The sequence below is a fragment of the Pipra filicauda genome, unplaced genomic scaffold, assembly GCF_003945595.2.
Source record: "Pipra filicauda isolate LSUMZ 115617 unplaced genomic scaffold, ASM394559v2 scaffold8_size5757611_pilon, whole genome shotgun sequence".
In the NCBI taxonomy this organism is placed as follows: Eukaryota; Metazoa; Chordata; class Aves; order Passeriformes; family Pipridae; genus Pipra; species Pipra filicauda.
In genome coordinates, this window is record NW_024105087.1 from 3113612 (window position 1) to 3357404 (window position 243793).

General features: G+C 39.1%; 2 protein-coding genes across 5 annotated transcripts; one reads left to right on the forward strand and one right to left on the reverse strand.

Moving 5' to 3' along the window:
- Window positions 1–81398: 81398 nt before the first annotated feature.
- Window positions 81399–207098, forward strand: TTC29 (tetratricopeptide repeat domain 29). 4 transcript variants are annotated; one of them, XM_039391076.1, is made up of 12 exons: window positions 81399–81811; window positions 84580–84676; window positions 88430–88513; window positions 102599–102822; window positions 112856–113041; window positions 130647–130859; window positions 135535–135617; window positions 150487–150578; window positions 156111–156234; window positions 158826–159057; window positions 206301–206374; window positions 206748–207098. In XM_039391076.1, exons 1-11 carry the CDS (start codon window positions 81802–81804, stop codon window positions 206336–206338), a joined length of 1383 nt encoding a protein of 460 aa, XP_039247010.1. In that variant the 5' UTR covers window positions 81399–81801; the 3' UTR covers window positions 206339–206374; window positions 206748–207098. The 4 variants fall into 4 exon arrangements, with proteins under 4 accessions (XP_039247010.1, XP_039247009.1, XP_039247011.1 ...); XM_039391075.1 differs by having other exon boundaries at window positions 81412–81811; window positions 135532–135617; XM_039391077.1 differs by having other exon boundaries at window positions 81807–81895; window positions 135532–135617.
- Window positions 207099–226788: 19690 nt separating this feature from the next.
- Window positions 226789–228642, reverse strand: POU4F2 (POU class 4 homeobox 2). The gene is made up of 2 exons (XM_027721086.2): window positions 228265–228642; window positions 226789–227818 (listed from the first exon to the last, which is right to left on the reverse strand). The coding sequence occupies exons 1-2, from the start codon at window positions 228559–228561 to the stop codon at window positions 226877–226879; spliced, it is 1239 nt and encodes a 412-aa protein (XP_027576887.1). The 5' UTR covers window positions 228562–228642; the 3' UTR covers window positions 226789–226876.
- Between the last annotated feature and the right edge of the window lie 15151 nt (window positions 228643–243793).

The window sequence follows — 243793 nt, forward strand, 5'->3', positions numbered from 1 at the left end:
TCCTAAACTTTGTTCTGCTACAAAACCAAAAAGAAGCAGAAGCCTCACTGACTTTGTGGATGGTAAATAAACACAGGGTCACACACTCGCAAAAGTTTGGGTTTGGCTAAAGAAACTTCCTGCGTCACGTTTCCCAAGGACTTTATGTCATATACTAATGGAAGCATTACACTGAATGAATCTTCAGAACATTTCTGTCCTGTAAGTGCTGTTTCCCATTTTTCAAGGGTGGTTCAAGGTACTGAAACATCATTTCCTTTTAGAAGTTTTGGGATGACTTGCATGGGTGTAGTAAAACATCTGAGCTGCAAAATAGAGCATATTTGATTTGATCTCCTAGTCTAAGCTGTGGAAGTTTTGGAGGACTAAAGCACAAAATGACCGTGTCATGCCTGTGTGTTTGCTCAGCACTCCCACTTGTAAGGCTCTGGTTTCAACTGATTATTGCGTGCCAGGTTTTAACCATTTGGCCTTGGCACTTCCATGGCATGTTTTCCCAGTAAGTGTCACTATTAGGCTGAATGAAGCTTTCCAGAAACAGCAAAAATGATTCAGCTTTCTAAGATAGAAAGGTGTAAAAATATATTTTGCCCATGTGTCCAGAAAACACCTCATAGTCTCTTCGTTACGTAGTTATTGATATTTATTTATTTATTTATTTTGAATCTGACACATGAATTGCTGTGGTGTCGAGATTTCCTTATTTTTTCTGATCTGGGAAACAAAGTAACTTTTACTTGTGTGCTGACTGGAGCCTTGTTAGAGTCTGTCATATTAAATTGGCATCTATGGACAAAACAGAGGTTACTTTGAAATGCCTGAGGGATGGGATGCCATCCAGAGAGACCTGGAAAAGCTCAAGAAAAGGACCCATGGCAACCTTATGAGGTTCAACAAGGCCAAGTGCTGCGCCTGGGTTGGGACAAGCCCCAGTATCAACACAGGCTGGGGTATGAAGGGATTGAGAGCAGCCCTGCAGAGAAGGACTTAGGGGTGCTGGTGAGTGAGAGGCTGGACATGACCCAGCAATGTGCACTTGCAGCCCAGAAAGCCAATTGTATCCTGGGCTGCATCCAAAGCAGCCTGGCCAGCAGGGTGAGGGAGATGATTCTGCTCCTCTAGTCGACTCTGGTGAGACTCCACATGGAATGCTGCAGCCAGCTCTGGGGTCCCCAGCACAGGAAAGAATGGATGCAGAGTAGGCCACGAAGATGATCAGTAGGCTGAAGCACCTCTCCTATGAAGACAGGCTGAGAGAGTTGGGGTTGTTCAGCCTGGAGGAGAGAAGGCTCTGGGGAGACCTTAGAGCACCTTCCAGTACCTAGAGGGGCTACAAGAGGTCTGGGAATGGACTGTTTAGTAGGATCTGTTGGGACAGTACAAGGGGCAATGGTTTTTATGCTGAAGGAGGGTCGACTTAGACTAGATTTGTCTAGAGGAAATGTTTTACAAGGGTGGTGAAACACCGGAACGGGCTGCCTGGAAACATTCAAGGTCAGGTGTGACGGGGCTCTGAGCAACCTGATCTAGTTGAAGATGTCCCTGCCCATTGCAGGAGGCTCGGACTAGGGACCTCTAAAGGTCCCTTCCAACCCACCAGACCACCGTGTGACTGTGTGAAACCTGACGTCTCTGTGCCTGTCCCCGTCTCACCTGAGGCACAGGGGAGCGCTCCTTTACCTGCGGCACCGCTCGGCGGTACCCGGGCGCGCTGATGGGACGCTCGGCGACACGGCCGCCCTTCCCTGGGAAGGTCTCCCTGTCTCCTCGCTTCCCACGGCGTTTCCCGCGGCGGGCGCGTGACGGCGCCCCGGGCCCGCCGCTAGATGTCAGCGTTGCTCTTCGCCGAATTTTCGGCGCCCGCACACCGACTTTCCAGGTGTTCCGTCCCATCGCAGAACCTTTCAGGTTGGGAAAACACCTTTGAGATCATCGAGTCCCCCCGTTAACCCAGCGCTGCCGAGCCCACCGCTAAACCATGTCCCCGAGTGCCACATGTGCGTGCCTTTTAAATATCTCCGGGGATGGTGACTCCCTGAGCAGCCTGTTCCAGTGCTTGACAACTTCCATGAAGATATTTTTCCTGATATCCAATCTAAACCTCCCGCGGTGCAACTTGAGGCCATTTCCTCTGGTCCTGTCGCTTTTGACCTGAGAGAAGAGACTGACCCCCATCTTGCTACAACCTCCTCTCAGGTAGTTGTAGAGAGTGATGAGGTCTCTCCTGAATGTCCTCTTCTCCAGGCTAAACACCTTCAACTGTTCCTCACAAGACTTGTGGTCCAGTCCCTTCACCATCTGTGTGGCCCTTCTCTGGACTCATTCCAGCAGTTCAATGTCTTTCCTGCAGTGAAGGGCCCAAAACTGAACACAGGATTCGAGGTGTGGCCTCACCAGTGCCGAGTACAAGGAGACGATCACTGCCCTGGTCCTGCTGGCCAAAAAGCACACCCAGGTGTGTCTGACACAAGTACCCATGCGTGGGGTAGGTTTTGCAGAAGTGCTCTTGGGGTTGGTTTTATCTGGAACTGAAATGGTTTGGAAGGAGTTCTCCTGCCTATGGATAAAACTTTTAAAATCCACATCCTGCATGGAGTACACTATGCCTGAAGACCACAAATGGAAATAATGGACTTACTCGAGTCTGTTCTTACTGGAACGAATTATGATTGTCTCAATGCCAGAAAATTAGTCAATATCATTTAATTAAGTTTATCTTTGACAGAACTTCATGTTGCCATTTGTTCTAAAGTAACGTGTCAGGTTACAGTTCCCAAGCTGGTACAAAATCATAGAATCGTAGAATTGTTTGGATTGGAAGGGATCTTTAAAGGTCAACTAGTCCAAACCCTCTGCCACAAGCAGGAAAAATGGCTTACATTTTAATTCAAATTTGGAGGGTTTGTCTCTTCCCTATGAATTCTGAAAACAACGTAGCTGAGTTTATAACATATTACATTCAAAAATTTGGATTAACAAAGCATTCTTAAGGCTGAAAAAATCAAGCACAGATGTTGAATGTAACATTGTCTCTGCATCCTGTGTTTTTTCTACAGAAGTAGTAATACTATGTGTGCAAATGCACTGCTTATTTTTGCCCTGTGTATTCTTTCATCTTCAGCTGGGATGGCCTTTACTTCATCATCATTCAAAGCTTCGTTTTATCTTCACTGAAAACAACAAGGTATAATATTCATATCCTGTGATGATGGCTGAATTAGTAATTTCTTTGTGGACACTGTTGTAGTAGTTTACAATATCCATATAAAATCATGCCGTGTTACTGGGCAACCTGGACAGTGTTGTGAGACAGAGTTTAAAATTGCCAAACTGCCATTAATTTTGGTGGTCACAGTGAGATGTCTCAGAAAAGCTTTTCAAAGCACTCTGTTTTTATACTATAGTAGGTATTCAGAAAGCCACTATAACACATTAAACTTTGGCTGGAACTGTGAGTACTCAGAACACTTGGCCAGATGTTTCACATGGGATGTGTAAGAAGTTAAAACTTAGTGATGACCAGGTTCGTTAAGGTTTCTGTTGAGTCCTGCCTTGTGTTACGTACAAGAAGCAGATATGGCATCTCATTTTTTAGGCAGCATGCAACTGTCTTGATGCTAAGAGTATACTTTTTTTTCCCTGTAGTGATCTCCTTAGTTTGCCACCCATCTTCTGCATTATTGAAAAAACCCCAAACAAAGAACAACAACAAAAACCACAGAAAAATAAATGCATCAAAATTATAAGGACAAGAGCAGTTGTGATCACTGTGGAGCAACGTGCGTGACAAGGAGCATGCACAGAAGAGAGCACATTAAAAAGGGACAGGCATTTGTAATTTTGATACTGCTTATCTTAATAGTTTCTTTACTCTCAGGCATAATACTCTTTTTAATAATTTGTGTAATTCCCTAGCTTTTTAGAAAAACCAAATGAAAACATTAAACTAGATTTTGGGGAATCATAACCACCCCACCCCACCCCCCCCATAGGGGTCACCAGCAAGATGATAATCTTTGGATGCTTCTGAAAACCATCTGCTGCTTGAGCCAACAGTGTCATTGACAGCAGTAGCAGGAAGTTATTTTTTAAACTGTCTGTCAGTAGAAAGGAAGAAAGGGTGTGCATCCTATGGGTTCCCTAATGTCTTGCTGGGAGTCGAGAAATTTTCCCATACCATCCAAGTACTTGGGAAGGAAGTCTTGGCTGATTGACTGGATCTTCAAAGACTGAACCTTCTCCCTGCCATTGTGTTTTGTCCCACTGTTCTTCTTCCCTGAGTCCTTCATCTCATTTCTCTTTGTCACTAGTAGCTACCTTAGTGCTGTCTCCAGTTTTCTGGCTCACTCTTGATTCCACTTTTCCTTGGTTTTCTGTCTTTGAGCCCAGTCCTCCCCAGTGTTAGATGAGATCAGCTGATATCCCTTCCAAACCTACAAGTTTCCCGTTACTTCCTGATGTCAGACTCTTATCCCAGAGTCTGGGATGACCACACTGTCATTTCTTCCAGCGCCAGTAGTAGTTTCTCTCATCCTATTCTGCACAACAGGGTCCATTCTAAGTCTTGGAGCCCTTGACCACAGGGCGTTTTCCTGAATGTGGCCTCACTGCAAGCCAAGTTATTATCCTGCCTGTATTTAAGTTAAGTAGGTCTTATCTTCCTGATAAACTTTACCTCCTTTCTTCAGTATTAGGTGTCCAGATGATCAGATCATCTTGTTTGAACTCTTACATGCTGCAAGCCCTTATTTTTCACTCCCATAATGCGTATCGGATCCGATAAATTGAATTTTGACACCAAGATGATCATAGTTCCTTAAATGAGAATTGGAAAGCCTGAGGAAAAACACGCACACACACTTGGACGAGAAACAATGTGAGTTGCTGCCTTTGTCAATACAATGGTGTTTTTCTGAGAGCTGACATGGTGGCACTGTGTAATACAGTTATAAACCGATTAAGCAGATGGAGTTATACTATGTGATGCTTCTGTCATGTTTCTTGTTGCAGGGGGTTTTTTCACTATTTTCTTCTGTTTTCTTTCAGTCCAAAAAGATGTAGGATGTGAAAATTCTACTGCTACTTTGAGTAGTTGTGCTGTTGTCTTTTTTATACAAGCAAAAATGAGGAGTAAACTTAACTCTCATTAAGCTGAATTTTATTTGATCCTCTCCTAAGTAGAATTGAGTGCCATTTAAATACTCCATTATAAGCCTACAGAAAGCAAATAATGTCACTGAGGATATTAGCTGAAAATGCATGAAAGTTAAGGATTGTGTTGAGTAACTTAAGTTATTTATTGTTTGTCAACTTTTATTGACAATGAGAATATGGGTATTTTACTTGGAAAAGCCTTATAATATTTAGACATTGATGACTGGTGAAAGTTAATCTAAGGAGGTCTGATTTATATGGTTTTATGCCTCATGCCCAGACAACATAACCGATTTCCAAAATTTATGTTCTCTTAAAGCTGTATAATGTTTAATTTGGAAACAGTTTCTCTAGTACTGAATGCATTAGTACACAACATTATCAGTTCAGGAGCTGGGGTGTTCAAGTGGTTTTGCCTTTGAAATACCCTAATGTTTATGAACTCTTTCAAAAACTTTCATTTTAAAAAACCCTCTTCTGAAACAAAGAAGAAACACACAGAAGTTTGCTGGCTTTTAAAAAAAAAAAAAAAAAAGTTACTTCAAAATTCTAATTAGGGCCAGCAGTTCAGATGTATAGAGGAAGGTGATGACTGTGTTTGGGTTAATATTATTATTTCTCTTCTTTTGAGAAAGCACCTGGAGACCCCATTTGTGATGAGCTCCCCACTGGGTATTGTATATACACATAACAGCCCCTGGTATGCAGAAGGTCAGACGAGAAGGTGTTCTAGTCCCGTCTGGCCTTACTCGATGAATAATAGAAGACATTTGCTGCCCAATGTTTACAATGAAGATAGACCTGGCAGATGGTGAGGAAACATGCAGGTACTCTGAATTCATACTTTATAGCCAGCTAATGGAGACTGATGACTCGCCCAGGGTCACAGAGAAAGTTGAGTTAGTACCAAGAGTTAGATTGAGCACCAAACAAGTGGCTTGGACAGAAGCCTGGCCTTTCTTTTGCAGTGCCTAGTACTTAGGGACTTAGTGCAGAGGCTGGATGCCATTGCCAGCTCCTCTTTAGTTCCTTTTGAGAAAGTAAAACTGCTATGAAGCAACCTTTGCTGTCTCTACCTGGAAAGGATGTATCAAGGCTCACCATTGGAGTGACTGTAAATGTGCTGGAGCAGGACTTAGCAATTAACTTCTTCTCAACATGCTTAACGAGGGCAGGAAATAGCCTCATGCTAAGCAACTGTTTTCTATTTTCACTGTAAAGATGATGGATACATAAGTGCATTTAGCAAACCAAATAAGCTGACTTTAGCAGTGATGGTTTCAGGTGTAAATTCTCACCAGGGACTTAGAGTTCACTGAGGTGCCTGCCCTTTGGACTGCCTGTGTCCAAATTTTAAATCTTTGCAGCATCTCTAAGGATTCTCACTATTCATAAAGTTGGGTTTTTTCTGCCCATCCCAGCCCCTTTGCTCTGCCTTCTGTTGTCCTTAGAGCAGACTCTGCAAAATACATGAAAGAGGGAAGAAAATGCTGCTTCAGATGCTCAGTGGTTGTGATATTTGCCCAGAAAATTTGGGGTTTGGTCTGACTACATGGGTTTAGACCTATGTCCCAGAAGAATGCTCTAGTTGCTAATCTCTAACTCTCTGGGTTGGGGCTGTCCTCACTTCCCTTTATTTGTCACAAAACATAGTGAGTGTTCTGCTTATTATGCTGGGCTTTTTTTTGACTCTCATTGCAAAGAATCTAGGTTTCTCCACATACTAGGATGAGGGACACAGCAGCACTTCACAAGGAAGATCACAACCCAGTACTTGCAGTCTCAATGGCTTGCTTGGTATCACTAAACTCCTGTTGATGGAGTAAGCTGCCCAAATTCGAAATGGTCTAACTGAAAACTAGTGGCCTCATGTTTGATGATTTTTCTGAAGTTTCTTTCCTGAGAAGTGTAGAGAAACCAGTGAGTGCCCTTAAAGAGTTTCAAAGCATGAGAGAGAGAGAGCACAGAGGGGAGGGCTGATTTCCTACTGGCTTGTGCAGAGAATTTCCCATGCCTCGGGTTCCAAAGTGTTAACTGGAAACAATACATCTCACATGGGGGAAGGCAGAAAAGAGGAATATTTGTTATTCTCCCACACATATGCAAATCTAAAATAACTGTCTGGAGAAATGAGCTCAGTTATAATAGCTGTACTAACCCAAAATGGTTTTAGGTATTTCAGGTTCTGTTTCTGTTGCAGAGGAAGGAGAGCTACTGCTTCCTCTCATCTTATATCCTGATCTTATGTGATGCAAAGCAAAGATGTAGTGAGAAGTGAAAATGATGGTGAAATTTTCCAGTATTCCCTCATTTGCTTTTCCTGGATCTAATTGAATTTGTTACTACCTGAGTTGTACGCAGACTCTACAGCTGTTTTTTCTCTTGTGTACTTATGATCTTTTTAATGTTCATTTCTCAAGTTCCTGGGAATACTTATAAAGGGACAAAGTTGAGATGCATTTAGTGGGGGGTTATTTAAGGCTAAAATTTGGTGTCAAAACTTTGCACATCCCAGACCATAGAAGTGACCAGGGTAAAAACTTCTTTCACAGTTTCTCTCACATTTAAACCACAGAAAAGTTTCTTTATACCACAGTAGCAATGAAGCCACAGTCAAGAACTCAAATGAACAAGTGCTCTAATTTGCAGTTTTGAGTAATCTGGGTTTGGAGGGGGGTTTTTTAGGGGTTTTGGGTTGGGTTTGGTTTTTTTTCTGGTTTGTTCTCAGCCGAAATGCTGAAGCAAAATCAAACCTTTTTGTTTGAAAAAGATGTGAAGAGTTGTTTTGCACAAACAAAAATGGTTTTATTTTGTCAGTCTGTGCACTGAACAGGCACTGGTCTTAGTGGATAACATATTTTGGGATTTCTTATTTGTAAAGGAAATACTAATATTGCAAAAAACACTAAAATCCATGTGGAAATCCCCTGTCATTTTTTCATGTAGTCAAAGATGAATAAGCATTGCACTGAGCTACTTGTCATTTGATTCCAGGTGTGTTTTCCTGTTTGCTTCACTGGAAGCATCGAGTTTGCTTTATTTTGCTATCATGGAAGTTTGCATCTATAAGAGATTGTGTGCTACATGAGGGATGTAGATAAAAATGAATAATTTGAAGAATACAAAGATATAGCTGCAGTATGTACAGGTTTCTGTGCATATTACATATTTGATACCTTAACTCCTGCTTAAGACACAGACGAGTCAACCACTGTGAAGCTGGAAATAGTTTGGAGCAGCGATTTAAAGTTCACATACCGTTGTTCTTCACTCCCGTGGGATGCCTTTGGGAAAATACTGTACATAATTGAACTGACTGGTGCAGTTTCAGTTGGATCTAGTTAGTCTATGCACAGTTTATCCATGGACCTGGATGTCAAAGAAATGTGGGTGGAAGATTAGCGTTCAATTAATACCCCAAAAAAGTCTTCGTCTAAATAATGTTTAACATTTTTTTTAATCACATAGTTTTGTGTTTCGAAAGCTTTGATGCAATTCATCACCAGATAATTTGAGGGGTGTTAATATTTTTCAAAACTGTGTGATGTTGAGATGTTCAAGATTGTCTGGTTCTTAAAACGTTAAAAAAAAAAAAAGTACAGCAACGTTATTGAGGATGTGTTCCATTTCCAGGAGAGGGCAAAAAAAAAGGGGAAATCTATTATTTAAGAAAGAAATACAGCCAGTGTGATAAAAGTGCCTTCCCACGTCTTCTGGCCAGGTGCTACGTGCATATAAATGTTTCACGTTAAGCTTTAAGATCAAGGAAGAGTCTGTGGGGAACCTTGTTTCCTGGAGATCTGCTTGCTAGAGTAGTTCCCAAGTACTGACTTCCCATTTTTTATTTGGTTATTAGGGATGAAAGGCTACATCGTTTTCTGGAATAGCGTTCCTTGCATGCCATTATCTTTGTCCACAGCTATGAAACATGCATTTCCATAGGTTCTTGTGGATACTCAGCCACTATCACAGCTGCTTTATGGAAGTTTGATTCAAAGGATCACCTTTACATTGCACTGTGGACTGAACAGAAGATATGTGGTTTCATTAGCTGAGAAACTCTCTTTTTTACATACAGCTGAGTATAATGGGTCTCCAGCCTATCTGATGCAGGGCACTCTCTGTTACCACTGAAAAGGAAACTTTGAAAGTCTAATTTGCTGGCATGATTCACTCTGGGCAATGTGTGTGTGTACATGCAGCCTTACATGTGTAAATCGCTAGTATGAAGTTTTTCACGCTATCAAGTGTATACAGAACAAGTAGAAAAAAAATGCAATTGAAATCCATTTGTACTTGGTTTGCATCAGCAAATCGTCCCCAGGATTAGAAATTCCAGCACTTACTTATTCATCACAGCTACCCTGCATAAATATGCCTGCCTCAAAATCCAGGCTTTTTTAAAAAAAGGTTGGCATGATTAACAGGTGTTTGAAATATAACAAGCTTAGCAAATAAATGTTTTGGCTTGGAAAAAAATCCTGGCTTAACTACTGTATTTTATTATGTAGCTAATTTTTGTATTTCTGGTAAATGCTATCAACAGGAATGTTTCTGAAGTTCAAAATAAGACATTTGCATTAACTCTTCCAAAAAATCACCTTAAAAAAAGTGTAGTAAACAATTTAAGTGAAAAAATTATTGTAAAATATTATTACCAATATAAATGACAGACGTTTTTAAATGTTTTTTAATATTTGCACCAAGAACACATTAAGGAGAAAAAGGAACATTCATTGCAAATAAACATACCTGGTGAAGCTCAAATAATAATTCCAAATATCTTCTGGTTTTACATGCAGACATTTTTATGTGGGGACTTCATGAGGTTCATCAAGGCCTGCACGGGGGTCGGGGCAATGCTAAGTACAAATACAGGACGGGTGGAGAACCAACTGAGGCCAACCCTAGAGAGAAGGACTTGGGGGTGTTGGTTGATTAGAGGCTGGACATGACCCAGCAATGTGCAGTCACAGCCCAGAAAACCACTTGTATCCTGGGCTGTGTCCAAAGCAGCGTGGACAGCAGGTCAAGGAAGGTGATTCTACACCTCTGCTCTGCTCTGATGGGATCCCACCTGGAGTACTGCATCCAGCTCGGGGCCCCCAAGATGAGAAGGACATGGACACATTGGAGTGAATCCAGAGGAAGGCAACAAAGCTGATCAGAGGGCTAGAACACCTCTCCTGTGAAGACAGGCTGTTTATATCAGACAAAACTTCCTATTTAGAATTTGGTCTTGCTTTACCTTTAACATAATACAACATGTGCAAAGAAAGCACTATCATCAACTTTTAAAGCAAAATAAGTGGATTTTTTAAAAGTTGCTGTTTAAAAATGTAATGTCTGGGAAAGTTTCACTTTGATTCCTAATCTAAGACTTAGCCAGCTAAAATGCACTGACTATAACCCACTTCACCCAACCTGTTGTGTTTCTTCATCCACTATTATTTATGCCGCTTCCATGGAAAAGCAAACGAGCTCCATTAAGAAGCTGACTTTAGGTGGAAACAAGAGGAAGAACTTCCAAGTAATAGAAGATAAAGATGTGATTTCAATTAGTTTAGAGGACAAAGGCAGATAAAAGCACAGTAGGCAGGAACCTAATATCCTTGGCAGAGGATGGAGACAGAACCTCTGCAGGGCCCATGGCCAGCATCCCTTTGTCACAATAGGTACTTAAGTTTGAATACTGTTTTTAGAACATTTCAGTCACTGAGAGTTCAAAGAATCAACACATTTTCTCACAGATTTCTTAGACTTGGAAGAGAATATAGTCCATCTGACGCAAATAGAAACAAACGCTGTTGCACTTATGCTTCTCATTTGGCCATACATTTCATTACTTCCCTGCCTCCAAGGATGTGTTTGAATACTACATTGAGGAACACTTCTGAACACCTTTATTGAGAAGAATTATGCATCCTTGGAGTTGTGTTATTAAAGGAGCTTGAATTGAAGTCTCCAGTACCCTCTGTTTTAATATATCTCCTTGTCTTTGTGTAGCATGTCAGAGTGTTAGAAAAGCTAGCAAGAATAAACCTTTTCCTAACTTTCCTGTAAAGCATGGGGGTACAGTGTCTGAAAGTTTTAACCTAAAATATCTCTTTTGGGAGTCCTAAGATACCCTTTGCTCTCTGCCTCAGACATGTTATTTTGATCCAGTAAGCATTTTGTTTACTTAAACTCTCTGTCATGTATTTCATGACCTGACATGAACTGAATATCTGGTGAGCAATTCTGATCTAGGCTTCCATATTATGTGAAGCCTATGTCCTTCTTTCACACCTTTATATTTTTCCTGTCTGCATGCATTCTCTTTCTAATTTCCTAGGTTTCTTCTGGTATGTTTGGGTTTTGGGGAAAGTTTTTGAGGGTTCTTTTTGGTTGTTTTTATTTTTTTTCCCTCCAGAAACCTTTCTTATTAACTGTATTTAACATTTTCCATGTTTTCCCAGACTTGTCTTAATCTTAACAGAGTCATCAAAGGGAAAGGGAATATTTTTATTTCTTGTATTTCCTTTTTCTTACCAAACTCTTCCCCTCTTTTTCTTGTTTCTAATCCTTTACTTTTGATTCCATCTTCTTTTCTCTCTGTCTCATAGTCTGTCATCTAAACTTTATTTCCCTTCTCTACTTCTCCTCTTTCTTAATTTATCTTTAGTTGCTCCTATAGTGGTGGTGATTTTTTTTTATTCCTCCAAAATATTGAATAGTTCTATTTTTTTACTAATTCAAGCCTGAAAAATAGTTGATTTGGTTTGGGTTTTTTTTTTTTTTTTTTTTTTAATTTTTTAGGCCCAGAAATCCTTCTCAGTTTTCAAGATTATAGAGGTCCAAGGTGGAGTCTTGTACTTCTGAGGATGGATATACAGTTGCTGGCACTTGCCCACTCTGAGGAATAAGGATGTGCACTCAAAAAATAAAAAAATAGAAAAAAAATCCAAAGTGAAGAATCCTAGAGGACCCCCCTTGAGATCTGAAAGCCACCCATCCCTCACGTGAAAGACGCTCCTCTACACTGTTTCTGACAGGTTGCAGTTACTGTAAGGTAAGCCTGGCTTATTGGTAGTGGGTTTTTTGTTACAGTTTGTTTGCTGTTGATTTGACAATGGTTTGGTCTGTTTGTAACTATGAATTTCAAAGCTGTGTACTGGAAGGGAAAGGGAAGTTTTATAAAAGTGGTTGTTCCTGCTTAGAAAGTGTTCTCTGACATACCCAGAGCTTGGCTCCAGCTCGATGTGTCTTCGTGCCTTCCCTGCAAATCGAAGTGCTTGGTCATTAACACAGTGAGTCACAGTAATGTGTTATGATCTGATCTGGCATTTATAAGGAAATAGAGTGTCTAGCCTTGGATACCTCTCCTCCAGGTCATTTGTCCTAGTGATAAAGAGAGTGCTTGCTCCCCAGAGGAAGCAAAGCCGCCCATCATGTCAGCTCACACCCTGGAAAAGGCTCCTGATTTCAGTGCCTCTGTTTGTGATGTGCTCTCTAAACGGGGTCAGTGTTATAACTGGGAGGGGGGAGCAGTTTCAGCTGTGAGTGAGTGCTCAGAGAAATGGTATAACTGACTCTGTCAGAGATGAATAACAAATGTAGACAAGCTGGCTTGTTTTAGATTCACTTTTTTTAAAAAAATACATATATAATGATTTGTTTTCTGGATCATTGATTTATATGCCAGACAGATGAAAAGCAAAATTTCTATGATGCCTTTATCATTATTCTGACAAGGACTGCTTTTAAGTTAAAGACTGATGAAGAATGCCAACTTTTGACATTACTAGAACAGCCCTATCAGCTTTAATTTTCTTTTGTTTTCTTCTTGTCAAAGAAAGGCCATTAGAGATAAATTATGATCTCAAACTGGTTAATCTAGTGACGTGCATTTTTTTTTTCCCATAAATTGCCCTAGCCAGTTTTATAAGGCATTATATAACCTCTTGGAGAAACAAGGCACAGAAAGTAGAAACTGCGAATATCAAATGTCATCAGTCTTTAGACCAGAGGTTCTGAAACCACTGGAAGACCACGGGTGAGTTGTCCACAGCTGAGCCATTGTGTCATATTGCACAGTTAAATGTTTGAACCCATTTGTTCTGTTTGGCTGTACTTCTGTGTGCACAGTGTTCCTGGCATGTCAGAGACCGCTAGAGTGTGCTCAATTATAGCTCTGATCGGCAGCACACGTAGGGGACTGCAGAGGGGGTGTTCAGGGTTGCTGAAAGTTTATTTTTTCCACTAAATTAGGGAGCTAGTGCTCTTGTCGTTATAGATCAAAGTTAATTGACCTCATGCCATTAGCATCAGTGGAGTTACAGCACAGAGTTTAAACAGAAAGCTATGGAGTTTAATTTTGACCAGGCTGTGTGTGTACGCTGAAGTTTCACACTGCAGGTGAGGAGTAGCAGTGCAGACTATGAAGATTTAATGCAAAAGTTTGCTTCTTTGGATCACACTTGGGCTCTAATCTTTTCTGTTTCAAACCTGCCTTTTCTCACTTTTCCTTCTCTTTTCTCTGTTTTCTTTCCAGCAATTTACTAGTTTGATGAGTGCTCAGCCACGAGGTTTTCTCTAAACATAATTGACAGCTAATAATAATTTGCACCTCTTTAGCCTGGCCGTAGTGTTTTCAAAGCCTTTATAAACATTAGCTGAATCAAGCATCATCCAATCAAGAAGGCCAGTATTATTCATGTATTTTGACAGGTAAACCAAACTAGAAAACAAAATCAGATAGTTTCCTTGCAACCACAAGTCTGTGCAAAAGCCAAGACAAGAACACGGATCTTCTTACATCTATTGCCATGCTCAACCATAAAATGTTTGGATTTTTTCAAATGTGTATATGATTAGCATTATGATTAAAAGGTTACAATTACCATTCTTTTGGGAATAGATAATATGACTTCTTTATATTTATACCAGAAGCTTTCAAGTGTAATATAACATCCTGAGTATGTTATGATAGGACTGACACAAACAGAGTTAACTAAAAAAATCCTCCCTGCAGCTCAGCTGGGTGTTAGCACAGATATACAAGGCAATATGTGAAGTGAAAGAAACAAAGATTGGAGAAGATGTGAGAGGGTGAGAAAATGCTGGTAGAATCAGTAGAAAATATAGAGAATGGCAGAAAAAAAGAAGGAATTAAAATGGGAAGAAAGAGAAACCGGGCTGGAATTATTTACACCCAGGACTAAATTGTATATAATAGATACTATGCACAGGATATAATAATTAGATTTTATTTAGTAAAATAAGAATATAGAACCTAGATTCACACAATTTTGAAATGGAAATAAAGATCATGTTTCCTATCACAGTATGTAAAAACTCTATTTTTAATGCAGAATTGTAAGGGAATAGAAATATTCTGCATGCTTCACTATCATGATGTGATGTTATCTATCAGTGTGTGTCATAGCATATCATATAATATATCTATGTGTTATCAGTGAATAGAAAATATTTTGAGAGAAAATTAATTTAGCATCAAATAGTAACATACCCATAGAAGGAGAGAGCCCCAAATAACAATACCATGCAGAGAGTTATTGTAAATATAATCACCCTATTTTTTTTCTTGTAGTTTATATGTTTGCACTATCCTCTTTCAGGGTTTTGGTATCACAGAATAACCGTGAGTGTTTAGTCACTTTCTGCTCCAGTGATTCCATCTGCTGGAGATTCAATTGATTTTTCAGATCTCAGCATAAGAAGGCCCAGACTGTGCCCTATTGCCTACGAGTGTTTGGTGGCACCAGCAGTAAGGGATGTCAAGACAAATGCTTTTAGGACAAGAGCAGTGAAGATGGAAATGCCACAGAGAGCTTTACGGTTTCATGGAACTGCAGACATTTCCTTATTCTGAGCAGTTCAAAATGTGGATTTGGAAAGCAAGAGGCTTTGTCCTGTAGGATCTTGCCTTCTTATTGATGTTTAAAACAAACAAACAAAAAAAAGAAGCGTGTTACTGCTCCTTAATTTGAAGCAGCATTCAGCTCCTTTTAGAGTTGAATTTAATGCTCAACTCTTTAAGCATGAAATTAATTCATATTGTTTTCCTAATCCTATTAAAAGATACTCCTGGGAAGTATATCTCTCCCGGGAAGAGCAGAAGGTTAGGGGATGTGGGAGCAAGGAGGTTGATGCTATATTGGCTGAGATTTTGGCTACTTAGTGTGTTGTACCACTCGGCAGTGTATTTGTATTAACTCCATTTAATTGCTGTCAGGGCACTTAAAACTTCTGAACAGACTGAGAAGAATAATAGGTTCTCCCTGAGTCCTTGCCAGGCTCCTCTGCACCTCTCTGATCGTACAGTTTCCTAAATGAAGTGATAATAGATGGAGGCCAATGAGACTGTAGTGGCAAAATAGGTACATAAAGAAGTGTAGTCATGGAGGCCCATTGCAAGGACTGGGGGGTGGATTACTTGGGTTTCCCCTAATGGCAGGTGTAATCCCTCTCTGCACATGTGATAAAATATAATGTTTGTAAGCACTGCTTGATTTTATATGTCATTCCCATAAAATCAAACCACATTTGGTTCATTTGAAGCTCGTGAGAACCTGACTTGGCCTCTGGAGAAGGTAGATTCAGGCCCTTTGACCAGAATCCTGAAAAATCAGGGTGTGATGCTCTTACAAAGGTATAACAGTGTTTGGCCTCTTTGTTGCATGTGGGAATTATGTTTCTATGCTCAAAGAAGGAAATTCAGTTAATTTACAGGAAAGACTTTCCTAGGCTGACAGCAGACAAGACTGTTAAAACAGGCTCTAAACTAGGAAGCCAAGAAAGAAAGCTGCTAAAATTTCTTAACTACTTAAACCTGCTACAGAGAGTGAAAAGGGATGAGGCATAGTTGCATGAAGATGAAATTAAGAAAAAAAGGGGTGTTTAACAATGACAAATTAGAGGATACATCAAGTACACTGGCTGCATCGCTGGAACTGGCTTTTCCTCCTACTGCTGGAAGCCTGAACAATAGGATGAAGGAATTAAAATTCCTAGTACTGAATACAACCCAAATCTTGTAGTAGCGATAGAGATAGGGCAGGCAGGTAGCCATTATGTACTCTGGATCAAAGAACTGAAGAGTATAAACTGATTAGGGAAGTGAGAAATAAATACATGGGCCATGAGATATAATTGTCTGTTAGTGAAATAAAAAATGGGACCACCAGGAAGAGGGATGTTGAGAAATATGCAAGCTTTGGAACTGGATAATAATAATATGCATTTTGATGTCAGACAGGGTGGTGGGGGTTAAGGGCAGCAAGTAGTAGTGGAATTTATGTGATCATGGAAGTCTTTAACTTACCCAGACTAAACACAAAAGATGTCCATCAAAAAACTGGACTTTCGAATACTGTAACTTTTTTTCCCAAATTTATTTTCTGATGAAGTCAGGTCTTGGGTATTCTTGGAAGTAAATGAAGGTAGATTTTAATTTTTTTTCCCCAAACAATCAGTGAACTAGCAAAAAATAATGATGTGTTATGCATTCACTGAACAGCAAGACCTAATGGGTCTGGACATAAAAACTACACTTAGAGTAGATTCAATTTTGTCCAAATCTCAGTCTGAGAAACGTAAAAGATAAATCTGTGCTTCTGGGGCCTTACAAAGGCAAACTGAGAAACTGAGGCTATTTAGTGAGTACTGGGAAGATTACATATTTGAACGTGGAGGAGGCATATAATAACTTTGAATCAAAAAAGTTTTAGCAGCAAGCAAGATGATACTAATGGGAAGGAGTATAGATCTCCCTGGAATGAGAGTCGTCTTAAACTGTGTGTTAAAAGTAAGAAGAGAACCCATAAGGAATGCAAAAGGGGATTGATTAGGAGGAAAGATTATGCCCTGGAGGTTAAAAGAAACAGAACTGAAACAAGAATGGCCAAAAGCTAGGTTAAACCAGACTTTTCTATTCATTTTAGTTCCCTGCAGAGCTCTTCAGCTTTGCAAACAAAAATTAAACAAGGAGGAAAAATTCTCATCCTATGTCTTTTCAAGGTGCATGCTCACACTGTTATTAGAGGGATGTGATGATGGCTTTAAATAACACCTCATACACCTGAGAGCACATTTCTTGTTCTTGGGAAATGCTGAAAGAGGAGCTATTGTCCCAATACTTCCTCATGCTTTCTCCCTTTGTTGAAATCTGCACCACAATGTATTTTGTAAGAACTTCTTTAGGGGGCTTGTTTTATTTGATGGCAGAATATCAATAAACAAAGCTTAACATAAACCCTCTGGCTTGCCCTTCAGAGAGTTAGGCTACAGGGGACTTGTATGTGGCATGTGCCATGGCAGAGGGGAAAAGTGTCTCAAAAAAACAAGGCAAGAGGAGAACTGTGTCTCTAGGACTCCTAGCTCTTTTACTGTCCCGTTTGGAAAGTGTGCAATAAATTCAGCAGGAAGTTACAGGACAAAAAAAAGTGATCTCAGAATCAATGAACATGAGGTTTCTTCTGTAGAATTCATTTCAAACTCAGCATTGTTTAGAAGATCAGTGGTCACATGACATTTTGACTTTAATCACTGTGATTCTTAGTTCTCCATCTATAAAAAGGGAATAATAATAATTTTTCTGCTGGTGGAGGCTTTGTATGTGAAAATTCATGCATTCTTGCTGTAAAGCACGATGAAACTGATGACACAAAAATGGATAATTTTATTTTCAGTGCAGGAATGTGGGGTGTGTGAGAATATGGTTTGGAATGATCCATTCACTGAACAGTATTTAATATGGAAATGTTTGTTGAATAAGGCAGTGATTCTGTAGGGGAAAAAAAAAGAGAGGTGATAATGATGTTTAAGATTGTACTATAGTGGTGTTTCTTGAAGAAACAGAAGTTTGTACAAAGAAACTTAAGACCAGTGTTTCCTATATTTCTAAAATAGTTTGTCAGTTCTTGAGTGATGTCTTGGCAGTCTTTATATACTTCAGACTTAGTTTATAGAGTTGTATTAGATATACATATACCAGAAAAAAATTATAACTCTTAGGATAGGAATAACCTTGTGTTACAGCCTCTTACCCAGGGAGACACAGCTCCACCAGTGGGATCTCTACCAGTGAAATGATCACAGTAACCAACCAAACCATTCCTAGGCTGAGACTGACACTGTGTGTAAAGGAAGAAAATTATGCATGGAACATCACAGGTCATGAATGTCCTAGAAATGAATGCTACTGGCATCGGGAGGTTGCTGACAGTTTAGGACTTGGATTTATCTCCTGCCACAAAGTCCCGCAGGACCACCCAGCAAGGGTTCCTCACAGAGATGAGAGACTGCTGCGTGTGGAAAGTCGTGCCCACCCCTACGCTTGCTTTTTGGCACACAGACACGTTTGTGAGGGGATATAGGAAGGAGACTGACAGGTAGACTTGACTGTTGAGCATATATAGCATTTCACTGCTAAAATTCCTAATTGCTGTTTCAAGGACAGAAGTTTGAGACTGAAATACTGTTTTACGTGGGTGCCAGATGACACACTTTGGGGGCTGGGAGCTCTTCACATCCGTAGGGGCTTTCTGAGTGGGAATTTGTGGGTATGGGCAGAATTAATTGTTGTTGCAGTTACTCTAACACATGAATAAAAGCTTTGCCACTGAAACTATTAACTTAAAATTTTGATCTTTATTTTACATTACAGTGCTCAAATGAGCGTATTGTAAATTCTAGTTGAGTGAAAACAGTGTAGTTAATAGGCTGCAAGCTTTGATAAACCATGAGCAAAAAGAGAAGTTGCCACTACTTATATTACGTATTATTTCTATAACATTATTCAACAGTATATTCATGTTTCTCTTTTACACTCTGCTGAGTGTACACCTCAAGTTTACAGCATGATTGTAAATTCTTTTAAGGAAGATGCAGCACTTCAGCAGTTCCCTGGATTCTGTGATATAAGCAGTTTCTTCAGAACTGGTTCTTGTGTCTGTAATGTGCTTTTGCTGCACGTCTGAAAGGAATAGTGGATTAAAGTGAACTAGAACTATGAAACATGCTAAACATGCTTTGTAAACAGCATTATTTCAGCAATGCTGCTCATAATGTTAAAGCCCAGAGTTAGGGGTTTGTTTTTCTTTGTATTGTTTGGGTATTTGGGGGTTTTCTTTTACACAAATGATGAGCTTTTGAAATGATCATGCAAATATCGTAGCTATTCCAGTATGGCTGCCCTTCCTTAGTTCCTGTTTCTCTGAGATTCATATAAAATTTCACTGCTTTTCCCCCTTTATTTTCTACCTTTAAATACTGTAAATCAAACACTCAACACATTCAAAACATATCAGTCCTTTGAATCCTCCTGGAAGACTCCCTACTGTGCTCTCTGAATTTTTAAGCTTTTCAGCATCTCATATGACAAGTGTGTTTTCTTCCAATGGACACGTGCGATGCACAGTCTGTCGGATTTTCCCCAGCGCTGTCGCTCAGAACAAACTTCAGCTCTGCTTATATCAACTTGTTTTTGAACGCTGGAACTGTTCAGGTCTTTCTCAATGAATCTTGTAACCTTAATTCTTGCACTGGAAGAATAAATACAAGTTACCGTAGCCCCTTGGTTAATCTTTCCTCACATTCAGCTTTGCTTGCAGGCTGGAGTCACCAAGGCAGTGTGATTTTTTGTTTCAGCCTTGCTCTACGTGCTTCTTCCAGTGATCCACCACGTCAAACGTTTCCTTCTGAGGGGGAAGAGCTGGAATTTCCCAGGTGTCTCACAAAACGTTTAATGAAGTGTGTAGCACAACCATTTCATTACAACATATTGTGTACTTTTGCCTTTAATAACTGCATTCCTCATCTAAGAAGTCTCTATAGCTTTCAAAACTGAATTACAGTGGTATTATTTTTCTCAGAATATATTTTGCCATGACAAGAATAGCACTTTCCTAAACTATTGTATTTATTAGCAACCTGTTACCCTCTGACACCACTGTCATTTTCATCAGCCTTGATAAAGTGAGTATCATTTAAAATCTCTCTAAAAATTATTAAACCAGTTTACTGGTTTCTTATTTCCTTTCTTTTTTTTTTTTCCCCACTGTGCATGAAGTGAGAAAAATAAGAGTCTGTAAAAAATTAGAATTTTTATTATGATTTGATGGCAGTCAAAAAATCAGACTAGCCTGAGGGTGAAATAATTTCCTGTGGTGATAAGAGGAATCGCACTGTCCTGATGAAGAACAGGCTGACTTAGAAAGGTGCTCTCCATCTCCAAGTCAAAGTATGGAGTTCAGTCCCCCTATTCCTATGTGGCTACTGCTTCAGCTTCAGGAAGAGCTGATGCTTTTGCTTCTTTGCTCCTTCCTTGCTTTTCCACATGCCTATTGCATATTCCTATTGTCTACTGCATTTTCTCTGTCCACCGAAAATGTGAAGTTATGTATCGAGGTTATATACAGATGGGGAAGAAGATCTGCTGCTTACTTTGGTCGTGTGGCAGGTGAATTTTGCCCTGTTAGAGGGATATCATAGAATCATAGAATGGTTTGGGTAGGAAGAAACCTTAAATATCATCCAGTTCCAACCCCCCCGATGTGTGCAGGTCACCTTCCACTAGACCATGTTGCTCTGGGCGCCATCCAACCTGGCTTTGAACACTTCCAGGGATGGAGCATCCACAGCTTCTCTGGGCAACCTGCACCAGTGCCTCACTACCTTCACAGTAAAGAATTTCTTCTAATACCTAATCAAAACCTGCTCTCCTTCAGTTTTAAGCCATTTCTTCTTGTCCTGTCACTGCATGGCCTTGTAAAGAGTCTCTGTCCATCTTTCTTGCAGGCTTCTAATGATGGCATCAGGGAATTTATCCCTTAAAAAAAGAAAACAAAACATAAACCCCATAATTTATACATTGACTTCCTGTACCTTACAGTACTTCTGCTTTAAGTAATCATTCTTAACTTAATAAACAAGTTTTTAACAACAGCATACTTACCGGGGGACAGAGCTGTGAATTAGTCACCACTGGCACCTCTTAGTCTGTGGAATTAAAGGCAAAGAGATTGAACTGCCTTTTGATCCGAAAGTCATCCTTCTGAAATATGCTCTTGCATCTTGGAGAAATCATGTGTGACCTAGTTGCAGTGGACAGGGATAGGATGCATACTACACCCAAAGAGATCCTTTCAACATGGATGTTCAGTCCCCTGTAATAAGTGTCATTATGAAAAGCTTCTGTCCATTGAAAATGGACCCCTGTTGTGTAATTCAAAGGAGTTAGAAGAGTTGTGATTGAAATAATTTCATTTCTCACATATTTGCATAAAACCATTAGAATAAACTATTTCGTTTTTTAAACTCTGGCTTTATTCCCCATATTGGAATTCTGTCCTCGGAGCATGACAGAGTTTGGTTTCATGTTCAGTCCTTGACAGATATTTGAAACAGACACTTCTATTGTAAGCACAGCAGCAGCTGCAGCTACAGCTCAGCTTCCCTTGTTTATAGTGGGAATGCCATCCTATTCATTACATCCACACTCTGCCCTTTTTGGACAACCTTTAGCTTCCCATGAACTTCAGCAAACTCTTAGTCTGTGTACAGCAGCCCCCAGTCATATGCCAGTGTCCACATTTTAATAACTGCTTGTTTATTCACAAAGCACAGTGTACAAACTGCATCCATTTCTTCTGGTGCTGGCTCAGTACTTCTCAATTTAATGGGTACAGACTCAGGCCCTTTATTTTCCAGCAACCAGGGCATTTAAATGAACTATGTCTTGGACAGCAGATTGGATACCTGCTCACATGGATACCTGCACATCTTGCTTGATGTGCAGTGTCTCAGATAGGTCCAAGAGGCATTAAATCTAATGTGCATGTGTGATTAACCTGTGCATGTGCAGTGAATCTTACTGGTCCAGGGGAAAAAAAAAAAGTGATATGTAATTATTTGGTTAGCAACCAGCAATTCTACATTGAAAACCACCTATAGCAAAAGCAGCCTGCAATTTTAGCCTGACAGCAAACTTTGTCCATGGCTGTTGTACATCAATATTTCCATACTTGCTGCTGATGTCTCTCTCATTTAATTCCTGCAATTGAAGTAAAGAACCTCAGTAAATTTCCTGTCATTAGGAATCAAAGAATTATGTCAAGCAAAGAAAGAAAGAAAGAAAAGCTGGCTTCCTTGTGCAAGCCAGAGACAAGGGGGATGTGAAATCTCTGAAACATTCTGGATCTACCAAAAAAATGTAAACTTGCTGAGTAGATTGTTCACATCAGCTAGAGATGAGTGTCTCTAGAGATTAATAGGCAGAAACAGTGGCTTCTTCTCATGCAGAGATGGAGGTAACAGGGCTGAAAGAGACTTCCCTAAACTCTAAATAAACTCTAAATAAAGATGACAGTGTAGATAAGATCTGTATATATTAAGTTTTTCTGACTGTTTGTTTGAATGCTTCATAAAAACCAAAACCAAACCAAAAAATGGTTTTTAGTTATCGACTGGAACAAGTCCAGCAAACAAGAAAACTGCAGAAATGCATCTGAAGGCAGTGGGCTTCAGCAAGGGGGTGATGGAGGGGAAATCTGATCCAAAAGGAAGGCTTACTATGAGTACCAAAATGGATCCAAGCATATCTTCTCTATAATCATGACAGAACTACTCAAGGCTGCTTTTTTTTTCTTTTTTTTTTCTTTCCAAAATGGAATTGTGTCTTTATTTTCTCTTTCCCTATATTAAATTACCTTTCCCTACATTAAATATTTCTTTTGCACTGCTTTTGATCTGGGCAGCAGTTTGGTAGTTTTCAGTCTGTGTTTGGCATCCCAACTGCTTTGCCAAGAGTGGTTGACACTCCTCTGCAAATCATGAGGTAACTAATACTGAATCTTCTTTCCTCATTTGTGAGCTGAGTCCAGAGAAGTTTTAGTGAAAGATGAATTTGTTGAGAATGTAAAGCCCATGCTTCGATGTATTTCAAGTAAGATAAAGGCAAATTTACGTTTTAATGTAAATGTAACCTTGCCTCCACCCCTTCCCCCAAACCCTGAAACCAGCAAAGAATAGCAAAACAGAGGGGCTGATCTTAAGAGTTACATCAGTCAAATGGTTCTCCAAAGCAAGGGAACAGCTCAAATAAAATTTTAGCACCTCTGCCTTTCAGAACTCAGTTGGATGTAATGTCTACATCAAGGAACTGACAGAATGAAGCTAACTGGTGTGAAAAAAATCCACTCCTTCTGAAGAAGCTTCTAAATACCAGTTGTCTAAATCTATTGATAAGCAGGGATGCATTATTAATGAAGCCTGCAGCCTGCCTAGTGCTGCTCAGATGGTTCAAGCATTTAGTAGGAAATATTTCTGTGAAGTGCTGCACGGAATAATGACAGTGTCTGTCTTAAATTGAACAAATGACTGTAGCAAGCTCTGGGGAGGCTCAGAGCAAGCAGATGCTTTCCAAGTGAAAGGCAGTGGGGTACCACCTGCTGTAGGCAGGCAGGCAGGAACAGTCCACTAAATATTGACTTGTTAATAATTCAAGACAACAGGAACCCCCAGCTCCTCATGCATGGCACTGCCGCTTCATCATGTGGCTTTTCATCACCCTAATGAGCTACTTGAAGAATCAGATCCTGAAATGTCTTGCAGATATTCCCCAAAGAGTAGGACTCAAGCTGCCATAATTCTGAATAAGAAGTTGTTGGCTGTACACGAAATCAAGAGAATTTTCAAAATGGCAGGATCAGTGCTTTAGCTAAATATTGCTGCTTGCTACACATTGCTGTGTAGTGACTCTGCCTGTGACTTGTACAGCTCCTGGGGCAGAATGTCTGTCTTTTGTGACATTTCTCTGGCTAAAAATAATTGCCATTCAAGTTTATTGATAGTTTTATTTGCAGCAAGGAAAATGCACAAGAGATTACTTGCAACTGGAATTCTCAGTTAATACTCTCTGAAAAGGATTTTGGTTTCATATTAGTATGTGCTTGGGACCTTCCACAATTCCTGCCTTTCAGCGTGGATGTTAAATCAGCATTTTCAAATGAGTGTTCTTCAGTTGAAATATTTGAAATTGAATAACCTTTGACAATGAATAACCCCTCAAAAGTTAGCAAAGCTTCTAGGCAGATTTTATGGACTTCTTGGTTTGCTATCAACAGAAGTTTACCCAGCTTGAGTACTGCAGTTTTATGGTGAAATGTGGGAATTCCTGTATTTGTAGTGTATATGCTGGTGATTGTTGCTGTTGCATCTCTTTCAAGATGCAACCTTAACAGAAGCTTCCCATTCATTCCCTGTGGTTTTGAACCAATATATTTTTCTCCCCCAAATATCGAATTTTTCATTTATTTTTGAATGATAAAATAAGATTCTATTATGAGGTCTTTCTTGTTTGCATGATTTTCCCAGCTGTCAGACTTATCACCCAGCTACCTGACTTCTTTGCTAACTTCACTGGGTAATTTGTTGCACCTAATCAAGCTGGCTGGGCTTCACTGTATGAACAGTCTTAATAATTCCAAATGGATTATAGTAGAGTGTTCATAAGACAAGTAGTTATCTATGCTAAGGAAATTAAAATTACAGCAAATTGGCTAGTGTTGCTCTGGAGTGCTTCCTCTATGTCTCAGTAAGGGAAAGTGTCTTGTGACTTCGCAGCACTGAGCACAGAGTTTTCTTTAAAAGAGCCAAGAGTGTGTGTGGCTTTCTCTGCTGCACTGCTGAGCTTCTGCTTATGGCCTTCCAAGTTTTTGGTCATCTATATGCATTCATAAAGTTCAAATTTACCAGGAGTTAGAAAATTACTTGGGCTCCCTTACTGAGCTAACTGAAGTTGCCCCCACATGTCCACAAGCATTATGCCTTTCTTTTTTTCCCTGTCATTTGTGGTTTTAGAACATTTTAGCAATCTGAACTATTCATTCAGTGGTGGCTGGTGCTTACTGGACCATCGGGAGGTGATGTGCTTGAAATGGGGATCTGATTCAAATCTTTTGGAGGTAACCACAAGTGCTTATATTTTGTCATTTGAAAGCTATTTTATATTTGAGAAAGCCAAAGAATTATAAGCCTAAATCAGGACTTAGACTACAACTAGAATGCAACTAGGTAACAGCAGGTCACAGACCTGTGTAAGAAAGGGAGCTGAGTCTAGTTGGTAGCTGTCTCATTTTCTTAGTGGGAACAGCTCTTGCCTTTCTGTCCTTGCTCCTCAAAATTGAGCCAACAGATAGGAATAAGAGCCCATCAGTAGGCTGCAGTGTACCTATTTTTTATCTCCAGCTCTTTCTCCTCTCCTGACAAGAAGAGAGGTTGTATTTGTCATAATGGCAAGGATGAACAATCATGTAGGTTCCATGGAAAAATTGCACGTTTAGTCACATTCAGCTGTGTTGTACAAAAAGAGACATAAAATAGCTTATAATTAATAAAAGTGTGGAAGATGGAGACTAAGATTTCCTGTCTGAGGTGGTCAGATAGTGATAGAAAGGTGCCCCCCAAAGGAGACTGTCTGAACTAAAAATAGCTAGTGATTACAGCTTTGGAGCAGCCTTGCTGAGATGGGTGACCATATGTTGGCCCAAGTTGTACGATTGAGTTGTCTCACTGAATGTTTTTACTTTATCATAACAAATGCAGTATGGATAAAACATAGGTGAGGAGCTGTATGGCCAACCACCACTTGTGGTAAACCACCTGGCATCTGCCCATAGCTGCCTGAATACATCCTGCCTTTGCAGACAGGGAAGCAAGCAAAACCGCTAAGAAATTTTAAAGACAGGGACTGTAAATTTCATCCCCAATTTTATTTTCAGATGGCTGTTACTTTCGAAGTATATGACTACAAAGTGGCAACTACATGTTTTTCTTGCCTACAATGGTATTACTAAACACTGATCACTTTTCTGCTTTCTAAATTAAGTGGTGGAATAAACAGCAATCTGGTTTTCTCAAAATATTGCTATGTGTTGTCAGATCCTGAGATGTCAACAGCATATGTGACACTGCTGAGGAGCTATAAGCATGCAGTTTGCATGTTTCAATATGCTTCATGAGTAGAAGCAATAAATTGCCAAAATCCTCACCAACACTGCCAAGTAGACAGGATTTAAGGAGGAGAACATAATAGGGTGATTCAAGAGCGCCTTTGATCACGGGAAGCTTAAGCTTTTGAAATATCTTGCAACTGGCTAGCTTAGAATGAAATTTTTAAAGGCTGCAAGGATCTTAAAACCTTCAAAGGTGTGCTTTCTGTCAAAAATCAGTGTGATTGCTCTGCTATGTGAGGCTTTGCTAGCAGGAGAAATACTTGCCTAGTACATCAACATTAGCATCTCTGACTGCCAGAAGTACTGTGGGTAAATGAGTTTAAATGCCTGTTGAGCTCTGTAGCCATTGGCCAAGTGGATCTATCAGGGCCCCATCAGTGCAGCTACCAGGCAAGGATATTGAGGTAGGTGCTGCGAGGGTCTGGGGGGTGAGCACAGCTGGAAGGCAAGACTCCATCCACCGCTGAACAGCTGTTTGGCGTCAGAAATTGCATAGGCAGGGGCATAATTAAGTCTGAATGAGGGATTTCTTAACATTTTTCACTGTGTTTTTAACCAAGCAGAAAATAAGGCCCTCATTTTCCAATAGCTTTAATATGATCAGAAGTAACACTCAAAAAAATCTCCATCAAAACATCAGAGGAATCCCAACACACTCTTTGCGAAAGGGAAACTTGCTGAAAAGGGAACAGACTAAAGTATGCCTTTTTACTAATTCAGAATTTTTCTGTGATTAAAATTGTAGCTAGTTTTCCTCTATAAAACCAATTTTGCTTCATCTGCAGTTACTCATGTGAGTCCTTCTTTCACAAATGATGAAAAAATTGGTGGGAATTCTGCATTGTGGTAGTGCAACAGATTACATCTCCTCCAGCGACACTTAGTGCCCTGTTGCAGACTACAGCTGTTACTCCATTTTAGAAGTCTCTATTCTGCCCTTCCTGACATCCCTGATGATTTTATTACTTTTTCCCCCCTCTAAAGAGAGAATAGTGCTACAGGTTAGGAATGTATAGGCATATATTCAGTGCCAGATCTCCAGCTGATCTCATTTTTCCTTAACTGTATATCTAGCCTCTCCAAATCCAAAACCAAAAATATCCTCAGAGCTTACATCATTAGATGTGCAAACACCCGTGCTGATTTTGCAAGTAGGCTGACTACTAGGTTGAGGGATTTTTAATTGGAAAAGCAATGAGTTGTTCTACTAGGACAGCTGGAAGAACAGTCCACCCTGTTGGTAAAAGAGCCATGTCCTACAGCTGACTTGTTCTATGGCCTTGGACATGTCCGTTCCTCTCTTCCTCTCAGCCTTCCAGGCATAGGGCCTCACTTAAATTATTTTCATGGAATTAATTATGTAGGCTTAAATGCACACTAAGATGAGAATCTGATTTGCTGACTGTGAAGAAATGAATCCCATGAAGTGTGTTACACCAGGCTGCTGTAAGAACTCATTAGGAGGATGCTTTGCAGGGATGTTCTGGAGGAGTCACCTACTCTTGTATCGTGATCGGGACTTTTTATACCTATAGGCAAAAGTGCATTATTGTACATCAGAATCTACACCAGTCATTCGTGCTCCATATCTATCAAAATACTTTTCTTTTTCTATATACTATATTATTTTAGCTTCCATGTGGGAATAATTTTTTCATGTCCATCTTTTAACCAGGAAATAAATAATATTGTGTAGAAATACAACAGTGTAACAGAATGATACAGCATCCTTTGGAATGTGAGATAGTGGTGTCACATAGCACACAGGTGGTCTCTGTCCCCAGGAACCTTGTTTTAACAAATGTCTCTTCCACACAAACTCCTCAGATCTGGAAGGGTGAAACAGCTGAACAACCACTAAAATATTATGCCCACATTTTAGCTTGGAGAGAACTCCAAACTTCTGACCTGGATCTTCCCCCCATACCGTGCCCCTTTTCTCTTTTGTTTTTTTTTTCTTTGTTAATAATAAAGGGGCAAATACTGAAATCTTGTCCCAGTTATTTGAACTAGCCAGGTACAGGCCATGCAGAGAATAAAATGTCAGACCCTATTTCTGTCATCATTGAATATGAGTAACTGTATATGACTTTAATAGGGTCTACCTGTATCGTGGGCCAGGACAATAACACCCAGGATTCCTGACCAATGCAGATAAAACTATGTAGGTGGAGAAGATACAGTCTTAATTAAGTTAGGATATTTATGGTAAAATTTACTTTTTTCTTTTTTCTTTTTTTTTTTCTTTTTCATATTTGTTAGCACTATGTGCTACTGGATCTCTTTTTTTATCCAAAACGAGCAAGGAAAGTTCTGTGGACCAAAATTCTTGGTGAGAACCTTCACAGGACTGAGAGTCTTACCTTGGGCAGCTTTGCAAGAGTGTAACATGAGGAAAACATACAAGACACTGCTGTACCTATAGAAAAAATAGGCCTTCAGACTCTTTATATGCTGGCTAACAGACATATATGGATATGAACTATAAAGAAAGCAGAAAGCCATTCCCACACAGGTATCTGCCAAGGGAGGAAGGGTGGAGAGCATGATGCAGTGTAAGCATCATACAGAATACATCAGCTTTAACTATAGATAAATAAGTTTTTCGTGAGTGGTGTTCGAGCTGTAATGGTCTAAAAACAGAAATGAGGCAAGGCTTTAGGAAAAAGAAGTATCTTCTACTAGGTCTCCAGTACAGAGAAGCTTTCAGGTGCATGAACCTCTTCCTCACACTTGGTTTCCTTCTGTAATAAGGTAGAACCATTACCCACCCCAGCAAGGGCTGGAGCCCTGAGAGCTTCTGGCTGGTGGGGAAGATCCTCTTTTAATGAGGCCAACTTGGACATAACAAAGGGAAAGAAAAAACACATGGGCAGGGGTGGGAGACTTCCATGCAAAAGGAAACTGAAGCTCTGTATTTGGAAAGATGATATAAGCCAGGATGAATGCTTTATTAAAAATATTTTTACTTTAAAAAAATCTAAGGAGGTGTCTCCTTACAATGACTTTGTAGTTTAGTGGTGTTGGTTAGATATTCTATCACCTCAAAATCATGTTGTTTTGGGTTGAGAAATGCTATTTCCTGTTCTAGAAAATTACTTTTATCAAATCACTGCCTTACCATCACCTTCCCCTCTGCTTTTTAAACAGTGTATGGGTGGCAAACTACATTTAGATAGCAGTGAGACAAAAAGGGAGGGAGAAGAGAAAAAACAGGAGTGTAGGACGAGGGGAAGGGGAAAGAGGGATAAAGATGAGGAGGAGCGAACAGAAAGGGGGCGAGAGGAGCAAGAGAGAATAACAGATGGGAAGGAAAGCGAGGGGAGCGGTGAGCGGGAGGGGAGGGGAGCGGGGAGGGAGGGGAGGGGAGGGGAGTGGCGGGAGGGGCGTGGTCGGGGAGGGGAGCGTGAGTAGGGGCTAGTGTAGGGAGGGGCGTTGATTTGGCGGGTAGGGGATGGGAGTTTCGGGGAATGGGGAGGGGCGGTGGAGGTTATGTTGATTGTCGGGTCTTTTTCTTTGATGTCGAGGGCTTGGGGTTTGGGTTATAGAGGAGCTTCTCTTTCTATTCTTTCTCCTTCTCTTCTCTTCTCTCTCTTTATCTTCTCGTCTCTTCTCTTCTCGTCTCTTCTCTTCTCTTCTCTTCTCTTCTCTTCTCTTCTCTTCTCTTCTCTTCTCTTCTCTTCTCTTCTCTTCTCTTCTCTTCTCTTCTCTTCTCTTCTCTTCTCTTCTCTTCTCTTCTCTTCTCTTCTCTTCTCTTTTCTACTTTTGCTCAGAATTGTCACTTTATTGCAACTTTCAGAAGTAACTGGGTGCTTTTCTCAATAAACTGACCTTTCTAAATGATGTATTTTAATACTGTTCTTCCTTTCATTAGTAATATTCCATGTGTGATGTTAGCTTTAATAATATGTTGAGAAAGAAAGTTTTAAAAGCAAAGGCAATTGGTCAGCAAGAAGACAGCCATGGTATTTAACCTGGTTACATGTTCCATTATAAAATATTCTCACCAGGAAAAGGGATTTTACTCATTTTTTTCCTCATCTTCCTTTTAAAGAACTAGTGCATTTTTAAATATGTCTTAAATAAGTTTGTGATTTTTGGCATCTTAAGGTGCCAGAGCAGAGAAATGAACTGTAAATGAGAAACATCAAAAGTAACTTAGAATTTTTTAATATTCAAGCGATGAATCACAGTCCAAATTAACAAGTAAAGGATTCCACCTATAATGAAATCTTTTTTTCTAACATAACACTTCATTATAAAGGGAGTTTTTCTATAATAGTAGCAAGTGTAATTACATTTTTATATATAATTAGGACATTATTATCATTTCACCATATCAAAGTTCATTATAAGACATCTCCAATGCATTTTTCATAGAGCAAAAATAAAAAGAGAACAGGGGTCCTTCAATTAGACTGGTATAAGGACATCCACAGAGACTGAGGGAAGCTGATCAAACAGCTTAGCCCAAAAGGGACCAGGTAGAAACTCATTGCTTCTCTGGCACAGGGAAGTTGCACTTTTACATATCCTACTTGTTATTAATTATGCTCTTCACCCTCCTCGTATACCACTGCATTGTTTGGGAGACAAAAATGCTTTTAAAGTTGTGAACCACCAGAACTGAATATGGAAGATATGAAATATCTGTATTCTATTTATCTGAGTCATGAGATCTCCTCTACCTTCTTCTGCATGTGGCTGTTATGCCCAGGAAGACACACCTCTGTCACCAGAAGGACATGCAGATGGAATCCACGTAAAGTGATCCATTTTTTTTAGATTGGTTTCAAAGTGTTTAGGTTTTGTTTATTTTCTATTTTGAAAAACAATTTGACACTTTCCTCTTTCAAAAATCCCTTTTTTCCTGAGTAAAGTGAGGAATAAGGAAGTGAGAATTTCTACAAGAACAGTCAAATGTCATGTTGATTATTAGTTTGTACATTCCTCAAACATTGATAAAACTATGCATAATTTGATTATGCCCCACTTAATTTCCTTCTCCAGTAGGATTTTTTTTGCTGGTCCACCCACACACGTAAATCCCTGCACACTTTTCCAACCACCATAAGAGGTGTGTTCTCTTTCTCCTTTAAAATGTGTGTAAAAGCTGCCTGGTAGAGCCATGGGATGGACAGTGTTTAATTTGAATCAGCATTAGGCTGAGTATAGTACATCCCATTTATCTGTTGGTCTAGAAGCAGCAGATAGGCAGGTTAAATCACAAACCCAGTAGGAAATTGATTATTTCTAATACCATTTAAAAAAAACCTGCAGTCATTTGCAAAGTTGAGAATAAATCATAGTGGAATCCTGAAAATGTGGCTTTGGACGTTGCACCTGTGTGTGTGTTCTGGGATTTGGAAGGGGAACCACCTCATGATGTTGGACTCTGGTAAATAGTGTTTGTCAATGTATACATGGTCCTTCTCCAAGAATGAACTAATACACACATAGTGCTCACAAGTATGTGGCAACAGCTGGATGAAACAGACTGTGGAATGCAAAAATACTTTAAATCATTACAGGTAAAATTGTCTGTTCATCTGAGAGGTGCCTAACACGGGTGCTCTGCCTGCTTTGCAGGCTGAAAGCACCTTAATGGGTGATCAGGTTTGGGCACTGGGCAGTGCCTCCTTTGAGGCAGTTCAGAATAGCACAAGAGGTGCTTGGTACAGAAGGAATGCACACCAAAAAGAGGGGAGCTGCTTTCTCATGCTCAGTTCCAGGCTGCTGCTATGCTAGGAAAAATTCAAACCCATATTGAAAGTATTCTAAGGAAGGATGCCATTCCAAAAAAAAATACCAAATCAAAAGTCTCTCCTTTATTTTAACTCTATAACCCTGGCTGATAAAAGCAGATTTAGAACAGATTGTGGCTACACAATGACCTCTGCTGACAAAGCACCACCTGCTTTAGTCAAAGCTTGGTCCTCACCACACTGCTCCCAGCCACCCCTTGCTGGCAGATGGCTATAATGCAGACTGGCTCAGGGATGAGAGGGAAAATGTGTAGAAGGCCAACCTGATGAGGAATCACAAACATTTTGCTATGACTCTGTTCTAGAGATGGTTCATATTCAATATATTTCTAACAACAATAAGTTTTTGTCAGGTTGCTTTCTGCACCTGAGCTGAAGAGAATGCTTGGCTATACAAGAATTGTGGTGATCTCCAAGTCTTACTGGCTTTACAATATTCCATGATGGCCAGAAGGTAGATGATTGATTGTCTACTCAGGTGGGAATTTGCAGAGAGCTGACTCTAGTGATTGGCATTTTATTTTGCTCATCTCAAATGACACCTCTGGTTGTTAAGCAATACATTTCAGACCTGCATTTTGGAGAACACTCCCGATTAATTTCTGATCTCGGGCTGCTGTAACACTTCACTATGCTCTGTATCTGGCAAAGGTTGAAGGTGAAACCCCATCACACACTGCCCACAGCCCTTTGCTCACCTGCAGGAAAGCTGACAGGTAGAACAAGCTCAAGGCTTTTTTAGAGCAATAGTATAAACAGATATAACATCCCTAAATTAAACCAGATGGATGTTCCTATGTTCTTAGGTTTCATTTTTTCACTTTTTGACTTTCTCCTTTCTTTTCCCTAATAGCAACTTCAGTTAATTATTTACATTTAGCTTGGGATTATCTCCTGGTTCCTTGTTTTCCTTTTCTCACTTCCACTGGAATTAAAACTTTTCTATGCAACCATCTATAGGCAGTTATATTATCCTCTATATTATATAGAGGATATAATATATAGCTATATTATGATATATATTACATATTCTATTAAGCTATATTATAATATAGAATATATATAAGATATGATGTATAGCTATATTATCCTATATATTATTTTCTGGTGATATTTGCCAGATATCACCAGAAAAAAAAAAGTCATAAAAATGTGTGAAACCATGAGAGGAGGAAGAAACTTCCACATCATTATATTCCTTAATTTCTGAGAGAGTCGAGCAACAGCTGATGTTTAAGATACACCTATGAAGTTTTTGCAACAGAATGATATAAGCCTGTCTGAAACCTGGGCAGCTGAAACCAGATGATGACATTACTGTAATTCTCATCCTCCCTGCAGAGCCCATTGCCCCTGGGTTCATCAAAGCACTGGCCATGGCTGTGGGACTGAGCTTGGAGTGATCCATGCCTGATAAACTCAGAGAATGAGCAAAGAAGGCTCTTGTTAGTTTGAAAGACTGTAGATGTCCCCACAACCATTCACCACTTCAGAGTCTGACTTTCAAAGTATTTATGCAGCAGCTGTTTGCCCTTTGGCCTTTTCTATAAATTACTTTTTTATACTCACATCGATACGTGGTGACAGCACTGTGAATTTCTGGTGCAGGAGTGCTGAGCTGGAGGAAATCAAATCTCAAAGACCTCACTAAGATGCTGAGAGTCCAGTTTCTTGCACTGAAACTTTTAACACTTTTACTTCTACCTGATATCATTTAGTTTTCTGTGGCACTGAGCACTGACACAACTCTTCATAGCTGCAGTTGTGACAGGCCAATATCTTTTAGACAAAGAAGGAGCAGGAGGAGAACAGAAAGAGAAAATATAGACTCAGGCATCCAAAATGCAAGGGACCTAAAATGAAGAACAGTAAAAATTATTAGTCAAAATTTCTGTCTTGGTGTTGCCTCTCTGTAAAGGATCTTAACAGCTACATCTCTCAAAAACTCATTTTAGGGATTTTAGTATTTACTAAAGTCCTGAGGAAATAGTGTCTGTTCTCTTTAATTAAGTTCTTGGGAAGAAAGCGAGTTTAGTGTTAGCATGAATCTGTCTGCCTTTGCCTTCTCTAGAAATATTCCTGTCCCCAGTAAATGGTCCATATTGCACTTAAAATACGGCAGGTAGGGCAACATAAAATTTTGTCTGTGGGAGCTTTGCTCTTTTTATTACTGTATTCTTGCAGCAAAATAGATGTTTGTCCATAGAGGAAAAGAAATACATTAGTAGGGGTGTGTTTTGTTTCCTACTTCAATTTAACCTTTGTTTTCAAATATGGGTTTCAGGCCCATGAAATAATATTGCCATTTCACTCAAGCCAGTGATTGCAACAGAAAACGTCTCCTTGGCACTGCTTCTACCTCCCTTCCTGCTGGATAATTCCACTGCTTTGGTACCTGGGCTCTGGTACTGTGGCCTTCACACACCCTGACTTATGATGTGGGAAGGGCCCTGATTCCAGCTCTAAAATGTGGCTTTTCTCTGCCCTGACCCTCTGGCCCTCAGCACGCACACGCTCAGGATGAATGTGAACTTTCGGAGCAATAACCAGAGATTCTCCCCCAAAAAGAGTGGCCATGCTCTTTAGGAGTAACAGGAATAGTTGTTTGTGTCTCTTCTCTTGAGGGCTAGTTCTATTCTCCTCTTACTGGGGTGAGGTGTGCTTGCCATTTAAAACAGTAAGAAGATAAATAAACGAGTTTTTCTCTCACACAAATATTAACACAGTTCTCTGCAAACTTCGGCATATATCAGAGATTTTATTTAACTTAGAGCATGCTCTGGAACTTTATGACCAGGAGTGTTAGAATAATTTTATTTCAACAGAAGTGTGATTCTGCTGAGCTTGCAGAATTCATGAACCTTGATTGGGAGGTACAGGCCCGTAGTTCTTCCTGTAGCCACAACTGATGGTGTATCCATCCTCAGGAGCTGCTGTTCTCTGAGCAGAAACACACCTGCTCAGGGAGGGTAGGATCAATGTGGGAAAGGAGCAGCACAGAGGACCCATCATTGCTTTGTCCACTAGTTAAACCTTATCTCTGACATCAGCTTCAGTCAGTTAAATTTCCATTGTATTCTTTCTTTTACTAGTCTTGATCTTTAGGCAGTCTCAACACAGCAGCTTCTATTTTTTGGAGGAGAGAAAGTACCTTTTTAAATCATTAGGGCCAAATATATCCCCTACTGTTGGCATTCTCCTTTCTTAGGAACAGGTTTCAGCATGAACTGTTTTGATGTTGACAATAATGTACTTCTAGTGATGTACTATCCAGTACAGCCAATCTGCCAGTGCCCATCCAATGAGGCATTTCTCAGAAAATTCCCAAGCATGCTGCAAATGCACTGGCAATTGTAATACTGTTTGAATCCTCACCCTAGTTTTGACCAACTGAATCACTGTTCAAGCGCAGGGTATGCATTGCCTCAGTTATTATAGTAGGACAAACAATTCATAAAATAAACACAGAAGAAGAAATAAAATCAGTCAAATCAAAATATGCACCCCAGAACAAAGCTATTAAAAGATTACTGAGAGGTACTTCAAGGACTGTGATGTCTGTCAGATATGTAGTATTAGAACTAGATGAAATGATTCAACTGATGCATCAAGTGTTTTCAGTATAAGTTAGTGGGAAAACTCAGTGAGGAGACACAGCCCTTGAGCTGGGTAAGCAGCATGACAGCTGGTGGAAAAAATGACAAAAACCATTTGCATAGAGTAATTAATTTCTACAGGATGGTACTGAGATAAGCTCAATCAAAGTTGCCTGCAACTGAGGAAAAAATATCTGAATCGACTGGCAAAAGCACAGACTGCCTCACAAACACTCAATTTTGTATTAAACAAGCAATTGTTTACCCTAATCTCCACACTACAGAGTATAAATGGAAGGCTGAGAGACAATATAGATTACATTTTCTGAAAAGAATATTAATGCTGCCAGCCAAAATGCTAAGAAGACTCCTTGAGATAAATATGCTGTTGATCAGCATGCTCAGATCTAGTAATTTGAAGTTAGCAGAAACTCAAAGTAGATCGTGTCTGCAACATCTTTTTGCTTCTAAAAGCAAGCTAGGGAATTATAAGTAAAATAAGGGAAAAACAAGAGAAGCAATGAATGCCAAGTGTTATACAAGGGTCACTTGCTCTCTGTTATGAGTATACCTTAAATCTGGAAAGGCTAAAGCAATGTGACATCCAGCCATATCTGATATATGCCTTCTTCCTAGTGAGGAAGGGCAGACTAAGAGATTATTAATATGTGTAAGTTTTCTGAATTAAATTGCCTCCAAGCATTTAAGGTGTCAGTTAAACAGAGGTGCAAGGTGGACGTAACCTGCTTCACCTCGGTGTATCCTGTACGTCACCCTGGAGCAAGTGACCAGAGGTTTCATGTACAAATGCTGGATTCAGAAAGTAGGGACAAACAGATAACATGGTGCCAATGAGAAAGTGTCTGAGCCATCTGCTCCAAGAAGTCCATCAGGTAGCTTTCACATCAAACCTGCTGTTATGAACAGAATGCAAATCATGAAAGTAATGAATTGGCTTTTTAAATACAAAATTTGGCCAGTTCAATCTTGCAATTTGACAATTGCAAATTAAATTGAAAATGAGTGAGACTAGCCATAACTTTCCTGAAAACCGGCAGGAGTGGCTTCAAAATACTTTCCATGCATGCAGCTGAAATATAAACATTTGTGTTACTTGTATGCCACTAATATGCCCTAATTTAGATTAATCCTACAAGGAAAAGATTATGGTATAGATCCAACCTTGAAAACAGCAGAATTACAATATTGCAACAGAATATGTCTTAAATTTTCAACCTACAAAAATAGAAAAAATGTTTAAAGTCTCCAAATCTACCAACCAGACTAGTTATGAGACAGTTTTAAGGGAGTCTGGAAACAGACAAAGATGAAAACAACAAGAAACAACTAAATGTTGATCTGTCAGTGTGGCCAAACATCAGGAGCAAAGGACCTTGTGCATAGTGAGTTCAAAGAATAAGAACTATCCCAGTAACTCCCTCTAATACTCAGGCCACTGAAAACCGGAGCTGTGAAGAAGGAGAACACATCTCAGATAGAAGTGTGAGTGCTCTGAGAGTTACCACATGCTGGCCAAACATCACTCAGGTTAGCAGTGACCTGAGAAGGGAGAGTTGCCATTACCAAAGCAAAAGCTGCCAAATCTGTATTTTTTTCTGGTGTGAAACGCGTAAGATAAATATAAGAGCAGAAGAATACAAAACCAGGCACAAAGTCCACGAGGTGTTGTATCTAAAAGGGAGGTCTGGACAGATTATTCCACAGCCTCTTTGCAGCCTTGCTTTCAGTAAGAAATGTTTGGTTCTCAGCTGTAAAACTGCTATTGTGTATTTTATTATAACTACAGGTTTCTAATTATCATCATCCATGGAGCTAAACTGACATTTCCTAATTACTTTTTTTTCCCAGTTATCTGAGCAAGTGTGGCAGTGCTGTTTAGATTAGGTTTGTTCTGTTTCACCAGGATATTTTAGAACAATGTGATTATGCATGGTTGCACCTCGCTAGCTACTACTATCATGACAAGTACAGAAGTTAAATTATGAAGCAAACGTAAGCTTTGAAGAAATTTTTATTTAATCTGTATTCCCCTGTTTCATCTGCTCATCCATCCAGCACAATCTGCATCATTATTAACCACACCATATTTCTAAAAAAGGAGTGTGAAAAGTAAGACATCTGTGTTATAGCATTAATATATTCAAAGGTTTTTACTTTCATCTTCCAGGCATTAACACTGTGTAAGTGCAATGTAGGCGCAACTTACAGCATCGATGAGATACCACAAGAAAAACGTACTAAGTGTCAAAAAAGAAGGAAAAGAAGATACAAGTAGACCAAGTATTATGCAAAAAGAGGACTTTTATTCATAAATAGAGCACTTTTGCCTATTGCTCCTATATACATTTATTTCTAATTGCTACCACAATTTTTAAGGCACTGAGGCAAGCCTCCAGCAGTGTGCTGAAGGTGTGTTTGTGCTGTTATGCCCTCTGGCTTTGCTGCCAGCCTATTCCCTTAGATCAGAGCCAGAAGGCAGACTGTTTTCGAATACCGATCACCTCACCCGGACCTAATCCTTTGAGTTCTCTTTGGCATCTATTCCTTCTGCCAGTTTCCTCTTCTGTTCCTCTCTTTTCTTCTGAAGTTGACAACAAAGACATCCTCAGGGCCCTCCTTGATGTAAGACCACTCTTGATGTTGTTACAGTGTGGTTTTTTTTTTTTTGTACCCTAAAGTTGTGCTACTTTTATATTCAGCTAGCACAATATTTGCACACCAGAAGATAAAGAAAATGAGAATATGTTACACAGAATGATAGTTTCTTTTTTATTTGTACACCTTGGTCCTTTCAGTGGAAACCTTTATTCTTTTTCTGTCATTCATCTACATACCTGATCAAGAACCTAAAGGTATCTTTTTACAGGCTGTGCTGCTTATATACCTTAAATTGGCCTGACCTGCCACTTTTAATTTTAAAAAGATGGCTGTATGGGATGTGGATGAATATGGAATTTCTATGAAGCACAAAACTTTTGAACGGTTCCTGTCCTCTGTGATAGTGAGTTTTAAAAGGGAAATCTCCAAAGAGCTAATTAGTAGACAAGTAGAGCTCAGGCTGAACAAAGCTGAAAAGATAGCAGATAACTAAAAGGACCTGGCCATAGCTGACAAAAATCAAAGCACTGACAGAGAGCTGGCAGTAACCTTGGGCTGCTAACTGACAGGGACAATAAAAAAAGCCTCTGAGTGTGGCAGAGAGTGACAGCCACAACCACAGGCTCTCTGAAGGGCCTGAAACCTCCACCAAAACGAAGATATAATCTTCTGCCTGGCAGCACCATACACTTTTCCCTCCCTTTCCAAACTGGAGAAATTGGAGCTTGTCTAAATAATTCTGCTGCATGAATGTGAACTGAGAATGGAAACGTCCAAGACTGGCGTGCAAAGTTTAGTGGCAAACCTGTGGTCTGAGGGGACACATCTGCAAAAATGTAAGTTTGATTGGGGGACAGTGGAGGTTTCCTTTGCTTACCCTGACACTTTTGCTGGAGCAGCCACATGGTTGTTTGTCTCTCTGTAAATCTTCATGAGGTAAACATTCAGCACAAACTATGAAAGACATTTATGCTCCTTGAAATATAATATAAAATGGAAAACACAATTAGCTTCTCTGCAGTTGGCAGGGCAAGGGAGATGCTCATTACTGCATTGTATTCATAGAGGAAAATGTGCTTGATCTGATTCTGGAAGTCACTTACATGTCACTTAATAAACTGTGGCAATACTTCGTATTTGTATGCCCTCACTGATTGTAAACATTTGCACACTGTGATCAACAACCTGTGAAACACTGTTCAGCAAATAATCATTCACGAACTAACACACTGAGGAAATGCACACATGTAGCAGGTAACAGATTGGACCAGCAACCATGCAAATGAGTTATGCTAAAAAGCCATGGAAGTTATTTCAAGAGACAGTAGAGTTGGTAACTGCAGGGAAACTAAGGCTGTAGAGTGCTGAGAGCTTTTATGAAATAGTATCATCATTCCTGAAATCACCATGAGAAGAGACTGAGTGTTGCTTTTGGGCGTATTAATGTTAAGACAGAGGTTCTAAAACTAATCTTGGTGTTCTTCTTGCAACCAATTTTACTTCTTTCATATAGTGAAACAGTGACCGACCATTTTCAGAGGTGGCCAGTTTCTTTTATCCTAAAAGCTATACTGAGCTTACTAAATATCAGCAGTCCCCTTGAGTTCTGGAAAACTAACACAATTACTTGGGAAATCTCTCTTGTTTTGTGGAAGGGATGGAGATGATTTTAAGGTTAAAGAAGAGCTGAAATTTCCTTTACGCACTCCAGAAAATCACAACAGCACTTAATAGTTTTTGTCCTAAACCCATCACTATGACCCAGTATCTGGATGTGTGTTTAACTTGGTCTTTCAGCTAAAAGGTCAGTTATGAAATGTCATGCATGTATTTGAAGCATTAAATATGGCTTAGAAGTAACATCTGCTCCAGATATGCAAGAAAAAGTCAGTATTGTTATTTCAATTTGTTTAAAAGCTTAAAAATGTCTAAGTCATTTTTTAAAAATTAAGACTGCTCTTTGATAGTTTCCATCTATCTGCAAGCCAGAGCAAATCCAAAATCTTATAGAAATTGGCTAAAACCTCATAAAAGAGATAACCTTTTACTTCATTTTTACCTGTAACTTAGCAATCTCGGGATTGGGAAATTCTTTTATTTAGAAATTGTAGTTCTAAACCAGAACACAGACAGGTGGCTTAAGAGATCCTCTGTGTGGTGGGACAATCACATGCCACAGGACATCCTGCAGACAGCCCGTAGTTTACATATGCAGTCAAAGCTATGCTCTATATAAGAATCTTGATTAAAAAGACTGTCATGGCATCCTCTGATTGTTAATATTCTTTAAATTTCATTCATCCTATTTGTCACCTATTTTCATTTTCTGTTTCATAAGACCAAAACAGGCTTTGGCTATGCTTCATTTCTCCTTCTTCTAAACCATGCTCTTCTTAGTCTTTGGCCTGACCTGTCCCCCTAAGATTTCTTTTTCCCTTCTTTCATGCTACGTGTTCTTACAGTCTCTTTTTAAGCCTTTGAGTTCTTCTTCATGGCTCCCACTTTCTTCTCTGCAGGTGTCCCTCATTCCTTGCCTACATACATTTCACTTTCACCCCCTGCACAGGATACATTTCCCTTCCCTTTCTCTCAGAAAGGAACTCTGCTCTTCCAAGTGTGTATTCTTTATTCAATTTATGACACAACTCTGGAAACACATATGAACCAGAACATAAAAGGGCCAGCAACAATATGGCCACCTCCTTTCTTGAACTGAAGTGTTTTTCTCTGTTTTACTGCAGCCACCCTTCCTTCTCTCCTTCTCCTGTTCTTACGCTGATACAGCTGAAGAGAAGAGCTTTTAAAATCCACTTTTGTTAATCTTTGTGCTTTAAATTCCTCACTGACTAAAGGGCTGGTACAGGTTAACATAGACATATATATACTAAAGCCCTTGTAAATTGGTTTTGGAAGGTAGCCCTGTACTGCATTATACTCAATGCATTCAAAATGAATACAGTTATAAGGGTGACATTCATTTCTAGTAGCAACTGAAACAAAATTGGACCAGTTTAACTGAGATTGACATTAATATATCACTGAGCAGTTAGTTATATCACATGAATTAGATATTATAAATTCAAGAATCATTTGTTATGCTTTTAGTACAAATTTTCCTGACATAAGTGAGATAGAGACAAATAGCCAGTCACAAAGATGTCATTTGGTCTCTTGGGGCTATATTGATGATTCCTGCTGAGAAACTCTAGCAGTAGTTTACCACGAAATAAAAAGTGGAACAGGCATCCATGTTTTGGTAGGGTCCCTCACTTTTTAATATTGATTTTTATGAGGAGTGTATGTTTGTGTGTGTTTTGGCAGAAGAAACACCATTGAGAAACTGAGTTTTCTCCATTTAACTAACATTAAAAGAAATGTCATAACGTAATGATGAGTTCTACTTCATTGCTTCTTCCAGCAGAAGAACAGCTTTAAGCAATGAGATTTTATTTTGGGTGTTACTTAGATAAGTCTCTACTTTCTTTTTACCAGAACTACTTTGCACAGCCCTTCTGGTTGTCAGTGTACTTACTCACAGCTCTAGTAATTACCTTCAAACTGTGGACACCTAAAAAAAAAGTTAATGGTTATTATTTGCATATCCTATTTTTATTTTTGTAGGTTGCTTCTGTGTTGTTACATTATGTTGAATTGTTCAAAATCTTTCCTCCCTGAGGTTTGTGGGAATCCAGTAGCAAACTTAGAAATGCTGCCTCCTTATTCTGCTTCAAGACAAAAATTCAGAAATGACAGAATTTTCTCTTGGGTAAATATTCTGTCTTCTAATTCACCCAAACACTGACACTGATCTGTACTCAGGCTGTGTAAGCTTTCTCAAGTAGTTTTTTGTGACTTGTGGGCAGCACTTGTGGTCAGTGAGCATTTCTGATCCTTAGAGCCAGCAGATGGGATCTGTTTGTCTACAGCACTGTGGCAGCTGCAGGAGTCGTTCTTGAAATGTTAAGGCTTCCTTTCTTTAAATAAAAGTATCCACTGCCCAAAAGACGACTGATGAACATTATGCCCATTTAGAAATGTCCACATGGGGATGTCTGTTAAAGAGCAGCTCTTTTTATTTATTGTATCCTTGCTAACATGATTTGAGTCTTCCTGTTAGGCTGCCTTTTACCCAGGTCTGTAGAGTGGAATGTGTCCTCTCTGAGCCCCTCTGTGCACACAGAACCCGTTGGCACTGATGAATAACTAGATGCTGCTGTGAGCCTGTGAGGACTGGGGCCTCATGGGCCTCATCTGACTCTTCTGAAACTAGTTCTACATTCCAGTGATGTAAATGAAGGCTCCCCTCGTACAGTAGTGAGAAGCAAGAGCAGCTATATGCTTGAAGTGCCTTTTCTTTTAATATGCACATTCCTTGAACGCTGCCTGAAATGACCAACAGCAGAATGTAAAAATGAAAGCTGAAGCTTCCCCAAATCATCTGTTACAGCAGGACTGAATATTTACTGAAGAAACATAGTCACAAAATTAAATTAATATGAATGCTGCCAACACAGGCTCGCAGAGAAAATGTGGAGAAATCTAAAAATCTCTTTTCTCCTAGTCGTACTACACTGCACATCCTTCTGTAGTTTTCTTTTTTTTACACATAATAAAGCTATCACACACTGCATGCATACTGTGGTCCACTTTAGAGATTTTTTTGGAGCCAGGGGTATCTTTAAGCAGCAGCTACAAAGAATTATTTTGTGTATATCTGGTTTGTGAGAACTGTGTCTGGAAAGTGAATACAAAATTTTCTCTTATTAATATAATTTTGAAGCAGTTTCTGTTGCATTAATTGAATAGGATCTTTTTCAGTCTTTTCATTAAAAGAATTTGTTTTCTTCTTCATAAAAAATTTTATTTAAAAAAAATCTTTTATTTAAATGAAAATCAATAAAACCTATGTCAAAGCTATTGCTGCTAAGTGCATTGTAGAGAGACAACAGACACTCTAATGGTTGCTGGAGTGTTCGGTTTCTGTTATGAGGAAATGGCTTCTGGTAAAATATACTTGCTGGAAATATGCGTGCAAACTGTGGTTTTGCCTATTTCTGATGGACAAATAATAATATCTGGAACCATGGATGTTTTCTTCCTACATTTATTTGGCAAAGAACAACAGAAATTTTCCTTTCAGAGATTCATCTCCCCCCTGTAATGCATTCAAGCTGAGCTAAATCTGGTGTCTCTCCATGTCAAACAGGATGTGTGTGCTTGCTGTGGTGGGATTGCTCACAGGGAATCTTGCAGTTGCTTCCAGATTGTTTCCAAAATATATGAGTTTTATGGTTTGAGTTACTGATTAAAGGTCACTTCTCTATTTGTATTCTACTTTGACACTTCAGATGAGATGAAATTCTTGAATTATAAAGCTATTTAGGCAGCTATGAATTGTGCTGAGCAGTGAGAGCTCAGAGTTCAGCTCCCTGCTGACTAAAAAAGCCCCAGATTGTTCCCCTAGAAGCTTCAAGGGCTGATTTTTTGAAGAGACTTTGTTGAGACCATAAACTGCATTTTTGGAGCAGTCTTTTAATTGACAGTGGCTCCATTACTTTAATATATTTTAATACACTACATAATTTTAGTTTCATAAACATTTTTTATATATCAAAAGGAAGATGTGCTATTGTATTCAATAAAGTTAAAGAGAATGTTAACACCATTTAGAAGAACAAAATAGCATATGGCAATATGTATGAAATAAAATTGGGATTACACAATAACCTCTTTGCACTAAAAGTGTTACTGATTCACATGAAAAAGTGTTAATTGCATTTAAATGTAAACTACAATTAAGTATCAACATACCCTATTCTTGTCTGTTCACTGACTGCAGTAAAATTATTCCTGGAATGACTCTGGCCTGGTGACACTGGTGACACCTGTGCCTGATGATTTTAAATGACACTTTTGATCTTAGGTCACCAGAGCCTCATAGGGCAGTGGGCTGAATGACTGTGGGACCGTCAGAGCTCTCACTTTGCTGGGCTTGTATCTCTTTGCCTTCCCCAAGGGTTCATCAGATGAAAATTGATGGGAGGGTGACACATAGCCTCGGCAAAAAAACCCCTTCAAATCATAGAATTTAAATTCATTCTGTGTGTTTTCATTAAAAGGTTTCACTCCATTTCTTAAATATTGGGCCATCACAAGTTTCTAGCATACATTTCATTGTGGGGCGTGGGCAGTGCAGCCAAATAGCTGTCAGAAAGATATTTGCTAGAATTTCAGTTGTTAATATAATTATTCAGCAAGGCTGCAGATTAACTGAAGTTCCAGTTGTCTTCCCTTGCTTTCCCCAAATTACATGTGTGAAGAAAACACAGGAGAATTCTCCCACAATATTTCAGGGAGATGCTTGCTTTGCTCCGGTGCAAGGGAGACAAAAATATGCTCTGAAGAGTCTAATTCTACACTTGTTTGGTATTATGGCTTCTGGCTGCAGAATCCAGGAGTGTTAACTTGACTCTTGCTCCTGTGTAACGCTAAAACATGATGTGTTGATTCTGCATAGAAATTTGCAGTAAAATCTATTAAATGTCAAATAAATCAGATAGAAAATGCAAATGGTTAAGTACCAAAGCTGTACAGTAGTACATGTGGCTTTTAAATTTTACTTATTGCCTGTCGTTCTAACTGTAAGGTAAGGACAGTTAACTGAAATTACCTGTTGCTAACTGCTCCATTTTAGTGGGAAAGAAAAGAAACTTGCTGCAACTTCTTAATAATTTCCTGGGTCTGCAAAGGCAAGAAAACAACATATTCAGATTGAGCAGAAGCAATAGGAAATACAGGAGTTGCAGTTCACTGTTTTACTATGTTTTTATTGACATTTATTATAAAGGTGACGTTTATATACTCTGATCCTTATGATCCTCAAAGTTAAGCTTTCAGTAGGTAGAGGCCTAAATGACACATATTAGGGTAGTTGGTTGTTGTTGTTTTTTTTTTTCATTTGCAAAGTGGCTGTTCTGTTTCAATTAGGCTAACTCAAAGTAATTTGAATTCAATCTGGAAAGGCACCCCAGCTAGGTAGAACACTTCTCAATCTTTAGGAGTTTATGAATTATGATAGCCTTTGGCTAATCATTTTGCAAGATTTATAGCCATTGCATATTCAGTTGCTGACTATCAACCTTGCCAGGAGACAGAAAAACCAACAAGATGGAAGAATCTGCTGCTGTCAGTAGCTTTTCTCCACTATCCTCAGAACAGGGTTCATGATCAGAACAGTCAGAAAAACACAGAAGAGCCCAGGAACCAAAAATACTTTGAGTGAAAGCTTTGGTCTACTCCAAGCGACACTGTCTAACCATTCAAACATCTCCTATGATGAAAAAATTACACAACATAAAAATTCAGATCACCCAAAGGTGATAGGTTTGTTCTCATCAGAGGTGTTACAGTGCTCATCTACCTGTCAATAGAGACACGAGAGAATTCAGCCCAAAAGTCTTGGCAAAATATTGACTTAAACATTCTGCCTTCCACAAAGACAATACTAGTGATATTCTATTGATCTGCCAAATACCTTTGACAAATAACCTGGTGTTTATTTTCCACAAAGTTTTGTATATTTACCATAGGCAATGTATCAGCAGTTTAATGGTCAGTATTAAAACCTAGATTATAATTTGAAGACTTGGGTCAAAAACATGTTTTCTACAAAGTCGTAAAATTTACCTGGGAGGGGAACCACACCAATGAACTAATAAAATACATTTACAAACATGTGGATATGATTGTATGATGTGATGATTATGGCAACACTGTAATTGCCTAAAATAATGACTTTGCAGTCAGGTTGTGTTTTACTTATAGGCTTAACTTTTTTTTTTTTAATTACTACCTGTTTATTATTTTAGTTAGTCACAATCTCCACTATTGATTCACTAACAGCACTAGACAAGAAAAGCCTCTGTTTATCCACAAATAATCCAACAAAAATTGTTTCACAGCCATCAGACACTACTTCTTCAGCTCCATCCTTCCAATAGATCTAGAAACCCTTAGTGATAGTTGCAAACAGGCTATATAAAGCAGAGACACAGTGGCACCTGCCACTTTTAAAGCTGTTGAGTTGAAAATCAGTCTTCCATCAGTCCCTAAGTATTCCAGAAATTGTCTGTCCCCTCAAAAATCATCCCCAATACAGACACCCTCAAATATATGCAATTTAAGGGAGACTTCTAAAGACATAAACCAAGAATTGTCATATTAAAGTAAGACAAATTGTTCTTTTCCTCCTCATATAATGATGGAGGCATTATTAATTCCATAGCCAATTTTATAGCTTTTCAGGTAGCAATTTTGTGTCATATGTTGTTAAAGCCTTCTATCAAGATCAGGAAATTCAGCCTTTCTCATAGTCCTATCATAACTCATCACTATGAGGACTAAATTGTCTTCTTTTACTTCAGCTCTCTATCAATAAATGGGGATAGCAGTGCATTTCACAACAAACAAATTGGTGGAAATTTACTGGTAAGCCTGATACTCACAGGCTAAAAGCATGTGCTTTAAAAAACATCTCCCTTCTTTGCTAGCGTTGATCACCCTGAGAAAGGGTAACAAATGGTTTCTTTTTATTTCTTAACTTTATGAGAAAGTCTTAGAGAAATGTAAGCTGAGGGGCAGGGGAATTTCTAAACTGCAAGTAAGACTCATGAAAACAATAGTTATTAAAGAGTGAATGGTAAATATAATTGCATAAAGGAAATGAGGTAGGCTGCTTTCCTAAAATTAATCCATGCTTTTTAATTTCAACTACACATTGGTCTGAGCAGTTTATGCTAAGCTATCTGATTTCAGATTTGGTTACCTATAAGAGAAGGTTTCAATTACTAGAAGATTGTTGGAATTAAACATGCAACAGATAAGCATTTTTTAAGGATAGAAAATTACACCCTTTCCCTGATACTGCTGCAAGCAACTCCTTCTGGGGAAAAAAAGTGATGTGTGCTCTTTGCAATTCTTTTCTGAGAAATCATTTATTTTTAAGCAATACGGAAAATAAATGTTTCCTCCTAAATACCCTGGGATTTGGGGATAATTGATTAAATTAAAAATAGTAACACCTATTTCTCTAAAGTCTTCTTATGTATTTACAAATAAAGTGAAGGTTATTATCCAAGTGCTACACAAAAGGAAACTAAGATACTAAATGTTATGTGACAAGGCCTCACTGACTTGAGTGGGTCACGGTCAAGCTATATAATAATAAATAACATATGTATCGTATCAAAATCTATCTGGAACCTCAGATCACAGAAATTTGCTATGGGAAAAGATATGAGGTTATCTGTTACCTCTTGCCTGGTTATGTCTCTTTACTACAAAAGAGTTTTTTTCCTTTTGCTAACAGGTCCAAAGGCTTTGTGCTTTCTTCCTCCATGCCTTCACTTCTCATCCTCCATCTCAGGTCTACTTCCATCTTGAACCTCCTGCCTGTGCCTTTACACACTTCTCCCTGTGCTAGGTTCACAGTTCTGAGGCTTCAGAGGACTCTTCCCTCTTTCCCTACCCAAAATACTGAAAGGCATAGCGTGGTGGTACAAAGGAGGCATTGTTGGGAAAGGGAACGGGAGGCATAGAGCTTAATCCAGCTTCCAACACTGTCTCTCCATTCTCCCATGCTGCAGCACCAACCCACAGCTCTGCCCATGCACGGAGTTTGGAGAGGCAGTCACAGTGCTGATTTTCTGTTCCTCACTCTTAAACATTCCCATATAACAAAATTAAGGAAGATTTACACACAACCAGTTCTACTCTCTTATTCTCTTCCCATGCACCCTAGTAAGACAAGAGAATGTATGTGCAAGTGTTGTTTTGCTAAAAATATGAATGTTCCATGTCTTTTTCAAGTCCCTTCTCTGTAAATATTCCATTCATGTCCAGTGATGTACATGTCTCAGATCTGATTAAATGAATTTTGGAACTGTAAAGCAGAAAGAGATATACTCGTGTAGGACTAAAAACCCCGCTGAAGTCAGGGGCTGTTCCACACACAGTTCCACAGAGCCTGCATGCTGAACAGAACAGCCAACCCAAAAACAACAGGGGCAGCCCAATGTATTTAGAGCACTTGGACACATGCAGGGTTTGCCTGTACTGAGCTGCTGATTTATAAACAATACTTTCAGCTGGAAAGTTTATGCATACACCTTTCCACAAAATGCCCTTACAAATTTAGCTGATGTACTGGATGCACCTCGTATTAACTTTGCTAACTTCACTGACCTTCACAGTTCCTCATAATGAAGCAAAAACATTTCATATCTCTTTTTTAATTAACTGCAGCTATTACTCCAAATAATTAACTTCTATTCACTTATTTCCATCAATTAACCAACAGAAAGCAGAAAATAAGAGCTATAAAATAAGGCTGAAACAAGATACATTATTTAAACAATGAAGCTTGGGGCTAGAGCTTGAATTTTGGTCAAGTTTTGAACTGAGGTTTCAGTCTACAGCATTACAGAAAAGGCTAACTGCAAGTTTAGAACCAGCATTAAAACTTGGTATAGTGTTGTTCACATGACTTCCTAGGGAAAGATGTAACAATCCATTCTCATTTATGGAGATGTATTTTATGGAATTTATCAAAATGTGAAGAATTGACAAGAACTGAAATACTGTTTTTCCTCTTTTCTATTTATATATTTGCTTTGTAAATTCAGACAGGGAGATTACATTCAGAATTTTAAAAGAAACAATTTTTCCAACGCCTTGTCCAAATTTATCAATTTAAGCATCAGTGTTAAGACACTTAATTCTTCTAAGGAAGAAAGCAAGCAAGTCTTTCTCAGCCTTTTTTTTATTCTGGAGGGAAGACCCTTCCAGGGTTTATTTTTACTGTCCATTGAGAAGGGTTTATTTTGAGTGATTGCAGGTGATATTTCGCTTATACACCTTTATTTAGTTATTTTATTTAAATTAATGACCCCAACTCAGATATGAATATCACAGAAGTGACATTGATTTTGTAGGATATAGCAGCCTCACTGTACTTGGAACTAAGAAAACCCACACATGTCTCTTGTCCTACAAGCTCTGGTGCAATTTGCAGGTTTTCATCCCTCTGTTCACTTGCACGCCTTGCTGGGGCAGCAGGTCAGGTTCTGTGACTGTTTCTCAGGTGCCTAGTTTCTTAAATGGCTGAGATAAAAATATTCATGCTGAGTTGCTGACCTGTGAACTGATGCCCACCAAGAATAAGAGGCCTATATATTCTGTATTTCCTGCTATTGGCGGCTCTTCGTAGTAAAATTCTTGTTCTTTAATCATGGTATCTGTTGATTGGGGAACATATTGCCTGAAAGTTTTACATTGTCCTCGCACACCTGCCATGGTCTGTTCACAAAAAAAGGTAAAGGAACTTTAAAGGAAACAGTAGCACGCACAAACATATATGTGTGTGTGTTTTGCTTGTCTTTTGCCTTGACAGCTTGTCTGATTTTCAGCCTCTTGAGATAGGAATGATTTCCTTTCTTACCTAAAGCATGCATATAACAAATAATTTTTTACAATCATTCTTATCCTGCAGGCAATTTGTTAAAATGCTTTACTGGATTTTTTAGACATTGAATGAGATCATATGCTTACTATTTCTTCATTGGCTGAGAATAATTTGTAGCCAAGTTTCTGGTGCAAATACTAATATTTAGGAGTCTGCTATGTCTGTCAAAGTTCCTACCAAAACACCTGCGGCACTGAATTTCTCAGCTGAAGAGGGTGGGAGAAACAATTGAAACAGATTTTATTACTTGCAAGCATAAATGTCTTTTCAAAGTTACTTACACTTATTTCTTTAATCAACTGGAAGAAAATTAATCAAATGGAAGAAAATTAACATGTCCTCTGACATGTTCCTCTGAAAGATTAGATTCATGATGGAACACAGCATTCCAAGGAGCCTATACCTATGGGAACACACCAAATTTCATTTCATTACATCTGGAGACTTATTTGAATATAACCCAACGCACAGTTTTCAGCAATCCTAGACCAGCCAAAATAGAGCTGAGTAATTGCTGATCGGAAGTGACCAGATAAAGAACACTTATATTTAGCAAGTTTGTGTGGTTATCACCCGAAAAACGTGCTGAGGACAGAGAACTTAGGGAATTCAGCAGCACAATGGATAAAATTGGAAATTCCTCTAAGATTTTCATTGTTTTCCAAAGTAACTAGGCTACTCTTTGAGCAGAGATGTAGTTATTCATTTGCAGTCCACAAACTCACATAAAATGATCCCCTTTTCACTCTCCATTTGGATGACAGTATAGTGCAGAAGAAACAAGAATGTTTGCCTGATGGGCTATATGTTTTTATCCATGCATATCCAGAAATAATGGAACAAGTCCCTCAAACTTTCAAAAAATAATTTTCATCCAACAGAGACCTAAACTATGAAAAATTTCACCCGGCAGCCAGAAGTTTTCAGAAAGTTATGAGCTGCTGAAAATGGGGATAGCATGGAAAACGTCACACAACCTGAACAGTAGTAGTCATTTTCTCTCCTGCTGTAATATGGAACCATATAATTTATTCATGTCCCAAAATACATTAGGTAAAAGGAAAGAATTCTTAGCGGTGGTAGACTTAACTCAAACCCTCTAAAAGTCAATAGAGTTTCTCGTGTGTACGATTAAAGGGGAGGCTCTGCCTCAATTAATTGTTTTCCAGTTGCACTAAATGAGCAAGATTCTTCCATTTTGGTTGAAAATACAAAGTGCTTGTCAAAATGCCATTTCCTACTGAATTTCAGTTTCCTGCCCTGGGAAAACAATCCCTAATAGCTTCCCCCTGCCTCCATTGACTAGCTCTCTTCATATTTTCCCTGCTTTTTGAAAAAATTATAGCAATTCCTAAGCATAACGTTGCTTACTTGCAAAGTATATTGTTTAAATTTAATTCTTCAGACAGGAAAACCATTCAGAAACTAAAACAGACTGGTTTTTAGCTATTGGGCTATAGTGCCTCCTCCTGCTGTTTTTCTGATCATCTCCACTTTTCATACCAAGACGAGTTTCTTTTGTTGTTCATTTCACAGAATTCCATGGCTTAAGTTTTTGTTGGTTTATTTTTTTACACAGAAATTGAATATTTTTCCCCTATATAAAAATCTGTATATATAGAATCAGAATCAGGGCAGGGCATGTATTTAATTACACAGTATTTCTTATCCTTGGAACATTAATGGGCAAAGACAAAGTTTACTTTCACCAAAAAAAAGTTAAGTCCCCAATGTATTTAAATCCTTTTGAGTTAATAGGCAGCATTCACTGCAGAGTTTGTTTTTATACTACCTTTTTTTTCTTGAAACCATCAGAAATTTCTGTTTTACAGTAAAGATTGCAGTCTGTTCTAAGCGGGCCAGGACTTCCAAAGCATTATTTAAATGCCTCAGCTGAATACCAGCATTCTTTCATCCCATTTCACACACTGAAGTACTAAAAGGGTAAATAACTTGCAATATCATTTTTGACTGACTGGGCTTTGGAAAAGGCACAACCTACACAAACAACTGAGCAGTTGTTAGGTGCTTAACTGGATCTCTAAATGATCCCATATACTAGTCTGCTAATGCTGATAATGATTATAAACACCTCCGTTCATCACATTAATGAGTTATAGCCAATAGAAAAGGACAAAATCTATAACTTTTCCACAAACTTAGTTAAATGTCAAGGTTTTTAAAGGCCTAGTTAGCAAGTATATTAGATGAGATATGTCAGTTTCCCAATTTACGACTCTGACTTGTCTCTTGTGATTCCTTATAGCCTCTAGCCATTCTCCTCTTACCTGAGGCATTCTCTGGCAAAAACCTGATGCTTCCAGTCATTCTGCATTCTTGTGTTCCTTCAAAAATAATTGGACAGGCACCTCTCCATAAACAATCATCATTAGTCACATAAGGTACACAGATAAGAATACCATACAAATAAGTTTCAATAGAATGTCTTGAGCCAAATAATAATAATAATTTGGCCAGCATGCTAAAAATGTGATTGACAGGGAGTTAATGCACTTAACACTTTCCCAGCAGGCTGTTAAAATTAGTTCCTTGATGCTCAAAAAGTCCTGCTCCCAGAAAAGTGACACCGACATTGACCAGTGAGTTTGTTGCTGTTCAGTAACCTGCTCCATTTCCAGACTATATGATTAAAGTCATTATGGGAACTGTCAGTGGGAGGGAAAAAAATGAAAACTGTCATAAGAAACAACTGTTGGAAATTCTGGCATTTTTTTATAATGCTAAACTATTTTAAAATATTGTCTGTAATTTTATTATCACGATATCCAGCCATATAATAAGAATCCGTATAATAAAATAAATCCTTTGAGGTTATGCCTTAAATGGTATGCATGACCATCTTTATTACATATATAGTAGGAAGAAAATTTATTATAAATTTCCTCTTACATGAAAGGAGCGAATTAGCTTACAAAAAAAGAATCCCTATTTTAAAATATTAGTATCGTATTTAAATCCTTTAAATTAAATAAATAAAATTAGGGAAGGGGGGGGGGACCAAGAATTCACAATTGAAGGAATTTTCTTTAAAAAAACATCAACTGCCCACAACGTAATCCTGCAGAGCCAATTAGTTGCCTCATGAGAATGCACTACATTAGAAAGATAAAAATGTCCTAATTTCAACTTGAAACTTTTGTAAATTTATCTTAATATTTGATGCAATTATATAGTAATAATTTTACAGGCTATTTTACACTCTTAAATATCCACTAAGTTCTGCTTTAACTGACCCAGCAAATGCGCTGTAAATTGTTGTTAGTTAGACAGAGATTGCAAGACATGTCATGCGTTGCTCGGACATAAATTATAATATTTGTCTTGTTTTGGAATTTGATTATTTTAACAAATTCACAAATACTTCAGTCTTAAAGTGTTTAAAAATTAGAGGGATTTTCATATCAACATAAAGATCTGACCCTTTCCTTACTTATGTTTAAAATATTTTTATAGATCCAACAGGGTGCATAAGAAGATAGTGTCTTTAATACAATAATACCAACACTATAATTTTCTTATATTTATTTTTCTTTTCTCACCTGCTACGCCTAGGTTTTGACTTTAAGAATATTGCTTTTGATATTTTCAGCATTAAAAACCACTTTATGCTTTGGTTCCATTTTACTCCCAGTCAGAAAGATCAGAAAAAGCTCAAGTCACACAGTGAGAAACTTTATCCACTGAATGAGACATTATCCATTCCACCAGACTACAAATCAAAGAGTATCTCTTAGGCTGCTTAAAAATTCATTTTAAAATCTGATCCTGATTGTACTTTTATGGTAATTTCATACCATCAATCATCCTTTTACCTTTAGTCTCTAGGTCCACTGCTTTCCCCATAGATCTCATTCTCTCTACCTCATTATAATTCTTTAGGTGAGAAAACAGGGTAAGAAACCTTAACAGAAAATGAGAGAAAGATGTAAATTTCTCGAGAAAAGTCAGGTTCACTAAGAAGCACAGCTAATGATATGTTCTGATCTATGTTTTTTTTGTTTCTAAATTAAAAGATGGAGGGGGATAGAATAGAGTGGAAAACATATTTGCCATGAAAATAATGTGTTTGTAATTTGCATTCTAACTCCACAATATCATTTATACAACTAAGCTGTCAAAATATCATCTTAGATAGAGTTCCTTAAAAAAAAAAAAAAAAAAAAAGGTTTTTGGAGCTCCACAGAACTTTTCCTAATTAAGTGCTGAACTTCCTAAAATTCTGTACTTTCCATTACAACTAAGGCTGACCCCTCTTTGCTTATACTATAGACTAGCAGTAATCAGGGAATGGAACTAACTGTGGAGTGCTAGAAACATCCTGATCAAACACCCTTTCTAACACCTAAACTTAACCTACACCAGCACATGGAATGAACATCTAACCTTGTTTATGTCTTCAGCAGTACTGAAGCCTTCACCAGGAAACAGCTGATCACAGGAGGGACTGCTGTATATTGTTCTGTCTACCTGTTCTCTGGGGCAGCTACAATTCTTGGAAACAATCCAAATCTGGTCTATTTGTGGTGGTTTCTACAAGAGTCATACTTTCCCAGAGACCAGTATTATAGTTTCATTCTTTTCATTCGAAACCTGGCCAGAATGGAAAGCTTTTTTTTACAACATTGGGAGATATGACAAATAATGAACCCACTACTCGAGACATCTAGTCCGGAAGAAAAACTATTGTTAATCACAAGGGAAAATGATTTTTCCAGTACTGTGGGCTCGTCCATGTTACAGTTCCTAATGTCTTTAACAAAATGTTGCCATAAACCTCTGAATGCTGGTAATAGCAATAATCCCTCCAAAATGGTTTGTTACCAGCAGTTAGTGACCAGTTTCTTAGTTAATGGCCTGAGGGGAAAGGCTTTAAAAAAGCTGTATGCACTGTTTCCTCTCAGGCAATTTAACTGGCTGCATTAAACTGTATTTTCATTGAGCTTCCTAACATTTGTACTCTGATAAAATTCTAGTCAGGGAAGGCAATGAGGTGGTGGTGGAGTATGTCATCACCGTACTTTGTAACAGAAACATTTAAAAAAAAAAAAGCTCTGGAGTGTCTTCCTACCCTGAATTATGTTAGGATTTGGTACTGATAGTAATAATAAATGTTGAAGTCTTTAAATATCATGTAAAATTAAAGTAATTAGCAACTTTATCTGAAGAAAGATGAAAGAGTCTTCAGCTTTATGGTATGATACAATGCCCTTGAAACAATCAGGGAATACAAGAAAAAACATTATGTGCTTTCATGCAAAATCAAAATGCTAATCTGAGATGCTCATTTATTTTCATAAACCAAGTAAAAATAGTACCTTATTTGGAGGAGTATCACATGCTAGCATGATACTTGATAATATTAAAATGTTAATAAAACATGAGTATAGGAGGGCTTATAAAGCAATTAATATACAGTTTTCATTTGTATTTTCCTGAGCTAATACATTGTTTCAAAAAGTGTTTTCAACTATGTCATTGATGTACTGGCTTATGCAAGTGGGATTTTTTTTTAAATATACATGCTTTATCCATACTTTATAAAAAACATTTTCAGTAGATGAAAATATTGTACAGCACAGTGCTCTATTAAAAGGTAAAACAAGAATATTCCTTCACTATTTTAGGTGTGTAACAAGCTGCAAGCCAGCCAAACCCATAAACAACACTATGCTGATTCCTCTGCCTGTCTCCACAGCTCACTGGGCTTAAATGCCACCTCTTCATTTTCTGCTCGCATGGGTAAAAAGACTCATTAATCAGGAACTTTTTCCCAAGTATGGCAATAAAGTCAAAGGAATGATTGGCATTACACAGAATGCTCTGCAACGTACACACAGGAATATAGGCTCTCATTAGGCACAGCATATTAAAAAAAAACCCTAAACAAAATGCTGTACATCTTGGCTTGCGCTGTGTAGGATACAGGAACGATAGGGGAAAGAACCACGCGCGGTGTGGAGGGAAGTGGGGGTGACTGGGGGAAATTTGAGGCTTCTGGAGTCCCAGCACGAATAGATGGAATCATTTCTGAGGGACTCTGGCAACCTGCCTTACAGTTTTGGTGAAAGGCTGTAGATGGCACAATTCCAAGTGAATTTGCTTTTGTGTTGGAGACTGATGTGAGGGTTTGCCAGGACAGAATTATTCCATTCATCCACAGCCTGTGTGAGGCACTTGAGCAGTTGGTACCACTACCCAGCTGCATTGTATGTGGTAAGACTTAGTAAAACTGCTTTTTTTCAGGAACCTTGCTTTTATTAAAGTGCTATTGGAGCATTTTTTGCTGTCAGGTCTCTCTACCACCCACCATAGGGAGAATCCTATTCCCAGCAATTTTGGATGTACCGTAACTTCTATATGCAGCAGACTGTAATTTTACAGAACTATAAGTGTTTTAAAACAGCATTCTCGTGCTGAGGTGGACTTCTAACTGTGTCATCTAACTATAAAGTCAACTGAATTATGATGAGTAGAATGAACTTCACTACAGAAAAAAATTTAGAAATAAATAGATGTGGTGCTTGTTGGAAACACACTGTTCATGCAGTTAAATCAGTCCTAGAATGTCTTAAGTAAATAAGTAGTGCTAATAAGCAGAATTAAAAACACTGTAATGGAACAATTAGGTAGCAACACTAGAATTTCAACACAGGTAAGTGGAAATGTGAAAGGGACAAAGAAAACTAGCAAGAAGTGGAGAGGAGAGCTTATGCTTTGAGATGCAAATGTTTTCATGGGAAGTAAAGGCTGAATACCCTTGGGAAAGGTCCTAATCAAGAAAGGTACTTATTTTAAAGAGTGGACTTTATATGTTGTAATTTACAATTACAACAAGCAGAAATATTTTTCTTCAATATCAAAATAGCAACTGCACTTTTTTTTTTCCCCTCTGTGTGTTTTATATATAAGAGGAGCTTGAAAACCTTACGTTTTTTGTGGGTTTCTCTGCCTTCTTAATCCTCAAAATATCAGGTGTTAATTTCGGTTTTGCTGGAGGACATTTTTGTGGATATACCTCCTGTACCTTAATTGAACTGATAAGAGAGAAGGGACTGAACATTTAATAATACATTCTTCCTTCAAAAAATTAATGAAACAAGAGTATGAAACATTAATGGAATTACTTCATATTAAACTATCCAGAGAAAGTGCTAAACATAAAGGGCCTCGTCACTCAGGTGACCGTACAGGTTAAGCGCTGTGTTTGGATAGAAGGAGACTGGGGGAAATCTGGGCTCCCCTGGACATTGTTTCATCTCTCACCCCTACAAGGGGCTGAGCTGTTACATCCACTTGTCTGAGGCCAGGCAAGGTTTCAAAACATCAAACTGAAGTTCCTTTGAGCTGAGGGACTTCTCGGTTCAAAAGCTGAGCAGAGGAAGGAAAAGGGAGTGGACTAAAAGCAAGGGAAAGAGATGAGATAGAGGAAAGACATTTTCTTGGCACCAGAGCTGGTTCAGTGGTGTCCGATTTGAATATTTTGAAAGCAGAATGACTTGTGTTCAATTTGTATCATCTCAGTTAAAAATAGAACAGCTTGTGTTCATTTTGAATACAAAGACACCCCAAAAGCTGAGGCATTTCTCCTTTGGCTGTAGAAATTTTAAAATCACTGTAAAATCCTGATTCTGCTATGACTTTGGATGCAGCAGTATTTGTTTCACACTGCGCTGACAATTTCTGTCACGTTCACCACAAAAATCATCTAATGGAGGAAAAGTTTCTAGGTCTCATAGTCTCCATAGCAAGAGTTGGACTGGCAATAGCAGCTCGATTTCTAGATAATTTTCTTCCACTGATGATGAAGTAACAGCTCATGAATAAGGTTGGAATTTGAAGAAACTGTAGGTGGTGGCTTTTGTGTTTAACAGTACCGTGGCAATTTACACAGATATACAAACCGTCAGGTACAAAAATAAACATTTTAAAGTTACTTTTTAAGAGCATTTTGTCACAAGGATGACTGTATTCCCTACCAGTTATTTTGCAGAAAGTTGTTAGCTCAGCAGACTGGCAGACGAGTGCCCCGCTGGTGCCAAAGCAGTGATTCCTTACTTACTTGGTTTGTTCCTGTCATTCTCCGAAGAACTCTCAACTTGTTTCTCTTCCCAATGTTTTATTTAAATCTCAGCGAGATGATGGAGCATGGGAAAAGGCCTCCTGTTTCATAGCTGAGCCTCCTTTCAAATCTGCAGGCTCAAACAGAATTGCATAGTATCATGTGACCCTTTGCACTGACTGTTCTGTCAAAGCTTTGGCCTCATCCTGCCCAAGTGGTCAGTAACGAAGAGATCTCTACCATGATTTCTGCAATATTAGCAATGGTGTGAAAATACAGCTCTTCCATTAAAAAAAAAAGGAAAGAAACAGAGAAACACACAACAACTTGGTTTTGTTTAAAACCTTTTTCTGCTTTACTCCTCATGCTAATACATTTGTGACAAATATTATTTTCCCAGATGACATTTGTACAGTAGGTCTATAGGAAATGTCAGCCAGAGGAAAAAAAACTCCTGCATTAATCTGCATTCTGAAAGCCTTCTCATTATTTCTCATCCAAACTAGGAGCTTACTAAATAACAAAATAGAATGCAAATAATAAAATAATGCAATTAAGTTCATATGAAGCTAGAGTTGTCCAGAAATAGCAGAGAAAAACTGCACATCATATTTATGTGTGTATGTACATTCATTATGAAAGATGGGGTACTGATTTTATGTATACTTTATATTCTCATCATTCAAATCATGTGGTGGAAAAAAAAAGAAAGGAGAAATTAAGGTGATGCTGTGCTGTGGAACATCATACAGTGATGAGTACAATGGAGTCTGTCAGGGGTCATCTTCATGGATCCTTTCAAAACAAATTTCTTTATGGGAACTGCAGTGGGGCCAAAAAGGAAAGTTCAAAAATATCCCCAAATGTATGAGATTTTTAAAATGAATGAGGGTGATTTTTTTATCTTTTTATCAGATTAGATTACATCTAATATTTGTAAGAAATTAATTCCCAAATTTTTGATCTGAACAAGGAGATAATGAGCTATCTTTCCTTGACCACTTTCTTCATACTAGTAATGATTACTGGCCTCTATTATTCCTCCTTTCTCAACTCTTTCTAGTCTATGTGAGTCTTACTCTCATAGAAACTATTCTCTACCCTCAATTACCTAGATGATTATGCACAGATCCAAGGACAGACCTCCAGGGGGAATGTCATGGAGAACAGGGGAACTATATACACAGTATTAGTCCCCTAAAAAATGATGAGTGTCCAGTATGTCCATCCAGTCCATCCCTGCCTTAGGAATATAAAACTGTGCAGTTTCATCAATGTGCTGGTCCAGAAACTGGAGCACAGTATGACACATTACAGAGACTCTGAGCAATTTTCTTTAGCGAGACAAATTACTGTAATTTTTCTTCATCTATTATTTTAACGAGGAAGGTTCAGAATGTTCCTGATACCAAAATCAAAAAAAGGGTCTAGGGCAAGAAGAAACATTCTTTTAACTACCTTAAAAACAATTCAATTTTAAGCTTAGAGCAGAGAACAGAAGATATCCAGTTCAAGAGTTTACACTCATCCCCTCAGGGAACAAGGAGATGTGTGACCTGGATGACCACTTAGAGGAAAGGGTCCTTATAGTTCAGAAACCAGAAAGAAAGTAATTGCACAGCAGCTATTGACAGAACATAATAAGTAACTTTGTGTAAATCATTTAAAATAAGTTAGAATACACCTGCATGTGGCCAAGTGGCATTTATCTGAAGAGTGGGGGCCCTTTCTTAAGTCAAGTTGTACAGTTCAGACAGTCATAAAACACCAAGAAAGGAGTCCTTTCTTATAGCTAAGAATTTAAAAATAATTATTTTTAAGTTAATAAAATGAAACAAATTAAAAATTCAGATAACTTTACATTTAATCCTTAGTCTATTTAACAAGTGGACATAAATGAAACTCTGTACAATTACAGGAATTAGCAACAGACAGCATATCTAAGGAAGAAGAAATAAGCTCTTTCTCTAACATGCTACAGATGATGAGAAATAGCCTTAATTTTAAATAGTCTGAAGGGTGTTAGATGCTACAGTAGGGAACAATCAAGTAATAAGACACAATTTTCTCTGCCTTCCAAAGGTTCCTCTTTATCTTCCATATTCTCCTCCAATTTGCTTGTCAGATCTGACTGCAACATTCTATTTTCAACCAATGCTTTATATCCTGTTGCTCTTCACCATCCTGAGAATATTTTTATTCTAGCCTACTATTAAGGACTTTAGAGAGAGCATTTGGGAAGTTGTATTAAATTGTCATTTGTTTCTTCTTAATTTGTGATATTGTTGACATGCTGAAAGCACGTTGGAAATTACTTACAGGTATTTATAAAATGAATTTATTTTTTTTTTAACATACAAATAGGCATTACTAGCAATGAAAACCCCCTCCCTTACATACCAAGTCATGAGCAAGATGCCCAGAAGATTTTAGACATTCCTGAAAAGTACTTCAGAAGTCTGTGGTCTACGAAGAGTAGGCAATTCTGACATAAAGAGTGATCTCTGCTGAGGAGAGCAACACAGGCGCTGCTCGTAATCGTGAGGGCAACTTTGCTCCGAAAACCAAGTAAAGCAGAAGACACTGCAAGTTACTCACACGGAGTTCGCCAAGGTCCAAGTGTGCGTGTGACGCACCCCCCCAGCGCTTCCTCTGCTCCAGAGCAATGGCAGCAATGGCAGTAATGGCCAGCCAGTCCTACGTGTCTGCAAATCCACAGAAGAGAATGCTCTGAAGAGTCTTGACAAGCAGTGCCCTGGGAGTTCCTTTGCTTTCAGGAGGCTGACTGCATTCTTTGTGCTTTCGGCAGCATCGCTGAAAAAAAAAAAAAAAAAAAGGCATTCTTGGATCTCAGTTTTGTTTTCTATTGTTGAAAATTGCTTCTGAAACCAAAAGGATATAGGTTTGCATCTGTTAGATGGGAACTACGCTGTTGAAAAGATCAAAAACTTATTTTGGCTGGTAAACTGAGCAAACACAGTATGGAAGTTAAAGAGAAAACATCTATAGAAACTATTCTTTTAGATGCTAGATTTTCCAGAGAGGGCACGTCTTAGTGTAAAAGACATTTAACATACTTTTCCATTAAGTTTTTTTTTAATAATTTTTAAATTCTCTGCGTATATTTTGGGGTAAATTCAAAATTTAACTCAAATTTGAAGAATATGACTACCTTGTTCTGTGGTATATCTACCCCCTCCCTTTTTTTCTTTTTATCTGTTTCTCTGGTTGACAAAAAGTCAACAACTTTCAGTGTAGTATTTTTCTAGTGTCACAAACGTGACCTTGATCACCCCTTCTTCTGTTAAGTCTTCAGAACATTCTTGTCACAGAGAGCCATACTTTTCCAGAATAATACTAAACAGCTTGAGAATTTATTCAGTCTTCAGTTCTAACTATATCTTTTTCTGCTCCCTCTGATCAATCTGTCTTGAGTGCTGCTTTACCCTGGTGTATTGTTTTCTTTCCTGCCCATATTTCTGAACAAATCTATTTAGATAGTCTGTTTCATCAATTTTAACATCAAACTCTATCATTACCTGTTTTGCCTTAAAAAAAAATAAACTTCCTGGAATCCCATAACATTCTAACTTCAGAGCAGCTGTCTACCTAGTGAAATAAAGATGTAACTTCATTATCATGTGTCAGCATCCTTGGTTAGCTAAACCCACCTAGCACTGGAAACAATAGCCCAACAAAGAAGTGTGCAGCACGAGTTTTGTGAGGCAGGATCCACGGGATCCTTTTCCTAGGATTCTTGGAAACATCGTAGTTGGTGGTGGAAGGTCAGCACAGCCCTTGATCTGACCACATAAAATTAAAGAACTACTCTTTCATGAGGGCCTTATTCAGCGTTCTAGACTGAAAACTTCTTTCTTCCTAATTGTTTTTAATTCATGCACTGCCTCTGCCACTGCAGATCCCAACAACTGCCCTAAAAAAAAAAGCAGGAGCTGTGAGTATGGTCAGATACTTTGTCAATAATTATTTTTAATCCCAAAATACCACATTGCAGTACCACAACTTTTTACTAAAACATTTTCTTCACTGTTTAAATAACATCACTTATTTATCCTCATTAAAAGGATAAATACACCTGCCAAAACAGGGAGAAACAGATGTCCTCTCTTTCTGATAACATTTCTCTCACCTGTAAAAAGGCATATGACATCTCAGTGCAGAATTATCAGTCTTCCCTATTTGGATGTTTCCTTCTCACACTTCTGCTTACTCTTGGTTTACACTCTGAAACAGTTACATGAAATCTCTACACCTTTTCAAAGCCAGATATAGTTCTATGGTTGGGTACAAAGCTTTTTCTTTTTTCTTTTTTTTTTAGTTTACTATTTGCTGCTCCATTTTAAAGTGCTGTTCAAATGTGGTACAGTGATGAGCTGCTAGAATTATTATGTGCATATAAAAACACATATATATTTATGTATGCTAATCCATTTAGAACACCCCTTATTTAGGAAATGTATTATTAATTATGATCTCAATAACTGCAAAACAACGAAAAATCAATGCACTATAAACCATTCTGACAGTAAAACTATTGTATTTTCTAAAAATACTCTTAAACAGGCATAAACTCTGAAACATCTGTTTTTCTAACTCTTTATTTAGAGAATAATTGTAAAATTTCATTAATTTCAACTTTAATTTAATTTTTTTTCTATTTTCATGGCATGATAAATTAAGTGAAAGGAGGTCATAGTCCATGTTGTCAGCTGGTAAAAAATGGCATAGTTGACTGAGAAGCCCTTTAGGCTAGCTGAGAATCTAGCCCCACATTTCTAAACATTACTCATTTCCTATTCAAAACATATTTTTAATTTAACGAGTATAAGCCAATGAAATTTGGAATATATACACAGAAAGATGTGAAGCACACTGCCTGTAATGAAGGTCAGATTATACCTAATATTAGTCTTTGCTAAAATAAGGGATGTTCCTTCTAGACAAAAGGAACACAAAAGATTTCCTATCTGAACTTTAGAATGGAGCCTAATACAGTGCTACATGGGAGTTATTTTTTGCAGTGGAATTGATACAAGAAATCATGTCGGGAATTCACTGAGGATGAGATGGTGACATACTGTGTTGAAGGTTGAAAGAGTCAAGCTAAGAAGAGGCTGTATATAGGATTCACAAAGTAGTGGTGAGGGGGCAGATCACATGTAATACGTTCACAAAAATGTCTTGGCAATTAGGAATTAATGAGTCGAAGCTGAGATGAAGTTTTAAACACAGAAGGATCCAAATATGCACAGAAGAAAATCACCCTGAAGGCCGGTCTGATTTCAGTGACATTAAATTTAAAATTACAGAGCACAAAATAATCTATTTAGAGTCTAAATGTGGAGAATGTTTCTGCAAGCCCAAGTTAAACTGCTGAGTGAGTTCAATTTTCAGAATTACTGGTATGTAAATATCTAAAGCCCAGAGAAAAAAGTTGTAGTACGTGGGATTGACACATTTTAGTGACAAATTTGGAGTCATGAAGTCCAGGGCATGTGGTGCAGGAGCACAAGTTCCTTCCACACGTAACAGGGTTCTGACTAGAATCTCATCCAAGATCTTGGACTAAAAGGGATTTATCAGTGTCACATTATTTACACTTTTCTAAGTCACCCTCATCTTAGATATTCTCATCTATGGCAGGAAGAAACAGGCTGTGTCTGCATTTGTTCACTGGTCTGATTTCCTCTTGTGCTCTGGCAGTTAATACCATACCAAGACATGAGATTTGTAGGCCTTGCTTTGACTTATTTTTCTTTTTCCCTGGCAAAACAGGTCTGAATAACTCAGCTGAGCAGCCACCGATTTTCAGCTACAAATCTGGCTACTGGGTTTGTGTGTTTGCTGGAATGTTCTTTATCAACATCATAATTTTAAATTTTTAAATTTAATTCCCCTACCAGCCATAACTGACCATATTCTATAGCAAAGAACCTATACAGTGGTATAAAGTTTCTTGCCACACCAAAATCTTATTGGGATTCTTAAACAGAAATTCTCTCTTCTCCTCTAAATCTACCTGCTCTGCTGGAATTTCCTTCTCAGATAAAGTTTCTTCTTCCAGCATCTCCTTTATCTCAGCTCTTGCAATGCTGTAGAGAAAAGGTGAGCTCCAAGCAACACTACTTTGTGTCGTTCTCTTGACCTAGTACTGGATATCTCTGGATATCTCTGTTAGATGAAACAGTGCTAGTTTCTCTTCTTGCTGAAGTGGCTTAGGAAGAGCCCCCTTCTCCATTTCAGAGTCTGCTGCTTTCCTCCCTTTTTTATTTAGAAAAGAATGAAGCATAAACATCAGCACCTTCTTTTAATGTGGCACCAACTCCCCAGTACTCAAATATATAAATCAAAGCCACCATTATTAATGGTTTTTGCAACTGAGACTATAAGCTATAAGGATACTTCGTGTTCCAATCCCTTAAGAGAAATGCCAGATAAAACTGTTATTCTGTTTAAATGGTACCTGACTGAATGTCTTGTTAACATGCAGAACAGAAAAGCAATAGGAAGGTGCTCCTTTCATCAGGATATTCCCACCTGGCAACTCAAACCTATCCTACTGGAACTAGCTGAGAATGGGAAGTCTGTTTACACATTACATCTGCCCTGGATATCTCATCTTTTCTTCAAAACTGCCAAGTGCTGTGCTTGGCAACACCAAGATCAGTCCACTGGATATCCAGCTGTATTTACCTGCATTTTCATTCTTTTTTTTTTTCAGACAATATCCAGCCTGACACTGTTTTTCATCTCATTTTTCTCCAGAAGTTTATTCAACAGGTTTTTAATAACTTACCTTTTTCCACTAAAAAATGCCTTCTTTTCTTCACATTCTAACTACTATCTTTAAATCTTTCATCCTCCCTCACACTTCCTGATCTTTCTTCGCAAACCATTTGTATGTCTTTGAACTACCTCTGTCCTGTGTGAAGTTTTTTCTTATTTTCCTTCTCTTTCACTCCTTATCTCAATGTCAATCTTTATTTCAATCCTTATCTTTTTCTGAAAAGTCATTCTCATTTTCCACGTACTTCCTTTTCAAAAGGATTTCGAAGTCTTAAAGTGATATCCCTTTCATTTTTCTGGAGATTATTCTGCACTGTTCAGTTCTTCTTACTGTCTGGCTGTGTTACACCCAGCTTGCACTGAGCTGCCCTGCTAGATACCTGCAGCAGCTGTGGGTTGTTTGGGGCAAACCTACACGTACGTGTTGATGTGACGCCCAAGTAGCAATAACGCTCTTGCACACACACATAAAACATTTTCAGCCTTGCTAAAGGAGTCTAACAGGCATAAAGCAGCCAGGAGCCAGGGCTCTCATTCTGCAGTGCCACCAGTTAGCTCAGGGAGAGGCAGAGCTCTGTCTCACACGGCTGTTTGTGTGTGCTTACGTGCTGAGGCTCAGCTGGGAATGAAAAACAACTAGGACATGCTAAGGGCTTTTGTTTTCTCCATCTTTTGGCTTACCTAATGGCAAGCTTCAGGTCAGCTCGAAACACTGATGAACGTCTACAAATTTGCACTAAAAGTACAGTCTGTTACAGTCAATCTTTTGAGTGTTGTAAGTCCCTTCTTGCTTAAAAAGTTCCTGTACTATGTTTAACTATAGTGCTGCAAAGAGGCTTAGCATGAACTGACAGCAGTAGATGTAAAGGCAAATTATGAAGCAATGGCTTCATACCTTACACACACTGGTCTAAGGATATCTTACAAAAAGCAACCTGGACATCTCCCCACTAATAACTAGCAGGAACTCGCCTGTATAATTAGAGAGCAATATAGCCCCTTTAAATTTAACTACTTAACATTTAATTTATTAACCATCAGTATATATTTTGTTTTTTAAGGTTAGATTAAATGAGTCAGTTTTACAGTTTGTGGGTATTTTATAATACAATAAAATTCTGGTCAAAATAAGCACAGAACAAGGTGAAGACACTGTATCATAGTAGAAGGAGCCCTCTACCTCAATGAATAATTCATTTGTGAACCATGGAGGTGACAAAAATCTGAGAACAATAAATAAATGTAATCTGCAGCACAAAGCTTGGGAGTGCTGAGTGGGGGTTAATCACTTGAGCTCAAAGATAGTGGTAACAGTTTGGTTCAAGCTGCCCTGCTGAAAATGCCAGGACTGTTATCTCCTATGTTAATATAATAAAAGCTACAATCAGATCCCTTCAACCTCAGGTGCAAAGAAAATACTACAGCAGAAAAGCAGCTGTCAATTGTTTCTAAACCAACTGAAGAAAATAAGTAGAACATGTTCCTAATCCAAGCTGATGACAAGAATGTAGAAAATTAAGAGACCTTTACTCCAAAAAGATCTTCAGTGGCTGGAGGCAGCGAATGTAGGAAATTTACTGTGGGCTATAATAATTGCTGTCTGCCCTGGGAAATGGCATCAAGGCCAGAGCAGTCATGGCTCCACGCAAGCACATCCTCTAATTATTGAAAAACCTGTGTAGAGTCTCAATGTTAATCAGTCTCTCAGAGACTTCAGCTTTATGTGGTTAGTGCAGATTTATGGCATTTTTCTTTTCTTGTTATTAAAACTGATCTTTCACAAGGAAGAAACTATCTCCAGACAACTGTTAAAATGCAAAGTTTCAGTCATAAAAGAGAACTGCAGAATTATTCTGAGACTATTCCACAGAGAACCCAAACAAGAAGGATAAGAAACAAAACATCAAAGGCACATGGAAAAATGGAAAAAGATGAGACTTTAAAATATTAACTAAAGATGCAACAGTTGGCCTATAGATTCAAGAGGTTATAGTGTAATTAATTAAATGCTTGTTACAATTAGGGAAATAAACAGTACATATACTAATGCAACATGAATAATACATAACTATAAAAAAAGTAAAACAAATTGAGAGGTTTGCATAGTCACATTAACAGAGTGATTTGCATTATTGTATTAATGATGTCCTTAGAAAACAAACACACAGCTTCAAAAATCTATTGCAAGGCCACAGTTTGCTTCCTTTTACTAGTGCTGCAGTAATGGTGTAATGTACGATTTCTGATTATTCTACTGCAATGATTTTGTAATATATTTTGATCCAGAATGCTGAAGCAATTTTGAAATATTATACACAGCGGTGTTGGACAACTAATATGTTTAATCAATAATATGTCAGATTTTCTACCAGCTGGGTCTGCAAATTTCTGGCAAAGTGGAAAAAGTTGTGTGTCTCAAGATCTTTTCTCTTACTCTTACATATTACATCAAGCCCTACTTTCCAGAAGTACCTGCCACTTCATAAATAGTAGAACCCTGGGAGAGTTCACAGGAACGAAGCCATAAAAATTGCGAACTTCTGTGCCACTGACAGGATTTGAGAAGGGCTTGGGGGGAGGGGGGCGATAGATGTGTTACTCACATATCATTTAGTTGTCATCATTTTGAGAAATACAAAGTAACAGATCTGATTTGTCCACAGGTTTTAATTTACTGCTAATGACTCTCTGCTCTTCAGTGGCCTAAATTGGCATCACAATAATCTTTCTGGAAAGACATGCACAAATACTGCATAAAAACTGACCATAGATTGTACTTAAAACCCAAAAGTGGCACATTTACTCTGTATAGAAAAAGGCTGTGCAAGATACCAATTATCTGTATGGGAACAGGAAGTTCAAAAGATGTAACTGGAATAAGCAGTGGGAACAGAGCACAAGACTGGAATCAAAAAAGGTTATGCAAACTGACACCTGACATCAGCTCTTTATTCCACTTATTATGCTAATACTTTAGAAGAAAAACAAGGACTAAAATACCACGGCTATACGTGCAGGAAAGATGCAGAATTATCTGAAGTACAAAAAATTACTGTAAGCAAAAGCAAGCAATGTGTTCAAGTACCCTCTTATCAGTGTAGAAAGCTCTTAGATATAAAGGCATCTGAGACACTATTTTTTACTAACTTACAGTCCATAACTTTAAGTGTGATGGTGTGATAACTTAAATCATGTCATGTGCACTTGAAAGTGAATCACAGGTGCAGTTTTTACTACCCGATTTACTCTGAAGGTACAATCAGTTACAACAATCAAGAAATATTAAAGTAGTTAAGTGTTTTATCTTCTGTAAAGATTATAACCAAGTCCAACTCAACATCAGAATATGTATTTCTCATTTTGAATTTGAACTTGAACAAACACCAGCTAATCCTAGGAGCTAAAACATGCAGTGGGACCAGTATTTTATTCCCAGAATGGCATTTGAAAAATGAGTCCCCTTGTGAAGTGTCTTGGCTGTTACCAGTGCAACTAAGAATGCAATAATCATTGCAATAGCAAGTAAAAATAGCAGAAGCATGGAAAACTGTGCATGCAAGTGTGTTTGTGAGCCAGGCTTGCTGATTTTGGCTGCGATAGAGCTAATTTTCTCCACAGTGGCTGGTACGGGGCTGTACTTTGGATTTGTGCTGAACGTGGGGTTGATGATACAGAGATGTTTTATATTGCCATGCTGGCAAGGAAGTTGGGGTTGCACAGGAAGATGGGAGGAGACACAGCCCAGACAGGCAACCCCAACTGACCCAAGGGATATTCCATACCATATGGCATCATGGACCATATATAAAATGGGGAGAATAAGGAGGAAGGGGGAAACATTTGGAGTAATGGCATTTGTCTTCCCAAGTAACCTTTCTGCGTGATGGGGCCCTGCTCTCCTGGAGATGGCCGAGCACCTGCCCGGCCTTGGGAAGTGGTGAATGAATTGCTTGTGTTGTTTGCCATTGTGTACAGCTTTTACTTTCCTTATCAAACAGTCTTTATCTCAGCCCATGAGTTTTCTGGCTTTTACCCTTCTAATTCTCTCCCTGATCCCACTGACGGGGCTGTGAGTGAGCGGCTGCGTGGGGCTTGGCTGCTGGCTGGGGTTAAACCATGACACAGGCAAAAGTAATTAGATTGATGATTCCTAATTATGGATTATAACTCAGATGTCTGTCAAAGAATAAAACCACTCCCTAATACTCGATGTTTTCTATATAGCAGTTTAGATCTACATATTCTTACTTGGGTATTTTTCTGTTTCTCAGCATTAGCTACCACTTTCTGCCTTATTACTGAGATCCCCATCCCGAAACATTTGAAGGCTTTCTCACCCTTTTATAGTAACATCATGCTGAAATGCAACTGTATGCAGATTATATAAAAACATACATGGAAGTCTAGATTTTCACACTTGTTTCTCTATCTGCATAATTCTGTCTTTGCACTTTAATATTTACATGTTTACCTTACAGCACATTAATTTTAAAACATGAAAAAACTGAATTTTACTGGGTGAAATACGATGTGAGGTGTCACCTTCATAAGATACAGCATTCTACAGTAATTACTGCAAACTGCAGTATTGCTATTGTTACTTATACTTTCAAATCATTACTAGAGAAATCCTGTAGTAATATTTTTAAAAGGAGGAGAAATGCTTGATTTGTACAGGTAAATATAATTTGCAATCCCAAAACTGTTTTAACCCAAATGACACATACAATTATCAGCTAGATTTATCCTCTGCTTCAACTGTGAAAGAATAAAAAAGTATAACACCTCTATTTATTCTATGATACATTATTATCAATTAGTGAAAATACAGCTGACAGCTTCAAAGATATAAACAGAAAGTAAATTTTTCTAAAGACTTGCTTCACTGCTTTTCTAACTTGCCAGTTATTGGCCTTATAATAACAAGATATTATTTCACCTTTTAAAACTAATTCAAAATTTTTGGATAAGGAACTATGTAACTGAACAGAATCTTTTAAGACCCATAGGCATGTTTGGTTAGAGCGTCTTCACTTACAAATGAAACAGATACTCTGCAAAGATTTTAAAACTTTAATCAAAATTGTTCCATTAAGCCATCAGTGACTGTATTTGAGCACAAGTGTGATTTTCATTTTATTTCATTATAAAATGAATTTTGCTTAATTTTATTTTATAAGCCATCCACAATTTTCTGTTGATATCCTGTCTTTGCCACTATCTTTACCACACGTTGTAAGCGGTGTCATGATGTGTTTTCATGTACATAAATGAGTGATCAGACATGAATGTTTCTTGACTAAATCTTTCCTGGGAAAAACTAAATACATGCCTCTTATTTAACTTCCTTATGGATATGACTGTGCCATAAGCAGCATGACCTGCATTTCTGGGCACGCCTGCCAGTGTTTTTGCATGTTGTGCTGCCCTGGTTGCCTACTCTCTGTCTGTATGGATAGAGAATTTTCTCCTCTTCAAGAGAAGATATAAAACTACTGAGAAAAATATACTGAGATAAAGACAGCAGAAATGACTGCTCCCATAGGAAGAAGGCCCATTTTGCCGTGACTTCAAGAAAGAACCAAGAATTAGCTGTAAATGAGAGAAAGAAACACCAATACTTGAAGGAAAACGCGAGGCACAAGGAAGGATAATCACCAGCTCTTTAGAAACAAGCCAGGTAACTGCCTCATACATTTTTGCCCAGCTCTGTACATTGTTAAAATCGAGGCAGGATCTCTGCAATGCCTGTATTTCATACATTTCAGTCATCAGATTCTCTGCTATGGTACTTTAAGAACTTATGCCAATTAATTTGCAACTGAGAAAAGAAGTACTGAATTCGTGAAGGCTCCTGGGGAGCTTGTCTTTGTAAAGAGTCCTTCCTGGTTGGATAGCAGGGACCCAGCTCTCAGGGGAGTGTGCAAGACAGGGAAAGTGCATGTTAGGACTGTATACAGAGACTGGAAGGCACTGCCTAAACTCTGCTCATGTTGAAAAGGGTAAGGATTCACTGTGAGGCCTTAGTGAGAATTCAGATGCAAAGTTCACATGGTGGACAAGAAGGTGGCTGTTAAAAATTACAAAATTAGATTACAATGTAGGTGATTATAAGCCTACATTATGCAAGATTGTTAACGCTGAACTTCTAAAGTTGCCATGGCAGAAAAGGCTGGTTCTGCAAAGCAGATAGGAGGAATTTTGTTGATTTCCAAACTGTTATCCAACGCCACTCTCCCAAGCCATTTTTCTCTTCCTCCTTGGTTTAGCAATGCATTCATTCTGCTGCCAGTTCCAAACATGCATCTGAACCCTTTCCCTTCTCAGACTGATCAGCCTCTTTCCATTGTGTCCTCAGCGATGAGACGCTCTGTTTTTTGGGTTGTTGTCCTAGTTTACCAGCTATTACTGGCCTTCAGTGAACAGAGACACAGGTACATCCTGGATGAATCCTCTATACTGGGTTTTGGAGACCAAAAATTCCTCTCAACAAATCTAAGACCAAAGACAGATGGGTGCTGACATTACAGTCTATCATCCAGGAGGATATAATATGCAATTTCATTATGGATATTAGCTTGCAATTTTTCTTGCAGTAAACCTCAATTATTATCTTAAACAGTGCCATAATCTATCTCCCAGCTGAGCCAAGTTGCTAAACTAAATTTCAGTTCAGCTTGTTTCTAGACAGAGATACTATGTACTTAACTCAAAGTGTTTAAACAACATTGTTCAAACAAATTGTCATTAATCACCCTGAAAGAACTCATATCTGGCAACATTTAAGACAAAGCTAGACTGATGTTGCTATAACACAAAGGCAGTGAATTATTATGAAGGTTTTGAATTCATGGTCAAGTCTCAAGAAAAGCAGCCCTTAGCATCATCCTCTCTTCTTTCTGGAGTTGAGAGATTGAAAATTCAGAGCACCTGTAAATCTGCGGAAAATGATGGTCAGGAAAGGTAGACAATATGCCTGAATTCTCTGCACCTGAGGATACTGGTGTAAAAATGCTATTTGTATATCTACTACAATTACAATAGTGTGAAGTTTGTCCACAGAAGAATGCCAAGAACATCTGTTTTGAATAAACAGTGTGGTCTCACAAAGCCTAAATCATAAGAAACTGTCTGACACAAACTTCTGTTTCACATTTAGAAAAGAATGTGACTCAACAATTTTGGCCATGTGGCCACCACAAGGCAAAGACATTTACGTCAAAGCCTACTGCAACTGCACGTAAATCCGAGTTCAGCTCTTAGCATAGCAATACATCTTTTTAAGGATTTGTGGCCCTAAACTGTGATTTGCAGAGAGTGAGACTTGATAAGCAAGCAGAAAAAGGGTAAGGCTAGAGTGGACCAATATTAACTTGAGTTAATTAACTTAGACATCCCTGCAGACTGAGGGACAATAAATGTCACTTCCATCTGTGAACAGTTGGATATGAGGCAGATCCATAAAGAATGAGTGAAGCTGTTCTTCCAGGGACACAGGGAGAGTGGCTTTTGCTGGGAAACTCCTGCTTCCCTGTTCTGGACATCTTGCAGTGAGATTGCATGGTAGTGTAGAAAGTCAGGCAAAAGTTTCTGATTCCAGGAATGCATCATTCCAACAGCAGTACTTCACTGAATTCTCTGGCTTTATCAGTTCAGTTATTATTTTTGTATTATCTGGTAATTTAGATACAGTTATTGTAGATTCTTCAGCCTGTGTTAGATATTCTCTGTACTCCCCAGAGTTTTGTATCCTGTTTTATACTTCTTCTCTTGTTTTTATCAGTTGTCACCTATTGTGCCTCAGTATTTTACTCTCGGGTGCTTCAATTATATATGAATGTGATGTGCTTCACAGCAGTGAGTTTCCATTTGCCATCTAAATATCTTTGTACATGAATGTAGTAACCTACATTTAACTTCACAGGCAGTTGTGCAAATCTACTGTATTTCAGCTTTTGGGTTTTGGTGTGCTTTTTTCGTCTGCTTGCTTTTATTTGATAATTGATTTCTAGGTCTTTTCTCCTCTGCTTTCCTAACCAAAAATAAAATGGGAAAAGGAAAAAAAAGGTTAGGAAATAAGTCACACAGTCTATCTCTAAACTTGAAGGGAAAGAGGCTAGCTTGGGATATTAGAGAGCCCCTCTCACCTAAGAGGTTTAATCATATTGGGTCCCTTTGTGGTGGTACTTAAATTTGGCAATTTTTTTAAAAATAATTCTATTATAAGAAAGAGCAACTTGTCTGGTTTTAATGTCTTAGTAGTAGCAGTAGTTATTTGCAAAGTGTTGGTAATACCTCACCAGACTGATTTTCAGAAGTGCTTTCATCTCACAATCAAGCAGTAACTGTTTTCCCAGTACTCTAAAAAATAAGACACTTTGAAAACAGAGAGGCAAGATCCCTGCTCTGTGAGTATTGTCTACACAGACAAAAGCCAGGTAAAGAAGGTGGCATGCATATGAACTGGCATTAACATTTATATGAATCTCCTCTGACTTATTTTCAGAAAATATTTGCAATATCTGAGACAAAAATTTGTTTGATACTTTTGTAATTTTTTTACATAAATATAAATACACTGAAGGAAAGTCTTCCTAGGCTTCCCTATGCTCCTTATACAGTACCACAGGATAGTGAAAGAGAATTTAGTATCATGTTCTTATAACTTTGAGGTTGAGCTCTAAGTTTTTAAATCATATGAAATGTGAATCAGTGCACTGCATTATCAAAACCATTTTTCTGTTTACCAGGTTTTTATTTTTCTCACCTATTTGTCAGATTTCTGTGCCTCAGTCTACACTATTCAGAAAATGTATGGATAGAAAACATATGCTGAAGAGAAATAACCTACCCACAAAGCTTATGCCTGTCCACAAGTGTTTTAAGGGTGTTCTCACTTTTTAAAGTTACTTCACAGAGGAGATAATGATCTGTTCAAACTCATGGAAGGTAGGGGGGCTTTTATAGCAAATTGGATTTAAGACTCATGTAACATTTTCTTAAGCAGCCATCTTGCTGCTTGCATCTAAACACACATTTAATATAATGCCAGTTTCAGAAAAACATATAAAACAATAAGTATGTATTCTTGTAGGAAAAAAATAAATCTCGGTAACAGAACAGAAAATAGCTGCCTTGGACAAAAACAATTCAGAACAGAAGCCTTCAATATATAGCAATATAACACTGTATTTGTTTGGATTTTTGCTTTTCTGAATCCCATGAGCTCTTAACATACCTTTTAGACTATTTTGAAATCTTTTTAAAATCAAATAATTTGGTAGGACTTTTTAAATCAATTGTCAATCCATGATTTGAGTGGCAGTCTCACTAATCAGGAAAAGAGCATGAACAAGTGGTAAGTAAATATAAATCAAAACACATCAAGAATAAAATGTCTGAAAAAAACCCAGCAATGCACTAGGGAATTTTTTTACTTCAAATCTGTGCAAACACAGATTGAGCTTAAGATGTGTGGTTATTGGCTAAACAATTTTTAATGAAATATAAAGACCTATGTGCTCTTAAATGGATAATTTATGTGCAATGTTATTGTCTCTCAAGGTTTAATTAAATGTTTGCCTTGTGGCTAATCAGCTACAATTAATAAATGAAGCCTATATTCATGTCACTTATAGGGAATGTTAAAATGGCCTCCATTAGAATTTCAGTATCACTTTTGTGACTGGTTGATAACAACAACCTATTGTATCAGAAACTTCCATAAAATAATTTGGTAAGGGCACTATGACAAAATTACAGTAGAATAATGCACAGGTTTATCACAATGCATAATTTTAAGTTCACTTTGGAGGTAAGTACCTAGAAGTACTTAATATAGAAGTGTATGCTTACAAAGTGCTTTTCATCCCTAAAATCTCCAAAATTCAATTTAAGCATCTACTATACCAAAAACAAGAGCAACATTTCTTAGCCTTGTGGATAGAAAAGAGTTTACACAGTGGAGCACAAACATCCATTAATCACCCGACACACTGAAGCCAAAGGATTGAACCATCTCTGGCATGACACAGCTAAATGTTGTCATAGGACTATGCAACAACAACAACACATTATTTTCCTAGGCATGACCTTTCCATGCCTTTTTCACTCCTGCTACTTTAAGCTATGAACCTCAATAGGTAAGCATTTAAAATGTAGCTGAGCTTCTCCCAGCTGGGTACTCTCCCTGAATACGTTATATAAATCATGGGCTACAGAGAACAGGCCAAAGGCGATGCTGACTCTCACTGACAGTGTTCCAGAAGTCATCTAGAAAGAGAATTTAAGATCTCCTGACCTCAAAAGACATCTATTCTATGCAGCTAACATATTGTTATTTATCATTTACACTGCAGTAGTGCACACAGGCTCCATCATCAAAATGTGACCTGTAAATAATATGTAGTTGCTTGTCTGCATCAGTTTTAGATGAAAGGCAATCAATGGGTGGGACCAGAACTAGAAAACAATAATGACAATAGCAAGTCAGAATAAACGATATTCAGAAACCAAGTGCAAAACTTTGGAGTTTCAACTTACTGGGGAAAAAAATTATTAATCAGCCAGCTTAATGCGAGCACCTCTTGCTGGTAGTCTTTCTTATCATCTCAAATTATTTTTTTCACTAATTTAAGCATAATCTCTCATACAAGAAAGAGAACTGTACAGGATAATTTTATTGTCGTCACTCAAGTCATTCATTTTGATTGCACCTCCTTTGATTTAGTTACATTCTCATTCAGCCACAGGTCATGCCATGTACAGCATCATGAAAGTCACTCAGAGGAATCTGAAAGGCTGTAAATACTGCTGTCTTCTATTAGGATAAGGAAAGGCATAACTAATTGCTGTACAGTAAGGATATTGGTGGCATATTTTGTCTCAGGAAATGAAAACTTATTTAAGAATAACTTATTTCTCTTGGGGTTGTAAAGACATCTTTATCTGTAAGTCACTGTACTTTCACACAGGCTTACATTTATTACAGAATGAAGACTATACAAATGAATGTATTAGATGACCCAACATACACCAGAATAAACAGACAATGACACACTGCATACAGAAAACACAGCAAAGTTTTCTAAATGTGATTACAGTGGCTTTTTCTAACAGTTACTAATATCAGTTCTACACATAAAACCTTTTTTTAAATGCTCTATAGGATAAACAGTCATAACCTAATTCTGATTACAATTTCCCATTCAGTCATGAAGGAGACCTTCAAACTCACTTGCCTGAGGCACTGAGAAGCTCCAGGTCTTTGACGCTCATGAAAGAAAGATAACAATCACTCTTCAGGGGAGAGAGATTTTATTATACATACCCTGTGGGTTTTTTTTATCCTTTATCAAACTGCACCTTTGTGGGACTTTAATTTCTTAATGGGTTGTTTATCCTTTCCCCCATAATTCATGATGATAAGCTAGATGTCACAGAGATATTGTTGTGGTGATGAAAAAGTTGTACTGATGGGCTGAGTCAGTGATGTAGTTTGATTAACTTTTTATATAAATCTTTCTAGACAGCTTTCAAAAGAAGGCAAAACAAGTAAGTTGACAATGTTACAAATGTTTCAGTAGGTGAAAATCTATCTGATGCAGACCTATAAATCTGTGAGTACTAATGCCTGAAATAAGTAAACATTACCACAGAACCAGGAGATATTGATGGGATAAATTTCGGTTTATCATAGAGGGAAGTGGGAAAGGGAGTGGGGGTAAAATGCATGCTGGGGCAGTTTTTTTGTAATGCACATAGAATATAGGGCCTACAGTGGCATAATATAACAGACTTAAGAGCATGAGTGTTGGAAAGCAGCTCTACTTGCAACTCCATCATTCATGAGTAAGTTTATTATGTGCTCTCAAGCAAATGCCAATAAAACCTTTGTACAATGCCACATTTGCATATGCTGTACACGTTTCTCAGGCTAAGGAAATACTGATTTAGACACTTCTGAGATGTGTTAGGTTACCCTGAATCCAGTTATGCCATCAGTGGAACTTGACAATGATCTAGTATATCGATGCATAATATGTATATCATGAATAGCAAGACTAGGGATCCTTATAGTAATTTTCATACTGTAAGTTTGTTTGATCTTCATCAGCACTGCTGTCTCTGTCTTGTCACTCAAACAGAAAGCTGAAAAAAGAGATACATGATGTAGAGACACTGCTGAAGTTGGTTAAAGAGGTTGCAAGTGCTGCATTAGAAAAACAGTTGAAATCTTTAGTCAGTATGATACTGGTTATTCAGATCAAAATATGCATTTTCCATAAAGAAAAAAATCAGAGGCAAGTCCTCCAACTTAGTCGTGTATTCCAACTGCCTCTGAAAGTAAAAGAGATTACTCTTGTGGGAAGAGTAACTTCTCTATTCAGCTGTAAAAAAAGAGCAGTACCAGATCTTGCCTGGCACAGCCTTCCTTGGCTAATTATTACTTGCACCAGGACCCCTATTTGTGAGAGCTCTGTTCTTACTCCGCTTCCTTCTTCGAGTCCTAGTTTCGTGCTGGTAGCTGACCAGCAAGTTTTGCAGCATCACCAGTACCTACCAACAAAGCAGCTGATCCACACATGGCAAGAAGTGGGCTCCATGCTGATCCACAAAATCCACAGGCTCATCTCAGAAGTACAAGGCGTATTACGTGCAGAGTGAATATGAGTAAGGTACATAAATATGGTTTTGAAGAATCTACTCTGCAAGAAAAACATTATAATGTCCCTGGGGAAGTGTCTTGTGTGTGAGAGAGAGAAAACCACTTCTGGTGGTACCTGGCCAATGATAATTCCTTAGAACAGCGAGTACATTTCACTACCATAGGAACATTAGAACGTTAGAAATGCTGTTTGCCTGTCACATGTATGAGGAAAAGATGCATAGGAAAAAATGTATCATTTTATGGAAAAATAATCTGTTTTAAGAGATGACAGATTTCCTGTTATTTGGCTTTAAAGAAACATCACACAAAACATTGAAAATTGACTTTAGAAGTATTGACTGCAAACCTTACAGGATCTGTCTTCATAAAGTCTCTGTTTTTCTTAGTTTTTGTGTATTTCCCTTGGCATGAAAAACAACCATTGTGCCACAGTCAACTTTTGTTAAAGTTCATGCCAAATCAGTACCTACCTTAGTATGGCATCCAGGGTCTCAGAGAGTTGCAGAATCTTCTCACTCAGTTCCTTTTGACACTGGGTGTGGTGGAGGAGGGAACTTGACTAAAGAAATCCTGGCAAGTTCAGGGATTATTTCTGTTCCACCAGCCTGTCTTATCTTCACACCTGCTGCACACAGCTTTTGTATTTTTTTGTGCAGTTTGTACCTCTTTGTACACTGATGGCTGCCTGGTAGCATGCTCAGTGTTGCCACCCTTCAGTTCCTTGGGTTTGTATTTTTAACATTTTGACCTTATCTGCTTTTTTTTTTCCCTTTCATATTTTTCTCCATGAGCACTTTAGTCTTCATCAAGCCTCTCTCTCTTTCCTCCCCTTTAAAGTGGAGGAGTGGGGACAGTTTAGTTTTAGGTTTTTTTCTGCAGCGGATATGTTAACAAGTTATAGGAAAATCAAAACTACCAAGGACCAAAGATGGACAGCTGGGCAGGAGTCAAAACACTTTCGTTTTTTTAAGAGCAATGTTCAAGTATTCAGTATTGAAGAATATCCAGATATGTTCTGGTAAGTTTTGGGCATTTATTTAGCAATTTATTTAGCAATTTTTTTCTCATGTAACCAAATGTGCACAAACACATTTCCTAAGGGTACCAGCTACTCAAAATGATCAATACATTGCACTTTTTGCCTCCTTAAGCTACATTTTTGAATATCCCAACATCTGAGAGTCAATTTTACTCAAACAAATTAATTCTTCACACAGTTTTTGCAAAATGTATCTGCTATAAAATATTACCCTTCCTTGGACATTATCACTGCTTACAGAATTGGAAGAGAAGCTCCTCTAATTATAGGAATAAAAAAGTGCTAGCAATTGAATTTTTTTTTCCATGCACAGAAAGCCTTTCCCTTCAGGACTTGCTGGCCAAACATTTCTAGGCCAATTATACTGATGTTACAACACAGCATTGTAATAGGAGTTGGTTTCATCCTTAACCACAGAAAGGCTACTGCCTCTTCATATTACTATATAGATGTAGAATGCCTTTGATTCTTTGCTAAAGAGTGTTCTCTCTAAGTTACATATTGTTTGGCATGCAGATCCTTTGAACACATCTCCATAAAAAAAAATCTTACTTTGCTTCCAAGTCAAATGAATTATATATGTTTAACACAGAAAATGTAGCCATGGTGTAAATGTCTGCTTGTGAAGTATTTCAGATATCATTCCAGAATATTACCAGTAATTTTAAATCTACTGGTTTATCTTTTCAGTTATTACAAGTTTTCTTTGTAAGTTTATGTACAGGATACAAATAACTGTGTTGTTGCAGCGTTTCTTCCAAAAAGCCAAATGATAATAAGTCGAATGCTTTACTGAAATCTGATTAAATTACATCAACAAGCGAAACCTGCAGCCTCATTAAGAAAACAAAGTCTGTTTGCCAGGCTCTACTTTTCTGCCAGGATATAGAGCTTTTTTAGCAGAAGCCCATGCTAGTTAGAATTACCTGTCTTCTTTTAAATTATTTGTTAACTGAGTTTTATATTGGCTATTCTGCATTTTGCCTGTGACCAATGTCACATTGGTAAACGTTGGTAAACTACTATTATCCCATTTAATTTTTTAAGGTATTAGAATAATACTAGCTTTATCCTCCTTAAAAAAGTCTTAGTGTTCAAAAAACTTCTGAATATGAATACTGATGATGCATCCAACTTCATGACATATTCATTCCAAACTCTCTAATGCCAGTTTTCTTTCAGTAACTGAAGTTGAACCGTCCTCCTACATTATCATTTGAACAGAAAACAACTCTTCAATACCATACAACATAATTACAGCAGCTACCATCTTCCCAAATGCACAGAAGGAATATATATATTTAACATTCAAAGTTTGTCACTAATTATGGTTAAAGCTGTCAACTCCATTCCTTAATAGGGTCTTCTTACTATTCAGATCCATTTTCTGTGTTCTATTTGCAAAAAGCTTCCATTTTTCTCATTTTAATTCTGTTGACCATATGTATATTTCCCTCATAACCTTTTACTTCCCACAGTAATTTTCTACAATTCCTAGCTTTCAGTGTACATGTATGATACCACATTCTTTCTTTTTTCACAGATGTTTGCCTTGTAAACTACCCCGGATTTTCAGCAAATGTATTCCTTAATTGTGGAATTATGGCTATGAGAGTATCTGCACTGACATCCTTAAACCGTTTCCAATTCTCATTCTCCCATTTCAGATTAAATTCTTTCTCCCAGTAGAAGTATCTTATAATAGTATTCACCTTTATAAAATTAGCCCTTTCAAAGGATTAAGTATATATATTATTGGTTTGGACTTGATTCTGTTTGCACATTAAAAATGTGATCAAATCATTATCAGTTACACCTAAGCTATGGCTAATTTTTAGTTCTGTGATCAATTCCTTTTCATCTGACAAGATTAGGTCTAATCTAGCATTCCTCAGTGTTAGATGCAACACCTTTTGAGTTAGGAAAATGACATTTTAAATATTTTGAAATTCCAAGTACATTTTAACACTGGCAGCATGAGACCTTCAGCATATGTCACTCAGATTGAAATTCACTCGGTACAGCAGTGCTTTCCCTGTATGTTGTAGGTGGGTAAGGCATAGGTCATGCTGTTCTCTAGTGTGATTTGATATCAGCTAAGTACCCTGTCAGCTTCTGACTTATCCGTTAGAACATTGACCCATAAACATTCAAGATCTTTTGCTTCCAATTGCCATCAACTCAGAAAAGGTAATGCCACTTTTGAAGTGCTTTCTGTCCACTTGATCCTTCCAAAATAGATTATAACAATTGATTTTGACATTTTTGTTTTCCAAACAGTTTTAGCAATAAAAACTAGGTCAAATCTGTGTTAAAAAGTGATTCTGCTGTTGGTGTCAAGTTTTCAACATGAAAAGAGAAGTTACTGAAAAATCTCTGCTCTTTGTGTTCTCTTGTAGTTTTGATTTGCACTTAGCAAAAGCTCGTTGGTTCCTTCTCAATATTTCCACCTCTGACCAGCCCCTTGACTCCAAGGAGACCAGTCACTTAGAAGAACAGCTCCTTTTGGACATTTAATTAAGCAGCAGGCTCTCATCAACAGAAAGTGACAATGTTTTCCACAAACCAAACATCTTCAGGTTATGTCACTTACTCAGATATTCAGTCTAGTATTTCTTCTACTTGCTTTCCCCCTACTCAGAAGTCCTGAAGGATGTTGGAGAGGATCACAGGTCCTGAAAGGACAGAGGGCAACAAAGATGATTAAAGAACTGGAGCATCTTTTTTACAAGGAGAGGCTGAAGGAGTTGGGCCTGTTCAGCCTTGAGAAGAGGCAACAGAGGGGACCATCAATGCATATATGTATCTGAAGAGAGGCTGCCAAGAGGACGGATCCAGGGTCTTCTCCGTGGTGCCAAACAATAGGACGAGAGGCAACGGGCAGAAACTGATGCACGGGAAGTTCCACCTGAATATGAGGAAGAACTTTTTTACTGGGTGGGTGACCAAGAACTGGAACAGATTGCCCAGAGACATTGTGGAGTCTCCCTCACTGGAGATACTCGTGAACCATCTGGACACAATCCTGTGCCATGTGCTCTGGGAGGACCCTGCTGGAGCAGGGAGCTTGGACCAGATTGACCCACTGTGATCCCTTCCAGCCCGACCCATTCTGTGAAAGAAGAAAGCCTGTTCTCTGCAGGTGTCCATGTGTCATCTATGACACTGCCCACACTTCCTTAGGTATCGGTACAATATCGGCCTGGCTCTCTGCTTGCCAGCTGCAGAAACTCGCTCAGCCTTGAGGGATGCTCCCGTTTGAGACAACTCATTCCAACTGAGCTCCCAGAAAGCACACCAAGCTCTCGAGCCGTGCCCATTTCTCCCAGCTCCCATATTTTCCTTGGGATAAAGCGTACTTCGGGGCTCCCGGTCCCGCCGCCCCTGCCCTGAGGGGATCGCCGGGCCGGTTCCTCCCTCAGGCCTCCCGGGGGGCCCGGCCCCCAGCGCCGCCCTTCCCCGTCGCCATGGCGAGGCCGCGGCGTCCCGGGCCGCCCTGAGGCGCCGCGGGGAGCTCGTCCTGCCGCCGCGCCATGAGCCCAGGTCCGTTCCCCGGGGCACGCCAGCTAATGTGGTTTATAATTTATTTGTAAAGAGGCCGAGGCAGTGCCGGAGCCAAGGGTGAGGGTGTGTGTCGTACGGGGCCGGTTCGCAGGTGAAGGGAGAAGCCGGAGCGTCCCCGGGCGGTGGTTGGGAACAGGGAGCAGCGGAGGGCGGCTGCATTCCCGGAGCCACACGGACGGGGCACGTTGGGGCCGTGGCCTCGTCCAGCTTACTAGGAACAAATAACATCCATCGCGCTGGCTATAGATTTCAAGAAAAAAAATTTTAATCAATTTACTTCATTACTTTCAGTAATAAAGGACGCTCTGACGTCCTTTTATCTTGGAAGGTGCCCGTAAAGACGGCTGCGTGTAGCCACTCCTCGGCTGCTTCCAGCCCTGGGAAACCTTCAGCCTCCAGTCAGGTCTGAGCACGCCTCGGAAAAAATGTGTGGGAAGGGCTGAGAGGTGTCCAACAGGTTTACTGAAAGGTGCCAGGAAAGGCACAGTTCCAGTCAGCTGGCGTTTTTCCTTCAGCTTCAGTACACCTTGGAGCGATTCCAGCCCGCGGGGAGATTCCCTCCATCATGTGGTTAAACAGAGCACTTCTTCAGGAACAAACTGCAGTGCCTTGTCTTCCGTGAATTCCGTGGGTGTTTGATTAAGTAAATGAGATGTGGCTTGGGCTTTAAAATAAAGGAGTAAGATGTAAAAGGGTTAGCAGTCAGCGACGAAAATCTATATGACTGTAATAGAAGGGTGTGTTGTTGATGCCTTCTGCCTTGTGTCTCTGTGGTTGTAATTTACCTGTAAGAGTCACAGTTACCTTGGACATTAGGGAAATGCACCCTCCATATCACTCTGAAAGCAACCTACCACCTCTGAAGTAAGAGTTAAATTGGCATTGTTATGACGCAGGGTGTTTTTTTTCTTTCTCAAGCTTTGAGTTTGAAATAGGAGTCAGGGCAGTAGTTTTCATCCTTGCAAGGCAGTAATGTAACTAAGTAAAATGTCTGCATACGTGCCTCATGTTCGTGTGAGACCTGTGTGCTAGACAGTCTGCTTTCCCAGAGACTTGATTTCCGTGGGGTGGGAACCTGGAGCGCGTGAGCCAGCAAGGAGATGTCTGCTCCAGCCAGGTGCCCTGGGGTGCAGCCTGGAGCCTGTGACGGGCCACAAAGTACAGCTCCCCATTAATAGCTTTTCATGGTTACAGTGGCTCTACCGGGGTCTCCTCTCAGCTGCTTCCCCCTGCCTTTCCTGCCCCATGGCTGCAGCCAGCCAGCCCCCCTGCCTTGCTGGGTTCATCAGCTGCCATTAAGGCATGTATGTTTTCTTTTTCTCACTTAATACCTCAAAACAAAGAGGCTTGTAGAAAGCTTTGCATCTTCTCTGGGCTTCATTATTGTTGTTCCAAAGTTTAATTACTATTTCTCACTGAATAGCATCTTCCCAAAAAGGGGTTTTCCTTTCTATATAGTTCCTGCACACAAACCTGTCATTTTCTATAAGAAGTGTAATCTTTTTTAGTGATGAATGACCCATATGTTTTTATTCTATTGATTTTTTATTTTCCATGATGCACTTCTGTAAAATATTCTGTCTCTGATTGCAGATTAGATTATTTATAAATAATATTCTTTCTGTAACAAATGTTATCATTATACTAGGTCCAAAAAGAATGACTTAAGAGAAATATCCTATCCTGTCATCTTTTCAACCTATAATTGTCTTTGTTATTCAATTCTAAGTAACACAATTAAAAAAATTACTTCATTATAACTGCAGAAAAATACTGCATCAGTGAAATGGCTTTTGATCCCAGAAAGGCTAATATAAAATATCTGCTCGTCTGATGCTGATCATTCAGTAACAAATTGATTCATATCTAATAACTATTTCCCATAACATAAGTTTTGTTTCACTAAATGTTAAATTTCACTAAATAGTTAAATTTTTTCCCCCCTTTTTATTATATTCTGTTTTTCCATCCCTATTAAAAGTTTGTGCCTTCAGGCCTACCAGCAGGGCATGCAATACCTACATTAAACCAAATTTAAAAGTAAGGGTGCTCCTGCTGCTAACGTCCTCAGATCACAGACATGCAAAATGAAGGAACTGGCAGCTGAAACTTTAATGGTAGGAAGTGTAGACTGAATACTTGGGGAAAAAACACAGTAGCTCCATATGACAAAAAAGTCCTATTAGCATTTATGTACTTCAAGATGACAAGCTAGACGATTCTACATAACTGTGGGGCTTTTGGCTTTTGTTTTAAGTAAAATCCTGTGTTGGAGTATAGCATTGCTTACATTCTTTCTTCAAAAGATTTTTACTCTTATGATTATGTAGTATTTTGAACATTAATACAGTGCCTGTCGTTGCATTGCACACTGTATGTTCCATCATTTGTTCACCTTGTGTATTAATCTAAAATATTGTTAATACTTGGACCTAGATAGCTTGAGGAAGCACAGGGAATCCCATGCAAGTATGGTTCCTGAATCAGCTGTCCCTGTGCAAATCAAAAGCACCTCAATGAAGGAGAGAAAACCACTGAAAGTTAGATCATGACCATTCCTATGTGTTATGTCCTGCTGAAGCAACGCTGAGGAGATTTGTGTGGAACTGGAGGTGTGTTTTACATGTAGTCCACTGGAAATAAAACAGTGGACTGGGAAGCAGCACGAGAAGGATAAGAAACTGCACTGCTTGTCTGCCTTGAAGACCGTTGTTTCAACTAATGTTGGTTTTGTTTGTTTGTTTCAGTTAAAATGAATGTGTTGCCTCAAGCGATCCTACAAAGCCCAGGGGAGCATCCCAGGTTCGTAAAGCAGCCTGTTTGCCCCCCATTAGACTTTGCAAGGTATGTACCTCTTTTCTTTCAAAGCAGCATTTTCACTGTGAATAGCTTCAATCAGCTATGCCGAGGTGACAAATTCTGTTTGCTTTTCTGCAATATTTAAAACTACAAAAATCAGAGGCAAGGAAATTCTCTCTTAGGAAAGTTTCAGAATTAAAAAAAAAAAAAAAAAAAAAAAAAAAAAAAAAAAAACGTGTTCTGTTTAAGGTAGGTATTTCATCCTAATTCTTCAAAAGCCCTTTAAAAGCCACAGAAAGTTATTTTCATTTAGCACTGATACAAATGTAGGTCATTAAAAATGTACTTATTTAAATGAAAAAAACCCAAGATTCTTTTGTTTCATTCATGTACAGTTTTGCAACTCTCAAAATATAATTAATAAAGCTGGCTTGAAAAACGTTATACTGTGCTTAATAGCTGAGAGAATTAGCAGCAGTGGCATAATACAGTCCATCTTCTTCTTGCACATTCCTGTGTGTCTTCCTGTTCCATTGCACTCATTTCCCCTTTTTTGTCCCCCTCAGTGAGTACTGGTCTCTCAGTTTCTCCTCTGCTCTTTTTCCTGGAATTGCCTCCATTTCAGAAAGAATTATGGTTATTTTCTCCTTCCTCTTTTTTTTTTTCCTTTTTTTTTTCCTCTGATCCTAGCATTCCCCTTAGCCTTTGGCTAAAAGTTCTGGGACATCTCAGAGTTAAGCAGCTGCATGTCCATGTCTAAAAGCAGTAAGGATCCATAAACATCCTATCCTTGTGCCCAGTCTTTCCGAGGGGCTCAAACTGAGACATGTCCTCTCACTCATTGATAGAGTAAGGACATGTCTTACTGTTCATTTTTTTTTAAATCTTTTATGGCTGGAGCTGTGTTCTGCAGCCATCACTTTTTCCAGTAACTGCAGTGCTGGAGAACTCATTCCAGAGGGAGGCAGGAGGCTTGTTCAAGGAGATCCTTCTGCGGGAATCCTACTGAGGTTGTGCCTGTTTGCATAAAAGGAATGTCTGATTCTGTAATGGCCTAGACCATGCTGCAGGTGCCTAGTGATGAGAACAAGACAAGCTCTGTAATTTTGTTTTGTAAGAGATTTTGAGAAAGCTGGAGTCTGAGTTAACAGCATAGGCAGTGGGGATAGAAAATTGTGTGAGAATTAGTTTGGTCCTTTATGCGACTCCGTTCCGTTATTTGATTAAAAACCAGATGTATTTATCATTAAATTTAATTTTAGAAAAAACACCAGTATCTATCTTTTTCCTGTGGAGACTGATAACAGAAACAGTTATAGGAAGACATAGGCAAAAATGTTAATTCTGGGATAGGTGCCCACTGGATTAAAATATATTTGTCTTCATAAGTGAGTGATTTAAAATTAAATAGGAGCAAATTTACAGGTGAAGTGGACTTTTTAAATGCACTATTTATGAAATATAGTGAGTCATTATGGAAACACTGGAGAACTAAGGCTAAAACAGCTTGGAAAAAGCAAGTGACAACCTGTGGAAGAAAAGAAAGAATGCCTTTTAGCCAGTGCTATTGTCACCTCAATTCTCTGTGAAAAAACAATGTCCATTCCAATTCACAGTCTGAATTCTTCACATAAATTAATTGTATTGGTTTTAATTATCATTGCATATAACAAACCATTTTAAATAATGATGGAATTTTCTAGTGTGTTTTTTCCTATGTATTATCTACCTGCCTTTTCTGTGTTATTGTTACATTAACATCACTGATAATAACAGCCAGAATGAGATAAGTATTTATTATTTTCAGTAAGTTCAATTCTTTATGATGGGTGACCGTGTTTGTGGTTGCATCAATCCAAAACAGGTTATTGCAGAACTGATGTAAACAGTAATTAGGTTGCAAGTTTTTGCTTATGTTTTTTTTTCCCCTTGGCTGTAGTTGTCTTTCAGCTTGAGGGCGTAACCAATAAGAAGTCAGAAATTTACACCTTGGCTATAAGGCAGGCGACTTTTTAAATTGTATATGCTTCTGAGGGCTTTTCCCATGATTTTTTTAAGTTAAAATACCTTTGTGAAGACAATGACAAGGCACCAGGCTTTCCTTTGTTCCAGTTTGAGATGGTTTTTAACTGTGGTGCAGATAAATTTGCACCAAGGTGATAGTGATGCTTAGAAATTGCCTCTTGTAGTCGACTGTTTCAGTTTGGGGGTTTGGACTTCCACCCCACCAAATATCTGATGTGTTCTCTCCCATGCTACTGATGTGCAGAAATCTCGTTTTTGCAACCTTAAAGTACAAAGGTCACCCAGGGTTTTTATTGTGTTGATATTTCATATTTATTTGCCCAGAAATATTGGGTTTCAATTTTTCAGTTACCTCATATAAACTTATAGTATCTTGAAATATATTTTACATCCGTTTAAAATAAACAATAATTACCTTATCTTCGTGATCCAAACATTACATATCTCTCTAAATTGTGACTATTTTGGTGTTAAAATTTTGATACTGCTTACATTTTGGTATTGATTATAACTGAATTTTTATGGCAATATCCCTAAGGTGTACATTTAGCAAGATGAGCACAACTCATCTGGACTGTGTTACGTGCAGCCTGGAAGCACCAGCCTCTGCTGGTGCCACTCAGCAGTAGCAAATTCTGGAACAGATTTAAATGAACTGTTTGTGACGGAAGTTTTCACTGCTACATTGTTTTAAATACAGATATGTCAAAATATCTCTGCTTTGCTTAGCTATTTTGTTTTCATTTAAGCGAACTTCATGAAGTGTCTTTGGTATTCTCAGAGCAATAAGAAGTGTGATGCTTATATTAGCTAACATTATGAAAAGAATTTACTCTCATCACTGTAATGAAAGACAGCAGTGTAAATACAGACAAGGAAAGAGGAAAGTAATAGATTTATGTGGAACACTAATGTTGAATTTCTTTTATCTCTGAGTGATTAACCAGACAATCTTTATGCTCTTTTACAGAAGAATAAAAATAAATTCACATTGCTTTTATAAATATAATATCCTCTACAGTCAGGATTTCCGATTCTATTTAAATACACTTTATGGTCAGTAAGTGCATATTATCCCTTGAAGGCATCTCTTGTGTATCAGAGTGGAGATGCAAAGTGATGATGGCTGAAGTGAAAGGTGAAACGATGCACAGTTCAAATATTCAAATTAGATCCATGCATCCTGAAATTTGCCCTTTATTTTAATGCCCTTTGGATTACCCCCTTAGTGGACCACCTTTTGCAATATGCTGCTCAAACTGTGGGAAGTCAAGAGCAGTATTAAAAGATTGCATTGCACCAAGGAAAACATTTTGAATTGGATTTGGGAATTTTATTGTTGATTTGTTTTCTTTTTTTTTTTTAATTTTGAAAAAGTTAAATATGAAATAGATTGGACCACTCTGGTCCATACCGATAATGCAAAAATGTAATGGTTCTGGTTTTAGGAAGCAGTTTAAATATGGATAGCTTAATCAATTTTTATTGATTTAGCTAATACACAGTTTCTTCTAGTTCAGACTGAAATATCGGATAACCAGATCCTGTAAAGCTAATACCATCTCTGTTTTCTTTTAGAAATAAAGATTTGAAATAGCTACAGACCAAAAAATTAAAAAGATATTTGTATGTGTTTATAGAATGTCTGATATATTACTTTGTCAATATTTCAGTATTTAGCTCTACTTGGCAATGATAATATATTATACATGCTGCAGGAGTCTATGTTAGCACCTTACAGTGTTTCTTTTAATTTTTTTCATTTAAATTTAGGATTCATTTGATCAAAGACAAAGATGGCATAGATGATTATTTGGCGAAGAATATCAAAGGGTTGTCAAAACAAGAAGCTGCAGCGTAAGTTGGCTTTTTCGAGGCATTTTAACATCCATAAGTTTATTGTTTCCTTTGTTTCTAGTCATCATAATCATTTAAATTTAAAGTTCCCTAGGCCCTACCCTTTTTAGTTGAACTTGGCATTTAAAAAATTGAAGTTGGTATTAAATAATGATGGTTCATTTCTCCTGATGTTAAATATATCAAAGCGTTTAAATATCTCCTTGGGTTTACTAATTTGGGTATTTACCAATTATATCACATTTGTAACATTATTGTTAAGATTATGTCAGTAATTATATTTAAACTTGTGCTGCCTTTTTGTTTTGTCTTCTTCTCTTCTTTTTTTCTGAGCCTTTGTGAAATATCTCCTTTGGGGTGGAAGCTGAGTATACCGACATACACGTTCTTGTAATTTTGAACTACTATTTAGCCAAGCCCAAGTGCTGGCTTCTGTGGTGAAGCATTTAATGCCCCATTAGTTATTTAAAAAAACAGTGAATGAAAGAAATCTAGATAACTTTTGATTTCTTACAGCTGAGGTATTTACATTTAGAAGTTACGAGAGACCGTGACTGACTTATTCTTCTGCAGTCTTTTAACAGATCTGGGGTTCAGCACCATCAAAATTAATGAAAGAATTCTAACAAATCTGGATTGCTGGTTGCTTAAGTGAGCTGATTTATTTATTCCAATATTTAAATAATAAAAGGATGCATATACATGGGCTCTAGGCACCTTAACAATTAATATTGCAAGATCACCCTTGCTGCATAAAAACTTTCTATCAATCAGACAGGAATTCAACCAGCTAGTTTCTTGCAAAACATGCTTCTTTTCTACATCCTAGCCTAGGAATGTGCCTGCAAGCCTTTCCTAGGAACTTTCAAATTAAAATCTAGAAAATTACCAAATTTGAGTTGAGGTAATAACTTCAGTGGTGTCCTAAAATCATAGCATATGACACTCAGCCAGCAGACACCCTTTCCTTCTTTTGGGATACATGTCCAATTCACTTTTATTTTTACAATGGCAACATGGTAAAGCTAATAAGTGTTCTGACAGTGAGTACAAAGATTGTAATGTATCTGGTTTGATGATCTAGGACAGCAAACTCATACCCATTCTTTTATTTTTGAGCTCAGACTAGGTTCAAAGATGGTAGCCTAAAGATTAGTTCAATGATGGGGTTGGGCGGGAACTTGTCAATACATCATCCCAGTGTGTGCAAAGTTCAGTTTGTTCCTTTGTTGCTGTAGGAGAGACTGTTCTCACGGTCACAGTCTGTGGGAGAGAGCAGCCCAACAGCGTCAGGGAAGTGCGTAAGGTGAGGCAGTGGGAAGTGCTGCACTGCTGCTCTGTCAGGGCAGGTGATGGATGTGGGACAGTTACCTTTGATCACATCATCATGCTAGTGGTGCTGGGTGTCAGAACTGGTGTAAATACTCCCTGCTTAAAGGGGAGAAAACAAAGATTGCTCGGGTGACTACTCAGTTCTGTAAGGAACAGCTCCTTCCTCAGCAAATACTTTGTTGACAGAGGTCCTGGCCCCTGAATTAAAGGTGGTGTAGTTGCTCTGTGAGGAGGGAAGAAGTGTCAGACCTCAAGGAGCAAGCAGAGAACTGGGTACACTCACTTATTGTCACCCTAGTCCCACACCAGCTCTGCAGGGCTGCTCTGCTCAGTACACTGCAGCAATTGTCTCAGGCTGACTTGCCTTCCCAGGGAGCTCTCAGTCTTCAACCCCAGTGGGCTTCTACACACCGTGCAAGGGACAGGAGTGTTCTCTCTGTGGTGATTACACAGGAAGTCACTGCTGTTTTAGGAAGGCCTTGGGGCTTCAAAGTGCATTTTGCAGCTCTGATTTGATCAGGTCAGCCTTTTACTGCCATTAAAAAACCCAAATGAACAAAAAAACCAACACAAAAGGTCCTATATGATTTTTCTTTTTATATCCAAACCCTGAGTCTGGAGGTCGTGGAACAGGAAACCAGGAAGGACATCCACAATGCAGTGAGAATTTTATCATCTGTTCTGCAATGCCTACACAAAGTGGGGTGTTCCCTTACAGTTTTGTAATATGCTGTTTTTCAAAGTTATCAAAGTTATCAAAGCCTCTTAGAAGATTAAACTGAAATATCATATGTATTCTGGTTTATTTCTATGGAGATTTTTAAAGTACCTCTTTTAAAAGGTTATGTTCATGTTCTGTATATTTAATTCTTCTTGAAAGTTTAGCTTTTGATAATAGGACAGCAGTTACAAAAGTTCTCTCTCTATATATATAATTTACTAATGCTCTTCCATAAACCTGATAAAATCATTTGAGAGCAAACAAATGGTAACAAACTAACTACACAGTTATATTAGTACTATGCTAATTTAGTTAGAAGAAACTAAACACATCAACTGCAATTTAAAACCAATTTATAAAGTAAGGGAATGCCATATGTGTAAATGATCTTCCTGAAATCAGTGTAATGCTTAGTATGTATGTCTCAGCAGACAATGGATGTTTTTATTTTAAAAATTATGAGAGATGATTTATGATATGCTGTGTAGGGATTTTTTTTAATATTGTGTCCATTCCAGAAGTAGATTATTGCACTTCTTTACAAAAGGACTGGATTTTCTTCTTTTGCCACCTCTGCTTTTGTTAACTTAATATGTCAGTGATTATTTTGTCAAGACAAGTTCTTGGAGCCATACTCCTGCTTAATATTATACACCCTTTTTTTTATATGTATGTTAGGCAGAAAACAAATTTATTATCTTCTAAATTAAGGAATGTCTGGGTAGTATCACGTTTATGGAAACAAGCCACATTCTTTAAAGCTCTTCCCTAAAAATTGTACCCTTCATAATATTCTTTAAAATGAAGATAAACTAGTTTCTTCATAGTTAAAGGGAAAAAAGGTTGCAGTTATTCTTGTATTGTACAGCATTTGATCCAAACTTCATCAAAAGAGAATTCCATTAAGTGTGCTCATGATATAACCTCTTTTTTTTTCCTGTGGAAGAATGTGGAGTTGTTTTTCAGGGTTTTTTTTGTTTGTAATAATTTTTTTATCCCAGGTTGATATGACAGAAGTGGAAGAAAAAAAATAGTGCTTAAGAAAGATATTACTTTAATGATATTAAAACAGGATATTGCTTTGCTTTTTCATTGATTTTGCTTTGCTTCCTTCTCGAAGAGCTTAACTTGAAACAAGAAGCGAATGTGGTGCAAGAAGGTGGAAATGGAAAAAAAGTAAAGTTTCTTGTTAATGCAGAATGTGAGTGCTTTCTTGCCACAGAACTGGGCTTCTGTAAGCTTCTGAGGAGGTTGGCTGACTCCAGTGGCCTTTAGTGTGCTTTCCCTGATACCTTCTGTTCTTAGTCTTGACTCACCAAGTCATCAATGGCTCAAAATCGGATTGCAGTAAAAATTAAAAATATTCCTTATGACCGAACTAAGAGTCAAAAAGTTCACAGTGAACTGTGAAATAAAGCATTTTTCATCAAGAGATTGATTCCAGAGTTCAATCTTCAAATGAGTTTGGAGCCTAGAATGGGCCAGAATTTGATGTTGTTGTTGCTGCTTCCTGATCTTTTTGTCATGGTAAGAAAGATAAGTAACAGTTCTCTTTTCTTCATACAAATGAAAACTGTCCAAAGATGACCATATCATTAAAAAAGAATTAAAGACTAGAAAGAGAGACTTTGAAATCTATTTAATGAGAGGAACAGCTTTGCTTAGCAGTAACAAAAAAATATTGCCTTAGTGATGTTACTAGATGTATTCTCAATACGTTTGAATTGGATGATTGAGTTGTACTGTCCTCAAAACTCTGGTAGTCAGATGACATCTGATTTATTATACAGAGACAGTAAAGACTGACCTAGATATGCAGAAAATTTGTATTTGTGTTTTCTGTCTCGTGAGCTGTGGGTTGGTGTGTTATGGAAAGCTTGCCTTGGTAAATTTGTGTCAGTAAAGACACGCTCCGATATGACGCTTTTCAGGCAGGAGACAAGATTATCTTACACGCATTCTGTCAGATGTTTCTGAGATGTAGTGAGTTGTCCTGCTTAGAATTGTCCAGTGGCTGGTCCACTTCAAGATTAGCTGGAACAGAAAAAGGCAAGTGGGCTGTGACCCCCAGAGCAGCTGTCGGTCATCTCTGCTCTGGGAATGTCGATCATTAACCTACTTTCCAAATTGTAGAGTGCTAAATGGAACATGACATTTTTGCTCTAGCAGTGATGACTGATGAATATAATAGCAATGCCTCGCTTTCATAAACTTTTTGTCCCTCCCTGCAGAAGAGCAAAGGGATTTTCACCTAAGTTTAACTGATCCAGAGGACTAGGTTAATCACCCCATATTATAAATGGAAATAATTAAGATGAAGTAATGCAATTAGTGGAGCTCCATCTTTTAGGATTCAGACAACAGCTTTAGAATAAGGTAAATGTAACTTTTGAAGCACCTATTTTTCTCCATTGCTTATAGAGAGAGCTCAGGGTGACCAGCTCAGATGTAGAGGTGTACATTTACCACTGAATCCCACACTGGAGAACTATGGAATTTTGAAAGCTTTAAAAAGGATGGGCTAGAAGTCTTAGAGTTGCGTTCTCTAATTCTTGAGGCAGCAGTTCTGCAGGAAGCTGTCCAGTCCAGAACAGAAGTGACCTGGCAACCATTTTAAATCTTCTCTTGGTGCCATCTGATGAAAGATTATGTTTTCATTTCCCAGTCAGAGGATTAAAAGGGACAAATTATTTAGTACCCTCCCCACCGCCCAAGTTTCTGCTGCTTTGAGTGTCAGTATGTGGGGAAATCTTTGAGGGATTAAGTGTTAGATAAGTTCATGGAAATAAATTATTTAATTCCTACATCTTTACAGTCGACCTCTGCATATGTCCTCCAAGGCTAAAGAGGGAGAAAGTTCCTCAGGTATTTAGAGGCCAGAATGCTCTGTAGAGTCCACTGAAGGAGAGAATGGGGTTTGTGGGCTGATGGAGAGGAGAAGACCTAGACTGAAGGGTGTTTTATTCTGTATTTTCATCATAGCCATGATGGACTAGTAAGCCTTACTATTAGGCTGGGCTTCTTCTGATGTTGTCCTGTGTTTATAAGGTATTTAAATCATGAGAGTTTCAGTACTCAGATTTATTTGCTTCTCTATTTGTTCATATTCTAGTCTTTTGCATTGACGGACCAGTTCTTTAAGGAAGCAGAACACAAATAAGCTGATTGTGGATTGGATAAATCCATACTTTTTAGTAGCCATCACCCCTATCAAATAAATTAGTGAGGTGACTTCTTAGGTGATCTGTGAAGTCTTTTATTCAAAAAAATCGATTGGGACCTTTTTTCATTGACATCATATTGCCATGTTTTCTTTTTCCCAACCTGAAATCTTTACTGGTGCTTCCCAATTTGAACATGCTTAATTTAGGCTTGGGAATTTTGTGTTGTAAGGTGGATCTGACCATTCCTGTGTTATTAAGTCAGGCCCTCGAGGGATGGGGAAGGGGCTCTGCCAAGAATAAGAGTTAGGAAAAATATCTTGTTGGTATGGAATTAAGGCAAGGAAGGAAGAGGGGCGGCTGCTGTTGCTAAAAAGCTTGCAAAAGGCAATTTCAGGCACAGACAGATAATGTGTAGGTGCAGGTTCTGCTGTTCCTTTGTATTTCAGTTCTCAGTTGCACAGTAATTGGTTCTAGTGATGCACTGATTGGAGCTGCTTCCATTTCTTCTGTGTATAACACTATGAAGACAGAGGGAGAGAGGAGAGCTCAAGGCAGCTAAAGAAGGATGTAGCAGCAAACAGAGAAAGAAATAAACTTCCTTCCCTTTCATGTTCAGGTCTTAGCAAGATTTTGCTCTTCTTCCTACTGTCAACCTTTGGATAGGACCTGTAAGCACCTTATGACCCTCTCTGTTCATATTACTCTGGTTGAGAACTGGTGGAATGATGTGTCTACTCATTTACATTGTATGGGGATATTTCTTCACTTTTAGATACTAAAAACTATGGAAAAGAGTAAATCAGAATAAAAGAAATGTATCCTTTCATAGTAAAAGAAATTTTAAATTAAGGCACTCTATCCCAAACTCCCTGCTGGTTGTGGAAAGGGAGATGGCACAAGTCACTTAGTGAGCTAGATGATAAATTTTAAATTTCTTTCACAATATTATTTAAATATGTATTTTTTTCTGTCTGAATAATTCCTAACAATCTTGCTTGCCATGACCAGGATTCAATGTTTATTAAACAACTTTCAAAAAGAGATTTTAGCACTTAGAGGCACACATCCTTTTTGGTCAGATGAATGATCTCTGTAAATTTTGGGCCTGATAAGCATATTATTTACTGTAATTAGGCAGTGATCTAAAGAACAGAACTGTGTAGGAAGCAAATGATTCGCCTTTCCTAGAGAAACTTCTCTGTGCATTTGTGTAATGTGAAAGGTTTTTCTTGAAAAGGTTAAAAAAAGTTCTAATCAACTTCTGTACATTATGTAGAACTTCATTTTCTAAACTCTGCAAAAGAAAGTTTCATATTTAATGGGAAATCATGAATTATTCCATTTATTATCTACTTCCTCCTTTCAAAGACATGATCTGGATAAAAGGCGGGGTGAATAATTTCAAAAAATACAATACATTTTTAATGGGAAGGTGCAAACTACAGATTCTCATGACTATTAGCAAGTATAGAGGAAACAGAATTTTACTTGCAAAAACTCATCAAACTCTTGCAAAGATAAAATACATGACATACTTTAATAAAGAAGAACACAGCGAGCTGAAGTTTTTCTTTTTTTATGTAACTTGTTGTTTTTACTAAGTTTGGTCTTATGGTTTTCTAGTGCTTTCATTTCTCAATAGTTCAACAATATTTAGTACTGAAGATAATATACCAGCAATACACAACTGATTTCTATTTTTAAAACACTCCATAAAGGTGAAGCATCTCTAACACACAAAAAGAGTCTGAAATAAAGACTGTCTAATCTGCCTTAGTACAATCAAGACTTCCTAATAATTTTCACAGTGAAAATTATTCTGCCCTCTGCATTGTGTAAAATCCTCGCTTTTCCTTTCCTCTTAATCTCCATGTGGTCTGTTTATCCTTAGACTCCTGAGTAAGTTCAGCTGGGGACTTGGATGAGAGATATCCTAAACAAAAGCAAAAATACTGTGGGAATTGTTCATAGCAATACTGTAATAATGCATAGCCTTGTATAGGGTTTTATGATAATTCGTAACATCAGCTTGAGAAGATACAGAAAGTAAATAATTATGATTATCTGTTTTGCACACTGTGAAAGAAACTTGCAGAAAAATTTAACAACTTCTTTTATATTGTGCAAGTCAAACAGAAAGGGTTCCAAACTCACGTTTCTAGCTCTCAGCCCACTAGGTCAGCTCTGAAATAAAAGAGGAAAGTTGAAAATACTTCATTTTGATAAATAATAGTCCATAAAATATAGTTGGAATTACTTTTTCTTAAGGAACATTATTAATTTAGAAAGAAAAGCAGAAATATTAATGAAGATAATGGTTTTTTTTCCAATTATGCTTGAAATAATCACAGGTGTGTGTGCTGTTGTATGATGAACATTTTTATAAGGGTAGCACTTTCATCTTTATTTTTAGTATTTTCTTTGCATTTATGTTTAGGGACAGAATGTTCCAAAAGTTCACCGCTAAATTTATATTTCCATTTTCTGGGTTAATGAGGATTCTTAATTGTTACAGTACTTACATCCATTTGAAAATACTTTTTTCTGTGTCATCCTTTGATGTTTATAATTGATTAATTTTTCATTTTATGTAGCTTTGAACAAAAGGAAGCGAGTTCAATATATGTGTTCTTTGCGGGCTCCTACTGACAGGTTATGCATCCCCCTTTGATTGCGTGATTTAGGTTAAAGTGGGGTTTGACAACAGTCAGTGACTGTGAGGCAGTAGATGAAAAATACTACATTGCTTATGCTGAAAGTTACTGTACCTGTATATATGGTATAAAATACCTCCTTTTTATATACACTTTGTTTTCGTCCTTCTAATAGTAGTTGTGGATACATAGCTCCATGAAGCTTTGCCTATTTAAAAAATCTGAGTTCTTACAAAAGTCTGTTTCAAGGGATGTTTCTCCCTTCTCACGATGTGTACAAATTTTCATGCAATATTTTATATTTGTAATTTAAATAGGAAATTCTTTGTATAACATTTGGGGGGTTGGTGGATTTTATGCTTTATATAACTTAATAATTTGGCATTAAAAAGCATGCACCCCATCCCAATATAATTTAATTCTCAGCCTTAGCAGTAAAAAATTCTAAAGTGTAAGCTAACAGTCTATTACTACTTAATGGCATTTACTGTACTGTCATATCTTTTTTTAATGACATTACTATAGTCTACAATTTAACATATTACCATCCAGTAAATATTTCATTAAAAGAAAAGTATTTAAACGGACGGTCTTTAAACTGGGATTGAAGAGGCTGCGCCCTGATGCAGCTCAACAGCCTTGTGTCAGTAGCAGTCTGTGGTGAAAATGTGCTGAGTGCCTTGACCGTCTGAGGGCTTGACTTCCCAAAGTGCTTATGCAGATAAATTTTCCCACAGAGCTGAGACGCTCACATGACTCAGATATATTTTTCAGTGAGCTGTGGCCCTGCTTCTGGTGGATTGCAGCCCGCAGATGTGGCAGTGTAGCCCTCAGCAGTGCGAGGACATGGTTTACACCACTGTGACCTGGGGCACTGAAAGCAGCGGGCAAATCTTCAGCTTCCATATTTGCCAAGTATTTGCTCAAAGTGCTTTCTGTGTTCAACAGTTCCCTGCAGAAATTTTAACTATATTTTAGACGTGGGTCACCAACGGTGTTCCCAAACTGCTCTTGTTTTTTGGCTGTCCAGCTAAAATTAAATAATAATTCCTCTTTCAGTTCTTAGGCAGGGAAGCCTGAATTTGTGAACTCTTACAGCATGTTTGGCTTTTTTTGTGTTTTGTGTAGTATATTTGATCTTACTTAATGCATATATTTCTCAAATTTTAGTGAGGAAATTCTGGCGTCCCCCTGTTTATGGTTTATTTGTTTGCATATAGGTTAAGCAAAAAGTAGCAAAGTGTTCACATACTTTATGTAATTTTAATTTACTTGTAGATTTATAGACAGGAAATGTGGGTAAAGTAAAATAAATTTGTTTAAATGAACTTAAGCAAAAATATCTTGATGATTTTTTCATAATTTTGTGATGCTTATCTAAGGCATTTATATCAAGTCATTGACTTGCCAACTGCAGAAGAAAATCCCAAGTGGATGAAACCTATTTGAATACAGTTTTTAAATATTATAATAATTGGTAGAGTAATTATTTTACACTGAAAGTACAGTTTAATATTTTATATACTACCGTTGTTTAATACATGCCATTTTGTGCTTTACAAAATGGGATTGCTACAGTACATTTGTATTGTAATCAGCAGCTGGAATTAACCAGAAGTACTAATTAAATCCCACAAAATCTTAATATCTGAAACCTGATATTAAATATATATCTATAAATCTGCCATCTGAAAATAGTAGATTTTTGGACTTATTTTGCATGCCTGTAATTGGCTACACCAGACAGGAGGTATGGAGAATTAAGCTCATGATAAATGATTCTGTTATGCTATACTGACTATTTTGATTATTTCTAGCACCAGTACCTACCTCTTGGCCTCCTAATTTCTTTTTTTTTTTCTTTTCCCTCTTTCAATGTAAAGGGTAGAATGCAAATAGCCTTATTGTGCAGGATTTTAAGGTAAAGGGAATGTTGTATGGTGCTGTCCTGATCTCCCAGCATTGCATAAGAGTCTCATAAAAGTATAACACCTTAACATAGGAAGGTCCTTGGGACTGGAACAGTGTAATTGCATGAGCCTCACTTGAGGGCTACTATTTATTTTGCACTGGTAAAGGCAAATTAGAGTCAGGTTCCTGTGATTCCTCAGCATGACTCGAGATCACTTTATAATAGCAATGATAATAATAAAAAGAAATCCATATAAGAAAATTACATAAGTAGCTCTGTAGTTTAAGGAAAAAATTAAAATGCCCATAGCAATATCCAGGTACTCTTAAAGTAGAGTGTTAACAACAGCAGTGCCTTTTCAAGCTCCCAGGTCCGTGTTCAGTAAGTAGCTCCTTCCATCCGTGTGATATTACACGACACGAAAACCATCACCTATACCATGGTGCCACTAAAATGGCAACTTTAACTCTTGGTGGTTGTTCATTTGGTGCTAAAAATTCTTGTGACACGCAACCCGCCCGTGGCACAGAGACAGAAGCTCACCGAATTTTTCAGCACCGTATGACAGAATATTGCATCACAAAAGCTGCTGGCGTAGGACAAGCGCGTGACACCTCACCAGATCCACTTGGACCTCATTTCATTGTGTTCCCCAGCCTGTGTAAATAAACATGTAGCAACATCACAGGGTTTCAGCAGTGACAGAGCTGACTGTCCAGGCAGAAGATTCTCAGTCTTGGCTGGGTCTATGATAAGCGTTGTGGTTCTCATCTGTTGAATTTTATGGATTCAAAAAAACCAAACCAACAAAACAAACAAAAAAAAAAACCAACTCTGTTTTGAATTAAACCCAGATTAATCGGTAGCTTTGTTTCAAACATAAATACAGAGATATGCTCCCGAATTCGTTAAGAAATTAGTTTGCTTTAAAAAAATTCCATCTGAAATCTCTTTCTCCTGGCGTGCACACGCGATCACGCGAAAGGGGAAGAGGACTTCGCGTTTACAGTCACATCACGGTTCAGTTTTAAAATTAAACACGCTTAACATCGCAAAGCCGTCTGCCCGTTCTAGTCCGACTCCTTAGCTCGCTCGCAGGCGGCTGTGCGGGCAGGACCAGCGTGTCCGTGTCGCGGTGCCCTGTGCGGGGGCACGGCCGGGGGGCCCTTTGTTCTGCCGCGCTGCCGGCGCCGAGGTCCGCATGTCCTGCCTGCAGTTTCCCGCATTTCCAGTAGATGCCCCCAGAGACCATTAAACCCCTTGAACGGCTCCGCTCCAACCAGAGGAAAGGGCAGTCTTTTCCCATTTCGCTCCTGGAAGTAACATAATTGTCCAAAGGAAACCTGAAGTCGGCGCGGAAGCAATGCGGAAAAACAAACTCGCTTGTTTAATACTAAATCATAATTTATTAGGTTGTAAGGTTCAAAATGCTTAGTATAAACAATCTTATTACGGTAGTAGAAACACACCGTTAACAGTTGGATTGGATAAAATCAATCATAGATCATAGAATATCTTGAGTTGGAAGGGACCTTAGTAATCAGTTTTTGATGTTGATATCACAAATCAAGTAATCTTTGGTTATCCAAAACACGAGGTGCTGTGTTTTACCTTGGATTTCACACGCTGCATGACATCATAGGAAGCAGGATGGAAAGGATTTCGAGGATTTATAGTTTATCACAAGGTATCATGAAAAGTTTACTGCTGTCACCAACATCACACCTCTGTTCAAAAGAACTGTTTGTTGGGGGGAAAAAGGGCACTGGAATTTTCATCTGGAAGCACTTTGTAACGATTTCAGAAGTCATTGCCATGTCGAGCTCTCTTAGGTGGCACAAATACCATTCATCCCCGTGATATCATTAATCTCTTGCCCTGTTTTATTGTTTGTGTGTGATCAGTCACTTGTGTCTTATATATTACAGAAACTTAAGGAAATAACTGTAGTAATATTTTCTGTTCATAGCTGAGAGATTACTTTTATTTTTATGCTACTAAATTTGAAGGGTTAAACAGTAGATAGCTTCATTGCTTGTGTGCTAAAATCAGTTCTTTTTGCCTCAGAAAAAAAATGTGCTCTGTACAGTATGATTACTTCAGCATTATTTCAATGTCTTCATTAATTGGGATGGGATTTATTAAAAGACTATTGACACTGATTTTTAAAACTGATGTGTTTTACTATATGCTTTGTTTCCCTTTATTGGTTTGTTAATAATGCTTTCTAGTGGGGAAAATGTGCTTTGAATTCAAGTAAAATGCATCAGTCTACAGAAAATAACATGTTACATGGGCACAGTTTTTCTATTTATACGAATCTCAATGCTGTGCTCAGTGAGTATGCAGTGAGTGATAAAAATTAACTGAATGATTTTGGTTAGTCACTGTTAAGACCTTTTAGCATTGCTTTTTTGTTTACTTCCAATATATCTAATGATCTAATGCATGCACACATACAAACATATATAGATCCCACTGTATAAATAAATATGCATGTATGTGTGCCTGCTATGCAGATTGTTATTCCACTGCTCGGAGTTATATTAATGTAGGATCCAGTCTTAGGCCTTTGGAAGTTGGTACGAATTTTTACTTATATTCTTCAATCTTTTGTAAGTTAGGTAGAATTTTAAAACAGAAAAGAAAAAAGAAAGTATTCCATATGCAGAATAGAGAATACATTGCACGGTATTAGCATAACATCCTCACAGTATTTTTAAGCTATATACGGTGCATTTGCTGTATGTCAAATATAGCGTATTCTGGCAAATTAAAATTTAAACGTTTAAAGATATTTCTCATTTACTTTTCTAAGGTAAACGTTGCAAATGTTTTCTGGTGCAGAACAGTTTCATCTTTTCCCTTGACTGTTTGAGCTATGTGTGCTTTTCAGTCGCAAAAACCATCTCTTTATATATTAAACATAAATTCAGTATTATCTAGTCTATATCGTATCAGAATTATTTAATATTTTTATGTTCAGTTCTGCAACTGAAATGTAAAAAATACATTGTGAAGGATTAGTGTGCATCTGTGTAGTAAGAGATTTTATTTTGATTGTGTGAAATATGAAATAATGCAGATTATTTGTTTCTTACATCTTACATTGCTGTTTATTTCATTGCCATCTAGCTAAAAAGTTTTTCACATAACTTCCATCTTATCAGCATTGTTGAAGAACTGCAGAGGCTCTTTTCAGGCTTGAAGTATTAGTCTCAATAGGCTATTATTTAGTATGAAATCATCTGAATTTATGACATACACTATAAATCTCAGTTTTCAGAATTCCATATTTATTTTAAAGCTGCTGAGAATTTGAATTTAAATAGATTTTAGTCTAAAAAGACAGTCTTGAAAACAGTTTAGAAACTTAATGGAATATACAAAATAGAAATAACACATCTGGGTCCTTGCCATTTTACTGGGACAAAGGTTTGTTTTCCCACACTAGATACCTATGTCTGCAAACCTTTACATCTGTACCTTAGTGTTGCAGGCAGTCCCATTGGACTCATAGTTTTCTCCAGAATAGGACACAATGATTGTTTCATGCCCTGTAAAAGAAATATTTTTATTATTTCCATAAATAATACCTCAAAAGATATATTACCTCTTGAGAATATTTGATTACACGACTTTTTAATATGGACGTCTTATCAGTGTTTATGAATGAGATAAACTTTGATATAAATTCATCACAGCATCATTTGAGTGTAAAATTAGGGAGAAATTATCAAACTTTTGCATCAGTAAACCAGTCCCAGCTGAAGTTATATGCTAAACAGAAGCAAAATAACATCTAATGATTATGTTTCTGGCGTAGCATTTGTTTGACGTTTTAAACCAAGCCATCATGTCCTACAGCAAAACTATTTAACATGTACGTTGTTTTGACATGTGGAATGTGCCTCATTTTTCCCTGTGCACTGTCTTAAAGCAAACTAAGAGTTCATTGTGTTTTCATGAACTAATGTAAACATGGTTGGGTTTTTTTTCCCATCAGACAGCCTTTTTTACCAAATACCAGCTGAAGAATACCAGTGTATTTTTTTAACATGTTTTCACAAATATATATACAGGCATTTATTCATTATTGCCATATTTACTTCCCTGGGGTATGGCATTTGCAATCGTATTATAACAGATCACTTTTTGAGCGGGGGAAATACATACCCATTCCCTGCTGCTGAACTGCAGAGGTCTCTTCTTGAAAGCTGTTTTAGTTATCTGTACTTATTTGGCGAGGTGGAGAACAGAATACAGGTTTAAAGGCTTAAAATCTCTCTTTCTTATTCCCAGTAACAGGAATTCATACACGAAGAACATCTGCATAGACATGCTGCGCCGGGGTTATCACAAGTCCTTCTCCGAGCTCTTCACTCTGATACAGAAGTGGAATGCCTTGAGGGAGGCTGCAGGGCCTGGGTCAGCCATATGGCATGAGAAGTCCCTGGAGGAGCAGCCTGATAAGCTGGATCAGCTTTACCACTTCCTGACCAGGGCTGAGGCAGCCCAGCGAGCAGGTAAATGGGGGGATTGTGGGTAGCGGAGCAGCGGGAGCCGCAGCCGCGAATGCCTGGGGGAAGCTTCCAAATTGTTTCATGTATGAATTTGAAACGTTACTGCATCTTAGCACATTTCAGCCTTAGTCAACTAAGCTGTATTTATAGAACACATGATTAGGAGCCGCAGATATCAGGAGAGGTTTTGTGAAGGAAACGAAGAGGGGAAAACATGTAGTGTGCATTATGACATCATCAGAAATGTTTGATGTATTTATAGCTTTCATAACATCTCAATTATTTTCTAATAGTTTCAGTATTTGTTGGGGTTTTTCTCTACTGATTTGAGTAGCTGGTTTTGTATTAGAAAAATTTAACAGGTGAAATGCTGTTTCACACAGTAATAGTTTTATAAATCTGATTTTATTAAATACCCTGCTAACTGTGTTTGGGTTTGTGACTGACTTAAAAAGGACTGTGAACATGTCAAATAAAATACAGCACACAGATGTAACATGCCACCTGTGAATTACTAGATATTAGTGAAGACATAACTCCAAATTACTGTATTTTCTCTGTTTTCTACTATTTACTAAGCATTCATATTTATAATTTCCTTTTACTATAAATAGTAACATAACTTACTCCATCTTTCTGTGTTGGAATAGTTATAGGGATGGAGGCAGATAAAGCTCTAACTGCAATCCTGTTTCTGACTGAGTTGATTTCACTGTAGTTGGCTTGTTTCAAGTTGCATTTTGATCGTTGCAAATATGAAAATCTACAAAAAAAGCTTGTGAGTTTGGACTCTAAGTTTTTTAACTGAAATGTAGAAAAGGACATCTTTATTTAAAAAAGGAACAGCAGAAGAAACCCTTTCAGCGCTCAAAAAAATGTTCATTTAAAAATGTTTATTTTATCTGTGCCATGAAAGTCAAAAGTTGTGTTTCTTTATTTAGTTCCCAATAATTCTAGACAGGAAGACTAGCCAGCCATGACTGGAAGGAATCTTCAGATTTGTCTGGACTATGACTAAAACCTGAATAGGTACCTCCTAGTTTGCAGAGCATAAGAGAGGAGTTTTGTGTTTGGACTACCCTGACAGAAGCATTCTACCAATACTTTGATGGTCAAAAAGTAGTGGACATGACTTATCTTGATGGGCCTGCTCCGTGCAGCTGCTTGAGGAGAACATTTTGCCTTCCTTCAGTGCATGATATTTTTCACAAACTGATGTGTGACAACAGAGTTGGCAAATGCACTCCCAGAGAGTCAAGGTGCTGCTGGCTGGGCAGTTCCTGCCACTAGGAAAGGCAGGGACCTTTTCTGTCACTGAACTCAGCATTTGCTGTGTAAGTCTTTCACCTCTCACAGGGACAAGGTACCACCAGCTGTCTGACTGATTGCACCTTGCCTCTCCCAATTTCACCTGTTAAAGTTGGCTAAAACGAAAGAAAAGAAAATCATGACAAAACATACCAATAGAGTTGGCAAGTGTCTTTACTGAATTGCTAGATCAAGGTAGTTTTGATTTTTTTTCACCAGTTTCAATGCAAACCTTTGCACAAATCCCTTGTCTGTATGCAATGAGGTGTGAGTCGCCTGGCACAGGAAGGCTTGGATGCTAATTCATGTTGCAGGTCTGAGAGCTCGTAGTGCTGTGAAGATACATATGAATTGTGCAGCTCATCAAACACTAATTCAGTAGTTCCACTAATCCAGTTACTCTCTGATTCTAATCAGATTGCTTGGGGCTCTGGCTTATGATCTCCTGACAACTCCAGTTGACACCATTTAAGAAGCATTCAGCAGTTCACCTCAGCTGGAACTTGCCATGATGTAGCAGCCACTACAGCAGCTGACCTGAATTTGCTTTTCAGCTACCACAGTTCAAGCTTAAAAGGATGAAAGTAACATTTAGGGCAGCAAATTGTGAGAGATTCATAGTGTGGTTGATGTTACTAATATTAGGCAAGCTGAAAGTTTACCTGTCTGAAGTATGCTGTCCTGAGCTAACAGTTGTGCTGGAAAAGAGGTAGCAGATATAAATAATGAAAATAAAAAATTCATTACTTTTAAGTTTATTCATTAATTGAAACTTAGTGAAATGATTGGTTTTGGACCAGAACTGGTAAGTGGAAAAGAAAACTTCACTTACTCTGTCACTAAATAATTTTCTTATTTGTCATTTGATTTTTCTCACCTGATATTTTTGGATCACAGAGTGTTGCTGTCTTAATTGTGAATATACCTAGAACTGCTAGGTTTAGAGTTTTAGCGTACTTACAACAGTGCACAGAACAATCTAAGTGTTCGTTTGCTCTCTATATTTATTGCTGGAAAATGTTAATGTTTTAATGGTTTTGATAGTTTATAGTTATAGGACGGTACAATGCTGGACATAAATTATTTGCTTGAACAGAATCAGCACCATCCACAACAAAGTGGAGGCCGATATCAAAGAGCAATTACTTTCTTTACTGCTGGGTTTTTCAAAACAGTGACATTTTGTTTACCAGCATTACATTGTAGAGACCGATTACCTTTATATACACCAGTAAATGTTCCCTCTGTTTTCATTTTCAATGTAACATTTTGATTAAACTTCAAATCATACAGGAGTTGTCTTTTTTTAATTGCCAATTACCAATATTTTACTGTGTGCAAAAAAAATACCTCTCTTCTGTCCAACTCAATCTCGTTGTTGTATTTGAATATCTCCCAAGTATTTAAAAATACAGAGCTAGCATTAATCCTTGCAGCTTCTCAGGAAAAGAGCTAACAGAATTATGTGGCCCCAGGTACAGCATTATCTTAAAAAGACTGGCAGAAATATTGGCAATACTTGACTGTACTCCTATTTGATCTTTTTTATACAAATAATGTAAATGTTTCTGACCTGAAAATTGAGTCATTTTTAATTAGTCCTTGATGTTCCATCATTATCCTGGACTAACCTCTCTTTTTACTAGTTCTGGTTTCAGTACCTTACAGGAAAAAAAAGAGGTAGTTTAGCTGTTTAAATATGTATAGTTGTAGGGCTTTTTACAGAGGAATGCAGGATAAATGCCAGAATAATGTACCTGCATAGCTCAGCATTTGATGTATACAGTAATTTCTTGTCACGTTTATGAAAATGTTGAGGGCTCTTTCAAAAGGCAAGTTTTATATTTTGAGGCCATGGAATAGCCTGCCTGATTGCACTGTTCAGAGTAATTTCACTTAAAGCTATAACTGCCCTTGAAAGGTGTAACCCAGTGCTGACAAGTTGTTGCTGCTATCCCTTTGGAGAGCCACAGCTCCCAGTGTAAAGTGTACCTGGGACAACAGTTCATTATAATGATGATGTTACCGTTCCTCAGATAAAAATATTTAGAAGTGAAATTAAAACCTTTGAGCTGTTACTTGCACTGATTTACCATATAACTGTAACTGATTCTTTAAATCATTGCTTGGCTGCTGCAGACCATCTTATTGTTTTAAAATGCATTGCCAGTTTACTTTTTGTGTCTGTATGCTTATTAAGCTAGTCCATTGTTTGCTCCTTTTATTTAGTTAATTAGTTAGGTAGCACTGATTCTACGAGAGGAATGACTGACAGTATGCAGGTATTACTGTAGAGTATCATTTGCATGTCTTAGGCTGAGGCCAGCCTCTTGGTGGAGGATGTGCTCAACCTAAATGTCAGCTGGCCCAGTATTATTTCAGAAACACTTGGAAAGCATTGCTCTTGAGATTACATCTGAATTACATATTGAATGTATGTTCAGGTCCTTACCTTGGACTACCAGAGGCCTTGAAGTGCTGATGTGATCAGTACTTGGTAGAGCAAGCTGGTTCAGTTGTAGAAGTTGAAGGGAATGCAAGGCAATTTACAGTTCAAGAACAGTTAAAGGAAGAGATGTCTCAGCTGTTGACTCTGCTTTGCCAGAGCAGGAGAGCAAAACCAGGGAAAATGCCACAGTTCAGTGGCTGCAATGCGCTGAGCAGTCAGCACTGCTTGGCAGATCACTGTGCCAAAGCCAAGGGATGCAACCTGTGCTTGGGTATGAACATGCCTTCAAAAGAGCAAGATGCTGCTCGTTAGCTGATCACTGGGGCAGCTGCTGAAGAGTAGGGCTTAAGACCCTGAAGCTCTTGCCTTTCTGGGATTCCATCTGCTCCTGGTTCCTGACCCCATTCAACCTTTATGATATGCTAAATGCTCCATCTCTGTATGTGCTGCAGGCTGCTGACCCTTTTTCTAGAGAGTATCAGGCAAACAGAATTAGAAAAAAGTGCTAATTCGGCTCTTTTTTTCCTCACTTCAGTGTAGAGGAAACTTTTGACAGTATGAGTTAGCATTTGTTTTTGTTATGAAAGATGTCTTTTCATAAAGTATATGAAGAAAGCGTGAGTATTTGATGTGTTTGCACTGGATAATCTTTCTTTGTCTAAAGTACTTAAGGTTGAAAACAGTTTAGCATTTTACAATGGAAAGCTTTTCTGTAAGATTTCAGACTTATGCCTTAGGCTGCACTAGAAACATTGCAATAACCATATTACCCATGCTATTTTGAAAAAAAAAAAAAAGAAAAAATGGAGAGAGGTCATGCATTAAAAGAGAGAGTATAAACATGCCAAACCCTCTTTTAATATTTGCTTGGATGGGGCATAGTTTTGCTTGGTTTTGGGGAAATGGGGAAAGGAACACTGTTTAATTTTCTAAGCAGGTCTGTCGTTCTCCACTTAATATTTTATCACAGGAGAAAATGCAGCAGTTGCTAAAGACCAGTGGATTTTATTATTTTTGTAATTATTTTACAAAAAGTTGAAGTGATTCTGTCCAGGAAAGAAGCCAAGCCATCTCAAAATATAGCCAGTTGTGGAATTAATCATTGACTTCAATGGAAGCAGCATTTCTTGGAAAATTTCTGTAGTGTATTTTCATTGCCAATGGCTTGGAATCTCCATTTAGCTTTCCAGATTACCAGTTAATTGCCTTATGTCATTATCACTAGATTGCTTTGTTCCTACTAGTAAAATTGTATCTTGACCATTTCCTTAGCATCTTTGTACAGATTGTACATTGATTTATTATTTTCCCTTTACGTATCCAGCAGTACGTAAATTAGAGGGAGCAGTGTGCTCTGTGTACACTCTGGGAAACAGGCTCTGCCTGAAACTGGATAGTGTCATCATGCTAACAACTCACAGAAACCTTGCTTCATTTGTTCTTTTTTTCTTTTTCCTGGTAAAAAGCTTATCCATTTATTAATAAATTCTCTGGAAAAAAAAATGAATAATTAGGTTGGGCCTCTACCTGTAGATGTAGAGGCAGGATTGCCTTAGCAAGCTAATGGGACTGATTCTTTGCCATGAATGTTTATTTCCATGCAGGTGGAAATAAACTAATTGCAGCACCATGTTCTATTGCAGTTTATGCTTCTTTTTGATCCAACAGCCTCCATCCTGGATCTTTCTTTGTGTATGAATTCTTCAAAGCATCAGCTGTCTTGCTACTAAGTCACTGATCTCTCTGGCAAAAGAAAAATGAAACTTCCAGCGTTAATAGTGTCTCATTCTGACATCAAAAATTACTCCTAGTGACTTAATGGGCCTTGGGGCACTCCTTTATATGTCTTCAAGAGTGAATGGTCAGTTATAATCAAGTCATACTCACTTAAACCAACGAACTAAACTGGAGGATGAGCGTTAACAGCTGTTGACAAGCTTCCATCTGGCCTTTGTTAGGAACAGATAACTGACTGGTGGTTTTTGAGTGAAAAATATTGAGCCAGAAATGGATGTTGAAAAATTTCTTTCCAATACTTGTATTTTAAAAATGAGTGCAAGTTCTTGTTAATGGAAAATGGGGCTGCTGCCTCTTTCTTTTATTCTTCAAGGAAAACACCAATCCAGGATGTCTTTATGATATTTTCATCAGTTCTCTAAAGACCTTTGTTGTACTTCTTTTCCTTTCTTCTGTTACATCCTGTCACAAAGATCATACAGATGTGGCAGCAGTTGTACCTAAACCTCATAGTATGGCTTGCAGACCTTCTGTACGGTTTTTTGCCCTCATTTTAGCTCTCCTGGGGTTATCATACTCAAACTGCACCTCAGTGTTCCTGTGCATTGCACTACTTAGCAGTTGTCTGACTGAACACAACAAACATGCAAACATGGATTTGTTTGGATCCTCTGTTCCGTGCACACCCCTGCTTGCCGAGGGAACAGTTCCTGAGAAGAGTGCAGGAACAAACAAAGATTTTGTTCAGTGGGCTAATCAGGGCCTGTGGGTTGTGCACAATAAGGGGAGATGCCACTTGGCGGTTGAGGTGCACTTGAAGAGATCCTTATACAGAGCAAGAAATACCATATGTGTTTAATATACAGGATTTCAGTGGAAATAAAAGTACTTTGAAATGTTCTGATCAAACAAAATGAAAGTCCATTTTCTCTAATTTATATTCGGTTACAAACCCATACAAATATTAAAATGTTATAAAAGAAATACTGCATAATTGCATGACTTCTAATTTGTTTTCTGCTTAATTTTTGTGAAATGTTACTTCCTTCAATTTTGCAACTTTGTACTGAATAAATGCTCTGTTGAATAATTGCCCATAAGATGTGTTTTCAGATCTTCCAATCAATCTAGAACTGTTAACAAACAGGCTTCAGCATCTGCTCCATCAAGTTTCATTTGCTCTGTGTGGCTGCCATTTTTTGGTAGACCTTCTTCACAACTTTCTCACAATCCTGTGGCTAAAGTGTTCCGGAAGACCTGGATTTAGTTTCCAATGTTTTATGAAATTAATGTAATTTTTGAAGGATGAATGGGATCCAGTCATTGGACCTTTTTTGTACGTGCTTTCTTAATTGTTTCTTATATAAAAACAGGAATTTGTCTTGCAGGAACTGTTTTACAATTGCTTGTATGATTGAAGCTTTTCTCTCTGTTTGTTCTGTGATACAAAGTTTTCTTTCTGTTCATTCAGTATCACATGCCAGTGCTGTCATTCCCTCTCTGATAAATGGTGCAGATAATTTTTTTTTGATCAACAGATACATAAATATGACTTGTCTACATGTATTCTATTATCAGTTGTAGAGAACTTTACAAAATCAGAGAGTTCAAAGCTTTAAAGTCTAAACTACTTCTTGGAGATTTTATAGAAGACTGTATTTACCTATTCTAATGTTCTTCTCCTGAGGAGGTAAAAGTTCACTTTTACCAAGTCTGATGTGCTATCTTTGCCACTGTCAGAATAACCTCAATTAATTTCTTGATTGGTAAATCAGACTTTGAATCCAGGAGACAATATGACTTTCAGAATCTGGCTTTGGGAGTTTATTTTATGACCGACATATCTGGTCAGCCACTGCCCAAGACAATGACAGAGAACTGGTTGTCTTTGTGCACTTCTCATTGTTATTCACTGGCAGGGTAGTCATCAGAGGGTCACATTAAAGTTCATTCAATCAAAGCTGTGGCATTAGCTATAGTCTGCCTCAGGTCACTTCCATCTCCTGGGATTTGTAGGGCACTACCTGAAGTTATTTGCGTAATTTTATCTCACATTAGTGCCTTGATGCTTTGTAGCAAAGATTTCAAAGGAGCAAATCTATATCTTGTGTTTTACCCCAATGAGAATCCGATTATCTCTTCTCTTTCTGTGTTATTGCAGCCATTTGTATGTATCCTCTGGTATCTTCCGAGTTCATTTTCACTTAGCTGTGATCTGTATGTAATATGTATTGTTATCTTTATGTTAGAGGTTATAATTAGGTTTTGTATTTCTCTCTTCATGTGGTTATTTGCTTGTGTGCTTGTAATTGTCATGGGAACCTCTGTCTTTACTTATGAGATAATCTCTGAAAGAACTCCCTTGTGCTGCAATAGTTGTTTAAGTCAGGATGAGATGAATGGATCTCAGCCAAGAAGTAACTGGTTTTTTTCATTGAGAATAAAGGGATCCCAGATAATTCGTATCTGTATCTAAATTGGTTAGTTTGTGTGAATCCTAACTATGTCTTAACTTTTTTATCTGTATATGGTCCTGGTTTTGGCTAGAATAATTTTCTTCTTAGTAGATGCTAAAGTGCTGTGTGTGTCATTATCTATATTATATCTATTATAAGCATATATAAATATAGGCGTGTATATCTGTGCACATGCACACAGATAAATATGTGTATATTAAACCCAACCCAGTTTTGTTACTTCCATTTCAGTATCATTTGCAGAAATTTTTATGAGGCTATTGTACAAAAATTGTCTTAATTTCTCATATTTATATGTTTTATTTTTATATGATGTACACTCCTGGATGTTCTGAAGAAGAGGTACCCAAGAGGTACTTTTTTGGTCTTGAGGGGAGAAAAAAAGGCATGAAAACTCACTGCTGTGAAGAATGTTCTGATAAGGAATACATGAAGTCTATATATTAGCTAAATTTCTAAACTTAAGCTTATGTTTTGGCATGTTTTGGTGTAAAACCTTAGACACAAATGATGAGATGATAATCTAAATGTAATTTCTGGGTTATTTCTACTTTAGTGACTAAAGAGATTGTGAAACACTCATTTCTTGAAAGAGTTATTTAAAATACAAGAAATGGAAATGTATATAAAACAAACTGGTTCAAAAATCATAATTTTATATATTTTAATGGGAGCTATAAAAAGGAATATGATGCTACCACTTCATAGAGGGGAAAACTCTGAGAAAATAAATAGGAAAACAAAATAATAAATGAAAAAAAAAAAGGCAACAAACAAAAGTATTGTTTTTTTCTTTTCCCCCTTTCCTCTCTTCATTGAACAAAACTTACAAATGGCAGAACTCCCAGAAGCAAATCAGTTCTATTCACATGTCCAGCTTAACCAAACAGCCTCTCACCTGCCACAAGACCTGTGGTTCTTAACTCCTTTACCCAACTACACAGAAATTCTTTTAAGAATTGGCTGTTTGACTTACATTCATTTAATAGCCACAAACACACTAAGTAGCCTACCAAAACTGCAATGGAATTTTAGCTAATTATTCCATTTCACATCTGACATGAGCAGAGTTTGCAAAGAAAATTAATTTAGTTTAGTCAGTGATAAATTTTGCTGTGAAACATATAAGTTCATGCTGTACTTTATTATCTGATAGATTTTTCAGCATCACTTAAGGAATAGATATTTCAAATTCCCTTTAGGTAGAAACAGTATGATAAGATTTGCCAGGAAAAAATTTAGATCTCTACCACAAATTAATAAAGTTTTGGAATAATTCAAATCTTGTGGATTTCTTTTTCTTTTTTTTTTTTGAAGGTGATTTTCTGAGAGAAATAACTCTAATTCTGTTGAAGCTATCATTCTATAATTTTAAATTGTGAATAATATATTTGTGGATGATTTTGTAATGCTACTTAGATTTCAGACTGGCAGTGTTTTTGTAAATTTTATGGGTAATGTGTATTCATCTAGTTGTCTGAGATGATAAAGAGCAGGGTCTAAACTTCAGATCATAGAGAAGATTGGGGACTTTCAGTCTCCCCTGCTTTCCACACTTGTTCTGAGAGCAATACCTTGGTGAACTGTGGGGTTTTTTTCAGGGCAAGGTGTGCAATTTCAGTTTGTCCTTAATTTCTAAGAGTGGTAATGTACTAAATATGGGAGCATACATGAAAACTCAAAGACTTTCTTGTTAGTCTTACTTTGAACATTTAAAGTTCTAAGAATTAATGCTTTTTGTTTGCAGACTGTGGGCTTTTTAAAGCTCACTCTAACTTCTAACTAGCCAATGTCTTATCCAGGGTCTGTGTGTTGTATTAAACTGAATTTTGGGTTTGCACACAGAAATGGGAACAAAAATGTGTTTTCAATTGTGCCTAATTTGTAAGGTTATAATTTTCCTCTAATATTTCTTTGAGTGGACGTGTAGGAGAACTTGACGGTGTTTGAATGGTGGATATATAAATAGCTCTTCATTTTCATTACATGATCATTGCTATAACATGCAAGGTTTCTGAAGGCTGATGATAATCTAATATTTTGATTGTAATTTTTGTTTTTAAAGGGCTCTACGAGGAGGTGTACGATAACCAGCTGAACTTGGCCTGCTCTTTCGAAGACCCTGAGGACAAATGGTTAAGTGACTACTTTTATGAGCAATGCTTTAACACTGCTCAATTAGTAAAAATTGATGGTGGGAAGAGAAAGGCACAAGCACATGTAAACATGGGCCTCATCAATGAGGGACACGGTAAGTCACTGAGATGATAAAACTGCATTGTATCAGCCTTGAGACAGTTATATTTGGCAATTTATGTTTCATCACAGGGCACAATATTTCAATATTAATTTGTTTGGGAACCAAAATTTAAAGTAATTTTTAAAACAACAGTTGCAATTTCAATTTTTGGAGCATCAAATAAGAAGGCAAAGGAGTCTATAATTATTCACAGACCCACTTCCTCTGATATTCTGTCTGCAGTCGAAAGTACTCCATCAGATGGAATACAAACACAGGTTTAAAGGGAGCATTATTTTATCACAAGGGTTCTTTGTGTTGGACATTGTTTCTTTTTACTTGTTTTTGACAAGAGACTGGTAATGCTGCTTCAGACCACAGGTATTTGAGTAGGATGGCATCTGCAGTTACACAAACTGGGCTGATTTAAGAGGTAATTCAGTTTAATCCTGCTTCCAATTTATACTTAGATAAACGGTATATATTTTTGTGTACTTTTTTAAAACTTCCTTCTGGTTCTCTTGACTGAAAATGACACCCAGTTTGTTTGTATGTGACTGCCACGTTGGTGTTTGCTTCAGACTTACACCTTACCACAAGCTCCATTTCTCCATCTGTGCATCTGTATCCTTAAACTGGGAGTTTCTGAAATTAGAAAATATATCGATAGAAGTAACTAGAATCATAGAACAGCCCAGGCTGTTAGGGACCTCGAAAGATCATCTAATCCGACCTTTCATGGGAAAGGGAGTCTGGATGAGGTTATTTTAGCACCCTGTCCAATCTCATCTAGAAAACCTCCAGTGACGGGGACTCCACCACGTCTCTGGGGAGACTTTCAGTGAACAATGGCTCTCACTGTAAATAATATTACTTTCTTATATCAAGATGAACCTTGTTTCTGTATTTAAAAGCACACATTGCCTTCATGGCAGAGGGGTTTGTGTGTGTATAGCAGTCTGAGTATAAAAAAAGGTGGTTTTCTCTGTTTGCATAAAATCCTTTCATGTTGTGGGAAGACAAGCAATAAGTGAGCCTCAAGTAATTGAATAAAGCCTGTCTTCCAGTTCCAATTCCTAAGTGTACTGCATGCCTAACTACTGCTTAAAATATGTGATTTGTGTAGTCACTATGTTTTTGTTTCTAAGTTTGACTGTGAGTTGAAACAATTCCAGCTCAACTTGTCGCTGGTTTCTCAAATAGAGTGGCTTTTCTTAAACAAAAAAAGATTCACAGAAATTTAAATATTTTGGGGAAGCAGGCTAATTCCACTAAATGTCTGACAGAATGGGCATGTTTTGAAAGATGTCCTAATTTTCCAGCAAAAACCTGGACATAAAACATAAAGCATGCAACCTTTCTCGGTTTTGTTTTGTTTTAATTGAAAGGTTATTGTCCTGGTTTTTACCCATGTTCTCTTAAAGCTAAAACATCACACCTTTTTTAATACTTTCTCACATATTTTCTAGACTACTGGTCATTCACACTGTTTTCCTGTGAACTGTTACCATAACTTTCTTGCTTGCAACATGCAGTCCTGGATTCAGTTTTAACATTTGAACTAATTGAACTAATTTAAACTAAAATTTGAACATTAATCAATAAACTAGAAGGATTACTTTTCTTGTACATTGCATTTTTATTTGTGTCTTTGGGTATGATATCTACATTCTATGTTTCAACATGAACTGCATACTCATATTTGGTTCATGACCTTCATTAATCTCAAAATTATTTTCTGAAGAACTGTTACCTGACTGTCCTGTTCTGTGTTCTGAGATCACCAGTTAGCTGTGCCTAAATGCAATTTGTTGCTTTCTCTTTGCACTGAGTAGCATCCTTGTGTTTTGGTGGTGGTTTCTAGAAATTGTCAGGGTTGCTTTGGTTTTTGAAGTTGTCCTTCAATGTGTTTTCTCTTCTTCCTGGTTTGGTATCATTTGAACATTTAAAAAGCATTTTTCTACCCCGTAATTCAGATCCTTTAATGAAAATATTAAGTAATAAACTGCTTATAGCTTTTTCCATGCTGGCAGTGAACTACTGATAACCAATGTCTGTATAGGATTTCCTAACTAATTTGTGCTCACCTAACAGTTGCTCCCCTAATGCTTTACACAGAGGTTATGTGACAGTGAGAAAGAATTTATTAACATAAATGGAAGATTGGTTAGATGATATTCGCTCTTGATATATTGACATTGGCTGTAGTATTTTCATATTTTCTCCAAATGCTTGGTAATAATCTGATTGATTATTTATTTATTCCAGTGTTTGTTTTTTCTAGGAATTGAAGTTAAGCTAAGTCCAGTTTCCCAGTAGATGAGATAGTACTTACTTAAAGCCCACCCAGTCACAACCAAGTTATTTTCTTTTTGAGTGAAAATGCTTAATTAGTTTATCTGTCTCTTACTCAGTAGAATAAAACTATTGGATTTGCTGGTTTTGGTGCTTTTTTGCAACCTTTTTTCTTGGTCCTTCAGTTACTAAAGTAAAATTATAAGAAGGTGCAGAAAAGCAAACATTTATATCTACTCATAACTTCAGAGGCACATACTGAGTGTGACTCACTACTGTTATCCAACCACTGCCTAAAAAAATTTTAAAATTTCCTACTTTTATGATGTGTTAAGAAAAGATTATTGAATAATTAAATATGTTGAAGCCCATTACAAAAACACATAAAGTTATTAAATATACTGAGATGATCAGAGGAGAGGAAATTTTATTTTCCTGTTGTAAAATATTAGAAACTTCTAGAAGAGAGGCTTCTTATTAACTTTAGTAAAGAGAGATTAAACAAGATGCATTTTCACTGCCCAGGCTAAAACTCCACTTTATCTGTGGGGTCTGGCTGTTGCAAATATTTTCTTTCCATAGAGAGGGAGAGGTAAAAAAAATGAAGAAGCTGAGACAGTAAGCAGGATTTGCTTTGAGGCACCACTGAGAAAAAAGACAGCAGATGTATTCCATGCACTTTGTATTTTCAAGGGTGAAAAATTGATTCAAGGGTGAGTTCTGATTGCAGAAAAAGTGTAAGAGCAGATGTTGGGTTGGCATTGTATAAAACTGCATGAGTGTTAATGGTGTTATAAGTAAAAAGTTTAAACATACTATTTTTATATTAGGACAGAGACTCAGCTTTTTTTATAACTTTTCTGTTCAGTTATCTAGGATGCTGCAATCTAATTTGTGATCTGAATGAGTCACATGCCCACTTCTAGGGAGTTATATACAGGAATAGATACACATGTATAGACATCTGTGTGTGCATTAATGTGTATGTATATAGGAATATGTACATCTACCAATACAAATAGATGGATGTCTGTGTAGGTATGTGAATGATTCCTAACATTTATGAGATACTTCATCTGATTTAAATTGTCATATCTGTATCAACTGCCTTGATTAATAGCGCAGCCAGGAGAATAAGCAAATTTGCAAGAATGAAATTAGTCTCACAGACATATGTGTGTGCATCCTTTTAGATGTAAATATCTCATACCACTTCTTTTCAGTTCTCTCATCCAATAGTGTATTTTTCATTACTTGGGAAAGGAAGCTGCCTGTATGTGCTTAGAACTGATTGCTTGGGAGTATAAAGTTAAACATTTACTTGTAAAGATTGTTGTTTGCCTTGGAAGAAAATCAATAAATTTGCTGGGTAATTTTTGTGTAATCAAATTTAAAGTTCCTTGACTTTCAGCCTGGTCCCTGTCCTAGGGGCTGGATATAATCTGATGTTCATTAATCTTCAAAGCTAAATATTTGAGGTGTAGACTTCAGTCATGATATTTGGATGCAGACGATTAGTAGCTGCCAGGAAGGGAAAGAAAACAATAATAACTGAGTAGCCTGCTACGGACACAAATGGAACATTCTGCTTGGAGCAAACACGATTTTAGTGGAATTTCTTCACAGAATGAGATTTTTAACCCCTTCCCTAAAGTACTCTGTTTGTAAAATAAGGTCTCTGTTTACAAATGAGATGCTATTCAGTGTTTATTGTGGGAGTCTTCAGCTTATGATACTGTTCAACTAGCTGTGCTCACCCCATAGTTTGTCTTTCCTATGAGGGCTGATAAAAAGTTGGTTTATTACTTTAGTTACTCATTATTCTACTTGAGTTACTCATTTATTACTTTTCTCATGTAGTTCTTAAATGTGCTGGTGTCACTTTAAACACATTGAAAACACAATAACATATTATGTTTTCTCACATTAAATCCAACATTACTTGTCATCTAAGTAAGCACAGTCTTTGTGACAGATTTGCCATTAAGTAAAATCAATTTTAAAAAATATTTTTCCTTTTGTGCTTTGAATGTGTTTTCAGAAGTAATATCAGTCATTATAAATGTGTGCATTTTTCTGCATATCAGAGAGTTGTGAGAGTTAGATTAATATAGTGTACTTTCTGCTAAAGTTAATTGTGAACTTCAGGTTTATGCTGCTGTATCTTGCAGAAGAAACATTCTGAGTGTACTGATAAATATAATGGCTAATGCTAGTTTGTGTAAGTTATCACTGCAATATTTGAGTGCTTTCTGTTTTGTATTAAATGGTTAACACCTATATGCATGAAGTGATATGCACCATAGATATATGCATCCCAAAGTTTCAGACAACTTATGTCAGTAAAAAGAGCAGTCCAGGGGGAAACAAGGACTTTGTACTTGTAGTGGCTATTTGCTTCAAATAGATTATAACAAAATTAGATATATTTCTATATTTCTATGTTATTGAAAGGCATAATAAAAACGGACATCTGAAAGTGTACTTGTCCTGAAAGCAGCCCTCAAGACCACTGAAAGTACTACAGTGTTTGTATAAATGTATGTATGTACATGTATGTACACAGCTACATACACATGTATATATATGTACACACACATTCAAATATAGCCAGTACTTTAGATGCCAACATTCTGATCTCAATGTCAAGCAATTCTGCATTTGTGAGAGAAACTTAAAGGTGACTGATTAAAACATTTGATGGTGTTTTTCTAATACAGATGCATGACTGTTCTTTCCTTAATTTGCACCCTTACAAAAAGATAGTTTAATGGCACGTTGTCAGTGGGAGAGTGGAGCAGGAAGAGTGGCATCGAGGTCTCTGGAGGAAGGAACAAGAACATCACCACTGTAGTCTTATAAATATCTATCCTCTCACCCTCAAATGATGTTAGGATGTCTGTGCTCACCTCTCAGACGTTGGCAGCAAAGGTGGATGTTCACAGGCCATGGTTGCTTTTCTGCACGAGTAAATGAAGCAGTGCACCAGGATGTCTGGGAACACTGGAACATGCTGGTGCTGAAATGGCGTTAATAGTCATGCACGTGCTTTTGGCTTGTGCTAACTTGGCCTTGCTGCCCTGCAGTTGTTTATGGGTACAGTTTGGTAATAGGAGTGTTGCAGGGACTACTGCTAACAGGCAGTTTGCAAGCAGCTGCACTGTTTTGAAGGATAAGAGAGTTTACTGGGGAATCTGTTGGTTGCAGTGCCTGGAAACATTTCTGGATACATTAAAATAACTAGTTTGAGAAGGCATATAAGTATCACAGTAGAGTCCAATGAATAAAACTTTCATAATTAATTAACTAAGTGTATCAGTGCCATGCCAGAAACTGCATCTCCCCCGGTATGAGAGCTGTGAAAATTATACTGTTAGTCTCAATGCAGTGGTGACTTTGAATTAGTCATCAGACTTATATTCTGCTGGCACATAAGGATCAACAAAACTGGAGGTAATACTTCATCTGAAATTTTTAAAGACTGAGAAGATTGGAGGCAGGCAGAACTAGTGAGAGAAGGGGACCAAATGCAAAGCAAATAGCAGTGTTAGATATCTCAGTGCTGATTCCTGTAACATACAGCTAATCCATAAACCCAGTTTTGTCCATTTTTGTGTGTTTTTTAGATTGCAAGTCTTAGGAGACCCTGATAAAGAATTCTTTTAGTCCTTTCTAAACTAAGCTTAGACATTTCAAAAATCTGCCATATTCTGCAAATTAATGAAGCATTTTGAAGTGTTCGGTTTTAAGTGTTCAGTCCTAATCCCGTTCCGCCTTGATTATAAGCAGTGTTAAGTTCCCACTGGTCTTCAAATAGACCAGTGTTATGCCAGAGCTGGTCACTTTTGGTCCTTCTGCACCCACCCCAAGCTTATTAATAAATTGGGCCTGATTTATGAGAAAGTTATAGTTGTTTTATCTTTAATTGTGGATAAAATACAGTCTATTTCATATGTTGAAATTTGATATAAACTTTTCTGGTTGAAAAGCCAGGTCATAACAAGGGACTTTAATAATTTGTTATGAAAAAAAAACCACCACAGGATTCTTGCAGACTTCTACAATGTGGATCAAGACTAAGGTGTAGAATTTTAGCAATCACTTTATCATACTGTTGAAATGAATGTTTTTAATCAAGGCATTGCAGAAGCTGGTGGAAAGATTCTGATTGTGTTTAATGGGCATTTCACAGAATGATTAGATTGGAAGGGACCTCTGAAAATCATCTGGTCCAACCCCCCTGCTAAAGCAGGTGTACCTAGAACAGGTTGGCACAGGATCGCTTCAAGCTTCTGAAGCTTAAGTATTAATTAACAGATATATTTGGTGAACAGCAACTTGAAGACAGTTCAGAATATCTTTTTGGTTTGGAACATAAAAAGTCTAAACTTTTTATTTTCTTGTTGTTAGCCAAGAAATTATTTTTATTCTTACTAAGAAATTGTTGATTTTGCATTTTGAATTGTTTATGGCAAGTGTTTTTTAATTGAAAACTGTAATGTATAAATAATTGAGAGAAACTCAGCATACATTCATGAGGATCTATGCAGAGGAAATATGCACGTTTAAGCAGAATTTCCCCAATTGGTTTGCCTTCAGGCAGAAATAATTTATATTCAGATATAAAAAAGAGAATGTTAATATTGCAAAATGAAGCACTAAAAAGGTTTAAAAAGGCAAAAGTTAAAATTGCTTATGAAATTTCATATGCTTTTGTGTGTGTACATTTTACAAGTTTATTTTAATTGCATAAAAATGTAATTTCTTTTGCTACTAGGAGATTCCTAAGTATACCCAGAATAGAATTCATTGGTGGGATGGGTGTTCACCTTCTAAATTAATATAATTTTATATCTGTGCTGCAAGTCTGCCAAGCCCACCTAAGTAGAAAATCCTCATTATGCTGTATAATACAGAAATGTTCTACTTTATAATCTGATTGCAATATTGCAGACAGCTGATAAATAAAACAAACCAGAGAAACAACATTTGTAAAGAGAGATTAATTTCTTTCTTACTACCTGTGGAGTGCAGAACTGTTACTGATAAACAATATTGCTGCATTTGAACTATCCAACCTGCCTATTTTAGCAGTGTCGTGTTTCCACCATGAAGTGTATAACCAGTGTCTAGAGGTCTTCATTCACAAACCTGGGTCTGACACTGGTAGAAGGCAACCTAAAATGGATCCCATCTCTTTGTTCAGGAAGAAAAGCAACTCAAATTATCAGCTAAAAGCCACCAAGGCCGTTCTAGTTTTGTCTATTCTTATGTCTGTGTTGGAGATTCCTTTTTGTAAGCAACTTCTTTCGGTTTAAAATGATACCTACTTAAGTTTGTGATTTTTGATAAAATATGAACCTCATAATTATTTTTTATAATGGCGTTTGTCATAGTGTGGAGCAAAAAGAGGAAAGAGATTTAAAGATATAAATTCCTATGTATTTTTTTTTCGTAGGAAGCTTGAGTACCACTCAAAACATGGCAGTGGCGTAAAGGAGAGTTGCAGTTCCAGATATTTAGAGACTAAATATCCTTTCAGGCAGGAACCACAGTTTTGTTGTGCATTTATACAATAACATTTCCTGTATGTTTCTATAGCACTTGTAAGGTTCAGTTTGTGCTGGGATAAACTAAAGGGTAGATGAGAACATGCTGCTGACTGGCCAGCACCCAGTTGCTGGCTGACCAGACAGCATTCTGCCCTCTACAATGCCTACAGCAGAGTTCAGCCTGTCTTTCTGTCTGTTTGGAATTTGGCTCAATGTCTATCCTCAAACTATAACTTTCCCTGTGGTGGTGGAAACTTACTGTCCTACTGACTTCTTACCACATTTGGTTGAAGTTCACTCCAGAACTAGTTGGAGGACAGGATGATCACATAGGCTCGTTCCCTGTGGAGACCAACCTAAAAGTGTCTTTTTGTACTGTTTGTTGTTTGGAGAGAACATATATATTTACATTACAGACCACATCCAGAAGTAAGCAAATACCATTGATTAATCATCACATTCCCCCCTCCTCGCCCCACGTTGCATATCCCAGACTGCTAATTTCTAAGATTTATTCCAAAGAGCTTTCAGAAAAAGATGTGTAGGAATAGCTCAGACCTGCAAACATATTCACGTTTCCAAATCCCATACCTCTTACTACATAAACTTGTTGCTAAATTTTAGGTTCATGTAGAGACATATAATTAAAAAGAGTCTCACATCAGGGAACTTTAGAGACAGAAAGAAGCCTTTACTTAATGGGATATGGAATTCTGCATGCCCAGTTGGACCTTTTGAAACACTTTCAGTGTTTTAGTTGATAGATTTTCGTCATATCAACTGAAGCTAATTCTCCTTTGTTGTGACACTGTATCACAAAGTGGTTATATTGGTTTCTTCTTGCTTAGGAATGGAATACATAAGTTAATTGTGAAAAACTTGATTTTAGAGCATAATTTAAAAGTTTAAGCAGTAATTTGCTAGGAGATAAAGTCTTTGGATACAATGCTTTACTCTGTCGGTCAGTAGCAGTCAGAAGCAGCCATAAATCCTAACAGATTCTTGGGGAGGACAGGTTTAAAAGGTTTATGAAATAATTGAACTCATCCACCTGCAAGTGCAGAAGGTGGTTCCCCAGTAAATAACAGGGTTGTTACTGTTATTGAACTAGCAGGTACTGTCTTGAATTGTTGTTATAGAAATTAGGAATGTTTTCACCTCAAATTAGTATAGTCTTATGAAAGTCTGCCTGTTGAGTTAATAAAATATTCTTCATATAATTATTTTTATTCTAATTTTCAAAAGGTATTGGTAGGCAATGAAGATGTTTTGAATAAGAGAATTCTGTAGCATTCTTATTTTCACTTCTGAAAATAAATTCAGTGAAAATGAAGTACTTTCTTCATGCTTTTCCTTCAGTTGATTTAAATCAAGGTTTATTATTAAGCACAGGGAAGTAATAATGTTCTTTACACTACGGAAAAAGTAAGTTTTCTTAATCCTTTCACTGTCACTGCCACTTTCCTAGCCTAGTTCTTCAAATAGAGTGCCTTTCAGTTCTGATATAACACCTGGGGACAGGTCTGTATTCTTGCTTTGTAATAAGGTCTTCAAAATATTCAGAGCAGTGCTAATTCTAAACTGTCATTTGCATTTTCATTAAAATTTTCACATATGAAAAAAATCTTAAATTAGTTTCTGTTCTCAGGTATTTGGTGACTGTAAAGTTCATTTTCAACTAAGTCCAAACTATTAAAAAAGTATTGCTATTTACATTGAACTAGGAGAGGTGTTGTATCAGAAACGTTTTAGAAAAAACATTCTGTGTATGCTTGAATACAATGTGTAGCACTCAATTGAATTGTTTATGTAGACACTTCTGTAAGAATCATATTCTAAATGTTGCTCTCTTGGCTTCATGTGCATGTTCATAAGACTGTGACATTTAATGAAGAGATCTTTTTAAAGTATTGATAGCCATGAGTAAATTATACTATGTTTGATCTGTGTTAAAGATTCAAAGTCCAAGATCTTTGAATAGAACTTAGAATAAAAATGTAATTAGGTTACATCCCTAAAGTCTGATATATCTTTAAACAAGACTGCAAATGAAACTTTATTAAAACTTCAAATGAATTATTTCTTTGCTTTTTTAAATTCTTTTTCCCTTCTCTTTCATGTCTATTACTGACATTGCTGCTTGTATTTTACCTGCCTTTTCCAGGGTGTTTTAATTATTTACTGGTTAATGACTAGTACTCAGATGAAGCTGCCCGCTCACTAACAGACTTTTTTTTTTCTTGGCTTCAAAGCTTTGCAAGGTTTTGGACAACTGTATCTGGAGCAGCAGTTGTCATCATAAACTTTCCTGGAGGCAATGTTTCCTTTTAGTAATTGATAAAGGAGATTTTCTGTTTCCAGAGGTGCCTTCCCAGTGTCACTGAGAGCTGATGGGGTTGCATTTGCTCAGCCATTACCAATAATCTCTAGAAGTCACAGGTAAAACAAATATAAAGCTGTTAATAAAAATATACCTTACTCTTCAGAGGATCATTTAGGTTGGTTGGGACCTTAGCAGGTCATTAGTCAAGCCTGCTACTCAAAGATGCTTCTGAAGAAAATCATCTGCACAACAGAACAGCTCCAGTGCTGGAGCATTGCATCTGATATTAAATTTGTTATTGGAAGCTATGAAAAGTAAGGGAAATTAGGTAGAATCTGAATAAAATGTAATTACTGCACATAAAAAAAATTTAAGCTGAGGCAAGTATTTGACATGAGTTAGCAAAAAAAAATAATTTAGTGAAACTAATCTGCTCCAGTGACACTGTGTTTAAAAGATAATGATCATATTAATTATTGAGATTAAATACTAATATAACTTGTTTTCATTTAGTTCTGTTGAACTTAAAAAACTCTCAAGCCCTGAAAAACAGAACTGCAAAGTATGTGCCATTCATCATTGAGTTATCAGCTCCCTTCCCTCTCTGCATTTAGATATCCACCTACAGACATTGAAATATTTGTGAAACCTGAAATGTGAGCGTCCCACTGAGTGTGGGCCTGCTCTTATCCAGAGCCTGGAGCCTTATAATGTGAGCTTCCTGAATACATTTTGCATCTTAGGTAGCCTTTGCATATTGAAAACACTTTGATGCTTTGCAAACGTGAAAGAAGGCTTGAATGTTATCATGAAGCAAGAATTCCATTCTCTCTAAAATGGGTGTGTTGTCATTCAGCTGATGTTCAACATTGTTTGCAATCTTGTCCTCTAAATTAAAATTTATATATATCAAAAAGTGTTTATTTATATATAATCAAATCAGAAGAAGGCATCTGACAAATATGTTAACCTAAGAAGATAAAGGAATTTTAATTGTAAAGCAGAATTTTGTGTGTTCTTTCATTTGAATATGAATGTAAGACAGACAAGTAAGTGGAGTTTTCATATGGGACCTGTTCAATTGTCAGGTTTTGTTTTGTTGGGTTTTTTTTGCTGGTCCACAGTACACTATCCCCTAAGCAGCTGTCATTTCAGCTGCCTGTGGGAAAACCTTCCTTCTTTGCAGTTCAGTAGTGCTGGCAGCAGAAGGGGAAGGGATTAGAGAGCAGGCAGGCAAACAACCAGAGAAACCAGCATTACCCCCAAGTTCCGAGGTATCTGTTAGAGAGCCCTTTAAGCAACCCCTTTTTAGAACACATTTAATATTAGTGTCTGGATGGAGTGTTATAGCATACTGTGAAGTGTCCTACTCTGGGTGCTACAGTCTACACTGCCCTCTAGGTTTGTATAGGTATATTTTGAGTATTTGAGCTTTAAGGAAAGTAATTTAGGTCCTCAGAGGACAAGACTTTACATGCTCTAATGCTTATTGGATTACTGTAGTTAATTTTTTTGTTTCAAGCAACACATACTTATTTAAGTAATGTGAGCAGAAATAATGTCTCATCCTCTAAATTGCAATACTGAGAATTAGTCCAGTAGTTCTTGACCCAGACAATGGAAGATAAAATACTATCTTTTTGCACTGCAGTCTCAGCCCACCAATGCCATATCTCAGGTTGTGTAATGTTCAGCTTTCCTTTTATCTCTTTCTTTCTCTTTTGTGTCCTCAAGGCTTCTGCTTCTCAGGCATGCTCTCAGTTGGCCTTAGGCAGCTTAGACTCCAGGTGAGATCTACTGTTGTATTGTCAAACTGGGGAAATGGTTATTACAATATTCTTATGAACTCCTTGTGTCATTTTGCTAAAACTTCCTGTAGAATCTTTCTGAAAAAATATTATCAGCTCCTGTAAATTAAATTAATATAAGTTTTTATCCATTATCTTAATACTCACTTTGATTATTGTCTGATGATTGATTGTGTTCTAGAGGGATCTTGTAGAGTTATGGAACCACAAATTTTATCTTAAATCCCTTCCACAATTTTTTTTGTTGCTTTTCAGCTGGCACATACAGTCAGGTTATTGCATCTGAGAGCTGCTCCAGTGACTTCTGTGCAGTTCATTTTACCTCAGTAGTCCAAGGTGGTTCAACTATTTACTGAACGAGAGCCTTGCTTTGTGATTGCTGTGAATACACGTTTGTTGTAGACTTATAACAACCTCCGTAGATAGTGGCTCACACTGGAAACTGTGACAGATTCTTATTTCAGCATGAATAGTGCTACCGTAATTGTCATAATTGAACACAGGAACTGAGATTAATACAAGTAGTCCAAGCAGTTAGACTGAAATGTAAGCCTACATCTTTTCAAACGATAATAACCTTTTTGGTGTTTTGTTGCTGTTAGCTGCTGCTTCAACCAGATTTTATGTTCGCGTTGTACAGTGAAATAACCGACAGCAAAAGATGTTCTAGTTTTAGATTAAAACATACTATAATGTGCTCAAAGCTTTATTGTCCCTTTAGGTTGTTGTTTTAAGCTACAGTGGAATATTTTCTGAAGTCCTCAACAACTGTTTCCAATTTAGAATTAAATGTGCTTTCTGCTTACAGTAGTGCTGCTGAAGCAGTGTACCTAACAGGCCTGTCACTTTTCTTGGGCAATTGTTTCTGTAGCAGTATTTTCATTGGTAAATATATGAGCTGATAGCAAAGGAAATCATTAGGTGCTCTCAGTATTGCTGAGGCATGGAGCTAGAGCAGGTCAGTCACTGCATTTTGCAGATTGTGACATTTTAAATTACCTGTACGCTACTGGAAGCAATCTGTGGGCCTAATTAACATCTCACCTAATTAAAGTTAGGACCGTATGTAGGGAATTCTAGATAGTTTTGCACTGCCTTTATTTATTAAATATCATATTATTCAAATTAGCATCTTTAATTTCAGTATTGAAAACTTCAGATTTGTGTGCTGTTTTCTTAAGTGGGAGTAACTTTTTTTTTTTTTTCTCCTTCAAGTAATCAATGCACTGCTGAATGAGTTCATTTTAATGCACTCAATCATGCCTCTAATGTTTGTAGCTTACGGGCGCAAGCATCAGTAATGCAGGAATGTTATATGGCTTTAGTTTGGGCCATTTCATAAAATATTCATGGAATCAAAAATGTGCATCAAAATAGCGGCTGCGAGAATTACATTTATGTGCCTGCTTTTATGGCAGCTTCACATTTAAACCCATTTGTGTTAATATCTAGTCAATCTTTCTACTTAAAAAAAAAAAAAGGGCAAAATAGTAGTCTCCATATATACCCCTTTTGGTTTGATATCTATTTTGATATAACAAATGTGTACTTTTGGATTGGGTTTTAGGAAGGGGAATTATAAAGGAAGTTTTAGGGAATATAAAAACGTTTCTCTTCAGTATTTACAAAATTACATAGAATTATTTTGCTTGAATGAATAGATTTATTTTTTTACTTCAAAGCAGCTCAGTGAAAACTGTAGCACAAATCTTTGTGCATACATATATGTAGTTTCTATGAAAATACAAGGAATTTCTAAAATTTGAGACTGTTGGAGCTGAGTAATGGCTTATATTCATATAATTGTTTAAAACCATTTTTTTGCTCCCAAAATTATATTGTGACAATGTTTGCCTCCCATATTTAAGATTAACTATTGCTGATGGGGCTTCTTTTGTTATGCCCTGAGTTATATTAAACTATACAATTTTAGTAGTGGTAGTACATATGTTATAAGAGTTACCTTCCTGGTTTTTGATTCCTTTTATAAGAAAGGAAGAGATATATCAGAGATTCTCAAATTCCATTTAGTGTCCACTGAGCTAAATTCTGCATGGCACTGTGAGAAGAAACACGCAATTGCTATTAATGTTGCCAACTTTAAATAGCTTTACTGCTTGATGTAACATTTTGCAAATAGATTTTTCAAATATAGACTTCCTGGAAACACCTTCTGGATTTTCTCTTTGAATTACTAGAGATAAAAAAATGCATTTCTGCAAAGTGTTTCAAGTGATTTTTTCCTGCTCCATTGTTTTTCCTCTCATTTTGCTTTTTTTTCTCCTTTTTTTTTTTTTTCAGTTGATAATAAGTCATTTAAAACTCTGCCTTGTCACTGTTCAAGTGAGATAAAAATGCTCTTACTCTCAGAAATGTTCTGCAATTGGCTTATTATTTTCTTTTAATGTTTTTCAAGATTTTCAGGCAGCATCTACATAGGTCTGCATATGTATGCCAGCAGTTGCAGTAGTTCAGTGTTTAAGAAGTGGATTGCACAGGCCGGATCAATTCCAGCTGAACTGACTCATGACAGAGAATAAATGTGCCATCCCCCTGAAAAGATTGTTTTCCCACAACATTTGAGTTTCATATAAACATTACGGATTAAAGAAATAGGCCGATATTTCATTTGCCAATGGCAACAAGGGATTTCAGATTATTTTCATGGAAATCCAAAGTCTAAAATGTTTTACTGTCCATGAATTTGAGAAGTTTTATTAAAAAGAGTCTTCAGTAAGCAAATTTGTAACCACATAAGGGCTTTCAGGTCAGTAATTCCATCTCTTCCTTGTTTAGGGAACTAGCAAGTGTTTTGGCTTTTGGCTCAGCGTTTTGTTTTTGGTATTTCTGCAGGCAGATTGTTTTACTTTTTACTTCATAATCATGGTAATTCAGTGAAGCCAAATGTATTATAGGTCCATTTGACTATTACCGAAAAGATTATATTGCTTTTGTATTTTGAAGCTTGATGTAGATGGATTGTTTCCATAGAGGTTTCACTGAGACCTGGCAAAAAGAATGTCAGGTCACAGCTCTTACGGTTTGGTCAACTCTTGAGAACTGTGGAGTACATGGAATGTGTGAGTTCGATTTTTTGGTTTTTTTGTTTTTTTTTTCAGTCTGACAGGGACTTTCTCAGGAGATACTGCGAGTGAGAAAGCATGGGAAAGATCTACCATATCTGATAGTTCTAACAATGTAAACAATAATTCTTAAGGTTGCAAGTATTATTTACTTAAATGGTGTGTCCCATTAAGAGATTCTATTACAGAGTTTTAGGAGAAACTCAGATACTTTGTTCAGCTTCAGATTAGACATTCAGGTGATATCACTCATTTGTTTGCTGCCTCCCATTCATGCTAAAAGTTTTTTAGTAACACGTGAATCAAATTCTATTATTCTAAAGAATCCATACACATGTAGTGGATCCAGATCACTGGATCACATGTTTATTATGTTATTTAGGGCAATATCCTTTCAAAAGAACAATCAATTCATTATTGAACTTTGGGAAGAATTTCTAGTAGGGGTGTGTATGTGCTTGTGACTATACAAGTGAACAAAGTGCTAGATCTAGCTACTAATGTTAAATTTCAACTCAACTTTCCATCATTTGTCACAGAGCCAAAACCAGCTTCTTCAATCAGTATCTTAAATCTGCATTTACCAACTTGGATAACTGGAATTTCGAGTTGATGGTTCCTTAAGGAGTTAGCTGGACTGGACAGGCAGAAACTCAAATTCGATTGGAAACCTCTTAAGAATGGACAGGAGTTTTCATCTGGTTTTAGCAAGTCTAGATCTCTATTTCCTGTTACATATACTGTCAGTGAGTCCCTAAACCGCTTCCCCTGGTTGTGATAATTTCCCTTCACATTTCTGTTTGTTCAGTCTGATGTCAAGTATGTGATATTTTGGAAAGAATGTATAGATCTTCTCCTGTTTTCCCAGTGGTTTGGGCCACCTGTCCCATACCTGTCCCTTGCTAGAATAGAACTGAATAAAGCCTGCTGGGTCCCCTTTTACCTGGTACTTCACTCTTCAGCACTTGTGTCCTCTGGGACTCTTATGTGAATCACAGGTTGTACAGCCTTAAAATAATTTGTCTGTGAAACTCATTTGACTCGTTGCCTTGTTGAAAGAGAAGTTTCTTCTGCTTGTCAGTTTTAGTTGAACTCATTTTAATCACCAGAGAAGCTTAATATGAAAATAAATTTAATTCTAATAAAGATGAGTTATGTTTTATATTGCAGAGTTGAAAGCATGGTTATAAAGGGGTAACATATGCAAAAGACAAATCTAAATTGAGTTAATAAGAGAAATCTGTCATAGCTGTTCTGCTGCCTTTAGGTTAGCTAGAGGCCTGGGGAACTAGCTTCATTTTCTCTAGGAATGCTTAAAAAAGATCCTTCTCCATGCTATTCTCCCTTCCTTTCCTACAACTGGGAAACAACTTTTCTCCACCCTGGTTCTTTTTGCAATTTGAATGCAGCACTGTAAAAAAACCCCTGCAAAACAGTAATAGTTCCTTATGAAACATGTTTCAGAAGAGGTGTAAGCTACAAACACATCTAAATGAGCTTAGTTTATGGTTTGTTTCATCTTTTAATAGAAATAGCATTTGATAGTATTAATGATCTATGGAACAAGATTCCTCCATCACACACACACAAACTCATGAAGGCAGGGTCACATTCACCAGTTCTCCCTGCTGTAGAATATTCTCTGTTAAACAAGGTACTGTGACCAGAACATGGGGTTTTTTAATTATTTTCAATGTAAATGGTCTCACCTGCTTCACAGCAGTTTTTCTGTACCCATTATGTATGAAGAATATGTTCTTTCCATTCTTTATATGTCCATTGTCCAGAAAACATAGAAAGCTTCTCGACTGAATTGTATGCACAGAGATAAATCTAAATGAAGGTAGAAGGAAAACTACTTGCATGTTAAAATGAATGAACTCTATCGTCAAACTTTTCTTTGCCTTAAAGATATTGAGTAACTTATTGAAGACCTTGAAGTATATTACTTCAGGCTCAATAATTAATTTATCAATGGTTAATGCTCTTGCAGTAAATCTACTAGATAAACTCACCAGAGCTGGCCTGGTAATAATTGTTGAATAAATTACTTTGCATAATAATTCTTTTTTCATCAATTAATTTATTTGAATAAAGATTATTATTTTTTTCCCCACAGTTTTGGTACCTTTATCCTCCACATTTCAAATCTTTCAGCACAGGTTTTCATTATGGAAAAAGAAACTTAAGGAACGGTTTCAATTGTGATTATTTATTCATAGATGTAATTTTAATATACAAGAACAACAAAGGCTATATTCATGAATATAGAATAAATTTACTTTCTAGAAAATCCCAACTTTGCATCCTTGGGATCACACCCCTTTAACATTGTGAATCTACAAAGGAAAGATCATTTAAAATGTGATAAACTGTAATTTTAGCATTACAGGCCACTGTGAGATTTGGCAATTTTTTCCAGTGATCTGTGAGTTACATATTGAAGATTCTTGAAAAATCTGTGAAATGTTTGGCTGCATAAAATTATTATAATCTACTGACTTTTAAATTTTTTTGTTGATTGAACTGATTTTAATTATGAATGACATTTTTCAGGTCATGTCATGGAAGCTGCTGAGCATTATGAAGCATTTTATCAGCTAACAGAGGGATCATCATGGACGGATGAGACAGGCCATACTTACAATTTACTGGCATGTGAGCATCTCTGGAGAATTTATACATTACTAGCAGACAAAATGCTAGAAAATAAAGAACACCAAGAGGCCATCAAAACACTAATAAAAGCTTTAAAGATGGCAAAAGAAGGTAGGTGGAAAATAATGCTTTCCCATCCCTTTATTCTCTGTGAATGTCATGATGTTCCCAAGAGTAAAGTAGAAATTGTAAAGTGTTTGGGTGATTATTTCCTGTGAAATTCAAAGACAAATGCTATCAATACACTTGCAGATCTCACTAAGGCAGAAATGCCTTCCTGCTGACAGCAAAGAAACTTTTAGATTCCTCAAAGCTTTATCTCTAAACAAACCTGACAATCTTGTGGGAATAATAATGTAAAACTGTGAACCCATAATCAGAAAGTGAGGTCACTGATGGAAGCTTAGGTCACTGATTTTGATTGGCTAGTCACTGTTGATTTGGCAATTTTTGAGTGATATTATCTGCCAGAAAATGAGCTTTTCTCTCTACATAGTTATTTAGTACTTGCAAAAGACCAGTTTTCTTCTTCTGAATATCTTAATATACATAAATACTCTGAAACCTGAAGTAACAAACTAGAGAATCAGAGAATAGCGGAGGTAGGAAGAGAGACCTCTGGAAATCATCAGGCTGGCTAGAGCAGTCTGCCCAGGACTAGATCAAGTCAAAATTTTAGTATTTCCACAGCTGGAGCCTCCATAACCACTCTGGGAAACACTTTCCACTGTTCAAACACCCTCGCAATTACAAAGTGTTTTGTTGAGTTCAGATAGAATTCCATTTTGTGCCTTTTGCTTCTTTCCCTGTCACTGAGCACCACAGAGAAGAGCCTGGTTTCCTCTGCTTTACTTATGCCAAAGAGGTGCTGATAAGATCACCCCGAGCCTTCTCTCCTGTGGTCTCAACAGTTCCGGTTCCCTCAGGCACTCCTCCTAGGAGAGATGCTCCCAGTCCCTCAGTCATCTCTGCAGCCCTTTGCTGAACTCACTCCACTATGTCCCCCTCTCTCTTGTGCTGGGGGGCCCAGAATGGGACACAGCACTCCTGGGGGCAGCACACCCGTGCTAAGTAGTGGCAAAGGATCACCCCCTCCATAACCTGCTTGAAATGCTCTGCCTGATGCAGCCTGGGATCCCGTTGGTCAGTTCTGCCATGAACAGGCATTGCTGCCTCGTGGACTTGCTGTCCACTGGGAAACTGATGTCCTTCTCTGCCGAGGTCCTTTCCACCCGGTCAGCTCACAGCCTGAGCTGGTGCCTGGGGTTGTCCTGCCCCAGGTGCAGGACTGTGCATTTCCCTTTCCTGAACTTCATAAGGCTGCCAAAGTCCCTCTGAATGGCAGCACAACCACCTGCCTTCTGGATCAACCCTTCCTCCCCAGTTTTGTATTGCCTACAACATGCTGAGGATGCACTTGGTCGCCCCAATCTGGGTCATTAATGAAGATACTAGTCGGTATTGGTACCAATATTGATCCCTGAGTACTCCACTAGTGACTGGCCTTCCACTAGACTTCATGCTGCTGCTTACACCCTTTTAAAGGCCAGCAGCTCCTCTACTTTCAGTTTACCTCCCTGTCTGTTTATCTAAGTGATCCTTCATCAGAACCCATATGAAGATGTTATGGGAGATGGTGTCAGAAGCCTTGCTAAAATTGAGATTAAAATATCCACTCTTTTACCTTCGTCCATCAAGCCTTTCATCTTATCATAGAAAGCCATCAGGTTGGTGAAGCACAAATTTCCTGTTTGAAATCCGTGGTGACTACTCCTGATCGCTGTCTTGTTCTAAGTAATGGCTCTATGAAGCTTTGCCCATTTTGTGTGGATAGGTTTAGGATTGGGGGAATTAGAATAGCATTTGCATGCTACATGTATTGTGAGATGCTGATCAGCTAGAAATACTGTGCTCTGGAGCATTTTTTACATATGAGAGGAATGGAAAAAAGAAAGCAAATCTTGCCAGTTGACTTTATGAAAACACACATTTTTTTCCTGATTTTTTTGGGGGGAAGCTTAATAATGCTTCTTTCTCGAAAGATACTGTTAATGGTCCACTTCTGCAGAATTACTTTTTCTGGATGATTTTCCTATATGATTATTGGAGGACTTCTCAGAAGTAAGATAGCAGTTTTCCAATAGTAACCTTTTTCCATGCACAGCAATTCAAGAGCCTTTCATGGTATTCCTTAAGGGGCATATTTTGCATATGAATTGCACATACAATTAATATATAATATTAATTCAATATTTATAACCAGATACATTAGATACATTTTTTAATTTAATAATGTATGCCCAACATTAATCTGTTTCCGAGTCTTTGAGTAATAGTTGGGATAGATAGAATTAAAATATCAAAAAGGGCCAAAAAAATTTAAAATATTTTCCAAATTTTAAAATAAGCTTTGCCACAAATGAATATGTGACTGTACAGGTAGATAGTATAACATAGCATTCCATAGAAAAGTATAAAATGTATTCAGTGAAACAAAGAAATAAAAAGAAATACCTTTATTAGGCCTATAGATACTCTTGGATAAAATGGAACAAGCTGGAAAAAATGAACAAGCTTTTGGGCATCTAATCCTGTGTGAATTTTGCTGTTTATTATTTTTAAAAGTGCTAGCAAATTATTTCTGTTTCAGGGGATTTTATTCTATAGTCTTTGACTTCAGTAACTCTAAAGAACCAAAATTTCTCATCTTGCCTTATCTCACAAAGGATAATATTTTAAAACACCATTTGAAATCTAAATGCTTTTCTGTTGTAATTTTGGGGAAATAAACTGAACAGGACTTGGGGGGCAAGGATTCAATTCTTTCCACACTGAATGTTTAATTTGTGAACTATATGATTGTATTTGGCTGTTTTTTTCTTTTAGTTAAATCACTAAATAATCTATTTTTGGTTTATGTACATTTTAGTAGATCTGTTCTGTTAGTTGCCTGTTTAGAACTTTTCTCTTGGGAGAATGTACCCAAATACTGAGAATGCCAATACAATCAAGCAGCTGAAGAAGGATACACGTACCCAATAACTTCTCCATTTCTTTCCGCTGCGTCTGTTGATCAAGTACAAGCTTTCAGCTTTTTCTATAGCTGTTGTGTCTAATACATGCTTAAATCACAGCTGGAGTAAAACTGCTGCTGCTAATATTTACTCTAGTAGCTATAAGAACTGTTGATGAAATTTCCCATCAACAACTTCTTATTGCTAGTGAAAGCTGCTGGAAATTAAGAGATTGTCAAAATGGATCTGATGTCTTCCACAACTTACTTTGACCAGGCAGATGTTCCAGTGCCATTACTTCAACTCAAGCAATAGTTCATAAGACATGTATTAAATATCACAGTATAGTTGCTGATTTTCTCTTTAAATTTTAGAACTTCTTTCTGAGGAGTTCTCCAGTCCTCATTCCAGAGCCATACTGGGTACGAGATGCCATCTCTAATGTCCATTCTGTCCTTCTGGACCATCGTCTGTGGTTATGTATTTTGTGAAATAGAATTAGATATTACCCACTTCAGACTCTCAAACTATTCCTGAGCAAGGAAGAAAGTTTTTTACATCCCTAGCAACTTTGAACATTATTCTTCTGTAAAACTGCATTTATGTACCCTTTGGCCTTATTAAGCCTTTTAAGGGATATTGAATATTGGGGAAAAAAATGAGGTTTTTGATTTACAGGCTTTTAATAATTTTAAGTAACTTAGTAAGTGCTGCAGATAGAGCACTGCTATGGCCTCAGCAATTGCTATCAGTCAGAGAGTTCCAGAACTGGATGTAGGCTTCTATGTGTTTGGACGGAAAGAATGTCTGACAATTGTAAGCAGGTGATCTCCCTTTTCATTGCAACTATATTAATTTATGCATTTTACAAACTACCCTGATATGCAGTTATGCTTCAGGTTGATTTTTCACTGTTCAATGTGTTCAATGAAGTAGACTGATATTGAGCAAAAGAAAGATTTTTGGCTATTTTTAATGTAATTTTATCTACAGGTTTTTTAGATGGATGCTTATGTTCTGGAGGGAAATTTCTGAATATAGTGTGATATAGTAAGAACTTCTATAATTAATGTATATTTATTTCAGTGTTGAATTTATGTTTTTCTATTGAGGCTAAAATAGCTAAAAAAGACCAGCAAGCAGTTCGTTAGATCAGTATCAGTGAAACAAAACCTGGCATGGAAAAGTGGGATGTACCTCAGTTAGCAACTGCCTGTGCAGAATTTTGTATAACTACTGCTTGCAAGAAGAACCTACCTATTTTTTAGCTATTTTAGCCTACATTAGCTTGTAAAATAGCCGTGAGAAGAAGAGAGATGAAACTGGTCTGCTGATGTTTCTCTCATGGTGTTTCACTAAGGTTCACGTTAGGAAAGTGTATGGATCAGCATGTATTTTGTGTTTATATATTAGGGTGTATTACATGTCTGTAGCTACTTTTTATTTTGAGTGATTTTCTAAAGTGAAGACACATAGGACTATTATTAAACACTCAGTGGCAGAGAACATTACAGCATGTTAATTAGATTTTACTCCTTTACTGAAAGATATTTTCTCTGACTTTGCTGAACCTTCTTGTTGAACTTTGTCTCTTTTTAATTACCACTGGATATTTTTGGATAGAGATAAATGGCAGGAGTAAGGAGAAGGAAAAATTCACTACAGTATTTTAACATCTGTATAGTATATAAGAACCTGCAAGAACTGTCTGCACTCATGTCATGTAGTTCAGCTTATGTTGGTAACTGTAACTTTAATCCTTTCTTTAGCAGGTAACGTGAAGATGGAAGGAGAAGCTGCATATTGCTTAAGTTTGGCATATCATTTTTCTGGAGAACAACAGACAGCATTATCAGTAAGTTTATTTTAAAGTTGCTTTAGCTTTCTCAGTGCCTTTCTCTGCCTCCTGGGCATCTTAGGCATTTGGAGAGTGGAAAAGACTTGGAGAGACTTGGCTCACAGACCTTTTATATCGAGTTCTGTAGGCAGGGATCCATGTGGCTTAAGCACTTCTGATTCCAGTAGATTCCAGAACTGATGGAGTCCAGGTTTTCATACTTGGATCTGTAGAAATAATATAAATTGGCAATTCAGGTTATATGTGACTAGCTTTCCTTTTCCTGCATATATGCATATATAAATCAGTTTTTATTTAGTTAGGGTTTTGTAAAAACACCTTTTTTTTTGCAGATTAGTTTGATACAGTATATTTCTGAGCAACAATGAAAAATGCATCGATTCACATGTTGAGTTTGTCAGAACATCAGGAATTTAGAAGAAGTATGAATTGCTTTTGGTATGAAAAGCTGTAATGATGATGCAATATCTTTTGTTGATACTTGAGTACAAACTACTGTTCTCTTGTTTCCCTTGAGCCTTAACAATTCTAAGACAATGAGAGTTCTACATGTGGAATTCTTGTCTGGAAGGAGGGTTTCTCTAATTCCTTATAGATTCAGTGTGAGAGGAAAGATAAACAGCAACTTGATTTGTTTGTGCCAGCCATCAGAGAAGTCACAGTCCTCCATGATCCTCTTAGAAATATTCTGTGGATATTTAATTTGTTTGAATATTTTGTCCTTGGTTATTGCAATTAATCAGCTGGATAATTATTATTTCTATTTGTTCCTTTAACTGCAGAGTGACTCAGTGTTCTATTAGTGAGCATGATTTATAGAGATCATTCATTGTGGGTATTTGTTACGATGGTTTATTTTTTTTTTCAGAAATAGACCACTAGAAATCACAAATGAGTTCAGCATACATTTCAATACAATAGTTGCAACACCAATGAGAATATGATATTTTATCTCTCCCAGGAATACAGTATGATAGGCTAGACTAGAATTTTTTGTACTGCAGTTTATCTGCTATTGTTTTTTGCCTGACAGGTGTGTTGGCATTCTTGCCTGAACAACTTTTCTGTTAATTTTCTGAGAGTCGCAATACAGTGTTTGAATTATGAAGATAAGCGAATGTGCTAAATAGAGAAGCCTGCATACATGCTTGATCTCTCCATCACAGGAGAAACTAATTAATGAACAGGACTGCACAGTCTCCTTGATATACAAAGGATCAAACTACCCTTGAAAGTGTCAAAAATATTAGGTGTCCTGGTACTATTTTCTCAGGATCAATTGTGTCTACATTTTATTGCTACTCCTTTCCCTTCATTGCTCCCACATGTCTCCTGTCAAAAAGTTACAGCAATCATTTGCAAGTTCTATTTTTTTTTGTTGTATGTGGAATTTTTTTTTAAAGGAGCTTCTGAAACCTTGAGTTTTGTAATATACTGCTTGCTACTATTAATTTAAAATATATAAATAATAGGTTGTACCTCTTGTTTTTAGTCCTACAAACTCCCATGACATTTAAGGAAAGCAATGTGCAATTATGTTAAAAGGGCAAGAAGGTCTCTGTAGTACAAAGCAAATGATACATTATGTTAAGAGTGTAAAATGTTATTTTAACAGTAATGAAACTACCAATACTTTTCTGTGTCAATAATATAGTGGCATTTCCTATAGGATGGCATTTCCAATAATATTACATAAGAAACCTATCAAGTACTTTCATTCAGAAAATACACTGGGACTTAGAAAAAGGGATACAGTTTTATTTCTTGTTGTCCTATGATCAACACAGACAGCAATAAAGTGTCAGTGGTTGACAGTAGTGTAGAGCACAAGTTGTCTTCCCTCTCCAGTTGGAAATCATTGCCTAAGATTTACCCTTCTGTTCTCAGTTTAATGGTCTCTGTTTCCAAGGGGAGCTCAGATGCTTACGGAGATGAAATCATTGCATCCTGTTCCCAGAGGAGCACTGGTTATCATTACACATAACATGCAGACAATACTGCTTGGAGCCAGTTTGCCTCATGGTAATATGTAGTTCATCACCAGCTTCTGTAGCATGCTAAAGAGGTCTTGCCACACAGCTTGGGACTATTCGGGTGTAGACTCAGGGGTCTCAGCAGTTATTTCCCTGCTTTGCATCAGTTTTCATCTTCTTTATCCTTTTGTGCTGTGGTCCACCTCAGGCAGTCTCCTTCTAGGGGAATCTGAAAGGAGCAGCTGTTACAGACACCATTTCCTCCAATTGTTGCCACTTGGTTCCCTTTGCTCTTTAGCCTGCTGCTCCCTCCCCCAACATGCACACTCAGTAGAATGCATATGAACTTGTTTCTCTTTCATTCATGTCTTCTAGCAGAGCGGAGAAGCATATGTTCAAAATAGTCATTATCTGATGCAGTAATTAAAGGTTGAAATGATTAAGCTGCAGCCTATTCTATGAAAAAAAATATGCAGTCACTTTCTATCAAATGGGCTAGTTTTGTTAGAGGAGGTTTTTTATTTTCTGGGCACTTGGTGTTTAATCTAACGTGATTTGATTTGGTGTATAATCTGTATAAATTAGTTTAATTTTATTTGATATATATGATTGATTTCAGTGGAGCCACTCAGATGTAAAAATATAAGTGTGTGCAAGTTTAAAAGCCTGAGAACTAATTATGTTCAATAGCAGTGGGGTATGTTCATAATATTTTTTGTATCATCTGGTTTATAATCGAGCCTAATGGCTTTTCAACAAAATACTAATAGTTCACATTATATAGATTTTATCTTAAGCATTATAGATTTTGTCAGGGAGAGTTCTCCATCTAGGCTAATTTTAAAGTAAAAGTTACTCTTTTTTTTTCTTCACACTCATTATATAAGCTGGGTATTAAGTGAGATGCTTCTGTGTCATTAGAAATCTTGCAGAAGGTATTGTAATGCAATGCTTGATGTGGGAATGTGTTTTTTTTTTAGACTGGGCTTTCAAGAATGCTTCAAAGTGTAGGGTATCATGGATTTTTTTTTTCTTCCAATTAGAATTGCATCCCAAATCATTAGGAAAAATCCAATCCTCATTCTTCAACTAAGTGTTAGTTTTTTCTAAGTATTCCTTTATTTTTGGATATTGAATCGCATGTGTCATATATATTACATATTTAAACAATGGAGGCAGTGTTCATGAGTACCTGAGATTCATGCCAAACTAAACGTGGTAATTTATGACATAATGCTATCTGCATGAATTGTCAGAATTACGATATACAAGCCACAGGCACAAAATTATCAAGAAAATTTATGAACTTACAAAGACATCTTCACATTCAAAATGACCCTATTAAAGTAATCAGAGGTGATTTATGGCCATAAACTTAATTTCTGAAAAATTCTGTGTCAAAACAACTGGAAATTTTGTCTCAACTCGTGCAGCTAGAGAGAATATAAGTGTAGCTGGAGTGCAGGTATTCTGAACTTAGTATGTACAGTATGTTTTATCTAATTGTATCTATTATATCCAGTTATATAGATTATGCCTGTATGTATATATGTATGGATTTGGTGAATCAAGGAGGAGCTTAGCAAGAAAAAGAACTCCAAAAGGTAGATTGACTGTTATCCTCTTTTCTTCCAAATGCTGTGGAAGGTGGTTGAGAAGAATGAGCATCATTCCTGTGAGGTTTGCTTACTATTCTAGTGCTTTACTAGAAGGCTGAACTTCAAGATGTGTTTTTGTCAGTGTGTCTGTCTGGGTTTAGGTTTACTGTCTGGGTTTACTGTCACCGAGTTTAGGTTTAAGCTTTCGTTACTGTTACCACAAAAAGAAACACTCACAATACACATTAAAAGATACTATTCAATGGAAATTATTTCAAACTTCTTTCTTTTAAATTAGCCAGACTGTCCTTTATTCGTCTCGAAGTGATATTTAGCCATTAGTAAGGAAGTGTAACATTTTCAGCCTAGCAAATGGCATCATGTGCTTGAAAAAACATTTTGGCATACCAGTTTAAGAAAAGGTCTCATCCCTCCCAGAGGCTTCACTTTCATTGAAGTGATTTTTAAGTTGTTCTTAAGGCTGTATTCATGCAGGAATTTAGTGTTTTTCATATCTGAGGAATGAAAAACCAGACAAAACTGAGTCACCTTTGAAGGTAGGTGCTTCTGATTGATGTTAATACTCACAGTGGATTATGTAAAGAGAAAGGTGTGAACCAATCCTGAAACTGGTTAAATTTCATGTTTCTGAAGGGTCCCACTGCTGCTAGACATTGGTGAAGATAGTACAAACAAAATTATGTGAGAAAGTTAGTATTGGGAGTGAACTTTGTCCTGACAAAATATACTGACTCGAATACTGAAGGAATTAAGAAACTAAAAATTATTTGTATTGAGAATCATAAAGAAGACCTGAAACTTCAGGAAAGAGGTGAATATCTGATCATTCAACTAATTTTTTTGATGTTAATTTAGCACTTAATTCTTAAAGTGAAAGAAAGATCTAACGGTTTTATTTGGATACGAAAGTTAACATTCTCTTAAGTGAAGTAAGGATTTCTTCTGTTGGTTTAATTTAAATAATGTTTTTCCTATCTTAACCATTTTCTTGAAAACAACCAACCAGCCAAGCAAAAAAAAAAACCAAAAAAACCCAGGGAAAATGTTCTGAGTAGCCCTGAGATGCAGTAATGCTACTTTCCTTCGATACTTTTCTGTATACCACAGATTTGCACCTTGGTGTTATGGTGTCCACTACATTTGCCTTGAAATGTGGTATTGTTTTCCTTTTGAGTCTGTGGTTTAGATTGTATTTTACTTGTTAATGGCATCAGAATAAATTCCCTTAGTAAACTGGATTTTTGTCAAGATAAATGTGCCAGAAGAATATCTTAAATGCAGTACCATTGCAGAATTACAGTAGTCAAGTTATAAAAAAATTATGGAGCAGGAGAAACAAAAAATATTAAATATATAAACAATCTATATTACCTGATAAAAAAATAAGATTACCACATTTTCTTGTTTCCTCATAGAAACAATGAAAATAAATGCACTGGTAACTTGTTGATATTAACCTTACTCTTCAGGAGTCTCATGTTCCATAGGAATGGCTGCCAAACACCATAAATGGGTGGATTTCCATCTCATCCATGACAATTTTCAATTTACTCATGCATACATCCCAAAAGAGTAAGACAACTGCAGTGAACTGCAGGTTCGACTGCACGATCCATTAGATAGATCTATAGCACCTTTTCAGAATTTAGGATTATTTGACCACTGGTGATCTCAGGAATCTGCATACAAGTTGATGACAAAGCATTTAAAACTCCAGTTTTGGGGGCTATGCCTGGAGGACATTGTTTTGTTTGTTTTTAATTCCAAAACAGTACAAAAGTTGCTGGGGTTATGCATATTTCTAAGATTTATGCATCCTCATTTAAAATATATATATTAAACATCCTGCATTCAGAAGTCATGCTATTTAACATATCAGATGTGGTTTCCCAAACTTCAAACTCTATTTTTTGGTAAGATTTTTGACTCAGGATATCTGCTACAAAATGACAAGTTTTACTATTGCCTTACACACACACACAAGCACTTGACACGCACAGATACTTTCCATATGACTTTGCAAAGAACTGGAGGGGACTGCAGTGTAGCACCAGGAAAAGTATATTTACATAATAATAGATATTCCAAGATCAAGATTACTTGTATGATTCTGAATCATTTCCATGAAACTCTTGCTAGCTCTTATGTTTGAACTCAAAAGAAGCAAATTGTAATTGTCCCTTACTGGAGGTTTGCTCAGCTCTAATTTGTTGAAACATTGAGGACAAAGCCATAAAAATTCCTTAGGGAATAAAAGCGAATAAAAATATCTTTACATCTATTTTCACCAAGGCATGGAGCCTTTGCTCAGGTCCTACCTTTTTAATTAAGTTGCTGGGATGGAAGAACCTGCATATTCTCTGCCAGGTATGGCCAGTGCAGATGGCTCTTCCTTATGTTTTCCCAGGCAAGGTAGGAGCCAGACTGTGAACACAGCTATACGCTCTGATTTGTGGGAAAGAAGGTCACAATTAGTCCACTTACCCCAACTGAGGTCTCTAAAACTCCAATAACTGTCTTCTGTCAATTAAAAGATGTGATTTAGGCATTTTCTATGTACTCTATTGAAACTTGTTTTAGAGTAGCTAATAAAATATGCTTCATTATTTTCCTTTTTTCCCCCCTCTTTTTTCTTTTCTTTTTAAATACTTGCCAATAGAGAAGTTTCTGCTCACAGGCTAGAAATAAAAAAGACAAAGCTGTATGAACTTTAGACTATGCTGGATTTCTAGCTTAGGTGTGCTAAACCTCAGCACCTAAATGCTGTTTATAATAGAGGGAAAGACATAGTTACAGCATGTCTAAGTTTGTAGCTTATGTTATCTGAGAGACAGTGGTGTGCAAGATCTTAAGAACTGTCAGTCCATTAGTGTATATCCATTAGGGAAATTGCTCATACTATACCCAGGGCTGTAGCAAATGGCTGAAAAACTGTATGAGAAGTTTTCTAATTCCGTTAGATAATATACTCACGGAAATCAGACTCTTAATGTGTTTTGAGAAATGAAATATTTGTACCCACGCTGTACAAATTCAGGAAATTCAGTACTTAAATGCAAATGTATTCATAATCTGGGAGGTTTTGTTTTCCATTGTATAGTTAATTCTAATGAACAGGTTATAAAAAAATATTCTGTAAAGTAAGGCTTTTAAAATTGGATTGGTTTCTCAAATTGGCATAGTTCAAGCTACAGCAATTCACTTATTAAATATATGTTTAAATTTCAATTCAGTTATTCTCATTGACTTCGGGGGGACAACTCATATATTCCGGTGTAAGCAAATGCATAACAACCTTGCTTGATCAGGACCATTGATGGCTAGGTTGGAGAATAGGTCTTGATTCAGCCATTAGGTCTTAAGGAATTTAAAATTCATCCTTTGATAGATAAATAACCTGAGAAGTTAAAACACTGAAGCGTGCCAGTGTAAAACCTAGAGCTTCCTGCCTCCTTGCTGGAAGCAATTTGTTTTGCTGTTTTGCTTTCAGCTTATGTATTATTTCAGAGCTGATCAAAAGAATTGGTAGCAAAGTGTGAAATAAACTGTACTTCTAAATAAATCGATTTCACATTCCTTGGTGCTTTAAATGATTTTAGTAATATTAATATTTAAAATATTTCTGTCTGAAATCTTTTTATGACTACGCAATATAGCAGTAATGGCCACCATTTCATTCTGCTGTTTTTCATACTAGTGTATTACACAGTAAACATTGTAAAAATACTATCTTTTAGCACTGAAATGGATGCAAAAGATTTCAAGTGTCTATTTGCATGTAAATGACTCAAGTTTTATTCAGTCAATAAGAACAGTCTATTAATCCTTTTACTGCATTATGTGGGTTAAAACTTAAAGAATATAAGGTTTTCAGCTGAATGAGAACTTTTCCTTAGCTTCCATATTGCTTGGCAGAAAACTGATGGTTTTTAATTGACTTAAATTGGTTTTATGCTTTCCCAGTTTATCTCTGCAGTTTTTACCATTGTGTTATGCAAATTTTTAAAGTTTTTTTGTTTGCTTTTAGCTAGGAAAACTTTGTGTAGTTAAAAATATCTGTTCAACACTGGACTAAAGATATTAATGAGGATGAAAAAGAATATTTGTAGGTGCTTTGTCTAAGAAGTAATGGGCATTTAAGCATGCACACAGATATAGTATGATATTAATGTCTTAGCAGGCTACAGTGATCTGACAGCCAGGTACATTTGTGTAGACACAACAACCTGATAAAAGCGGTCCAGACATCTGGATCACAGTGCTGCTATACAAAAACATTTCTGAACGATTCATATTATTGCACTTACCCAAATTTCCAATCTTCTCCACCCCTTTCTCCTTGTTCCTTTCTCCGGCTCTGCCTTTGTCTCTTATGTACTTGCGGAATCTCATTTTTCCTTTACAAGTCACCTCCATCTGCTTATGTGTCAGAGTGGCCCTCGTGCCACACATCACATTGAGGAATTCTCAGGATGAAGGGCTGTATTCACATCACTACTTCTGTCTCAGCACTGTTTCATGCTTGTCACTGCTCAGCACTCAGCGCCACACTGCCTTGTTTTGTCAATAACCATTTATTTGTTGCTGGAATAGTAGCAACCATTACATCTGACCTCCCTGTTTCATCAATTATGAATAGATTATTGGATGTGAACATCTGCAAAAGCTTGCTGTTGAACTTACCTCCTGGCTGGGATTAGATAAAGTATTAAACTGTTGTTTATTGTCAGGCCAAAACTCTACTGGGAAGCCAGGGAATTCCAAGACTAGCAGACTCCCATCAGCAAGCACCAAAAATTGTTTAGTATTGCCACCGTTTCCCATAAGATCGTAGCCATTTATTATTTACACTTATTACTAGTTGTTATAACATACTTGATAAAAGCTCTTGGCAGGCACAGTGTTTCCAGCTATTGTCACATCTGTCAGGATGGAAAGGATACATAAACTGTTTTTTCCTCCTATATGGCTGTTAAAGGGTAACAGATGAAGCTTCTTCACTCCAGACTGCTAAACCATGCTTTATTTTGAAGAAATATGTCAACAGTGGCTGGTTTGGAAAACATTACATTCCCATCCTAAATAAAGATTACAACAACCTTTTCTAGGGCAATGTCTTTTGCAGTAAAGATTTCAAATTGTACAATAATAACAAACTAAAATACCTGCAATTTGATGTTTGCATAGGTTTTTGCTCTGAAGGAGCTGGATGAATTTTTTTAAAAAATTTTATTTATTTTAATAAAACTCTTTATAAGGTATAGGAAATAAAGAAATGATGACTTCATTCCTTCAAAGTTGTTGGTGTAGAGAATCAGAATTATTACAATTATTAGCGGCACAGAAGGTCAGAATTAAGGACAGTAATACAGAAACTAATACAGAATAAATAAGAAGGATGGGAACACAAGTTAATGTTTATTCAATCATCTGTACATTTCATCTCTTTTAAGTTTCCTGTGCAGCAAAATGAAGCATACAGGGTGACCTCCTGACCTTGTGGAAGCCAACAGAAGTTTGAAATTACTCTGGGGAAAGGAACTTTTTCAATTAGTTACCTGTATTTACATATCATCCACTCAGAATCAGAGTAAAACATACATACTCTGAATATTACGTGAAGAATACAATTAAGACTTGATACAGGCAAAGAGCCCTCGGTCTTACTTTGATAGACTGTTAAGAAATGGGTGAAATGTTTGTCTTCCCTCCTTTAATCCCTCAAACAGATGCAGACACAAGTAACCTGAAGCATATATTGCTGTGCATTTATAGAGCATAAAGGTAAACACTGCACTTGATAGCCAAGTATATCAGGGGAGGGAGGAGTGTGGGCTGGATAGAGCAGTTACCCACAGGGAGAGTGGGAACCAGGCAGCACCTCAGCGATAGCCATGTCCTACCAAGAGCCTCTGGAAAGTCTTGAACCACGGTGTTCCACTTTGTTGTTTGACTTGGACAGACTTCTGGGTGGATTCTTCTACTTCCCTCCCCTGTCCCTGACTCCCTTGCTCCAAGATGTGTGCTTATGCTATGCATTATCAAAATACCCACAATAAAGTCCCTGGAATAGAGTTCTGGAACAGACCAGTTTGGCTAATTCCAGAGAAAGTCCTTCTGTCTCTGTAGGAAGAATGACAATGTGCATTTCTGATTAATTTTTTTCTGTTTATTTATCAAAACCAAACAGTCCGGTGTAATTGGATGGGGCTCAGGGCAAGGAGTTAATATTCACAGAATCTGAGTTGGTGAATTTCAGTTGTGGGAAAAGAGGGAGAACTAAAAGTTCTGGCAAATCAAGGGTTGCTCCCTCTTTCCCCAGTGGGGCATCCAGTCTCTGTATCCCTTAACTGCATGTTCCAGAGAGAATGCTGTATTGCTTCCACTCTGGATGCTCACTATACCTGAGTACATTTAGCATTTAACAAGGTGTGGCCTGCCATTCAGGTGATATTGGTGCAGGATTTTCCTGGGATCGGTGAGCTCTGCTCATTTTAATCAATGCATTACATGAAACAATACAATTTTCTTATTGCTGTCCAACCTCTCCTACACTGTTCTGGCCAAAATAAGAATACATCTGGGTTTCTGTTGTGAAACTTTTCTTACTCAGCATGGCCACAGGCATGTAACCACTCACATTATGGTTATAAACACTGAAATTTTTAGTAATTTCTAAATATGCTTTTTTTTTATGGAGCGACTGGGCAGAGTTCACTGAACTGCAGAATGCCTATGCATACAGTTCTGTTGTCTTTTATTGTCACTGGGCTGCATCAAAGTGATGTTTTAGAGACCATCAGAACTATTTGGTTTTTTTCTTAAAGTATTTAAGAGGTACTGAGTGGTATGAGGCCAGTAGTCTCACTTCATTGCATTATCTGTCTTGCAACACCTATTGTTGGCTTCAGAAAAATACTGTCAGATGCTGCGAGCCAGGCTGGGCCTTGGCCTGAGTCTGCAGTGCCTGTCAGAAATCATTAGCTGGTGATCTCTTTGACTAATGTTCCTGCTGATTGTCTGATTCATGTTCAAGATCTGTAAATGAGGCAGAAGCATCTTTACTGCTCACCAGCTGTGAAATGGCTCAACACAGCTAGATTTTCAGAAATCAAAATAAAGGTATTTCCAATAAAGTTTGACAACAATATCAAGTGGAAAGCTGAGAGCAAATCTATGGGTTTGTGTTTTTTAAGGTTACAGTATTATAAATTGATATTATCTCATTGTGCTTTTGGCAGAGTAATATATTTTTCCAGAACAGTAGTAGCAGCATTAATCTTGAGTTGGATAGACATTCTGTATTCAACATAAATTCATACTTTCGATTTTAGTGTTTTGTCCATTATCCCCAGATGTATGAATGTTTAGCACAACCTCTGTCCTTTTATCTGAGTCCTCAGTGTGTATTAATGAGGTGCGTGCATATGTTTTTATGTACATATAAAAGAAGTGCAGGTGTGACAACAATAAAAAATAAAGGGTGGGATTTTGGGGTTGGGGGGGCCTTGGGGGAGGACCTGATGTGTCTGTTTTACATTAATGGAATAACCCCAGGAGAGTCACATGGCATAATGCTGAGATGACTGAGAAGTAAATCTGGACCTGAGATCTGACTAATATTTTTCTTGGCAGAGGAGGTAAATATGAAATTCACCACTAGCTAGAGAATTAGTGCAAGAGCTATACCATAAATAGGCTCTAGTTTGAGGGTTTAAGCAGAGCTCATTATTTTATTTTTACACTGTAACTAATTGTAGACACAAGAGTCTTACAAAAACCCAGGAAGAGAGTTGATTTTATGAATGGATGCTCCCACAGTAGCTCTCCTCCTCCCAGGTGCACATGCCTCCACCTTTTAGTGCTAAGCAAGAAAACCAGGGAAATTGTACAATACATTCTAATTTTTTTTTTTAAATTTCTATTTTTGAACCATAAAGGCAACTTTTTCCTTTTTTTATTTTTTCTTTTTTTTTTTCCCTACATACACCAAAGTAACAGTGGATGGCATGTGGGAGACAGTTGACTATTACACAGAAGACAAAGCTGAAGCCTTCACCCTGCCACCTTCCCACCTCCTGCATGGATGAGAAAAAGTGATCGGAAACTCATTTTTGTATTAGACTTTGGTTTTCATGTTATTTGGTTTTTGTAAACTAGTATTTCCACTGCAGACCCTCAGAAGTCAAAAGTTTGAGATAATCAGTGTGATTGGTCACACAGAGCCAAAAACTAATTCGTGACCACAATCAGTGCAGTTTTTATATAGGGGTAGAAAGAACTGTACATTATTCTAACCTTTTCAACTTCCTATACAATAGTTTTTTCCCACTAGTTGCTAGAGTTCTGTTTCAAACTCTCTTTGAAACAGAAATTTTATAATAATGTTATGTGTATGATCAGGATAAATATATTGCAATAGCTTCCTTCCTCAGAACTCTTTGTACATAGTTAATTCTAAAAAAACCCAACAAACCATAACAAAATATAAAGAAAAGAAAGACCTTATGACTCTTCAGTTACTCTAAATCTCTGAAAACTTTGTCTAACTTTTGAGAAGGAAATACAGCTAAATTTGTGCAATTCCCAAGCTCACTGTTTTTAGTGTACATTACAGGTATAGATTCTTATGTATTAACATGTTCCACCTCTTTCTTGGATGTCACCATCCTCTGTATAGATTGGCCAAAAAATATATATATAAAATACCCTTTTCTAGCTATGCTTCTATCTAAAGGTAGGAAAACTTTCATTGGGAAACTATAAATTCCATTAGATCCAAATTATATCAACTGTGTTAGATGGACTGGTTGTTTGGGTCCCATAAAAATAAACAGGGAAATTTTCTTGTCCATTTGTTGTTTTCAGGCAGTTTACAGATTCTGGCAGCTTCTCTCTCAATTCTACTTGATTTGCCAGAATGCAAGCTTTATAGTTTTTCATTTTAAATGAAAATGAAAAGTGTGCTCTAATTGCAAGAGACTTTGGGTGAAATCCTCTAATGCTTATGTGTTAACTCAGCATTTTATCCTGCTCTCTCTCTTTTTCTTTTTTCTTTGTATCCTGAATATTGAAGGTCAGGTATGCACCATAGGTGAGGAATCCCTCTTTACTTCCTACACATAAATGGATACTGGGCAGTTGTAGCATACAGGGGCACTACACAGCTCCTTTCCATCAAGCATGTGTCCCTTTCTGTGTCCCTGCATATTTTCTGAAGCTGGAGGAGTCATTTGAAATACAGACACAAAGAGTACACTTTCTAGTGTAATTTATCAAGTTTTCCTCCCTTTTATGTAAATGTTTTACGTATTATTATTTCATCATTGTTTAGAATGAAATATCTGATTTGTGTACAGTAGCAGTAACCTGGGACCAAAATGAGCACTTCTCATCAATATGAATGAGAGGTTTTATTTATTTACTTCTTTCTTGCAGCTGTTGCAGAGATGCAGTGAACCAACTTTTTACTTCAGCTACTCTGTGTATGGTTTTTCCTTGGTTTTATCTGTACTTTTTAGGCTTTGTGATATCTTTGATAGAAGCAAAATGTACAGTAGCTGAAGCCTTAGGTGCCTGAGTAACCTTTCTGTGCTAGATAGCAATGACTAGAGGACCTGTGTCCTAGTTAATATTGTAGAGGCCAGTTAAAACTAGTTATGATTTCAGTCCAGTACATAGCATTTTTGAGACCTCCTGACACTCTTATGGCAGGTTTTCTAATATGAGCACAATTATTACAACAAATGTTGTAGGTCCCCTGAGTCAAATGCAATACTAAGAACTGATTTTTTGGACACTTGTGTCCATTTTTGTTACCATCCTGGGTTATTAGAAGGATGCACTGTGGGCCCTGACAATGTTAAGTGTGCATTCAGTTTAGGGTGAGTTCTGAGCTGATGTGACAACTTCCTAACTGAGGTGCCTTTTGCACTCTTTTTGTCATGTCTGATGCATTGATAACTCAATTGGCAATGACCTTCAAGTATAGGATGCAATGCTGATGTACATGAGAACACGACTGATAAGAAAGTACTTGAAGGATGATAAATAGGACAGTGCACATTAATAAGTGCTACTTTTTGTCCACATGGGGCTTATATAGCTAAAAAATAAGAGCCACGTCCAGGGATACTCCTGCACGTAGTAAAACTCTTTCAAGAACTAGAAAATCTGAGCAGTGGGAAATAATGATGGAAATAGTGACATCTCTAGCATTAGCACACACAGGTTGTCTTCTTTTGAACCATGCACTTTGCCAATGACAAGGGATGCAATCTTAATAGAAAATGCCCTATCTTTTACCTCAGTATAAATAGGCATCTTGGGGCATGCAGGATACTGTCATATCTCCCTGAGCATCTCCCATCCCCCTTCAGAGTTGGTAAATGACATTCACTACTCCTTTCTTGGAAATGTGCAAAAAGGATTTCCATAGAGAGTCTTTGGAGATTTCCTGTTTTCTCATGTGTGTAATAGATTGGGTCAAGCAACAAAGAGGAGGGGGGAAAGAATAAGATTTAATTTTATATGCACTCTCCCGTCATCACCATTGAAAAAAAAAATGGATGAGAAAAGAAATTCTGCAATACAGGTGATGTCAGTGCTAAATTGAATTAAGATCATATGTTTTTGTGCAGCAGCTGTAAGCCTTCAGTTATGGGAAGGTTCATAATAATAGAGTACATTCCAAATTAATGTTAGCCAACTGCTTGTGTGTGAATAATTACTCAGAAAAATAACAGTGTTATCTACAGTACTTTAGGGCAACATAGATTAAATGTATAAACTCTAAGTCCGTTTTTGGGCATCTGAATTGTACTAAAATAATTTGTGGCAGATTAAAGAAAGAAAATACTAAGTTGTATTTCAGCATATCGTTCTAAAACACTGTGAATGCAAAGGATACCATTCCTAAAATATTATCAGAAACTCATAAAAGCACAGGCTCTTAAATTAGTTTAAATTATGGATAGTGAAATTTATATTGCAAAACAGGTAGTACCTCTTTGATTTTTGCAAATTGCCAAAATACGGAGATTTAAATGGAATGCAAGTTGCATTTTTCTGATTTGTAATTATTGAGTGGTTTCAAACAACTATAAGTAATGCTCAAAACCCTAGTCCCGTTATGGCTATTTAGAGAACAGTTGTAGAAGGGGAAAAGCTTTAATTTTGTGTTCCATATGGACAGAGAGATTGGGGGGGGGGGGAAGAAAAAAAGTGGAAATTCTTATCATGGTATTTACTGGGTCTTATTTTCTTGTTTCACAGATTTTGAACACCTCTTTAGCAATATTCACAGCACTTCGTGATTCTGCTGGCCTGGGCAGAGCATATGCAGCTGCAGCCAAGATCCTGGCAAGGTAGGTTAGCACATCCTTGTCTGACTGTCAGTGCAGATTCATTCAACTGTGAAAGACTTAAATTGTTAGAGGTCTGTCGCTTCCCATTACTGACTGCTTAAATTTTAAGCAGTGCCCTTCTTGCAGTAAGTGACCATTTCATCGAAAGTTATTTTAAACTGGTACACATTTTTTTAAGTGTGTGGTCCTAGCTTTTCTTTACCTGTAAACTATAACATGTCCTTTTTATTCCACATTTTGGGGGCTTTTTAAGTTATTGGGGTTTTTTTTCCCCCCACAAGTTTAGGAGAGATTTTACTGAAAATAGAAATGCAAGCCTATTTTCCAGGTTTAAAAAGACAGGAAGAGTTGAAGAATGTATCCAGCTTCAGTAGGTGTATCAGTGTAATATGTTCTGAACTGTAAGTTTCTTCTATGAAGACATTTCTTGTTTGTGCATGTGTTAACTACATTTGTTGCAAATACGATGCTTGTGTTCAGTATTTTTGTTTCAGCATCTGGCATTAAAATCTTTTTCCAGGTGAAATAGTTTGAAACTATTTCAACTTCTGAAACAAATGATTTCGACATGAAGTAGTCTAATGCCATTATCCTATGAAGTCGGAGTAGAAAGAGACTAAAATGAAGGTTTCAGCTCTTTCTTGATTCATCCTGTGTTTGGGGACTTCAGTGCATATGATGCATGATAGAGGTTGGCAAATTATGGAGAAGGACTTGTCACCAGGTGTATTTCAGTGTGCAAAGCAAATTCTCCTCTTTGAGTTGGACCCCTTGTCTCTTGGCCTTTCAGAGCATAAAGGAGCCAGCCACAGCCACAGTTGTTTTCAGCTCTCTGATACATAATTCGTGGCTACCCGTATTCTGAGCATCCTAAATAAGGATATGGGATAAGATACTAAAAGAGACACAGAACAGACTAAGAATACGAGGTCAAAACTAGTTTTCAACACCATCTTAAGCCTAACCAAGAAAGATTTGGTTGCTAGAAAACCATCTGTTACAAAGAGTGGCTTTGCAATGAGTACAGCATTGTCTGAGCTCTCAGAAGCATTCATGGGCTCCTTGTATTCAGGGAAAGCATCAGTCTGGGTAGAGGGTGGGTTGAGATAGTCAAGAGAACACTCCTAGTAAACCATGTATATTAATTTCCTCCCTGTGTGATTTAGGCATTCTGTAATGAGGGCATATACATTTATTTACTCAGAACTTACAGATTTGGTGATCCTTTTGAAGTCAGTTTGCTAAATCCTTCATCCAATAGACCATACCAATCCAAATTCTTATCTTAAAAAGGAATGACTAGTGATTTTTCTGCTGCATCAAATCTGTACTCCACACTTTCTGGCAACATTCTTTAGCTACCCAGGAATGGACAGTCTCACTGCTTTCCAGTTTGTAATTTGAAAAAGAGGGAAAACAGTAGGTAAGGAGCCATAAGAGGGAGTACTAGGAGCAGTAAGACTCTCCAGTTTAGTATTTAAGGCATTCTCCTAGAAGAGGAATGTTCTGATTGATTCAAGTGAAGGAGGAACTCAATTTCATGTATAGGATCAGGGATTTAACTGCTAATCTATTGCACAGGTGAAGACCCAAACATAAACCCTTTCTCTGAAAAATGGCAGTCATATTTTTAAAAAACACATCTGGTAGTTGTGCCATGAGAACATTTACCAAATCAAACACCTTACATATGTACTGGCTTTGAAGAGCTTTAGGTATATGATAGGCATTAACTGCTCAACCCTGTAAAATGCCATGATGATTCTCAGCAACTTTCAGTTATTTGAGAAACTTGTATGTGGAAGAGTCTGGGCAGCTTTGAATCATAGAATGATAGAAAGATAGGGTCATAAAATAGTTTGGGTTGGAAGGAATCTTCGAAGGTCATCTAGTCCAGCCCCCCTGCAATAAGTAGGGACATCTTCAACTAGAACAGGTTGCTCAAAGCCCCATCCTGCCTGGCCTTGAATGTTCCCAGGAACGGGGCACCTACCTCCTCTCTGGGCAACCTGTTGCCATGTTTTACCACTCTCATTGTAAAATATTTCTCCCTTATATCTAATATAAATCAAACCTCCTTCAAACCATTACCCCTTGTCCTATTGCAAGAGGCCCTGCTAAACAATTTGCCCCTGTCGTTATTATAAGCTCACTTTAGATACCGTAAGGTCTCCACAGAGACTTCTCCAGACTGAACAACCCCAACCCTCTCATCCTGTCCTCACAGGAGAGGTGCTCCAGTCCTCTGATCATCTTTGTGGCTTCCTCTGCACCCAACAGGTCCATATCTGTCCCGTGCTGAGAACTCCAGAGCTGGACATAGTACATATTGGATAAATGCATTGATTTATTCTGTCGCTGCGGTTGACTGAATCTCCATATTCAGCTTGTTCACTTTTTCTTTACTTGTGTTTGTACCTGATCTAGATTAGACCTGTGCAACTAATTTTAAATTTTATGGATAATGTCTTTACAAAGAAAAGATGGCCGTTTCACAAAAATAATGTGTTATAGCCATAACGTCTATGAGAATTTGCACTGATTTCCTTGTGACAGGTTGGAGAAAGTGACTGAGCCCTCCTGAATAGCTCAGAATCTGTCTGTGGCTTTGGAATATTTTGTGAAATCTTTGCTACAGATGTTTCCAGAGACCACAGGAAACTGAAAATCTCTATCATGTGCATTTAGGCATGTCATTTTCCAGGGAAAAAAATCTGACATAATAGCATCATGTTCTTGACTTATTCTACCAGTGTCCACCATGGTAATGACTTCTAGTGGACATATGATTTATACATCCAATTCCATCACATGAGCAATCCTATAAAAGGTGCATATTTTCATAAAAGTCTAATAGGGGTAAAAATCTCATAGGGCATTTTAGCATGAAACTGGAAAATGAGTTGCTGTAGATGTGTAATCTCTTCTGCTGAAGTCATCATAACTGTTCTGTGGGATCATGAATGACTATATCTTTAGGAAATTACATTTTATGCATTTAGGAAGGTGATGTCTAAGGAGATAGAAAGTATATGGCTGTATAAAATAACATGTAGATTTTCGAAGGAACTATAAAGTATTAGCCCTTTGAGTAGGAAAGACCTGTTTATCATGTTATCATATCCTGTGCAGGATAAAGTGTATCAGTAATCCTTCTAGCATACTATAAATATCTCAAGCTGCAGTGCTCTTGGAAGTACTTCCTTTAAAAAATTGTCAAACTGTACCAACCAATTGCTGGCTGGCATAAGTGGAGTTCTAAGAGTGAGAAATACCTTTCTGATATGTATCAAATTGGTTTCTGTTTTCCTGAAAGAGGTTATATGCCCTAGCAATTTTCATATTTTCTATATGTGGAGCATAGGTTTTTATGTGAAATATAAAAAATGGCCAAAAATACATCAAAACATTTCTATTAATTCATGAAATTAAGAAAACCTTTTTACATTTTCTCCTGTCACTGATTCCATTTGCTTTATTACTTTCAGCCTCTAGCCCACAAACTTGGTGGCACAATCAACAAACCCCTTAGTGGCTGTTTCATCTCTGCTCTATTTGATTTCTCCACTCTGAGTAAATGATTAAGTTTTCATGCATTGGTTCAACCAAAATCTATGTTCACTCAACCACATCCTTTATTGATTACTTCTACTGCAAACAGTAGGCCAAGTGTGATATACATAATTGGACAGTTGTCAGGGGATGTGGGTGTTAACAGTCCTGTTTTCCCAATTGGAAACTGGAATCACCTTGATACACAAATATTCTGCACTGTTTCATTCTCATTCCTTGGACCAAGGAGTCCTTTTCCTCAGAATATATGTTTTTAACTCTCAAAGGTCTGGTTGAATGGATTTAATGATTATACCATATAATATGCTCTTCAAGTTGCACCTGTGCACTGCATATAGAAAACTAGAAAAACTGGAATTAATATTTGTCTAACACTTTAACCTTGTCCTTTAACTTATATAAATCATATTCTGTATTTCTGCAGGGAAACATTTGATTTTCTCTTCTTAGGAAAAAAAAAGATTAAAAAATATGTGTTTCTAATTCTAAAATTTAGAAGCCTTTTGACATTTGGCAAATGTTTACAGTCCGGGGTTTTTTTGTATTCTCATGGTATTAAAATACTTAAATTAGGGAAATTTAATAAATCCAAGTCTGCTTATTGACAACTAGGCTTTACAATAGCATTTACTCATTTACTTGAACATTTCAAGAATGTTACTTTGCAATGTTTTAGCATCCTTTTGTAGCAGTCTCACCCATCTCAGTCACATACAGATAGTCACTGCAATATTGTAAATTTGCAGCTAAGCTTTGCTGTATTTCCTGTTTCAGGGCAGGCTCTACCCTTTATAATTACTCTGACAGCATAAAACAGGGAATTGCAGACTTCTACCAGACTTTGAAAGCACATCTTCCTAATATAGTTTATAATAAAAACTGTAATGTAAGTAAATGCCAGGCAGTCATTTGCTGCAGAAATATAACTTGAAAGTGGTTTAAAATGGTGAGAAAATAAATCACAACTCTTTATCATTTACAGAAACTTCTGTTTCTGTGTATTTCTTAATTAAGACTGGATTTTCTGTCTTGCTTGGTGCCTTGACATTTAGCATGCTACGCTCCTACATTAGTGACTCAAGTTCATGGCTAATATTGAGGTCAGCTGGAGTAACACTTCAGCCTTAAAGGGAAAAGAGCACAGTGCCTTACTCACAAGCAACCACAGATGTCCATCTTACATCTTGCAATCACACTGCCGAGGTCTTATATTGTTAATATGAGTGGCTTTATTAAAAAAAGGGAAATCTGCAAGTGTTATTGTCAAAGTACATTAGCCAATTTTCAGCTTAGATTCAGCTGTGACCTCAGGTTGCTCTAATCTCACTGGGATTTGGGGGTGGCACCTGCAATCCATACTTTATAGGTTTGCCTGTGTGACCCTGGCAACCTTTGATGCACCCAGCCAAAGTGCAGTATTACACTCAGGGAAAGGCTGTCACCCCCAGAACTGAGAGACAGCGCTGTTATGGAGCTGCTGCTGCGCCACCAGGGTTCTAGAGCATGAAATGGCAGCTCTAAATGACAGCAGCACAAAAAGTCTTACTGAAAAAACAGCCTTCTTACCTCCTTCCCTTGTTTTGTCAGGATGTGAGGTCCACCTGTGTTGAAAACGTTATCATCTTCTCAGTAGAAAAAAAATTAAAATAATGAAAAGTTCAAAATCCCTGTTAAATCATCACCTGCGCTTTCATTCTTGGATTTAAAATATGGCCCAATATTCTGAAGAAAAATGTTGTTATATTTTGTTGAAAGGATTCAGTTCTGCCCTCAGACGTTCTGTGTGGACTAATCTCATTGGGCTCAGCACAGGTAGTGCTAGAGGCCATTTGGAAATAAAATTAAGTCATGGATGAGTCATCACAAAGTCAAGTTACCTCAGAACAAAGGGACAGGTCTTCAGCATTTGGAGAAGCCATCTGAGTAAATATTTAATTTTGTCCCTGTCCTTTTCTTCAGTCAGGGGAAGTCAGCTGAAACTTTGAAGTACTTGGGAAAGTTTATAAAGGATGCTGAGAATGCTCACCTAAGCCAAAGCGTGCTGGATGCAAATGTATTACTTGGGAAAGTTCACAATGAAAGAGTAAGTACTCGTTGCATAATGATCTCAAGCAATTTGGTTTACTTCATGGTAAAAAACTGATTTTGCTTGTCAGATGACCCAGGAGGATTTGATCAAGGTACTGCTTTACAAGAGTTACCAGATGAGAAGGCACTGTTTGACTAAATAAAATATGCCTTAATTTTTTTGGAAAAGGTGGGAATTTCACACCATATTTAACACTTAGGGTATTGTTTTTAGAATAGATGAATAAAACCTCCAAATTCAGATTGTGATAAACCTCCAGTGTTGTGAAAAATCTGTATCCAAATTACCATTGAGGCTATACGTGCCCATAAAGAGTCATCAGTTAGTGCAAATGAAATTTTATTGCAATATACATTAATGTATGCTGCATTGCATACTAATAAGCCATTTTTAATCTTAGCTTGATTTCTTGTCTACATTCTCTCAGCCAAATTTATGAAATGGGTACTAGCAGCAAAGACTTTGTCAAAGGTCTGTGCTAGTAGTGGAAGACCTTTCTCTTCTGTATACCTCCATGCATCTTTGATTTGGCCCGTTTGAATCAATAGGTAGGCAGGGATGGAAAATATTAAGCTGGAGGTAACTAAGACACTCCCTTTTTCATAGTGTCTAAATTCTTTTTTGAAGTGCTTCTTTCAGACCCATGTGCCAGTCTCAGAACAGTTCTGTTGGCTGCCTGTCTGGGTAGCATTTTCCATGCTTACTGTATTCCTTACCGTGTCTAGGGATGCAGTGCTTGCACTGCAGTAGCCCTTGGGTTTTGAAATCACAAGGGTTAAAACATTACTGCAGAAGTGAAAGATTCATGCTGAGCCCTTTAACACCTATTTTAGAGCTGAAATGCTGCACAAAATTATTTAAATATGGTAAGTAACAAGAATTTGTTCTGCAGACTGGACAATGTGGAAATTAGGAAACACTTTCACTTTGAATAAAATAAAAATAGAAATACCCTTTCAAAATCGCCCTTTCTAACCTCTGTTGTCTATATTTTGGTCATAATTTCTATGTGTAATATACTGAACAGACTACTTACCCCTTTTGACTTATACTACCCCCAAATGCTTTTTTTTTTTCCAGATTCCTCTTACAGAGAACTTCCATCTTTCTCCCCTGCATTCTTGATGCATGCTAATATTTTGTTTGACCTTACCAGATATTAGAGCAGTTTTGAATTTAGGAGAAGCCACTGCAGAACTGGGCATGTTATTTCAAGGTGACTTTCCTGAGCCTTAGTAAACTAGAACCCACTAAAAGTTTTAAATAGTTCAGGCAGTATGAAATACCTCTCATTTTCTAAAGAATTCATGTCATTTGCTATCACATAACCACTCAGATAGTATTATTAGGTCCCTTTGAAATTCCTCAAAGCCTTGAAAAACCCTCCTTTCTTACCTTTTTTGACAAACTTGAAAAACTTGTCATCTGATTTTTTCTATAATAATTAAACATTAGACAAAACCAACACTAGAACATGAAGCTACTATCCACTGTCATACCATTGTGTAATACCAATGTAAAATGTACTACTTTTCAAGGCTAGATTATACTACCTAGTTTTAGTGAGAGATGTTACTTATTTCCCAGCAATTTAACCTCTTCATCTTTAGATTTCTTCAAGCTTTGTTTTGGTCAGGTGGTATGTTACATTTTAAATTAGAAGCTCGCTCTTCCAGCTCTTCTTTTCACTCCATCTCTGATGCTTACTCAAAGTAGATTCATGGAAAAGAAAAAATATGCAAGAGATGAATAAATATGCCAATAACTATTTTAGCTTTTCATCCTACTATGATTTTCCCTAGTTTTCTTTTTATTTCCCTTTGATCAAGAATTTGAGAAGGGTTTTTCTCCTATATTTCACATAAAAAATAGTTCTTGTTTTATTTTTTAGTTCTTCTTAATGTATTATCTGCTGTAGTTTATACTCCTTTTTACTGGATTCATAAATGTTGGATTTTTGTATTCTGTAGGATAAAGAGAGAAATTATTTGGGTTTTTTATTTAGCAACAGTTGACATACATTTCTCCTACTATTTCTCTTTTTTGTGATTAGGAGTAATCCCTGGGGTTTGGTATGCCCTTTTCTTCACCCAAAAATGTGTAGGTTTTAATTTCTGTTCTTTTCAGTGCTATAGGTCTATCACTTAATTGTTCTCTTTCTTTCCATTTTTAGGATTTATTTTCTAAAATTTAGTACCACCATAAATTAGGACCTTTCCTCCCGCAGATATGTTGAATGTAATGAAACAATAGTGATAATTTCTAAATGGCCTGACTGGAATCAGAATTAATACTTAAGCACTGATATACTTGTATTTGTGTGTTCAAAATACTGCACAGATAACCAAGAAACAATTCAGTTCCTGAGAAAGATATGAGCAATGCTCATCTGGATTTTAGGGGTCAAGGAACAGCAAGGGAGAGTGATTTGCTTAATGCCCTGCCATGAGTCATTCTATGGGCTGAGCTCTCCACTGCAACATCTCTCAGGTGCCAGAGGAGTAGGCTCTAATGTCAAGATAAAATACAGGTGACTACAAGTAGTTTTTAAAATTCTTTTCTTTTTTTTTCCTCTTCTTTACTAGGGGAACTATATTGAAGCTTTTGAATATTTCAGTCAAGCTTCTGAGGCAGCCAAAACTTTAAACAGTGTGCCCTTAGTGGATGAAACAAAGGCTTACTGTGGCATTGCAAAGGCTCATCAGCTGATGGTGGCATTTAACAGCCATGTAGCAGCAGAAGATCCCGTCAGCCTCAAGTACCTGCTGGCATGGAAGGAAAACAGAAGTGACATGTGCGCTGACCCTCTTACAGTCGGTAAGGCATTGGTTATGAAACACATTAGAGCCGTATTGTCCTCAACAGTTAAGTCATTTTTCTTGTAGAGCTTTATGAAATTATTTCCTGGGCTTAATCCTTGTGCTGAATGGAGGTTAGATTTACTCCTTTGTGTGCTTATTGTAAAGGCTGAATTAAATAAGTTAAAATACAGGATAGCAGGGAGAAACAGATAGTAGGAGTTGCTCTGGATTGTGACTTACTTTTTTTGGTGCTGTTTGCAAACAGTGATGTATTACTTTAGTCAAATATCATTATTTTAATCTTTACAGAAAATAATAATAATCTTCATTTGCAGTACATTTTTCAGGTGCATCCAAAAACAAGTTCCCTGTTGCTAAAAATTAGAAGTAATTTCTGCTCGACGTAGTTCTGAATCCAGAAGAATGTGCTGGACTATTTTTTGTATCTCTATACTTGACAATGGAGAGGAAGGGAAAAAATAAAAACAACTCTGTTTTTTTTAGTGTATTTCCTTGGCTCAGGTGGAGTAGGTCTCTACTTTGTGTGGAGTAGACCTTTGTCTTCATGGGTTAAATTTTCTTTGCTCTTTTTCCCTTGTACTATATATTAATACAAGAAAAACTGAATTATGCATTATCTCCAAGTATTGATAGTATTAAACTGTATCGTACTGGGGAAGGAAAAGGGATAAATGTACTCCACCTTGAAACTTTCTTCTCTGCATTCATGTGAACAGCATGAATCTGCAGTACTGTGGAAATAAATGGCATCTGGGCCAAAGTTATAATATGGAGCTTCAGGGTTATGGTGTTATTCCCTCAGGTATCATACTTGTAAAGACAAAAACCTGCTTGTCTGATGCTTTCTTCTGTATCTCCCCCTTTCAGAGAATTGGAAAATTAAGTATAACTTTAGTTGTAAATTTTATATATAAAATAAGTGGTAATTAAAGATGTTAGCAGTTTAACAGGGGCCAGGATACCAGAGGCAACACGAGAAGCTACTGAGAATTGTTGAACAAGGACATTCATTGGCATGCTGAAGAGATGAGTTAGATAACAGTGTTTTAAGTTCTAGTGATGGTAACACTTTTACAATGGCTATATATATATATTTGTGATTTTTATCTCAATAAGTGAATACCTAGCACACTCACAGATTTTGTTGACTGTCAGAGTTATTTGGGTGCATGTCTCCTGTGTAGACCTGTAGTGCAGATGCCAAGATTTCCAACAGAGATGACCAAAGAAGAATCCAATTTTATACTCGTTTCATATGAGGCTCACTAACTGTAGCTGACACAAATAGGAGGCAAGCAAAAATCAACAATGGAAACAGCAAAAAAAACAGGAACCTTGAAGAGAGAGGATGATCTTTGTTATCTCCAATATGTATTTTAGTTCTTACACCTAACGAGGTTGTCTGTTCAACTTCTATACATTTCTTTCTCCAGTCAGTTGTGAAACTCATTTATATCCTGAAATATGTGCCTCTTTAAGCTCGAGATTCATGCTCCTCTTTAACAGTACTTCAGGGATAAACAGAGTATGGTTAGAAAAGCCCTTTATGTCCTGGCAAGCGTGGTACCAGAAACAAGTTTTGCCTGCTGAGATTCTCTTCCTTCTGTATTTGTGCCTAGTTTGCCCTCTGTTACTTTCGGTATTGCAGTTTTCATTTCAGTTCCAGTTCGCTCCAGGAACCCTGTGGCTACTGCATATTTAGCAGCTCTTCCAGTTCAATATCATTCTTCTCATTAGTGCTCCAAGCTTACTCTCATGATACCCAGATTACATCCAGGAAAACATAGTGTCACACTGTCAGCACAATCTGTAACATTCTTCATGTTTTGTGTGCCAAATCTCTCGTTAGTACTGGCATTACATTTTTAATATCTTTGTCTGGCAAAACATGACCTGGCACCAATTCAAGATTAGGATTCACTGCCTTTGAGTTTCAGGTACAGCCTTTATTCTACCTTCCAGGAGACTGTCTGTGCATCCTATGATGAACTCATCACTTAGGAAATTCCTGCTGTGATAATAGAGCAGTATTTCTAGCTCTTTCAAACAGCTCAATGTCGATAATCTACTAGATTTTTCTCAGTCTTTTTCAGGATAAAACAGATAAAGACAAGAATACAATGGTAGTTCTTAATCCACAGGGGAATTTAATGAAAAGGAGAAGAAAGGTAATAAGTTTTTATTTCTAACTGTTCTGACTGAACATTTCTCCTGTGACAAAAAAATAAGAGCAGTTTCTGTATTCTTAGGCAAAAGAAATACTTAAGCTAGTGGAGGAACAATTACATTTAAATTCAAGTGCTGCCATACACCTTATGTCTTTCAACCAAGACTTATTTTCTAAATCAATCATTTCAATAACCAGGCAGAAAGAACCATTAATTACTCAATTTACCTCAACATTTATTAATAAAATAGATGTTTTGACCAGAGTTGTCATGGACAAAAGGGATGGGATTGTCAGAAAACAGTGTTTATATAAATGCAAAGGAGGATGCATTTATATCTATTGCCTTTGACTCATTTACCTGACGTCACTTACAGGAGGGTTATCTGTGCCATTGTGAGATGCCACTGCAACAACAAATATGTTTTTATTGTTCTTTTTATGTTTAGTCAAATGTATAAAAAACATTATAAGCAGAATCAGTTGGCAAAAAGGCTTGTGACTCCACATTAAAGCCTAAAAAGGAACCCACAGCTTGACTAACATTGTCAGATGAGAAAACATTTCACTGGTCTTTCAATAAATAATCTCTTGACTTGCTGCCTTCTAGAGGAGAGAAGAATAATTAAAGGTGCTGAAGGCAGGAAAATTTTGAATCTGGTTTAGCATATTGATTACATGAAATGCTGACCAGAAATTGTTTTCTGTGAGTCTGGCAACTCTTAGTCCAGATCATTGCATCTGGCAGGGCTGTGCCTCAGCAAGAGCCCTTGGATGCTGGAAACCATTTAAACACTTTTGAGAGTAGACTTAAAATATATTGTTTTCCTCATACTACAAAGTCTTCAATTGTTTTCTTGAGAAATAGTATGTGCTTTTGACCATAGTTTAGATTTACATTCTTTGACTTCGGAGAACTTGGCAAAATTGACACATTTTACCATAGGTTTTCTGTGTTTGTTTTGTTGGGGTTTTCTTTATGATGGTTTCAAATGCTGCATAAATGATTGTCCTTATCCATGTCATGAATTGTGAAGTCTTATGGTCAATGGAATTATCTTGCATCATCAACTTCAGCATGATTAGGACTATTTCTAGCATTCCACACTTGAGCAGCCTTCAATGTGATTTAAAATGCATGAACCAGCTAAACCTATATAGCTTTGGAAAATACAATCTAATGAGCTTTTGTTCTTACTCCCAAATATGTAGTCCCTCAATATTCTTTCTCTAGCTTCCTCTCATAGATGCAAGGAATGGTACATTCCCTAGTGTGATTGTGTCCTTTTTGTTGTGTAAAAAGTTAAGTTTTCATCCTACTGATTCACATTTTTCAAAGTGCTTCAAGATGGTTCGTAGTCATTTCTCTGTGAAACATTTTTGGCTAGCAGAAAATTGCTAATTTGTTTAAATATAGCAATCTTACCAGGTGCATTTTTGATTGAGTTTGTATGTAACTTTGTCATTCGTTAATAAAAGGATTATCCTTCAAGAATGGGAAGGTCAGAAGTGAGATATGAGATCAAAGATTATGTTACACAAATTCAGTTAACATTTCTCTACTGTAACTTACCACAGCTGTGTAATTTATGGGCCATTTCGGTAATAGTGTCCAACAGCAGAACAGTCTGCTTCAAAATGTGATAAACTGCTTTTTTTTTAACTCTCTCTTCTTTCTGAAGTACACTGCCAGGAAAACTTCTAACATTGCAAATCTTGTCTTTCCTCCTCTAATAAATTTTGTTGGTTACCTCAAATGCCTACTAAATAAAACTGCCATGACACTCTACCCAAAATGCTTGACTGCAAATCCAACCCTATCTTCATGTGCACTTTGTATTTGCCCAGTACCTGCTCATTGGTGCTTGCAGATTTTTTGATCTCAGAAAATTTAAGATTAAGAAAATGTATGGTTCACTGATCAGAACTAGAAAATAGCAAGCCTTTGTACCTTATAAAGATATACATCCATTACATAGTTCTTATATGATGTCAGTGGAAAGGTAGAGGCTTGTGTTAGCATGTTCCTTTCACTGCATGTTTCAAATCTAAAGCTCTGTCAGAGATTTTGGGATATCACGATACTGATGTGAGACTGCAAGTATTGTGCATGTGTGTGCACTCCCTCAAAGCCACTGGTTTGTGTCTGTTATATTGTTTGGATCATTTGTTAGTAAGTTCTATTCTGCAGTTAGCAAACACAGAAGGCAAATATCTAGGCTTGTGTGGTGACTGAAATTAGCTCACAGCCTTAATGTTTTCTTTTGGCATGTTTCTTCTTGATAGTATATTAAAGGGTTTTGTAACTAATTTGTCAAGTAAAGATCATTAAATGTATATGCTATCAGTGACAAAGTAGCTAGGCTGAGTTTGAACTGAGGCCAAACTGTGATTGTTCTTCCCAATCACTGCTGTAAAGAAGATGGGAATGATTCAGACCCTTGATTTGGAAGGCAGCCAGGATGCCCATACCTCCAAACGATCTTCTGGGCACCCCTTCCCTCTCAGAGGTCTGTTCACTGTGCAAGAGTCTGGAGATAGGATCTGCAATGGACTCTGCTTCAAGCTCTGTATGGTTATGGATTATGTCAATAGTGAGCTATAAAAGCTGAGAGTTTATTTAAGTTTTCAGAATGTATTGTTAATATGACAAAAACAATGAGAAATTGAAAGGTGTTTTCTCAGAAAATGCAACTGAACATGAGGTAAGGAAATTATCCACTTGTTCACACTGGTAAATAAGAACTATGACTTTAAATTATGTAAAGTAGGTGTGTGACCAAGTACAGACTGCAAGGCTGTTCCTGTGCCAGAGGCACAAAGGCTCACTTCTTAATAAGCGTTTTGAAAGTAGTTCAAAGGTTTCCATGTCCCCTGCAGAAATTCTCAGGATGGCTTCTGCACATTTTTGTGGGGTTTATCAAATAGAATTATTTGATCACTTCTGGAAAAATACAGTGGTTAAAAATGCTGAAATATATACATTTAGGAAATCTAATAGGAAAAAAAAAAGTTAAGAGGTGATTCTGTTATTTGTTTCCTTAAAATTTTCTAAACTTGTGCTTGCTCTTCTTATTCATATCACCTAGCACTCATCACTTGCTAAATTTTATCTTGTCTCACCTTTAGCTTTCAAAAATATCAGTCATTTTTTGTACTGCTGTACCTTTGATAGGAATGCCAGATATCTTAACTAAGTGTTGAAATAGAGCATGCTTATGTATAGATGTTCATGGCATGGAACAGGTGTGTTTCTGCAAAATCAGCTTATGTAGTTCATATATCTTTTGTTATTGATTATTAACTGGGATTCGGTTTTTTAAGTATGTGATTAAGTCTGCTTAGTGTTACACGCTGATATTGTTAGAAAGTGAGAGTGATTATTGCTTGGACTGCAGAAAGAATTAAGTGTGCAGGAAAGGACTGAAGGTGACAAGGAAGTTTTTCAGCACATTGTGATCAGTGACCGGATGCACCAGATTCTCATTGAAGAGTCCGAGAACACAGTATAAACATCTGTGTCAATTTTTCCATGAGTTCAGTAGATTGTTTTATTTACTTTTGATGGCTGAAAGTTGTCTGAAAAAACATGAAAAGGGAGTGCTCTGTACAGTGTTCTTGTGCTTTGTACAAATTCAATGTCCAGGGGTTTTTGCTGGGATTTCTTTTTAAATACCAACTTAAATAGTTGGATCAGGTGTGTGGATTGACGGTACCATACTTGGGAGGAGGGTTCACAGAACATTTTCATGTTTAACCATGGAATAATGTGTTAGAAGTATTTTCGTAGTCTTTGCAAGAGTTGGCAGTTCTTTTATGTCTAAGTGGTGGTAAAGGTTCAAAAAAATCGCTATCATCCTGACTGTGTGATTGTGAATGTTCTTGTCATCTGTAGTTACATAAAAACATCTTAACCAGAGGAGAATTTGGATCTCATCTAGTTTTTTTCCCATCTGATACTTTCTATGGAAACATCTAAATCTTGCCATGCATTTCCTTTAGACACATCCTGTGCTAAACATTGTTGGCATCCAGCTGTGTTTTCTCAGACAAGCTTTCTAGATCAGTGGAAAATGGTTCCCTAAATAAGGTGAATTGTTCTTTCTTGTGGAAAAAAAAGTTGGAAGTGATGTTCAAACTGCAGTATATTGTCAGACCCTTTAGTGTAGCTTTATGCACTGAACTAGTGTAGTCTTGTGCACTGCACTGTTGGTACTTCTACATAAGTGGAGTTCCTTACCAGTTAAAAAGTGAAAATTCTCAGGGCAGGGTCTCAGTCCTGCTCTGATTTTATTGGACTCTTGAATGGTTCAAAAGAAATTAAAGCTCTTGCCCAACCACATTAGGTCACTTCTGGAGAAATCCTTGAATTGAGGCACCTCAAGTTTTAAGTTGCACTGCCAATGAAAGCGTTGACAAAGAGAAGAATCGTAAAGCAGGAGCTGTTCTCTGGCAGTCCCCTGATGTTTGTAGAGCCAAAGTAGGAATAGCCAGTTGGCAAACTTTTGAAGTGGCTCTAGTGCCTCTCCACATGTGCCCACCACAGGCCCCCTTTCCTTTGCTGCATATGTGAGCAGAGGTGTGTCTAGTGGTTTTATGCTCAAAAAGGAAAATGGATCCTCATAATACACCAAGGGTCAGGCTTCTGTGCTTTTGTTTAATATTGAGATGGTTGTTGTCACTTAGAATTTGTAAAGAACCTTTTTGGTGTTGTCTCCAAACATGCCAACCAATGCAGACCTCAGGCCACCATGAAAACAGTTCTCTGCTGCAAACTCTTCTTTACCCAAAGCTTCCCAACAACCTTGGGAGACAGAAAATCAAAGCCAATACAAAGAAACTGTACTCAGTGCATATTTTCTGTAACAGAACCCTCAGGTCTTCTCAGGAGTCGCAGTCAGTGTATCAAACACCTTCCCTCTCCTTGGTCTTCTAAGCCAGTTTTCTTTTCTGCATCATTGAGAAGGTTTTTTTCTGAAATGTTTCCCCTCGCCTAGCTATATCCTTTTATGTTCCTCTTATGTTTAAGTAACAAATTCCTGTTTTTATTAAGACTCTGTGATCTGAAGACAGTTGAGATTTACATAATTTACATTTGGAATGAGCCAATCTGTATAAAAAAGTGAAGTGTCATACACCCACAATTTCATGTATTTATGAAACACTATTTCTTTTGCCCAAAAATCCACCTCTCTTTTTATTCTTTTGTATAATCATCAGAGATATTTTGTGATTTTTTGAACTGTTTCTGAAACATTTATTATCTTTTTGTTTCTCTTCATTCCCTGTCTGTTCTCTTGTTTTCTCATCTATTCTTTGCTTTTAAATTGCAAATTATTCTCTATCCTTCTTTGGCCCCACACCTTCATTCCAAATCCCAATTTTATACATGTTTGTGCTGATGTTTAGGGGGTATAAGTCAGTTAGCTCTGTACCCAGTAGCTAACATCTCAACTTATACCCTCTTAGGTATATCTTTGTGCATGTAGTAAAATCAAGAGGAGTTTTTTGAGAGTTTTTTCAGTTTTTTCTTACTGTTTTCATACTGTTCGTCAAGCTCTGTGTTTTTATTGTGTCGTGATCAGAGCATGCAGTGGAAAGAATCACACTTCTTATTGAGTATCTTGATAAGTTGGGTAATAGGAAATGGTGAAGTATCAAAATGTCCTTTAAATAGATCTTAATCACCTGTGTGAATGGATTGACTACGTTTAAGTATACGACTGGGTGATTAATTAGCTTGAAGATCCAAATGCATGCTTAAGTAGATGACCATGCCTCTAGGCTCATTCACTTGTTTCTACTCACTCAGTTAAGCATTCAATATTATCTGTAATACAGAATATTCCCATTTAAGGGCTCATACAAGTCTTGCCACAGTATTTTCCATAGTGTGTCATACAAGTACATCATTTTGAACATGTAGCTACTATCCTACAATACTGACATTAGTAAATATCAAACAGAGTAATTGATATGGAGAAATTGTTCTTAATCAAAGGTTTTTTTCTTATATTTCCATATTTGGTACAGTGGTTTACTGTGATTACTTTTCCTTAAAATTCTGGCATATTTTTTTAATTTTTGAGATGTAGCTGCTACAGATAGCAGTCAAACACAAGGTAGCTGCTATCAGCTCCTGTGGGGAATTAATCTTCTGCAGCAGTTTTTGCAATGGGAACTGCAAGTGCCCAGCACCTCATAAGTAAACCTTATGTTTGTTCATATGCTAATGACAGTGTCTGTGAAAGCCAATACTCAGCCTGTGTCGTTTCTATGAAGGTGTGTTTTGTGCTATCTGGTATTTGTAGATCACATGAACACAGACATCAAGCTGTCTGGTCATGTCTGCACATCTCAACTGGGCATCTGTTAGTGCTGTGCATTTAACTAATTGCTGATTTAAAATTGAAGCTGTAAAATGGAAGATGAGTATGCTATATGGCAGTCTTGCTCAGCTCATGTTGTGCACCCAAGGAATTTGAGGAATAAGGACTTCAGACCCCACCTGAGTAGCCAGTGTCAAGGAAAAACAGAATGTTCTCGTTGGTAGGAACCAGGAGAGGAGAGGCATGTGTGCTGCACAGTATTTACTGACTTCTTATCTTGGGTGCAGCACTTGCAGCCCTCTGTTTATCTGACACTTCAATCTCCTGGTGGAAAATGTCACTTCAGGGTGCTATGGAGCCCAGTCTTTGACTCCAGAGTCTTTCAATCTGCCAAACAGTATCTTGAAATATGCAATTCCCTGAGAGTGAGCTTGTCCTCACTGGTACCTTTAGCTCAGTTCTGAGAATAATATTAAAACAAATTATATTTTATTTTGTTGATATTCATACAAGTATGCACATTTATGCTGCAGTAAGAAGAGAATTGAGATAAAACATTGGTGATTTCAAGCATTAAGAAATCAATTGATATATTGAAGGATAACTGGATTTCTGTTCTTGTCTTCTCTTACAGATCTTGAAAAGGCTCCCTGTTCATACAGGGGAAAGCAATACTTCAGTTGCTGTATTAAAACTGTTAGTAATGACTGCAACAAGTTAGCTGTGATTACAAGAAAAAAGATAGCTCAGGCTAATGACATGGAATTTGATTTAGATAAATCTAATTTTGTTGTAGTTCAAAATAAAATATTTCTTTCACATACTTTGATAAGTTTTCATGGCAATTACATTAGCCATTTGGAAGGTGGGTGTGCATGTGGAGTACATGTACATATATATATACATGTACCTAAAGGGAGAAACTGCATGGCAAAGAGTGTTGTATATATGTTATAAATTGTGGGCCAAATACTGCTTTTTGTTATGCCAAAAAAATCTTATTGATTTGAGGGGGTGGCACAAGAAAGCAGAATTCGTCCCTCTGAGCTGCTTTATCAAAAATTTGAAGGCAAGCAGAGGTTCAGATAACGGGGGGAATTGCTAGGTATGATATTCATGCTGGAGAACATAACCTAGATAAGAGGGAGGTTCCAAGTGAGGGTATTCTAATTACTGGATTTTAGTGTATTATATTTTATGTTTCTAAAAAGTAGTGTTTGAGCATGTGTGCTGCTACTCACTATTCTTATTTGTAGTATATTTAAGGAACGATCATACAACTAAAATGTGGAAGGTGCAGGAGGAGTCCTAATCCATCCATAGGAAAATACGGGGTTAAAGTGGACTATATTTTAAGCAGCGTTCAGTTGACTTGCTGTGTGGGGAGAGACTGAGCAGCCCTGGCTAATGACTTGTAGGTACTGAATCCTCAGGTCTCTCAGGTGGTTTCACTCGGCCAGTTTCAGCAGAATGATGAAAAGGTTGAGATAAAATAAACTGACAGTTGCTACTCATCGCAGGCAGCAAGCGGTACCCTGGCAGATGAGACCCTGGGAGCCCTCTTTTTTAAACAAAGGCTTTCACTGCAGTGAGCAATGAACTCCACACAAAAAAGGAAAAGGAGAGAGAGATTGGCAGCTGGTGACCGACAGGAGGAGGGAAGGGAGGGAAACTGAGAAACACAGCAATTGTTGGCTAATTAGAAGCCATTCCCACCTACTTAATACCAACCCATTAAGCAGAAAACACTTTTCATCTTACTCTCGCTGCTACACATGACATTATACTCCAATCAATACCCTCCCACTGGCTGCCCCACTGCCCACAAATGAATACATTGCAGTTCAAGAATGCAGTAATTGAGTTGGGGCAGTGAAACTGCAGCTCACAGTCAAGATCTTTCTCTGAAGATACGAATGTAGTGATTGTGATGCCTGGATAAAGAAATCAAATCCCTATATTGACAGCTGTCAACAACTGGCAAATGGGTGAAGTCAGCAATGAATCCATTTTTGGTTTGTATTGAAGTGACAATAAGTGGGTTTTTTCAGAGGGTTTTTTTTTTTCCCATTTGAATAAGAGATACAGAGGGTTTGCACCCAGATGTTTAGATTTTTCAGGGCATTTTGAACTCTGATCTTCAGTTATACCTACAAAATATATATATATATATACACATCATTATGAGCATGCAACAATGCATGTCATCATATTTACAACTGCTTGATTTTATTTTTTTTATTTTTTTAGGCTACATTTCCTCAGGCTATTTTTTAATTTCATTTAAGTCTTCCTATGGTTTTTAGGGGTCACCTTAAAATATACAATTTGGTCCAGCATAGTACATTGTGCAGTAGGATCTTATATTTCAATCATTAGGATCTTACATTTAACTTCTATGTTTAGATTCTTGCAATATTTTTTTCCAAATTAAATCCCTTGTTCCCTGAGCCATCTGGAGTTGGTAATACTTATGCACAGTCTGCAGCATAAAGTAATAGTGTGCAGACTGCAGTATAATTCTTTCTTCACGCCAGTTTTATCACCACAGAATCAAAACAGCAGGACACTGTTACTCTTCTTCCTTGGATAGACTGAAGAAGATATCAGTGGAAGTCTTTTGAAAGTGCTGGAAGGAAGTTCCAGTGCGAGACACAACATCTCTCCATCCCTTTAAATTCCAGAGCGAACTGAGTATCAATTCAGGAACTAAGATTCCTTACAATGCAAGTTTGAAGACATCTTTTGGATGCAGATAAATTGCATACTGTGACATCTGATATTTGCAGGAAGAGGCAACCATCATGTGTGCTACTCATTGTCACAACAGTATTGTGGCATTTTCAGCACGGCATGTCTTCATATGCTGTTTGTTCAAGTAGTTCTGCATAATTGTGTAATGTGCTGTTACCTTGCCCAAGCTGAGCCTTGAATTCTTGAGTCAGGCTTTATGGCTGTGCGATAACTTAACCTGCTACTTGGATCTCTAAACATTTAGCAGCTTGTCTGTATGTGAGTAAGAACAGTTAGAGCTGAGTGTCGTCAATAAGGCTGACACTGTAGCCAATGTTTTGCATCTTTTGAAATTGTAAGCTAAATAACAACAAACTGCTACTTTGTTGCCTCTTTCCAGTTGTTTAGTAATATTTTAAGCCTATTGGTTTAATTATAATTAATTTAAATTCAATTAATTTATTTCCCAGTATTATAAAGCACCTTGCAGTCACCTTCTCTGAGTATAGTCGGTGGGTTTCTTTTGATGTATGTTAATGGCACTTTTAGAAAAAGATTTGTCCTCAGTACAATCTGTAAAGAGGAAAGAATTGCCTTCTGATGGAGAGATCTGGAATCTTCACCACTTGAGAAGATGCAAGAACCCCTGACACAGGAGTTAAAATGATAAAGCATGGACACAGAAGTTTTATTTACTTACCTGCATAGGACAGTCAAAGCTACGTTTAGTTTCCACATAGGTACAATCTGCTTTTTAAAATAATCTGGTTCTAGCATTTGTCTCTGTACACTGTGGGACTTTGGTTCATTTAAACACAGAAGTGTACAAGTTCAGTCTCACTTTGACTGGATGCCAGTTAGAAGGATCAGAGGCAGGCTAGGGAAAATGTGGAGAGCAGTTGGCAGTCTTTCTGTTCCTCAGTGCCAAAGCCTGTGGGGTTAATTTGAAGATACTCAAATCACCTTGGCATCATCATCTCTAGTCTTTTCCAGAACTGTGGAATTTAATGAGCCAGGACAATAAGCGTAGGATCATAGAAAAATAGTAATGGAAGGGACTTTAAGAAGTCACCTTCTGCAGCCCTACAATAGAAGCAACTGTATTAAAGTAATTTCCTAGAGAATTTTGCCTTTTCTGTTCTTAAAAAACTCTGGCAATTGATTTTCCACAGCATCCGTGAGCAATCTGTTCTAAACAGTAAAATTATGGAAAAAGATAGAAAGCTTTTCTCTTGTCTAAAGCTGTGTGTAATTCAAACTGTTTATTCTATTCAGTGCAGGCTTCAAATTCATTCCTGCAATCTTTGCAGAAAACTTGGAGAAAGGAATTATCTTATGCATACTGGTGTTTAGTAATGAATTTTATAGTGATTTCTGAAGGTTTAAGGTTATAATGATTACTTAGGCTAAGTATTATTATATATGACAGAACATAGTTCTTTCTTATGAGCATGACTGATGGAAGGAGGTAGAAAGCTGATGTAAGGATCCAGTTTCCTTTTTATTTATTTTCCAGTTATACTGTCCACTAGGGCTAGTCCATATACACTCAGCTGAGCACAGTAGATTGATATCCACTCCAGCAGGGCAGGAAGAACAAGGGCTTCACCTGCAAGAGATAGACCAATGCAGAGGGAAAGGTTGCTGCTTATTTTTAAACGGTCTCTCTAAGTGCTGTGAAGCCTTGTTATTCAAAGTCTCTTACATAATTCAGGATTCTTCTCCTTACATAAGTTTCTGAAGCAGGAAAGCAGCTAGATTTCTGAATTCATCTGATTGAGTTAATCCACTCATACTGCAGCTCTTACTAGAGATGCAACTGAACTTAGGTGAAATGCTTTAGATCCTTATTTATGATTGAGGATGTATTTTCTAGAAACCCAGACAGGAGATCTGAACAGTCTCTTTATCCATTCTAGACTGTATCTTTTGATACTTCATAAACTAGATTGATTTTTCTCCAGGTTCAGAGCTCAGTATTTAATTCATATCCTCAAAAAATAAAATTATACAGTACTGCCATGTGCCTTCGCAACTCTGGATTCTTATAGAGCTGTACTGAGTCCTGTTTTGCCAGTCTTCTGTAAAGAAAAATCAAAATATTTACAAGCAAATGGCTTATCTTTTGAGCCCTTGTCAAATGCTTTTATTTTCTTTTCATAGATTCTTTTTTTCCCTTCTATGGCAACTTAAGGGGTTTTTTTCTCATGTCAGTTCTTCTTCTGAAACTATCTCCCATAGTTCCTTCGCTCCAGTTTCTCAACTCAAATTCTTTTCTAAAGGTACTCCTGTTTCTATCCTAACTATGATTTATCAGTTGCTGCCTCTGTTAGTAAAAGCTTCCTACAGAGAAGGTTCTACCTGAATTAGAAGCTGGCAAGACTGTTGTTTGCCTAGGACTCAGTCATGGAAAAGAAAATCTGAGGCTATATTTGTCTTCTGCTGAAGTTATAACTAAGGGAAGAGAGTACAAAAAGCATCAATCTTCAACTAGATCAAATGATCAATAAAACCCACTCAGATTGCATCCAGCAAACACTCTGCTCAAGGAGACACTGCTTTATAAAAATGGCTTCATCATAGTTGAACAGAAAGTGTATCCTGTGGAAGCAGTTACGGCCAGGCAGCAAGCTGATCTTCCAGACATTCTTTCACTCCGTGTGAAATAGAAGTGTGTTTGATTTTCTTCTACCAATTTCAGTTGTCTCACTGTGCTGCAAATGCTCCAGATTGATGGAGCCTCTCTGGAGAAAAAGGATGTTTCTTTCCCCTACTTGCAGGTACACCCTCCACTGCAGAGGCACGTACTGGCTTGGTTTTTATATTGTGTTTGGGGATGTGTGTTCTTAAAGGAAAGAAGAAAACTGTGAGACTTAAAACTAAATATGTTGTCCGTTATTGATTTCCATAAACCTGAGCTTCATGTTCAAGTTCTTGTAGCCATTGAGTCTCCATAACCATGGAGTGCCTCTCTATCTATAAACATTTTCAGGTATTTGTCTCTAAGGATGCATGTGTGGGACCTGCTCATGTCTGACAGAAGAAGTCACATTTAGTTAAGGGGAAAACTTCTTTTTTTTCCTGACCTTGTAATTTCTGCGTACACAGAACTTTGTGGTCTAGATATTAAGGAGGCTGTTGCATTTTATTTAGGCTAGACTGAGGTTTCCTATGTGTCTGAGAGTGTCAGTCTCCATGGATAAAGCAAGGGCTTAAGAGCTTCTGAAGTAATCATTACTGAGAAGACTGAAGGATTGTGCTTTTACGGCTTTCTGGAAACAGATGAAAAAAGTTTTTCTCCATCAGTGTTGTTTTAATTGTGATTCTGAAGTGTCTGCAGCTGATACGTGTTTGGCTGCTGCCAGTCAGCTGAAACTTTATTTTTTATTTAATATTTTAAATTATAGTTTTTATTTTAAAAGGGATTAAAGGGATTCATACATGCACTACACAATGAATTATTTTTTTAATGAATCCTAACTCTTCAGAGATCTTTCCTGATTCCAAAGGTGTCTCCATTGATTAATTTTGGTGCAGTCCTCTACACTGTACTTTGCATGAAATACATATATATGTGCGTGTTTGGCAATTGCCTGTGTAGTAATCTTCCTGACCTTCATACCTACCCGAGACCCATGAGGTTCCTTCATGTTTGCTTTGCTTCAAACAAATTTCTCTCCTTTGACATTTTAGCCACCTTTTCATATGCTAAAAGGAAGATTACCTGACTGTTACCAGCAAATTAATGGCCAGTCTTCGCGAGCAAATACAATCACCTAAAAAACGGGCTCTTCGAACGAAGTCAGATTAAGCCACAGTGGCTCAGTCTCCGTAGCTGGGCTTGGTGTTCCTGGCTGATGGTGCTCGTCTCTGCGTGCTGTACCTCCAACGTGTTCTTCTCTGTATTGGCACAGTGTGAGACAGAAGTGAGCAACACTCCCCTGTTGCAAAGTCACTCTTTATCCTCGTTTTCCTGTCACATTAGCGGCGTTGTAAGCAGGAATACTTGAAACTACAAAGCGTGTTTCTTAAATCAGTTTTAACTGAAACTGCAGCCACTAATGGTAATTTTTTATGTATTGCATGTCACTACAAGGAAACTGAGAATGTTTCTGAACCTTCAACAGCAGTCTTTCTGTAAATGTGAGATTGTTTTAAATTTAACCATAAGGTAATTCAGAACTTCCTGGCTTCATTGTGCTCACTGGGGGGATAATTGCTGTTATCATTTAACTGCTTTTGCACACAAATTCCTGATACAAACTCATTCTTGTTTACCTCAAGTGCGGTTTTATACATGAATAATGGCAAACTTTGACCTGAAAATTTGGTCTATCTTGATAACCAGAGAAAACTTTGAAACAGTTTAAGACAGTACATATATTTATGACCAATCCATCGTATCCTTTTGAAAATCATTATTTTTATTAATCATTATTAAAAGTAAGACCTTTATTAGAAAATTACTTCTTAATGGACAGAATTCTGTGTTGGAGAGTGAAATGTAAGAGATTTAACATGTGATAGTATTGTTCTGAGTGGCATTTTGATACTTTTAGGTCAACTCTTGAAGTAATTGATATAGAAAAAAATAGCTTAATACTGTTCTTGCCCCTAATTAAATGAAATCTGTATTCTTTAACACTGGTACTTTATTTAGCAGGATGTGAAATATGAGAAAAGAGGCAATAATTGTAAGCTGAGGAACAAGGTCCACGAGCATGAACCTTTACAAGTAGCTTTGTCTTATCTAAATGAGGCTTAGAGCACAGTTAATTTCCATTCAGCAGCAGCTCTGTCATTTAATTGGAAATATTCTGTACTAAGAAATTGTGTTACAGTAAGAACCACAGATTACTGCATTCAGCTCTGGGGTCCTCAGCACAGGGAAGGTATGAACCTGTTGGAATGAGTCCGGAGGAATGTCGCAAACATGATCAGTAGGTTGGGACGCTTTTCCTGAGGAAGGGCCAAGAGATTTGGAGCTTTTCAGCCTGGAAAAGATAAGGCTCGAGGGACACCTCATTGCACTCTTTCAGCACTTGAAGGGGACCTTTAAGAAAGGTGGGGATACACAGTTTAGCAGGGCCTGTTGTGACAGGACACGTGGTAATGGTTTTAAATGGAAATAGGGCAGAATAAATAAGAAATTTTTTACCATGAGAGTGGTGAAACTCTGGAACAAGTTGTCCAGAGAGGTGGTGGATGCCCATCCCTGGAAACATCCAAGATCAGGTTGGATGGGTCTCTGAGCAACCTGATTTAGTTGATGATATCCCTGCTCATTGCTGGGGGGTTGGATGAGATGATTTTTAAAGGTTCCTTCCAACCCAAACAACTGTGTGATTCTATGATTATTGAATTTAGTATGTTCACCTCTTTTCCTTGAAAGCAGGGGAGCATGCCTTTTTTCTGCACTTTGCTTCCTCTGCGTTTCTTTGAAGTTATGATGGAGTCCAGCACAAGCAAGGTGTGACCCTTTACTGCAGGCAGGGGTAAAAAAAAATATGTTATTCTTCATTTTGTTTCCGCACCCATACCGTCCTGGATAGCAATTCCGTGCAGGATGCACTTGGGAAAGAGCATTCCTTCCTTTCTAGCGTACTACATCAAGACACCAGTGCAAAGCTGATGTTTTTAATACCCCTCTCATGACTACCTACGGTCGTTTTGTTTGCCAGAGGTGATGTAGGGCCAGAGCGAGCCCCGGGGTGGGCGGGTGCCGTGCGTGGAGCCGGGGGTTGTGTTTAGCCTCTAGAGGGTGCGCTTTGATCCTTCTTGATCACACAACAACTTGCTGTGACAAAAGCGACGAGCGGGTGGATGCAGCCACTTATGCGTGAGCAGTAACATCACACACGGGCACACACTGCTGAGGCGAGGCTCTCAGCTTATGTAATAAACCATTTCAGCTCATGTGTGCTCTGCAGAGATGGAACCTGCCTCTTTTTTTTTTTTCCACTGAATTGGGTGTTAGGTATTCAATCAGCATTCAGATTTATGCTTTAGATGCTCATGAAAGAGGATGCTTTCCTTTGCGTGCCTGTCAGCAGTGATGCTTGCATGCAGGTTTTTATATTTTCGGACTTATTTTCTGAAAATACTCGCACAGACATCCTGCCACGTAAACAAATTTGTGGAGATCTGAAGAGTTAAGAGATTTGCAATATAAGGTTTCATTTTACCCTTTGACTTCCTCATAAATCCTTTTTTTTTTTTTTTAATGTGAAAGGTGTCTTCAGGAGCATAGCTTATCATTTTCCTGTGATGTATGTGTGCTTTGAAATGTAGTCTAAATTTGCTTGGTGAAAATTGTATTCAGGATCTAGTAATACAGTTGCATTCAAGACAGAATAAAAGGCTTATATTGCTACATCTGATTCAAAACAATAGCTTAATTGGCCAGGAAAATGTAGTTATCAGATGATAAAGATATGAAGTCAAGGGCAAGATATGCCTGAAAACAAGCTTTTTCCTGCCTAAAATTAGGCAAAGTTAATAGGTTAAATTTTGTTTATTGAATAAGAGAACCCAAAGTTGATTGATATAGTAATTTCAGTGTTTGCTATGGCAAATATTTAGCTCATTATCAGTTTTAATAGCATTTTGCAGAACAAGCCTTTTCTTGACATGTAGAAAATACTATTAAATTTCCCTGCATAGATACATTGTTATGACATGCAATAACTACTTGAATATAAAGGGGATTAATAATTTAAAAGGTGTTAACAAATTAGGGCCATCATTAAAAATAGACTTTGAACCATTTTGTAGAAAAATCAGATTGAGGTAATGCTCCGCTCTTATGATAAAGAATTACAGCATTAATTCTGCAAAGTGAACTTATTGCTCCTATTCGTCTCCAAAACCCTGGAGCATTAAAAGACAGGAAGAATGAAATGATCACTGCGTTTTTTCAGGCACAACAGCTCTAATATTTCCATCACAGTTTCACAGCTCAGCTTGCATGGTTGTGCTAGAGGAAAAACCCATAAACGTCACGCTTCCCTTTGTTTTGTTTTTGCTGGTCTTATGAAATCGGGTCGAATTTTTTCAGACAGTTTATATTAATATACTGAGAATTTTGCTTGTACAGCATCTGTGCGGAGTATAAAGCAAACATTTCTTTCTGTACAGAAGCTGTTCTTTTCTTGGCTTTTAAGTGTAATCCCCAGGTTTCTTTTGCATTTTGTTTTTCCTTTCTTGCAACAATTGATGACCAGAGGCATTTCAAGGTTGAATTCTTGTTGCTTTGCAAATTATTAATTTGTTTTCTTTCTAACTTGAGATAAACAGAAATAAGAATGCTTCTGAAGCCTTTTCTTCATTGTTTCGTATTGCGTCCATGAAACATGCAGAAAAATGAACCCAATTTTTTTTCTGCCCATATGAATAGTCAGTTAGGGTCAGATGTAGTCCCTTATTCTAGAAATAGCTCAGCTGAAAGATTTAAGCAAGCTTTAAAAGGCTAACCTTTAATTATTGCTCATTTGCTTGTTGTTTTCTTTCAGATGCAAATTGGAGAAGAAAAAAAATAGTTTATGGGATTTAAGTAATAAATTTCACATTTGAAGGACAGAGATACCAGGAGTTCTTAGGTTCCAAAGGCAGCAAAATATTTGTTCTCCTCTTCTCTCTTATTTTCACTTGCCATGTTAGTCATGTCTCTCTCTAATATTTCCCTCTCATCCCCCTTCCTGAGTTTTCCCTCCCCTTCTTCTTGCACTTCCTGAGACCACAGAACCCAGATGGTGCCCTCACTGTTGCCAGGCCCTGGGGGAACTGTTTCTGTTATACCTACCTCTCAATATCTGTGCTGAGAAACATGCCAAAAGTCCAGTGCTGAGATATGTTTAATTTTGATATTATTTTCTTTCCAGTGAATTTGTCAGCACCAATTTTTATCTGTGAACTCAAGTCTCTAATATTGGCAGTGGTACAAAATCAAGTTTAAATAAAACAATGAGTTTTCAGTCATCTGGTTGTGATTTTAGCAGAATCCGATGTTGTTAAAGCACTAATCAATAAATGGTTAAAGCATTGTTTATATAGTACCTCTATTCCTGCTAATACTGAAAAATGCATAACACTAGGACATTTTTCAGGCAGAAGTGCATATCTTGGTGCAGACAAAAAGTACAGCTCCTTTTATAATACCAATATACCAGTGTTTGATTTTTTTTAATTACACAAATCCAAGTATGATGGAGAAAGCAGAACACATAGCAGAGCAGAAAAGACTCATGTTCTGATAAAGTGTAAAATAAGAGTAGCTATGGTAGAGATACAGTTAACAAAGGACATCAAGGATAACAAACCTAGTACATTATTAGCCAGAGGAAGATCTAGGAGAGTATTAGTCTGCTCTACGAGGGGAGAAACTCTTAATAGATGACCTAGGGGAGGCCAATGTGCTTTAATGCTTTTTTTGCTTTAATCTTCACTGAAAAGGTCAGTTGGGATCATGTGGCAAACAGAGTTTATATCTGCCACAAAAAAAAAAAAAAAAAAAGCAAGATCCCAGAATAGAATGGGAGAAAGTCGGCTAGAGAGTACTTAGAGGAGTTAGATCTTCAAATCAGATGGGCCTCAGAAACTCGATCCTTAAAAAACTGGCTGGAACAATCTTGAGGTCATTAGCCGTTCTTGAAAACTTATGGAGGTCAAGTCAGGTTCCAGAGTAGTGGAAAAAGACAAACCTGGCCTGTTTTTAGAAAGGGAAAAAGGAGGAGCCACCAAGGAATTTCAGATAGATCAACCAAGATCCTGTCTTGGAAAAATACCAGAACGTACAATCAGATGTTTAATAAACATCTAGGGGAAAACAAGGAAATGTGCAACAGCCAAAATGGATTTGTTAAAACTAATTGTGCCAACAGTTAACAAGCACTAGGACTTCTAGGTAAAGAAGTTAAAATAAGGAGAATATATGTGATATAGTCTGTCTGAAGCTTTTGATATAGTGTTATATGCAACATTTATAAGCAAGTAAGGAAGCCTGAACTACATGAATCTACTATCAAGTGGGTGAATAATGATTATTAAAAGAGCTCCTGACTATTAAAAGCTATCAGTGGCTGTTGTTGGAAATGGAAAGCTGTTTAGCATGCTATTCTACAGGGATCTGAGTCTGTACTATCTTGTGTTTTCATTCCTTGTCTGGAGACTGGAATAGTGAGTGTGCTTATTACATTTGAAGGGAACACAAAGTAGGGAAGGAACATGAGCGTTCTGTTCATGGTGTTGCAATTCTAAAGGATCTTGACGAATTGAGAAACACGAGTCATGTTCTCAGCATTAGTGTGTGTGTTTATGTGTGAGTGTATATAATGGGGAATAATCAAGTGCATTCTTGCAAAAAGGGAGCAAGTACCAGTTCTGTACATGGGGGGGAGGGGATCTTGCAGTAAATCACAAGCTGAACCTGAATCAAGTGTTAAGCTGTTGTGGAATCTGCAAACATCTTACTAGGGTATTAAAAAATGATGACTCATGAAGTAATCCTTCTGCTCTACTCAACACCAATAAGGTCTCAACTTAGTATCACAGCAGTGCTGGGTATCATGCTTTATGGAGTATGCAGGCAAGTTGGAGAAGGTGCAGAAAGGATGAAAATGAGCTAAAAATCATCACCAAAAGAAGAAGTTAATTTAGTGGTAGATTTTGAGCTCCTGTGTCTCCAGAAGAGACTCAGGGAAGACAGAATAGCAGATTTGAGATATGTAGAATTTGAAGAGGGGAAGAAAACAATTAATGATATTTTTCTCTTTGCCCATGATAGGTTGAACTAAACATAGTGGACTGAATAATTGCAATTAATGGAAGGATGCTTCTGATTAGCCACTGGGAAAAACTTAACAACTCTTTGTGGAATGGCCTGTGTGATGTCCATTGTAGACAAATTTTCCAATGATTTATGAGTTACTGTTATAATGAGGCTGATTTATATATATATATATATATATTTGTTTTTTCATGTCAGAATATAGGCAGCATCATAGGGCACTTCTGTGCCCTTCTCCACAGAAACCATTTCAAGACTACCAAAATATTGAATCTCCTCATCCCATCGATTCTGGTGGCAACAATATTCATTTTTGCCTACTGTTTAAAAGCCTGGAATCAGCTTCCTATTCAGTTTTAATGAGAGGGAGGAATATGAAGACTGAATCTCTAGCTGCAGTTTATACTCTTCTCTCCTTCCACTGCCCATTTCTCCTCTCTCTGTCTGGAATAACAAACCAGCCTTTTCATCCTGCTTGAACAGCCATTACCATATGTCCTTATCCACTTTCCAGCCCAGGACCATTTCATCTCTTCCCATTAACAGGCTCTGGGCTGCCAGGACTACAAGTAGTAAATGCAATCTTTTGCATTTTCAGCTTTTGTCTCAGTGTTTCCTTCCAGCACATCATCTCTTGGGGCTTAAGCAGCATCCATGACCTCATATCGAGTTGCTATTAATGGTACTTTCATGAACATGCTGACTACGTGGTGCAAGGTTTTTGTTGGGGTTTTTTGGGGGGGGTTATCCTCAGGTACAGACATTTTCAAATGCAAATGTGCAAGTGAAGATATGTATTTTAAATTTGCAACCTACCCTTTTGCTGTTTCTTGGGTTGCATACCCAAAATCTGACAAGCCTATCTTCAGTGCCTTCAACATCCTTTCTGCATAGAACCTGGGGGCTAACATTGGCAGCTTGGGCTAGAGAGGGTAGGGGGCTAGAAAGGGTAGGAGGCTAGATTGTCTAGCAACAATTTGGTATATTCCTCAGGGTTTTTTCACATGAATGGTTTGATTGTAGTCAAGATGGAGCTATAGGTATGTGTGCATACATTGGTGAACGTGGTTTTTTCTGCCAGTGCTAAAAATGTTCCACCATATGAGAGAGAGGTACAGTTACTTTGCATGCTTAGCAGGCTTTCTAAGACATCTTTGTGCTCAGTCCTAGTATTGTGAGGAATACTGAAGTTCCTAACCCTTGGGTGGGAGTGAGGAAAACCTGAATAAGATGTCCCTGAGTAGTTGGGACATGTGTCAAGGCGGGGTTCCAGTGTGAATCATTCTGGAGAGCAGAGCACAGAACCTGTTTAAAAAGCATTGAGAGCAACTTGCAAGTAGTAATGTTAGAATCAAGAGTAACTGGCAAGTAAAAATTTGGAGTGGATGTTGTCTCCTACTTTCTTGTTCTTACTTCATTTTATGAAACTTCCCTACTTCTCCACGGGCAAGTCAGTCTTGCCTTGATGTGTTTTCCAAATAATGCTCTGTATAATGACCTTTTCTTAAAGCTACTTCAAGGTAAAATGTTCTGGTATATCCATTTTGAAGTCCTAGAACCTCTGGTAATTAGCATCCAAAGACAACCACATGCTGTAACGGAAATGTCTGTTTCCATGATCTGGTATCAACCAAGAGATACATATTCTCATTCAACATTTTAAATGCATTCACAAGATTGTTTCTCTTGCTGACAAATCTTCTGATATAGTGTGATTTTCATTAAAATTTATTTTTCAATTTAAAAATGTTTCCATGTTGATTCAACTTTAGGCATAGGTAACTAACAAGTAAGATGAATTTGACAGAAATTCTGTTGGATGTGTAGTGTTTTCTTCCTCTTCTCAATATTAAGGGATCCATAACCCAAGAAATTAGGGCTTTGAAGGTAAGGTAAGCAAATAGAAAATTGGGGCATGGGGGTGTAAATTGTAAAATATTTAATCTTTGAGCATTTTTCATGTCTTTTGGCCTCTAGAAATTACAGGTATTTATAGATTTGAAATTCAGACAGCTATTGGAAAAATGAATTGTGTGGAATACTTTAAGGTTATACTGCATCTATAATTTCAGCGATTAAACTATTTGCTTACATTTTGGACGAAGAAGAGAAAGAGAAAAGGGCTACAGCATGATGGAAGTTTTTTCAGAGTCTGACTTAATAAACGTGATGATCAAATATGAGGATTTTTGGAAACAGAGATAAGCGAAGCTAGCCTGAAGGCTGAACTTAATGTCAAAGAGGGTGTTCATGCAAAGCAAAACAGTGTATCTAGTAAACTAGAGAAATATCATCTTTGGAGGAAAAAATCTCTAAAGATTTTATGCCACTTTTAACAGACAACAACAAAAAAAAAGCCCTAGCTGTACCTCAGGATATGATCAGTCTTTTTGAACTGAATTTGTTCAGTGCTTTTTTGTTCTTCAGTGCTGTCTGCAAGCATTCCCTGTCTCAGTCATAAGGCTCAGAGTTTGGCAGTTTTATTTCTTTGTTATATTTTCATCATGTGAGATAAAAAGTCACGGATGAGTGATATAATGGAAACAAATGTTACCTGTGTCTGAGCAGGAGAAAAAAGCCCTCAGTTACACTGAATCCATGCTCTTATTCTTTCATAAAATTGTTTGAAATTTTTTGAAAACGATAGGTGATTTTTTTTTTTCTTCTCTGCTCAGCCAAACTGCCTCTCTACAAGAAGGGGAGTTCAGTAGCCACCTTAGGAAAAGCATTTCTTAGGATAGCTAAGGTTTAGACTATTGTAGGTATGATCTGTTCAGACTGTAGGAGGGGATGAAGGCTGCATCTCTCTCGAGTAGCCCCTGGAGGTTAGCTCAGAGCAGCAGTACAGCTTTGGAGGGAGCTGTCAGCCCTCTGGGCTACAGGGATGTGCTGTTTTTAATAAGTACATAGCACAAGACAGCACCTATGAGCTGAAGTGCATTTTCTCACAAGGAAGTCTTTTTAAAAATAATGATTAATAAGTCCAAAGCTGCACTGTTAATTTCTGAGACATACGGTGTGTTCAAAATACCAAGCAGTCCTAGATGTTTTAAATGTGAGCAGAGCCTAAACAAAACGCATTCTACAGATGGGCAGTTTGGTTCATCCATTGCTTAGAGATTTGAATTTGAGCTCTATTTGTTTTTACCAGTTGTGAAGGAGATGGTTAGAGATATGAAGATCACTCCTTTTCATTCAGTAGTGGCTCTTCAGCTAAATAATACTTAATTAGTCATTCATTTTTGTGATGGAGGAATTGAGAGAACTCCCTATTTAAAAAATAGGGACTATCGATAAGTATGCATTTTCTAGATATCAAAATGCCATATATCTTCCAATAAATTGCTTTTCAGAATATGGAATGCAGCAGATTTTGAGTATGTATGTAATTTGTACTTTCATTTCTTTCCTTAGTATGTTGTTATGGCAAATGCTTCATAATGTATCATGTTTTTTTCAAGTTTAGCTACTTATGCTCTTCAATTAGTTACTGGAAAATTAGTCTTTTTTTATTGGACACATATTAAGTTAACATATCAAAAAGTTGCTCGAAAATTAAAATTGAGTATTATCAATTATTATCAACATATTAAACAAAACTCACATGTTCACTACCAGCAATTGAGTGAGCTAATCAGACAATACTTTAAATATGAAATGATGTGACAGAGTCCCTTGTATTTTCTTTTACATATTTTTCATTATTATAAAATCTTGTAAGTCTGGTGTTCATAGATATGATTCACTCACTGACTTGCTTATTGAATCTGGGAAGTCGTAATCAAAACGTCCTGCAGACCATCATTGATGAACTAGTCTAAAATAAAACTGCAAGATTGCCTAGTTTTTTATTTCCAAAGAAATGCATGTCTGCCAGAAATGAAGGATGAGGTTCTGGTTGTCCTAAAGTTATTACGAGTGGGAGCTTATACAGACATATATGGTAGTGATGAACAGAGATCAGAGAGACCAGAACATCAAGGGGAAGGAGAAATGGGAATTAAGAGATCAAAGATTGTAGAGAAACTGGAGGGAGAGTTGGCTTTGTCTTCGCTGCCAAAAAAGGTGTGTTTTTTGTAGTGAAAATACTAACAGTAGGGTTAGTTATTTTGCTGGAGAAGACAACAAAAGCCCTGTAGCTTTTGCTGTGATGTGGCTGAACAAGTTCACCTGCAGAAGTGAACTGTAACACATCTGTCCTTTGTCTCACTTTTTACTTGGATAGTAAGATAATTTTTAAAGAATGAACGGTGAAAAAATTACTTTGAATGTCTCTGCTTTATTTCATTGAACACTATTCAGAGAGGAAAAGAGTAATAATAAAGAGCAGCCTAAACTTGACAAAAATTGATGGAGTCTGATTTTCATACTAAGCAACATTTGACACCACAAGAAGGACTCAAACTACCAGGAAAGCACATAGAGAGTAATATTTGGAGAGGAAAAGGCACTGAGGGTCGTGCACTATGAGATAGCAGTTTATTTCCCTCTTTGCCACCAATTTGCTTTGTAAATGTTGAAAACTCACTTTTTCTCTCTAATACATCTTTTTTTTTCTTAAATAATCACAGAAGATCACAGCTATCCATTATTCTTCTCTAATCTTTCATTATTCAAGAAGAGGATATGATATGATATGATATGATATGACCGAAACCTAAGGTCATATCTCTTTTATACTGGCTGTTTATAATTAGGCAGTGAAAGCCATACCTAAATATTTAAAGCAGTTTGAGATGTTGATTATTCGGAACTCCCAATGGAAATATGCACTTTATTTATAAGAAGCCTAGAGAGAGAAGGAAATTTGTGTAATTTTGGAAGTTTTGAAAGAGCACATTAGAAAATCATCTATCCAGAATGATTCAGGTGCAGTTGATTCTGATTCTGAACAAAAGTATTATTCCAGGACCATTCATTTTATTATCTTTTATTATCTTGCACTTCTTGGATTTCAGTCAAAGATGTGGGATTAAATGCCTAAATGTAGCACTCCAGTTTTAAAGATACGTTCTACAAATTATAGCTTTTATATATTTTCTCATATAAAATTGGCTGGGAATTTTAGAAAACGCCTACCATTTCCCCCATCTCATCAGTAGTAGACAAGACTTTGACAGAAAGCTTTGAATAAAGAATAACCTAACAATTTATATTAAAGAATAAAGACAGCACACTTATGCTGGGTCATATCCTAAGTTTCTTTCATTATAGAAGTTTCTGTGGAAGGAATTTGCACAATCTAAGTATTTGTATGACACCAAATCCAGCAAAAGTAGAATTTCTCATGCTTGACTTACACTGGAAGCAGTTGCTTCAGTTTTGAGAATTATTTTAATTCTGTTAAATTTTCATCTACAAATGTGTACTGGAAGCCAACATATCTACCACCAGGTTCTCATTACTCTCCAGAGAATGCAGTATATAATTCTCATTTTTAGTACCTGAAAATGATTAAGAGAAAAATTTCCTTATCCCTAAAGTTAAAAAGCAATAGTAATGCAGTGAAACTTGTAATAACTGTATTTTCTGGTCTTCAGGATAGACCTCATGGTAGTATCCTCTTAAATTCACAGCAAAAGAATAAGTTTTTTAATAGAGTAAATTTTCCTCTAGGATTATGTGCTTATGTCTACTGCCTACCTTATCGAGGGACTTGATTCTTTGTTTAGTATAAGTAGCATTGGGATCACAGTAAAAGAGAAGGCTGGCCCCCTTTGCTGTCTGCAGACTAGATTGCCTTAAGAGACATTGAGACCAGTAGAGAAAAAAGAAATTACACTGATCCAATAGATATACTGCTGAGAGGTTTCTATTATATTCTTACATCAGACGTTGCACCACCATTAAATTCACACTTTCAGGCCCTGGGAATCAGGTCAGCATGACAGAGAAGTTTGGCTAAAATGAATCTGCTATATTAGTTTTTGTGAAAATGATTAAGCTGCGCAGGTTCAAGATCAGGACTATTTTTCAAGCAGTCATTGTTTCAAAGCTAGGCAAATAAACCCTGATGTAAAAGGGGAAATGATAGGGAGCCAGACAAAGATGAAATCGAGCATCAGAGTAAACAAACTACCTGAATACATGATCTTGAGTAGGAAACAACACAAAGTCATTCATTTGGCACAGTTAAAAATCAGCTGGCAGGCAATTTTTTTTTTTAAGTATTTTAAGTAGACTGCCCATCAAATAAGCATAATTATAATCAAAATTCTTACAACGTTCTCAAAATTCCTAAAGGCAGTCAGCTCCACTCAAATTAGTAACTTGGATAAATCACCATTAATTAGCTAATATAAGCCAGCAGGTGGTTTTGAGCCCAGAGAGATTCCCTGGTTATTTAAATTATGTATACTATACTACACCAAAGATAGAACAAGTGAAAGGGGAACGACAGGCACAAGTCTACTAAAAAATAACAAACAACGACAAATAAACAAAAAAAAAAAGCCTGTTTAGGGATGATACTTAGCTAAGGTCTTCTCCAACTCCTACATCCTACTCAAAGGAATACAAGATGTCTTTGACGCTCAGCTTAGATAATATAATCCAGGAATGTTCTGTATAGTTCCTATTTCAACACTGAAGTATTTGCAGGAAACAGAATCTGCATTGGAAGCTTGCTTGGCAAGGTTAATTCTAAAGATGTTGTGATTACTAGAAGAATGGAGAGCAGTGACTCTTTTATAAAAATGCATCATTGAAGCCACAGGGATGGCCTTGTCAACACACACATTCATCCCAAAAACAGTGGGTGGTTCTTTTTTGTGAGCTTGTGGTAGGCATTTCCTATGAATAAATAAAATTAAAATTACAGAATTTTAAAAGATTAATGTCCAAGTCTTCTGTAGCCAATGCTGCCATGCTCAGTTGTGGACAATAACTGTTAGGAATCAAACTGAACAGTTTTGTATTAGTACAGCAGAAGACAATAAGAGGGTTTTTTAAATACTGGTACTAGTAACTTCATGAGATCCAGAGATTCTTTGAGAAATCTGACTCAAATCTGCCTGCAAAACTATTGCTTTTCAACAATTCCTACTTGTATGGTATGTTACCCTAGAAATCCCAGAGATTGCCTTAAAATTTTGTCATAAATTACTGCCACCCATAAAGCTTGTACTTGGTGGTCATGCAAAATTGAGGCTCAACTGTATTTTACAGTCTTTGATTGAAGCAAATGACATTGTGTATGAGTAACAGCAAGATCAATACTGATATTTGTATTTGTCCCAGTGACAGCATCTCTGAAAATCTGAACAGTGATGTGATAACAATACTTTAAAGGATTAAAAATCCTGCCAGGTTTTACTGCAGGATGTGCAGGTCTGGTAGTAATATTTAATCCCAAAGTATGTCCTTGGATCATCTGCGCTTTTCACATTAATCAACTCAGTGTAATGTTCTGCTTACAAAGAACTAAGACTGTGTATCACATTGTATTACTGCCTCTGTGGCTGGCAGGCTCGTTGCTGGCATACACTTAGGGCTGGGTGATGTATTGTGATGAACTTGTTTTCATACATTCGTGCAGGTTTCTGGTCTATCCCACTGTGATAGACGTATTATAAACATATTATCCAATAGTTACTTAGGATTTTCACTCAAACACAGGTTTCTATAAATTGAATCTGTTCAACACTAGGAAGAATAGCATAGGAAGAAGGTTTTTTCATTACAACCCAAATCCTGAAGTTGTTGTAATTTTTCCTAACAGAGAAAATGTGAAACCTGTACCTGCCTAAGTCCTCCCCACTTAGGCAATAAACACACAGGAATTGGAATTATCCCACATCAACGAGGAGTTAAGGCAGTTCCCAAGTTATTTGAAAAAGCCTCAAGATGTGTTGCAAACTAGTGTGCAGCCTTCACAGCAACATTTCAATTAAAACCACTATTCTGTGGACTGTTTCCTATGGCCTTAGAGACCAATGCTGGATCAAAGTCCCTCAGAGAAGAGGACAGTAGCCGTACAATGCTTGAAAGAATGGGGATAGGTGTATATTGTCAACTTTGAAGCTGTTGGCAGAGACTCAGTTACAAGATGATGTGGACTAGAGATGTGTTCATCTTCCTGTGGACTACTTTACCCATTACCAGTCTCCATGGTCCTTCCACAGTTGCTTTAGGTTACTCTGCCAGAAATGAGGGAGCCTGAGCAAAGGCCAGAGCACTAACGCTTGGTCAGCACAGGAGTGCATAAAACTTGAAGGTGATTTTGCCTCATTTTTAAGAGGTTTTCTCAACCTGCTCTAGCCTTTCACGCTTCCACTGGGAAAGAGAGTTAGGGAGAAAAAAGTGATTTCAGACTGTCAAATGCAAAATATATAAAAGTGGTAACAATTCTGTTGGTAAAATTAATTCCATCTACACACAAAAGTAATAGCACCAGTTTTTGAAAAATATGTCTTGCATTGTGTTTTAAACAACCTTAAAAAATTCTGTTTTTCTGGGCATGGTATGGAAGTATACAGCTGTTCAGGGAAAAAAAGATGCAGACTTGTTGTTCAACACATGCAACACTGCCCTTTGATATCTTTTTTTGGACTTTGTAATAATGCTGTAACTACCGCTGTTCACAAATATTTTATTTATAAAAACTGTCCTCCCACAGGGCAGCTGCAGACGATCTGCAAGCTGAAGACTAGCCTGCAAACTCCACTCGCTCTAGGAAATGGTGCTGCTGTTTGTAAATATCAGTGCTTGGGTTGGGATTTTTAATAACTAGTAGTGTGCTCCCAATTTCAGTATATTAGAGCAAGAGATCTAGCTCTTGAGTAAAGTCTTGAGGTAACAATTTAGCATCCACTCTTTCCATGATGATGCTGTTGTGTTCTGCTGTTGATAAAAACAGTCTGAATGCTTTTACGTTAGCACAACAGGCAGAATTACTCTTATTTTTGCAAGAAAAAAATAATCATTTGATATCTTGGAGACATCAGCACTCACAAACCTTCATTTGTTAGTAGCTTTTGAATGAAAGCCAAATAGGTGTTAATGCTCAGAAAATGTCAAATTTAATAGAATGAGTTTTAGTCACCAAAAAGATGAAATTGAGAGAGTGACAAAAATCCCCAGACAGAGTTTAGCAGGAAGTCTTCTTTCCTACATGGAAAATTGGAAGACTTTCTATGTAGGTTTTTTTATGTTAACCCTTCTCTAATCTCTGTGATTAGAGATTGTGCTTTTCTGACAGTAACATGATATACTGAAAAAATTACTGTAGTAAGCCAGATCAAAGGCTGTCTAGTCTGGTGTCTGTCCAGCAGTGGCTAAAAGATTAGGAAAAAATATAAGGACAGGAAATTTGGAAACAATTCTTCTGCCTGGTATTCTCTCCACATCTTAAGCAGCCTGCAAGTTAGGGACTTTCTGAAGAAGAATTTGAATCTGGATCCCACTATACTTCATAGGCTTTTCTGTCTTTGTCCATTCACTTCTCCAGTGTGTTTCTTACTGTTGCATGACTTTGGCAGCCAAGACACCTCATTGAATTTCACAACTGAAATACAACATCCTTGAATCTGCCCTTAGCTCACTGTTTTGCAGCTTCAGTTGTTGACCCTCAACTTTGGCTCTATAAGAAAGAGTGAATTATCATTTCTCACTCTTTTTCTTCATGGCACTCATGAAAATAGGTACATCTCTTTATATCCCCCCATCAGTCATCTTTCTATCAAGCTGAAGCTTGCAATCTTCCGGTGCATAAGAGACATTTTCCATATGTGCATTAATTTGCATTTATCAAAACTGAATTTTATCTGATGCTTTATTGCCCGGTCACAAAATCTTTTTGAAGTTCTTTAAAGTTTTCGTTTTGATTACCCTGTGTAATTTTGTATCAGCAGTAGGTTCTATCACTTTGCTGTTCACTAACATTTTGTGGTGTTGTTTGGGGTTTTTTAAAACATTTACTATACAAGTTCAGCCTTAGATCCCTGTTGAATTCACTGCTGGTGTGTCCTCCTAATGAAAATCAATCCATCTATTCTTACCTTTAGTTTCTATCTTTAACTAGTTGTTAATCCAGAGAAGGTATCTGAAGCAGTCTGGAAATCTAATCAACCAGGTAATATTCATCCAGATCTCATGTTTTCCTCAAAAGAAAATAACCTCATGAGATCTCTACAAAAACTATCTTGATTTCTTTTCCTCCTTATAGCATTTTAATTTACTTATCTATCATTATATCCTATATTAGAGTTGTAGCTAATTTGCCTGGTATGAAAGTTAGATTTTTACTGGACTCTCCTACCATGGCACATTCTTGCTTTTAATTAATGTCTTGTTTGGCACTTCATATTATTTTTGTATTGAGACTGATTTAAGCAATACATGTGTATGTGTCCTTTAAACCTCTTGAGCAAATACCCTTTTCTTGCCTGATTTATTTGTCAGTTTGCTCTAATCCTCCAAGGGTATTTCAGTTTGGGACTGTTCCTCTCTTATCTAAAAAATAGAAACGCTGATGTGGATCTCTGCTGGAGGTCTTCCTTAGTGACCACCATCCCAAGAATACATTTCACCTTTCTGCTGTTATCTTTTATTCCTTGAGTTCTCTTTCAACTTTTTCTTTTTTGTCTGTGTGTTTGTTTTACTGAGAAAAAAAAAATTTAAGAAGAGACGTGTAATGATTTAATGATGCTATTTCCCACTATTTTATTGTAAGGACACTAAGAGAAAGAGGAGAACAATACAATTTACAGAGATGTGGTACCTGACATCGGTGCTCTGTTGTCTTTGTGTGGTCGTCATAAAATAAAGTGGACTAAGTTGTATTTTTCTGCCTATACCCTGAAAACTTTCAGCTTTTATATTTTACAAAATTCTCTCCAGTATCTGGGCATCATGAAAATCAGTGTTAGAGTTCAGTTTAAATCCAGGTAGTCATCAGCTATTCAGAGGTGCAGTGGGTGTCAAGTTGATGTTCCTGGGTTGTAGCAGAGAGCAGGTTTCTGTCTCAGTGGCAAATGAGCAGGATACGAAGTGACTGCAAAACAGCTAAGTTCTCCTGGCTATCCAAGGGAATTTCTGACAGGCCTGTCAAACTACAGAGGCCCTGATTCTACTTTTAATTAAGAGCAATATATTAGAGGCATCTGTACCTTCCTTCTTGCATGTTGAAAAGTTCAGGGGAAGCTTCCACAGTAAGCAGTGTCAGAATACAACCTTATGTGGTAACTAAACTTTTAGTGACTTATGGTTTTCCCCTGTATTGTCTTGTTCCTTAATTGTTTGAAAAAAATAATATTACTGTATTGTTCATGACAATTTCTGCTCTTTTTTCCTTCATCCTTCTTTTCACATTTTTGATGTCTTCAGGAATTTCTTCCACCTTTTTCTTGCAATTCTTTCCTGATAGGGGCTTCTTATTCTCTCCTCACAGCGTTGGCTAAATAATCAGAGATGAAGTTTGGTTCAATAGCAAAGTGACGTTGTTTGAATTTAAAGATAACAACCTAATTGAATTGAGACTGGAAAAAGAGGCTTACTCAAGGGATATTGCTTTAAGTTGTCTGCAGAATTAGGCAAATAGCACTGCATTAGATATTTGAAGAAAACTTTTAACCTCCTTGGGGAAAAAAATGGAGAGAAGAGTTCAGTGAAGCTGTCCTAGAAGACTTTGGATACTTGAGATAAAGGGAGAGAGAGAGAAAGGATTTGTAATGCGTAGGCGTAGTGAAACAGTAGAAAGCACCAGCACTCAAAGAAGGAAAGATCTGTATCTTCTTTAAGTTTTACCTGGTCACCCAAAAAGTGGGAGCAGGGATTTGAAAGAAACAAAAAAATGCAATTTGCGGTCCTTTGTGGCTAATTTTTGCCTGATCTTCTGTTTGTAAAGGAGTCCCTAAAGGTTCTAGGCTTGCTAACTTGTTCTGGAAATGTCAGAAGATGCAGAGCGTGTGCTCTGTGGTATGTTGGGCAAGCTTTCAAAGTTATCTTTAAGAGCTGGCATGTTACATTTTTGCCAAATCACATTTTCTCACCAGTGTATGATGTATTCTTGAATTAAGATGTCATGATTTGTTTAAATGTCTGAAAAAAAGAAAGAATGAAAAATGACAAAAAATTCATGTCCTTTTTTCAAAGCTTAACTTTCGATCTTTTACTTTACAGTGTCCTAAGACTACTGGTTTTTCTATTTATTCTCTTTATATAGTCAAGACTTGCATTTAAAAGAACAATACGTAGAAGCATGTAGGTAAAAATGTAACCTTTGATTGATATTATATAACCTTTTTGTGTTAAAAATAAACATTAGGGACTTTTCTTAAGGGGGGCGTTAATATTTCAACAAAGAAGATTATATTATATAAATGCTACAGTTGGACTATAAAATTCTAAAGGTATTGATTCAAGCTTGTAAACTGAAAAACTGAGATCCTCAGGCACTCCTTGATGCCTGTGATTCAGTGACTCAGTTTTGGGAGAGTAGCATATGATGCTCTTTATGGCTCCTTTGTATTCAAGATAATTCTTTATGGTCTGTTTAAAGACTATTGAGGATCCTAGTTAGTGCGTTTTTCATTTCTCTCCCCCCTTTTCCTAATTTTTATCACATCTTTAGAAGTGAGGTTCAACCATAATTTAGTATAGCTGGGGAGAGAGGAAATACAAATACAGTTTTAAGATTAAGTTTTTAAATTTTTTATCATTAAGATTTTAATCTTAAGATTAGTTGTTTTAAGATGAGCCACTGGAGAGGGCCACAAAGATGATGAGGAGTCTGGAACATCTCTCTTATGGGGAGAGACTGCAGGAGCTGGGCCTGTTTGGTCTGGAGAAGACAGAGAAGGGATCTCATCAGTGCACATCATGCCCAGAGACAGGATGAGGAGCAATGTCCATAGACTAAAACATAAGGAGTTTCACCTCAACATGAGGAAGAACTTCTTTATGCTGAGAGTGGCAGAGCTCTGGAACAGGCTGCCCAGGGAGGTCGTGGAGTCCCGCTCTCTGGAGACATTCCAGGCCCACATGGATGTGTTCCTTTGTGACTTGCTTTAGGTGACTCTGCCTTGGCAGAGGAGTTGGACTAGATGATCTCCAGAGGTCCCTTCCAAACCTAACAATTCCATGATTCTGTGAGTCTGCGACTTGAGTTGCTGACTTGAGTGCAAGGTAGAAGCTTCGATCCAATGTTTTACTGAAAATATCTAGCTGTGTAAAAAATGTTTCATTAGAATGACCATGTTTCACTTGCCAGTAGTGGAAGAATTCAGTTCAGGTTATTAAAATTACAGCCATCTAGTACCAATTTCCCCAGTGGTTAATAAAGAGACTTGTGAAGTTGTAGAAAGTCAGGATTCAGTCCAGACCTGAACCAGTAATTTAGCAGTGCTGCAGTTTATATTAGGTTGTTTGTTTACCCTTACTTTTGGTGAATAGGTATGTCCTTAGGAAACATATTATATACAAAATAATTAGTTAACGTTGTCTTACTGAATTTAGTTGTACATAAAGAGATCCAGAACTCTTCAAATAAATCTCTCATTTCATAATTTAAACTTCTCTACTAAAACTGCTTTTAAAATACCAGTAGCTATAGTGTTTATTTATTTATAAATCATTTTTGTGTGTGCATGTGTGATTAAACTTTAGACTAAGTTATAATAAAATACTTTGTTTTGTTACAGCATTACTTAAAAGCTCATGGGGAACTGGGTTGTAACTATTTCTCTCTGTGACATGTTTTTCCTATAAAACAGGAAAACAAATTTCATACTAAATTTGCCTTTTCATATAGTTGCTAATTGTGAAGCTATTTTGCCATTACAAACAATAATATTAATGTAAGTATATAAAAGAGATGTGTATTTGAGATGTCTATGCTTTTATTATAGGTGAACTTGGCCATCTCTAAATTAACAATGTCCTAGGAGACCATAGAATGATTCCTCTCTCTGAATTCCACTTAGATGTCCAGAACAATGAATAGCAAGAAAGACTGACCAAAATTCAGAAGTGATTAACTGTTTTACAGATGTACCTTCATGGACGTAGTCATTCTGGTCTGAATCGGGTAACATTTTCAGTAACATAACACATCAAAATGAGACCCTCAGTTGTGCTTCAAATCAAAGTCTCATGGTCTGTGCAAGTCACTCACATGTTGCTTTGTCTAATCTGATCCCTCCCCTTCACAGCTGTACCCAGGTATTACAAAGAACTAAACTTAGACTTAAGCCTGGTGGAATTTTCCAAGTCTGAGGTGGTGAGACTGTTACTCAAGAAATGCCCACTTTTGGGAAAGATTTAAACTGTTGAAGTCTCACTGATGAATTACTGTGGACCCCATCCATCTTTTTGAAGAGCAACTTTTCTGTCTGTCTTCTATGCGTTGACAAATCTGACCTCAGTACCTCATAAGCCAGTTTTGGTTCCATGTCTTGGCTTGAATTCATGCTGTACCAAATCTGTAAGAGTAGTTTCTAGTCAGAAATTCCTTGTATAAAGTATTTGAATATGCCATCTTATACCAACTTTTTGAAAGAACAATTACTTGGCTACAAATGCCATTAGGAAAGATGAAGATCTTTAGTGTCAGCAAAAAAGTAGAAGAGAATATTCCTTTTAAGGTATTGCTTATCTCCTCTGCACTCAGGAAGGAGTAAAACCATACAGAATTAAATACCAATCATAATGGTATGGTTAGTTTACATGTGAATATTGTGCACAAATTGGTACTTAGATTTGTACTAGTATTAGGAAACTAATCTGAAAGTTGTTTTATTTGCATATTAAACAATTGCATCAACAAATCTGTTAAACAAACATGTAGTTTGAAGTTCTTACCTGGAAGTAGAACGCACAAAAACTAACACTGACTTTGTTGTCTGTTCTTTCAAGAAAATGGACTTGCAGATATTAAACGGGTTCAAAATGTTTAATTTAATTACTGTTAAAGTTGAAGTCAGTGACTAGAAAGGGCATGTAGTGAAAATGTGCATTGCAGCTTATCCTAAAGAAAGAAATATTGGGCTGATGAAAGTAACCTATACAGAATGTGAAATAACAACCATGTGGTGGCATATTAGGAATGCCTCTTCATAGATGTGCAAGTTTTATTTCACATTGTCCTCACCCTTCTCAATAAGAATGACTGATAGCTTCACTTTGTGATTTCCCAGCTTTTAAGAGTCTATTTTTATTTATTTTTTATGACCAACCTTACACTTGTTAAATGTAATTTTTGCTTTATATAACATAGAAAAGAGCACATCTGCAGTATGCTGTCCCATGAATTAACAAGAATGACTGGACATAAGACAAGAAATCCTTTAAAAACATATGTTCACATTAAATATCTGGGCTATCTCAGTAAAGGAGGTCTTATGGGGTCATTTTTGATGCAGTGCAAGTAAACCATTTCTGCTCTTCTGCAATAGTTTCTTTCAGGTTTATATTGAGCTTGTATAAAGGCACATTACATAAATAAGGGCTTAGTTTTTACATTAGTCTTTTACATCTTGGATTCTAACTAAATCCTTGTTTTTACCAACTTGATGCTTAAGAGATATTGATTTCTGCTACGCATGACTATGGTGTTTGTTTTGATATGTCTGGGATTAAAAACAAAATTAACACGCATAATCAGTCTTCTTAGAATTAGAAAGGGTGCTTTGGTACCTCTGGTTACATTCTTCTGAAGAAAAAGGAGAGTAAAAGAGATGTGATAATAAAGGGATCGATTTATTCAATCACTGGGTATAAAAACATTAGCCCTGGGAAAGGCCCTTCCTCTAAGAGCTTTAGCTGCCCAGTCTCACTTGTGTGGCACAAAATAATTTGCATTTTTAGAGAAGATTCATGTCTTCTGTGAGCTCTAGTGAAACATGAATAAATTGCTTTCTTTTCCTCTTTTTCTGATTTTATAAAGCTGAATCCATTAGGGGCTGAGTCAAACTGTAATGAAAGAAAGGCAACAACTGAGATGATGGAAACCCTGGATTAGATTTCTTAGTAGTCCAAGCCCAGCTGTCACGGCCTGCGTGTCAGGTTAGTGCTCTTTGGGGAGGCCCGACAGTACATGTGAATATTTTTTTTAACTGCTGTGTTACAACAGGTCCCTAAAGCAGCGAGGAATTAAACAGAGGTGCAGAGATTAAGAAATAAATAGAACCACAGCGAGCAGTTCACCGGAGAGATTTGCAGGCAGGCAAGCAAACCTTCCCAAGGCTGTTATCCCGCTGCCATCAGCCTGGCAGGCTCGCCTGTGACCCGCCGTGCTCCCTGTGTGCACTCCGGGTTCCCGCGGGCGCCGAGGATGCGTGGCTCGTGTTACCGGGAGCGCTGCTCCGGCACAGCCTGGAGAGTTCACCACGAGTCCAGGCGCAGCTCAAACGAAGCTTCTGAGAGAGGTTGGCATTTTTATTCCTTCCCATTACAAAAATCCTTCTCAGCTGGCTCATCATATAATAGGTACAATCCTAGCAGAACCCAGAAGAAGCCAAAGTACAGTTTCTAGTTTTGTGCCTAGTAAATGAACTTGCGCAGCAGGATCAAACCAGGGCTCTGCTGTAGAGAAGGGCGATCAAGATCTGTGCCTGTGAAATGTTCCTTCTGTTGGAACAAGGCTTTACTTGGAGATTCTGAAACCTCCAAGTAGAGATGTCTTATTCTAATTTATAGCCATAAATTTTGTCTATTATACCTCATGAGGTTTGCTATGAGGTAGGACTGTGATTTGATCAGAACACACAAATTCCAACATGGATTTTAAGGAGAAAGCTACAGTACTGTTTTTACCACGAAGACCTGCTGTCCTATCAAAGCACCAAACATTCATCTGAGTACAGACTGGTGTTAAATTATCAAATTACTGTTACCAAGAATCTTCTGCCTAATTCTTGGAACTTATCCAGCTTCCAAAGAGATACTCATATCCTCCCATGAAAGGCATCATGGCACAGTCAAGGGGTCCCCAATATGTTCAAATAGCTAATTCATCTTAAGTTCTACATTCGCTTTATAAATTTGGGGAAATTAGGATATTTTCAAACCTAAGATCATTTCAAAATGGATTTCCTGGATTGTGGGAACAGGGTTTGTTTGGTTTTTTTTAAAAATTCTGCCGGAATCTCTATCAGACTTGTGTCCTGGGGAAAAAAATCTTTCTTTATTTCTCAGCTGGTGACTTCACATGATTTACCTCATTTTAGGAAGGGACTTCAAACCAGCAGCAGCTGTAACCAAAATGGTGTCTGCTTCTGCTTCCACTGATGCCTTTGTGAGAGACAGAACTGAGCAGCAACACGTAAATAACCCTGTTTCCTTTTCTCCCCTTACATTGTGGTTGTGGAAAAGATCCAAAAGAAACCAGATCACCCACTGCTGCTCTCAGTCCCTTGTGCTTAAAAGTATGTGCCTCCCCTCAGCCTCATTAAGTGTCTGCCACACTGAGAGTGCCTGGTGGTGACTCTCATCACAGCCTTGTCGATGTGGTCGAGGAGTGGAGTGGCAAGGGCAACATCTTTTACTTTAGGAGGACATTTTTTTGCCTGGTGGATTCTTCTAAGCTCTACTGTACCTAGAGCAAAACAGTGTGATTGGTATGGCATAATTCAAAGTGAATTTAAAATTCCTGAAGTCAAATGTTTTCTAAAAAGATCTGTTTTGAAGCAATTTGGCAAAGCTGACATAGCCATGCTAACTTCAGTGAACTGCACTGGTTGCATCACTTGAGAATTGGGCCCAGAGTAGCCAGAGCATTTATTTTTAAATTTTAGCTTCTACTGGCATGTTCTTGAAAGTCTCTGTAGTTCTATAACTTTCTAAAGCAGCTCACAAGTCTTATGCTGACTGCTAATAAAACAGAAAATCCATTTCCATTTTTCAGTGTAATCTTTTTTTCATGCGAATCTATTTCTCATCAAAAGAAGTGGTTGACTGGCGTGAAAGCTGGAGTTCTCTACTTATCTGTGAAGACAGAAGACAAGTAGTGGCCTTTCAAGTTGTCCCATGTTGTCTGGAAGAACGTGGCCATAAATTCAAAAACTAAGAGGGAGAAACCAAACACTCTACATTTCTCTGACCAGTGAAAATATTGTTCCCAATCCCTAGTGAAGAGAAGTAGGTCTGATCTATGACTGTATGATCTCAGTGAGGAAGGCTGAGACAAAGGACCTTCTCCAAAGTGTCTGTGGGAGAGGTATCTCCCATAGCATTATATCCGTGACACCACATGTGACTGCAAGGACCCTGCATAAATCAGGACCTTTATTTCCAGCAACTGTTTTTTTGCTGGTTATTTTTAAGAGATAAGTAGGAGCACTTTGTATCGGTCTTAGAAGGGGACTTCAGCTGCTACAGGGAACAATATTCTCCCCAGACAGCTTCAGTCACAAGAAAACTGATACTTCCATAATGGAGTCCGTATCTTCTTTTTAAAGAACATAATCTTCCAGGCACTTCCCTACATCTCCTTAGCCAGAGAAAATGCACTCATGCCTAAGGTGCACTAGAAGATGTAAAGCTAAACTCAAGTAAGGAGAAAAAAAATCTCCCTGGCATTCTTTTCTTTTTGTCTTTAGCAGATGCATTGCTGGATTTTCTCTGCCTCACTGGCTTCCATTTCTGTACCTAGATGATACCTTTGGCTAAGCTCTTGGAAGACGGTTTTCCAGACAAAAACCCCCACGTTATAGAGACCTCAGATTTGTGAGCCACCAGGCAGAGTAGTCACTGGACATGCTGAAAGTCTCAACTGTGAGGAGGTCCTCTTACATCTAATTACAGAAGAGTAGGTATACCTTTAGAGGCCAGAAAACACAGAGCCAAACCAGAACATAAAGAATGAGATCTGCAGAACAAGAAACTCTTAACAAAACTACATAGAATGCTCATGTCAAAATAGGGAGATAAAGTAAAAAGAACTAAAATCAGAGATACTTGTAGTCAGAGCAGCCTGATACTGTATTTGAACCTCAGTATCCTAATGGCATGAAGTTAAGCAAGAGGACATGTTTAAGTAATCTGTGCTCTCAGCTTTCCCTCCCTTGGGGCACTTGTGAGGAACCTGAATTTCAGAGAAAGGGGTGCTAAGCACTCTGACAGCCATGTCCTTTGAAGACACACCAAGCTGCATATTCAGAAATAAATATTACACACTGCCAGTGTGTAGTACTGAGCTCCTCTGTTCAGTGGCATGTTTTCCTCCAGGGGTAGGAGATGGTGTTTACAAAATACAGGCATGAATGTATGTCCTGCTGTCCTGTCTTGCAGGTTCTAATTGTGCCTTTACACCAAGTACTTAACAGACAAAATGCACTATGTCTATATGAGTAAAGGATAAAGGATAAAGTTTTGTGTGTAGTCATGCAAGAAAGTTGCATAGTAAGTGCAAAAAGTACATTCTCAAGCAGAGTACTGAAAAGTTTTACAGGACAAGGATTGCAGTGATTTGGGGGAAACCAGCAAGAATTTTTCAGTGTAGTGGCTTTGGTATGAATTGGTGTCAGAATCATCACTATGTCTGAAATCTGTGTTTTCACATCTACTGTATTGTAATTATTCCAGAGCACCTGAAATACCTAGCTTTGCTTTGTTTTAAAGTGAATAAATGATAAAATGATAATTCTGCTCACGAATTGGCAACAAATATGCTGCTTCTGTTATGATCAGTATGTTGTCAGAAACATCAGTCCACTTAGTGTTTCTTTGCCCTTTACAATGAGAATAAATTTCGTTTATAACTCCAAACATATATGTTAAAACTTCTGTGCATATATCACCGAGGTAGACACATTTCTGTAAAAGTCTGTAGGAATATCTCTGAAAATACTGGCAAAAGTTCTCTGAGACTATAAAATAGCTCTTCTGTGAGCAAGATAAGGGTTTCCTTTCATAAGGATTTCTGAGTAGCTTTTGGGCTCAATCTTTAGTGATAGCTCATGCTCTCAGTAGAGACAGAGGTAGTAGAAGTGTTTTTGTACTGCTTGTATGTTCTCCCCTCACCAGCTCCTCAGGGTAGCCAAGGGCAAGTCTAGCTTCTCCAAGAGCCTTTGCTCGGAAGTTTGCTTTCTCAGCAGGTCCCTCTGGGACTTGTCCTGTCTTTAGGAGAGAGCAAGTAGGTTCCAGTTGTGATCTTCATTCCGAATCTGGACTGGGGAGGGGTGGTAGTAAAAGAAAAGAAACCCTTCTCTGGGCCATCTGGGAATTCTCCTGTGCTCTGTGGAAACTTTAAACAACCAGCTGGACAGATGCTCGCCTGCTTCATGTTGCTGGAAAAGTGCCTTTGACTGAGAAAGTTTAAAGACACTGAACTGGAAATATTGTTTCCTTAATTTCTCCCTACCTTGGGTTGGAGTAGACCCAGAGATGAGATGCTGTATTGAAATTTTAAGCTAGTAGTTTGGATTTTATGTAGAATTTGTTGATAGTAAAGGTAAAACTATAAACTAAAAACTGGCAACTATTTTGTTTGTGTTTCTTCATGTTTGAAGTGATCTTCTTGATGATTGTTTTTCAAAGCTGAATACTCTGTCAGCAATATTTGTGTAGAATTGTGTAGAATTTTTCTGATCTCTAACTTCCAGGTGTACAAAAGACACAGTGTCATATTTTGACCTTGAGAAAAATCCTTGGTTTCCTACCTACAGTCAAAAATATGATCTCTTATTTAAAATTAATATTCAACAAATAGTTTGTGTAAAACTGTTGCTATACTATACTGTCCCAAACAAGAGTAACAACAAACAGAACTGAAAAATGTAAGATCAAGAGAGATTTCCACTGTTGTACAAATGTCTGGAACACGCCCAAACTATGTAAGGGAGGAAGATTAATTTGTCTGAGGACTGTTGAATATGAATAAGTAAACAATGGAAGTTATTAGTCAGGGAAAAATTCATATTCCCATTAGGTTTTCTCACCCAAACCAGAAAAACCTGGCACTTTCTTTATAGTGCCATAATCCAAGTAGGCTCTTCAAAGCATATGAAATAAATTCTTCTCATTCATAAACTTACCCATCTGTGAAGCCTTTATTCAGAGAAACCTACCTGCTCAAGTGCTTGCTGTAGTTCATTAAAGTCTCCCATTTGTACTCATAAAGACTCATTCATTGCTCTGAATAATATATACAATGTACTGAAAGAGAACCAACTCTTGCTGTTACAATCTAAATTAAACAACTTTGTTTAATAAAAGAAGCACTGTCTCACTTCTAACTAGGCCATAAGCCCTAAGGGCCTTGTATGTGTGTGATTATTTATTTATTTATTTTTGCCAAATTGTCCTACAAAGATCTGAAAGCTGAGTGAACCGAGGGGACTGAATTGTTTCTCTTTCTCTGCCCTCTCAGAAAGACTGAGGCCAGCATGGGCATGACTGTACTGAAGCAAATACTTGTCCATAAACTTATTCTGAAATGCAGTTGGATGATCTCCTGTCTTTTTGTCAGTCCCACCTTCTAACCTTTCTAATCTTGAGAGTTCATCTCTATTATATGTGGCTCTTACAAATGCCCATGATTAATAACTGCTGTGATTCATTAGCCTGTGTTGTTGGTATTGTTTCCCCAATGGGAGCATTTGCCATCTAGGGATAGCCCATGATTACTCTGCCTTATGGAACAGCAAGATGCTTTCAATCTAATGCGCTGTCCATGTTTTAGCATAAAATAATATTAAGGCATCCACATAATGGAACCGTCTGAAGATCCATTTTATTAAGCACTGGAAGAAAATGTGTGTGTGTGTGTGTGTTTGCATGTGCAAGGGGAATATAATCAGCAAATCTGTTTCACCAGAAACATAATTTCCGTGAGGGTTTCGTGTAAAGACGCAGCTATTTTGAGGTATAGTTCTTGGGACGTGGGGATGAAAAAATACTCTCTAGCCAATATCTTACCTGGTGCAATTAACTGACTCAAATTGTATATGACCTATTCAAAGAAGGAAAAATAGGGAACAGAGGTAGTAGGTTTATTGTATTTATTCCATTTTGCGGGTATTTATTTTAAATGCAATCTACCTTCAAGTACACAGCTGTACTGCTCTTAAAAGATTACTGTTTCAAGTTACTTCACATACCTTAACAGAGCATGTAACCTTTTTACATTATATGATCAACTTTTTGACAGTGCAGGGCCAGCACAGCTAATGGAATAATAGCCTGCAGGGTCCAGCTAAATGATATACGAATATAATCAACCTTTGTGATGACTATTCAAAAGTAATCCCTTTAGCTTTCAACTGCAACATATATTTCAACCGGGCAAAGCCGTATGAAGAAAATCTCTGCAGACTCCACTGATACAATATGGCCTTCATATCCCCACAGTGTGTTTGCTGCTCACAGTGAGTTTTAAATTTAAGGTAATGGCTACTGTATATTCATGTGAGCATAGAACAATACCTTTGATTTGTTGGAGAAATGTTACATTAGCTACCAAGGGCCCTATTCAGTAAACTTTGACACAACCCTTATATATGGTTTACTGCTTATTCTAAATGGAATATGCCTAATAAAAATGGTTTGCATGCCCAAATTGTACAAATTCATTAATCTTTATATTCATAAAACCTCCAAGTACAACTGCCTCCATTCCAAGTGAACCTAGTCAGGATACATGGTTAAACAGGTTGGCCCAACCTACTTTTAAAAATGCAATGCATCAATTTTCATTTATCAAGACAGAAAAAAAAGTAGGAAGATTGTCTACAAGTGTGTGATGTGCATATTGTTGGCAGTAATATTATTTTATGCTCTATCTTTGTTCCTCCTCCATCATTCTACGGATTACATAACTGAAAACAGCTGCATGACCTTTAAAAATGCAAGTAATTTTTAAATTACAGTAATGGCTTATATCTCATCAGCTCATTACACCAACGTGATAATATGTTGAGATAGTCTTGCTTTCTCTCCCTTTTGTGACAAAGATGCAGTATTGGCTAATAGTGGATCTGAATATGTGGAATTAATTCTGTTAGAGGAAAATATATGTAATGAAAACACTGTGTTGCCTTGTATTACTACTTTTGTATGTACAATATAGCAAGAGTTTGCTCCCATTAACAGCAGTTGCAGATGTGGCCTTGTTTGCCTGTGTGCACCTGAAAATATGTAAAAACATAACGGCACTGTTATCATATTTTGTTTGAGGTGTTGTGTTATGTGTTATGGGATTACATGCCACTTGAATAAGTTGGCTATCGTGCAAGAGTAGGACAGGCTACGGGCTTTTCTCCTGTTTCTTTGCCATGTCACTTCTTGAGCCAGCACAAAACTTGTGCATCCTCAGCATCCTGCAGCAGGGAGTTCCAAGGATGAGTTGACAACGCACAAAGAAGCCCTTCCTTTGTATCCAAGGCCACCACCTGCTGCTTTCAGTATATCCCACCTCATTCTTTCATTGGAAGAGACAGTAAAAAATGGTTTCTAGGTCACCTTCTGCATGCTACCCTCATTCTTGCTTTTGTCATCTCCTCGGAATATTGCCTATTTTTTTTCCAAAGCAGTTTCTGCTGCCCAAAACAATAGTGCTCTTATGACTTCATCACTTCGTGGAGCTTTCAGTGAAATTCTTGTTTAATAGATTCCAACAGTCTCTGAACAATGCAAAACTTGGATTTGAATGCTCTCCCATTGAATGGGCATGCAAGTTCAGGAACACAGGTGTTGCCTCTTTCATTTTCTTTATAATCTTTTGAGAGAATGGTGCCTAAAATTCCTGTCCTCTCAGGAGTTAGTTGTAGCTTCAGTCTTTGTAGGTGTACGTTTTGCAGGCTTTCATTCTTTTATATGACTTTTCATTAATTATATTGTGTAAAGGTCTCACAGCCCTGCATTGCTTTTTCCCAGGAACATAATGAAATAACGCGATTTTTAGAAGTGTAACATTCTTTAGATAGGCACAAGTAAACAGCAAGAATAGAGATGCCAATTCTAGCCACACTGAAAATTCGGTCAGACAATTTTAATTATATTTTATCAACAGCAGTGGTAACATGTCAGGAACATTCTATTATGATTAATTGTATTTACATGCTATTAATACATATTAATGTTTATCTCCACATTTTGCGCAACACAATAAGATGGGAGGAGAATGCTTGATGGTGTGATCTGTGATGGTATATATGTATTATCATTATGAATATGAGATGCTTTTATTGTTCCCAAATAGCATAGGCCAAACGAATGCCAAGAAAACATTTATGGCTCAGTATTCCATCAGTTATCCTTGATACGCTTATTATATGCTGGGAGGGCAGAACTGTTAATCAGGCAATAATAGCTTGGTGTCCAAGTGTGAAGGCAAAAGGCCAAAAGGTGCATGAGAAAAGCAATTTATGCTCTAACTCCCCATCTGTCACATACACATCCCCACAGTCTTTTGCACGTGCAAGATACGTCACAGTCAGAGACGCTTTTATGTGAATTTACTTGGAAATACATGTTACTGTACCTGGTCACATTTTGGGCTTGAATCACCCACTTGTCCGGCACCACTTTTTAAACAAAGAGACTCCTCTAGAAAGAGCAATAACCAGCTGTGCTGGTGTAAAGCTGGGGTGGGACAATGTAGTTCTGACCCCTGTTGGCACCTCTGAACTGCCTGGGGGTCTCGGCTGCTTCACACTGTTTGAGTGCCTAAACCAAACCGAGCACAGCCCCTTGTATTCAATTGGGTTTTATTAGATTTTTTTTCATTTAGACAAGGTCTGCTAGGAAAAGGAGTTTCCATTGATATAGTTTAGGTCTGGTTTCAGAACATGTTACCTGGAATAATTACATTGTTAAATACAGAGTAAACCACTAACGTACACAGTGCCCTCATACAAAATGAGACTTCATATACAACTTAACACTAATTCTCAGATATTCTTCATAGATTTGCTTATCCTACTCTTACTTGTATACGGTGGATGAAGTGATAGTCAGCAATTATACTTTACTTAATAAAAGCCTATGATATGATGAAACAGAAATCTTATTGAGTCTTGAGTGGTCCAGTAGCTTTAATCTGTTCCAAATATTGCACTAGCGGAGACACTGCTTTGAACATTATTTTTCATCCCCACCAGAACTGTGTTAATATATTTACTTTGGATATGAATGCATGCCGTATAAGCACCACAGGTATTGCTGAGACTAAAAGACCAAGTCTAGTTTAGGGATCACAGTACAGAGAGGTAGTGACAAACTGAGGAGGATCCAGTTAAGGATTATACAGAGGTCAGAAAACATGAGTTCCTTTCAAATATTGAAGAGACTGCATTTGCACAGCCTCAGAAAGAGAAGATTAGAGAAAGGAAAATAGTCTCTCAAGTTATGAGTTATTATAAGAGAGAACAATGTTCCATTGCTTTTCATGTCTACCAAAGGTAAAACAAGAAAAAGAAATCAGTTTAATTTGCAATAAATATTTATCTTAAGTATTAGGGAAGAAACTGAGCAATAAGATTGTGAAGCACTGGAACAGAGAGATTAGGGATGTTGTGAAACAGCCTTCATCAGAAACCTTTGAGAATAGATGTCAGGATGGACTAGATATATGTGCACTTTCTCCATTTGAGGAGGTGAACCAGATCAGTGGTTCCCAAAATAAGAAACAATCCCCCAGGGATGGTGTGGCTGTAATGAGGCAGAGGGAGGTGTACTGCCGAAGAGTCACTGGGAACGGAACAGAAAGCGCAGCAAGGAGGTGGGAATTTGGTATGAAAATGGAGTGAGGAAGGAACAAGGGGGAGCATCACAGATCATGGGAGCAAAAGAAGCTTATGGCTGTCAAGAACTGCAGAGTTATGCCATGGCCTCCCAGCCACCTGTTCTTTAGATCACATCCCCTGAGAGGTGACAGCCTTTCCTATTCAACCTCCTCACCCTACTCTTGCTTCCTGCACTGCTCACTTCTTCCCCTGCATGGTCTTCTTACTGCCTGCCATCTTTCAGTGCTCTCTTTGCCATCATCTTCTCCCAAATGCGTCTCCCTTGTTGGCTCCCCAGCTGGTCCCACCTGGACCTGTCCTGTAAAATCAGCCCGTTGGAGAACCACTGCACAGGAGTGCAAGAAATAAAAGCAGAAATCCCTGTCAGTTTTGTATTTCTGGGATTACATCTTATGTGTCTCACCTTTGTGTTGTCTTAGATTTCTTTCTCTTGTGACTTTTTACTGTGTTACATGTTTTTCTAATAAACCTTCTATGGCTTTTTTCCATTAAGAGTCTTGTGAGTCTAAAATACTAATGCACTTTTTTTTTTTTAAATAACAGAACTTGATAAAGAAACAAGTGCCTCAAAGCCTCTGTGAGCCTCTGTCCAAGACACGAGTTCTCGTTCCTTCCTGGTATAGTATTTGTTCTTAATTCGTAGTCTTTATACCAATATGCTGATTTTTGCAAGTTGTCATTGCTATCAACACTTAACCTGATTTTGACAGGAAATCGCACATCACCTCTATTTTACTTTGTCCAAATAACAATATTTTTACTGCTCATAAATGAATGAATTCACACTTCCCTCAGATTTTTTAGATGTGTTTTAGAATTTAACTGCCTTTGATCATGTAATTGCTTTTAATTTACAGACATAAGCCTTTGAGACAGAAAAAATCTATTAATCAGATGCTGAACCCAAGTATAAAATATGTAGATATTGATATATATACACATAAACTTATGACATTTTACTATTTTTCTATTTGCTGTTTTTCATTCTAGAGGATGCCTCCTTACTGACAGAGGAGCTGACAGATGTATAATGAGTACAGGAAAATCCTTGAGGAGACATGCAACAAAGTAGGAATTTCAGTAGGGATTTTGTCGTTAAAATGGGAGCACAGTGTTGCAGTACAAATATCTGAGAGCTCTAAGATATATTATGACTGAAATGTGGCTTCAATGTGTATTACATGTTTTCATCAAAAATAGCTGGTGTTGTTGAAATAAATAAAAACAAAGAAAAAGAGTAGTAGAACAGAACGTTTATACTTTGTGCCCCTAATGCTTAATGTCTTCCAAAGTGTCAATATGCTCCCATTAAGATATTAAACATCATTTATGCCTATGGAATTGGAATCCAAGCCACTCAATAACTTGTAAGGTCAGTTTCCAAATGTGTCCAGAGAATTTTCTTTAAAGGCCATATAACTCTCCCTTTCAGAAAAACTTATTCATAGGACTACCAGTGATTTTATCATGTGTGCTCAATGGCTGGGGTTCAACTGTAGCTTAGAATAGATCCAGCCTGGGTGGCACACTATGGTGCAATTTTGATCTAATCTACAACATAGGTTGGACCCAAAACACAACTAAGTTTGTTTAAAGTATGATTGGGTATACTCATGAAACTGTTGGAAGCCTGTACAATCAAAGCATTTGGAATGCTATTAACTGTCTCAAGTGCAATATCAGTCTATATTCACAGCTGAAACAACTGTATTTAGCAATGAAAGTGCATCTGGTGAAATACCTGTACATCGCATTTTCAGAACTGAAGCCAAAACTCCCCTTTTAACAAGACCTGTGGGCAGAGAAGAATTGTCTGAGATTCAACAAAGGCAAATGCAGGGGCCTGCATCTGGGGAGGAATAAACCCAGACACCAGTTCAGGTGCTGGAAAGCAGCTCTGTGGAGAAGGACCTGGAGGTCCTAGTGAACAACAGGCTGTCCATGAGCCAGCTGTGTGCCCTGGGGGCCAAGAAGGCCCATGGTATCCTGTGGGGCATTAGGAAAAGCATTGCCAGCAGGCCAAGGGAGGTGATCCTGCCCCTCTGCTCAGCCCTGGTGAGGCCACATCTGGAGTTCTATGTCCAGTTCTGGGCTCCTCAGTACAAGAGACACATGGAGCTCCTGGAGTTGGTGTGAAGGGCTGTGAGGACGGTTGAGGGACTGGAGCATCTCTCATATGAGGGAAGACTGAAGGAGTTGGGCCTGTTCAGCTTTGAAAAGAGACAACTGAGAGAGGTCCTCATCAATGCTGGTAAGTATCTGAAGGGAGGGTGCCAAGAGGATGGATCCAGGCTCTTCTCAGTGGTGCCAAGCAGTAGGACAAGAGGCAGAAACTGATGCACAGGAAGTTCCACCTGAACCTGAAGAAGAACTTCTTTACTGTGTGGGTGACCATGCACTGGAACAGATTGCCCAGAAAGGCTGTGGAGTCTCCCTCACTGGAGATACTCAAGAATCATCTGGACACAATCCTCTGCCATGTGCTCTGGGGTGACCTGCTTGAGCAGGGAGGTTGGATTAGATGACCCACTGTGGTCCCTTTCAGTCTGACCCATTCTGTGATCCTGTGTTTCACACCATCAAGGTAAACTAAAATTCTGCTTGATTCTTTCTGATAAATAATCTGAAGCACTGAGGTTGGACTCAGTGTGGAGAATTTCCCATTTTGAGCTGATGACATTCTGACAGTGGGTTCCCCACATGACCTGCAGCATCTGACTCCTGTGGTCTTCACAGTCCTCAGAGGACATTTGCCTGCTGCCATCACTTCTGGCCTGAAAAAGAGTTAGAGGACAGAAGATGGCAGATATCACATTGCAAAATATACATAAAAACAGGATTGAAACCTTTGAATTTTATTTAGGAAAATTGATGCAAGCTTTCATAATTTCATGTATTAGAAAACCCCTTCTTTTAATTATATAAGCAGAGCTTTCTGACTCCCAATAGCCAACCATTCCTTCCTTTAAACGGAGCTGTCCAGATTCAGAGTTTGAAGCAAGGTCCATTAGACCTGTAATCAGTTTTTATGACAGTCTTTGAGCAAGCAATAGCTTTTGCCATAGCAATAACTCAATTCACAGTTTTCTTCAGGATTGCAAGCTGAGTAACTGGTTGACATGTGACAGTAGGATTTCTCCCTGTTAAGGAATGGTAAAAATGTATCATTAACCAGCTCTTATTAGACTATTTTTGATCAAAATGCTGTATGCATGCAAAGTGGTTACAAATACCTCAATAATTTTATTATTTTATTTAGAGATCTTTATTGTCTGAACACCAAGCTTATTATAGCAGTGGCAATTCAGAGTGCTTTTGCAAGGCTGAAAAGTTGTATAGAAATGTTCCTACATGCAATTATGCACACACATAGGCATACAAATCTCTTTACTAGAGTGTTAAAAAGAGCTAAACATTTTATGAAAACCAGGAAGAGAAACAGGACTATGAATTAAATATAAAAGCCATCTATGTTGTTTACCCCTTAAGTTTATCCCTTTTATTTTAATGCTATTGATATGAAATAAGAAAAACATGATAAAACCAACACAATTTTGTAAATAATATCTTAAAAATCACATTAATCTACAAGCTCTTCTAATCTTGAGAAGTATAGCATGACTGCTTGTAAGAGATTACTATTTTTAGATATTTGGAATTTCTTTTAGCAGAATATTGTTGAGAGAAATGACATATTTGAATCTGGCCTTCATAGTAAAAAAAAAATTATAACATGAACCATGCAGACATTCTAGAAAAGACAATTAGCAATTTGTCAAGGACAAGTTTCTAAACTCTTAAGGGCTTTTAACCTCACATAGATTTCTGCAGCAACTGAACATTCTGTGTATGTGTCCCCAAAGTTATTGTGTAGTCATATTAAATAGCACCTATGATCATCACTATTTTTTGCCAATCTTAACTTGTTACTACGTGATAACTCTTGTATGCTTGTGAAAAAAATGGTCATGCATCAATCCTCTAGAGCATTAACTCTCCCATACTTTTTAACAACACTTTTTTGTCATAAAGCTTTTAATAAAAATAAGGGGAAATGCATCATCTTATAATAATGTAAATGTGAGTTCTGTTCTTCAGAGGCAGGAAGCTTTGGGAGCAAATTATGTTTATGGAGCTAAATGTACTTGCCTCCCATCCCAGTAACTATTTGTCTGACGAGTAACCCTCAGTCTAGCAGAGTGCAGGCATTGCTCTGCTCCTTACAGACTTTTTTCAGTGGGAAAATTATGGCTCTGCTTCCCCCTTCAAATTAAGGGGGCAAGGAGGTTAGGCAGGATGTTGATCCATACATTATACTTAGGGCAGGATCCTGGAATAAACCTCTCAGCTGTTAGAAACTGTCAGAGCTCCGTGGGTCATGGCAGGCCCCCGTGTAACACCTCACATGCTCCAGCTGAAAGCTCAGTGCTCACTGGTACTCAGCTGTGGTATCGACCCACTGCTACTTCAGAAGAAAAATCACCACTTTCTGAATTACCAGTGCTCTCCCAACATTTTTCCTTTGGTGATCTCATGTCAGACATAGTCCTGCTTATAAGATCTGCTGAGATCAGAACTCAAATTAGTATAATAGAACTTTTGTCTCTTTACATGAGAGGTACTCTAATTCTTTTAAGGGGCTCCTCATAGGGAACAGTGTTATTCTCCACTCTGCCTCGTTCTTTATCATTGCAATCCTTCCTCCAAGTTTTCCCAGAAAGCATCTAATCCTCTGACCCTTAAGACTTTGCAATCAGAAAGGAGGACTCAAGCATAAGAATTGCAGTTACAAGTTTTTCTGTGCTCTGAGAAATTACAGGCATAGTTGACTTTAATGAAGTTAGGAAAGCAGGCAAATCAATTTAGCCTATAACGCCAATTGTCTGATTCAAACAAAAGAACTTGTCAAACATATTATATCAGGCAAATCTGAGTAGTCCTGAACTGTAATACTGATGTCTCTAAAATCTACATTTTGTGGGTGCCTAAGGTATGCAAGGCTGGCAATTAAGATTGCTTTTTGAATAGGGTTTTAGTAGGTTTCACTGTGGATATATCAGGTAGTATTGGCTACCAATTCATAACAGAGAGGAAGGATTCTGTTTATAATTATGAAAAGCATGTTTTCTGACCATTAATAGGGTATATCTTGTTAATTATGATGATATATAAGGTGTTTCACCTATGATGCCATTTAGAAAATTAATGTTTTGAGTCACAGAAAGGTTATTGCCCTTCTGGAAGGAATCCATTCATCTCTAAATAGGCCATCCAAATATAGACTAAGAAATACACTATATATAATTACCTAGAAATAGATGGAATAAATAAGATTGATGATAGGTATTACTAAAGCCACACTTTAGTTTCCTACTAGGAAAAAGTAGATCGTAACTGCAAGAAACAATAATATACATGTAAAAATGCAAGAAATAGGTTAAAGTCTTGAGCAGTTATGTGAGGTTCAGCTATTATATATGAGGTGAGAACTCATCAGCCTTCAGAAATGGTGCACATGAAGGACTTTGTCCTGAGATTTGGTCAGGTATTTCTGAAGACAGCTCCTACAAAGAAGAGAATGAGGACTTCTTGGGGTTTTTTAAACAACTATGTGTCTTGTTTGACAGCATAACTTCATAGCATCTCTATATTTGCCACACAAATGCTTACAGGTAGATAGAATGCATGTGCTGTCTTTGAAGATAAACATGTTAATGAATATTCCCATGTGTGAGTCTTCTTTTGACGCAGGCATATCACTGAAGAGTGACGCTGAGCACAGAGGAGCCCAGGAGCTGTGATGGAGATAGACTTCTCTTTCTAAACATTAAAGGTTTAGTTTTTAAAAGTACAGAATAAAAGCTCAGAATGGCTGTTGGTGAAGCAAGCTCTCAAGTAGAGAAGGAGAAGGAGATTCCTTCAGTTGAAAGCCTACTGTTTAACCTTAACTCATCTGTGGGATGGACAAAGTGAGCCCCAGATTCATAGCCACTTGCTGCAATGCTGGCTTGGAGGGATTAATCTCGGTAGGTGAGAAGGCAATTGAGTAACTACAATCCCGACCCCATCCCTGCCAAATGAGTAGGTTTGTCTCACCAAGGTTAACAATGTGTGTTTTGTTACCACATGAAAGGCAGACAGACAACTTTCCAGCACAGCTGACCTGTGTGAGATGGGACGTGCTGGCCATGACCCTGCCTCTCTGGGAGCTGAGGGTCTGCAGCCCCTGAAGAATTACTCAGGCTCTATGTAGGATCCCGGGGTGGGTGGGGAAATCTCAAGTTGTCCCAGCAGCTACACATTCTCCTGCTCTGTTCTGCAGCTTGGTCACCTGCAGCAGGGATGACATGGGACAGAAAACCAGTAGACAACAGATTTTCAGTAGCACATGGACAACTGGGGAACTGGGAGTTTGAGCATTCTGGGAGTGTCTGGGAGTGGCAATAGCTGCTGGCTCCCACTCAGCTCCAAATCCATCTAGGATTGCTATCTCCTGCACCAGACAGATGGATGAGAGGTAAGCCTTGTCTCTGGGAGGCAGGTTCCTCCAACACCAGCTCTTGTAACTGTCCCACTTCCTGATCTGGGACATACTTATCCATATACAGAGGTAAATCAGCTTTGAAAGGCTCTTACCTCCTACACTGAGCAATTCTATCCCTGGCAACATTGCTCCCGGGTCTTCCTGGACTGTTTCAGAAAACACTGTCCCATCTGGCCACAAGTTCACAGTTTGTAATTGTAGTGACTTAAATCTGAACTTAACCACAGCAGTGCCCTTAAAAACATTTTCAAAGAGCCCTCCCTGAAACATGGTGGTCACTGTTATTTTCTCCTGTTTTCTTTCATAAGAGCTATCTGCCTTCTGGCTCCTCAGCATCAGTTGGCTGAGAAAATTAGACACTCTCCCTTTCCACATGAGTACCAGGAAATCAGTTTCCCTGGCATTGCTGACTGCTTTCTGGGCAGAGTGGGCTCTTGCCAAGCTCACAGTACAGATTAAAACAAAATTTATTTATGATAAGGGAAGTTCGGGATTACCTGGCTTCTGTCTCCAGGCCCCTGGTTGCTTCTCTCTCACAGCAACCCCTTTAACTTTTACATTCTGAATTGCAATGAGCTTTCACGTCTGCTGAGCCCTGATACTCTCAGAGGAGCTCTGAGATATTAGAATATTTTGATGAATTAGAGCCTTTGCTTTTACTTCACCTCTACAAACCTCTGTTCTGGAAGAGCAATATCACCGACGCATTCACACTCTGCAGCGCATTTGGCAGAAATGGCCAAACAACTGCTCGAGGTGGGGACAGTTAAGCAGAAAGGGGGGAGGATTTAAGGCACTTAGAATTCCTCCTGTCACACTGAATCCTGTTCATGTGAGATGGAGGGAGGGGTGACTCTGGCCTTGCAGTGTGGGCCTGTGAAATGTGACTGCTCCCGTGCAGGTTGCGCGAGGCTCTAACGCAGTCGGCAGCTCCCTTCGGTGGGAAATGCTTTCTTTCTTAAACGGTAGCAGAGCTCGGGGCCCTACAAAAACAATTCCATCAGTGTTGGCACTGCATACTCTGAATAACTGAGGGGCAACACCCCACCAAAGCTTACTGATGTGTCTGTGGGGAAGGCTCTCATCAGCCAGACAGTTCATAACTCGTGTGTGAAACCAGCCTGGACCAAGCCAGTCCAATCTCCTGAAACACAAACCTGCAGGCTGGCAAAGGTGACCGTGTCAGGAGCAGGACACATGTCAAGGATCAGTGTGAATATTTTAAGTGCAGTAGGAGCCACTTGAACCATAAGACATGGGAACTGTCTGTAAGATAACTTATGTGTACAAGGCTTGGCACAGTCATAAGGGACCAGGAGTGCTGTGCTGGCACAAGCTGTGCACATCCACACACACCAAACCACCTCAGAGTAGGTGATGTTCAATCAGTGTTGCTGGTTGTGGTCACTCATATAACTCATGGTCTAGGTTTTTTTCCTCTGTGTTCCTGATTAGAAAATTCAGGACAGTGGAACCTGCCTAGAAAATTAGTGAGACCATCTGTGCCAGAAAACTTGGTAGTTTATACAAAGTAAATAAAAAAACAAGCTGTAATGGTGAGGAAAGTAGAAGAATAAAAAAACTAAACTAATGTATTTGCAAAAAGCATGCTTGCCTGAGTCACCTGCACTGTTTCTCCCAGATCCCACGTCCCACTGTAGGGAGCTGGAGTATTTCCATCAGTGAGACAATGTACTTTTCCCTTGAAAGCTGCTGGGTTTAATCTCACCATCAGATGCTGTGATTCATTTCTGCAGTCCCTGTTGTACGTTTCTTAATATCAGACGAGTGAAATATCTTCAGGACTGTGAGACTGGAGTTAACTATTTTTTCAAAGGAAAAAGGTGCAGAAATATATAGGTAGTCTTCATCACGTCTGAAAGACTCTGTGAAACCAAACCCAGAGTCATGTCATGGTATTGAATAAGTAAGCCAGAGGCTCACTAAGTGAGGCCTTTGCACCTCTAAAGCAGAGTCAGTTTGGTTCAGTCTCACTTCAGTCTCATCTCAGAGCATCTGTCCCAGCACACAGCTGCCTGGAAGTGGCCACACCTGGTGAGTGACAGCCACACCCCCACAGAGGAGAAGGCCTACACCAGCTACAAGGCTGTGCTGTGTGCTGCATGAATTCATCCTCCACAACATGAGTGGATGAAAAGCTTCATGTAATAGTTTAGGGTTTCTCTCCTATGAGACCAGCGCTTGCACATAGTCTGCTTTAAATGAAGTCATCATGTGCATTGTCTCAAACTATTGCATAGGTCAAGACTTAGTCCTTCTGAGAACTGTGTTCAATGAAGACAAGACGAAGCTCTTTTACTTTTCCCTCTGGTTTCTGAGCCTTTGAAGACTGTTCAAGGTGTATGCTAAAGCTCCTTCCTGCAACAGCTTTCCTGTAACAGAAGGACAGGTCAGCTCTTGACTCCTGAAGCAAAGGCTTAAAAGTCTCCAAGGTATTGCAAGCTGAACTAAAAATCTGCATGTGGCAGCCCTGAATTATGTGTCATGACACCACTGCTTCCTGATGACTGTACTGCCTTTTGAATTTTTACCTGTAAATCATCTTCAACACCTTTGAAACACAAGTGTTTGTAGTGGTGCCATGAGCTGAAAAAGTTTATTTCATAGTTTAAAGCGATCCTGCCATCTTTAGCTGTTCTTTTGCATCCCTGCATGGTGATAACCCATCTGGGGGTAAGTACTTTCTGTGATTTTGCCTGGTTTGCCATGACCAGTTCCATGGTTGGGAGCCTGATTCTCTTTTCTTGTCATTTTCCACATACAGCATTGCAGCATTTTAAAAAAAATCTGTTTTCAGGTAGGTGGATGTTCACACCAGAACTCAGTCAGAATCTGACTCCCCAGCAGAAAGGCTTTGGGTTGAGACCCAAATACAAATTACAGTAAATCTGAGATTTCTGAGCCTGCTGTGTTCTTTTCTCATTTGCACTTTCTTCCCCACTTTCCTTAGACCTGTTTGCTTCCTTCTTCTACTTCATTCAAAGTCTCCCCTCTGTCTTCACAATTTCAATTAACATTTGGTTCTGCAGAACTCAATTCACCCACTCCTCATTTCTCCTGCCAAAATATTGTCATGTGCAGTTTCCTCTTTATGAGGAGCCACCATCTCCTTTCTCTGACCACCTGAAACCACTGACTGACCAAAGGTGAGCCACCAGAATGATAGTGGGTTTGTTTGCACTGTGAGGAAAAATGAAACTGTTCTGTGCTGCTGAAAAGCGAATGCAGAACTTGGCTTTCTGCACAGGAAAAGTGGATAAGTTCTCTTTATCTGTGTTTATTCTTAACTTTACAACTGTGTTCCCCTGTTTGCAGGTGTCAGCAACATTTGAGACAGCAGGATTTGCTCTGTATTGCTATAGCCTGGATTTTGGTCTGTCTAGTTTGCTTCATAGCTTTCCTTTGTTTTATCCTTGCCTGCCAAATGAAGACTTGATTCAGATGAGAAGATGATGAGCTATTTCAAATTAAACTTTGCTGCAAACATCTGATTTGTAAAAATCCCATCACAACCTCAAGAAGAATGAAGGTACTCGAGCCTATAATATCACTGATCTCTGTACACCAGCTGCTGCTAAATGCCTTCCAAACTCTGCCCTTCTGAAACTTGGACCTTCATCTTCAGGCCTGGCTGTGGGCTGTGCTAGTGGATCTGTGGATCACAGCAACCCAAACAGTTGTAAACTGGTAGTGCTTTTACCCAGTATCATCCACAACTGCCTCCCCATTAATGCTCTCTGCCTGGAAGCACCCTGATGTCTCCTTAATAGGGGTTAGCATTATTTATAGCGATTTACAGGTGTGCTGCTAAAAGATGGAACTGTAAATCACCTCAAATGTTGTTCCATGATGAAGTGCCTCTACATTATTTAAGAAATTGTCCCAATGTGACTGAACAATGCACAATGGAAAAACTTGCCACAGAAATGTGATATTGAAAAGGCCACAATGCTGCATATTTAGTTAAGATTTGTAATTGCAATTTACGTTCTCCTGGCAGTTTTGTACTCCAGGAGTATTTCCAGCTGCAGCAAAGTGGGGTACCTCTAACCAGGGGTTGTCAGCAGGGCAATACAATGACTTGTTATGTGACACTGTTATGCAGCTGGCTTTGCAGAGGTATTTGGCACAAAAAAAATCCAGTTGCACGTGCGTGTTTTAGTTACAGCTTACTGCCTAGGGTGTAAGGTAGCAATGTGTTTTTACAGTGTATGAGAGTGATTCTGCCTCAGTAGAAAGAAGATTGAAGTGTGATGAAATGCCAGCCAAAAATGCCTACAGGTACCTCGAAATAAAGAACTACACATGTTCTGAGATGTTAGTTTATCGTATTTGCCCTTAATCTGAGCACAGCGCTTTCCCAGATCAAGGGGAGGCTTGTAATTTTGAAGTGATGCGAAAGGTGGAGCAACGTCTTCTTCCTAGAAATCCTGGACTGAAAATGAACCACATTCATTGTTATAACAGTCCTTTCTCCCATAATTGCAGGTGATTTTTCCTCCTTCAGATATGCAGGTACCATTATGTGATCAATGGCTTCTGATTTTTCTCTACTCAACCAGGGACTGTTTAAAGATTGTCATGCCTAAAACATGCACCCAGTTGAAATCTCACTGGGTGAGGTTTGACACAAAACCTAACAGAGCAGCCCAGTCAGCTGCTGATTTCCTCTGGGCAAGAAAACTTGTCTGCAAACACCCATAAGGGCAAAAAACAGAAGAAGAGATCTGGAGGGGTGAAGGGAGGTTTGGTGTCAGTGCTTCCTTCACAGGGATTCAGGGTTTGGAGGTGCATGAGTCAAAGGGTTTTTTTCTTAAGATGAGAAACAAACAGCCCCAGCAGTGCCCCTGTTGCTTTTTAAGGAGTGACTTTATTTTTTCAATTTAACCTTTTCACTTTTCCCAGTTAAATTTTAACACCAGTCAGAGCTCTCTTGATGTGAAGTCCAAGACCTTCTAAAACTATGGGTAAGGATGTTTAAAATGTTGCAACAGAAATGAGGTGTCTCATTTTTCTGTGGGTAACAGGGCTGTTTGTGTTCATCTTATAAAACCAAAAAAAGTCAGTCCATTGGGATACAGCATTAAATACACTGTCACTCCTCCCCCAGCCTGGATTTTCCCTTTTCTCCTTGCTCTCTTCCACTGGTTGCCACTGCTACTGCTGTTTGAAACTGTGACATGTATGAAACGGGACTATTGCAGCACACATAAGCCTTGGATCTTGGACCATGTGTTTTCCTTCAGAGAGCACCACTGGCACTAGAAACCTTGTCAGTGATGTGTTTTGCAAAGATAAATAAATAAATAAAGGAGCGAATGAAAATGTCATATACATAAATATGCCACAATAAGTTTAGTCTTTGGATCAAAGTGCTCAAAACGACACAGCTTTGAAACAGAAAGGTAGGAATCAAAATTACACATCCCTGCGTATCAGCTCGGGTGCCAGCTGTTTAACTGAGGCGTACATGCTGTGGCTGATTAAATGAAAACATTTTAACAGCTGTTTAAAGAAGTAAAATCCTCTCCCCATCTTCCCGGGGCTGCCTCGTGCACCATCCCCATGGGCTGCCCGGGAGAGCAGCCACTTGGCTCCATCCTGTACCTGCCCTGTCCCTGCTCATTGGCACCCGTGTGGGGGCCGCCGGGCATACAGGGCTGCTCTGGGATCATCCAAAGGACAAGAAATAAGATCCTTGGCAAGGTCTGAACCTCACTGAGCCCTGGTGCCATTGACTGGCAAACCCGCGTGTGGGCAAGAGCCCATGGGCAGCCTGGCTCTAATCCAGGCTATTCAATGAGTTAAAAGTAATGCTGGCTGGTTCAGGGGCACAAAGCGGCTCAGCAGGTTGAGGGAAGAGGCACCGGTTTTCATATCCAGGCCAAACACAGCCCGACCTCCCCAGCAGGGAAGAGGCTTTATTGAAGAGAGAAAGCTTTAGGTAAGTGGTGGGTGGTCTCTGGTGGCTGTATCCCTGCCAGTCCGCAGAACCAGCTGGGAGCCATTCTCCAGCCTGGGGCCAAGCAGCACTGCGTGACTGCTAATTCCCTTCCTCTCTTCCCCTGCCTCTCCGAAGCTGTGTGGGCACAACCAAACGGCCTGTTTGGAGCAGATAATGTCCCCAGCCCATGGCCAAGCATTGCATTGGCTCCAGACAGCACTGTGAAGGCAGAGCCATCCGTGCGTGGCCAGGCTGGTGTCCTGTCCTGCTTCGTTCCCTGGAGTAGGCACAGCCAGGAGGTGCTGACCTGTGAGGCTAGCCCGGGGTCTGGGAGGGCTGTACTAGGTGGCTTCCCAGGGATCCCATGCCCTCAACTACACTGGGAGGATGGTGACACTTCTTGTAGTGCAAAAGTTGCCACAAGCCCCAACACTGGGTGTTAATGGTGTCCTCAGCAGGGCACCATCTGGGCTGTATCAGCTGTCACCACTCTCCAACACCCCAACCATGGGAGGTATTTCCCCAGCCTTTGTGAGCAGACAAGGGATTAACCTGGACAAAGAGATAGGGACCAGATAGATCACTGCTCCACCAGCCCCAGCCCACCACTGACATCCACCTCAAGTCTGCCTGCCAATGGAAGCTGAAAGGAAGAGTGGTTTACATTGCAACCAGGTGAGAAGGTAACAGGCAGCCACCCCAGCCATCACAGCATCCATTAGCAAGGGGATCCTAGCTGAGCCTCCCCCAGGGAGTGATGCCTCTTCTCTGTGAAGAAGGGCCAGTAGGAACAGTTTGTGGGCATCTTTGCATAATGTATTAAAGTACAAGAAACTTGGGAGAGTTGCTATCAAGCACCAGGCATATACATACACAGTCATTTTTAAACACGCTGTGTTTTGAGAATATATTCTTAAAAAATCTGTATTTCTAAAATGAAGAGCAATCAGGAAAGAAATTTTACAACTCAGGATTGTAAAAACTATTTCAAAATGTGATATCTTTTCCCTTTCTTTTTACACAGTATCTGCTGTGTGTAAGAGTGTGTGTATGTGTGCATCTGTGGGATGGAGGCTTTTATTATGCTGAGGTTTGCACAAGCCCTCCTCATCACACTTTTCTTTGGCCCGTGGCCCTTCATGCTGCTGCCTGCTGGCTGTTGCCACACTTGTCACTGCCAGAAGGCCCCCAAGAGTCACAACCATGAGCAGGGTGCACACAGGACATGGTTCATTCACTGATGCACATGCACAAGTTCTGCCCACAAAATATAGCAAGAAATGGAACTGCTTTTCACTTTCTTAAAAGCTGCCATCACTACTGCCATAAAATGTTGTCATTGTCATAACATGATTTTCCACGGCTTCCCCCCCCCCAGCTGGCATGGGCAAGCCTATCTTTGACACCATGTTTTTAATGGTTTTATTAAACACAGACAAAGCTATCTCCTTGTAAAATGCCCTCCCCAAAAAGTGTATGTACTCAATGTTAAGTTTATCCCACCTACTTTCACAGCTTTCCCTCCAAAGTAATGTGGTGACACAGGCAAGAGAAAAGCTGTGATGGTTCTGAACGAGAAGATGGGTAAGAAAGGGCTTTCCACCATGCAGTAAGCCTTTCTCAAATCCAGCAGGCCACGCACACCCCGAGAGGACTCCATCCCCAAATGCCACGTGCAAAAGCACAAGGCAAACACAGGCCAGCCACGTGCGGGACAGCAAGTGACATGTCCTGTATGCTCCTGGTGGTAATAACTATGGGCACATCTGCAAGTACAATTCAACATGTCGACCTCAGGCTGTCTGGTGGCTCTTCATATTTTTGCCCACCCAGGGTGGTGGTTTTGCTCATTGTCCTGAGGGCATCAGGGACCAATACAGTGGTGGTGGCCCTAGGACAGGTCTCATGTTGCAGGCAATGACCCTGCAACGTGCAGAAGGTGTATCCAGCTCTTCAGGAGCAGCCCTCTCTCATGTGGGGGCCAGGGCTGTAAGCACCCACACTGCACTGATGGGGCCCTCCCCGGGCTCAGTGCCCAAGAGCTAAGGAGGGTTGGATGTGGCCGTGTGCCTGCTTATACATCACACTCCTGGCAAACGTTCCCACGGGTGTCAGCGTGTCTCTGGGACCGTGCAGGGAGCTAAATACCCGTTTGACACAGGCAAAAGGCCACTTGGAGCCTCTGCGGGAGGGGGGGTGGGGGGTGTTGTGTTAGGCTGCAGTGGGGTTTGAAAGGCTACTGATACCTGCACCAGTCCCCTTTGCAACAACCCCCTCTGCCCTGGCCCTTGACCTGGACACTCTGGGGGTTCCGAGAGCAAAGAGGCCTTTCGGATGGGTGGTGAATCCCTTCCCGAATTGCCAGCGCACTCCCCACCGCTGTCCGGGCAGCCCTCACCAGAGCCTCAGGGCGGGCGCTGCGGGTCTCCGTGTCTCATCCCTGGGGGGCACCGGCCCCGTCGCACGCCTGTCACCGCCGCCTCCTCCACGTTATTTACATCCGTCTTTAGCAGTCTAATTACCCGCTTTATTGCTTTCGCCCGGGGGAAGCCCGGGGACGGCGGCACAGGGGAGGACCCTCCCCGCCAGCCCCCGCTCCGCACCGCACCGCCCGGGGGAAGGGGGAGGACGCAGAGCTCAGCCGGGCTGCCCCCTCAAACACCTGGTTCTGGCAGGATTTCGGGAGGGGAGGGGCCGAGCAGGGCTCGGGAGGCGGCCGGGATGCCCTCTGGGGGGGGGTGGCGGAGGGCGCTGCCCCACAGCCCGCCTTCGAGGGGCGGCTCTGGCGTGGTGCACCAACGGAGGGGAAAAAAAGCGACAGGATAGATGGATTTTCAGATAAGCAGCGGAGGTAATTTATTGGTCTTTATGCTCTTCCGATGGAGTGGGGGAGAGGTGGTGGAATCGTGTCTGCACATCATTAAACGGGTTTACTCCCCCTCAGCCAAAAGAAGTTCCCCCCCCCCCCCCCGGCTCCACCAAGGAGGCTCGTCCCGGGCCAGGGCCCTGCGCCACGGTGAGGGGCCACCGTGCCGGGGGTGCTGTTCCCACAGCCCCGGGGGGAGCCCCAACCTCTCCCCGCTCATCCAGGTTGTCCGCGGCGCGCTCGCTCTTCCAAACTCATCTAAATTACATCAATAACAGAGCGCACTCTTTAATGAGCTCTCAACTTTAAAGACTTGAAGGATATTAACAAGCCGCTTGACAAATGGTGCTTAGAAGCACATTAAAGACGCTGCTAATGGAGCGCATAATGACGGCTAATTTTCGATCAGATATAAATTAGAGCCCCAACAGTTATTTGCCTTAAGGACTTTATGTAAATGATCCTGTTCTGTATAAACGGGGAGGCGAGCCCAGCCCAGCCCCGCCGCGCCGGAGAGCGGTGCCGCAGCCCGACGGGGCGCACAACCCCCCCCCCCCCCACCGCCGCGCAAACAGCGCGGGGCATCCGCGCCCGCACCGCCGCCGCCCTCGTTTCCTGGGGGGGGGGAGAAGGAGGAGCAGGAGGCCCAATGCTCGTCCCGCTCTGGGGCTGGTCGCGGGGGGGGGAACAGTGCCCAGCGCCCGCGGAGGCCCGGCCGGGCAGCGCTGTCCCTGTGGAGGGCTGGGACAGGGGCAGGGGTGGGGGCCCATCTGCGGAGCCGCATCCCTCACACACACAAGCTCCCGGGGCTGTCCCAGCTGCCGCCCGGAGCGCTGCGAGCGCCTCTTTTCTTCCTTCGTTGTTTTGGTTCGGGGGGGTTGTGGCGAGTTTTGGGGCAGGTTGTTTCTTTGGGTTGTTTGGGGGGTTTTTTCCTATTTCTTGCTTTTAATTTTTTTTTTTTTTTTTTGTCAACAAGTGCCAGCTGGGGACCCGGCCCCGGGCCAGGGAAGGCGTGACCTACCCCGCGCAGGGGCCGCGGATCCAGACCGCCCACTCCCGGCCTTGCCCGTCCCCCAGGATGCTCCCGCACGGAAGAGACGTGTCAGCAGGTCAGCAACGCCCCTGTCGTGGGAAGGGGGTCCCGGCTGTCTGGGGGAACCCGCGGATTTTCCTTGGGGATTTTTCGGCTGTGATTCATGTTATATCCCCCACCTGCCCGCCCCGCTGACTTGCGGGGTGTCCTCCTCTTCCCTCCAAAACTCTCGTTTACCTTTGCGGGCGCGCTGAGCCGCCCCTATGCCGCTATCCCCTCCTGCGCCGCCGGGCTCCCTCCTCCGGGAGGGCTCGGAGGTCTCACCTGCCAAAACAACAATAACAATAAAGGAGGGAGGGAAACGTTGCCCCCTCGTCCTCCCCGGCCCGGTTACCGCGCCGGGACCACAAACCAATCGGGCTGCCCTGAGAATCCGCGGCTGCTGGGGTCTGCCCCGAGACAGGATTTGGGAAGCAACAAACGACGACTCGCTCTCACCCTTAGCAGTGCAGGGATCGGGGGCAGGAAGGGGCGCGGGGGTTGCGCGGGTGCGGAGGGCCGTACTCACCCGGGCGGCCCCGGGGCTGCGCCTCCTGCTCTGTGCTCGCCGCCCCGATCCATCGATTTGTTCCTGGAAAAACGCGGCGCATTCTTATAGCAGCTAGGAGCAATTAATATTGCATTAACCCTATTAAAAAAAAAAAAGAAAGAAAGAAAGAAAAAAAAAAGAAGGAAAGGAAAGGGGAAAACCCGCACCCTGGCAAAGCCATCTATTATTAACACGAGGGTAATTGGAGACCCGGGACGTGGGTGTGTGCGTGTCGTGGGGCAAGGCAGGCAAACACAGGCTTGACAGTGTGGCGGGAAGGAAGGGGAGCCGAGGGTGGCTAATATTTAATTTCAGGTCTGTGGTTTTCTAATTCGAGATTAAAAGCAGTCACGTCTTTGAAGCCAGACACTTGGTGTAAATGTACAGTTAAAATATTCTATTCCACAGTCCCCAGACAGAGCTCTGCTACTCCCAGGCTTCATTAAATTTTAATTATCATCCCAGACTGGAGCAAGGAAAGAGGGGGAAGACTGTCCACCTAATTGCAATTGATAAAGGCAAAGAAGCCGAGATATTTTTCCTTGCCGTGCACGCACAGCACTTGTTTTTGTTGTTGTTGTTGTTTTAATGCGGGCAAAGCCCGGCGAGTGCAGCGTGAGCACCTCCACCTATAGATCTGCTGTTTACAAAAGATGCACGTGAAGGAAAGCCGGGAAGTGATGCTATAGATGGGTGTTGGGGGGAAGGGGGGGTGCATTAGCTCTTGGAGAAGCTGGCGAAAGATCAACGGAAGAGACAGGAACCCTCTCATTAGAGCTCGTCAGCTTATTGTCTCCCAAAACAAAGCCCGCCAGTGCCTCGGTCTTTCCCTGCCCGGGCAGCGGAGGGGCTGCCCTGGCGCCCGCCCCGGTTCTCTCGGATCCCAGGCACCTCTGCACCCCCACATACCGCACGACCCCATGGCTCTTCCATGCCTTTTCGTTTGTTAATAGTGTGCAAGCGTGGGACAGGCAGGTAATGGGGGAAGTCGACTAATTGCCTCAGGTTTTTAATTTGGGAAACTAGAGAGCGATCTATCTCCAGGCAGTAAAAGGTAAAATATAAAACCCACCGCGTTTGCTTTCTAAGCAGCTTCCTATTATCACATCGCCACTTAATTTTATTTCCATTCTCTCCAAGTTAAATAGAAAGCCGAGCTCACAGGGGAGCTGCCATGTGCCTACAGACTGGGGATGTCAAGCAGAGAGACTCACTGTGCAAAGTTAATTTCAATTCCCGAGGAGGATTTCACATTCTCGCTCGCTCTGACCCACAGTAATTAGCTGAGATAACTAATGATTACTTACTTATTCCTTGTAATTATCTGGATTTAATAATTCGCTGTGTAATTTATTAATTCGCCCGTAATAGCCTTTAAGTGAATGGCTCATTTAAGAGGGCGAAGCGGTGGTTCAGGGGCTGTTCGCCTCTTGCTGCCTGCGCCTACTGACGCTCTTGGGGGGGCTCTTTGCTGCTTTCGGGGGTCCTACTGGCCCCTGCCCCCGCCGGGCTGGCTCACCCCGACCCCCTGACCCGCAGCTTTCCTGCTTCCTTCTGCCCCACTTCCCCTCTTCAGAACGACCCCCGCGGAGGTTGCGCGGCAGCCCAGCCCACGGGGAGGGGGCAGGGTGGGGGGCTCGGCGGGGCGCGCAGGAGTGCGCAGGAGGACAGCGCCACCCCTTCCCAAAAAAAGCTGGCAGCCCCGGCCGCGGCTGCAGGAGAAGGCAACCCACGCTGCGCGCCCGCGGGAGCCCTGCGGGGGCCCGCGGGGCTGAACCGCAACGCTGCGGTGGCAACGACGGCGACGACAGCGACAAGGGCCGGCCGGGGCCGCGGGGAGGGCGGGGGTCGTGTGGATACCGACGGCGACACAGCGCCTGTGCCGGCCGGACCCTGGGGCACGAGGCCCTCCTTCCGCGCCCGCGGAGCCGGCGGCACCCTCGGCGTGCCCGGGCGGCTTTGAAGATGCAGCTGGAGCTGGTGGCTGGGCGGAAATATGAATATTTAATAGCGGCTCGTGTATGATCTCCCTCCCCCCCTCACCCACCGCCGTCAGTTGTTTTTTTTTTGTTTTGTTTTGTTTTTCCCGGCTTTTGTAAGCGCCACGCAGGGAAATTACTCTTTTCTTCCCTTTTTTTTTTTTTTTTTTTTTTTTATTATTTTCGCGCGTGGTGCGTGCGTGGCACCTTTGCCTCCCTCTTGGCGCTGGAAGGCAGAGAGGCTCGGGGAGTGGGAGCTCTGCCGGGGCACCCTCCCACACCCCGGTCTGCCCCCTCCCCACTTACAATCGCAGCCGCTCACCCGCGGGGCGCGGAGCGGAGCTGTCCGTGGTGCTGCCGCTGCACCACCGGCGCTCTCCGGGCCACTCCCCAACCCCGGGCTGCCCCGTTGCGGGGTCCGGGGGCGCAAACCACCCCTGCCCGGAGGCGGCGTTGAACTCGGGCAGATGTTGGCGGTGGAAAACAAGAAGCAGCCAAACGCGCTTTTTTTTTTTTTTTTTTTTTTTTTTTGCCAATAAAACGTTAAAATCCTTTTTTCCTTTTTTTAATGAAAGACAGTTTAACAACATTTAAAAATAAATTAGTACATTACTAGGATAAATAAACCTCCTATTAACAGAACAAAACAAAAAAAATCCCTCAAACAAAACCCAACGAAATCATGTACAGAACTTAAGACTTCAAACAGTCTCGGATAGAACAGCAATACAGCGAAATCTGTAAGAATATATCTATATGTGCGTCAACGCCAATGAAATATTTACAACACATACAGGTACCCAACCGAGTACCCTCAGTTTATTGTCGTTGTTCCAAAAAGAAATGTACCAAATCGGTTGTGAATTTACAAGCAGTGCAGTCTCGCTCGCTCGCTCCCCTTTCCTACAAATTTTAATTTGGCTTTTCTACAAACAGACTTCCAAAAAGGGACTTTTCTCCGTGGAAAAGTATTGCGATTAAAGGTAATAAATAACCGACCGACCAAATAAATAAATAAATAAATAAATAAATAAATAAATAAATAAATAAGCAATCGGATAGATAAATAAATAACCGAGCCGGTCTGAATGCCGTCGCGATACAGCTTTAAAATCGAGAAAGACGGATATTGTGCTGGCAAGAAACCCGAAGCGACAACCCCCCTGCCCCACGCTGTCACCTACGCGGCCACGTCCTTTCTCGCTTCGGGAGCAGCGTGTGGTGGGGACAATATGGGAATCCCCATTAAATATGTAACACGGTAAACAAATACCTCGGACAGTGAATCAGGCTACACAAATAATGTAGAACATCTACTATAGGGTGCCGACGCCGTACGAATAGGAATACTCGCCAGAGAAATACCTTAGGTTCAGGTGGCAATTTACAAATGGCCAAAAGGGACGTTCAGAAGAAAAGCTCACATTCATAAATCCTACCAACACAAAATATTTGATTCTCACTAACAATTTTTTTTTTACTTTTATCAAGACTTAGATTAAAGAGGTGTAATTAATTAGAATGAGCACAAAATGAAGTTGCTAGAGAGATAAATTAATAATTTACAAGGGGTTGTTTGGCAGTAATCTAATAATAGCTTTTGAAGACCAGTGAACACAGCAGGATCAGCTCTTTCCCTAAGCGTTATAACTTCAGAGAAGGAAAAGGATAATAACCACAGTAAAAATATATATATATTTATATATTTATAGTACGCAGTGTAAATGCAGAAAAACCTGCCATCTGTTTTTTTTTTTTTAAATCATTATTATTATTATTATTATTTAAATCAAAATACTTTTGAGACGTCTCTCGCGGCGCGAAGCCTCAACTCTAGATTCAAGTTTGGGTCCCGAGAAAGCCATGACATCGTGGCCACCCTGCTGCCACCCGGGCGAGGTCTGTTAGGAATAAAAACCAGCGGTACTTGCCGGGGCGGGTCCGGGCGCGGCTCCGCGGGGAAGTTCCCCCCGAAAGTTGGGCGCGGGGCGGGCGATGGGGTGGGCTGGTGTTGTTTGTTTTGTTTGTTGTTTTTTGTTTGGTTTTTTTGTCTCCTTTCCTTTTTGCTGTTGTTGTTGTTGTTTAATTAATTTTTTGTTGATGACGGTGATGCTGATGCTGTCGATGCTCCTCCGCGGCCGGCTCAGATGCCCGCCGAGTACTTCATGCGCTTCTGCTTCTGGCGCTGGTTGCAGAACCAGACGCGGACCACGTTCTTCTTGAGGTCCAGTTTTTCGGCGATGGCGGCGATCTTCTCGGAGGAGGGCCGGGGCTGGAGGGCGAAATAGGCCTCCAGCGACCGCTTCTCGGGGGCGGCGATGGAGGTCCGCTTGCGCTTCTTCTCCGCGCCGCTGAAGAGCTCGGGCTTGGCCAGCTTCTCGCGGTGGGACTTCTCGGCCTCCTCCAGCCACGCCTGCAGGATGGGTTTGAGGGCGATCATGTTGTTGTGGGAGAGGGTGAGGGACTCGAAGCGGCAGATGGTGCTCTGGCTGAGGGAGCCCACCCCGGGGATCTTCAGGTTGGCCAGCGCCGAGCCCACGTCGGCCTGGGTCACCCCCAGCTTGATGCGGCGCTGCTTGAAGCGCTCGGCGAAGGCCTCCAAGTCGCGGGGGTCGGCGTCCACGTCGCTCATGCAGCCCATGTGGGCCGGCAGCCCGTGGGCGTGGGCCATGCCCAGCGCCGCCGGGTGCATGGGGTTCATGCCGGCCATGTGCGGAGCGTGGCCCGGCGTGGAGACCACGGCGCCGTCGGGGGCCGCCATGGCCCCCAGCGCCAGACCCGGCGTCAGGTGCTCCAAGAGTTCCCCCTCCAGCGCTTGGTGGGGCTGGTGGTGGTGGTGGTGGTGATGGTGGTGGTGGTGGTGGGTGCCCGACAGGGCGGACGGGTGGGAGATGGGCACGGAGGAGGAGGAGGCGGCCGAGGTGCAGGGGATGGTGTTCATGGTGTGGTACGTGGCGTCCGGCTTGAAGGGGCTGTGGTGCGGCGGGTGGTGGTGGTGGCTCTTGCTCGGGGAGACGATGTCCACCGCTGCCAGGGCTTCGGCGCGGGCCAGCAGGCTCTCGTCCAGACCGCCGAATATATTGCTCTGCAATTGCAAATAGAAGGCACACATAACGCTCAGCAGGGAATTCGCCTCCCCGCGCACTCCGCCGTGCCACTAAAACCTTCCCAGCATGTTAAAAGAGAAATCCTGGAGAAGGGAGGGGGGGTGGGGGGGAGGAGAGGAGAAGAGGGAGCGAGCGGGGCGAGGGAGCGGGCGCGGCGCGCAGCCGCTCGCACAGAGGAGCCGCGGCAGGCAGGCGGGCGGGCGGGCGGACGGACGGACGGACGGACACACACGCACCAGCCGCACGCAGCATCCCAGGTCATAAAAATTAATACGAGCGGCAAGAGCCGCCGCATGCATAAGTTGGGCGAGAGCCCGGCGGCGCCGGATGATTTGCTGCACGGCCATGAAAAAATCATCAGGCGGATCCGGGGGGCCGCCGAGGGGCTCCCCTTAAAGCGGGGCGGCGGGCGGCGGGCACCTACCGGAGGGGCGGGCAGGCAGGCCCGCCGCATCGCCTCCGCGCCGCCGCCGCTGCCGGAGCCCGAACCGGAGCCGGAGCCGCCGCTGCCGCCGGGGCCGGAGCCGGAGCCGGAGCCGCGTCCGGCGGAGCCGCCGGTGCCGGTGCTGCTGGGGGAGCTGGCGGCGGGGGCGGCGGCGCCGGCGGAGGGGCAGGGCGAGGCGCTGTGCAGGGCCGAGTACTTGGTTTCGTGGAGGCCGCCGCCGCTGCCGCCGCCGTGGGGGAGGCCGAAAGGCTGCTTGCTGCTCAGGGACATCATCATCGTTCTCGCCGCCGCCGCGGCCCGGCCCGCCGGCAGCCGGCCGCTGGAGGAGGGCAGGGGCGCGGGGCCGGGGGCCCGGACCCCCCGGAAAAGCCACAGGAGCCCTGCGCCCCCACCCCCCGAAAAATTTAAAAAAAAAAAAAATTAAAAAAAAAATCCCACTCGGCCCCCCCTCAGCCGGCCGCCCGAGTCCCGCCGGAGACGAGAGGGAGAGGCGGCTCTGACAAGCCGAGGATGCGCGGGAGATGCGCGGGATGCCTCCCGCCCGGCCGCCCCTCCGCCCGGGCGCTCGCCGCCGTCCGCCGCCGCCTCCGCTCCGGCGCCGGCCCTCGCCTCTCGCGAAGTGCCCTCCCCGCCGCCGCGCCGGTGGGTTTTACTCTCTCCCCTCCCTCCCCTCCCCTCTCGCCTGTCACTACAGCCCAACTCCTCGGGAAGGGCCCTCCGCGCCTGCCTCCTCGGCCCTGGCCCCCTCCTCCGCCGCTCCCTGCCCGCCCCCCGCCGCTCCCACGCCCACGCGTGCTCCCGCACTCACCGCCGCGCCGCGCCCCGCCGCCTCCCGGAAAGGGGAGGGAAAAAGCCAAAAAAAAGAAAAAAAAAAAAAAAGGGAGGGGAAAGCGACACTCACACACACACACCCCCGCCTCAAATCCACTCTCCATGAAGGAAAAATTAAAAAAAAAAAAAAGGAAAAGTCCCGCGTCCGGCCTCACCAGGAATCCCCAGCCAGAGTGTCCCGCCGCTGCCCTGGCATCGCTCCGGGGGGAGCGGCAGAGGCGGCGGGATGCGCTGGGAGCCGGGCACTGCTCGGGGCAGGGGAGGGAAAGGCCGGGAGCGGCGGCCGGGGTCTGCCCCCACCGGCGTCCCCCATCGGTGGGGAGCCAGAGGGATCCTCCTGCAAAAGCGCACCGCTATCCCGCTAACTTCCCCCGCCTTTCTATTATAAAAAGAAGAAAAGGAAAAGAAAAACTAAAAGAGAGAGAAAAGAAATCTGGGAAAGTCAGTTTTCCTGGATGTGGCCGAGTTTATTTCCATGAATTTCACTTTGCAGCAGAAAGGTTAAAATAAGTGCTTAGGTGTTTAATTTCTCACCTAAACAGCAGACTTGGTAATTTTAAGGGAAATAAAAAAAAATTACATTGTATCAGCTCTCACTGTCGCCAGCTCGGAGAAATGAAATAAATCAAAGTTAAAAGCTTGAGTATCATTTAATTATGGCGCGAATAGCGCTTGGAAAGAAGTAGAACAACATCTCTAAACAAATTATGGCCGGGCCAGGAAGGAATTATTAGATTGAAATTTCATTTAGGCTCGGGAGACACAGCGCTTCAATATGTAATCTGTTATGCCTCATCTGATTTGTATGCTTAATTCAGCTTGACGAATTTATTAGTTTTCATAATAGTAAAAAAATTGAGCAGCACTATGGGCTAATGCATTGTGTGTACTATAAATTGTATGTCACCGTTGAAAGGCTGAAGTCTATAGAAATCTTTTATTAATGACAACATAGGAAAGAGGATTTTCTTGCAAGCCTTTAAGGAGTTCATGCCAAACCTCCGCGCTTCGTGTCTCGGTAGGCTATTAACATATCGTCATACTAATTAGGCTACTTCATGAGTGATATAATTTCAAACTTTAAATTATGTTCTAATTAACAAGGGTTGTCCAATTTGCTTAATCTTCAAAAGGCTTTTGGCTTGTCTAATTAGTCTAAAGCATCTAGCACCTCCAACGCCCAAGAAAAGAGCCATCAGTAATATTTTGCGCGTTTTGAGGCGGTCGCGGGCAGAGCCCACGCGGGGCGCGGCCCACCCGTGGCGGGCAGGGCTGGCAGGGAGGGCATCTGTCCCCCCGCCTCCCTCCGCCGGGGTCCCCGCAGCGCTCCCGGCCGCTCCTGCGCCCCCGCCTCCGCCTCCCCGGCAGCGGCCGCAGCCCTGCGCGCTCCAGCGCGGGCGTGCCGGGAGGTGTGCGGGAGAACAAGGGAAGGATCCCGCTTCCTGGGCGGAAAAAAAAAGAAAAGAGAAGAAGAAGAAAATACCTCGTTGGCGCGGGGAGGTCCGAGGGCAGCCAGCCTGCCGGGTGCGCAGAGCCGGGGAAGGGGCTCTGCCCGCCCGGCTCTCCGGCTCAACTTTGCTGGAGAGAAACGCGAGGAGGAACCCCCCTCCACCCCCCCACGCCCCCCGCTATACATTTAACCCCTCCCGCACTGAGTTTAATTATTCGCAATAGTTGTTCTAATGTATGCTGTCACACGGGAGAATTGAGAACGCATATCGTTAATATGAATTAATCTTGATTTTAATAGCAACTGACAACCGATCTCCAAAACGCTGAGCGTTCCTCGCCGCTCCGATCGGCCGCCACCGGGATGCGGGGCGGCGCGGCCACACTGCTGGGCAAACTTTCCTCGGTGTCGGGCCCGGAGGTGACCCCTGCGGGCCCCGGGGGTCCCCGCGGTGTCTCTGCGCGCCGCAGGGACTCGCCGGGGCTCTGGCCGGGCTGCCGCTGTGCCCGCTGCCGGCAGCGCCTTGCCCGCGGCACTGCCTCCCAGCAAACCCTGCCTTCCCCTTTCCCTCCTTTTTTTTTTTTTTTTTTTTTTTTTTTTGTGATTCTTTTTGTTATTTGTTTGTGTTTGGGTGTTGGGGTTTTTTTTTTCTTGCAGCCACCTCTCGGTGTCGTGGGGGATGCCGGGGGGAGCCGCAGCAGACGCGGAGCCCCCGCCACCCCCCGGCACCTCGGCGGCCCCGCGGGCCCCGCAGCCGGCTCTGCGCACCAGTGGGCTGCCTAAATAAAAGGAGAGCCCCCCCCTCCAACTTACCCACGCCCACACCCTGACCCACGCAGACATCTGGGGAGAAATCACTGTCGCCTCTCATGTATCCATGTTCTGATTTACGATTAAAATTTAAAGACGCGCATTCATATTTTACCGAACCTAATGCGCCCTATGAATTTTTAATCCATTAAGATGCGGGCTACACTTTGAGCAAACTCTACCTTTGTTTTGAGGGCAGGGCAGCGTTGGCCCCGGCCCTGCCGGAGGGGTGGCCCCGGTGCCCCGCACCGCTCCCGGCCCTCTTCGCCTCCGGGCCGCTCCCCCGAGGCTCCGGGGATGGGGGGGGGCGACCTGTCCCCGCCGCTGCGGGGGCACCGCGGCTGCGGACACCTGCAGCTGCATCCCGCGGAGCCGCGGCACCATCGCACCGGGACGCCCCGTCGGGGCAGCCCCGCACCGAGCGGTGCCTCCGCACCCGGAGCACCCCTGCTCCCCGCCAGCCCGGCATCGCTTCCCGCACCGGCTTCTGCTCCTCCTCTCCCCGCTCGGAATCCGGGGCCGGGCTGCCGCCGCGAACCGAGTCAAGTCACGAAGTCAAACTTCAAGCCCGGGAACGATCAATGAAGAGTTTTGCCGTCCGTGGCGCCTCGTGCTTCCTGGCACTAAAATAAATGCAAGAAATCGAAACTTAATTACTTGAAAGAAATCCAGAAATCCCTCTGCATAATTTATCCAGGCATTTTTTCGTGGCGTTTGTGTTGAACGCACGCGTTTGACTCCACACGCTCCTCTCTCCCTCCCCAGCGCCGCCCCCCTCGGCAGGCGCGGGGAGACGGGCGGGCGAGGACGGCCCGGCGGACCCCCCCCCAACCCCGCATCCCCGCACCCCGCCCGGCCGAGGGGAGAAGAGGGGAGGGGGGTCTCCTTAGAAGACCTCGTTCTTGCCTCCGATGAACACCCTCCCTTTCTCCCGCTGAGAGCATCCCCCGGGGCAGGGCTGAGGGCAGGGTGGCGTGTGTGAAACCTCTCCTCCCCGCCTGCGAGGTCTGAGCCCTGAGCGAGGCACTCGGCAGATATTTTCTGATCAGGAGTGTCTGGCGTAACAACCTGAGTCTCCTAAGCGTGATGGAAAGTGCCAATAAAGTAACTCGGTTATTCTGACAAACTCCCCATCTTGTCTTTGACGATTCCCCCGTGGCCCCCAAAGCCCTTCTCATGAATAGGGTGTGACACCTGCTAGCTGGGGGTTGTGCATTAGCCGGCAACGCAGCCACGGCCTCCTCATTTGCCATCCAGCCTGGCTGATGAGAGCCTTGCCTGGTGAGCTTTTCACTGAATTCATTAGGACTGTGAGTCTGCTGGCTCGGGAGCAAACTTTATCATAGACACCTCATCGAGAAGTTGAAGTAATGTTATGAAAGAATGAAAAATACATTTGGGAGCTGCCTGGAAACTGAAGTACATTTTGATTTAACTTACATTAACAGAAACCTAATGTAGAAGTGAAAGGATCTAACAAAACCATTAATAATTTAAAAATAATTACAGATAGTCTATCCTTACTATTCATAACCACTCAACATTTTAGACAAAGAAAGCTGAATATTCTTCTTGGGAGAAAGATGTGAACAGACTGCTAAGCAGGAGCCATCCAGCTCGCACTGCCTCTTCTCTGCTCACATATATTGCATATCCCCTACAGCACCCGGGACAACATCCCAGAACTGCTTTTCCAAAAGGGAGGGTGAAGGTGGAGGCAGACCCTGTCTTTGTACAGGGCTTTTTGGCGGGCATGAGGCATAGATTTCAACCCCTCCTCTTTGCTGGAGCTGCTGTTTGAGGTGGGCCCATTGTGGCAGTGGAGACCAAGAATGCTCTCACACCTCGTCAGGCTCTCTCTAGGCTCTGCCAGCCTTGGAGGCCTCGGGAAAGGCCTTTTCCATCCGTAGCCTCGGCTAACACCAGTGGCACTGGTGACTCTCCTGCCTCATGCTGTGCCGTGCCATTTAGCTGATATCAGCTGACATCACCTACTTGGCTTGCCATGGCTCTGTGCAAAACTTATTTTTAATGCACTCATTTTAATTCAAGTTCCCATTGTATGCTTTATAGCTCAAAGGTCTTGAGCACCCTGTAGGGCTGTGATTTTGCCTGTGTTTCTGTTCATTTGTGTTTTGGTTTTGGGGTTTTTTTTTGAGATATACCTGCTGTCCAAACACTGAAATATCAAAGCAGCTGGATATGCAGCAAACTTCACTGTTCTTCCTTACAAATCAAGATAAAAATGTAAAGAGGGAAATTCACAGACATAAAGTGGCTTCTAAAGGAAAAGAAATATTGGGTAATACAAAGCAGATAAGAAATTCAGATCTAACTCTCACAGGAACCCACCTTACAAATAGCCTCATAGGTGGGATCCCTCCCTAACTGCTTCCCCAACAGCTCCTTGCACTGAAAACATTAAGATCTCATGGATCATTAAAAAAAAAATCCTATAAATCACACTGCGAATGTCCTTGGGACTCTACTCTTGCTGATTTAGACAAAATCCTGGTATCTTAGATTAGCCTTCATTAATTATTTTCATTAATTTCCCTTGTTATAGATGTATTATCACAAATCATATTCCAAACACATTCCCTAATTAAGCACTAAATTCCTCTCTACCTCCGTATGCCATTTAAATGGAGCAATGAGAGCGCGTGTGTTCAGCCTGGAGGCTGGTGGCAGGCAGGCAGTGCCACAAAAGATGGTGCTTGCATATCAGATATCTTACAGGACTCTAACTTACAGAAAATATTTTGACTTTTCATTTGATCACCGACATGGGCACGTTCAGAGCTCAGAGCTCTTGGCCCTTGCAAATTTTCAGTGTTCCATCTTCTTCTGCAGTGTTTTCAAGGTAAATCTAAGTTCCTTTTGTCCCCTTTCCACCATGTGAGGTGTTGACTGATCTCTTTACAGGTCCTCAGGATTCACCAGGAACTGCAAGGCAGCCTTCCCTTTTCAGCCAGGAAGAAAAACTCTGACAGCTGATATGCATTGAAAAAGGTGACAAAAACTTTGTATTTCTGAGGTTGTCACAAATGGATAGACACAATTTAAAAAGAATGTTTTAACAGTTGTGTCACTGGGTTGGTGTTTGCACCTCGGAGTCATTAAATAGTGGGCTAGAATACTTATTTAGGTGGACAGAGTCCTGCAGCCCCACGTGAGAGGTGTATAGTGTACAGCTGTGGTACTTGGTGTGTGCCGTGCCATGGGCTGAGCTTTCCATAGTCTCCATAGTTTTGGCAAGGTCTTACATGGACTCATCACGCTTTGTGAATGGGTCGTGGGAAACGTCTGTGAATGATTTTGTTTTCTCCCTTTGATTCAATGTTCACACAATCAGAGCATGATGGGACTCAAACCTGACTGCTGGGGAAGGCCCACTAGGACCAGCATCTCCTGGAAATATTAGACACGTGCTGAAGCTTCAGTTCCTACAAGACCAGGCATGCTGAGCTCAGACGTCGTCTGCAGGCTCATCCTCCTTGTAAACCAGGCTTTAATTCTCAGAAGATGTATCAGTGCATAACAGCAATGACCATGTTGGTAGCTGTCCACCTTATATGTGGGCATAGACACTTGTGTAAGTTTTATTGAAAGGTAATCACAGATCCTCTTCTTCTTTGTTCATTGAAATTCAGCAGAAATGCATTCCACATTTTGTACAACCTCTGGGCACACATCAAAGCCCTTCCCTTCACACACGCAGCATGGGCAGGTATCCCCCTGTGTTCCCCTATCCCTTTTTATAGATGAAATATTGTACATCTTGAAGATTGTTAGTGTAATGAAATCAAATTGTGAAATGCATCTGCAGCTTGTATCAACACTTCCTATTGGAAACAGCGGGTTAGGACTAAGTTATCACATATCTTTTGCAGTCCTGAGACAGCCATCGAATTCCAGTGAAATCTCTTACAAAGGCAATCAAGATGATCAATGGGAGTTTTGCCAGTAACATCAAACCTGATTAAATGGTTCTGTGTTAAGAACTGCAAATAAACACACAGAAAAGAGGACAGATCAGAAAATGGAACTATGAAGATAAAGAAAAATTGCAGAAAGAAATGATGCCCAGGAAAAAAAAAAAAAAGCAGGAGATTAATAATTGACTGGCTGTATATACAGCCAATCCAAACTGAGTTTAAAATGCAGACAGCTCACTGTATAGCCGGTAACAGAAACTTCTGTAGAAGCATTTATTCAGAAGAACTCTTATCCACACATCCTGCTTTAAATATTTTGTCAAATTGGGATGAACACAAAGAGGCTGTAACTTGAAACCTTTCAAATCGCCGAGCTGCTTATGACTGACTATGTGCCTGTTGCTGTGTATATATAGGAAATATATTATCAAATCATATTTTTACTTGTTAATCCCTTAACAGTTATGTTGCCTGCTGCGTACCCTGACACAGTGAACTTACTTGAGTAAAATGCATTTTGTTTTTCTTGTTTAGGCCAGCAGGTTTCCTTGGATAACTGAATTTGTTGCTGCCCACCCGTGAGACAGGGAAACACTTTCTAACAGGTCCCAATATCCCTGTCTTTCCCAGTGACCTGGGCTGCCCACGTGCTTGCCTGCCTCTGAAAAATGTTCCTGCTGGGTCCGGCCATTGTAGCTCAAAGCAGGCCAAAATGGTGGGGAGGTTTTTTGGCTTTTGTTGTGGGTTTTAGTTTGTTATGTTTTTTGAGGGATACTTTTTTAGAGGTTGTTTTTATTTTTAGCTTGATATCGTTTTTAATAATGTTCGTGCATATTTTCGATTGAGGAGGTTGGATCTGACAAAGCTTTTACAACCATTAAAAGTTGTCTGCTTTAAGTGCTGACAGCTGTGGAGTGGCTCTTAACGAGGAGGGAGGCACTGAGAAGTGCCCCGCCTGGAGTCGGTCCGTGCACGCTGGAGATCGGTGGGGTCCCGTGAGTTGTTCCCACGGCAGGGTCGAGACAGGAGAGGAGAGGAAAGGAAAAGGGGAAAGGTGGGGTGGAGCGTAGGGGGCTTAATTACTGCCGCCCCATCCATTTCAGTACAGCCGGGGCACGCCGGGAGTGCACGAGAAGAAATTAAGGGCGGCTTGTGGCAGTGAGTGGATGCTCCCTGTTTGGGTTTTTTGTTTTGTTGGCAGCTTTTTTTTGTTTGCTATTTTTCCCCGTGAGGTCGAGGCAGCCCAGGCTCTGGAGAGATGGGCTCAGGACCAGGATTCCCCCGGCCCTTTTCTCTCACCCTCTTCTCTCTCTGTGGTCCTGGATGATGCTTTAGGGTGGTGGGGGCCGGGGACAGCCGGAGCTCATCTGTTTTCCCGTGGGTAACACCGCGTTCAGGCCCTGGGGAGCCCAGAAAGTTTGCTCCGGGAGGGATGACTCCAGGAAATGCTTCCAGAGGGTCGGGGCTGGGCCGGGTGCCGCGGGGCTGGTGTTTCCCGGCTGCCTGGCCTCTGCTGCCCTGTTTCTAGGGAATGGGGAAATTCTTCTCCTCAACTACAGCAGAAAGCCAGCCCTCCTCGTGGTGCCCAGCAGAGTGAAGTGACCCACCCGGTGTGAGGATCGTTCAAGAGGTACGTCTTTGGAATGAAATGTGCTTTAGTTCCCAACTTCGTCTTTCTTTAACACCTGATGCCCTTCCATGTCCCTAGTAGGACATTTCATGGCATGTCATAGTATAGTTGCAGTGTACTGTATTGTGATTTGTATGTAATAATGGGCATGTTATTTTACAAAAAAAAAGGACAAACTCCCCAAAGGCAGGACACATGTCAACTGAGAAAGAAGATGGTTTAGTCTGTGCTCATTAATTCCTCAGAATACTTAAAAATGAGCTAGAAGACCAGAAAAGTTCAGGAAGCTGACAAGTGAGGCCTCCTTGGAGGCCAGGGAAACTTGAAGTTCATCAGCTGCTTTAGATACTAAAAGGAGGTTGGTGGGAAACAAATGCAAAACAGGTGGGTAGAAAGAATATCTTGTTGCAGACAAGTGAGGGAAAGAAAATGGTGAAAAGAGTTTTGCTCTACTTCATTCAAAACTGCGCTCCAGCTGTGGGTGGCAGCCTGTTCTCTGTGGGCTGGGTGAAGCCTGGCTTGGGAAGGGAAGGAGGCAGGGCTGGTTTGCAACCCTGCTGTTTTGGGACCTTCTGCAGAAGTCAGAAGACTTGTGTAGGGTTTGATATTCAGTATTCATATTGTTGTGTTTTAGCAGGGGTGAGCTCTCTATACACGGATGCCGTTTTCACAATCTTGTAGATAAGCTGTGTCAGCACAGCCTTTATAAATCCCATTTTTACCAAAGATTTATGATGTAGCTGTAAATGTATGCTCTGGACCGATATCTTCCGTAGAGGGTTTTAGTGAGAAATCTTATTTTTAGGGGGTTAGTGTATTTATTTTCTATGCCTAAGATACATGATGAAAAATGTAATTTATAATGTGGCATAATAAAAATGGATGATGTTTGAGGGGATAGCAGACTTGCTCCTGTACCTACACAATATATCTCTTTGGTAACATTTTGATAATGATTTTACACGTGCATTATAGTGATGTGAGATGTGGTGACAGTGCATCAGGCAATGGAAGGAGTTGCTGTGTCAACCTTGACCTTATTAAAACCACTATGCTTGCATAAAGAAGCTAAGCTGGTCAAGGAGGGAGGAGAAAAACACACATTCAGCAAAGGTACATGGCTAGATTTTGCTTTTATTTATTCCACTTTAAGTCAGAAAAAAGTGAATTGGAAGCATCGTTGCTGAATTAATACATGTGTGAATGCTCCAAACATTTCAATGTTCTTTAAAAATTCAACCAGCTTGGGAATAGCTGGGTAGCTCTCTTCCGAGAGCTGAGATAGACCACCCCCTGTGCTGCTGTTTGGCAAGACTGTCTATTTAAAGAGGCAGTCCAATGTTACATCTGTTTTCAAAACAGACTGTAATTCACTATTTGATTCTGTGTAGTATTGCCTTACCTGCTGTAAGGTAAGATTTCACTGTAATCATCATCTTTTCTCCTTCTCATAAATCAAGGTTTCCACGCAAAGCGGTGGAAAACAACAAATCTCCATATATCTGAATGGACAGTGGCTGGTTCTCCTCTAAGTCAGGGATTTTGTGCACTTAAAGTTCTAAAGGCATCTGCAAAGCAAAAGCCATGGAAACGACAAATGAAAGCTAGGCTGGTGCCTTTTTGGTAGGCAAAGCTCCAGCCAAGTCAAAGACCAGCCATCAAGTCAGAGTTTCATGTGCATCTAGAGGAGTGACTTAGGCTGTACGAGTAAACGAAAACTAAGAAACTGCAAAGTGCAATTTTCAATCTTGTTTTGGTGGAGGTTTTCCTAGGGTTTTTTTTGTTTGTTTTTCCGGTAAAGAAATTACTGACAAACCAGGGACTATAAAAACTTAGTCCTTTATTGTATAGACACAGTTACCTTTTCAAATCATCATCCCCCTTTATATTATGCAAGGAGAAATTCTTACATATGTTAGCACTTCTCTAGTTTGTTATCAAATGTTTGTATGAATTGGACCTGAAATCCTATACTGGCCCACATCAGAATAGTAAGATTTCAGGTTATAGCATTACTCAGGTCAGGGCTATAACATCAGTTCTTGAACTCTTTCCAGAAGTAAAAAAACTCAACCCCCAACTATAAATCAACAAAGAAATTACTTCAGGTATTGTGATGTTCTTTCCAACTCCTCTGGTGTAAGGTCCTCAAGTTTGCTTCCTTCCCCTCTTTGATAGCTCATCTAAGTAGAAGCAAGGAAAGGGGGACATCACCTTTTGGATAAAACTCCCCCAACAGTTTTGGACAGAGCATAAATGAGAAATTTGGTCTTTAACTGCTTATAGTATTTGAATGATGTTTCCAAAACACATGCAAGTATGATTTCTGTGATTAGCTGAAAGAGAAGCAACTTCAGGCTGAGTTGTCTATGTCTACTTCAGATTGCTAAAATTCTGCTGTTCAGAACTTGCTTGAAGTCTACTGATAGTTTAGGCTCATGTGCAAGTAACCTTTTTTTTTCTTTCTTTTTTTTTTTTTAATCTGCCCCTGATTGCTATAATCTGTCATGAAGAGAAAAGCAGGAACAACATTTTAAAGCAGGTGATGGCAGTGCAGGATGCGAGCAGGAAGCAGATGCCTTGTGAGGGTAACTTTTGTTATTTAGGAAGGCCTATGTTCTCATAGGAAAAGCAGTAGAGGAGAGCAAGTATTTCGTGCTAGAGAGGTGGGAAAAAATAGACAACTTTGTCTTCAGGATGAAGGCTTTTGCTTGTCTGGTGTGGTGAGAGCTAGTGCTTTGGGAGATGGGGGGTTTTAAACTTTTCACGAATCCTTGCCACTGCAGAAGGAAAATATTCCTTTTAGGACTGGTCCAATGCATGGAACAAACGTGCCCAAGAACTGAGGATTGATACTTACTACCTTCTACCTCAGGCCCCAATCGCTTTTCTGACTTGCTGATAAGCCAAAGCATCTAATCTCATGTCCACTGCTGTAACAAAAGCGAAAAAGGAGAGAGCTGTAGAAACATGAAAATCTAGGCAGGAGGGAAAATAAAAATCTCCTGAGTGGTTGGGATGAGAGTAAGTGAGCGCAGTGACCCCATGGTTCTCTTTTCTTGCACTGCTTTATGTACCCCCTATAGAGGCACCTGCATGCTCCAGCACTGAGCACCCAAAGAGAAAGGAGAGGTCCCACCAAGCCATGGATATGGACAGGAGGTGAGGGGGTGTGTGCTCTTCTTGTGTCCTGCCAGGAGCTCGGAGAAGGGCAAGCTGTCAAGAAGGAGTATGAGTTTGCTCAGGGTAAACGTGGTGGTTTTATTACCATAAACTCAGCTGGTAACAGAGGAAGTCTGAGGCAAGCATGGCTTTTCATAACTGCAAGGGAGAGTCCTGAGAGAAGGTGGTGGGTGTTCAGGCTCAGTCTGTCAGCCACAGTGACTGTGGGTGGTTTGGGTTTGCAATTTCTGGAAACCATTAGCACAACAAAACAAAGCACTGACTCAGTGAGGTGAAGCAAATACACATTTCAGTACTTACTCAAAAGTTATTTTTCATCCCTGCACTTACCTAATGCAGTACAGGAATTTCCTTTTTTCTCCAATCGGAATTGAATTGAATCAAGATTTTAATCCCATTTATTTCAAGATCATGCTTCAGAAAACCCTAAACAAAGATGCCGTGGTTAGCAACTGACAAACAATGTATTCAGGTCTTAGAAAGCAGCCACTGACAGCTAACTGGAGTTTGAAGTTTCTTGCTGGGTCCAGGTTTTGGGAAGTTCAGGCTATGTAGGCTCAGCTGCCATCCAGCCTGGCAACCAGCACAAACTCACCTTTCCTGTTGTTAGTCCATCTTTAGTACATGTTCAGTGAGAGTTTGATTGCAAACAGCTGAGATCAGATACTAATTCTCTGTGTAGGGTATGCTGGAGCTTTGTGTCCTGTTGGTCTTGGAGTAAATTGAATACAGGAGATTTGGCAGGAGGTGGACTTGATCATTTTTATTTTTGTGAAAAGCTGACCAACCCATATCCGTGCAGGACAATCTCTCTTAGTTATTTTAAATCAATGAGCTGCTTGTTTAGTAACCAGGATGGCACATGAACACAAGGCTGCCTGCTCTTTTCCGGGCAGGAGTGGGTCCTGGCAGAGCCAGGCTCTGCCCACTCCTGGTCCCTGGGCATCGCAGGGGCTCAGCGTGGGATGGTGCTGTGTTGTGAGCTCCTCAGAGTGGCTGCTGTCCTCTGGTACACGTTTATGTGCTGAGAAGCACAACAGTGCTTGCTTCTGGCTGGGGTCTTCAGAGGCCACTACGACACCAATAAGTAAAAGTTAATTGCAAATTTATTTCCACGTAGCAATAAGGGAAAAACACTTGGGGCCAGTTTCCGTTAAAGAAAAGGGGGGAAAAGCCTGTTCTGCACCCACTTGATTAACCTGTGCTGTTAATCACTGCCAGGTTTATGAACCTCTATTATAAACTTGTTACTCTAAGGGGTTTCAGTTCAGTGATTGAAAAACAGCTTTAGGGCCTGGGTAGGTAAGAGTAGTGAGAAGTACAAGTAGCAGCACTGAGCCTTTGAAGAGGTGTATAAATAATTAGCAACATATTTCATGTGGACTCTTTCGTCAAGATATACTGTCAGACCTGGGATTTTTATCAGAACATGACAAAAATGTAGAAAGAGCTCTACGTTTATTCCGGCATAACAGTGTTGATATCTAAAATAATTTGGGGTATTAGAAGCTATATTAGGTCACAGGTAAGAGCACTGCACTGCTGAACTGTGGTATCTGCTGAGGTTTCTTCAGAAAGAAGAAGGTGTCTGAGAGGTTCAATGACTCTCATGTCTTTTGAATTTTTAGATCCTTATTTTGTGGTTGCAAAACATACAACACAGGCGAAAACCTGAACTGCATCTTAATAAAACAAAGTGATGAAGAAATAGTAGCCCATGTAACTTCAGAAGGCAGAGGGTAATATGGCAGGTAAAATAGAAAACGAAGGTGGTAAATTCTCAAAACACTCTGGTGTGTGTGTGTGAGAAAGAAATCCCCCCAAAAGCAACCTCTAGGACATACCCTACCATACACGTCCCTGCCTGTGGCAGAGTGGTTGGAACCAGATGATCTTCAAGGTCCCCTTTCCACTTAAACCGTTCTGTGGTGCCCATGTAGTCTCACTTAAAAGTGACAAAAACTTTGATCTTGTTAGTAAACAACATGCACAAATCCTAATGAAAATTATGTATCTGGAAGCTAATGATATTGCAAATGTCTTAGATACCAAGCACATCACTGGTTTAATCATGGTTTGGTTTAGCATCATTGCAGTTGGTTTAGGTTTGCTGTTTATTTCATTGGGATTTTTTTCCTGTTTATGTGGAAAAACATTTTGCTTTTTTGGGCAATTACTTCTGCTCTCCCATTTTCAAACACTAATCCTGATCTCTGGGGACAAGCTCCACCTCTTATATGGCTTTGCTCATTCCCACCTGGAGGAGCAGCTCAGTGGGCTTCAGTGTGAGTTTTGTCCAACAAAGAATTCATTTCAGTCTCAACATAACCCAGTGCTGGCTGGTGTGTGAGGAACTCAGATGAGAAACCCATGCACTCAAATGCAGAGGTTATTTTAGCAGAAGAGTGTCAGTCTCTGCTACTTTCAGAAATGCTAATTGGACTTCAGTGAGGTCAGGACTTTGAATTTGGAAACTATAGCAAGGATTAAGTTCAGTTGTTTAGAGCACTTTCTCTATTAACCTGAACAGAATCAAGATTTCACTCTTCACCTTTTCTACCAAGGCTTTCTGCCCAGCTTTGAAGCCTGGAAGAATAAATCAAATTCTAAGTGTGAACTTCGTTTTGCCTCCAGTTCAAATGTTTGGGCTGAATGGTGGTAATCTAAGTGCAAGACCACAGGTCACTGAATTTCTAAGTCATATGTATGAGGCATTTTCTGCCCCTTCTACTTACATTAGGAATCACACAGACCATTTAAATATCTACTACAGGGTTGTTTTTTTTTTCAAATAGCTTTAACACTTGTGTGCATTTGTATATTAAGAGACTAGTGCTTAACTAACTTGAAGTTGTATTTTTTGTGCTTGTCAAATAATTTTAAAGGAATATGCTGCATTATTCAAACCACTGTTCTCTATTTGCGTGCAAGGTGATGTGAAATGCAGTGAGATCTCTGCAGAATAGAACACACGGTGAAATGAGAAGTTGCAGCTGATAAGTGGAAGGAGATAGCATTACACCTAATCCTCCCAGGCTTAGCTTGGCAGCAAATGAGCTCTCGAAGAAAAATGACAAGGCTTGAACTGGACCTGATGGGTGACTGCCAGGCACTGCTTGTAACTCTGGCTGCGGTCAGTGTGCAGCTGCTCCCTCCTGCAAAGAGACACCAGTGTGAGCAGACCAGTGTTTGCCCACCCAAAAAACTCTGCAGGACTTACACTTTGTCACAAATCCAGTGAAGCTGGTGGCCAAGTTCTAGCTGCAATTCTGCAAAGCTCTGTCCGAGTTAGCCTTTCTTACTGCTTAAATTTTAATTTCTGTTCTTGCTAAAAGTATACTACTCTTTTTTTACATTTTTGTCTCTAGACTTGTCTCTGCTACTCAAATAGGAAACTGTGTGCAAAAGACTAATGCTTAGGACAGGCAAAATACCCATATTAATATAAAGCCAGCCCTTCCCCCTTAATGAAGCTCACTCTTCTCACCCTGGTTTTAACCTGGAGGAAATGCTATACAAATCCATAAGCAAGGTAAGCAATGGAAAAAGCAGGTGTGTGTTATTTTTTGTTGTGGTGTTTTTGTTTTTTTTCTGCCTTCAGTCTCTTCTGGTGTCTGCTGGAAGGTGACACTAACTTGTGTATTTCATATCCCACAGTCAGACTGA

Bases quoted from the DNA above. Each gene is read 5' to 3' on its own strand.
- TTC29 (XM_039391075.1), top strand. The intron at 88,514-102,598 runs GTAAGTTGGCTT...TCTTATTCCCAG, and splicing joins TCAAAACAAGAAGCTGCAGC to TAACAGGAATTCATACACGA. The intron at 113,042-130,646 runs GTAAGTCACTGA...GACATTTTTCAG, and splicing joins CCTCATCAATGAGGGACACG to GTCATGTCATGGAAGCTGCT.
- POU4F2 (XM_027721086.2), bottom strand. From the start codon at position 228,561: ATGATGATGTCCCTGAGCAGCAAGCAGCCTTTCGGCCTCCCCCACGGC. The intron at 227,819-228,264 runs GTAGGTGCCCGC...TTGCAATTGCAG, and splicing joins CCTGCCTGCCCGCCCCTCCG to AGCAATATATTCGGCGGTCT.